Source organism: Perna viridis, chromosome 6 (genome assembly GCF_037379345.1).
Source record: "Perna viridis isolate PV_CMFRI_1.1 ecotype Kerala chromosome 6, ASM3737934v1, whole genome shotgun sequence".
NCBI lineage: Eukaryota > Metazoa > Mollusca > Bivalvia > Mytilida > Mytilidae > Perna > Perna viridis.
Genome location: NC_142450.1, coordinates 47,014,978 through 47,241,921, shown reverse-complemented (window position 1 = coordinate 47,241,921; position 226,944 = coordinate 47,014,978). Strand labels below are relative to the sequence as shown.

Genomic DNA, 226,944 nt, shown 5'->3' with positions numbered 1-226,944 from the left:
AAGTGCAGGTCAAGATATGAGGATGACTTCACATTGTATGTAGTATCCTTTATCTCAAGTTCTTTGGGAGGGGGGGGGTAGATGCGATGCATCAAATCCCAAAAATAAGGATTGTGTTAAGATAATTCGTCATCTATATAGCGGAAAATGAGATTAAAGTATCTAGCTTAACGATATTCTTTCTTTCGGATCAGATCAGCCATAAAGTCAGGCTAATAAGAGTGAAGGAATAGGTCAGCAAGTAGAGGAGCATGTTGTCGATTAAAAATTCCAGCATTTTGTAAACATCTTCTTCTGTATATTTGGAAGATGATTTGGAATTGTTTTTTCCAAAGTATGAGGAATCTTTACCAAGAACCATATATTTGTATCTAGGTGTACCATCTTTTTTGAAAACAAAACAACAATGTATAATGTTTTTAAGTCGGAATTTTAACTGAGTATGGGGAATAGAAGTATACAGTGTTGACAAATCATAAGTTTTAATGCTTTTATATTCTGATAATAATCTTGAACTGATTTTCTCCAAAAGATCTTTCCGAATTTTTCAGGATCCACATTGAATTAATTAACATGTGTTGTGGTAAGGCTGCAAACCCTCTTTGACAGCTGCGAGTATAGAAGTTAAAAGTTTTGAAAGAGGTTTGGTAGTACATTTTGCAGATCCAGCTATGTAACGTTGTTTGTATAGATTCTTGTGGAGTTTAGGAATTCAGTACATAGACGGTAAATCACAGTCAGCGTCCTTGGTAGAGAGACCAAAAGAGGATAGTACAGATTTATGGTTTTCCACAATTTCGTCTTTGGAGAGTGTGGTAGCAGTATAGGTCTTAGCAGTGCTATTATTTTCTACATCTACCTCTGATTATAAACGTTGGATGTAAAACGTTTTGCAGACAAAAACAGTGTTGTTTTGGGCTTTGTCTGCTGGTACGACAACATACTTGTCATGTTTGTCAATATGAATTTGAAGAAAAATACACGTATAAAATATACTTTTTTTAAACTTTATGCAGTACTACTAAAACAACCCCAATAAAAGGTTCAACAAAGAATGTGGTCACTTGTCTATACTACAAGCCTGTTATGTATTACACATGGTAATAAATTGTTTGAATAATAGTGGCGTGCTTGACCAGTAATTCACGAAGGGTTTGTCTCCCACACCAAAATAATCAACATATACACAACCAGTGTACTATGGAAGAATTGTTACATTGTTAGCTAGTTTTATAACTTCACTTAATATGAGCACTAGTTTTATCAATAATCATTGAGATTTACAGATATATAGTTGATAAAGTTGTTTATTTATTTGTAATCTTAATAGGAAAGGAGACATGGTTTACTACACACAACTTCAACTAGTAGTTATAAATACATTTTCAATTATTATTGTCAGGGTAAGTGTTTAATTGACATCAAATATTCATTCTTAAGAATTTGACTGATATTTCAGACACTTTCTTTCAAAAATGGTAAGTTTAAAAAGTTAATATAATATACACAAAAGTGATTTATGAAATTGATATAAACACGTGGATCATTGATCCTTTAAAACTGCTTTATGACTTTGGTATCATGCAGGAAGTTGATAGTAGTTTATATCTGTACATCTTATCTTAAATTTAATGAATACAAATTACACCATAGAACAGTTTAAGTAGTTTATCTGAGACAATAAGATTGTGTCTCATTTTTATTTTGACAAGTTTTTTTTTTACTGTGAACACTTGGACCAAAAAGGCATAATCGATTTCAGTTTTGTTTTTCAACATTTGCAGAGTTTTGCTACCCAAGGTAAACAAACAAATAGTTTACTTTCCTGTCACATATTTTGACCTTTCCTACCACTCACATTTTATTTAGTAATACTCTATTATTAATAAACTGTGGAAGTGAAAGGTTCAGCTATCGCAAAAATGATTTCTTTTTACATATAAACGTGTATTTCGAATTGCCCGTCTTTAACGAAGATTCCTTTTTATGCGGACTGTCATAAGTTTATACTCTCAACAACGCCGAACTATGTAACCACAGATGCAGAACTAATAAATTCAACTATTTATTATTCATCTGTCGAAGATTCCTTCAGTTTACTACATTCATTGACCGATCATTTTGGGTGGTTATGTCACTTTTTAAACAACCTTTTCTTATAATTTACGTATTTGTTGTGTGTACTGTTGCACCGCCCAATCTTCCCCTTAAGTCTCCACTTCTTCAACTACAGCACAATTTCTTTAACATGCAAATTGAATCAGTAGTTTTCCAAAACATGTTGAGTATAAATGGTTTATCTTTCAATGAACTGGAAATACAATTAAGATGCGTTATATTGACTGTTTTTAAAGGAATCAAATTTTAGCCGAATAACATAGTTGATGTAGGAAACGTCCACATGAAGCGAGACACGGACCCATATATAAATGTAAACGAGCAAGTTTGCAAAAATGATACTATCCACTTTGCAAGAACTAAAGCAAATGATATTTCAAGCTTGGATTGTTTCCCCTCGTAGCTATCCGAAAATAATTATCTTTCTCAATGCACCGTTTCATCAAATGCAAAACTTTCTCCTAAAATTTCTTAAAAATCCATCGACAAGAAATGAGACAGGTTACCATATGTACACTTATCTTACCCATGAATTTGATTATCATCAATATTCGTCAATAGTAATATTTTTTCATCAACATCAACGTATGAGGCATAACCTTCTTATAAGGCTTTATCATCTGAGACAGGGATCGAGGGGAAGTTGCGCAATATAGAAATATCAAATCATTGACAGGATTAATCCGCTCTGAGGTTGACGGACAAACGGGGAAAGAAACAGACAATCATGTTGACTTTTAAACATTCTACCACTTTTTAAGTGTATTATAATTGCTCTGATTGATCTTTGTTTTACTTAATGCCTAATGTATATGCTGGCAACCTATTTTTCTGATATACATAGTAGGCGCATTTGTCATTGAGATGTATTCCCATTTGTATTGTATTAAATTGATAGTAGGTAGGTTTGTTCATTTACTTCCATTACAAGAATGTAATACCACACACTCATCTATCTGATATATTGACAAACTCTTTTTGTTTTGCTGTTTTATTTCGGTGTTAATATATACTGTTAATATTGATGCAACCATGGCTGATCATGAGATTTGTTCTAATTTTTAAGTCATACCCGTTGGTGAGTTGTGCTTTGCTGATAATTCGACTGGTGTATGTGATATAAATGCTGTATGCTTAGACGATGGAGGTGGAATATATACCTGTGATTGTCAAAAAGGTTTTAAACAGAAAAATGGAACATGTTTACAGGGTAAAGACAAACTTACGATATCAGAAATATATGTACCATCGAAAAATCCGTGTTTTCGTTCTGTTGCAAGTATTTTGGTCACGTCGCATGGGATTTTGATAATTACGATACTGCCTGATAAGAAACAAATTGCCACAATCCGCTGAAACATTTCAAGAAATGAAACGAGTATGCAACGGACGCTTACCCTTCCTGGTCGATGCTCCCAGTTTTTAATGGAGTCCATTGCTCATTTACTTTCGTTACTTTGTATGTATTGTTTTGTTGTTTTATGTTCTTTGTTGTGTGTGTCTGTTTTTTTTCATGTTTGAGCTTTGTCCGTAGATTATGTTCTTTTGATGTCCGCTATAATCTTGGTTCTCTTGATTGATTACTCTTTTATACTGTCTCAAAAACTCGATTAAAAATAAAGAGAAACAACTTTTCATTATGCTCTACAATCCGTTAACAAACCACAAATCGATATGAAACAACTCAAAATCATAACCTACTTAGTGGTATGACCATATTACAATGGATATAACAAACCACATTCAAATAATAATAATAATAATAATAATAATAATAATAATAATAATAAAACAAGGTAACTTATATATATTCAATATACACAATGTAAGTATATATTTCTTGCAAAAACAAGTGGTTCCAGCATATGTATACATATTGCAGTGCACTTTCCTGGGGATCATTGTTCTGACGGAAAGGTTGATATTTGTATTGACTCATACTGTGACACATTCTTTCATAAATGTTTATGTAAAGGTGCCTTCCAAAATGTTAACAGAACCTGTATAAAGGGTAAGCATATCTAATTTTGAACGAATTTTTATTTCGTATATCTAAAATTGATAATTATCCTTTCAGCAGTATTTGTCTATTATATTGGATCATCATTGTCGAAATATAACGTTCATATTTATTCAATTATTCCAATTCGAAATAAAAACAAAAAGATAAAAATTAATTCAATTGTATTAGCTATTCTGTTGTTAATCATAACCAAATAACGCATATCATCTCCTTATCATACAACAAAAACTAATTTGTAACTAGTCTTTTGAAAGCAATAGGAATATAAAAACTTTGTAGAACAAGAATAAATAAAAAAAAAAACCCAACATTTTTATTTCAGAATTGTACTTACATGATAAATGTGACCCTAAGAATTTAACAATGGGTGTATGTTCAATGAACACTGTATGTAATGCCACCCAGGACTCTGGATATATCTGTTCCTGTCAAGAAGGGTTTATCATGAAATTTGACCAATGTCAAATGAGTAAGTATATATAATGAGTAAGTATATATAATTGTAAACCATATTAAACGTCAACATACACAACCAAAATTGTAACACGTGGTTATCATATATTGCTGGATTCATACGATAGTCATAGGAGTATAATTTAACAATAATATGGCAATTCACATATGATAGTCATATGATAATCAATTTTTTAATTAACATATAATAGTCATATGCTTTTAATATTTTTAGATTCGTATTGCACGTTTCGAAATCCAATTAATTAATCTCAGTTTAAAATTAAGTAACACAAGATAGAGCTCTATTTTTCTATTATGAACTATATAATAGGTATAAATGTAGCTACATAGACATAGTATATGGTATTCAATTAACTAACATATAGCATCGGTTCTGACATTATAAAAATTAACTACTAAATACATCTCTAAAATCCTTAAGATAATAAGGATTTTAGAAGAGTCCCCCTAAAATTGATATCAATTTTTTTTTTATATCTCCCAGACTGCACGTGCTTCTACAATTCAAATAATGAATATGCATGAGCAGTTGGGGTGTGGCAAAACTACCATTCTTATCATGAAATGATAGGCCACTCTGAACTGATTTGATTTCACTAACCAGTATCAATTACACAAATATAACAATATGTAGATTTTGGCTTGCAAAACTATGATTATCATGTGATACATATATGTAGACTGAAGTATATGGTTATCATTTCAAGCTTAAATCATATTATAGTCACATATTGCACTACAAGTTATTCTCATGATTGTGTATTTTGCAAAAGAAATGCCATTCTTTTTTTCATGTTAATATCTTTACCACTTCCGTAAATACAATTTTAATAGACATGTTGTAGTCAGTTTTTCATGACATTCTCAATAATCAAGTACACGTCGGCAATTTTATTTAAAGCAAAAACATAACATTATAAGTATGAGGAGTATGTACAAAATTTGGATCAAAGACTAAACGAAGTAACACAAAAAGACGACCTCCATTAATACAAACTATATAATAGAATACAGATAAAAACTTAAGAATAAAAAAGGAACCCGGACACCCAATAAACAGTGGGAATATGGACCAAAACACAAGCAGGGTAATCGTTTATAACATAAAAACTCATCAGTATAATTTAATAATTATATGGTAATTGACATATGATAGTCATATGATCATCATTGTACAATTAACATATGATAGTCATATGCTTTTAATATGTAGATTTTGACTTGCAAAACTATAATTATCATGTGATTCACATATGTAATCGTTTATCACATAAAAACTCATCTGAAAAGTTTTTTAAGAAATAAACAGACACTATACACATGGAGTGGAACTTGACTTCTGGTCGTAATCAAATTACAGTCAACAATTTTGTCTTGAAGTCAAACAATGATAAGCGATAGGCGATATTAGACTTCAATTCCAATATGCACCATTTAAGTTTATCTTAAACTTGAGGTGGGGCTGATCTTCCTAAGTTATTGACCCTCAATGACTACAAAGGGCTTTAGTTTAAAATATCAAACAGATTTTTTGTCCAGAAACAACAGAAACTAGTTAGGTTTTTTAACTGTAGAAGCAGGAGCAAGTGAGATCTGTGAAGAAACAATAGATTGTCAAACTGGACTGGAATGTGTCGACTTCAAATGTAACTTCGGTATGTTGACCATAATAATTTTATTCATTTGATGTAAAGTGTCTTCATTCCTGATTAGATTTGTATTTCCTAATTCTGTTGATTTTTCGTATGTAATCTTACTTTATAATCGACATGTTTAAACCTCTTTGCTTTTGAATTTGTCAAACAATGAGCTAGTTTCACCTGTTTGCTCTAGAAAAATACTGTCATATGTTTTTGTCAGTATTGAATGTAGGCGAATCCTGTGAGCTTGACCTAGCATCCGGAGCCTGTCCTGCAGGCTCAAGATGTACAATAGAAAAAGACGAGGAAACTGTCTGCGCTTGTGTGAAAGGATACTACGAGAAAAAAAGAAAATGTATCAAAAGCAAACGTGAGTAACTGACAATTATGATTACTGTTAACCTAATATAATTTCTCTGTAAGCAATTTCGTAACGCCTTTATTAAATAGTCAAAGCAGTCCGTACACCTGGTCCGTATGTCCAGTTCGTATGACAAACCAGTCAGTATAGATATCCATATTGGTCATTTGGAAAGCTGTATTACCCTGTGCATTTTTTGTATTGTTGGTTGCAATATAAAGGTACACTTCAAATTATTTTTGTGGTGCTGTCTCATTGGTATTTATCCTAAGCTTTCTACAACACAAACAAAGGGTGTCGAATAACACACAACTTTATTCCGCTATTGCATAATAACGTCTTCTTGTAAGCAAAAACAACCGTAAGCAGATAACAAGTAAATAGTGCTCTCGACGACCGCGGCGATTGCTAAAAACAAATCAACTTTTGGGGACAAAGTTCGCATATTTATTTAGCAGGATAAAAAACTTAACATGAACATTGCGGAAAATATCAATATATTTATTTTTATTCGCTCCGAAACAATCAGATTAGCTCGGGGAATCCTGGCGTTCTGACTGTTCGTTTAATTTCCCGGGAAAATACATGCATTGTATATTTATCTCAATATTGTTCGGGTCTACATGTCGTATGTCTGTGAAGAAATTGATGTGGAAATCATTTATTTATTTAACTTTAAAAGTGTTAACTTTGTTAATGAGAGAATTGTTTCAAATTAATATTGGTATTACGGTCCATTACAATTGTTTTGTTCCACGCTCACTTGATACATGTGCCTAAATAGGTTCAGTTGCTTCTATTGTCAATGCCAAAATACCGCCTGTCCCAACGGTAACATCCATGACCGACGAAGTCTTTCAGTTTTTGGTCTGTATAAAGTGATGAACCGAATACAGGAAGTGGATACTAAACGTGCCAATACGACTTTCCGTAACGGACCCTGCCGAAAATGGGATGTTATTAACCGGAAAATTGTTTATATTGATTCATATGTCAATACGGATCAGGGCAACGTGAAACATATTTGTCATACTGATTTCCGAGTCGTTTATTTATTGTTGTTGCATTGTACATATTATTTTAGTTATTGTATGTTCTTTGTTGTGTGTGCCTGTTTTACACTGTCAGGTCTTTGACCCTGCATTTCTTTATTTTGATTTCCGCTATTTTGGTTCCCTTGGTTACTCTTGAACATATTAGAGCCGATTTTTATATATTGAGGTCTGCTAATTTGAAACTATCTCCGTTGCTTTTAAAGTATCATTCGGATGCAAGTGTTTTGTAGTACTATACAAAATTTTGTAATTACTTTTCTTATATTCTATTTTGCAAGTACTGCCCATCGGTAGCTTGTGCACCACAAACAAATCAAATGGTATTTGTGACGACAGTGCTGCATGTGTCAACGTCGGAAACGGAACTCTAATATGTCAATGTAAAACGGGTTGGGAGCTAGAGAAGAACAGCTGTATAAAGTGTGAGTTATATATTCATTATTTGCATTCATAAAATCAATTGTTTTCTTATATACTAATCTATATTCTAGCACAATGCACTTATAATATGCAATAAGTCCTTGTTTTCGTCCGTACCCAATCCGCAACTCCACAGAAACCTCTAAACGGCATTAAACCTAAACTGTTATCACATTATACATTTGTAACCTCCTATTTTCCATATGATGGGGTTACACATATAGTTCCTATAGCAGAGAAGAAAAGGGAGGGGTATCAAATAATTTTGGATGCTCACATTTTTGCTATTGTTTCTAATGTGTGCACTATTTTAACGATAAATGAATAAATAGAGTACCGAATAAATTTAAGCCACGATGTGTGTACTTTTGCTTTTTCGCAAAGTATGCAATTGCCACTTTAAACATATACATGAAGCTGTTGACAAATGAATAATAGTATACCAAAAATAAATGTGTATCTATTCAGTGATTGGTATTGGCGACGCCTGTAAAGACGATGGTTCTACTGGTCGCTGTGGATATGGATCAGTTTGTGAAGACGATGGTAACGAACACTTAAAATGTCAGTGTGTTACTGGTTCTCATAATAAGAATGGAACATGTGCTGAAAGTAAGGAATTAATGTACTTTCTATAATATTATTGTATTTGTGTAACACTCACATAACGTCTAATTCATTTATATCTATACATATGTAAGAGTATGAGATTTGTTTTTTCTGAGGCATGAGTATTCTAAATCATCATTTATTAATCCTTTTTGTGGTCCTTTAAGTGAAAGAGTAATCAAGGGAACCAAGTGAGTTATTAATTGGAATATTTTCAAATTACTGGCAGTTTACATTTCAAGCACAATTGACTGTGATAAATCTAACATGATATAAATAACCAGATATAATCAGTCCAATTGTCGATATTTCACCCTCTATAAGACGAAACATTATATTAAGTTGTTCTCTACAGAAATTGGATTAGGAGAAGCATGTCAGCAGGACCAGTACACTGGACACTGTAATGATGACGCCTATTGTAAGCAGACAACACATGGTGTGTTTAGATGTATGTGTAAAACTGGATTAACACAACGTAACAGTAAATGTTTTAACAGTAGGTATACATTGTTCTGAGTATTTGTTTTTATCACATATGAATAATCTTGTAAGTGACGAAAACTAAGCATGGTAAGCCTTTTTTGAGCAATAACAGAAAACATCATACACTACTGTAGTATCAAAATCGGAGATATATTTCTTTTTACACTGAGCATTTCTATTACAAGGAGAAAGAAACACACGTACCTAGTTATTGACTTGTCTGAGGAAGGGGAAAATGATGATCGATTGATAATTGTTTAAACCGACAGAGAAGAATTTCAGGACGAGACTGATTTACCAATCATACAGACCCAGTCCAACCATTGTGCTAGCTCACAGCCGCAGTTAGGCATTCCAACCCACTCGGTCACATTATGCTGTTACAAAACAAACCAGTCGTCATTGCCTTTGGCGAAAACAGTGACTGCCAATTTTATAGTGTTTGGAGTCTTTGGTGGGATCAGATCTATGACCTCCCGCGCTCAATGCAGGGACATTACTCTAAGACAACAGACGCAAAAGACTAGTTTTTGATAAACGCCATTGTAAATGATAAATTAAAAATACTCTTTACATGCTTTATGAAATTATTCGTATTTTAGTTATACCGGCTGGTCATGGATGTTTTACCAACGATTCATCTGGAATATGTGATTCAAATACGAGTTGTGTAGACAGTGGTAATGGAACGTTTATGTGCTTGTGTCAGAATGGTTTACAACTAATTAACGGAACATGCGATATTGGTAACTTTTATCTATTGTAGCTTACACTCATTTTCTTATTTAAAAAGTAGCTTACATGTCGACAATTATTCTACATAACATCAAATATTCAAACATATTTCCAAGAACCATTACCGTTACTTTTCGTGTTTCAAACAAGACATAGTTAACTCAGAAGCAGCAGTATCACATAGGTAATAATACAAACGTTACTTGGAAGCAAAACTAGATTAACCAGTCTTTATGTATGCTATGTTCTTTAATAAAGTAATACCGGTTGGGCAGCTATGTTATTTAGATGGATCTACCGGTGTATGCAGCCCTAACTCAGTTTGCATAGATAGAGGTGATGGATTACAGCTGTGTACATGTGTAAATGGATTGGTCCAGCAAAATAATACATGTGTTAAAAGTAATTATAGATTTATGAACAATGCATACGTGAAAATAAGTTGTATTGAAAAGTAAAGCCGAACTAAAAATGCAAAAAATAGATGTTGGAGATTTGGAGATCCAGATATTTTGGCTCTTAAATCCGTCGAAGGATTCCTAAATCCCAACTGACTTAACTAGACAAGAAGAGTCAACTAACCTAGATAGCAAATCATTAATAATCTTGAAGTCTTACAAAATGTGTTAAGGTATAATGCTTGGTTTAGTTTCCAGTATAATATCATTGTTTCAATGGCATAAAATAGATGTTAAAGATACGAATTCATAATTCATTCATTTTGTCAATATAGCAGAAGTTTTACTGCGTGGCACTTTTATCTGTGACGAGTCTTGCAAGATTACTTAGTAGATCGAGTTTCAAAACGTCTGCTGTATATGTATTGAAAAAAAGATACATAACATTGGCACATCAGAAGACTATAAAAGTAAAAGATTCACCGCTTGAAAAAAACCCATAATGCTTACTATAAAACCATCTATCGTTAACCAAGGTCGTATTAAATTCTGTTTTGTAGGTTTTCTTATTACATTTTTCTAATATATACTAGATATCTTTTTTATCTTTCATTTTATAATGTGTTTCCAAATTGTTTTGTATTACCTACATACTCAACATCATTTGTACTTATGATAAATATGCTTATTGGTATTAATCACACAATTTTTAGGTACCCCTCCCACTACAAAGCACCAGACAACAATTACCACTACCAGTGCTGAACGTCATACAACAGGTAGGACCAAACTGATTTTTTAATTATTTTTCATTTTTTGACTGGGACAAAAATATAACCCCTTTATTGAAGCACTAAAATTCATTTCAGCGATCCATGATTTGCAATATGCGAGTTAAAAAGTGTGACACTATAGGGTCTGTTTATCTAAAGTCGTTCACTTTGAACTAATTTCATTTCCTATATTTTTGCTAAATAAATCCTTAACATTTTTTCTAGGTTCATTTCAATAAACGTCCACCGTTTTAGAATTTTGTATTAGCTAGCATTTTCTTTGCAAGTTTTTGGATAAATTACCTACGATTCATCAAATAAAGTCATTACTTTCTTTTCATCTTTTAGAATCCTTTGTGCTATTTACTTTTCTGTTTGTACATTCATTTATTTTGAGTTCTGGTGTGATGTCACCGTTTGTTGTTATTCCTGGGTTTATGGCTTTGTATTGCCCACTTACTTCTTCTTTTTGGACCTTTTTTTTTTTTTTAAATTTGATTTAATTTGTGCTTTCAGAACAACAACTAACAACACCAGCAACACCAGGTAGTTTTGACACTTTCATTACAGGGTACATGTGGGTAAATGTATGTTAACAATCTGTGACACTTATTCAAACATTTTATATAAGTTCATGCATCTTGCAAAATGAACAATGATGTAGCTTAAAAACCATCACAATTTTACGGAAAGTTATAGGTTTGTTATCGACAGAACGGTGCTATTTCTCATTATTTTAGGCTGGCATTTTGTGTACCGTACATCAGTAAATACATCCGCACAAATTATGCTGATATCCATTTTTTTATGTTCTAGACACAAGCATTATAACATTTCAAAAAAAAAAAAAAATGCATTATTATTTTGGAAACTATTTTATATAAGTAATATGATTTTTAAAAACAATTAAGTACCTTTAGCAGATAATGGGGGAACATTTACATCATCTGCTTAAAATAGAAAAAAAGTAAACGTTATGCTATGACTTTGCTTTCATTTTTGGTCAGGGAAATGAAGACGTCAGTTTATAGTTTTTAAGGGGTGAATGTTTCACTATTGACGCCTATGGGAAAAATAGTACTGTTCCATCTAAAAAAAACCATTTGTGAAAAAAACAACAGTTGAATAGAATGATTCATTGTTTCAGGTCAACAATTAGGGGAACCGTGTTATGTGCTCGATGCAAAAGAACCATGTGTTACCCCTGACAGCGAGTGTAATACATTCACACATGTGTGTGAATGTATTGGCGGGCTTTACCCTGAGAATGGGACTTGTACAGATAGTAAGTTACATTCAGGTTTGGTTAAGTCTCGATATTATGCACCAGTTTCTAATATAGATCAATGCATAACTTTATCATCATCATTCCTGAAAAAAAAAATCATTTCCATTACTAATTTCAATTCATATTTGTAGAAGTGCAACTCTCTCCTTTTGATCTTTTAACTTGCTGCTCTAAATAACTTTTGAAATTATGACTTAATTTTGTACCATCAATAGTACAACAAACAAAACCACAGAAAAAGTCAAGAAAGGTATAGTGGTTAATAAAAAAGAAAAAAATATAGCAAAGGCTGTTGCATTTCTAAAAATGTAAATTAAAAAGTTGATAATCGGAAAGTAATTTAGTGCAGCATTTGCAAGAGTGATGTGAAATAAGTATTTCTTTATTTTAATTTACAACTAAACATGACATTATTTTGTATTTGTTTGTAACGCGCATTACTTCAGTTGCCTTGTTGAGGAATTTGGCATTGATGGTAACATACCAGGTAACGCCACATACAAACTTACTACATTTGTTAAAGATGAAATCATAAACAACCAATATTCCTGCATGTCTCTTTCAAAATCGACTTACCTTACTTGTATTAGATTCACAAAGATCATAAGAATCTTTACACAGAAAGGCATATCGCAGATCTCTATCTTGCACCACGAAGGAGATGTCTATTAATCTAACAAAGATATTGTCCGCAGTGAAGGATGGACAGCAAGGTTGTTGCAATACTACCTGCTCTTGTGGTGGCATAAATCATATGTGGATACGGCATTCCAATGGGAACAAACTGAGCTCCTCTACTTGCTGACCTATTCCTTCACACTTATGAGGCTGACTTTATAGTTGATCTGATACGAAAGAAAGAATATCGTTTAGCTAGATCCTTTAATCTCAGTTTCCGCTATATGGATGACTTATTATCTTTAAACAATCCTAATTTCGGGGATTTGATACATTGCATCTACCCAAAAGAACTTGAGATAAAGGATACTACAGACACTGTAAGGTCAGCCTCATATCTTGACCTACACTTAGAAATCGATGGTAAAGGAAAACTATTGACCAAACTTTACGACAAACCTGATGACTTCATTCAAAATTGTCAACTTTCCTTTCATCTGTGGCAACATCCATTCAGCACCTGCATATGGAGTGTTCATATCACAACTCATACGTTCCTTGTTCTGTATGTCTGTTTTCCATGTCTGGTCTTTGTCCCTGGATTACATTCTTTTGATTACCGCTATAACCTTGGTTCCCTTGATTACTCTTTTAAATATTAGTCCTTGGTTGACAAATACTCAGCTTCTTCTAAATCAAGAAGTAGTGATTGTTTTTTTTTTTTTTTTTTTTTTTTGTAAATTCTTCTTTGTGCTTACGTGACCGCTGATTTACCGATTATGACAATAGCATGCACATGCTTTTTAATCAAATCTGGTATATTCACGGAATGGAAGAGGGAGGTTTAGCGCGCTGTAAAACATAGATTTAACCCACCATTTTGTTTGAAATGCCTGTAGTAAGTCAGGACCATTGCGGTACCAGCAGCTCCAGTTGTGTAATATCTATTTTGCCAGATTTATTTCGGACATGACTTGATTATAAATCGGATTAATGTAATTTTGTTGTTAACCTTATTGTATTGAAGAGATACCCCTCGGAGGGCAGTGTTTTAACGGTGCCTGTACGATAGACAAGTCCCACTGTGTAAACGTTTCTGGAAAAGGATATGTATGTATCTGTATGGATGGTTACCACCAGCAAAATGACACATGCTTAAAAGGTAATCGCTGTTAAGAAATCTATTGAGTCGGCTATGTTAGATATTTATAGTTTTTATTAACAAAGTTTTATGATATATTTTATGCGTTGAAGAAATGTTTTTGCATTAAACAATATATACTTGTTTTATATTTAATTGTGTACACATAAGTATTTTCTTTTACAGCTAGAATCAGATATGTATTATTTTTGCAAGACAAACAGTTGTAAAATGTTTAAACTTACAGGTAGTGGTATGGGAGGATACTGTACAGATTTAATAACATGTGTGACTGGACTAGTGTGTACCAATGCCAAGTGTAATAAAGGTAAGCCTTGTTAAATAATAAGTAGACACAATGTCTTCTTAAAAAGGGCGATTTCACGGACACACACTACATGAAAAATAAATACAACATACGAATAACAATACACAAAACTAAAATTTAATTAAACCTCGAGGAGCACAAACCCCTTGTAAACCGTTGACTGACTCAGATGAGCAGATACAGATACAGTTTTATCAATAGTGTATCGAAACTGAAATATGACTGATCATGCTGATTTAATCATGTGACTTACCCTCATTGTCGTGATCTTACTTTACGTCATGTTACCAGGAGAACATATGAATGGGCAGCACGATGTTGCATGCAAACTGTGCTTATAATATCTGTCAAGGTTTTTCACTTCAAATCTTGAACGAAACATTGCTAGCATATGGCATCTGTAAAGGATTTCACGTTAAAATTAAACATACATTTTGTTACATGTACCTTGAATAAATTTTTGTTCGGAGATTGAAAACCTGGACTGTGGAGTATTTTTTTTATTCCTTAGGTCTACACTATGGCGATTTTTGTTATCCTGATAATTCTACTGGGGTCTGTATCGACCTGCATACCAAGTGTGACGATGGCGGAGAGGAAATATTTATTTGTGATTGTACTAATGGATACACGGTTGATAATGGACACTGCAATGCTATAACTAGTATGTTGTAAAAATGAACTAATACCGATGTACAAGATATAATAACAACGGATGAATTGTTTTGATAACTTTTTTTCAAAATGTATAAATTTAAAGCTAAAAACAGTACTTTCAACTGAATTATAAATTTCAATGAATCAATGAATATTTCGAGATGTTTTGTTCTACAGATAATTACAAAATAAGCAGTTATCTTTTTTTTTTAACTTAATGTAATTCATATCATGATTTAAATGGTGTAATTTATTATTTTTAGCGTCTATACAAAATATCCCATCGACTAATACTGCCACAATCACAGCAGAGTCAACCGCTTCAACTACAACTGAGAAACAAACAACAATTATCAAACCATCAACAACATCACATGTCACATCTAAGAAGTCATACTTGACTACAGTAGGACCATCGTTACCACGACGTTAGTATTGGTGTATTAAAATGACAATGTAGATTTCTAGTTCACAAATATTAGGTGTTACTGATTGCAAATGATACATTTCCCGAGAAAGTACAATAAAGGGTCATATTTAAAATAAAAACGAGGGATGCTTGAATTAAGATTCCATGTATTTGATGCAGAATGTCAAGTGTTGTCATTTAATAGCACATAAAGGAAAAATGACATTTCATTGAGTCCCAGAAATACCTGACAGATATATTTGATTATTTGACCTAAAGTGACTTGTTCAGATGATCTTTTCATAATAATATCGACAGACTATAATGTACCCAAATCCGAACTCAATCGTTTAGTGCTAGTGCATTCTCACTACAATTGAGTTTGTTGTTGCAGTTCGATATATATACCTTTATATATTATAATTTATTGTAGGTACTACAGAATCAGTCAATAGCTACACAAGACCTAAAGTGACGATTTCACATAAAAGTAAAAAGCAATATAAGAATTACATTATTGAAAATGACACATGTTTGCAAATACATTTTTATTCCAATCCTCATTACATCGTAAGGAGTAAAACACTAGTATATGTATATTGCATACAAAGACAATATTGATCATACTTGTTTTATCTCATTAGGATCAAAAGTTAAATCAAATGACTATTTGTGAAAGCCTAAGGTGACTGGACCTGTTCAAAAATGGAACAAGTCACAAAATCATGGTAGAAAACAAACTGAAAAATGTCAATCAAAACATTGCCAAATAGAAATGTAAACAGCCTTACGCACATTATTTGGTTTAAATATCCATATTAATGACTTTTACATATATTCATACATAATATTGTGTCGTTTTAATTAGAATTCATTCCTTCAGTATTTTATTTTAAATCTTTTTCATACATATTGTACTAAAATACTTCAATCTTAAAAATCATTAATACTTTTATGGGTAGTTTCCAAATATTTTCAGAAAAACCTCCCCCAACGTCGTCTGAACTGTCGACCGGAGATATTGCTGGGATCAGTATCGGAGTTATTGCCACGATAATATTTCTATTGGTTTTAACATGGTTTGTCCTCCGCCCTCGGTTCCGTCACATCAATCAGGGTATGTAACATGGTTAAGCACGGTACATTATATATTTCAAAACTATGATGACTTGCTTCAGCCAATCAAATGTTGGTACAATATTCCTGTACGGTAACGGTTTCTTCTTCTTTACTATATGCACATCTTAGATATACAACCAATAACAACAACAGCGTATTCGTAACATAGCAGTTCTAAAATAATTTGAATGAAGTTGTGTAATATACTCAGAACAAAAATTTAAAATTGATAATGTGCAGATTTTTCTGTGAAATTTGTTCAATGACGTTATTTAATTAACTATTGTTATTTGTTTACAGACGAATCAAGATTAATTGTACGGTAAGTTAATAACTCAAAAGATAACTAAAGTAAATAACTTGATGACATACATGCCTTGGTTTCATTAACTGTTTTCCCCTGATAATCATGTTACCTGACAGTGAGGCTTATGAAATATATCTTTTTAAAAAAAAAAAAAAAATGTTTTCAATTGATAATTTTCATTTTAACACAAGACAATAAATAATTTAAAAATTGTTCAAAATGGTACATTAGCAATTTTTGTGTCGACAAGTTTCTTTTTTATTAAAAGTTTTGAGGATGAAAATTAAACTTATCAAACATTTTGTAAACTTTTCCTTTGCCCAGTTCTATTAGGAATAAGGAAAAATCTATCTGGTTTTGGTCCAGTAAAAAAATAAAACTATGCAGCGAATACCTCCTAGATTAACATTGTTTGCTTTTTTTCCATTTTTAAAACTGCATTTTAATTTTTTTTTCAGAGACACTGGGTATCCTATGACAGAAAATGTAGCACCATGATATTATTTTGTTGTACTTTGCTAAAGATCTGATTGTGCAATATCGTAATATATCATTTTATGTTGTTTGGTAATAAATTCACATAAGAACAAGTCATTGCTTATTTTCGCAAATTTTTCTCTGATAAAGCATTTTAATCACTGATAGGTTTGACTATATCGGGATATATACACTTTTTTATATTACATTTACCTTGTCAACTTTATACACTGACATTTATTTGAAAATGAGTCCTTTTTATCGATTCAATAAAATCTTAATAAAATCATCTAGGCATGGACGAAAGTTGTATTCCGCATAAATTCACGTACTAAATTTGATTTCGTATTGTGACAAATAAAAAAAACAATTATAAGAAATCTGTTTGTTTAACATTGTTAGTGTGCTTAACTTGTTTATGAGACATTTTTGTCTTCAATAGATACCTCTTAAGTTACATTACTCGTTGATTTAGTTCTGCTGTGTTTTGTTTTCTTGTCATTAAGGTCATCAAAACTAAAACATTACATATCACTTTAACAAATTATTGGATATCATAGTTTTATACAGCTAAATTAGATGCATTGAAAACAATTAGGCCATTTTTATTACCTTCATATCTTAAATAAGATACATTTATTAATAAGTCCTTTAGTTCTGAAATATCAATATGATTACTTTTTGTAAAGAATTCATATGCATTTATTAACTCCCAACTGGATTCGGATTATAGTTAATTAATAATGTCATGATACGCAAACTAATCGTTTTTGTATTTAACACTTATAATGTTATATTATGTATCGTCATTTTGTCGCATGTATCTTGCATTTAAGTTTTTTTGTCAGGTTACTTCAAACATATGAAACAGTGCCCCCCAAGCAATAAAAAAACAACGTTTTCATACCCATGTAACAAAGTTTGGGAGTTGGAATGTAGGAATAACCCTGTTTGGCTGTAGGTTTCTTCGAAAATCTTGTAAGTCTAACTCGTTTAAAACTTCCTTCACTATTACAATAAAATCATACAGGAAGGTTAGCCATTATTTGAAGGAATGCATCAAAGCATATTATAACCGTCCGAGGACTCTAAAATAACATAGTCAAATTGAAGTGTTTAACATTTTAAAATCTCGTAAGTGGAACTTCTTGACGGTACTAGAGCTTTTGATAAAGTGTTATGGTAATGGTGGTATTATATTCAAATATACGTGAAGGCATATTATAACTGTAAGAGGACTCTTACGGGAGACAATGTTACTTTAACATCTTAAAACTTCATAAAGTAACACGTCTAATTCTGCTTAAGATCTTATAGTAAAATGAGAAGAAGGCTATTATTGGCCTAATGTACAACTGAAAATTAATAAACAAGTGTTGACAGTCATAAATGTGAATTTGGGACTTGATTCCTTTAAAAGAAGCAAACATAAGGGCTTAAGAGGACTCTTGCATTAAGAAGACAGCATGACTGCTTGAAGTTTACCAAAATTCTAATATTCTGTTAATTTTGTACTTTTTTTTAGTATTTTCCGGTCATTTCTAGCTAAGAAAAGATGTCAACACATAAGAAACAACTCCATAAATATAGTCATTTCTAAAATATGCAAAAATAATTTTTTTCTTGGGTGTGGAGAAAAACAAAAACAAAAACAAAAAACAAATTGCAATCTCAGCAGTTCTTTTTTAATGAAGTAAAGCCGAGGCACCATTATGACGTCTTAAAGGTGACAAGAACTAGTGCCACAGAATATTTACTTTCCTTATTATTATACAATTTTTTTCTATTTTTTTTACAATGTTTATTTAGGAAACTTGGAGGGGGGGTCAGATATAATAAAATGTAGATGTGCATAGAAATATAAGTATTATCAGAGCACTTCAAAGGTAAAAATTTCAATTTAAAGTTTAAAGGGATTGCATAAGAGATTTAGATGAAATTTTTAAGGAAGTCTGGGAGTCATTTTTATAGTGAGGGTGTGTAATTATCATTACAGGGCTCTGCACGGATATAGTTTGACTGTTTTAACATTTGAAGCAAGGGGATTCACAGTTTGTCTGGTTTTAGATTTATGCAACCCGTAGTATTAAACTATTACAGAAGTTTCGTACTTCAGTTCGTGTAAAATTGATATTTGACGTATGGTTTCTTTTTCTATCATGCATGTTTAGTCACTTAACCATTTTACAACTGATTAAAACTAATTGTCGTGTGGTTGAAAATGATCGACTAACCAGTTATTCGATATTGTGTGCTTTTCATTTCTTTGTTATTACGTTAATAGTTCGGCCATATATAAATTTGTTTCCGGTTTACAGCCTTTTCTGTAGCAATTTTTGAATATTGCACTGCCATTAGTTTTGTTGTTAACAATCAAGATGTTCAAACATTGAAAGCGCATTTAAGCACTACTACAAAATGTCTTTAAACAATATACCGAAGATTAAATACAGAAGAGCAATTTAAAGACATCAGAATGCAAAAACATTGCCAACACGTGAATACTGAAAACATAAAATATCTACAAACACAGTGTAAGCAACAGATTTAAAGACAATTATATGCAATACCTCAAGATAAGAAATACAAAAAAAGTCTGAACTTCTTATATATGAATTCCCACAAAAAACTGTAATTGACATCAGATGCTTCGGAAGGATAAGCACGCTCTACACCGTCAGCAGCACCAATCATATCAAGGAAGTCAGTGTACAAATCACATACACGACAGTTACAGACAGTCTGTGAAATGTATACTACATAGGCTGAATATGTTGGAATATTGCCAGTAAGGAAGAGAAACTAAAATTAACATGACATTGAATATTGGCTATAACGTTTTAATCAATCAATTTTTACACATACAAAATAAACAATCAGTAAATACAAAACTGTAGAAGCTTGCAAAAATAAAGACTGTTTTGTTTGTCTAGTTGTCTAGGTAGATCATCACACAGACAATTCTTCATATGTATTGTCGTTCCGAATAGGACCCATGTTTTCGTATCTCTGAGTCCTAACAAAACAAATTAGATTGAACGTATTGATAGAAGTTGCAAAATTAATTCCAAATAGTTCTAACAATTCAGGTATTTGGTATAGAAAGTATGTATAAGGTATTGTCACAAACTTCGACAAAGAATGATAAGTGATAAGCTTTATCGGTATTATACAATTCCAGATGATGTCTTTTCCAAGAATTTCCCTTCGTTTACGACGTTGTATAACTACTTCTTCATTAAATTGATAGTTACATAAAAACAAATCTGTGCCTTTCGTGCAATAGATGTTTAATGGTTTAGGTGTTTCCTTTAATATGCTATTTGTCACCAACAAGGAGTCATTGATAAAAATAAGTTATGAAACTCAGAAATGTAATACTTACGCTTGATTTCTTTTTGCATCTACAACGAAATGGTAAATATTATTAAATATCCAACACTTCATTATTTTTAAAATTGCTCTTAAGTAAAAATTTAAGAATTTATTTTACTGACTACTACAACTTGTCGGGTAGTGTTTTACAGAAAAATACCAAACTCTGAAATCATTTTTTTTATTGTGCTGTACTAACAGATTACAACATAAACATCAAATGAAATTAATTTCTAGGTAAAAATACATAACACCATCTATCTGTAGCTAATTAAGAATGTAACGAGAGATTTAACGAAAAAAAACCGGCTCAAATGATCGCTACACATATTTCTTCTGCCCGGGTTGCTCTTCACGAAAAAGTTCTTTGTGTGTAAGCGTTCAGTTAATTGTTTTATTTTTGGTGTTTCATCTGTTTTATGGTTTAGCCTTTCACTCCAGATTTTAAATATCAAGTTCATCATTCGTATCATGTTCTCCTCCTTGGTTTGACAAACAAGTATCAAAAGTGTTTTTTTTAAAGATTGTGTAATTAAAATTTTATTGTTATCACACAGTAACCATTTTTTTTTCTTCGATATATTTCGCTTAAAAACTACTAAAATATTACTACAAACCGTTTGACGGTCGACCACGTTTTACGAAAACAGAACACCCAATACCAATGATGAGCAACAGAGATCCAACTAATGCTCCTATGATTCCAAGATATAGTGGTTCATGTGAATTTTTTGTTTGATCTAAAAAAAATCGTTTAAAAATGATTTTCGGTTTTTCTTTAAATAAATCAAAGGAGACATGAAGGTCTTACCATGAAGTGAAACTACATCAATATGCACTGCAAAGTAAATGTATTTGAAGACACTTAATTTTGATTAACTAATGAAAAATATCATTTCTCCAATTCCATTGTATTTGTTTTTTTTTTAAATACAAAAAGTTTGTTAAAGAAGAAAAAAACCCACCATTAACAGAAGGACAGTGTATAATCAAACTGTTGCATTAAATCGTCAGACGTAGATGATAAGAAACACTCAAGCATACACGCGATGTCCCCTCCCCCAATAAAAACAAATACAAGACAAACGAAACAAAGCATAACAAGCATACAAATACTTTGTATATGCGAAGTTTTATATTTGTTTTAACAGTATAATCACTCCAAAAATACGATCGTTGAAAATTTCATCAAACCTGTTTGAACAGCAAAAAAGGCATTGTATGTTTTTCCAAAGTCGTTCGCTGTAGAGGCGCGGATTGAGTACATATATTCAGTATCCCGTGTAAGATTCCCAATTGTGAAAACAAATTTTGTAAATTCCATTGATAGGTCAATTTATATTTAGTTTTACTATCATCAAATTTAATTTTTCCAATTGTTACAGACTCGTCAGATTTCTATAAATTAAAAAAAAACGAAAAAAAAAAGAAACAAACAAACATAACAAAACGAATGTAAAAAAAAAACGAAGACAAAACAAAAACGAAAACAAACAAATCAAAACAAAACATCCCCTCCCCCCCCAAAAAAAAACAAAAACAAAAAAACAAAAAAAAAAACAGTTTAGCACTTTTGGAGAAAAAAAAGGTTAAGTGTCATTGAAAGGTATTACAGCAAGGAAAATAATTTTTGATCATAAAAGTGAAGTAACTTTTCTCTAAGGACGCCTCAGGTTTTTTGCCGACATGATTCAATTCAAATTTATTACAACACTTTGAGTTGGAGAAGTGAACAGTTAAGTGAACAGTTAAGTAAAGTCTGACATTTTTCGCACATGAATATTATGTTCTTTTTCGTCTTCTTTGTTTCGATACTGAACATGTAATTTAGAATGACACCGTTCGGATCTCGAGGAACATTCCAATCTAACACAGCTCTCATTCCCGAAACGTGAGCTGACATAATATGGTCAGCACCAAAATAGACTTTCTACAATTCCCGAAACTGATTAAAATAAACAACATATCAGTGCCTTCCTTTGAGATATTTTGTAGGGAAAATCATTAATGCATTAAAAAATGAAGACCACCTTTGCATTAAGTTAGGCTCTTATGAACATCACTCGTGTAATCAAAAAATAAATAACCTTTAATCCTTTAATGCAAAATACGCTTTTGTGAAATGCACAAGGTTATGCAAAATTCGAAATCTTTGAAATATATGTGGATAGCAATCTTGCAGACCTCTTCTATCTTAAGGAAGATGATAGGCAGATTCTTACCGATAGCTTCCGATTAGTTTGTGACGTCACTAGGTAGGTTTGGTACTGATACAAATACTGCATATCAATATGTAAGCAAAGAATATTCCGTAAATATTTCTACGATCCTGTGTTTCTAATCATCAAAGACCCGTGCAGGTCCGGGTGTCAAAAGAATAGGCCTGCAGCAGCGCTAATCTTGTCTTAAAAGGTAACTAAATAGTGCTCAATACCTTAGCCGGGGGCTATGGCGCCCTTCCCACAGAACAACTGGGTTTCTGTACCCCAGATAGTGGAATGGAGTACCCCTGGTGTGTTACATACTGGGGTTGTCAGGCTATAATACGGAAAACCTGACTGCAAACCATAGTGGTGCACCGTGTTGGTAAAGATGCCACGTTCCTCGCACGTTACAAAAAATTCTACTGTGGTCTTCTCCCGGAGTAGGAACCATAGGGCTCCGCCACAGGAGGCTAAATTGCCCGACCCTACCCACCTGTCCCTTTTTCCAGTGGCAATCAAAATTTGTCGACCCCATTATCCTTGTGTCCCATCCCATTTTTCATTTCATCATCATTTCATGTTCATTTTATCATCCACTTCATGTTTATCACCTGAATACAGATGAAATATTGCTGCTATGGCGTTAAACGCCAACAATCAATCAATCAATCAATCAATCAATTAATCTAATCACCAAAACATGCTGTCTTGTCAAGCTTACGACTACACAGATGGTAGAAGAGAAATACAGGAACACTTTTCGGAAATATAAATTAAATTTTCCTCAGACATACAAATTTTCTAGCGGTAAATCTCGCTGTTTGTCAATGTTCGCTTACAGTTGCTTACACGTTGTGCCTCAATCTCTTCTTCTGCATATTTTCTGTTGAAGATATAGGGGAAAAGTCCCAAACTTTCTTCGGACATCGTAATGAATTACCTATTTCGAATTACAGATTAATTTCGATATTTATAAATTGCACAATAATGCACAATAACATAGTCTTCTCCTTTAATACAGGGTGAGAAACATTCAGAAAATTCCCAAGCGTCATGGTGATAGTGATGTGGTATATGTTACGCAATTTATTTTTAAAGGGAAAACATTTAGGGTGCAATAGTTTACTGTTTATACTGTTAAAATGATATGTACCATTTATATGATTTTGATAACATCATAGTTATAATACCTTGTTCTAATCGCACCACGATATACTGATGTACTAGTTATATTGTTAGCGATGGGACACTATTTAGACGATAACAAACACCTTGTATAGTTGACAGTATAAATTCATTACTTGTATGTCTTTCCTTTTCTACAGTGTAATTTACTCGTTACAATGTTGATGTTTCACGCGAGGAAGTTGGCATAATCTTATAATAATCAACAGTCATTGTTCAATATCAAAACTAATATAATACTGTTTCCCGCTTAAAGCTATATTTCCAGGTTCCTTGGTTTCTACAAATGTAAAAAAAAACATAAACCATAATTAAATTGTAATATAATAAACAAAGTGGTAATGACGCATGGGTTGTGACATGTAAACTCTTTATGCAGGTGCTGTTAAGTCATTTTGTTAAACAGAAATATGCGCATAAGGCTTTTTTATTGACAAGACAATATTTTAACAGGTCCAGAAACTGGTTTAAACGAACATTCCTATTTTCATTAAACCTATGTAATAAAGATGAAATAAATGATAAGATATGTGGGATATTCATATCTAAAATATTCCACAAGTATTTCGTAGTAATTATTTTTTAACAGTTTATGAAAATCACAAGTTAAACAAGAATACATTTTGACTTACACAATTATATACATGGTTGTTATACATACGTGTTGCCTTGGTAACATAAGATGATTTATCATTGGCAGGTTGTAAAACAAACCAACAACGTATATATATTGTGATACCAAGTTCCTGAATTAAGACCAGTCACTGTTACAGTTGTTATAGCAGTAAAATTATAGGACTTCTTGTTTATCCAAATGCTAAAGTAATCCACTAATCCTCTCCCCTTTCTTATTGCAAAGGCAATTGAATTTGTTGTCTGACAAATAGCAGACAATATAGGAACAGCTGGGTCTGAAATAGATTATTTCATTGTTACAATTCATTCAATAAAATGTATGTGCTCACAATAATTCTCAAAAAACGTATCAATTTTAATGTCAATTTCTTGTACATACTTGTAGCATGATTTATCTTTGCTGAATGCTTACTTCATTGACCATTAAAGTGTGCAACAGCGTATATGTTTGGATACAATGTACCAGGTTCTAAATTAAACTGTATAACAGTGTTTGTATTTGATTGGTTCGCTTCAATGAAATGAGGCTTGCCATTAATCCAAACTTCATAGAAATCCACGGATCCTACTCCACCGGTGATTGTTAGTATCATCGATTGTTGATAAAGATTTTTGGAATGTCTGGTTCTGAAACAGAGACGTTTTAAGAATATTTATAGTGACATTGTGTTTTTGTTACAATTGCGGAGTCAATGTAAATAAAAAACAAGGAGACCATTACAAGAATAATAACAAAAAAATCATAAACAGAGAAAGCACGCATATAACACAATTAAAAAAAATCGCACAGAAAAAATGAGCAACCAGGTCACCACTTAAACTCACGTAGGGATCACTTGCACCAGTAGGATTAGCGTCATTTGGTTTTCTTGAAGAGCCTTTCGAGTTGATGAAAAATCTGTATCGATTTGATAAAAGTAAAACGATATTGTTCATATATATATATTATAATAGTGGATATGGCCTTTTCACCAGACGGTCGGTATTCAAGTGGGAACAGACTGTATTTCGCTACTCGGTGATCCAGAACTATAAAATGTACTTATTTTTTTGACAATACTCCTTGGTGATATCTTGTTGTCATTCTACCAAAAAAAGCAGAATTTTTAAAACTTTTATATATTTACATTTTGATGGAGCGAAACTTGCTTCTGAGTCAAGTGTTAAATTGAAAGCGTGGGGTTTTAAAAATCGACAGTTTTACTGAAAAAAACACAGAAGTCTGCAAATTATCTTTAAATCGAAATTGTGAACTGAGGAATACTTTTATAATGAATTCAACAACTTACCTATAAATAAATACTATACTCATGTATAGTATTCTAGGTACCAAACGTATGGAAGTTTTGTTTCTTCATACAAAAATATCAATTCTATTAACATCGGAATGATGACGTATTGCTTAAAATTGTCATACCCGCTTAAACCCTTGATCTTTTATGGGGTTCATGTGCTTGTTTTTCTGTGTTTACTATGTTTGGTTGCAGTGTGTTATATTCCAGAATCTCTATGTCAGAGGTTGTCTTCTCCTATGTACATTTGCGTTTACTACTTCTTCCGAGCTTACTACTGACAAATCTTCTAACGACTAATGTCAAGGGCATTGTAAGTTGATATCAATTTGTTTGAAGCAAATCAAAGTGAACCTCTGATACATACTTGTAGAAACTTTAATGGCAGGCGAATTACCACTTTGTATTCCGTGAAACAATGCAACGGCGTAGATTTCCCGATATCATGTTCCAGCATTTAAATTCTTTACTTGTACAGTTGTTATATTTGTTGCAGTAGCATTAAAAGTATGTGACTTCTTGTTTATCCAAATATGATAAAAACCCTTTGTTTTCCTTTCCTCATTTGTCTACCCCGGACTTGACTTTTTATGAGCAACTCGACGGGTGTTTCTAGAAAAGCAGAGGACGCATACCCTACCGGTGCACCTGGTCCATGCTCCCAGTTTTTAGTGGAGTCCGAGTTGCTCATTTGCTTTTGTTACTTTGTATGTATGATTTTAGTTACTTTATGTTCTTTGCTGTGTATGTCTATTTTCCATGTCTGGTCGTTGTCCCTGGATTGCATTCTTTTGATTACCGTTATAACCTTGGTTCCCTTGATTACTCTTTGATAATGTAAATATTATGGAGTTTGTCAACGGATTATATCTGATTATCTTGGAATATCTGGACCTAAATTAGATAAAAAAAAATATCAGTTAGTGAGGCACTCTAATAGTATATGTTGAAGCTAAACACGGAGTACAAAATCTAAATCATAGTTATAGATCAACAAAATAAATAAAATGTATTTTTGAAATTGAACCTGATTATTACTACGATACCGGGGAGACCAGAAAGGTAGTTTAATAATGGTTTGATCCTTATATCTGTGCTATGAAAACTGATTTGTTCAGCGTATCATAGTTTTTCTTTCCTCATTCGACTATCCCGGACTTGACTTTTTATGAGCAATTCGGCGGGTGTTTCTAGAAAAGCAGAACGCTTACCCTACCAGTGCACCTGGTCCATGCTCCCAGTTTTTAGTGGAGTCCGAGTTGCTCATTTGCTTTTGTTACTTTGTATGTATGATTTTAGTTACTTTATGTTCTTTGTTGTGTATGTCTGTTTTCCATATATATATAGACTATATATATATAGACTATATATACAAAGTCTCAACACCGTCGGTGAAACGACCGGTCACAGTGTAAATCTTTAACTGAGAGATAATTTTTATTAATTATAACACCAATTTTGAATATAAATGGTTGATATTTTAAAACAAAAATAAGCCAGGCAACAAATTTAACACAGACATTGCAAATTTCATATATTTAAACAACTTTACATTCATTAAATCCTGGTATTATTGGGAGAGAGAGGGGACAATTCGATCTTTAGCTGAAGTCAGAAAACAATGAATAGGAAAACCGAGAACATTAACTTCAACTATAGAACTCTTATTCATAGTTGATTAAACACTGGGCGATATATAAAGGAATATAATACATGAATGATGTTAATGATGAGAACAGATTAAATATTATTTGGATAAAGTAATAGATTTAAGTAATTGGATAAAAGAAGTTGATGCTTTAAAAAGAAAAATACATAGTCATCGGTTAACAATGTTAACTGCTGAAAAAAAACATGCAGTTAATATAAGTAAATAGATATTACTAGTTGACGAAAGAGTAATCAAGGGGTAGACAAACGAGGAAAGGAAAACTTTCACCTGTTGAATAAATCAGTTTTCATGGTGCAGATGGATACACCATAACGATCCACGAGTTCATGATGACGACCATAAAACTTCTGTAGTGATGACTTCAATCTTGTAGCAACATTAGTGTCATATACGAGATGTAAACAATTTAACAAACAAACACTGCATATTTCCATTGTATTTAAGAAAAGAAATATATTGGGGTAAATTCCCTAAAGTTTTGAACGTAGACAAAAATAATTTAAAAAAATTATAAGAATTAATTTTCTTTTTTGTAAATGACAAAATAAAACCTGATAATTTTTAGATGGAAACTGCTGTAGCAAATTGTTCCAACAAAATATATTGTGTATATTGGGAAATTAACTACTAATCATTTATGTAAATATTGTAAATATTTGGAAGACTTTGAAATGAATATTACTTCATGTCATGTCCATTCTTTCTTTACATGGTTTTTAAAGTGAAACATGACATCATTTCAGAGAAGCATAAAATATAATAATTATACTCAAGTAGCAGTCTCTATAAAAATCCACCGAACTCACTTTTATTTCTTGTATATAAATTTATATAGATTGGACATGAAATTTGCCCTTTACAAGAGTTAGCGTTCTTGATTTGGTCTGACTTGGTTGATTTTAGTACAGATCTAAATACAGAAAATATAGCATATGTTGATAAAAAAAGCATCGTCTGATTCATGGGTTTTCCTACACTGTGAATCACTGTACCATTGGCAGTTTCTGAATTATATATAGACTGGTACTTAAGTATTGAGTATTTGAATACAGAATTATTGATATAGAGAGTTCTGGTTTAACTATTTTCTAACATTTTTAAGTAGATAAATCATTTTATGTGTCAGATAAAACAAACAAAAACAAAAACGAAACAAACAAAATCAAAATAAAAAACCAAAATCAAAACAAAAAAAAACCAAAATCAAAACAAAAAAACGAAACAAAACAAAACAAAACAAAACACGGACGGCACATAAAGAAATGTAAAAGGGTTTATCAAAGAATTAGAGTATTATTAGAAAATAAGAAGCTAAAAGCCAATAGACAACATTGGTCATGGGTTGTAATGTTTTAGATATCATATATTCTCTTTCTTAATTCTTATTTATATAAATTTAACACCTAAAGGTGGTTAGGATTTGTATATTTTCCAGACCATACAGGTATATGGGTGACGGGATTTGTTCTAGACCAATGGGTATACTCAGAACAAAAATGCAACATATTAGTTTCTGACCCATCAATTCATTAACAAGCAAGTAAATAAAAAAAAACAAACCATACGGTACTTATATGTTTTAATATAATTTCACATATAAAAAGAGAATGGTTTTCAAATTGTTATATTATTTCATGTATTGTTAAAAGTATAAAGAACATAGATTTACCATAATGGTCTCAACCACATGTTCGCATATGGTTTACAACATCTTGCAATTTTTCCTGTGAATATGGATACAGATGGAAGCAACGAGCATGACCATACGGGTTGCTAGATTACAACTGCCCGTAGAGTTTGAAAATAAATGTGTTAATAAAAAAAAATGGTGATTTCGAAATATCAGTGTAAGGCAATAAAAGCATTGAGAATGACGTGACAACAAATTAAGCCATACTCAAATGATAGTCAGGATACATACTTGTTGAGTGATTGAATAAAGTTGAATTGTCGCAACGAAGTCCATTAAAGACAGCGAAAACGTAAATGTTTTGATTAAAAGTGCCCGGTTGTAGATTAGCCACTACTGCAATCTGTCTAACCTAGTAATTTGTAGTGAAGTTATGGAAAGTATTGTTTATACCAATTGAGTAGTAATCAACCGATACTTCTTGCCGAACTGTCTAAAATGTCAAAGAACTTCTATCTTGATTGATAACAGACATATTCGGAGTAGCTGGATCAGTGAACATAGGTACTGATATTTCATATGACCACTGACTTCTTGCAATCTGTCTAACAATTTCTTGAATATACAATAGTACAAAATGACGTACTTATGTAAAACATAAAACATAAAAACTTTCATTTTGAACAATAATAGAAAGTTAACTATTACTTAGATAATGCACGTCAAAAACCAACAAAATTTACTTTTATTTCTTATTAAGAAAAAATTACAGCCCACATAATCAGTCTCAGGTTGCGCTCTGGAGTTAAAATTATATACAATGTGTATAAAATGGCACATTGCAAGAGTTATCGCTATCATTCTTGATTTGGCTTTACTAAAGAGATGAATATATGGTTTTCTCAAAAGTATAGATATAAATACAGAAAGGACTATTTTTAAGTAATAATATAGCATATGTAGACCAAAAGAGCATCATTTGTTTGGTGGGTTATACTATACCATAATTTACGTCTACTATAGGCTGTGTCTGAATTTGATATGGATTGGTACTTAATGCGTCTGATTCTCACTGTTAATTTGCATCGACTTATTGCTGCATAGACTCATAACTCTTGGTACCGAAATGTAGCATCTGTGACATTTTCTGTTCAAACATTGCCCATACAAGTCAGATGTAGAGGCTGAGAACTTTGAATTTACACCCCCACCCCACTCATCAACTTCATGGTAATTTTAGATACCTTTATACCTCCCATTACCGAATCAATTAGAAAGAGTTATCAACGAAACCGAGGTTATAGCGGTAATCAAAAGAATGAAATCTAGGGACAAAGACCAGACATGGAAAACAGACATACACAACAAAGGACATAAAGTAACTAAAATCATACATACAAAGTAACAATAGAAAATGAGCAACTCGGACTCCACTAAAAACTGGGAGCATGGACCAAGTGCACCGGTAGAGTAAGCGTCCTCTGCTTTTCTAGAAACACCCGCCGAGTTGCTCATAAAAAGTCAAGTCCGGGGTAGACAAACGAGGAAAGGAAAATTATGACACGTTGAATAAATCAGTTTTCATGGTGCTGATGGATACACCATAACGATCCACGAGTTCATAATGACGACCATAACACTTCTGTAGTGATGACTTCAATCTTGTAGCAACATAATCCTGTTCCAGAAGCCTATTTGTTAGAGTTCTAGCGCGATACAAAAAGTCTGCGTAGTTTCGGCAAGCTCTGGCATAACGTATCAGTTGTGATATGAACACTCCATATGCAGGTGCTGAAGGGATGTTGCCACAGATGAATGGAAAGTTGACAATTCTGAATGAAAAGTCATCACGTTTGTCGTAAAGTCTGGTCCATAGTTTTTCTTTACCATCGATTTCTAAGTGTAGGTCAAGATATGAGGCTGTAGTATCCTTTATCTCAAGTTCTCAAAGTTATAGCCATACCGATACTTATAATCCATAGTAACGTTGAATACCATATAATCAACTGTAATGATATAGTAATCCATTGATCCTTCTCCCTGAGATAGTGAAAGTGTCATAGAGCTTATCGTTTGGCTTACAAAATAAAACATTTGGAGCAACAGGATCTGAAATGGAGAAAATAGTGTCTATTGAATAAATAATTAGCGAATAGGTACTTTTGTGTTAAAACTATGTTTCTGGTATTCAGCTGAATCTATTATATAGAATGGAAAAATTATCCAAAAAGACACAAATAATGTTATTCTAAATGTAGTAAATTTAGATTACAGCCTTAGTGAAATGATTATAAACATATGACAAGTCATAAACGCATGACGGTCTTATTCCCATCTTATCCAATTTTACCGGCATACGAACAGAAAGTTGCTGTACAATACCAATACTATTTTTAAACCGAGAAAATGTTCATGCTCCCAGTTTTTAGTGCAGTAGGGTTGTTCATTTCCTCTAGTGTCTATGTTTGTATCATATATCGATGTTGAATGTGTTTGTTTTCCTTGTTTAGTTAAATCCTGGTTCTCTTGAACATTTTAAAAGTCCATAAGAAATGGGTACTAAGAAGGATATTCAGCAATGGGAATTAAGAATGTCCAAGAAACAGCATATCTTAATAAATAACAATAATATAACAAATTTCTTTCATCCATTTTCGGCAAAAAAAAATATATTTGTATCGAAATAAAAAAAAACATTTAATCGTCTGATCGCAAATGGGTAATTCTACAATAAATTTTAAACTTTTTGTTAATAGTAAGCTACTCCTTTTAATCAAACACTGAAATGCCATTCTTGTTGTACCAGAGATGCAAATTATATTTTCCTTTCCAAAGTTTCAATAACATGTCGAATTGTTGTAATATTAATTTTTATAAGTGAATATTATTCATTTATTACAAACAGTGTGGTCATGGCTTTACAAATGACCGACCAGTAATTTTATTGCATCCTAGAAAACTATGTTTGAATTGATAATTTGATTATTTCTGTCTTTTAAGAATTAACAGTTTTTCTTCCCAGCTTGCTTCATGAACTACCGGGTTTATTTATCCCTAACTAGCTTTTGATGGATGTAATTTCTATACACTTTGGCGACGACTGAAATTGAATATTGAAAGTACTTCGCCATATATCAACTGAAAATGGCAAGAAATTTGAAATTTATTTATGAATAAAGATTTGCTGAACCAGGATTCATCAAGTTTGTACTGCTTGCAAAGTAAACAAAGGGAAGCATTTACTCGTCATAAATTTTGTGCATATTTTAGATGCACTTTGAATTTAATTGGATTATATTAGTAAAATACAAGTACATGTATTCATGTGTTTAATTGAAAGTGTCTTTGAAAATATTTTTGCGCCAAATTGTACTTTATATAGACTACATTCAAATGACTGGGAAGAAGAACTCATGGTATTTTATCCAATAAGGTATGTAGAGTGATCAATATGATTAACATCATTTTCTAAAATGTAAAACATTTATCTTTTTGTGAAGATCTAAATAACTATTTGAAAATCAAAGTTTTGTTTAAAAAATACATATTGTGAAAGTATTATTGTTCGTGGGGTACCCATTTGTGTGGTTTTTGTGGGTAAGCCAAACCACAAAATTCGGTTACCAACGAAAAAGAGATTTCCATTGTGTGAATACTGAAAACCTCAAAACTACGAATTCAAGAATCCACTTGTGTTTCTTCCCTAATCCACGAAAATTGTTATCTTCGAATTAAAGTACTTTCACAATATTTTAAAGATAAAGGCATACATATTTTGCAGGAAATTTTGTTTACAAGGCATGTTCAAAATGTGTTGTACTTGCATTGATGCCATATTCATGAAAAACTATGCAGTTCGTCAGCCATAAGATCAGATCACGCCTGAGCTATATTGCAATCTAAATCTGAACAAAAGAAAATTTGATGATGCATGATTGTATTCCTCACTGTTTAGCATACATATTTGAACGAGGAACTATTAAACAAACGTTTATAGTCTTGAAAGTAAGCCACATAATCTTCATTCTATAACATGGATGAAGAAAGTAAGCCACATAATCACCATTTTTTAACATAGATGGAGAAAGTAAGCCACATGACCATCTTTTTTTTTTAACATGGATGAAGAAAGTAAGCCACACAATCGTCATTCTATAAGGCGATTTTCACTTATCATTTCACAGTTGTTAAATTGATAAAATTGACCATGAATTATGGGTTATAAGAAATAAATTATAAACTCATATTAAATTTTAGAAAGGAAACAAGATATCATCTGCAGCTAGGGTTTATAGTATCCATTTATGAATACTTTATGCGATAATGTTTCTTATTTACCATTTTATTTAATATCTTATTTTGATATACATGTATTTGTATTGTAATAATTGTACAATTTCCATTAAATTATTTAGTTTATGCAGTTTGTATTGTTAATGGCACATAGAAGTTAACCATAGACTTTTGGACAGGGGACATTATAGACGAATATGACGTCTGACGCCCATGAATGGCAATATATTTTATTTTGCGTACTTCGGGATACCCGTTTCATGCTTTAGTAGACCGCACTTTCTTGACTTTCTGATTGATTGCTGATTTTTGACGAGTTATTCTCCTCGTGCAATTTATTTCTGTTACTGGGTATATGTTTTCGAAGAAGCATCGAAACTGCAAGTTGACTTTCTTCTCTTTGATTTTTCTGAGTTCATTGGAATTTAGAGGTAGTTGCATTAATTCATTCCTTTTCTTGATTCGACTCAGATTCGTTGCTTACTTGCATCCACCTAGTTTTCAATTTTTTCGTTAATATTTGCCGCAAGTTAATATATAACCTGTTATGGAAGTTTGGTTTGAATACGTGTGTATATGATGAACTGGTTTGATATATTTATAATTTTTATTTCAAAGTGCTCTTTCATTCTTCTTTAAATTTCATTCATATAAACATTTCGTAAAACAATGTTATGTGAGATTAGCATACATGTAAGTATTTGGAGTGACGAGGGAAAGCAGCTCATTTTAGTATTTAATAATGATAAATGTAACATGAAAAATTGGTTTGTTTTGCACGGCCGTTTTAAGCAAGACATATTTTGTTCTCCTCATATATGTATACAATAACGGTAACACCAAAATTACTGAATACTAATTCGATCCATAATATATATGTAAAGAAATTACTATATCATTAGTCTACTATAACTGACAGGTATTTTATGATCAGGTGACCCCATAATTCGACAAGGTGTATGTGTACTTGCACGATTGTGTGAGGTAACCACTCTTTAATGCTACATGTATAGTTTTGAAATTTATTTTGACCCTGATGGAAGATAACAGGAAATATAGCTTTACGTATCTGCATATTTTGTCCCTACGTAGTTTGGGTAACTTTACTTTAGATATGTATGCGTTAGTTTTAGAATAGCTTCAATTGATGAGAAACCGGCAACGTATTAATTTAGTTAAGATAAACACATATATCGTATTTTTTGCAGTTGAGATAATTTGAATATTGCATTTATGTTAAGGAATGGACAATTCGATTTGTAGCTATATGTGTATATAAATATATATTGGATCCGATTGAAATTGACAACTTCCAGTTTGTTATTTAGGACGCCAAAACAGCTGTCTTCAATAATGGAAAAGGAAATGTGATTTTTAGGGCAGTCATTAAGTCTAATAACATTATTAACATATTTTATTTTAAAATTGTACGTGGTCGGCAGTAAATATTTTGTTCTTGTGTATTAATGAGCTCACCTTCAACATTAATAGTTGAAAAGTTTATCATCTGTTTTGTTATGCAGTACAATTTGGAGATATTTAAATTTTGTTTTCTGACTTCTGTTCAATTGCATTGATAGCTTGGTACACGTTTTTTAACGATTGCATACAACTAATATTATGTTTTTTTTCGTATTTATTTTGTTTATATAGAACTTTATAGATTTGATTTTTTTAGTCGAACCCCCTCCTCCCGAAAAAGGGGAAAGTCAAGGTCAAGTTTTACAGGAAACGGAAGTGTTTTTCCGGAATTCACTGTTTCCAGGTGCAATCATGTTTTTGTTTTGTTTTTGTTTTTGTCTTTGTTTTTTGTTTGTTTTTATTTTGATAAAGTAGTTAAGTTTTACTGATCAATCGATTTGATAATTTTCATACTTTGAATTGCTTTATATTTCCCCTTTTCGTTTCATTTAGTGATCAAATAGTATTCAAGGGAACCAAAGTTATAACGGTAAATAGCGGACATGGAAAACAGACATACACAACAAAGAACATAAAGTAGCTAAAATCATACATACAAAGTAAAAAATCAAATGAGCAACTCGGACTTCACTAAAATCTGGGAGCATGGACCAGGTGCACTGGTAAGGTAAGCGTCCTCTGGTTTTCTAGAAACACCCGCCGAGTTGCTCATAAAAAGTCAAGTCCGGGGTAGACAAACGAGGAAAGGAAAACTATGACCCGTTGAATAAATCAGTTTTCATGGTGCAGATGGGTAAACCATAACGATCCGCGAGTTCATGATGACGACAATAAATCTCCGAAAGATCTTCCCAATTTTTCAAGGTTCCACATTGAATTAATACCACTACGTGAGTAACAAGTGTTGTGGTAGGACTGAACATCTTCTTTGACATTTGTGAGTATAGAAGGTAAATGTTTGGAAAGAGGTTTGGTGGTACATTTTGCAGATCCTGCTATGCAACGTTATTTGTATGGATTCTTGTGGAGTTTAGGAATCCAGTACATAGACTGTAAATCTCAATCATTGTCCTTGTTAGAGAGACCAAAAGAGGATAGCACAGAATTATGGTTTTCCATAATCTCTTCTTTGGAGAGTGTTTTAGCAATATAGGTCTTATTACTGCTATTATTTTCTACGTCTACATCTGATAATAAACATTTGATGTAAAACGTTTTGCTGACAAAACAATGTTGCTTTGGGCTTTGTCTGCTGGTACGACAACACATTTGTCATGTATGGTAGATAACGTTTTTTCTACATCGGGGTCTTTGAATACTAGATGTAGCATTGACACTCATTGACCTACTTACATTCGTTTCAAAATAACAGACCGCGTTTACCATGACTTATATTTTGACAATATCATATCTAGTTTCGATAATGAAGAACTGCCTTATCACTTTTCCGAAACACGAAGTCTTTTTGGAAATGGTGGATTCAATTTACGACCATAGGGGTCAAACAATGAAGTTTTGACGAAATTACCCTGCGCATTAAAATACGAGTACAACGATTAAAAGGCAAGGATTATTGTGGGATAAAAAATGAAAAAATGACACAATTGGATTTCCGTTAAATCCGAAAATCTATGATCCACTTGGAATAATCAACCCAGTTACTGTGAGGAGCAAAATGTTTATTTAGACGCTATGATAAAAGCAAATGGCATGGGACGAGCCCCAACATGATGAATTAACCAACGAGGGGTTATTAATCAAACATGACATTCAAGAAGTTTCACAAGTTACGTTTCCACGTTACTTCTATTGTGAAAAATCTGAAAATGTCTCAACAAAGACTCAACAATGTATGTATTCGTTGACGCGAGCAAAAGGCGTATGGGGCCTGTGCGTACTTAATATCGAATGACCGAAGCTGTTTACTGATTGCCCGAAACAGAGTAGCACCGCTATGAGTTCAAACAATTCCAAGACTTTAACTGATGGCTGCCTTCTTTGGTAGCATACTCCAGGATAGTGTTATCAAAATTGCAGGTACAGCCGATTTGTTGACAAGAGGTTTGACCACAGACAAATTAGAAGACATCAAACTTGGAACAATGGACACGAACAGCTACCCTGTCGAATAGACTGGCCAACATGGAATGGAAATGAATCTATGATTCTAACAACCTTATCCGAGGAGGAAATAGGAGTGCACGATGTATTGATAAATGGGAACACCGATTTTTGAGTGTATAAGCTGAGAATATAGTACTCAAGATTTACACAAAATACACAGATAATGCAAATCAACACGAAAAAATATCCTATCATGATCAAAGATGGATATGCCGAAAATGACAACAATTACTCCTACCTCGGCACTTGTAATCAGCAAAGATGAAATATGCCTTTTACTTTTGGAAAAATATGGAATGCCAGAGATTCACCATACATACCAAAGAAAAGTTTTTTAACTCAAATGTAAGGACTGTCTTATAATACAGACCTAAAGCGAGAAAAAAAGCAGTAGCTTCCGACGAACCCATCTAAGCCCTCATTAATAAATACCTCCATAAAATACAGTTCATTAGCCAAAGTGCTTAGCAAGAACCTCTTGGAACTCAGACACTTTATACTTCCTGTGCATATAACAAAAAGCTAAGTGGACCTTGATCGAACGCCCACTTAAGAAGAGCCAAGCAAGGAAACAATGCTACACAGAAACACGTAGAGAAGATTAGTGGAGGACGAAATGTAAACAGACTAATACAACCGTCACATGGCTCATGATCAGTACGACCAAAACTAAGTGATATGAGATGAGGTGAGTGTAAGATTGTCAGTGGCCTATACTTTGTTGCAGACTAAACAAGGCATAAGTCAAGTTATTCAATGCTGTCAGGTATTTTGCTGTATTTCAATTTACCTTATTTGGTATGACTTCATGATTATATAATAAATGTTTACAGAACAGACTTTTTTTTATTAAAAGATTTGTTTGAATTACATAGAAAAACAGTAATTCAACACCTTGAAATAGTTCGTCCAAATATCTTGTTATTTGAAATATCTAGAACGTACAATAACATGATCAAATAAAGTTGAATTTCCTGTGAAATTTCCATCGACGTATGCAGTTGCAAAAATATTTCTATACAATGTCCCAGGACTTGAATCGACCACTGTTGCAGTTGTTATATTTTCAGAGAAATTATATGATTTGTCGTCAATTCAAATAACTCTGTATGGAACTATTTCCCCAAAATACAAAGAATGTCATGGTATATGGCGTCTGATTATCAACAGATACATATGGATCTGAAACATGAAGTTAAATGGTTTTCACCGATGTGCTGAGATACATGTCAGCACATAAATGACAGATTTTGGAAATGCATCACAAATAATTTGGCATTATATTATTTTAACTAAAAATCTCAAATATTGACACATTAAATTCTTAAATAATACCCCTCAAATTGACAAATTCTATCACTAAACTTATTTGAATGACGTTATTTGACGAAGATTCGATATTTGTATTTCATCATTTCTAAAATAATAATAGTTTAGACAATGTATCTTGGTTTGTAAATGTTCGTGTTTTCAAAAAAAAAACCAAAAAACATTTGGCTGAGAAATAATTTATAAAGGTACTTTTTTAAACCATGTGATTTATATTTTGATTTTTGATTTGGTAAAAATAAAATAGCACATTTCTGGCATGAGCGACACTTTTGATATTCACTATCATTAAAAATCTTCAAAGTCAAATGAGTTCAATTTAAAAATATGTACAAAATGATTATTTTCGATAACCCAAAGTTTTATTTGATGAAATTGAAAGTATACAGAGCTTCAATTGAAAAATAATTTTATGGTTAGATAATTGAAATATTGCATAATTTCCATAACTAATATTCACGTTGTTGGCCTATTTAACATAATTTGGGCCAATAAAAATAATAAAATAATTTTATTTATGAGGTGTATGTACATTCTTTATGTTGTACATTTGAATGATCGGTTTTATAACCAAATTACGTATTTGTTCTAAGCTAGAAATTTATATGTGATTATGTTTCAGCGTAAACAGAAACTTTATCTTTGATTTATATCAGTTCGAAGAGGTACTTGAATAATCCACTTGAGTGAAGTAGAACCAAACCTTCCAAAGGTATATCCGCTTGATTGTATCTTCTTGCTTGGACAGAAGAAATAGTATATACCGATGGACTATGCGAATCTGTTAATGTTTCCAATACCAGCACACCAGCTATCTAACAAAGGATATGAAAATAGAAATATACATTTGGTATCAAATAGTCATCACCTAATCATGTCATTACATTTTTACATTTTAAAGTTATTATAAAGGTTTGTTGGACCAACATGCTTAAGTTTGCTATACAGATGGTGAAGTAATAAAAGAGTAATAAAGGAAAGCAAGGTTATAGAGGAAATTTAAAAAATGTAATCCAGGGACAAAGACCAGACATGGAAAATAGACAAACACAGCATGGAAGATGAAATAACTAAAATAATACAAAGAAACAAAAGTAAATGAGCAACTTGGACTGCACTAAAAACTGAGACCATGACCAGGTGCACTGGTAGGGTATAAGCGTTCTCTACTTTTCTAGAACCACCCGCCGAGTTGCTTATAAAAAATCAAGACCAGGGTAGGCGAAAGAGGGACGGAAAACATGAGATGTTATGTTTTCGGATTGTTCCAGGTTAATACACCGTAACAATCAGCGAGTTCATAGTGACGACTATAAAATTTCTGTAGTGATGACTTCACTCATGTAGCAACATAACCCTGTTCCGAAAGCCTAATTGTAAGAAGTCAAGCGCGATACAAAAAGTCTGCGCAAGTACGGCAAGTTCTGGCATAACGTAGGAGTTGTGGTTTGAAAACTCCATACGCAGGTGCTGAAGGGACATTGCCAAATATAACAAGAAAATTGTAGTTCAGTAACTCCTATGTTGTTTTAATTGTTTTCATGTTTTTTACTTGGGTCCTACTAATGGAAGAAGAACGGATATAGTTTGATAATGATATAATCTGGAATATTATTTGAGATATTAAACTTTGCTAATTTAAATGTAGACGAATAAATGATTGAAATGATGACGAAAATTTGTACTTGACTTTTAGCAGAGTAGAGTGAACTAATATTTACACAACCCATTATAAAGAAAGTCGATTCACGCAGTATCCAGCTCGGTGCTGGCGAGTTATTGAATTCAATTTTAAATATCAATCATCTGGTCTTTCAAGACATAGCCTGATTATGGCAAGTTCAGCAATGCAATTCTTTCTTTTTACAAAAATATGAAGCTTAAACCTGTTATGCTTCCTCTTTTTTCTCTCTTTTTCATGATAGCTGTTTTGTCGAGTATTTTGCTAGATGATCACTTTTCAGTATTAACTTACCAAATGAACAACACAACAAAGGAGAAAAATAATCTTCCGTAACATCCTCAACGTAAATAATTATCACAATGAAGGGTATCCTTTTTTTATTTTACATAAAATAACAACACACAAACGAACTATGACAGTTGATTTTGAAGATACAGAACGTTGTCATAATACGTCGACAATTTTATCACCTTAGCGACCTGTATAAATATATTGATATTTTAGGCATTGTTCGTGTATTCTTTTTATCCTTCAACCACATTTTCTGAATGAAACATACAAAATTTGTCCAAAATAGATTATTGTAGAGCATGTCGGTAGGCGAGGACACCTTTAAATTTGTTACCTGTTTCTATTTTTATCGTATCTCCGTCTGTATATTTGTTTGTTTGTTGGGGTTTAACGTCCGAGCAGCAATATTTCAGCTATATTCAGACAATGAACATGAAATGGATGATAAAATGAACATGAAATGAAAAAAAAGGATGGGTCACAATGACAATAGGGTCGATAAATCTTGACTGCCACTGGAAAAAGGGAGTATGGGTAAGGTAGGGCAATTTAGCCTCCTGTGGCGGAGCGCAAAGGTTCCTACTCCTATCTAATACCACAGCAGGGTTCTTTAACGTGCGAGGGAAGTGACATCTTTCCCCACACGGTACATCACTATGGTTTGCGGTCAGGTTTTCCGTATTATAGCCTGACAACCCCAGCATGTAACACACCAGGGGTACCCCATTCCACCACCTGGGACACACATCCCAGTTGCTCTGTGGGCAGAGAGCCTAGCCCCCGGCTAGGTTTCTGAGCACTATTTAGTCGCCTTATACGACAAGCTTAGCGCTGCTGCAGGCCTATTCTTTTGACACCCAGACCTGCACGGGGCCCGTCTGTATAGTTGTCGATCTAAAAGTAATAAAAATGTATCACCATCGTTGATAAAATCTCTTATTTTGATTAAAAGACTCATATAATATCAATTCAATTACTTTTAATTAAGCGTGTGGAACTTTCAAAATACAGTTCATATTTCTAAAACTTCTGAATATATGACAAAACTCTCGACATAAAATTGTAAATAAGATAGAGATGCGATATCTATGAACTGCTGCATTGAAATAGTAGAACATTTCACATTTTAAAGCCTTATGTAATACATTCGTCAACGTCCATATTGCCTCTGATTTATATGTTATTTTGTTGACTGTCATATTAATTTCACTGCCACCATGTTATATATTCTTGCAAATGACTTACACTACTAATGCAAAGCCCAAAACTCATTCTTTATGGGACGTAAAATGCTCAGACCTCAAGTAGAATACATAATTAGTCTTGACTTGTTTCTGCTTTTACTGCATGTTTATGTTTTACTACTCTTATAAAGGAAAAAAAGCAAATGAAAGAAGATACTTTTGTACGTGTTGTGAATTTGAAAAAAAAAAAAAAAAAAAAACAAACATTTGACTGTCTCCATCTCAACAATGAGAACTAATTTGTTCAGCGTGTCATAATTTTCCTTTCCTGTTTCGTCTGCCACGGATTTGACTTTTTATGAGCAACTCTGCGGATGTTTCTAGGAAAGCAGTGGACGCTTACCCTACGGGTGCACCTGGTCCATGCTCCCAGTTTTTAGTGGAACCCTAGTTGCTCATTGGCTTTTGTTAATTTGTATGAATGATTTGAGTTAATTTATGTTCTTTGTTGTGTATGTCTATTTTCCTTCCAAGTCTGGTCTTTGTCCCTAGATTACATTCGTTTGAATACCGCTACATTCTTTGTTCCTTTGATTACTCTTTCATATAGTGATTTACTTTGGCATACACGGATGTGCATTTGAACTATAGAAACTTTTAGAAAGGAATTAAATTCCAATATTCACCCAAAAGTGTTGTAAAATTTGATAGATATCTGACTGACATTTTGCAGTTGGAATTAGGAGAAAACGCAAAGTTGTCTGGCATTAATTAAGTTATTTTTAAATTTATGCATGATCTTGTAAAATATACAGTTACCCTAATGTTTAAATTTCGTCAAAGAAATATCATAAATCCTATTACTTTTGACGATAAAGCATTGATTGCACCAGTCGAAAACATTAGCAGAAACTGATGTACATAAAAAAGACGTTCAATCACCCTTAGCACATGATTAATACTGTCAGTTTTTAGTGGATTCCAGCTTGCGCAAATTTGTTCCTTTTTATGTGTAATTTTGGTTTTGTGTGGTACCTCTTGTGTGCATCATTTCCTTGTTTATTTGTTATCCCTGGATTATGATTTTTTTTATTGTCAATCGAATCCTGATTCCCTTTTACATAACTACACATCCTAACATTTCCCATTTATTTTAGAGTAGAATTAAAATACTTCGCTAAGTAGAAAAAAAAGCTTTTATTTATTCGGAGGGCAATTAATAATTTTAATAATGATTTTCTCCAGATATGGTACATGTATTATTTTAGCATATACTCAAACAACATATAAAATTTAAAAGAATAAAATAACAGATTTTATTCCACTTCACTTCACCAAATGCATATAAACATATCTGTGTATAATACTAAAGGTATATAACCACATCAGAAAACATTTTTTCTTTAAGTACAATTACACGGCTAGATCGTCATAAGCATTTTCTTCTCTTACTGAGCTAATCGTTTCATAATGTGTAGGCCTGCTAAAAAAGAACAAGGCAGAAATAATTTAAAATGCGTTGGATTATTCTGAAAAGCTAATTTGTCCTAATTTGAAACTTCTAAATTTCAGCGACTATGATGTCTGTTTGTACAACAAATTGCTACTTTTTCATATTTTTATCATTTACGACAAGCCGACGATTTGGTAAAACAGTTATATAATAACATTTATTCAGTCATATGTTCTGCGTTACATTAGTAAAATGTAGCAGGGGAAACGAAGCGTCGTGAAGGCATTATAATTGTGTCCATCAGCTCAACCAATAACGCTATTTATGCAGTAAGTTAAATGATTAAAATGTCATCAATAAATGTAAATTCTTCTTCTTTAATCACCAAGATATTTTTGTCAATTCTTATTGGATCGAAACAAACAATTATGGAATTATTGTAATACGACAAATAACTCCATGAAATGATACACACTAAGTATTATTCCATTGTACATAACATGCATTGAGGTTATTTCAAATAGACGGAATTACCTATAATGTAACTTCTAAATCAGGAACTGTTAAATGAAATCTCAATAACATAGTAAAATAACATCAATGAGATAATAAACGAATACAAGTCAACTGATCAGAATTACGTTATATCCAACATCAAATTATCTGGTTATAATATCATAAATATGACACATGTTAAAAATACTTTTTTTAATCTCGAGGGTGCATTGTTTTTAATTTCTTGATTATCTCAATTATACTTTTAAAAATGGTTAAAACAATGCAAAATTTGACATTATCGCTACTCCATATAACCGTCGCTTTTATGAATTCTTAATAAAAGAATGCTTATGATTAAACCATAAAATGGTACTTACTTAGGACACGTCTGCTCCCCTGAAACGTAATTATTTTATTATTTTATCATTAAGTGTGAGTTAGGTGAGCTAGGAAAGTTTCACCTACTTCAGCATGATTGTTTTTCTTAAAGATACAGTTGTAGACGTTTGCAAAAGGGTCATTTCAACAGGTTACAGTCGTGGTTAAAGAAATTACATGGTCGCCACCATGATCCCAATTAATTGATAGGGTTTTCATATTGCCCAACAAAATTAAATTATAAATGACGTTCTTCTGTTTTCATTGAAAATAACCTCTATGTACGGGCCGCTGGAAGTGGATAGTTTTTCGAAACGCACACTTTGTTTCGCCTAAACTTTTTGTACAGTTACTCGGGTTTTCAAATTGGAAACCTAGTGTATGTTTCTGTGAGTATTGTTTTGTTGTATGCGATTTAAAATAGCAAAGTATCGAATGTTCTGTATGTCATCAATTTCTGCAAAAATACCGAAGCGTGAAGAATTGGACAATTGAAATACGCCAAAATCCAAATACATGACCAAACAAACTAAAGCATAAGCAATATGAACTCCTACAACTCCTGGGAACGATATCAGGTGCTTTGAAAGGGTAAGCATTTCCTGCTCCGCCAGTGTCATTCGTCTTATTGCAAGTGAATGTAATCCCGTATTAGTTTTAGCAACAAAAATACACTCACGAGCTCGAGCAAAAAAAAAAAAAAATGGTCACATCAAACAATTTACATTGGGCGATGTCCTTCAATTCAACAAAACTTCATTATGTAAATAAAGTAAATTTTGCCGAAATGGTGCAAATTATCCGATATAAGCAAATTAAAATAAAATAACAAAATATCAACATAAATCATATGATAATACCAACAATAATAGTAAAAACGGAACATTTGATCTTAAACTTGATATGATAAATCAATAAATTGTGCCAAAATAATTACATGGTGTTTATAATCTACTTCTCGATTTCAAAGGAAACGTGTAAATTTCGACATTTTACATGATAGCAGTGTGATCAATAGCTGCAATTGGCAAAAAATACTCTAGCGAATCAGTTGACCAAGATCTTTTGACTTGCTCTAATACACTTCTGTCAAAGGAGCTACACTACTGCATATTGTAAGTTTCAAGTTGTTCAGTAAATTTTAAATCCGATAAGACGTGGAATATAATTGAAGATATCTTGATTCATCTGTTCAATTGTGATGACGACCGAAAAACTCTGTAATGATGATAATATCGGCGATGAAAAATACCCACGATTAAAAAATAGTAATCAATGGAACCAAGGTTATAGCGGTAATCAAAAGAATGTAATCCAGTGACAAAGACCAGACATGCAAAACAGACACACACAACAAAGAACATGAAGTAACTAAAATCTTACATACAAAGTAAAAAAAGCAAATGAGCAACTCGCACTCCAATAAAAACTGGGAGCATGGACTTGTTGCAATGGTAGGGTAATCGTCCTCTGCTTTTCTAGAAACATCCGCCGAGTTGCTGATAAAAAGTCAAGTCCGGAGTAGACAGATGAGGAAAGGAAAACTATGACCGGAAAATTATTATACAATATTCGTGCTCTACAGAGAAAGTCCGTGTGAAGATCACAGGCTAGACAGTAATGAATCACGGGTGAGATGTATAATCCATAGGCTAGATATGTTGGTATATACTCACTAAGAAAGGGGAAGTTTCGATTAGAAAATCAAAATCATCACTTTTGTCATTAAGAAAGTGTTAATTTCAAATGTATGTAACTCTGTGTATTAGTAAAGATCTAGTTATGAAGCAGAAGGAGGTGCATCAGTTTTCTCATTCTCGTTTGTTAGATTTAAGTAATTAAATTAGCCACAAAAATTTTTTTTGTTTTGTTTAAACAATATTTCATTTGTAAAAGAAATATTTGAATGGAATGAGTAACAATTGATGTTTTTACTGACATCGGATAATTGAATAATTTAGATAAGGCACATTTTTTGTCATCTGTAGAGGCCAAACAGAACCAACTAAAATAGATTTATCCTTTACGTGTATAAAGCGTGGCAAACTCAATAGATCTATAACTAAATACTTTTTGTCAATTTCTACGAAAAGCTGAACTTGTCCTTGCGTTAATTCATTGCACACCAGGATCGCACGCTTGGTTTTAAGTTAACACCAGAGGGTTAAATGAACATGTATAAACTTGTATGAAGCCGTGTTAAAAGCTTCACATTAAAAATAAACTCAAACATAATTTTAATCAAATAACCCGGGCTGATTATACGATTAAGGATTTCATTAAGAAACGGTCATAGTGAAACAAACAGCTACAGCAGATTCGTTCTGAAATAATAGCTTTACAAAATATATCTTCATAAATAAGTTACTTTCGATAATATACATAGTATTCTGCTGTAGAAGTAATCCAGAAATTGGGCAGATTGTCCGAAAACAAAATATCCGTATGTTTAGTACAATAAGTGGTTTTAAGAATCTTGTAAAACAATGCAAATTCAAATTCATTTTGGAAAGGTATCGTTGCTGATCTAACCGAGAACTTTGTGTTTATTTTATTTCTTTATTCATTATAGAAGTATTCAGTATTTAGATATGCATTGTGGTATTCTGGGGAGTATTTTTATGTCAAAATTATTTAAAACGCACAAAAAAGCAACCAATTATGAGGTATTTGTTAAGTGACTAAAACCACATTTCGGAACATTTAAAAGTCATAAATAACATACGGATATATCATACATCTATCAACTCTAACTAAAACCTCTATTTTAATTTTAGATTAGTCGTCAAATTGAAATATGGTGTAATTTTTCATTATTTAAGTACAAATGTCACCTCCCCAAAATGCATTTTTGTTGTCGAAGATCATTTTGTCACATGAAATCAAATGATAGCATTTCTAAATCATTTTACATTATTTTCTCATTATTCTGTTTGTCTCATATATCTGCATTCTAATATTGAAATATTAGTGTCATAGCTAAAGTTTATTACATCATAAATAGAGGGATAATTTTATGAAGTTTTTCAACAAATCGTTTATGAAGTTTTTCAACAAATCGTTTATTCCTTTTGAACACAAATTTTGATGCACAATTAAATCATGTATCATAAGATGAGATATTATAATAAATGAAATATTTGAAACAAGTCAATGGGGTTAAGAAATATGCTCTGCATGTATGTACTCCATCTCTTGTAATTCCGTGGCAAAAAGGCTAAATATGCTACATATAAAAAATGAATAGATATTTGTATCCATAATAAGTTAAAAACCTGTCCGATTTCGACAAATCTGTCATTTAATTTGTGGTTAAAAAAGGGGAGAGCAATAAATTCGGTTTTGTATTGATGCTCTGTACTGTACAGTAGTATATAAAACTCAAAACTACTTTTTGTATTTTAAGCCAATTCTGAGGATCGGATTTGAATTTGAAGTATCAAGTTTATTTTAATACTGTACGTAGCAACTATGTGAAAAATGAAAATAAATAATAATAATAAAAAAACATTTCAATCACTGTGTATAACTAGAATATTTTGAATAAGAAGTTATTTTGATCACTCCAGATTCTTTCTTTCGTCAGACACCATAAACAAGAAAATATAACATGGAACCGTTACCACCAGTCCTGTCGTTTATTATACATTCCATACAATATGTATTAGAATGCAAAAACAAGAGAGTTCGAAAAATTTATTAAGCTGTGATTCAAGTAAAAGAGTAATCAAGGGAACCAAGATTATTGTGGTAATAAAAAAATGTAATCCAGTGACAAAGACCAGACATGGAAACAGACATACACAACAAAGAACACAAAGTAACTAAAGAGTAATCAAGGGAACCAAGGTTGTAGCGGTAATCAAAAGAATATAATCCAGGGACAAAGACCAGACATGGAAAACAGACATACACAACAAAGAACATAAAGTAACTAAAATCATACATACAAAGTAACAAAAGTAAATGAGCAACTCGGACTCCACTAAAAACTGGGAGCATGCACCAGGTGTAAGCGTCCTCTAAACTAAATCATACATACAAAGCAAATATTGAATTCTTTTTATCTTCAAAACGTAAACACTGTAGCCATGAATATGTATATTATACTGTGCACTTTAATTGGAAGTAAATTGCTAATAAGAATTGATGCAAAATAGACAAGTCAACTAAATGAACACTGTAATACATTAAGGAGGCAAATCCATTGAAGCTAAAAACATCTACTCGTAATTGTTTTTCAAAATTGAAAAAAAAATGATTCTATTACAATAACTATGGTAATATGACTGATAATATGACTATAGATCCATTGATCGCTGAATTGGCAGTTAACGTGTAGTTATGATCTTAAACCGCATGTAAACTATTTGTAACGCAAAACAAAGTTACTGTCCGCTTTTTTTTTGGACAAACCAGTTCATGGGCACAACAGTAAAGTAACAGAAAATACCGATACAAAAATTATTAAAAGTCAACGACAAGTTGTTATGTGTATTAGACCATACGACCTTTTGACGACCAAGCTTAATTAAAGTATGATCATTCTACAAACCGCATGCCAATTTTCAGCTGTATGTTGTGAAGTGAAATTAATCTCTGTTATTATGCGACTTTAAAGGTTGGTCACCGGACTAAGTCAACTTATGACGGACAAAGTTCTTTTTAAGTTTTTTTTAATATTCTATAGACGTGGTAACCTTAACATGTCTCATATTTACTTATTCCAACAATAAACATTTCACTTAAAATATCTATTAAACAGTAATTGCGTCGATTGATCTTTGACCCGCCCCCTATAGGTACTGTAAAAAACCGTTTATCACTTAACATGAGTATGAAAATCAATAACTACATAAATTCTAATTTCCAATGATATTTAGTATAGACGTATTACCTCTAGGCCCACGAAAACAAAATACTATTTAATATCTGTCCGCAGCACTATTAAGTGTTTGACAAAAATATCAAAGGCATTATTTGACTGACCAAGAATGTCATAACAACTATATAATTACCATCTGCCCGTTTTTGTCGATATCGTTTGTGTAGGAAAAATCCTACACTAGTTAAAAGCACAGATCCAATTATACTTCCAATTATTCCACCAACTAAAGGCCCAGCGTAAGCTGTTGATTTTTCTAAAATAAAAGCATATAATTGTTCAGTTTATGCATTAAACGGAAAGTAGCACATCTTTTCTCCGTTAAATCGTAACCCGGAATTGATGAGACTGTGTGTTTCCAACTAACTATTTTCATGATGTTGTCAGTAGTGCCATTGTTTTTACCTCATCTTATGTACGTTTAAAGGTACTCATAAAAAATTAATGTGTATGATTATCATTGTTCAGTAATATGAAGCAGGTACAAAATGTATAACATGCAACAGGACGACATTTTATATATTGATATTATTTTAAATATTTATGTCTTTCACTGTTTAACATCCACTAAGATTGTTTTTTTTCAAAATTTAAATTAACTATCAGATATGAGCCAAAAATAAAAAAAAACAAATTACATTTTGTTCCTGTTGGAAATACGAAACTAGTAAATATTTTACTCAGTATTACAGGTTAACTTTTTGTCAGGTGGAAATCGGGCTTTCAGTGCTTTTGAGCTCAAAGTTAAAATTGGTAACTGTTACGGGGGATTCGTCCTCAAATATCCATTCGTTTAAACAATATTTTGAGAAACAAATTTTTACATTTGAAATATTAGTTCAAAACTACCAACAAACACATTGTATGGTCCATTTCGTTTTGTTTGGGTTTCATTTATGTAATATTGTCTAAAACAAAAGAAATATACAAGTACATAACACCACGATTGAAAAATTGTTTCCTCGAAATTTAATCCAGATTAAAGCCTCTATTTTATATTACAAAACTGTGAGTGCAGAATTTCATTTTCATCTTGCCATTAAATGGTGAATATAATGTTTCAGTTGCTGCCAATTTCTTATCTATTAAAGGTAGTAAAAACCACTTCATATCGAAAAGTAAAGGGGTTGTCCAGAACGGAAATAATTAGCAAACAATGTTATTTTTAGCACGAAAGTATATTCTCATGACAGATATAAGAACACCATATCGATCGACAAGTTCATGATGTCGACTTTAAAACTTTTGAAAGTTTATTTTTGTCATATTTTTGATTCAATAGTTCATTCTATTGTTTTGCATGGAATGAACATTTCGTGCTATTTCGATAGACACTAGCATAGCGTATAAGATATACATAAACTTCATAGAGTTCATTAGAAGTTCATATTCTAATGAAACCAATCAAACCTGTTGATACTGTTAAAGATGCATTAAACATTTGTCCATTTCCTATTGATGTCGATGCATATATGGAGTACTGGTATTCGGTGTTCGGTGAAAGACCATCAATTTGGAAATTGAACTTTTTTATTTTCCATTTATAATGTAAAACATAGAAATTTCTGTTGTCATGAAATGCAATATGCCAACTAGTTGTGGAATTGTCGGTTTTCTAAATATTAAAATAAGATGATTATATCAATAAAGAAAATCGTACATTAATTAGTGTTTTACAGTTTTGTCGATTACAATTTTACAAGGCAAAAAGATTTGTTTTGACTAAAGTGTAATTTATGTTTTAAAAGACAAGAATGCATGCAACAAAGATGAATAAATACTTAGGCAATACTAAATGAAATAGTAACAAAAATTATGTGTAAATTTGATTGCATGCTTAGATTCTACCAGAACTTTCAAACATGTACTTGATTTCTTACTGAAACTTTATGTTATTTAGTTCTTCTAAAGGAGTTATATTATTTGTATATTGATTCTGGTAAGTAAATGCCATGACTCCTAAATTGAAATCAGCACTTATTCTAAATAAAAGTCTAAAAACTATATGCTGCTTACTAGCATTCTCGTTTTGATGAATGAACAATTCGTTACCGAGGGACAATCAATACAATTGAATTTAACATGCTTTTCTTTGTTTCTCGTCCCAAAAGTAAGTGTGTATTCATCAATAATGCCATTAGGATGACGAGGTGCAGCCCAATATAACTTGACCGCCATTCTTGATACTTTCGCAGTAAGTTTATCTACAGGTCCAGGGACTGGAAAAAACATAACAGTACCGTTGTATGAAAATATCATGAGTACGACAAGATTTTGTTCATGACATTTCTGGCACATAACCATTATTTTTAATTGAAAAATAGCTTGAATAAAGTTTGTTTGACGATTTGTTGTACGACTAACATGTAAGTATTGAAGTACATGTAGAATGAAGAAAATAGATAGGTGTTGGAAAAGATAATGTTTCAAACCTGCTTCAGATCGCTTTACAAAGTAATTGAGTGGACTGCTAGACAAATTGTTCGACACAGAAACAATGTCCAGACGACAGCAAACACCAGGCTCTGATTCCAAAAGAAATTCACTCCAATCATATCTTTCCTTCACTAATTTATAATTTACGGACAGAAATGTAGAAGTTTTACACAGCGATGTCTTCAAAACGTTGTAGTAATCCACGTGTCCTTTTGAATATTCAATATCAAACTTAGCGCTATATTTATTATCTGTTATTGTTATATTTCCAGGTCTCTCGGGATCTGCAGTTGTAATGTAATAGCAATAATCAAAGTATTACAAATGAAAATGTCATAAATGCATTATTTGACAAAAGCATTCAAAATAATGTTAACGGACATAGACGGATGATCTATCTTTAAAACGCATTTTTGAAAATTTGTCATATAAGTATTATAATTATCGCAACATAATATTTTATGTATGTGCCCATAAACAGGATTAGACATTCAGATTAATGAAGACAATATTAGAAATACAATTAGAATTAGAATAAAGTAATTAAATATACTTTGTCCCTGGATTGCATTCTTTTGATTACCGCTATAACCTTGGTTCCCTTGATTCCTCTCTCTACCACTTTTTAGTCTGTATTGAGTAAAATTATAGATTAACTCGGAAATAAACTACAATAATTTAAAGGATTTGTGTTACTTACATGTCAGTACTCTTACAGATCGCGCGTGTGTTATCATATCAGCAACCATTGCATGAACAGTTACATTATAAACTTTCCCTGGAATGCAGTTTCCTATATGTACAATACTTAAATTTGTGCCCTTTTCTCGATATGTTGTGCTGAATTGCTTGTTTTCGACATAAACAGAGTACGCTGTAGTTTTGACATCTGTATTGTTGATATATAGGGTTATTTCTGTAGTGCTACTTGTCACAAAGATGTTAAATTCCTCACCGGCTGGAAATAGAAGACATAAAGTGATATTTGTCTGATAACAAAGTTAAAGAAATTAATCGGTAAAATAAAACAAAACAAATTATAACAAGCAAAACGCAACAATACAACTAAACATAAACTAATACATTTCATATACTATTGTGAAAATGTGTTCATTCTTACCTGTAATTGCGCTTAAGTCAGCTGAAGGTGAACTTAACAATCCATGTGATACTGCAGTCAATGTGATGTTGTAATGAGTGTTTTCTATGAGATTTTCAATAATAACAACCTGAGGTGAACTTTCATATTGAATTCTATCATGTCTGCTTTTATTGATTATAAGTAAATTGTAATACTCAACTCCTCCAATTGTAGAAATTGATAAAGTCAATGAATGTGCTGTATGGTTAACAAATTCAACCAATGGCTGACTAGGATCTGCAATTTAAAATATTTATTACAACAAAAATTGTCTATGAATTTAATGCTGACTATTTAATTTAGACAAAGGAATAATAAAATATATGTTCATCAAAAAATTGGTTCATCTGTATAAGTGTTAATATTCAGTTGTATACATGTCAAACTCCTAGTTCAATTTATTTGTATGTTTATAATGACTTTTCAGCTTACTTCCGGAACATCTGAGTTGAGCACGTTTTAATGGGTGATTTTTTGAGTTTACTATTTGATTCTTTTGTTTTGGTCGAAATGATATTTGTTTTCCTTTGGGTCATTCTGGTGGGTTTTTTTCTTCAATTGGAATAATTATTTTTTTTCTTAGCTACAACAATGTATTTGCATCGTTTTTTTACAATGCGTTGTTTGGTTAAGTCTTGACATATTTGCAATATGTGTATGTAAACTGCATTTATTGTCTGTCTTATACATCTGCATATACAAGACAATTGTCAGTCAGGCTGAAAACGTTTTATTTAATTAGTGAAGTAATTGTTTCAAACTACAATAACTAAAAATAAAATTATCATATTTCGGTATATAATACAGTTAATGTGTGTTGCTTTGATTCCAAGATGAAGACTTTAGTTCAATATAGTCCTTTTTTTGAAGACTCTATATTTAATTAAACAAACAGGAACAAAATCGTAATCTTCTTTTCAATTTTATCAACAGTTTTTTTTAAAAGACAAACAAAATCATAACCATCAATGCCCTAAATAACCATCACTTTTTTTTTAAGAAGCATGTTATAGGATTAACCATTACATATCAACTAGGGTTCAAATTAAGAAAATGGCATCAGCAATAAGACGTTTGCTTTTTGTTATTTAGACACAAAATCAAATTACTCGAAACTTCTCATTATTTGTCTTCTTATTAAAGAAAAGAGAAGGCAACTTTGTAGTATATAAGACTGATTCATCAAATGTTTCAGAACAATTATTATTAACAGCTGTAAACTTGCATTAAGAGCATAAAGTGATAAAAAATCTTAGAACTATACAAGCACTCGTTTAGCTAATTGTGAACATCTTCATAATAGTTTTTAAACGAACAATCTTTTAATATATCGGTATTCATGAAACGGGTTTATCAAGACCGTACTGATTTATCTAACGATATAATCTCATTATTGTTAATTGGTATATTTTTCCTTCTATTTATTTGTCCGATTTGTTTCTACCTCTCGTGCACGACAAGATAATCAACAATTTCCACAAAAACATTATAAGTGGTTCTAACGTTACTCAGTTATTTTCCTTTTAGAATAAATATAGCGCCGCAATACCTTTTTTTTTGGCGCAACCTAGGTAGGTATCAAACCTGATAATTGTTTTCATGTAAAAAGTACATTCGAATAACAAGGCGAACCTTGCATGTTAGGAGTGCACTTTATTTTGTTTTAGTTTTTAATAATGAAAATAACACGTAATTTCAATAAAATATATTTGATTGTAGGACTATATGTAATTTATAAATATGATTATAATAAAACATAAATTACAATAAATCTACTATTGTTTTCTTTCAGAAAAGAAAATTGTTTGGTCATCGACATAAATAACAATTTGAAGTATGTATTAAGCAAATCTATAATCACTGTTTGAGAACAAGTTAGTTTAAAAAGTGAAGTAAACTGATTTCGTCACCGTCACTGCTGTTGCCAATTTTCATAAGGCGCTGAAAAAAAGACAAAAAAAAACAAAATGAACAAGCAAACTGAGAGCCATTACTGACTAAACATATCCCCACGCCCAAATACTATTACACTGTCACAATATATATAGAGATGTAAAACAGAAAGTCTCACGTTTATTAGCACAAGCTAAAATACAATACTACAGAATGGCTCGCCCGCCTATAAGATATGCGTGTGAAATATCAAGATATGGAAAGGAAATTATTGGGAATGAAATTCTGACGAATAGAACAGTATACCACTTTCTTCGAAGCGTGCTATTAACATAGTAGGAAGAGTGGTTTTTTTTTATATCAAAATATAAATCCAGGGTTTTTATAGTTTTAACTTCATATCTGCACTTAAACGTCAATAAAAATAAAAAAAAAATAACTCCTCTAAGAGTTTTTATAGTGAATTAAAAATGCATACCCACAACAATCTTATCAATTTCAGTATCTGTGATGTTGAATGTGACAGCATCTTTTGCTTTAAATGACATATCAAACATTATTCATTATTTTAAATTTACGCAAACTTTGAATAACAATACGCATAAGATTTAAGTGTTCGAAAACAAAAACGCATTAAATTTATTTTAGCAAAACAAAATATTTCTTACATTCCTCTTCGATAGCTCTGTCATCTTCTACTTTTGAAGTTACTAAATCCCTAATGCATTTATAGATGAAAACATACTGCTCCTAAAAGTTTGAAAATATAAACAAAAAAGGTGAAGATATAGTTTTTCAAAGTATTATCAGTGTGATGGAAGAAAATAAGGACACAAAATTGTGGAGACGATTAGAAATAATATACCTTGAATGCCGGTTTTAGTTTACGATAATTGATTGAAAAATATTGTTCATTTAAAGATTAACTAGGAAGTAGTCAAACGGAAGTATAACAAATGAAAATATCAAGGTTAAAAACCTGAAATCTGGAAACCACAGCTATGAAATGCAGAAAGAAAATATGACGTTTTATCATTATTCTTCTTTCTACGTTTGTATTTAAAGCTACTTTTAAAATATACTGTTAAACTTACCTCAGTCTGTACCATGTTACATCTGCTATTTCTCATTTTCAAGATTGATCCAAATATATCAACAGAAGTCTTTGACGGATTCTGTAGCTGCTGCATCAATGTATCCATGACTATAAATGTCCCAGTCCTACCCACACCAGCGCTGTAAAATTTATATCTATTATGATGAGTTTCGTGAAAAAAAAAACAAAACAGAACACAGCTATGTTATAAACATGATAATTATTTAATTGAAGAAATCATTTGTCTCAAATATATATTATATATAATACATTGTGTATAAAGACAAACAGGAAATGTTTAGATACATATATCGAAGAAATCAGTTTCTATTTCCTATGGTGCAAAAAATGTTATTTCTTTTTTTCTCTATTTTTCTTTATTTAACAATAATCTGCATAACACAGTTATCTTATACACTCTCTTGAATATCTGAAATCAAAAAGTGTATTCACATAAAATATCTGTATTTGCGTCAATGCATTATAATTTTGGGTTTTTTTTATCAATTTTATTTACTTTATATCAATGTTTAGATATTTTAGGACCTTCTTAGGTTTACCTGCAATGAACAACTATAGGCCCTCTCATATTAGGTCGGACTTCTTTCCTTACTGTAGTAACGAAGTCCATCATACCTTTCGTTGTTTTAGGGGTACCCATGTCTGGCCAGGCTAAGTAGTTGAAGTGACGAACTTTTTTACAGTTATCACCCTAAAAGTACACATTTATGTGTCTTTATTGATTGCAGTAACCGTCTTAATTTATAATTTATTTTTATAATTACTAATAAACAACTTTAAAACCATCTGTTGCCGTTGTTGAATACAATGGAAATCAGTTTCGCGACCTAGCTGACAAAATATTTTAACCAACTGTTTTGTTTCATATTTGAGGTATCTGTTGCACTGATACATGATTCACATAATACTTAATACTTGGAAAAAAAAACATCATTGAAATTGTTAAAGATAACATGATAGTACAGTTTTATTTCTATGTATTTCAGTTTGTTTGTTGCATAAATCTCTGTTATCAGTTCCAGACTTAATTTGATTTAGTACGTGGAATATGTTTATCTAAAACCAATCAACGCCAAGCAATAGTCATTAAGTTTACAAGTTATTTTTTGCGGCAATTAACTTAAGTAGCAGTATAAAATATAAAAGTATGAAATTCAGACAGGACTGTATAAGAACCTAGTTCTTGTCAGAGTTATCGTTCTTAATTTGGTTGTTGTATGTGGGAAATGTATGATTTTCTAATATACAGATCTACATAAAAGAGGATTATAGTAACGTTAAAATATGGTGCATGTAGTTTTTACCGGTTGTTGAATGGGATTATTATATTCAGCACAAATCACTTTACCGTTGTCAGTGTTTTATTATTTATTTTATTATTTATTTTAGATAGATTTCATACTATTGGCATCTCTTTATATCTCGTTGAGACAGAAAAAAAACTTTTTGAATGCTACAGTTTATAGTTTGGGGACAATATTAATTCGTAAATGGGAAATATACGAACAAAAACAAACCATATTAAAATTGATGAATGAAAGAATGAAAGGGATGCATGGGCATTATTAGCCCTAATTGAACTAACAAATGTCTTCAAGTTTTGTATCATTTGTTAGATAGTTGCAATCATCATGATACCATGAAAAGTAAAAAACTGTACACGAACGAACAAAGAAAAACTAAAAATATCATCATCACCAATAAAGAACAGGTCAAAGCATAAAACAGAAAAAAAACAGAAACACTGGAAAGCTGTCATTTTTGCTTAACGATACTTAAAACATATATATTCACCATTCTAGTGGCGCTATAATACCATAACAAAGGAAACGTCTGGTAATTGTAATATATAAAAGTCCAGCGCCCTAGACCACTCGGCCAGCTAGGATATATAAAAATATAACTTCGTGCAGGCGGTGTTGCCGTAGATGTCACAGCGGTACGAGTTCGAGTCCCGTGGAGGGAACGACCAAAAATTTGCATCGCAAATTTGAATGTTCTAACATCGTTGGGAATTTTTCAGACCTTTCTATACGTTTACATATCTTCCCTGTATCAATTTGTTCCGATGGAGCAGTGTAGCGAATAGAGTCGTCACATTCGGAGACGTTTGTATAATATTGATTTGTTGTGACATGCATCATTAATTTGATCCTCTATCCTACATAATAACATCTAAATGAACTGTCCTGTACTACCCCACATCGTGTACTAAGTTACAGCCCTAGATTAATCCTACGAGGAGGAATGACTCGGCCTAGCTGGCCGAGTGGTCTAGGGCGCTGGACTTTGTGCAGGCGGTGTTGCCATAGATGTCACAGCGGTACGAGTTCGAGTCCCGCGGAGGGATCGACCAAACATTTGCATTGCAAATTTGACAGTTCTAACATCGTTGGGAATTTTCTGCAGTCCTACCACAACACTTGTTACTCCCGTAGTGGTATTAATTCAATGTGGATCCTGAAAAATTCGAAGGATCTTTTGGAGACAATCAGTTCAAGACTATTATCTCAATATAATAGCATTAAAACCTATGATTTTTCAATACTGCATACTTCTATTCCCAATACTCAGTTAAAATCTCGACTTAAAAACATTAAACATCGTTGTTTTTCCAAAAAAGATGGTACACCTTGATACAAATATATAGTTCTTGGTAGAGATTCCTCATACTTTGTAAGAGATAATTCCAAATCATCTTCCAAATATACAGAGGAAGATGTTTACAAAATGCTGGAATTTTTAATCGACAACATATTTGTCCAGTATGGTGGACGTGTTTTTCAACAAACGGTCGGCATTCCAATGGGAACAAATTTTGCTCCTTTACTTGCTGACCTATTTCTTTACTCTTATGAGGCTGACTTTATAGCTGATTTGATCAGAAAAAAAGAATATCGTTTGGCTAGATCCTTCAATCTCAGTTTCCCTATATAGATGACGTATTATCTTTAAACAATCCTAATTTCGGGGATTTGATACATCGCATCTACCCAAAAGAACTTGAGATAAAGGATACTACAGACACTGTGAAGTCAGCCTCATATCTTGACCTACACATAGAAATCAATGGTAAAGGAAAACTATTGACCAAACTTTACGACAAACGTGATGACTTTTCATTCAAAATTGTCAACTTTCCTTTCATCTGTGGCAACATCCCTTCGGCTCTTGCGTATGGAGTGTTCATATCACAACTGATACGTTATGCCAGAGCTTGCCGAAACTACGCAGACTTTGTATATCGCGCTAGAACTCTAACAAATAAGCTTCTGGAACAGGGTTATGTTGCTACAAGATTGAAGTCATCACTACAGAAGTTTTATGGTCGTCATCATGAACTCGTGCATCGTTATGATGTATCCATCAGCACCATGAAAACTGATTTATTCAACGGGTCATAGTTTACTTTTCCTCGTTTGTCTACCCCGGACTTGACTTTTTATGAGCAACTCGGTGGGTGTTTCTAGAAAAGCAGAGGACGCTTACCCTACCGGTGCACCTGATCCATGCTCCCAGGTTTTAGTGGAGTCCGAGTTGCTCATTTACTTTTGTTACTTTGTATGTATGATTTTAGTTACTTTATGTTCTTTGATGTGTATTTCTGTTTTAACTATGTCTGGTCTTTGTCCCTAGAATACATTCTTTTGATTACCACTATAACCTTGATTCCATTGATTACTCTTTTAGACCTTTCAATACGTTTACATATTTTCCCTGTTTCAATTTGATCCGATTGGGCAGTGTAGCGAATAGAGTCGTGACATTCTGAGACGTTTACACACACACACACACACACACACACACACACACACACACACACACACATATATATATATATATATATATATATAGAAATACATATATATATATATATATATATATATATATATGGGTTCATTAGATCTTTCATAAACATAATGTCAATTCTACGACAATAAAATATAACCATAGAAAGGAAAATTGCATTTCTTCAATTTAAACATACATCTCAACGCAGACCAAATATCATATTGGTAAGATGATCACCCTTTTTCCCAGTAAATTGTAGTTATGTGTCAAATCGCAGAACGTGATTTTGTGAGCTATTATTCATAAAGATATAATGTACTTCTGAAGAAGCATTAAAGATTATCATTGTACATTTTCCTAATTCTATTTGAAACTATAACAAAAGCCTCAAAAATACAGATTTGAAATAGTTATTTGACTAAAAATTATAACATTCATTAAAATAAATAACAAAACTATAGTGGTTAACTATGCATACTTATTAGACAATATTCTTACATCACGTATTGTAATCGTGCGTAGTGCATAATCGTTCAGGAAAGACTCTGTATCTATTTTGACACCTATATCACCATGAAGGATTTCTTCGCCAACTTCTTCAGGCCAATACAGTTCACACTTTTTCTGTAATGACACCCGAAAAGGATTCAAACAGTTTGAATTAAATGTGCAAATGTGTTTGTAAATCACATAACAACAACAAAGAATAAACCAACTGGAACAACTGGAATAGCAATACAAAAGAAATCTAAACCTGCTTTCTACTCCATACTCTTTTAACCGCAGGTTCGTATATATATATATATATATATATATATATATATATATATATATATATATATATATATATATATATGGGTCATAGTATCAGTAAAGCAATCTAAACAGATGAAAAAAAATGTGATGGTCCGAACAGACTTACATAGTATCTCATTTCACAAAAGACGATGAGTTATGAGCGAGTGGACAGTGATGTTCACAATGACACTATATCAAATTGTCCTTATCATTCATTTCGAGGGATAGCACCTATCTTTGTTTAGTACACATAGTGTAAATCTGTATATTCAGTATTTTTCCATATCTGTTTCAATCTTCCTTAGGGACTCCGATGGATGTGTTTGGTAAACTAACAAACTAACGCTGCGTGTGAAAGCTGCACACTGAGTACTGAATGGTAACAACCAACGTGTGCAATTAGCTTTTAAGCGTTAAAAATATTCAAATCTTGCAAACTCATGAAAATGGAAACCTAACTCATACTTAGAAAAATGGGACGTGATTTTAATTAGAAGTACGGTTAAACTACCAAACAAAGGAAAAGTAAAAAAAGAAAAATCTCAGAACGTGCTTATTAAACGGCTGGAAAACTGTAAAGACTTTTCCCTCTCACTGTTAAACGTTAACATTCTTAATATGACACCCGTAAATTTTTTTAGATGATGACCTTAATTTCTATGAAACACAACCCTCCTCCACACGTTTATCGGGTAGACGATTTAGTCATTACAAAAGTTGGTCTAGCGAGCTCCTGAAAATTTACTTGAGATGAAAATTTCTCATTGTATTTTATATTTTAGGAGCGGATAAAATTTTGTTCTGTTTCTCTGATTAAAATAACTTGCGACGAGCACTTTAATTCACAAGACGATCTAATAGTTCCATCAGACTAGAAAAATGTTTTATTTCATATTTCAACATGAATTGAAGGATGCAAAGATAATTAGATTTGACATTTTTGACAACATTGATTAGAAGTTGAAATCTGCAGGTAAAAGTAATTGAACAGAGATTATTGTATAAACGTAGTAAATGTATTTCTTTATTCAAGGGACATAACTGAAATTGATAAATTCTGTTTTGAAGATGTTAATAAATTTACAAATCCTTTCCTTTTTTGTATGTTGTTTAAGAGGCGGTTTAAATGCAATTTAAATCTACAATATATATGTATATTTTTGTTTTTTGTTTATGTTTTTTGTTTGTTTTTGTTTGTTTTTTATTTTATTTTTTTATTTTGTAAGTTTCTTCTTCTTATTTTCGGAAATCTATTAATTTTTACACATCATTTTCAAATATTTACTTTTCCCCATATTTCCCACTTGCCAATAACTGAAATGGTTTATGAAATGTCATTTATTGACCACTGAACAAAGGAATTTAAGGTGTCATCTTTATTTAGAATGTGTGTGTGTGTGTGTTTTCTGTGATTATTATTCATTTTTATGCCTATTTTTTGTTATCTATCTATAGTTGTGTGTATACTTATAAATGGTAACTAATGTATGTGTACTTTCTGTGTAAGGGGGTTAAGTTCTTGTGTGAAAAGAGGACCGATGTTTTTGCTTGGTTAAAGGAGAAAAAGGCATCTATTATATGTCTCCAAGTCAATGAAATCTACAACTATTATCCCTTGATATAGGACAGATCACTCTGCTATTTTATCCACATTGCTAGTCTTGCAAAGCGAGGAAAAGGGTATTTGGAAGTTCAATTTCCAGTTACTTCAAGAGTTTGAGTATGTTAGTAAAGTTAAAAATGTATTAAAGACAGTGTTCATGAATAATATTTATCTGGAGATATTGAAAATTTACTCGATGTAAAACTAAAATGTGATGATCATTTTTTTTTCATTGAGATATTAAGATATTAAAAATGAAAATAAGAAGTCTTTCTATTGTTACTGTATTAAGAAATCAAGAAATATGAAAGACTCTCATAAGAAACATGATTCAGAGATTGAAGATTTAGAAACCAAATTTAGTGACAATCCAAATAATCAGTTGGTAGAAACATTTAAAAAAAAACGTGTATAGAGAAGAGATTATCTCTGGCCCTTACTGCGAGCTCGCTCGCTCCAACTGCCATGAAAATGGTGAAAGATGTTCAGAACATTTTCGCAAATTAGAACAAAAGTATTCAGGAAATAAAACGATTTACAGAATTAATTGATGAAAAGGGTGATCATAGATCAGACCAATCTCTTATTTTAAAGGAACGACAACATTTTTTTTCTCAAAACTCTACACCTTGCGAAATACATACAATGCGGATCAGTCCTTTTTTTATCACAGAGTAAAATTTACAGATGAACAAAAAGAAGTCTGTGAAGGTAATTTAACATTCAAAGAATGTCTAGATGCATTGAAAAATATGTCTAATGGGAAAAGTCCAGTTTCAGATGGGTACACTTTTGATTTTTTATAAATGTGTTTGGATCGATATAGGTCCCATTTTGTTTAGATCATTATATTGTAGTCATGAAGTAAAATATTTTTCGCCATTTCAATACCTAGATGTCATAACCGGTATACTAAAAGAGGATAATTGGAGATCAATAAGTCGTTTGAATACAGATCTTAAAATTAAACCAGTTGTATTGGCCAATAGAATTAAATCAGTATTCCCATATAGTATTAGTGATTCACAAAATGGTTCCATGAAATATTTATTGGTGAGAATACCAGATTATTATATGATCTCATGCACAATTAGAAGAAAACAATAAATCTGGTCTATTACTTCTAGTAGATTTTGAAAAAGCTTTTGACTGATAAAATGGGATTTTTAACCAAAGCGTCAATGAGTTAATTTTGGTACATCCTATTGTAAATGGTTTGAGATCCTGTACTCTAGAGCAAAAAGTTGTGTGATCAACAATGTTCCCATGTCATTTTTTGTCAATTTTAACAGAGGATGTAGACAAGGAGATCCATTATCGCCTTAGGTATTTATCATTGGAGTTGAGTTACAAGCAATTAAGTCATTAAGAGTAATAATAATATGCATGGAGTAATTATCAATGATACTGAACCTCTAATTAGTCAGTATGCTACGATACCTTTCTGATGTTAGATGGCTAAGAGTCCTCTTTAAATGGAAAATTGAATTGTTTTGACTTTTTCCGCTTAACTTCTGGTTTAAAAGTCAACAAATCGAAAACCAGAGCAGGTAAAAGATTAATATAGGCATAATATGGAACACTGTGTGCTCAATTTGTTTGTTCAAAATTTTACTACTCAGATTTTATTACAGTTATGCTTCTTTTATTAAGTATTGTTCTCTTAGTGTGTATACTTGCTAAATTGTAAAATAAATCATATATATGTTTTAATAAAGCAGAGGACGCTTACCCTATCGATGCACCTAATTCATGCTCCCAGTTTTTAGTGGCTTTGTACATATTTTTTTTAGTTACTTAATGTTCTTTGTTATGTTTGTCTGTTTTCCATGTCTGGTCTTTGTCCCTGGATTACATTCTTTTGATTTCCGCTGGAATCTTGGTCCCCTTGATTACTCTCCTGCAATTATGATAATGTCATTTTTATATTTAAGAACTTCCATACCCTTCCCCTCTCCATGATCTGTGTAACCATGACAATGAGACTGACATTGTGTTCCCAAATCATCCTCCAAAAGTCGTTCAGTGTCGCTGGCAGTGGTCCCTGAGTGGCAATAAATTCTTTTGGTGAATTGAATCCCTGCAAGAAATGGTATTAGATAATGATAAATCAAACACTCTCCTTTTAGGCTATACACACTACAATGCTGAAGGAGACGTGACACAAAAATACATGTGTAGCATTTTATAAACATTTATATCTATTTATATCTATACAAACTAAAGTATGTATAGAAACGAATGTAACAAATCTTTTCTCATCAGGTAAGAGCTAAATAATGTAAGAAGGATTTATTTGGGTTTTCACGATGACCTTATTAATATGCATAAATGCAATTCTGAAGTAACACTCAATTACCATATATGGAAGTGCTACGTCATTTGTTCTCAATCTCTATTTAGGTACATTGAAAATATATACAAGTGCCGACAAAAAATAATACATCGGAAATACCTTGTATATATGATGCGTAGCGGTCCACTGATCTGTGTATGGATGTAATAATCTTATTTAGAAAATAAGAAGACTAAAGTTCTTCTCGTTTTCTGTCACTTTTAATTTGCGTCAAGCATACATACCCGCGCGATGAATACACAACTAATTTGCACACTATTTTTAGGACTTAAACAGGAGAGTACAACTAAAACAGTGTATATCGTTCTTTTCTTGCCACTGGGTTATATTAATAAACAAGCCTGGTAGACTTAATTGTAACCAAGAGACAGCGTTGGCGGCTTCTTTTAACTTTACATGGTTCGGTAACCAGTGACACAGGTATCGACGCTGGTTTATGACCGATAATAATTGAAATATAATTAAATTTCGTTTGTCTTACTGATGTTGAAATAAAACAATTTACATAGAGAATTTGACACAAAACACAGTATATAACAGGTGACCCTAGTTGAGTTAAGGGAGCTTTTCTGGTACGGACAATATTTTTCATAGGTCAGTTAAAATATTTAATTTTAGCCAAAAAAGATTTAGAACACGAGGAAGCTTCAGCACGAAACCCTTACGGGTTATCAAAATAGAAATTTCAAAAACAAATAAAAAATAAACATGCTCGAAAATGAGCACTATCAGCGGCGTAACATATGTTATAAGGAATACCAACCACCTACAGGATAGCTATTGAAATGGTGTATTTCAAACTTATTCATGCATATAAAGAATACAGAATTACGCGGACGCTTTGCCCTTTCCAAGTGCTGTAAACGCGTCCTAGTAGGTACAAGAAAATAAAGACAAAATTGGATAATTCAAATATCCGAGATTGATGATTCTTATTGTATGAAGTCATTTTGTATTGATATGATATGACGTTATTTTCCTTCGCAAAATCAATAAAACTAAGCAATTTGTATTTTTTAAATAGTTGAACGTTTTCATGAGAACTTAGCTTTGCAAAATATATTGGACGTATGCATGTCCTTTTTCGCAGGTTATACCTCACTACTTCCTACATTGTACTCATATATCTTCATTGAAGTCCAATGAACATAAACGCAAACATAAATTTCAAAAGCATTTAGACAAATAGTAGTTATTATATGTGATGAAGGTAATTTGTTTCAGCTCTGATTTGATATATCATAATTATAACCTTCAAATAGGGGAAATTTTGTAATGATATATATCCTAAAGCATTATACTATTTGTCATGGTCTCATATGTCTATTGGCCGAAATGTCCGGCATTCATATGGAATTATTGGTTGGCATGGTCCCAAATGTCGTTGGGTCGAATTCTCCGGCAATGGTAAACATCATAGTTCTTATAATTTGCAAAACGTCTTAAAAGATTTCTTTTATGCAATTGAGTTTCGATTTGTATGTTTTTATTATGATTTAATTCATTTTATCGAAATGTTTCGTTTCGATTGGAGAAAAAGGTTCATGTGAAACATACATATTTCCACGTACTTATACATATAAGAACGACTTAAAGGTGGAGTTGGTACTAGCTATTTAAGAACATGCAATCATGTACCAACCAATTTAAAAGCTTCATAAAATTAAAGATACATACGGGAATAAAATTTGCATTTACAAAATCAGAATAAGGTTCATTTTCTATTGTCTTTAGTTTCACCAATGAATGGTCGACTGAAAAAGTACATAAAAAAAGAGTATGTTAATATGTGTACTACATGTATGTGTACCATAATCGAAATAGTCCCAGAGAGCAGTAATGTAACATTTATTAGCCTTGAAGCTTCATTGAACTATTGCAAAAGCGAAAATTATGATGATGGTTTCATAAAACATATTATACGATATCTTTCTTCGATTTGATTTACTTTCATGCATTTAGTAATATTATTAATCATATGTTTTCTTACAATCAAAATAGTCCCCTTAAATTCTATCGGAATCAACAGTTGCCAAATTTATGTTAAAATCACTTCATTTTAAACAATATAAAAATATATAAATATCCTATATTATGAATCAACATATTATTTCTAAGTGCTGAGCGATTTACCCTTAAACTTACATGGTAATATATTAGTATATCTATTCTTTGCTCTGTTTTCCTGCAGGTTACATATTTTAGTTGAATGCTTAGGGCTCAGCTTTGATAGATCCTGTGTTGAAAATGATCAGAAGAGTAGTCATACATTATAAATGCATGTTATATATTCTTCTCTGTCTTATGTAAAGCAATAATTCATAATCATATCGAGTGTCTGCTACTTTTTAGTAAATTATTGATATTAATTAAAGGATAATGATACCGTTCTAATAAACCCCATCTTGTAGGCACATTAAATATGTGATAAATATTTGATATACAACGATGAACGAACACCACCACTTAACCTCAACAATTCTATGACACATACTTCGTCGTAATTATACTCCAACAAAATCAAACGCAAGTTAGCACAGTTTTCGTTTCAATAGAATTTTAAGTGGAAAAAAGATAAACAATCAGCTTAAGATTTTAACAACAGCAAAGATTTCATCTTCCTTTTTTAAATGACTTTTCCATTGTAATAACATAGCAAGTGGTGTTTTATCTCAACTCATATGCTTGAAAATAAAATTAGGATATTTACATGGAATTGAAAGAATCGGCTCATTGACATGCAAGCGACTGCTAGAACACGCATTGATTGCATGAAAATTTAATTCATAATTTCAAAACAGCAACAGTTGTCGCCATGACCTCTTTCACCTCTTATCTTATATAACCAACGATCTTTTTCTGTAATTTTTTTTTTCAGTTTTGCATTTTGGTTTATCCAGTTTCCACTCTTTTCTTAATTCTTTTTTCAATAGCGTGTCTTGCTCTTTTGTTGCTACAAGATTGAAGTCATCACTACAGATGTTTTATGGTCGTCATTATAAACTCGTGGATCGTTATGGTGTATCCATCGCACCATGAAAACTGATGTATTCAACGGGTCATAGTTTTCCTTTCCTCGTTTGTCTACCCCGGACTTGACTTTTTATGAGCAACTCGGCGAGTGTTTCTGGAAAAAAAAACCAGAGGACGCTTACCCTACCGGTGCACCTGGTCCGTGCTCCCAGTTTTTAGTGGAGTCCGAGTTGCTCATTTACTTTTGTATGTATGATTTTAGTTACTTTATGTTCTTTGTTGTGAATGTCTGTTTTCCATGTCTTGTCTTTGTCCCTGGATTACATTCTTTTGATTACCTCTATAACCTTGGTTCCTTTGATTACTCTCTCTTAAACTCCCTGTGCTAAAAATTGCAAGCTGTCAATTTGATCACGAACTAACTCACGAACAGGAATCAGCTCATGTGTCAGTAAAAATATGGTTGTTATAACCTTGTAAATTTTGGGAAATTTATTGAATCTGACATGGCAATTAAAGTCGTAAAGAAAAGCAATTTCCTTATCCGGTAAACTATTTTCTTATTGGTCCATACCACCGTAAACCTAATTTAATCCATATAAAGAATGAGTACAGGCCAATGATGATCAACAAGTTACTTTTAATAGTTTTCTTTTGTTACCTCAAGTTCATTTTTTTACCTGAAAAATTTCCCGTAGATACATTTTTACCACTTTTATACCCACTAAATACTGTTTTGTAATTTAATAACTATTACAGAAGGCAACTGTATGTTGATAATGGCATATAAAATTACCTCAAATTCATTTGAAAATTGCAGCTTTGAATCTTGCATCATTCTCTCAAACACATCTTTAATTTGGGACAGCTGGACAGGTCTAAAAACAAATCCTCGAATAAATACTATGTCTATCTAATTGGTATCACCATGCTACGTGGTACCAAAATATGCGCCAATCTCGTTTACCTTTTATATCCAATATAAAAACTAGTAAATTTTTCAATTTTCTTTCCTCATTTGTTTAAGATTCTATTCAACTTTCCATGTAACATAAGTTCGACAATGAAATTAATGCTTGATGCCTAAATACATTTAACTGTGTTAATTAGCTATTTCTCTCTTAAGAGAAAATTGAAAAAACTTACGGAGTAATGCGCAATTTAAACAAAAGATACCAGACACCCGGAGCAACCTTCACACTTTTATTACAAAAAAAATTGAGCTTTTGTCAGGTAATTACAAAATTCAAATCCAAAAAGACAAACGAATTACAAAAAAAAATGTTAATTAAAATATCGGCCAAAATAAAAGTAAAATACCAAAGCATAAGCAGTGGGATAATTCAAATACGTCAAAATCCGAATTCTTGGACTAAACGTAAAAACATGACACAAAGATGATCTACAAACACAATGTAAAGAACCGATTTAAAAAGATTACACATGTAAAAAACAAACCAAACTAAAGCACAATTTATATGAACTCCAGCAAAAAGACTGGGAGTGAAATGGGGTACCGGGGAAGGGTAAGCACGTCCTGATTCACCAGTGGCAGCCATCATATTGCAAAAGATTATAATAAAGTAATTGTCTAGCAACAAAAATGCAGCTCACCAAAACATAGCATACCAGTAAATCATGCCACAAAACATTAACATTGTGTCAAATTTTACTTGAAGTTTCAAAGGAAAAGAAATTGATCTTTGTGTAGATTTCTCACCCTCACACGGTTGCAATGTGATTATAATTTTAGTTGAGAAATTACCGTAGTGAATCATATGCCCTAGTTCCATTGACTAACTTTTATACAGTCATGTAAAAAGACCCAGATCACTGCAGCCTAGAAGTGAAGGTAGTCAATCTGGTAAGACATGAAATCTTATTGGAAGAGTAATCAAGGGAACCAAGGTTATAGCGGTAATCAAAAGAATGCAATCCAGGGACAAAGACCAGACATGGAAAACAGACACACACAACAAAGAACATAAATTAACTAAAATCACACATACAAAGTAACAAAAGTAAATGAGCAACTCGGACTCCACTAAAAACTGGGAGCATGGATCAGGTGCACCGGTAGGGTAAGCGTCCTCTGCTTTTCTAGAAACACCCGCCGAGTTGCTCATAAAATGTCAAGTCCGGGGTAGACAAACGAGGGAAGGAAAACTATGACCCGTTGAATAAATCAGTTCTCATGGTGCTGATGAATACACCATAACGATCCACGAGTTCATGGTAACGACCATAAAACTTCTGTAGTGATGACTTCAATCTTGTAGCAACATAACCTTGTTCCAGAAGCCTATTTGTTAGAGTTCTAGCGCGATACAAAAAGTCTGCGTAGTTTCGGCAAGCTCTGGCATAACGTATGAGTTGTGATATGAATACTCCATACGCAGGAGCCGAAGGGATGTTGCCACAGATGAAAGGAAAGTTGACAATTCTGAATGAAAAGTCATCACGTTTGTCGTAAAGTTTGGTCAATAGTTTTCCTTTACCATCGATTTCTAAGTGTAGGTCAAGATATGAGGCTGACTTCACAGTGTCTGTAGTATCCTTTATCTCAAGTTCTTTTGGGTAAATGAGATGTATCAAATCCCCAAAATTAGAATTGTTTAAAGATAATACGTCATCTATATAGGGAAACTGAGATTGAAGGATCTAGCCAAACGATATTCTTTCTTTCTGATCAGATCAGCTATAAAGTCAGCCTCATAAGAATGAAGGAATAGGTCAGCAAGTAAAGGAGCACAATTTGTTCCCATTGGAATGCCGACCGTTTGTTGAAAAACACGTCCACCACACTGGACAAATATGTTGTCGATTAAAAATTCCAGCATTTTGTAAACATCTTCCTCTGTATATTTGGGAAGACGATTTGGAATTATTTCTTACAAAGTATGAGGAATCTCTACCAAGAGATATTGGAGATATTTTGTCTCATTTGTGATATAGAAACTTCATATCGGTCAATCAAATCGTGATTTCGACATTAAAATGTCTGAAGTGATGATATTAACAAATGCTAAACATTCCCCTGATTAAGTTTGTTTAACAATATCCACAAATAAAGTCGAAGTACAGATCTGAGACTCAACAGTAACGGATCAACTGTTCTAAACGCGTAATTACAAAAATAAATGAGTTGAAATTATATTAATTTTGTTTAATTTTCTTCTTTTTATTTCCCTTCGCGTATTCAATAAGTTTAACATAATCATCACATGCACGTTGTTTAGACATCGGAAAAGGGTATTTACTCGGAATTATGTTTTAAAAGGTATTGTGTCTCTTCTATTTGCTTCTCATTTATTTTACTAAAACACACTGTAAGTATTATTCTTCAGGATATAACGAAAACGTTGTAAATTTATGATGTCTTTCAGTTTTAAAAAGGAAAATTGTGTTACTATTTTTAAATGACAGATTTAAGCCCATCCAAAACTATAATTGCCTTAGACATTTTTATAGGTAAAAGCCAAGCCTCTATTGAACAGGAATTTTGGATCAAAACTGTGTAAGTGTATAGCTTTGATGTCTGACCTTTAGATGTCAGTTTTATTGTTAAATTTATAGATGTTATAACTTATGCAATAAATTGAAAAAGCACGTTTTCATTTTGGTCCTAAGAACAAAAAGATATGACATCAGTAGCCCTTATCGTTTTTTTAATAGGATTGGTGTTGCTCTTTATAATAGTAGGATATTGAATTATATCACTTTATTTTTTTCAAAAGGAATACATTCATGTTTTAAAATGATCGAACATATGAAGTTATTCTACGTGAACAATTATACAATTTACCAGGAAAAAGATTCTTCTCCTAGTATTAAAATTAAAATGCAAATCCAGAAATTGAAAATCAGCTACTTCAAGATTTTCTACGTTAGTTTAATTTTAATGTTGTGCAAATATAATAAATTAAACAATGTTAGAAAAAAGAAGGTAGTCACAAATGTTCTACCTTTGTCGGGGGTCCATATCACCGGACAAAGGAAAAGGAAAGTCAACCCAGACGAGGAAGGTCTATTAGCATGTACCATAGGGGTCTAAAACAGTTATGATTTTGAACTTTGTGGGAACATTTTTAAGTTCTGGAGAGTAAGAGAATGATTACAAAGTGATCTTAGTATGAATTTGTTAAAATAATTATATTTATTATATAGATTCCGTGATTAACCGAATATTCCCAGTATTGTATATTTCGAAAAATCAATCACAAAACTTAAAATTGATGTTGAACGTATCGATGAATTATGAAGACAATCTATATATTAAATTGGATAATCAATTTGGGTGAATAACGTTCGCGTACACTTGTCAAAAGAGATTGCACGCTTGACCCAAATTTACCTGAAAAATTGCTCTACGGTTGCGCACAGCCATTGTTCAGAAAATGTTCTACGGTTGCGCACACTGACACCAATTTTGCTTTCATAATACGTTTGTATGATACTGAATTTTATACATTGTATATTGAAAAATAAAAGTGTAAAATGTAAGTGGTGAGTTTTATTTAGTCTTATTAATAAAGTGAACACAAAACGTCAGTCTTGGTATATCTGTCGAATAGAGATAATGGAGAAGGTCGTTACCTATAAGGGAAATCCAAGAACCATCCAACAACGGGATATTAAAAAGAGGGGACTACCTTTGGAAGATGGCATAAAAAAAACTGCCAATCGCCAAATAATTAACTCATTTGCTGTTTTCAGTAGGACTGTTAGATATATCGTATAACATTATATCGGTTTTGATACATTTTATGTTTTAACAAGTTTGAAATGAATTATGAAATAAATGAACAAATTATGAAAATAATTTATATCATATAAATACATAGCTAGTCCTATATCAGAAAGTGATTTTCGATTGTGATTTATAATTTTGTCAATTTCAGTATGTGTTAGTACTTGATATAATTTCTTCATATCCTTTCCTTTCTGTTTATTTGAACATAATATTTTACACTGTCCGTAAACGTAGGATTTAATCCAAAATATGAGTTTTGCGCAAACGTATTTATTTTTTTACGCAAACATCATATGTGCGCAACCGTAAATCGTGAAATTGTACGCAAACGTGTTTCCCCATCAATTGGTTATCGTGAATAACCAAAATATAATCACTCGTGCGGAACAAGTTGTGCACACGAGTTAAATCTGGGCGTTCTTCGGCACTCGTGATAATATTTTGGTTATTCACTCTTTTCAATTAATTATCCTATTAGGGCTATGTTCATATTAAACAGGCGAAAAGTACAAAGAAAAGTTCAACAGAGTGTGGAAACTGGCAATATTCAGTATTAATATCCAAATTATGAAGAATGCCTTTCAGCATAATTGGTTGAGACTTTATTGTTTCAAAAATTTTAAAATACAAGTTGTTGCAACAATAATGGGTATGAAATGTATGCATTAATTATTTGATTACTTTTGCTCTCAGTAAGACTTGCAACTGCAAATTATGATTTTATTATTATAAAAGTTTTTATAATGTTTGTTTGCTTGCTTGATTTTTGTATTCTCTTTACCGCAGAAAATGTTATACATTGTAGTAATTTTAAATCTTACTTGATTTATAAAAATCGATATATTTAAGCTTATGAAATTCGTAGCCTCTAGTTTTTCTCTATAAAATTTAAAGAATTGCCATGAAGTTTTGAGGCAAACCTTTTCGACAAAGAATTATGTTTTCAAGAGTAAAAGCAGTGTACCGATGGCAAAGTGCACATGAGGTTTTATAATGTAAGCGAGACATATGCACGTATATTCTAATGAAGAATACAGAATTGAACGGCTAATTGATTAAAACCTAACAACTTAGTTTTTTTGACTTGATTCACTAACATTCAAACGCAACCTTATTTGTGTATATACCTTTCCCGTCTTGTATCGGACAATTCGACCTCATTGTCAATATAACCTGGATTATTCCGGCTGTTGTCAAATTTCGTTGATGGTATCTCACTTTTGAAGCATCTGTTAAACAAAAAAAAAAAAAAAAACCAAATTATTGTAAAAAGTGTCAGATTATTATCATACACATAATAACTGCAAAAGAATTTAATAAATGCTAATTTAACGACGGTTTTAGGATTTTGCTTTAAATACACAGCTAAACACTCTCCTACGCTTTCTAAAAAAGCCGACGAAGTGGTATCAATCAAGTGCGTACTCTCGCATATTGGTGCAAAATAAGTTATGATAATCATGAGATAATTATTTTAAAAGTAAAACAAATGAAAATCTAATTTCCAATTTCATTTCATATTCATATGAATCTTAATGACTTATTATTTTAAAGCCCTTAAGGATGTTATTTTAAAATTACTTGTTTGCAGCTAAGACAAAAAGTACAATAAATAACAAAGTCGTCAATAAATCATAATGATTATAATTATATTATAATAAACGTACAGTAATTGTTTTCTCCAAACTATGATAATGAATGCCAATACAGCTGCTACCAAAACCCCAACTACTGCTCCTGCTGCTAATGGTACAGGATCCGTTTCTGTGTGTAAGATAACGAATATTACGAATTTTTAGATAGCAGTTTTTTGTTATCGTTTGTTTATCTAAGTGAAAAGTAAGTGAAATTATTTTACTTGAACTGATTTTGCTGTTTTTGAATATTTGAAAACTAAAAAAAGTAATATTTAACCTATCCTCACTGAAGTAAATCGTGAATTCAATAACGTGAATAACACTACTTATGTGTATAAATAAATATGTAACTTTAAATTTTTACTTTTATTTTATTTTGTTTTTTGTTTGTTTTTGTGTAGCAAAATTGAAAAAAAAAGTTATAACTATTAGTTAAGATTTAATTTATACATGTACAAACATACTTGTTGATACTCTCTGGCTTAAAGTTTTAGTGTTGGTATAGTTATAGCTACTCGAAGTTACAATGACTGTGAAGTCACTTCCTGAATCAAGGCCTGATATTATACACAGTGTCTCAGTTGTATTTGATGCAGAACAATTCTTTTTTGTTCCCCCTAGTTGGATTCTAAATGTCGAGACACATTTTAAATCATGCGTGATCCTCAAAGTTATCGAATGTAAAACTCTTTTGGATATTTCTACCTTTGTTGGTGGACATGGAACTAAAACAAAGAGAACATAATAATTTGAATACTGATCTATATAATCTCTTTCCGGTATAATTGTTCTTAACCATACTTATAAACTTTTACTTGTTTTTGTCATGCAAATGCAATTTGTTTCGTTAGTCGAACTACATATAGTGCAATAAAAACTTGTGTGCTTGTGTACATGAGTACAATATTTATTTTATCTTAAGCTTATTAGTTATAGTTGTTTGAGCACTGATATTAATCAATACAAAATGCTTTGGACATGAGAAGATTAATTATGTAAAACACCTTCTTTGATACATGATATTATCAGTTTTTCATAAATATGGTAAAGACTAAAAAAGGAAACAAAGGTTATAGCGGTAACCAAAAGAATGTATCCAGGGACAAAGACCAGACACGGAAAACAGACTCACACAACAAAGAACATAGTATAACTAAAATCATATTTACAAAGTAACAAAAGCAAATGAGCAACTCGGACTCCACTAAAAACTGGGAGCATGGACCAGGTGCACCGGTAGGGTAAGCGTCCTCTGCTTTTCTAGAAACACCCGCCGAGTGCTCATAAAAAGTCAAGTCCAGGATAGACGAATGTTTAAAGGAAAACTACGACACGTTGAACGAAACAGTTTTCATGGCGCAGATGGATACACTGTAACGATCCATGAGTTCATGGTGACGGCCATAAAATTTTTGTAGTGATGACTTCAATCTTGTAGCAACATAACCCTACTGCAGAAGCCTATTTGTTAGAATTCTAGCGCGATACAAAAAGTCTGCGTAGTTTTGGCAAACTCTGTCATAACGTATGAGTTGTGATATGAACACGCCATATGCAGGTGCTGAAGGGATGTTGCCACAGATGAAAGGAAAGTTGACAATTTTGAATGAAAAGTCATCATGTTTGTCGTAAAATTAAAATTTTAAAAATTAGAATATTCTCCAATCATAACCTCCATCGGTTCTGTCAGGCCATTTTTAGTCATCTCAGTGTGAAATATGTGGACTATTGCGCTTACAAGTTAAACTTCGTTAACTTGAGGTATCCATGGATATATTCTAAAATTGAATTAAAAATTATATTCAGTTATTCTCTTATAACTTACTAGTTGTGTGGTTCAAAGAATCTGATCTTATTCTCTCCAAATGAGTTTTATAGTGCGCTTAACCTCCCTCTTCCATTGTGGCATGAGTATACCAGTGGTTATCAAACATTTGCTATAACCTTGGTTCCGTTGATTACTCTTGCATGCTATTGTCATAATCGGTAAATCAGCGGTCACTTCAGCACAAAGAACATTTTACAAAAAAAAAACAATCACTACTCATTGTTTTATAAGAAACTGAATATTTTCAATTAAGAACTGATATATAAAAAAAAACGTTTGTAAGAGACCTTCTAAGACGCATGTTTCCTTATACCGCTGATTCAAGAGTCTGTTACGCAGATATTAATGGCGTTCAAAGACAACAGATTAGTTAGTACTTGCTCTAGCGTAGCGAATCAATCGTGAATTACCATATGCATGAGATGAAGGATATTCCTGCACAAGTAAGGGCAAATTATGATATTAAAAACGAGACTTTTAACAATACATTATTTGCTTTTCTTAGAGAAGAATGTTGGTAGATTCCACCTGTTCGACATGAATTAAAGTATAAATTTTCTTAGATAATCAATACAATTTTACAAGCAGGTATACTAGGAAAAAAAGAAAGGGAATATAAAATCACTTACATTGTATTTAAACATTTTCAAGATTAAAACTGATATGTATGATTGATTCATCAAATTAACTCATTAGTGAAAATTTGGAAATAAAGTAACGTCATTTTTTAAATTTCAAACAAATAAGCCTTTTTGGTTTAAAAAAAAATTCCTGTACGGATTTTGGATTGAATGTTTGTTTTGATCATAAATTGTGTTGAACGCTATTGTCAACAAAATATTAAAATATATACATGTAAATCAATTCGCAATATGGTAGGCTACTTGAAACGACGTCGCATCAATACATGTTCATCCGATTTATTTATAAAAAATAACAACAGAATATTGTTACCAATTTCAAAAAGTTAACAGGACAACACCCGATGACACATGGCGGATACTTCAATTAACATCTTGGACAATAATTATATTCATGTGTTACCATGACCGGCAATGTCTGCAGATTTATCTCTGATCGAACAACTTTGGTAGGACCTATGACGACGTGAGAGAAATTGCTAGAATTCATTGGAAACGCTTGTAAAGCTCAAAATACACTTTTAGTAGAATAGAACAACATCCCTCAAGACTTTATATTGATTTAATATGACGTGTCAGGCAAGAGGCTGTCATACATAGTATTGAGTTGTGAGCTTGAATTTTGTTTTTATCTGTTCAAACTATCCAAAAAATGTGCAATATTGTTTCAAATAGAGAAAACGCAATCTTGGTCTCTTCAAACTAACCATGGCAGTAATATATTCTTATCAGATTTTGTCTAAGAAAATATAAATGACCTTACAACTATGCTACGTTTGTGCTTAGTATATGGAAAGAAAGTCGCTAACTCTAAGTCTCCGATTTCGATTTGAAGTTCAAATATTCTTCTTTAAATACTTTGTTAATCAGTTTCTCAAACATTTGGGTTTTATTCAAATAACAAATAAGAACATACATTCATTTGGTCGAATTGTTAAAGGAAAAAGGGGGTTAAAAATCAGGCGCTTTTGAAAAATATCTAGTTTTAAAAGTTCTGTAAATAGTGTCTGGTCCTTGTTTCCTGGAATAAATTTTTGATTTTCGCTACAATCTAGGTTCCCATGATTACTCTTACAACAGTGTATATTCAATCTACATAGTCGCTATCGCTTCGATAAATTAGAGTCGATTAGAGACGTCGTGGAATGGTAATTTATGCCATGTCGTATTGTCGGTTTGTTATGTCGGTTTTTGGTGTCATTTTTCACTGAAGAGAGTTTCGTCTCAAAGAAAACTAAAAAATAAAATAAAAAAAAACATTCAGACCGGAATTTCAAGGATTACTTACTATTTTAGCAGAAAATATTGGTGTGTAAAATCACAAACCCGACATGAAAGTCTTTATATATAAGGACATTTTCCAAAGACACTCTAAAAGAGATAACTGATACTCAATTATGACATATCTCGATATTCTTATTCATTAAAACTATTATGTTTTTCATTAAGACGACTTCCATTCAGGTTGGTAAATAACTAGTTTGTTTATGTGTGATAGAGTAATCAAGGTAACCAAGATTCTAGCGAAAATCAAAAGAATGTAATCCAGGCATAAAGACAAACAGATATACACAACAAAAAACATAAAATAACCAATAAAATACATACAAGGTAATAAATGTAAATGAGCAACTCGGACTCCACTAAAAACTAGGATCATGGAACAGGAGCCCCGGTAGGGTAAGCCACCTCTTCTTTTCCAGAAACACCACCAAGTTGCCAATAAAAAGTCAAGTCCAGGGTAGAAGAAAGAGGAAAGGAAAACTATGATACATCGAACAAATCAGTTTTCTTGGTGCATATGGATACAACGTATCAATCCACCAGTTCATGATAACGTCCATAACACATCTGTAGTGATGCATTTGATATTGAGTGAGTTGTGATATGAAACTCCATACACAGGTGCTGAAGGTATGTTGTGTGCCTAACATTTTCATATATACTCATTCATTACTATAAAAAAATTCTGTAAGTGCCAAGGACGTAAATAATCGCCCATGTCGAAAATTTTCAAAATACTTTTGGCATTAACAAATAGATTGTAACTTTAATTAATATTTAAAATGATGAAAATATCGTATGCCGACAAACCAATTAATTTGAGTTGAATTTCGATTGAAACAAACCTTAACCTACACGAGTCAACATGTTGAAAATAACTGACTTATCCATGCCAAAATAATCAAGAATGAACTTTTGGTGATTAACATATTTATCTTTAAGGTTTCTCAACTTAATTACTTTGTCATCTTATCAGCTACACCAATGTTATAGTATAACAAATATTAAAGTCAGACTCAAAAATTATAGTTTAGGTTAGTATAATTATAATTAATTAGTCAAGGTACAAAAAATACCGATGATGCTTTATAAATGCTAACCTTTCAAGTCAGCATTATAATTTACGTCGATAGCTCCCGTCTTAAAACTTTCAAAGACGCGAAATTTAAGAGATCTGATTATTATTGGAAGACTAAAATACAAAACCGTTACTCCATGGCCCTACATCAATATTCATTAAGCATGGTCTGATCGTAATACATAGAAACCAAAGTTGAAAAAAAAGGATTGTAATGAAGTATTGCAAACAAGACATACATTAAATACCAAAAGCGCTAGCATTATGAATTTTCACAAAAAAATATCAGAGGTGAATCGGGGTAAGCATGTCCTACAGCTCTAGAAGTAACTGCCACATTGAAAGTGATTATATCCCGGTAATTGGCTAACAAAATAACGCAGCTCTCCATCAATATACAAAGCGTATCAATTTAAAACAAGGAGGCGATTCAAACATTTCGATATCATTTCATTCAAAAAAGAATCATGATTAAAAATGAAATGATGGATGGATTTCTTTTTTTTTGCAAATGCACAAATTAAATTAAGATAATCCAAAATCAACATAAAAATTGGACAAACTGCATATGAATTAGCGCTAGAGAGCATTGATCTTTTACATGATATAAAATAAATAACGTAATTTTGAAAGTGATTTACAAATGTATATCATTAAAACGAAATGGGTTTCGGTTATATTTAAGGGATTTTAATTTATTCATAAACGCGTAGATGAGCTTAAAAAATGGATTTGAATCGAAACATTTATGAGTATCCCGTTAAATTTTTCAGGGACGCCCTGTGAAACCAATGTTGTGTAACCATTCGTGGCAATAATAAGAGGTTATCCAAATCTTTCGTTGAGAGCGGCGATCGCTTAGATCTCTTAACTAAAACTGTTTGCAGACGATCCGCAACTTACAAATATAACGGGAGACTTTTGAAGTTTTTTTAACTAATGAATTCGAATATAACCTTTATCCGATGCCGGAATAAATGACAAGGGGTGTTTACCTCGGCATTGTGTACAATTAGACAAGATTTGGTATGATAAAATGAAGAGCATTGGAAATGAAAAGATTGAACTTATTTGGGAGAAGTTATTATTAATTAATCTTTCTTATCATCTTGTATTTAATATAGGATTAAAATGAAAGGTATACTACCAACTATGAAAATAAATAAATGAAGTCATTTAATTGGTATGGGAAACCAAATAAGTCTGCAAAGACTATGTGTTGCCTTTGCTGAGAAAAGCTTGAAATTGATTTTGTCAACCTTGAGAATTTCATCAAGTTAAAGTGGGTAAAGCATAACATCACAAACTCGATAATTGAGGGTTCAAAGTCAAATTCAGGCTTACCTCTCGATTCAAAAAAAAATGATACCAGTCATTTCATTTCTCCTGTTCAGACATTGTTTGGAACAATTTCAGGATGTTCTAGGTAGATCACCAGAATTTAAAAACTTGTATTTAATCTTTTCTAACGGAGAATAATATGGGTTATTCAAAATTAAAATTCAGGTGTTCGGCTTTTCCTTTCGATTTTGTTTTTTTTTAAGCGGAATAAGAAGGGTCAATGATGAATGGAATACAGATAATTGTGAAGTGAGTGTCAATCGGAGTTTACGATAAAAGTAACGATACCAGGAATTGGATAGCCAAATGAAGGCATCTTTTATAGTCGATATTATAGATAATACCGAAGTCAGAAAAGAGGCTTCTGTTTAAGATATATGCATGTTAAAAGCAGTTTTCAAACAATTATTGAATGGGAAATATGAAAGAATTTTAAGTGATAAATTGGGCAACAGGAAGTGCCAGCAACAATAAAAAAAACCTATTTTAAAACTTTATATACACTGACAAAATGCTACAAAAAATAACAAGTCAAACGATGAAAACCAAAGCTGACTTTTTGTGAATTGTGAAATAACAAAAGAAAGTGGGGGTGATAAAAGGAAAAAAGGAAATAGTTTTCGGTACTCAAACCGTCGATATGAACATCTTGTATATTGTCACATTTCTACTAAATCATAAAATGATGAAAACATCAAAATGTTCCTTAAGTTCTGGGAATTAACTGGGCAATTACAAATCAAGAAATTAATTTTAGAAGAGATGAAATTTATGAAACCTATCAAAAGTGTCTTATTTTATTTATTCGTGAACTAGATTGAATTTCAGCAACATTAACGTATAAATCCTGAAATGAATAATCAATGTTTGAAAGAATATGTGAAACGTGTTTCTAACGTGTACATGTAGTCTACAAATAATTACTTTCCCTCTGTCAACGATGATCATGGGACGGTTGCCTATACACACTTTGTGAATATAGTTATCTTAATACTTTCTAATTGTCTGTGTTACCTTCAGCTTTAAACATATAAATATTGAGTATAAAGTAGTTGCAACAAAAACTTACTTGTGGCATGCTTCAATGGTAACGTAGGATGGCTTAGTAAATTATGGAAAACAGCAATAGCTCTGATGTTTGTATAAAAATGTCCTGGAGAGAGATCAGTTCCTACCACCAATAAAGTTGAATCTTTGTTATGTGTGGCGTTGTAAATGTAATTCTTTCCTCCAACTTCCACTTTGTACGAATCAACCGCACCAGTGCCTTTCGTGACGTTAAATGTTATACTTGTGGTATTTTGTGTAACAGGTTGGATTGAAGGCATTGAAGGATCTAAACAAACAGACTGACTTCAGTATGCAAAAGAAGAATGCACAGCATACAAAACTAGGATGTATGTTTCAACAATTCTCTTTTTACGACAGTAATCAACCTTTTCATTACTTTTGAATTTTCACATTTTAGCAATAAAATTCAACAAATTAATTTGTAACTCACTTTTATTAGCTTTGAGAATGTTATAATCGAAAAGGTTATCACTAAGTGTATCGTATTTAAGGATTCTACAAAACATCACAAATAAAGGAATAAACTACAGTAAAGTTTAATCACATTTTTCTTGATTTTAAAAATAAGGCGTTTTTCTAATTGTTATTTCATATACTATGACAGGATTTCACCATGAATTTTTAAATATATGCTAGGGAATCATCCTTTGCCGTTAAATGTTGAAATGAAAACTTAATTAAAAGACAGTTTATATTTTATAATTAAAACCTATGTTCAAGTATACGTTACACAAGACAAAATTCTGAAAGATTATTTGACAAAAGGAAACAATAACAAAATTAAAGTAACAAAAATATAGATTTTGTTTTAATAACAAAATCTATATTTTTGTTATTAAAAACCAGTGAAAATCAAACAATGTTCAGCCGCACCACCATCCATATCTCCAAGTTGTTTAACAATTTAATGATTCGTTTTCTTATTTCAACTCCTTGGCCTGCTTACTTACTAAAGTCGGTACTTTAGTGACTCAAAATGTAATATTTGATGAATCATGTTGGTAGGTTTTATTAAACGCCGAAATGTTATTTAAAATCTATTAAATTGTTCGTATACCTTTAATGTGGTAAGCGCTATTGTTTTTTTTATACAACTTGTGCAGCTTAACATATTAAAACACTCAATAAAGATGTCTAACCATAGGAACTTGTCTCAGCAAAATTTATCCCGTGTACCTTATGGTAAGGATCTTCTTCTGAATCAAGTGCCTCTGTGTTTATATAACGAAGAAAACGTCTATGTTATCGCACCCGAGACGACTGGATTGACCAATTAAGCTGTTTATACAGAAACACTAAAAAACATCCAAAAGTCAAACCCCCAAAAAATGAAAAAAAAAAACAACAAAAAAACAAAAAACATCAAGTTATGAATGCATGCATTTGACATTTTGTTTATGTTTTACTTATGACTTATATGCATACGTAAAACACATGGCTAAATATTCATGACTGTGTGTATAGTGTGTTCATATATATTATATACAAGACTTTTAAAGTGAACACTCATTTACGTTCGCCCGTAAAAATGCGCATATGATTGAAAAGAGTAGATGAATACTTAAAACCGCATTCTGTATAAGGTAAAACAAAACGCTCGGTTTTCTCGCTAAATTTAACACCGGAGAACAGGAAAAAAAGGAAGTTGCTATTTTCCTTAAGTATTTGACAGTAGCATTTTACAGACCCTTTTTTTGTTCATGAATAGTAGTCACATATTGGCAATGACATATAACAGGATGTGATGCGTAAAAATGTCAGAAAAAAATATGTTGCGTAATTATAGCCCACGTCGATTGCGTGACAAAATAGACTAAACCAATGCAAAAAACAGTAAAATGTCAAGTTTTCTGTGAATTGTCGTGACGTCACAACAAATGGGTTTTAAATACGAATTCCGAATGTTTGATCATGATAATTTAATTCATGCTATTGAATTATATGTAGCTAAAAACCTAAGTATTGTCACTTTTACAGTAGACAAATAACAGATATGGTTAAAAGCGCAACGAATGCACCAGCGTATAACCTAAACATTGTACTTTCAGAGACCAAAAAGTCTTCAACAAGTGTGAACACACCTTGAAGTAAGCTTTGAAAGCCCCCGAAAGCAAATGTAATTAAAACCACGGAAACAAATCTATTACAATTCTTCAAAATGAAATTAAATGTCGTTTAAGACATAAATGTACATTGATGATAAACATCTCCTGACTGTGGACAGGCACAACGAAATCTATGGTGAGGCTAACCATCTTGCTGCCAAATGCAAATGGACATATATGTCCATCATCAGCTGGCTACTTAACGGACAATTATGTCCTTTTATTGAAACGAAGAGTGTGTTTATCTTCATATACCTAATTTATTGATGCATTAAGGTTTGATACAATTCATATTTGAATATTCAAATATATACCGTACACAAACATGACGACGTCATAAACGCTGTTATCACAATGAAATAATGTGCTAAAATGTCAGAAAGAACTTTGCAATGTCCTAGCTGAAAACTATGATAAAGAAATAAACGGTTTTGACCTACAGTCAGTTTTGATCATTTGGGCAACGGGCACGGTCGTGAGGTTTAGGATGTTGATTAGCCAGAAAATAAGATACGAATCACTCGTTCTTGACTTAGCAGGTATGAAGCCCCTTTACCGGTCAGTTAGTTCCTTTCGAGGCGGTCAAAGTTAACCCGAAACAACAAGTCCATATCTGTCAATTAATCTAGACAACAAATAAAGTATCTGTGATATATTTGTGATTCTGAGAAACATATACGATGATCGATCATTTCAAAATGTAGAGGTATCATTATCCAGATGAAGCCAAGACGAAGTTTTTTGTTGGTTTTCTCCTATATATAGATTTTGCGAAAAAAAAAACAGACGTTGTATCAAATCATACTTGCAGGACGGTAATCAAGTTTAATTATCCAACACGCAAGCGCATGGCACGATAGAGAGGGGAAACCATTTTCAGAATATGTGTAATTTGAATTTAGAAACTGTTCCACCTAGTCAGGGAAACATTTTGTAAAGTTTTAAACTCATTTCATTTTAGGTTAATGGTATTCAGAGGGAATCCTCATTTAACAAAAATACGTATCGATAGACCTGAACCGCCTTTTTAACAAATTAAGATTTTTTTTCAAAATTTTAATTGATAAATCAATGAATATTTTTTTAATGAAGGGAAACTCTGTGTAATGCAGCATGGTCATACATAGCCATAGTTTAGCAATGAATAAAATAATTATATAAATTACTTTTTGCTTCAAAAGGGACCCATGCGACAATAACAACGCAGCTAAATCTGAATTAGGTGCCTTTGGATTCATTTATTGATAACCAAACTTTTTTTAGAATAAATCTCAAAACATAAATCCATTAAAAATTGTAAGATTCAAAAAAGGATTGTCAAAAAAGGGTCTATAGAAATTGACAATTCTTTTAGTGTAGGTAAATATTCCTGAAAGATTCAATCAAGAAATAATGAGAGATCAGTATGAAAGGAAATAATACTTGAAAAGTTAATAAATCTTGATGATAGTTAGAAATACCTTTAAAGAAAACTTCAATAAAATGTCCTGAATTTTATTCTGCTTGACTTTCCATATACTTTATTCATAATCAAGATGTTAAAGAAAGTATTTTGATTGTAAAAGTGCAAAAATGTGGTACACATTTACCACTATATCACTGTATATCTTAGTTGTATTTCGTGTACATATGCACATTTTGGCTTTATGTGCATTATGTTCTATTTTATATTGTTTACGTCTTCCAAACAAAAAAGTGAATACCAGTATAAAATGACTAGCTACTGCAATTCAGAACTTTTAAAGCAGAATGCGACACAGGGTGCATTCATCAGATGTACTTATATACAAACAATTTATTCAAGTCGTTATTCAAGACATCCGTCTGACGTTTCTTCAATGCCTTATAATCATTTTTGACTTGACAAAAGGAAAACAGTATTTAATAATATAGGAATTTCAGTTCACATCAGACGATTCAAGTTTGTTTACCAACTTTAAAAAATAAATGTGTCTTAAGTGTATACAGTAATATGACATATCAATGGAACGGAAAGTAAATGACTTCACCAAAAAAAATTGAAAGCGAACGGATGAATGAAAGCTCCAATAAGAAAAGCGAACGCCATTAAAATGTAAAGTTTATAAAAAAAAATAAAATCCAAAAATTAAAAGTACAGAAAACATACGAAACAATTAAAGCAAACAATTGAACAAAAACTAAATGGTAAGACGGAATGTTTAAAACATATTGAAATTTCTGTTCATTAATCAAAGAAAGCAGTGAAAAGCTTGGTTTTTGAGTTCTGTCAGGCTGGGGTAGGGACGTTTGAAAGTAATTAAGAATTCCACACAAGAAAACAATTTGCAAGGAATGAAGACATTTGATATTGTAAAATAAAATAAAACTTCAGTCCTCTTACTGTTTTTTCTTTAAATTTTGTCACTTTTTACTGCTACTTATATTTTCCAGTTTTTAATTTCGACAATAGAGGCGTTCTCAATAATTCAGCTATCCAAACCCGTTTAAAAACTTTTATATCGATATTTGTATCGAATATTGATATATTTTTTTGGCATTATATGTACAGTTTTCTGAAGAAAATTGAACAAGGTATAATATTCAAACCGACAGTTATTATAAAAATAGGGTAAATTTTACGTCGTGTGAATTATTTGGTATGAATCTGATAAACTATGAAGAAACACGGCGCATTTCAAATTTATCACACTAGCCCACGGTCAGAATAGAGCCTACTGTTTAAGATAAATGCATGATAGAAGCAGTTAGTGTGAGAGGGAAACCAAAAGCATTGAGCTAAAAATGACGCAATCATTTTTTAGCTACCTTCCATACATAATAGAGACCTACTTTTAAACAAATATTGAAAAGAAAAATATGGAAGACGTTACGTAATACCTTTGGCAGCAGAAAGTGCATGCAACTTCAGTAGAAACTATTGCAAAACTTTATATACACTGAAAAAAATGCTACAAAACGTAATAGGTAATAAAGTATCATAAGAGTGACAGAAAGGTGCCAATCTATTGTACATTGTAAAATGATAACTAAAATTGGTGATGGGGATGCATATGTGGCATGAAAAACCTATAAGGCGGAATGATCGGATTTGTCTAGATCCAACAATAAAGGTTTTAAGTACTTAAAGAGTAATCAAGGGAACCAAGGTTATATCGGTAATCAAAAGAATGTAACTAATCCAGGGACAAAGACCAGACATGGAAAACAGACATACACAACAAAGAACATAAAGTAACTAAAATCATACATACAAAGTAACAAAAGTAAATGAGCAACTCGGACTCCACTAAAACACTGGAAGCATGGACCAGGTGCACCAGTAGAGTAAGCGTCCTCTGCTTTTCTAGAAACACCCACCGAGTTGCTCATAAAAAGTCCAGTCCGGGGTAGACACACCGTCGATAAGATCATGTTATTGGTTGACACAATTCTACTAAATCACCACAAGATGCAAACAAGAAAAGTTTCTTTTTTAAAGGTAATTTAATGGGGAACTACAAATCAAGAATTTAATTTTAGAAAAGACAAAAACTCATAGAACCTATTTAAAAGTATTTCTTAAAGTTATTCTTTACCTATTATGGATTTCAGCAATATGATATTTTAGATCGTGGAATAGACGATATATGTACATGAATATAAGAGGACCACATAAAGGTAAAACATAAAAAAAACTCTTAAGATGTAATCGTAGAAGCAATAAGACACTGGTTTTAAGTTTTACCACATCCACTTTCATCAGCAATTTTGCCATGCATTTTCTGAAACATCACAGCTGTTCCTTAATTGTATCATACGGACATTTAACATAAGGAACAATATTGAAAATACAAGTCTTTCCAGCACTTAAGGGTACTAAGAAGTTCTCGAATAAGTTAGTATCTTCGTTATATATTAATTTAAAAAAATAGTTTAAAATATTTAACAAGAAAATTGACACGTTCCTGTTCAATAGGACAAATTCTTTCAACGAACATGTTTCATGTTCTTTTATTGTATATTTTTCGTATATATACATGTCGTTAATATTATTATCTTGATATGTTTTCTTTGTTTGAACAAACTTCAGCCTTAAATAGAATGAAACAAAGCATATAGTTATTGCAACAAAAACTTACTTGTGGCATGCTTTAGTGGCATCGTAGGATGGCTTAGTAAATTATGGTAAACAGAAATAGCTTTGATGTCAGTATAAAGATGTCCTGGATTGAGATCATTTCCGACCACCAATAAAGTTGAGTCGTTGTTCTGTGCATTGTAAGAGTAATTCTTTCCTCCTACTTCCACTTTGTACGAATCAACCGCACCAGTGCCTTTCGTGACGTTAAATGTTATACTTGTGGTGTTTTGTGTAACAGGTTGGATTGAAGGCATTGAGGGATCTACAAATACAGTATGACTTCATTATAGAGAATGCATATATGTAACACAATTTTCTACGGAAACAAATCAAATATTTCACGTAAAGGAATTTTCGGTAAAAACAAACTATATATTTTGTTGGTTTTTTTTACCTGAAATTTGAAGAATCATCTTGTTGTGATAATAATCATCATATTTTTTTCCAAACAATCAAGAATATTTACGAAAGAATAAATTTTTTAAAATACTTAATTCCCATTTAATATTATTTTAAAAGGAACAGGTATGGTGAAAACAAACAATTATAACTTCGAATATAATTACCAATTTCAAATTGAAATGTTTCTCTTGTTAGTTCCTGTATAAAAATTGTAATCCAACACAGTATTTCCACGGCCCGACATTAGAAAAGTACAAATATAAATATACAATACAAATATGTGGTTTAAACAGGAAAAACATTGTGTCACAGTTATCAATATAGAAAATGAAAATGTTTTGATTGTGAGAAACAAACCACAAAAGGGGAACTAGTATAGAACTTTGTACGATTATGTATTGTGCAGACCACTCAAGATTGGAAAAAAACTATTCGTACAAATAAAGTAAATGAACAATTTCGACTCCACTAAAAACTGGGAGCATGGACCAGGTCCACCGGTAGGGTAAGCGTCCTCTGCTTTTCTAGAAACACCCGCCCAGTTGCTCATAAAAAGTCAAGTCCGGGGTAGACAAACGAGGAAAGGAAAACTATCATCTGTTGAAGAAATCAGTTTTCATGGTGCAGATGGATACACCATAACGACCCACGAGTTCATGATAACGACCATAAAACATCTGTAATGATGACTTCAATCTTGTAGCAACATAACCCTGTTCAAGAAGCCTATTTGTTAGAGTTCTAGCACGATACAAAAAGTCTGCGTAGTTTCGGCAAGCTCTGGCATAACGTATGAGTTGTGATATGAATACTCCATACGCAGGAGCCGAAGGGATGTTGCCACAGATGAAAGGAAAGTTGACAATTCTGAATGAAAAGTCATCACGTTTGTCGTAAAGTTTGGTCAATAGTTTTCCTTTACCATCGATTTCTAAGTGTAGGTCAAGATATGAGGCTGACTTCACAGTGTCTGTAATATCCTTTATCTCAAGTTCTTTTGGGTAGATGCGATGTATCAAATCCAAGAAATTAGAATTGTTTAAAGATAATACGTCATCTATATAGCGGAAACTAAAATTGAAGGATCTAGCCAACCGATATTCTTTCTTCCTGATCAGATCAGCTATAAAGTCAGCCTCATAAGAGTGAAGGAATAGGTCAGCAAGTAAAGGAGCACAATTTGTTCCCATTGGAATGTCGACCGTTTGTTGAAAAACACGTCCACCACACTGGACAAATATGTTGTCAATTAAAAATTCCAGCATTTTGTAAACATCTTCCTCTGTATATTTGGAAGATGATTTGGAATTATTTCTTACAAAGTAGGAGGAATCTCTACCAAGAACTATATATTTGTATCTAGGTGTACCATCTTTTTAAAAAAAAACAACGATGTATAATGTTTTTATGTCGGGATTTTAACTGAGTATGGGGAATAGAAGTATACAGTGTTGAAAAATCATAGGTTTTAATGCTATTATATTCAGATAATAGTCTTGAACTGATTGTCTCCAAAAGATCTTTCGAATTTTTCAGGATCCACATTGAATTAATACTACTACGGGTGTAACAAGTATTGTGGTAGGACTGTAGACCCTCTTTGACAGTTGTGAGTATAGAAGTTAAAAGGTTTGAAAGAGGTTTGGTGGTACATTTTGCAGATCCAGCTATGAAACGTTGTTTGTATGGATTTTGTGAAGTTAAAGAATCCAGCACATAGATGGTAAATCACAATCATCGTCCTTGGTAGAGAGACCAAGAGAGGATAGCACAGATTTATGGTTTTCCACAATCTCTTCTTTGGAGAGAGTGGTAGCAGTGTAGGTCTTATCACTGCTATTACTTTCTACGTCTACCTCTGATAATAAACATTGGATATAAAACGTTTTACAGACAAAAACGATGTTATTTTGGGCTTTGTCTGCTGGTATGACAACATATTTGTCATGTATAGTAGACAATGTTTTTACTACATCGGGGTCTTTGAAAACTGATGTAGCCTTGGCACTCATTGACCTACTTAAAACTTTCATTCGTTTCAAAATTAAAGACCTCACGGCCTTTAATTACTCTGACAGAGAATCAATGTCTTCTTGTTCTCGTTTTATCCATTTTCTTGCATAGTCCTCGACGGCATCCATAAGAACTTTAAAGTTATAATTCCAATTTATGGAGCGTGGTTCACGGTACTTGGGTCCTTTAGAAAGGATATTACGCAGAAATTCGTTTTCGATAATGGTTAAATCTCCCGTAACGACGTGACCAGAAGGACCACATTTGAATGGAGAGGTTTTGCAAGAACAGTCAGGTGGTTTAGCCTTGAAGTCCTCAATCTCGAGGTTCTGCAATAGCCTTTTATAATTGAAAATTTTGGATACTATGGGTGAAGTATAGGAATATGAAATAATTGGTATCGTTTTGTCTTTGAAATATGGGGGAATTTTGTTGGTAACGTTTTTGTGATGGAGGATGTTAGCCAAATTAATTGCATCTATACCTTTGTTGACAAACGGTAGTGGAAGAAATGATCGTTTTTCTTCATCTTGACTTTTCACACAAACTGGTTTAAAGAGTCTGTGGAAACCAATATCCAAAATGATGGCAACAAGTCTGTATAATGATGAGGTGGGGTCAGAAACAGGAGTGTCAAGACTTGTTTTGTAAAGGGAGTGTAGTAGAGTGAGAGGTATAGAATAAAGTTTGTTTCTAATGTGATGAAGTCCAAGAGGTTTTTGTATGAAAGGAAGGAGACCATCTATGGAGACATCATGTAACTTAGGTGACGTATAGTGGCGATGGCCATGACTCCTTTCCCGTCTTGGATTTTTGTCAAATAAATTCATCACATTTATATTATTGTTATATTGGCTTGAAAGGTTTCCTATACTTTTGATGTTGTCATTGCATCCGTAAGGTATTGCAGTACCTAGTCTGCGTATCCAGTACTCCTCTCTTTCCCTACGATAGTTTTTACTTAGAACGGGACTATTCGTAGGATGGTAATTTTTTTCTAAAATACGAAATTTCATGGAGAGGATTGAATGATCTTGTTGATTAAAGTGTTGATAAATTGTCGGGAATTTGGTAGTGTTAATTCCCGAACGATGACCGCACATTCTTTTATTTAATCGTTCTTGCGTTTCTCCGACATATATTAAACCACGTAAGTTGCATTCTAATCCATATATTAAGTTTGTTGATTTGCAACTTAAGTCATCGTGACTTCTTGTGTGGAAGGTTTTGTTTGTAAGAGAACTGGAGAAGTAAGGATCGGTTATAAGAATGTTGCATGTTTTGCAATTTTTAATACCACATTTTGATATGGTACAATGTGTTTCGTCATCGTTGTAGTCAAATATATCATTTAAAGTGATGGAACATGGTTTGATTATTTTAAAATAGTCAGAAGTTTTGTACTGGAATAGATGGTCTGCAGACTGAACGTGTGATTGGGTACTTTTAGTTGAATTGGTCGGGGCACTTTCCATACCAGATGTGAGTGTGCTAAGATTCCCATCTGGGGACACCACATACTTACAAGACAACAGAGTGTCCGATCTGCTGTCAGGTTCGGACCTTTTTATACTGGCCGACGTCCGAGCCAGTATTTCTTCATTCCTGTTGTTAAAACCATTAATTTTAAAAATTGTATTACTGGGTTGATGATACCCTCGGGGACAAAATCCACCAGCAGAGGTATCGACCCAGTGGTGTGAAAGAGTAATCAAGGGAACCAAGGTTATAGCGGTAATCAAAAGAATGTAATCCAGGGACAAAGACCAGGCATGGAAAACAGACATACACAACAAAAAACATAAAGTAACTAAAAACATACATACAAAGTAACAAAAGTAAATGAGCAACTCGGACTCCACTAAAAAACTGGGAGCATGGACCAAGTGCACCGGTAGGGTAAGCGTCCTCTGCTTTTCTAGAAACACCCACCGAATTGCTCATAAAACGTCAAGTCCGGGGTAGACACACCGTCGATAAGATCATGTTATTGGTTGACACAATTCTACTAAATCACCACAAGATGCAAACAAGAAAAGTTTCTTTTTTAAAGGTAATTTAATGGGGAACTACAAATCAAGAATTTAATTTTAGAAAAGACAAAAACTCATAGAACCTATTTAAAAGTATTTCTTAAAGTTATTCTTTACCTATTATGGATTTCAGCAATATGATATTTTAGATCGTGGAATAGACAATATATGTACATGAATATAAGAGGACCACATAAAGGCAAAACATAAAAAAAAACTCTTAAGATGTAATCGTAGAAGCAATAAGGCACTGGTTTCAAGTTTTACCACATCCACTTTCATCAGCAATTTTGCCATGCATTTTATGAAACATCACAGCTGTTCCTTAATTGTATCATACGGACATTTAACATAAGGAACAAAGTGAAAATACAAGTCTTCCCAGCACTTAAGGGTACTAAGAAGTTCTCGAATAAGTTATTATCTAGATTATAACTTTTTTTTAAGGGAGTTAACCCTTTGTTATATATTAATTTAAAAAAATAGTTTAAAATATTTAACAAGAAAATTGACACGTTCCTGTTCAATAAGACAAATTCTTTCAACGAACATGTTTCATATTCTTTTATTGTATATTTTTCGTATATATACATGTCGTTAATATTATTATCTTGATATGTTTTCTCTGTTTGAACAAACTTCAGCCTTCAATAAAATGAAACAAAGCATATAGTTATTGCAACAAAAACTTACTTGTGGCATGCTTTAGTGGCATCGTAGGATGGCTTAGTAAATTATGGTAAACAGAAATAGCTTTGATATCAGTATAAAGATGTCCTGGATTGAGATCATTTCCGACCACCAATAAAGTTGAGTCGTTGTTCTGTGCATTGTAAGAGTAATTCTTTCCTCCTACTTCCACTATGTACGAATCAACCGCACCAGTGCCTTTCGTGACGTTAAATGTTATACTTGTGGTGTTTTGTGTAACAGGTTGGATTGAAGGCATTGAGGGATCTACAAATACAGTATGACTTCATTATAGAGAATGCATATATGTAACACAATTTTCTACGGAAACAAATCAAATATTTCACGTAAAGGAATTTTCGGTTAAAAAAAACTATATATTTTGTTGTTTTTTTTTACCTGAAATTTGAAGAATCATCTTGTTGTGATAATAATCATCATATTTTTTTTTCCAAACAGTCAAGAATATTTACGAAAGAATAAATCTTTTAAAATACTTAATTCCCATTTAATATTATTTTAAAAGGAACAGATATGGTGAAACCAAACAATTATAACTTCGACTGTAATTACCAATTTCAAATTGAAATGTTTCTATTGTTAGTTTCTGTATAAAAATTGTCATCCAACACAGTATTCCCACGGCCCGACATTAGAAAAGTACAAATATAAATATACAATAAAAATATGTGGTTTAAACAGGAAAAACATTGTGTCACAGTTATCAATATAGAAAATGAAAATGTTTTGATTGTGAGAAACAAACCACAAAAGGGGAACTACTATAGAACTTTGTACGATTATGTATTGTGCAGACCACTCAAGATTGGAAAAAAACTATTCGTACAAATAAAGTAAATGAACAATTTCGACTCCACTAAAAACTGGGAGCATGGACCAGGTCCACCGGTAGGGTAAGCGTCCTCTGCTTTTCTAGAAACACCCGCCCAGTTGCTCATAAAAAGTCAAGTCCGGGGTAGACAAACGAGGAAAGGAAAACTATCATCTGTTGAAGAAATCAGTTTTCATGGTGCAGATGGATACACCATAACGACCCACGAGTTCATGATAACGACCATAAAACTTCTGTAATGATGACTTCAATCTTGTAGCAACATAACCCTGTTCAAGAAGCCTATTTGTTAGAGTTCTAGCACGATACAAAAAGTCTGCGTAGTTTCGGCAAGCTCTGGCATAACGTATGAGTTGTGATATGAATACTCCATACGCAGGAGCCGAAGGGATGTTGCCACAGATGAAAGGAAAGTTGACAATTCTGAATGAAAAGTCATCACGTTTGTCGTAAAGTTTGGTCAATAGTTTTCCTTTACCATCGATTTCTAAGTGTAGGTCAAGATATGAGGCTGACTTCACAGTGTCTGTAATATCCTTTATCTCAAGTTCTTTTGGGTAGATGCGATGTATCAAATCCAAGAAATTAGAATTGTTTAAAGATAATACGTCATCTATATAGCGGAAACTGAAATTGAAGGATCTAGCCAACCGATATTCTTTCTTCCTGATCAGATCAGCTATAAAGTCAGCCTCATAAGAGTGAAGGAATAGGTCAGCAAGTAAAGGAGCACAATTTGTTCCCATTGGAATGTCGACCGTTTGTTGAAAAACACGTCCACCACACTGGACAAATATGTTGTCAATTAAAAATTCCAGCATTTTGTAAACATCTTCCTCTGTATATTTGGAAGATGATTTGGAATTATTTCTTACAAAGTAGGAGGAATCTCTACCAAGAACTATATATTTGTATCTAGATGTACCATCTTTTAAAAAAAAAACAACGATGTATAATGTTTTTATGTCGGGATTTTAACTGAGTATGGGGAATAGAAGTATACAGTGTTGAAAAATCATAGGTTTTAATGCTATTATATTCAGATAATAGTCTTGAACTGATTGTCTCCAAAAGATCTTTCGAATTTTTCAGGATCCACATTGAATTAATACTACTACGGGTGTAACAAGTATTGTGGTAGGACTGTAGACCCTCTTTGACAGTTGTGAGTATAGAAGTTAAAAGGTTTGAAAGAGGTTTGGTGGTACATTTTGCAGATCCAGCTATGAAACGTTGTTTGTATGGATTTTGTGAAGTTAAAGAATCCAGCACATAGATGGTAAATCACAATCATCGTCCTTGGTAGAGAGAGGATAGCACAGATTTATGGTTTTCCACAATCTCTTCTTTGGAGAGAGTGGTAGCAGTGTAGGTCTTATCACTGCTATTACTTTCTACGTCTACCTCTGATAATAAACATTGGATATAAAACGTTTTACAGACAAAAACGATGTTATTTTGGGCTTTGTCTGCTGGTATGACAACATATTTGTCATGTATAGTAGACAATGTTTTTACTACATCGGGGTCTTTGAAAACTGATGCAGCCTTGGCACTCATTGACCTACTTAAAACTTTCATTCGTTTCAAAATTAAAGACCTCACGGCCTTTAATTACTCTGACAGAGAATCAATGTCTTCTTGTTCTCGTTTTATCCATTTTCTTGCATAGTCCTCGACGGCATCCATAAGAACTTTAAAGTTATAATTCCAATTTATGGAGCGTGGTTCACGGTACTTGGGTCCTTTAGAAAGGATATTACGCAGAAATTCGTTTTCGATAATGGTTAAATCTCCCGTAACGACGTGACCAGAAGGACCACATTTGAATGGAGAGGTTTTGCAAGAACAGTCAGGTGGTTTAGCCTTGAAGTCCTCAATCTCGAGGTTCTGCAATAGCCTTTTATAATTGAAAATTTTGGATACTATGGGTGAAGTATAGGAATATGAAATAATTGGTATCGTTTTGTCTTTGAAATATGGGGGAATTTTGTTGGTAACGTTTTTGTGATGGAGGATGTTAGCCAAATTAATTGCATCTATACCTTTGTTGACAAACGGTAGTGGAAGAAATGATCGTTTTTCTTCATCTTGACTTTTCACACAAACTGGTTTAAAGAGTCTGTGGAAACCAATATCCAAAATGATGGCAACAAGTCTGTATAATGATGAGGTGGGGTCAGAAACAGGAGTGTCAAGACTTGTTTTGTAAAGGGAGTGTAGTAGAGTGAGAGGTATAGAATAAAGTTTGTTTCTAATGTGATGAAGTCCAAGAGGTTTTTGTATGAAAGGAAGGAGACCATCTATGGAGACATCATGTAACTTAGGTGACGTATAGTGGCGATGGCCATGACTCCTTTCCCGTCTTGGATTTTTGTCAAATAAATTCATCACATTTATATTATTGTTATATTGGCTTGAAAGGTTTCCTATACTTTTGATGTTGTCATTGCATCCGTAAGGTATTGCAGTACCTAGTCTGCGTATCCAGTACTCCTCTCTTTCCCTACGATAGTTTTTACTTAGAACGGGACTATTCGTAGGATGGTAATTTTTTTCTAAAATACGAAATTTCATGGAGAGGATTGAATGATCTTGTTGATTAAAGTGTTGATAAATTGTCGGGAATTTGGTAGTGTTAATTCCCGAACGATGACCGCACATTCTTTTATTTAATCGTTCTTGCGTTTCTCCGACATATATTAAACCACATAAGTTGCATTCTAATCCATATATTAAGTTTGTTGATTTGCAACTTAAGTCATCGTGACTTCTTGTGTGGAAGGTTTTGTTTGTAAGGGAACTGGAGAAGTAAGGATCGGTTATAAGAATGTTGCATGTTTTGCAATTTTTAATACCACATTTTGATATGGTACAATGTGTTTCGTCATCGTTGTAGTCAAATATATCATTTAAAGTGATGGAACATGGTTTGATTATTTTAAAATAGTCAGAAGTTTTGTACTGGAATAGATGGTCTGCAGACTGAACGTGTGATTGGGTACTTTTAGTTGAATTGGTCGGGGCACTTTCCATACCAGATGTGAGTGTGCTAAGATTCCCATCTGGGGACACCACATACTTACAAGACAACAGAGTGTCCGATCTGCTGTCAGGTTCGGACCTTTTTATACTGGCCGACGTCCGAGCCAGTATTTCTTCATTCCTGTTGTTAAAACCATTAATTTTAAAAATTGTATTACTGGGTTGATGATACCCTCGGGGACAAAATCCACCAGCAGAGGTATCGACCCAGTGGTGTGAAAGAGTAATCAAGGGAACCAAGGTTATAGCGGTAATCAAAAGAATGTAATCCAGGGACAAAGACCAGGCATGGAAAACAGACATACACAACAAAAAACATAAAGTAACTAAAAACATACATACAAAGTAACAAAAGTAAATGAGCAACTCGGACTCCACTAAAAAACTGGGAGCATGGACCAGGTGCACCGGTAGGGTAAGCGTCCTCTGCTTTTCTAGAAACACCCACCGAATTGCTCATAAAACGTCAAGTCCGGGGTAGACACACCGTCGATAAGATCATGTTATTGGTTGACACAATTCTACTAAATCACCACAAGATGCAAACAAGAAAAGTTTCTTTTTTAAAGGTAATTTAATGGGGAACTACAAATCAAGAATTTAATTTTAGAAAAGACAAAAACTCATAGAACCTATTTAAAAGTATTTCTTAAAGTTATTCTTTACCTATTATGGATTTCAGCAATATGATATTTTAGATCGTGGAATAGACAATATATGTACATGAATATAAGAGGACCACATAAAGGCAAAACATAAAAAAAAACTCTTCAGATGTAATCGTAGAAGCAATAAGGCACTGGTTTCAAGTTTTACCACATCCACTTTCATCAGCAATTTTGCCATGCATTTTATGAAACATCACAGCTGTTCCTTAATTGTATCATACGGACATTTAACATAAGGAACAAAGTGAAAATACAAGTCTTCCCAGCACTTAAGGGTACTAAGAAGTTCTCGAATAAGTTATTATCTAGATTATAACTTTTTTTTAAGGGAGTTAACCCTTTGTTATATATTAATTTAAAAAAATAGTTTAAAATATTTAACAAGAAAATTGACACGTTCCTGTTCAATAAGACAAATTCTTTCAACGAACATGTTTCATATTCTTTTATTGTATATTTTTCGTATATATACATGTCGTTAATATTATTATCTTGATATGTTTTCTCTGTTTGAACAAACTTCAGCCTTCAATAAAATGAAACAAAGCATATAGTTATTGCAACAAAAACTTACTTGTGGCATGCTTTAGTGGCATCGTAGGATGGCTTAGTAAATTATGGTAAACAGAAATAGCTTTGATATCAGTATAAAGATGTCCTGGATTGAGATCATTTCCGACCACCAATAAAGTTGAGTCGTTGTTCTGTGCATTGTAAGAGTAATTCTTTCCTCCTACTTCCACTATGTACGAATCAACCGCACCAGTGCCTTTCGTGACGTTAAATGTTATACTTGTGGTGTTTTGTGTAACAGGTTGGATTGAAGGCATTGAGGGATCTACAAATACAGTATGACTTCATTATAGAGAATGCATATATGTAACACAATTTTCTACGGAAACAAATCAAATATTTCACGTAAAGGAATTTTCGGTTAAAAAAAACTATATATTTTGTTGTTTTTTTTTACCTGAAATTTGAAGAATCATCTTGTTGTGATAATAATCATCATATTTTTTTTTCCAAACAGTCAAGAATATTTACGAAAGAATAAATCTTTTAAAATACTTAATTCCCATTTAATATTATTTTAAAAGGAACAGATATGGTGAAACCAAACAATTATAACTTCGACTGTAATTACCAATTTCAAATTGAAATGTTTCTATTGTTAGTTTCTGTATAAAAATTGTCATCCAACACAGTATTCCCACGGCCCGACATTAGAAAAGTACAAATATAAATATACAATAAAAATATGTGGTTTAAACAAGAAAAACATTGTGTCACAGTTATCAATATAGAAAATGAAAATGTTTTGATTGTGAGAAACAAACCACAAAAGGGGAACTACTATAGAACTTTGTACGATTATGTATTGTGCAGACCACTCAAGATTGGAAAAAAACTATTCGTACAAATAAAGTAAATGAACAATTTCGACTCCACTAAAAACTGGGAGCATGGACCAGGTCCACCGGTAGGGTAAGCGTCCTCTGCTTTTCTAGAAACACCCGCCGAGTTGCTCATAAAAAGTCAAGTCCGGGGTAGACAAACGAGGAAAGGAAAACTATCATCTGTTGAAGAAATCAGTTTTCATGGTGCAGATGGATACACCATAACGACCCACGAGTTCATGATAACGACCATAAAACTTCTGTAATGATGACTTCAATCTTGTAGCAACATAACCCTGTTCAAGAAGCCTATTTGTTAGAGTTCTAGCACGATACAAAAAGTCTGCGTAGTTTCGGCAAGCTCTGGCATAACGTATGAGTTGTGATATGAATACTCCATACGCAGGAGCCGAAGGGATGTTGCCACAGATGAAAGGAAAGTTGACAATTCTGAATGAAAAGTCATCACGTTTGTCGTAAAGTTTGGTCAATAGTTTTCCTTTACCATTGATTTCTAAGTGTAGGTCAAGATATGAGGCTGACTTCACAGTGTCTGTAATATCCTTTATCTCAAGTTCTTTTGGGTAGATGCGATGTATCAAATCCAAGAAATTAGAATTGTTTAAAGATAATACGTCATCTATATAGCGGAAACTGAAATTGAAGGATCTAGCCAACCGATATTCTTTCTTCCTGATCAGATCAGCTATAAAGTCAGCCTCATAAGAGTGAAGGAATAGGTCAGCAAGTAAAGGAGCACAATTTGTTCCCATTGGAATGTCGACCGTTTGTTGAAAAACACGTCCACCACACTGGACAAATATGTTGTCAATTAAAAATTCCAGCATTTTGTAAACATCTTCCTCTGTATATTTGGAAGATGATTTGGAATTATTTCTTACAAAGTAGGAGGAATCTCTACCAAGAACTATATATTTGTATCTAGGTGTACCATCTTTTAAAAAAAAAACAACGATGTATAATGTTTTTATGTCGGGATTTTAACTGAGTATGGGGAATAGAAGTATACAGTGTTGAAAAATCATAGGTTTTAATGCTATTATATTCAGATAATAGTCTTGAACTGATTGTCTCCAAAAGATCTTTCGAATTTTTCAGGATCCACATTGAATTAATACTACTACGGGTGTAACAAGTATTGTGGTAGGACTGTAGACCCTCTTTGACAGTTGTGAGTATAGAAGTTAAAAGGTTTGAAAGAGGTTTGGTGGTACATTTTGCAGATCCAGCTATGAAACGTTGTTTGTATGGATTTTGTGAAGTTAAAGAATCCAGCACATAGATGGTAAATCACAATCATCGTCCTTGGTAGAGAGACCAAGAGAGGATAGCACAGATTTATGGTTTTCCACAATCTCTTCTTTGGAGAGAGTGGTAGCAGTGTAGGTCTTATCACTGCTATTACTTTCTACGTCTACCTCTGATAATAAACATTGGATATAAAACGTTTTACAGACAAAAACGATGTTATTTTGGGCTTTGTCTGCTGGTATGACAACATATTTGTCATGTATAGTAGACAATGTTTTTACTACATCGGGGTCTTTGAAAACTGATGTAGCCTTGGCACTCATTGACCTACTTAAAACTTTCATTCGTTTCAAAATTAAAGACCTCACGGCCTTTAATTACTCTGACAGAGAATCAATGTCTTCTTGTTCTCGTTTTATCCATTTTCTTGCATAGTCCTCGACGGCATCCATAAGAACTTTAAAGTTATAATTCCAATTTATGGAGCGTGGTTCACGGTACTTGGGTCCTTTAGAAAGGATATTACGCAGAAATTCGTTTTCGATAATGGTTAAATCTCCCGTAACGACGTGACCAGAAGGACCACATTTGAATGGAGAGGTTTTGCAAGAACAGTCAGGTGGTTTAGCCTTGAAGTCCTCAATCTCGAGGTTCTGCAATAGCCTTTTATAATTGAAAATTTTGGATACTATGGGTGAAGTATAGGAATATGAAATAATTGGTATCGTTTTGTCTTTGAAATATGGGGGAATTTTGTTGGTAACGTTTTTGTGATGGAGGATGTTAGCCAAATTAATTGCATCTATACCTTTGTTGACAAACGGTAGTGGAAGAAATGATCGTTTTTCTTCATCTTGACTTTTCACACAAACTGGTTTAAAGAGTCTGTGGAAACCAATATCCAAAATGATGGCAACAAGTCTGTATAATGATGAGGTGGGGTCAGAAACAGGAGTGTCAAGACTTGTTTTGTAAAGGGAGTGTAGTAGAGTGAGAGGTATAGAATAAAGTTTGTTTCTAATGTGATGAAGTCCAAGAGGTTTTTGTATGAAAGGAAGGAGACCATCTATGGAGACATCATGTAACTTAGGTGACGTATAGTGGCGATGGCCATGACTCCTTTCCCGTCTTGGATTTTTGTCAAATAAATTCATCACATTTATATTATTGTTATATTGGCTTGAAAGGTTTCCTATACTTTTGATGTTGTCATTGCATCCGTAAGGTATTGCAGTACCTAGTCTGCGTATCCAGTACTCCTCTCTTTCCCTACGATAGTTTTTACTTAGAACGGGACTGTTCGTAGGATGGTAATTTTTTTCTAAAATACGAAATTTCATGGAGAGGATTGAATGATCTTGTTGATTAAAGTGTTGATAAATTGTCGGGAATTTGGTAGTGTTAATTCCCGAACGATGACCGCACATTCTTTTATTTAATCGTTCTTGCGTTTCTCCGACATATATTAAACCACATAAGTTGCATTCTAATCCATATATTAAGTTTGTTGATTTGCAACTTAAGTCATCGTGACTTCTTGTGTGGAAGGTTTTGTTTGTAAGGGAACTGGAGAAGTAAGGATCGGTTATAAGAATGTTGCATGTTTTGCAATTTTTAATACCACATTTTGATATGGTACAATGTGTTTCGTCATCGTTGTAGTCAAATATATCATTTAAAGTGATGGAACATGGTTTGATTATTTTAAAATAGTCAGAAGTTTTGTACTGGAATAGATGGTCTGCAGACTGAACGTGTGATTGGGTACTTTTAGTTGAATTGGTCGGGGCACTTTCCATACCAGATGTGAGTGTGCTAAGATTCCCATCTGGGGACACCACATACTTACAAGACAACAGAGTGTCCGATCTGCTGTCAGGTTCGGACCTTTTTATACTGGCCGACGTCCGAGCCAGTATTTCTTCATTCCTGTTGTTAAAACCATTAATTTTAAAAATTGTATTACTGGGTTGATGATACCCTCGGGGACAAAATCCACCAGCAGAGGTATCGACCCAGTGGTGTGAAAGAGTAATCAAGGGAACCAAGGTTATAGCGGTAATCAAAAGAATGTAATCCAGGGACAAAGACCAGGCATGGAAAACAGACATACACAACAAAGAACATAAAGTAACTAAAAACATACATACAAAGTAACAAAAGTAAATGAGCAACTCGGACTCCACTAAAACACTGGGAGCATGGACCAGGTGCACCGGTAGGGTAAGCGTCCTCTGCTTTTCTAGAAACACCCACCGAATTGCTCATAAAACGTCAAGTCCGGGGTAGACACACCGTCGATAAGATCATGTTATTGGTTGACACAATTCTACTAAATCACCACAAGATGCAAACAAGAAAAGTTTCTTTTTTAAAGGTAATTTAATGGGGAACTACAAATCAAGAATTTAATTTTAGAAAAGACAAAAACTCATAGAACCTATTTAAAAGTATTTCTTAAAGTTATTCTTTACCTATTATGGATTTCAGCAATATGATATTTTAGATCGTGGAATAGACAATATATGTACATGAATATAAGAGGACCACATAAAGGCAAAACATAAAAAAAACTCTTAAGATGTAATCGTAGAAGCAATAAGACACTGGTTTCAAGTTTTACCACATCCACTTTCATCAGCAATTTTGCCATGCATTTTATGAAACATCACAGCTGTTCCTTAATTGTATCATACGGACATTTAACATAAGGAACAAAGTGAAAATACAAGTCTTCCCAGCACTTAAGGGTACTAAGAAGTTCTCGAATAAGTTATTATCTAGATTATAACTTTTTTTTAAGGGAGTTAACCCTTTGTTATATATTAATTTAAAAAAATAGTTTAAAATATTTAACAAGAAAATTGACACGTTCCTGTTCAATAAGACAAATTCTTTCAACGAACATGTTTCATATTCTTTTATTGTATATTTTTCGTATATATACATGTCGTTAATATTATTATCTTGATATGTTTTCTCTGTTTGAACAAACTTCAGCCTTCAATAAAATGAAACAAAGCATATAGTTATTGCAACAAAAACTTACTTGTGGCATGCTTTAGTGGCATCGTAGGATGGCTTAGTAAATTATGGTAAACAGAAATAGCTTTGATATCAGTATAAAGATGTCCTGGATTGAGATCATTTCCGACCACCAATAAAGTTGAGTCGTTGTTCTGTGCATTGTAAGAGTAATTCTTTCCTCCTACTTCCACTATGTACGAATCAACCGCACCAGTGCCTTTCGTGACGTTAAATGTTATACTTGTGGTGTTTTGTGTAACAGGTTGGATTGAAGGCATTGAGGGATCTACAAATACAGTATGACTTCATTATAGAGAATGCATATATGTAACACAATTTTCTACGGAAACAAATCAAATATTTCACGTAAAGGAATTTTCGGTTAAAAAAAACTATATATTTTGTTGTTTTTTTTTACCTGAAATTTGAAGAATCATCTTGTTGTGATAATAATCATCATATTTTTTTTTCCAAACAGTCAAGAATATTTACGAAAGAATAAATCTTTTAAAATACTTAATTCCCATTTAATATTATTTTAAAAGGAACAGATATGGTGAAACCAAACAATTATAACTTCGACTGTAATTACCAATTTCAAATTGAAATGTTTCTATTGTTAGTTTCTGTATAAAAATTGTCATCCAACACAGTATTCCCACGGCCCGACATTAGAAAAGTACAAATATAAATATACAATAAAAATATGTGGTTTAAACAGGAAAAACATTGTGTCACAGTTATCAATATAGAAAATGAAAATGTTTTGATTGTGAGAAACAAACCACAAAAGGGGAACTACTATAGAACTTTGTACGATTATGTATTGTGCAGACCACTCAAGATTGGAAAAAAACTATTCGTACAAATAAAGTAAATGAACAATTTAGGGTAAGCGTCCTCTGCTTTTCTAGAAACACCCGCCGAGTTGCTCATAAAAAGTCAAGTCCGGGGTAGACAAACGAGGAAAGGAAAACTATCATCTGTTGAAGAAATCAGTTTTCATGGTGCAGATGGATACACCATAACGACCCACGAGTTCATGATAACGACCATAAAACTTCTGTAATGATGACTTCAATCTTGTAGCAACATAACCCTGTTCAAGAAGCCTATTTGTTAGAGTTCTAGCACGATACAAAAAGTCTGCGTAGTTTCGGCAAGCTCTGGCATAACGTATGAGTTGTGATATGAATACTCCATACGCAGGAGCCGAAGGGATGTTGCCACAGATGAAAGGAAAGTTGACAATTCTGAATGAAAAGTCATCACGTTTGTCGTAAAGTTTGGTCAATAGTTTTCCTTTACCATCGATTTCTAAGTGTAGGTCAAGATATGAGGCTGACTTCACAGTGTCTGTAATATCCTTTATCTCAAGTTCTTTTGGGTAGATGCGATGTATCAAATCCAAGAAATTAGAATTGTTTAAAGATAATACGTCATCTATATAGCGGAAACTGAAATTGAAGGATCTAGCCAACCGATATTCTTTCTTCCTGATCAGATCAGCTATAAAGTCAGCCTCATAAGAGTGAAGGAATAGGTCAGCAAGTAAAGGAGCACAATTTGTTCCCATTGGAATGTCGACCGTTTGTTGAAAAACACGTCCACCACACTGGACAAATATGTTGTCAATTAAAAATTCCAGCATTTTGTAAACATCTTCCTCTGTATATTTGGAAGATGATTTGGAATTATTTCTTACAAAGTAGGAGGAATCTCTACCAAGAACTATATATTTGTATCTAGGTGTACCATCTTTTAAAAAAAAAACAACGATGTATAATGTTTTTATGTCGGGATTTTAACTGAGTATGGGGAATAGAAGTATACAGTGTTGAAAAATCATAGGTTTTAATGCTATTATATTCAGATAATAGTCTTGAACTGATTGTCTCCAAAAGATCTTTCGAATTTTTCAGGATCCACATTGAATTAATACTACTACGGGTGTAACAAGTATTGTGGTAGGACTGTAGACCCTCTTTGACAGTTGTGAGTATAGAAGTTAAAAGGTTTGAAAGAGGTTTGGTGGTACATTTTGCAGATCCAGCTATGAAACGTTGTTTGTATGGATTTTGTGAAGTTAAAGAATCCAGCACATAGATGGTAAATCACAATCATCGTCCTTGGTAGAGAGAGGATAGCACAGATTTATGGTTTTCCACAATCTCTTCTTTGGAGAGAGTGGTAGCAGTGTAGGTCTTATCACTGCTATTACTTTCTACGTCTACCTCTGATAATAAACATTGGATATAAAACGTTTTACAGACAAAAACGATGTTATTTTGGGCTTTGTCTGCTGGTATGACAACATATTTGTCATGTATAGTAGACAATGTTTTTACTACATCGGGGTCTTTGAAAACTGATGTAGCCTTGGCACTCATTGACCTACTTAAAACTTTCATTCGTTTCAAAATTAAAGACCTCACGGCCTTTAATTACTCTGACAGAGAATCAATGTCTTCTTGTTCTCGTTTTATCCATTTTCTTGCATAGTCCTCGACGGCATCCATAAGAACTTTAAAGTTATAATTCCAATTTATGGAGCGTGGTTCACGGTACTTGGGTCCTTTAGAAAGGATATTACGCAGAAATTCGTTTTCGATAATGGTTAAATCTCCCGTAACGACGTGACCAGAAGGACCACATTTGAATGGAGAGGTTTTGCAAGAACAGTCAGGTGGTTTAGCCTTGAAGTCCTCAATCTCGAGGTTCTGCAATAGCCTTTTATAATTGAAAATTTTGGATACTATGGGTGAAGTATAGGAATATGAAATAATTGGTATCGTTTTGTCTTTGAAATATGGGGGAATTTTGTTGGTAACGTTTTTGTGATGGAGGATGTTAGCCAAATTAATTGCATCTATACCTTTGTTGACAAACGGTAGTGGAAGAAATGATCGTTTTTCTTCATCTTGACTTTTCACACAAACTGGTTTAAAGAGTCTGTGGAAACCAATATCCAAAATGATGGCAACAAGTCTGTATAATGATGAGGTGGGGTCAGAAACAGGAGTGTCAAGACTTGTTTTGTAAAGGGAGTGTAGTAGAGTGAGAGGTATAGAATAAAGTTTGTTTGTAATGTGATGAAGTCCAAGAGGTTTTTGTATGAAAGGAAGGAGACCATCTATGGAGACATCATGTAACTTAGGTGACGTATAGTGGCGATGGCCATGACTCCTTTCCCGTCTTGGATTTTTGTCAAATAAATTCATCACATTTATATTATTGTTATATTGGCTTGAAAGGTTTCCTATACTTTTGATGTTGTCATTGCATCCGTAAGGTATTGCAGTACCTAGTCTGCGTATCCAGTACTCCTCTCTTTCCCTACGATAGTTTTTACTTAGAACGGGACTGTTCGTAGGATGGTAATTTTTTTCTAAAATACGAAATTTCATGGAGAGGATTGAATGATCTTGTTGATTAAAGTGTTGATAAATTGTCGGGAATTTGGTAGTGTTAATTCCCGAACGATGACCGCACATTCTTTTATTTAATCGTTCTTGCGTTTCTCCGACATATATTAAACCACATAAGTTGCATTCTAATCCATATATTAAGTTTGTTGATTTGCAACTTAAGTCATCGTGACTTCTTGTGTGGAAGGTTTTGTTTGTAAGGGAACTGGAGAAGTAAGGATCGGTTATAAGAATGTTGCATGTTTTGCAATTTTTAATACCACATTTTGATATGGTACAATGTGTTTCGTCATCGTTGTAGTCAAATATATCATTTAAAGTGATGGAACATGGTTTGATTATTTTAAAATAGTCAGAAGTTTTGTACTGGAATAGATGGTCTGCAGACTGAACGTGTGATTGGGTACTTTTAGTTGAATTGGTCGGGGCACTTTCCATACCAGATGTGAGTGTGCTAAGATTCCCATCTGGGGACACCACATACTTACAAGACAACAGAGTGTCCGATCTGCTGTCAGGTTCGGACCTTTTTATACTGGCCGACGTCCGAGCCAGTATTTCTTCATTCCTGTTGTTAAAACCATTAATTTTAAAAATTGTATTACTGGGTTGATGATACCCTCGGGGACAAAATCCACCAGCAGAGGTATCGACCCAGTGGTGTGAAAGAGTAATCAAGGGAACCAAGGTTATAGCGGTAATCAAAAGAATGTAATCCAGGGACAAAGACCAGGCATGGAAAACAGACATACACAACAAAGAACATAAAGTAACTAAAAACATACATACAAAGTAACAAAAGTAAATGAGCAACTCGGACTCCACTAAAAAACTGGGAGCATGGACCAGGTGCACCGGTAGGGTAAGCGTCCTCTGCTTTTCTAGAAACACCCACCGAATTGCTCATAAAACGTCAAGTCCGGGGTAGACACACCGTCGATAAGATCATGTTATTGGTTGACACAATTCTACTAAATCACCACAAGATGCAAACAAGAAAAGTTTCTTTTTTAAAGGTAATTTAATGGGGAACTACAAATCAAGAATTTAATTTTAGAAAAGACAAAAACTCATAGAACCTATTTAAAAGTATTTCTTAAAGTTATTCTTTACCTATTATGGATTTCAGCAATATGATATTTTAGATCGTGGAATAGACAATATATGTACATGAATATAAGAGGACCACATAAAGGCAAAACATAAAAAAAAAACTCTTAAGATGTAATCGTAGAAGCAATAAGACACTGGTTTCAAGTTTTACCACATCCACTTTCATCAGCAATTTTGCCATGCATTTTATGAAACATCACAGCTGTTCCTTAATTGTATCATACGGACATTTAACATAAGGAACAAAGTGAAAATACAAGTCTTCCCAGCACTTAAGGGTACTAAGAAGTTCTCGAATAAGTTATTATCTAGATTATAACTTTTTTTTAAGGGAGTTAACCCTTTGTTATATATTAATTTAAAAAAATAGTTTAAAATATTTAACAAGAAAATTGACACGTTCCTGTTCAATAAGACAAATTCTTTCAACGAACATGTTTCATATTCTTTTATTGTATATTTTTCGTATATATACATGTCGTTAATATTATTATCTTGATATGTTTTCTCTGTTTGAACAAACTTCAGCCTTCAATAAAATGAAACAAAGCATATAGTTATTGCAACAAAAACTTACTTGTGGCATGCTTTAGTGGCATCGTAGGATGGCTTAGTAAATTATGGTAAACAGAAATAGCTTTGATGTCAGTATAAAGATGTCCTGGATTGAGATCATATCCGACCACCAATAAAGTTGAGTTGTTGTTCTGTGCATTGTAAGAGTAATTCTTTCCTCCTACTTCCACTATGTACAAATCAACCGCACCAGTGCCTTTCGTGACGTTAAATGTTATACTTGTGGTGTTTTGTGTAACAGGTTGGATTGAAGGCATTGAGGGATCTACAAATACAGTATGATTTAATTATAGAGAATGCATATATGTAACACAGTTTTCTACGGAAACAAATCAAATATTTCACGTAAAGGAATTTTCGGTAAAAAAAAACTATATATTTTGTTGTTTTTTTTTTACCTGAAATTTGAAGAATCATCTTGTTGTGATAATAATCATCATATTTTTTTCCAAACAATCAAGAATATTTACGAAAGAATAAATCTTTTAAAATACTTAATTCCCATTTAATATTATTTTAAAAGGAACAGATATGGTGAAACCAAACAATTATAACATCGAATATAATTACCAATTTCAAATTGAAATGTTTCTATTGTTAGTTTCTGTATAAAAATTGTCATCCAACACAGTATTCCCACGGCCCGACATTAGAAAAGTACAAATATAAATATACAATAAAAATATGTGGTTTAAACAAGAAAAACATTGTGTCACAGTTATCAATATAGAAAATGAAAATGTTTTGATTGTGAGAAACAAACCACAAAAGGGGAACTAGTATAGAACAGTGTACGATTATGTATTGTGCAGACCACTCAAGATTGAAAAAAAAACTATTCGTACAAATAAGCACAATATGCAAATGAAGAAAAATAGTTACAGAATGACGTTGAGCCTAATATAGCTCTATCAATGAAACGACACACACTAAGTGTGCACTTTTAAATGATTTGACCTGAAAGTCGTAATATATACAGTTTAATCACGCCACCGGCCAGGGTGCACATTTGACCCAGACGCTCCCGTAACCGTCTATAATTATTTAGACACTCAGTAGATCTGATGATGGAGGGGTTCGGCTAATGCCTAACGCTTGAACTGAATCTACCTACTGTTTAAATAATCATAGACGGTCACCTGGGAACTTATAACTTAAATTATGCGTTCTGTTGACCCCTCGCTATTGCATAAAGCCATTCGTTGTTCATTCAGAATAGCCAACTTTCCTTCCTTCTGTGGCAACATCCCTTCAGCACCTGCGTATGGAGTGTTCATATCACAACTCATACGTTATGCCAGAGCTTGCCGAAACTACGCAGACTTTTTGTATCGCGCTAGAACTCTAACAATTAGGCTTCTGTAACAGGGTTATGTTGCTACAAGATTGAAGTCATCACTACAGAATTTTTATGGTCGTCATCATGAACTCGTCGATCGTTATGGTGTATCCATCTGCACCATGAAAACTGATTTATTCAACGATTCATAGTTTTCCTTTCCTCGTTTTTCTACCCAGGACTTGCTTTTTTCTGAGCAACTCGGTGGGTGTTTCTAGAAAAAACAGAGGACGCTGACCCTACCGGTGCACCTGGTCCATGCTCCCAGTTTTTAGTGAAGTCAAAATTGTTCATTTACTTTTGTTACATTGTATGTATGATTTTAGTTACTTTATGTTCTTTGTTGTGTATGTCTGTTTTACATGTCTGTTCTTTGTCCTTGGATTGCATTCTTTCGATTTCCGCTATAACCTTGGTTCCGAATAACCGAAGCAGCAATGTGCAAATGAGAATGATAGATAGAAAATCTATCCGCCACTTTCAAACTGTCGTGACAAAGATAGTTCAATCACGTCACTGGCCAGAGTGTACATTTGTCCTGGACGCCAAGACAAAAATAGATTTACCGAATCATTTCAAAAAAACTTCGATGTAATATAGTCTGATACAGAGACTAATTAATATCTTCTTAATATAGATAAACAAAATCGTACAAAAATATAATAAGCTCCCATGAGGTCTATGTTTACTTAGACAGTCAGTAGATCTGTTGGAGATATTCAGCTAATGTAGTAACCCTCCAACATAATTTACTTGATGTCTAAATAACCATAGACTATCACCTGGGAGCTTATAATTTATAAAAAAATTTAAATAGTCTTTAAATTGTGGTGTACGTTAACGAATTCCTCGAAATGTATGTAGTGTCTTTCTACACATAAAAATATTTTTTGCGCACATGAACATGAAAATATAGGTCGTCATGTATCTCATTGATCTGATAAAAACTAAATGTACAATTTTAAGTTGTGTTTGACCACTTGTGACTGCATAAAACCATTCGTCCAAATAACCGAAGCTGCAATATGCAAATGAAGAAAACTCCATCCGCCATTGATGAAAATATTTGAAGGAACAATTTGCAAATAATAATAACAGAAAAATCCATCTACTAATGGTAACAAAAGTTGCAGAATGATAGCTCTATCAATGAAACGACGCACGCAAAGTCTGCACTTACAATTTGACCTAAATATCGTGACAAAGACAGTTCAATCACGCTACCAGTTAGTGTGTACTTTTGACCTGGACGCCAAGACAAAAATAGATTTTTCATAGTACCACTGAATGATTTCCAATAAAACTTCGAAGAAATATAGCTCGTTACAGCTATTAATATATATTTACAAAATAGAGATGAGTCGTACAAACATGTTATCAGGTCCCGTGGCCGTCTATGATCATTTAGAGATCATTTTCATCGTTTGAGATTGCAATAGCAGTTATCCTATTATACTGCCCTCCAGCTAGCAGTCCAGAAACAGTGGCATATGGTTCGTTGGTAAAATTAAATTCTTTGTCATCAATACTTATAGTGAAGTAGTCGTTTATTCCTTTTCCGGGGATGATTAAAAAGGTAATTGTTGACGTAGTTTGATTAATTGCTTTTAACGTTGGTTTTGATGGGTCAAAAATAAAAACAAATCGCATTTCAAACAATTAGGAATACCGAAAGAAAATTTTAAAATGAAAAATACCCTTTTTCTTCTTTTCTGAAAGTAATTCGGCAGCCTTTGGTTTTCACATCCATTACAATGGCCATACATTAGCAATATCTAAATTTATTTTATTAATACAAACAGTTTTGTAGCTCATATGTGTATTAATATCAAGTTAGTAAGATACGCTTTATTGTCTTCAGAATCTATTTTAGGTTACAGACCACCAATTCAACCAATGAGCATTTGGAACGTACGCAAAAATAGTCCTACGCAGAAATTACCCCTGTTCCTCATAGTGCTGTGAAAAAAGTTCTCATCTTATTTAAAAAATTTAAACAGTTTCTGAAAGGAAAAACATTTCTGTACATTTTATAGGTTCATTTTGCTTCTTGTGATGTGAAGCCTAATCTCCATAATGATTTTTAAATATACCCCTATCTTGTGAAAACACTGGGATTTCCCATGCTATTTATAGACCCTTCACTTCCGGTGACCAGTACTGCACTGCAAGTCTGCTAACCCCACATGCCATTCTGAGGATTGTGAGCTGACATATGTAGAATCATGCTGATATATAGTCCTCTGCAGGTTAAAGTTAAGGTAAAGTCCAGAGAAGCCATTGAATATTGTGAAATTAGCATAGAAGCCTATGGAAAGTGGAATTAGTGGTTTTTAGCCTTAAGGAGAAGCCATGGCAAAATGAAAAGTTTTTTGAAATAGCTTTAAACTACTTGAAGATCTTGTTAACTTTGCCATGAGAGGAATACACTACAAAAATCCTTCAAAATATGCATTTTTTTAAGTTATAGGTCCAAATTATTGAAAATTGGTCTTTTTGGCTGATTTTTATGTCCTATCTTGTAAAAAGTGTAGAAAATTTAGTAAAAATATCAAATATTAAACTTTGAGGGCTATATTTACCTAAATATGGTGGTAATAAGCACTTGAAATCAAGTTTTGTGTAGATTTGAGCAAAAATTAGGTTAGAAATGAGGAAAACCTCACTTTCATTACTGCGGTTAAGGCCATATCAGCATTCCCCTATGGCAACATGGAAAATCCATTATTGAGTACTTTTTTTGCTTTAGGTGCCCTTTACTGGTCATGTTTTAATGTGAAAACACTGTATTTACAAATTTAAAGCCAAATATATCACCTTTTGTGAAAATTTAAAGATTTAGGATTTTTGACATGTGATCAAGAAAAAGGGGGAGGCATGTCAGAAATATTTTTTTAAAAATAGACCAATTTCTCAGAAAATGATTACTTTTAAAACTATTTCTTCATTAATATTGTTAAAAAACAAGTTGTGATTGATATTTTTTATTTGAAAAGTCAGAAAAAGTTCTTTGCAAATATTTAATACATTTAAGTATGGTAGAATATTGTCACTTTTTTGCTCGCACAACTTGGTTACCCTATATTTAAAAATCAAATATTTAAAAAAGTGCTTGTCACATTTCACTGAAACTTTGCAAATGCATTCAGTATGTGTGTAGGAAGATACCTGTATAGTTATTTATTTTTTCTAAGACAAAAAGTGACCCTTTAGGTTACAGACCACCAATTCAACCAATGAGCATTTGGAACGTACGCAAAAATAGTCCTACGCAGAAATTACCCCTGTTCCTCATAGTGCTGTGAAAAAAGTTCTCATCTTATTTAAAAAATTTAAACAGTTTCTGAAAGGAAAAACATTTCTGTACATTTTATAGGTTCATTTTGCTTCTTGTGATGTGAAGCCTAATCTCCATAATGATTTTTAAATATACCCCTATCTTGTGAAAACACTGGGATTTCCCATGCTATTTATAGACCCTTCACTTCCGGTGACCAGTACTGCACTGCAAGTCTGCTAACCCCACATGCCATTCTGAGGATTGTGAGCTGACATATGTAGAATCATGCTGATATATAGTCCTCTGCAGGTTAAAGTTAAGGTAAAGTCCAGAGAAGCCATTGAATATTGTGAAATTAGCATAGAAGCCTATGGAAAGTGGAATTAGTGGTTTTTAGCCTTTAATAAGTTTATATTATAATTACAGAACAGAGAACCGGAGGCTCATTACAAATTTCCAAGTTCAAAAAATATTTCACTTTTTGTCAGCTTTCTATATACTTCACTCGTATCAGTATAAGTATTTTCTTTAAAACATTTGTTAATTATTTTTAGTAGCATTTTAGTCATTGGAAAATGTAGCCAAATAGTGTCAATTCTGAAACAAAACAAGTAAGTAGTAACCAATGCTTTATAGGAAACATGTTTAGATATAACGTATCGTACAAAACAGAATTACATACATATTCCTTTTCATATGTAATTTTAGTTGAAATACGGGCGCATATATTTTTTTGATATAACCCCAAAATTCAAAACACTACTATATAGTCTAAGATACAATTCTTATAGCGTGTGCATGTTGTTTCTAGTGGAGTCCGGTTTGGTTATTTACTTCTGTTTCTATGTACATGGTATTTAAGTTATTTCGTATTATCTGTTGTGTGTGTCGGTTTTCCCTGACCAGTCCTTATTCATAGAATATATTCTTTTGATATTCGTTCTAATCTTGGGTCCCTTGATTACACTTTACAATATTTTAATTGCGCATATTCACAACATAATACTTACTTAGTAAGTATTCTTAACAAACAGCTGGTATAATGTTATGAACCAATGCACAATGTTAGAGTATTCAAAAAAATAGAGTAAGCAAAAATTTACAAAATCGAAAATATACTTATACTTTTGAGCCTATGTATTGATGTCTTTGTGTGTTATTTGTGATTCAATGTGTTGATATTTGTGTGTACTGTGTGTATGTGTTAATGTGAATTACACTTTATATTTAATCTTATAGGATCCATTTTAAACATTTCTAAATAGAGTATATTTCATTTAACATATCACATATAAAATTGATAATACACTATAGTAGACTAATGAGATATTAATGTGATATTACTAAAAGTAAACAGTGTATATTCTAACGGGTTGTATTCCATGCATGTATTGACAACTACCTACCGTAACAACTTCCTGACTTGCCCATCAGGTGCCTATCACTAACACCTACACAATTTAGGTTCTATGATGCAGATTTGCTGGTGTATTGCTTACTTGAGTTATAAGATTTAGGTTGTGTAAACATGACAGGATTTAAGAAGATTTATTTTGTTGAACAGACGGTGTTGGAGGGTTGATTCTAGTTGTTATATAGCGCTTATCTAACACAATTAAATATTACACTAAGCGCTTTTCATTACACACTCACGCACACATGGACGCGTTTACCCACTAACTGCTATTACACATCATGCACGCGCGCACACACACACACACGCACAAAAAACACATTCACACTGTATATAATATTACCATAGGCTTTTGTATAAACAATAATAATAGTAAATTACAAGTACAAGATATATAAATACAAAATATGTAAATTAATATATAATTTTCATTAAATTGAATTGAGTAGAAAGCTAAATGTTTCAATTAATCAATTATATATAACAAAATTTATATTTTAGAAAATATACTATTTGTACTAAGATATTTCATATGGAATTAAAAAAACAAGGAAAACAAAATAATATTAAGCATTACATAAAATTGCTGTCTAAAAATGCATGGAATGTTTATTAAAAAATCAAGAAAATGTACGCAAAAAAGTATATCTATATGAAAGAATCAATACCATTTATTTAAAAAATATATAGAGACTTAAAAAATATAGAGTATCTATTGAATATCAGATTAAGACGTAAGAATCAAATAGTCAATAAATAGTCAATAAAACCTAAAACAGTTAACAGTCATATGCAAGTCTAAAAAGATGAGTTTTTACATTCCGCTTAAAACATAAAAGTGATGGCGCATTTCTCAGGTCGTTTGGTAAACTATTTCATGACGTTCATCTTAGCTGCCTAGATATATTTACTCAACTATAAAGTGATACTATTTAGTTGTATTGTTTGTGTATTACATGTTTTTCAACTTCTTTTGAATTGAGTGTATGAACGGAAACGCTTCATTTATACTTATATCCAAGGCGGCTTTTGGTATTCTGAAGGTAAGACATTGTGTACTTTTTGTTAAACTTTATATATATATTTGCATAATTATCTTTTTTTTCTTTTCATAGACCATGTAGGTATTTTGTGCTTCTATTGTGTTTGCCTTACTTTTTCATACATTGATTGAATTTTACAGTGTTCTGCTCCCAAAAAATCTGAGTTTATTTAAATAAGCATCTTCGATGTACCAAAAAAAGTATTATTACATCAACATGGCTAAAGATGGAGATTCTAGAGAAAACCATGAACTGTTGCAAATGCTTCCGGGTACATCACATGCAGTTCAGACTAGTTACAGAAAGTTCTAAAGAAACTTCTATAGGATAGTCACCGATGTTTGCCGGATTAGAAGTGATATAGCTCATGCGATATCACAACTTTTAACTTTTAAGCCACACTAGTAGACGACGGGGGAATGTGTGGTAGATTCAACATTTATGGTTTGTATATTTTAAGTAATAGATATTTCTGTAACATTGTAATTGTACTTGTATTGATATTATTTATTGTATTGTATATACTAGTATGATTAGTACACATTCATTATATACATTTTCTTCGCAGCTGTAGTCTGAGGATTCATTTTGGTAATGTTCATGGGTCAGAGTTCATGGTCATTTTGTTTTTATTTCGGCGGGTAGATCGAGTACATCAAAGTGCTAGACAAAACGATGTATATGAAAGTGTTAGACATTGGCCAAACACGCGATCAAGAAGGTATAAAATGATTGTACAAACAAACAGAAAGAAAGAAAATACAAACTGCGACTAACAGCACGATCTCTACCAAAAACCCGGGTGCGAAGCCAGGTGGTCCGGTAGGATGATCAGTTGTGGCTTCTTGTAAGACGCCTGCATGTGCTGTCCGGTAAATAGGAAGAAAATATTTCATAACAATATTTATAACAAAATGCACTTATAAAGCGTTTGGTCTAAAGATACTCTAAAGCCCTTTACACTAGGTGCCTATGCTTAAAATATCAAAAATATTAAAACTAATACATAGACAAAAAACACTACAAACTAGTGTCTAAATAAAAATCAAACCTAAAATGAATGAAAATAACATAAACTGTAAAAAAAGGACAAATGTGATTTATCAAACGCGGATTGTGCGTCGGCGTTAACACGTCATTTCGGCGGATCATTTTAGAGCAATTAACGTTTCAGCGGATTTTCATATACACAACGTTATATAGATAACGTATCTACTCCGAATAAACATAGTTTCAAGGATTGAATACAACTGATCTACTCAAAAATAAATTGAAATAAAGAGGCAACAAATGCGCCTTATGCTTCCTACCTAGACCGCCATTTATACAAAGATGGTAAAGGGTATTTGAAATCGCAACTTTACAACTCAAATATCTCAGGCCTATGGTAACTCAATTTTATGCAAACATTTGTATACGAAAATTTGCCAAAAAAGAACATATTTGATCCTCAATAAAAACTTGACTTAATGTATTTTTTTTAAAACGTAGACATGACATGGATCAATGACGGAGTTGAACTTGATATTTTTATTTTCAACAATTGCGAAAATTGAATTATCTTCAATCAAGGAAATCAAAGAACTGAAATTCAAAGGGAACGGTAATCAATACGCACATCGTCAAGGGTTGTTAATAAAATTTCACATCCGAGATAGCCAAAAAAAGAAAACTACGACACGGTGAAAATATGGGTTCTTATGGTAAAGATGGATACACAATAATGAACAACGAGTTTGAAGATAAGATAAGACTTTAATATTGTAGTAACATTACCAATTTGCAGAGGGTCTATTCTAGGCTCGGTACGGAAAGTGAAGTCAAGGATCTGACTAAACTTAATTCCTTCTTGGATGATGCAACTCCGTATTTTACATAAATGAATAAAAAACGATTTTTTTTTCATGCCTTGTAGAGTTTCCTTTCACCACAGCGTTTGTTTTATTGTTAGTTTTCTTTTACAGATATTGGGAAATCAGTTTAAAACTGGGTTCTCATTTTTCATTAATAAATTAAGTATAAGTGTTTGTTATAATCAGGCAAAATGGGAAAAAAGAAATATGCATGTCAAAACCTAACCGATCTGAAAGTCTCTGCATCACTGGCTTTGCTCAGAAATTTTTCAATAGAATGTTAGATAAATGAGGTATTTGACAGCGTTATCTGCCATTGAAATGTTCATTTTCATTGCATTTTAATGAAATTGTAACTCAATGCACCAACATGATATGGAAGATATTGTCTTTTTTCCTTGATTTTGTTGGTGCAGATAGTCAAATTACACTATCAAAATGGTGGGTTTTCTTCATACCATGTTTCACGCACTGCCTGATTCTTACAGAGACTTACACTTAATATATCAAAACATATACAAGCAATATATAAACATATAACTTACTTGTAGCATGCTGAATCGGTGAAGAATTACCACTTGTTTCGTTATCAAATATTCCTGTTACTGTGATATTTTTGTAAAGCTTCCCTGGGTTCAAGGCATCAACAATAACGTGTTCATATGACACACTCTCATTTGCTGGGACAATTATACTACGGTTATCAATGTATATCACAAAACTGTCGTATGATCCATTTCCAGGTATAATCTTAAATGTAATACTCGTTGTTGTTTGGGTAACAATAACCAAATTCGAATTTGATGGACCTATAATGAAATGAAAAATCCTCTCTATGTGTTATTCAATGGTAATAACCGACTTCAAAGTATACAAAAATTATATTTTTAGTACCAACACGATGTAGATGCAGTATAAATGCAATATATGCTTATCGAAATATCTGGGGATGTTTCACCTCTGTCTTAGAATTAAAATGTGTATAAGGGTGGCCCGTAGACATTTTTTTGTTTTAAGTCTGTCTACGGAAATCCTTTAAAGTAAAGATTAACGAGAATGGATATGTCAGAGACAAAACCCTATTGCTTGAAAATGATGTGCGCATGTGGAATACGAATGAATCTGCATACTTTATGCTTACAATTGGCTTCAAAATATTTTGACGCCTTAAAAAGTAAGGTAAATGTAAGACAACATATTTGTTAATTCATTGAAAGTCATGTTATAAAAAAAACAATATATCAAACATCTGTAAGTTTTTACTCAATAACAAACCCTCAAACTACCATTTTAATCGATCGGAAATGCCTGTACCAATTCAGATTCATTGCGATGGTTTCCAATTTTCCGTTTTCCTTTGGTATTGCGATTTGTTTTACGTCTCGTAACAGGTACTGATAAAATTTAAATGGCTAGGCAAATGCCTTTTAGTACAATGCAGAAGGTAATTTACATTTTTTTCAAAATAAAAAAATAGGAATATTTCATATGTTTTTGTATTCTGTTATCAATCAAAATGAACGAGAAATCTGCTTCCCCGCCTCCTACAAGGATTTACGATAAATAAATAAAAAAAAAAAAACAGAATGAAAAAGCGACGTTTCAACATAACAACATTTTATCACAAGTAGTTGAAATACGGGCCCATAATTTTGTTTGTTTTCATATTTGTCAGTGCACTATTGTACAATTCATTTTTTGATAATAAATAATTGCGTATACCAGGGTTTTAATAAGCATATTCAACAGTGTTTATTACATCATTTTTTTAAAGTATTCTCACCAAACAGGCTGGTATAATGTCATGTATCCATACACGATATTTTCATTATAAATATCATAAATGTACAAAATCGAACATTATCAAGCAAATGTTTCCAGTTTTTAAGGCAAACAGTTAAAAGTATGGGGAGTCAGCATTGTGATTTAGAAATGTTCTTGTTGGTCCAAGCTGTTTAGATAACAAGATAAGATAATAATTTTTTGCGTTAAGCTATTAAAACACATAAGTGTTTACAAAGTAACAACAATGACCCAAACTCACGAGGGAATAGATATAGCTCCTTTTTACTTCCATCTATTAAAAATCTATCTGAAATTATTGTTACACCAGACCTACATTTCATATTGCTACTTCTCCATAAGTGAAAATTTCTAATGCTCAATAATTGACAGTGTTCTCACACAGTATTTTAAGTGTTATAACAAAAATTGATATGGTGAATATGTAAAAAAAACTACAACCCCACCAGGATGAAAAAGTCCGAGGAGGAAACCCTCAAACCACAGGACAGGGGGGAGCTGGTCCATACATATGTACAAATTAATTGTTGCCCCTTTAAAATCCAGGTACATAAAAGTAAACTGAAAGTGAAAACGAAACAAAACACCAAGAGACCAGAAATTCGGTGGGGTTTAAAAAACATTAGCATCATTACCACCATCCCCCTGCTTAAATCTGACCATTGTGGAAAACATATCACACTATTATATACACCTAAAATCATAAAGGTCTGAGTTCATTGTTAAGACAAAAATAAAGAAACTGGTTATACGTTACACAAATGCACAATGGATTACTTGGAGTTAACTGACATGCCAACTCAAGACCAGCTTAAAACAAAAGTTTCGTTCTCGTCGTATTTAATATCAATCCTAAATCTTCCAATGCAGGATTGAGAACCACGGTATACCATAAGGCATCAATAAGGACACAATCCATGTCATTAAAAATACTGCTTTTAAATATAGTGTTTAAGTTTCTATGTAAAGACCCTTTGAGCAAATCAATCTTACATGTTTTACCAAAGAATGCTATTTTTTTTTACGATTTGACAACATTACCATAGCTATAATAGCCCTTCCAGATGAACCTATTCAATGGTTTCTGTGCTTTGTGAAGAAAATTGCCATAAAATTTTGGATGGGAGAACCCGTCGTCATTAATCGTTTACGACTACATCTGTATTTGAAAAAGAGTTTCTTGTATATATTTAAAAAATGTGCATGTTTTTTATTAGCTTGTGATATAGAAAACCTTGATGTGATGTGGTAATTTTCCGTCTATATGAAGATTTATTTCGTGAAATCCCGAAATATTATCAGAATACGATTAATTGGAATCAATTGTAATATGAGAGTGACAAGGGAATATCGCCATCTAGATATGGATAGTTAACAACATTGAATGAGAAATTTTCCCTTTTATCGTAAATTTTAGTGTTTAGATTAGCATTATTGATTTGAATTCTTAGATCAAGAAACAGACATTCTTGTTTTGACCAATATTTGCATTTTTCAAAGACCGTTCTGCAGGAAATATATTTTAAGTATAAATGTTGAAGTCGTTTGTTGTCGAGAGCCAAAATATCGTCCAAATATGCAAAAGTGATATTTTTTTTTTCTACCAATGTTGTTTGGAAGGAACTTTATATATTCTAGCCATAAATGTGATTCTTTGCAATACAGAAAGAGATCCGCAATAAAAGTTCACAATTGATCCCATTGGTAATTCCAATATTTTGACAATAAACGGTTTCCCCAAAGGAATCGAAAACGTTGTATAACACTAATTCGAGTACTGTAAGCATATCAACAGAAGTCCAATAAATGCATGTTTTGTGTTACTAATCAAAAAGAATTGGAACAAAATTTTTTACATTCTGATTAATCATAGGACCAAGATTTGCGATTTTTTTGTTTTAAGAGATAATGTGGAAGTGTAGTGCATAGGGTAAAATTGAGAAAAATGTAACAAAATTACTAGTCGATGGTAAAGGAAAACTATCGACCAAACTATACGACAAACGCAATGACATGTCTTTCCGTATTGTCAATTTACCTTCCATCTGTGGCAACATCCATTAAGCACCTACGTATATATGTTTCATATAAAAACTCATGTTGCCTAAACTATGCGGACAACCAAATCAAACAAAATCAAGTAACGTTATCGTATCTAATGATAATCTGCAAAGACGAAGGACAAATAAACGTGATATTCAATTTCAAAATGGTATTTTTCCATTCTACATCCTGAATACTTTAAAACTGTCCACCTGGGGGAGGCTGCTGTCCAAAGAGAATCAATCGTTTGAAACAACACTCTTAAAGGCAAAATCAATTTGTGTCCTGCAGATAAAAACAATAGTCAAGTGCTTCTTTTTTGGATAAAAAGCAGTTTAATATGCTTCCAATGTATTTTTACATTGCTTTTCCTAAAGTTAATTCACTACTAAGTATTAACATAGACAACTTACTCGTGGCGTGTTCTGGTACTGATTTTTTGTCACTTTTCAGTCCGTTTGATAGGGCAACAACAAAAAAATTATTGTACAGAGTACCAGGATCAAGACCTCCTAAAGTTATGGTTGTTTTGTTCACCCTCTCAATGACGGTTTGATTGTTCTTTAAAACGCTGTAAAAAACAGTAGTTTCGTCTCCTGGCTTAATCTGAATCGTTATACTGGAGGTCGTTTCTGAGATGACACTAACTGAAGACGGAGGATTCGGTTCTGAAATTTGCAATGAAGAAATTTTACAACAGTTTAACTATTGTGATTATATAAATATTGCTACAGCTACATGCAGGAGAGTATCACATCTAAATATCATAGATTGGACGCTTTTATGGCATGAGCAATCTTTACAATAGATCTCATAGCCTAACAGTTTAAGCATTTAAAATGGTTCAGGTTTAAAGCAGTGGAAATGAGAAAAAAAATAAAAATCTAGATGTGATAGTGTTACCTTGTTGCTGATACTCTATAGCGTAACCTTATGTTCGGTACTTTATCAACAGGGTTACGATTTCATTCCATTAAACTACAATGACTCCAGCCCAGGAGTGATTCACTACTGGCATGAAAACTCTATATTTTAACTGAAATTTTAATATTCAGACTGGACTCTACTATCATGTTATATCAAACACGAAGACTTCATAATATTTTTACCTTAAAATCAAAAGCATATCAAGTAAATGTCCGTTCTCAATTTTAAAATAAACTTATTGTCATGAAGTTCAAGATCAGAATTTGAACACAAAATGGTGAAAATGTAAGTATGAGTATGAAACGAAATGATTTCAACAGGAAAACGTATACTATTACTAAAAATGTATTTGTGTTCATATGACACTCATTTAATCGCTTTTATAAAACATAGTTCCGTCATTATAAGTAATGAGTTGGAATCATAACCCTGTTGGAAGAGTAATCAAGGGAATCAAGATTATAGCGGTAATCAAAAGAATGTAATCCAGGGACAAAGACTAGACATGGAAAACAGTCATACACAACAAAGAACATGAAGTAACTAAATCATACGTACAAAGTAACAAAAGCAAATGAGCACCTCGGATTCCACTAAAAACTGGGAGCATGGACCAGGTGCACCGGTAGGGTAAGCGTCCTCTGTTTTTCTAGAAACACCCGCCGAGTTACTCATTAAAAGTCAAGTCCGGGGTAGACAAACGGGGAAAGGAAAACTATGACCCGTTGAATATATCAATTTTCATGGTGCAAACGGATACACCATAACGATATACGAGTTCAAGATGACGACCATAAAACATCTGTAGTGATGAATTCAATCTTTGAGCAACATAACGCATGTGCCAAAAGCCTAATTGTTAGAGTTCTAGCGCGATAAAAAAGTCTGCGTAGTTTCGGCAAGCTCTGGCATAACGTATGAGTTGTGATATGAACACTCCATGCGCAGGTGCTGAAGGGATGTTGCCACATATGAAAGGAAAATTGACAATTTTGATTGAATGTCATCACGTTTGTCGTAAAGTTTTGGTTAATAGTTTTCCTTTATTATCGATTTCTACGTGTAGGTCAAGAAATGAGGCTGACTTCACAGTGTCTGTAGTACCCTTTATCTCAAGTTATTTGGGGTAGATGCGATGTATCCGATCCCCGATATTAGGATTGTTTAAAGATAATACGTCATCTATATAGTGGAAATTGAGATTAAAGGATCTAGCTCAACGATATTCTGTCTTTCGGATCAAATCAGCTATAAAGTAGCTTCGAAGAAGAGTTTAGGAAGAGTTTCGAACATCGGGTAACCTCATCGTATCAAATGGTAATCGCCAAAAATGGAAGAAGAAAAAACTGATATTCAATCTATCATCTGTTTGCAACAACATTCTGAAAAGACAAAAGTAGATTATGTCCTGCAGATGAAAACAATAGTCAAGTGTTTTTTTTTTTTTTTTGGATAAAAAGCAGTTTAATATGCTTGCAATGTATTTTTACATTGCTTTTCCTAAAGCTAATTCACTACTAAGTATTAACAAAGATAACTTACTCGTGGCGTGTTCTGGTACTAATTTTTGGTCACTTCTCAGTCCGTTTGATAGGGCAACAACAAAAAAGTTATTGTAGACAGTACCGGGATCGAGATCTTTTAAAGTTATGGTTGTATTGTTCACCCTCTCAATGACGGTTTGATTGTTCTTTAAAACGCTGTAAAAAACAGTAGTTTCGTCTCCTGGCTTAATCTGAATCGTTATACTGGAGTTCGTTTCTGAGATGACACTAACTGAAGACGGAGGATTCGGTTCTGAAATTTGCAATGAAGAAATTTTACAACAGTTTAACTTTTGTGATTATATAAATATTGCTACAGCTACATGCAGGAGAGTATCACATCTAAATATCATAGATTGGACGCTTTTATGGCATAGGCAATCTTTACAATAGTTCTCATAGCCTAACAGTTTAAGCATTTGAAATGGTTCAGGTTTAAAGCAGTGGAAATGACAAAAAAAACAAATGATAATCTAGATACGATAGCGTTACCTTGTTGCTGATACTCTATAGCGTAACCTTATGTTCGGTACTTTATCAACAGGGTTACGATTTCATTCCATTAAACTACAATGACTCCAGCCCAGGAGTGATTCACTACTGGCATGAAAACTCTATATTTTAACTGAAATTTTAATATTCAGACTGGACTCTACTATCATGTTATATCAAACAAGAAGACTTCATAATATTTTTACCTTAAAATCAAAAGAATATCAAGTAAATGTTCGTTCTCAATTTTAAAATAAACTTATTGTCATGAAGTTCAAGATCAGAATTTGAACACAAAATGGTGAAAATGTAGGTATGAGTATGAAAAGAAATGATTTCAACAGGAAAACGTATACTATTACTAAAAATGTATTTGTGTTCATATGACACTCATTTAATCGCTTTTTTTTAAAACAGAAGCTTATTTGTTAGAGTTCTAGCGCGATACAAAAAGTCTGCGTAGTTTCGGCAAGCTCTGGCATAACGTATGAGTTGTGATATGAACACTCCATACGCAGGGCTGACTTCACAGTGTCTGTAGTATCCTTTATCTCAAGTTCTTTTGGGTAGATGCGATGTATCAAATTCCCGAAATTAGGATTGTTTAAAGATAATACGTCATCTATATAGCGGAAACTGAGATTGAAGGATCTAGCCAAAGGATATTCTTTCTTTCTGATCAGATCAGCTATAAAGTCAGTCTCATAAGAGTGAAGGAATAGGTCAGCAAGTAAAGGAGCACAATTTCTTCCAATTGGAATGCCGACCGTTTGGTGAAAAATATGTCCACCACACTGGACAAATATGTTGTCGATTAAAAATTCAAGCATTTTGTAAACATCTTCCTCTGTATATTTGGACGATGATCTGGAATTATTTCTTACAAAGTATGAGAAATCTCTACCAAGAACTATATATTTGTATCTAGGTGAACCATCTTTTTTTTTTAGAAAAACAACGATTTATAATGTTTTTATGTCGCGATTTTAACTGAGTATGGGGAATAGAAGTATACAGTGTTGAAAAATCATAGGTTTTAATGCTATTATATTCAGATAATAGTCTTGAACTGATTGTCTCCAAAAGATCTTTCTGGATTCACATTGAATTAATACCACTACGGGAGTAACAAGTATTGTGGTAGGACTGCAGACCCTCTTTGACAGTTGTGAGTATAGAAGTTTAAAGTTTTGAAAGAGGTTTGGTGGTACATTTTGCAGATCCAGGTATGAAACGTTATTTGTATGGATTCTTGTGAAGTTTAGGAATCCAGTACATAGATGGTAAATTACAATCATCGTCCTTGGTAGAGAGACCAAAAGAGGATAGCACAGATTTATGGTTTTCCACAATCTCTTCTTTGGAGAGAGTGGTAGCAGTATAGGTCTTATCACTGTTATTATTTTCTACGTCTACCTCTGATAATAAACATTGGATATAAAACGTTTTGCAGACAAAAACAATGTTGTTTTGGGCTTTGTCTGCAGGTACGACAACATATTTGTCATGTATAGTAGACAATGTTTTTGCTACACGGGGGTCTTTGAAAACTGATGTAGCCTTGGCACTCATTGACCTACTTAAAACTTTCATTCGTTTCAAAATTAAAGACCTCACGGCCTTTAACTACTCTGACAGAGAATCGATGTCTTCTTGTTCTCGTTTTATCCATTTTCTTGCATAGTCCTCGACGGCATCCATAAGAACTTTAGTTATAATTCCAATTTATGGAGCGTGGTTCATGGTACTTGGGACCTTTAGAAAGGATATTACGTAGAGATTCGTTTTCGATAATGGTCAAATCTCCCGTAACGACGTGACCAGAAGGACCATATTTGAATGAAGAGCTTTTGCAAGAACAGTCAGGTGGTTTAGCCTTGAAGTCATCAATCTCGAGGATCTGCAATAGCCTTTTATAATTGAAAATTTTGGATGCAATGGGTGAAGTATAGGAATATGAAATAATTGGTATGGATTTGTCTTTGAAATATGGGGGAATTTTGTTGGTAACGTTTTTGTGATGGAGGATGTTAGCCAAATTAATTGCATCTATACCTTTGTTGACAAACGGTAGTGGAAGAAATTATCGTTTTTCTTCATCTTGACTTTTCACACAAACTGGTTTAAAGAGTCTGTGGAAACCAATATCCAAAATGATGGCAACAAATCTGTATAATGAAGTGGGGTCAGAAACAGGAGTGTCAAGACTTGTTTTTTAAAGGGAGTGTAGTAGAGTGAGAGATATAGATTAAAGTTTGGTTATAATATGATGAAGTCCAAGAGGTTTTTGTATGAAGGGAAGGAGACCATCTATGGGAACATCATGTAACTTAGGTGACGTATAGTGGCGATGGCCATGACTCCTTTCCCGTCTTGGATTTTTGTCAAATAAATTCATCACATTCATGCTATTGTTATATTGGCTTGAAAGGTTTCCTATACTTTTGATGTTGGCATTGCATCCGTAAGGTATTGCAGTACCTCCTAGTCTGCGTATCCAATACTCTTCTCTTTCCCAACGATAGTTTTAACTTAGAACGGGACTGTTCGTAGGATGGTAAGATGGTAAATTTTTTCTAAAATACGAAATTTCATAGAGAGGATTGAATGATCTTGTTGATTAAAGTGTTGATAAACTGTCGGGAATTTGGTGGTGTTAATTCCCGAACGATGACCGCACATTCTTTTCGTTCTTGCGTTTTTCCGACATATATTAAACCACATAAGTTGCATTCTAATCCATATATTAAGTTTGTTGATTTGCAACTTAAGTCATCGTGACTTCTTGTATGGAAGATTTTGTTTGTAAGGGAACTGGAGAAGTAAGGGTCGGTTACAAGAATGTTGCATGTTTTGCAATTTTTAATACCACATTTTGATATGGTACAATGTGGTTTGTCATCGTTGTAGTCAAATATATCGTTTAAAGTGATGGAACATGGTTTGATTATTTTAAAATAGTCAGAATGTTTGTACTGGAATAGATGGTCTGCAGACTGAACGTGCGATTGGGTACTTTTAGTTGAATTGGTCGGGGCACTTTCCATACCAGATGTGAGTGTGCAAAGAATCCCATCTGGGGACACCACATACTTACAAGACAACAGAGTGTCCGAACTGCGGTCAGGTTGGGACCTTTTTATACTGGGCGACGTCCGAGCCAGTTTTTCTTTCATTCCTCTTGTTAAAACCATTAATTCTAAAAAATTACTGGGTTGATGATACCCTCGGGGACAAAATCCACCAGCAGAGGTATCGACCCAGTGGTGTGAAAGAGTAATCAAGGCAACCAAGGCTATAGCGGTAATCAAAAGAACATAATCCAGGGACAAAGACCAGACATGGAAAACAGACACATACAACAAAGAACATAAAGTAACTAAAATCATACATACAAAGTAACAAAAGTAAATGAGCAACTCGGCACTCCACTAAAAACTGGGAGCATGGACCAGGTGTACCGGTAGGGTAAGCGTCCTCTGCTTTTCTAGAAACACCCGCCGAGTTGCTCATAAAAAGTCAAGTCCGTGGTAGACAAACGAGGAAAGGAAAACTATGACCCATTGAATACATAAGTTTTCATAGTGCTGATGGATAAATCATAACGATCCACGAGTTCATGATGACGACCATAAAACATCTGTAGTGATGACTTCAATCTTGTAGCAACATAACCCTGTTCCAAAAGCTTATTTGCTAGAGTACCATTCTGAAAAGACAAAATTAGTTTGTGTCCTGCAGATGAAAACAATAGTCAAGTACTTTTTTTTTTAGATAAAAAGCAGTTTGATATGCTTGCAATGCATTTTTACAATGCTTTTCCTGAAGCCAATTCACTTCTAAGTATTAACATAGATAACTTACTCGTGGCGTGTTCTGGTACTGATTTTTTGTCACTTCTCAGTCCGTTTGATAGAGCAACAACAAAAAAGTTATTGTAGACAGTACCGGGATCGAGATCTTTTAAAGTTATGGTTGTATTATTCACCCTCTCAATGACGGTTTGATTGTTCTTTAAAACGCTGTAAAAAACAGTAGTTTCGTCTCCTGGCTTAATCTGAATCGTTATACTGGAGTTCGTTTCTGAGATGACACTAACTGAAGACGGAGGATTCGGTTCTGAAATTTGCAATGAAGAAATTTTACAACAGTTTAACTTTTGTGATTATATAAATATTGCTACAGCTACATGCAGGAGAGTATCACATCTAAATATCATAGATTGGACGCTTTTATGGCATAGGCAATCTTTACAATAGTTCTCATAGCCTAACAGTTTAAGCATTTGAAATGGTTCAGGTTTAAAGCAGTGGAAATGACAAAAAAAACAAATGATAATCTAGATACGATAGCGTTACCTTGTTGCTGATACTCTATAGCGTAACCTTATGTTCGGTACTTTATCAACAGGGTTACGATTTCATTCCATTAAACTACAATGACTCCAGCCCAGGAGTGATTCACTACTGGCATGAAAACTCTATATTTTAACTGAAATTTTAATATTCAGACTGGACTCTACTATCATGTTATATCAAACAAGAAGACTTCATAATATTTTTACCTTAAAATCAAAAGAATATCAAGTAAATGTTCGTTCTCAATTTTAAAATAAACTTATTGTCATGAAGTTCAAGATCAGAATTTGAACACAAAATGGTGAAAATGTAGGTATGAGTATGAAAAGAAATGATTTCAACAGGAAAACGTTTTATCCATTTTCTTGCATAGTCCTCGACGGCATCCATAAGAACTTTAGTTATAATTCCAATTTATGGAGCGTGGTTCATGGTACTTGGGACCTTTAGAAAGGATATTACGTAGAGATTCGTTTTCGATAATGGTCAAATCTCCCGTAACGACGTGACCAGAAGGACCATATTTGAATGAAGAGCTTTTGCAAGAACAGTCAGGTGGTTTAGCCTTGAAGTCATCAATCTCGAGGATCTGCAATAGCCTTTTATAATTGAAAATTTTGGATGCAATGGGTGAAGTATAGGAATATGAAATAATTGGTATGGATTTGTCTTTGAAATATGGGGGAATTTTGTTGGTAACGTTTTTGTGATGGAGGATGTTAGCCAAATTAATTGCATCTATACCTTTGTTGACAAACGGTAGTGGAAGAAATTATCGTTTTTCTTCATCTTGACTTTTCACACAAACTGGTTTAAAGAGTCTGTGGAAACCAATATCCAAAATGATGGCAACAAATCTGTATAATGAAGTGGGGTCAGAAACAGGAGTGTCAAGACTTGTTTTTTAAAGGGAGTGTAGTAGAGTGAGAGATATAGATTAAAGTTTGGTTATAATATGATGAAGTCCAAGAGGTTTTTGTATGAAGGGAAGGAGACCATCTATGGGAACATCATGTAACTTAGGTGACGTATAGTGGCGATGGCCATGACTCCTTTCCCGTCTTGGATTTTTGTCAAATAAATTCATCACATTCATGCTATTGTTATATTGGCTTGAAAGGTTTCCTATACTTTTGATGTTGGCATTGCATCCGTAAGGTATTGCAGTACCTCCTAGTCTGCGTATCCAATACTCTTCTCTTTCCCAACGATAGTTTTAACTTAGAACGGGACTGTTCGTAGGATGGTAAGATGGTAATTTTTTTCTAAAATACGAAATTTCATAGAGAGGATTGAATGATCTTGTTGATTAAAGTGTTGATAAACTGTCGGGAATTTGGTGGTGTTAATTCCCGAACGATGACCGCACATTCTTTTCGTTCTTGCGTTTTTCCGACATATATTAAACCACATAAGTTGCATTCTAATCCATATATTAAGTTTGTTGATTTGCAACTTAAGTCATCGTGACTTCTTGTATGGAAGATTTTGTTTGTAAGGGAACTGGAGAAGTAAGGGTCGGTTACAAGAATGTTGCATGTTTTGCAATTTTTAATACCACATTTTGATATGGTACAATGTGGTTTGTCATCGTTGTAGTCAAATATATCGTTTAAAGTGATGGAACATGGTTTGATTATTTTAAAATAGTCAGAATGTTTGTACTGGAATAGATGGTCTGCAGACTGAACGTGCGATTGGGTACTTTTAGTTGAATTGGTCGGGGCACTTTCCATACCAGATGTGAGTGTGCAAAGAATCCCATCTGGGGACACCACATACTTACAAGACAACAGAGTGTCCGAACTGCGGTCAGGTTGGGACCTTTTTATACTGGGCGACGTCCGAGCCAGTTTTTCTTTCATTCCTCTTGTTAAAACCATTAATTCTAAAAAATTACTGGGTTGATGATACCCTCGGGGACAAAATCCACCAGCAGAGGTATCGACCCAGTGGTGTGAAAGAGTAATCAAGGCAACCAAGGCTATAGCGGTAATCAAAAGAACATAATCCAGGGACAAAGACCAGACATGGAAAACAGACACATACAACAAAGAACATAAAGTAACTAAAATCATACATACAAAGTAACAAAAGTAAATGAGCAACTCGGCACTCCACTAAAAACTGGGAGCATGGACCAGGTGTACCGGTAGGGTAAGCGTCCTCTGCTTTTCTAGAAACACCCGCCGAGTTGCTCATAAAAAGTCAAGTCCGTGGTAGACAAACGAGGAAAGGAAAACTATGACCCATTGAATACATAAGTTTTCATAGTGCTGATGGATAAATCATAACGATCCACGAGTTCATGATGACGACCATAAAACATCTGTAGTGATGACTTCAATCTTGTAGCAACATAACCCTGTTCCAAAAGCTTATTTGCTAGAGTACCATTCTGAAAAGACAAAATTAGTTTGTGTCCTGCAGATGAAAACAATAGTCAAGTACTTTTTTTTTTAGATAAAAAGCAGTTTGATATGCTTGCAATGCATTTTTACAATGCTTTTCCTGAAGCCAATTCACTTCTAAGTATTAACATAGATAACTTACTCGTGGCGTGTTCTGGTACTGATTTTTTGTCACTTCTCAGTCCGTTTGATAGAGCAACAACAAAAAAGTTATTGTAGACAGTACCGGGATCGAGATCTTTTAAAGTTATGGTTGTATTATTCACCCTCTCAATGACGGTTTGATTGTTCTTTAAAACGCTGTAAAAAACAGTAGTTTCGTCTCCTGGCTTAATCTGAATCGTTATACTGGAGTTCGTTTCTGAGATGACACTAACTGAAGACGGAGGATTCGGTTCTGAAATTTGCAATGAAGAAATTTTACAACAGTTTAACTTTTGTGATTATATAAATATTGCTACAGCTACATGCAGGAGAGTATCACATCTAAATATCATAGATTGGACGCTTTTATGGCATAGGCAATCTTTACAATAGTTCTCATAGCCTAACAGTTTAAGCATTTGAAATGGTTCAGGTTTAAAGCAGTGGAAATGACAAAAAAAACAAATGATAATCTAGATACGATAGCGTTACCTTGTTGCTGATACTCTATAGCGTAACCTTATGTTCGGTACTTTATCAACAGGGTTACGATTTCATTCCATTAAACTACAATGACTCCAGCCCAGGAGTGATTCACTACTGGCATGAAAACTCTATATTTTAACTGAAATTTTAATATTCAGACTGGACTCTACTATCATGTTATATCAAACAAGAAGACTTCATAATATTTTTACCTTAAAATCAAAAGAATATCAAGTAAATGTTCGTTCTCAATTTTAAAATAAACTTATTGTCATGAAGTTCAAGATCAGAATTTGAACACAAAATGGTGAAAATGTAGGTATGAGTATGAAAAGAAATGATTTCAACAGGAAAACGTATACTATTACTAAAAATGTATTTGTGTTCATATGACACTCATTTAATCGCTTTTTTTAAAACAGAAGCTTATTTGTTAGAGTTCTAGCGCGATACAAAAAGTCTGCGTAGTTTCGGCAAGCTCTGGCATAACGTATGAGTTGTGATATGAACACTCCATACGCAGGGCTGACTTCACAGTGTCTGTAGTATCCTTTATCTCAAGTTCTTTTGGGTAGATGCGATGTATCAAATTCCCGAAATTAGGATTGTTTAAAGATAATACGTCATCTATATAGCGGAAACTGAGATTGAAGGATCTAGCCAAAGGATATTCTTTCTTTCTGATCAGATCAGCTATAAAGTCAGTCTCATAAGAGTGAAGGAATAGGTCAGCAAGTAAAGGAGCACAATTTCTTCCAATTGGAATGCCGACCGTTTGGTGAAAAATATGTCCACCACACTGGACAAATATGTTGTCGATTAAAAATTCAAGCATTTTGTAAACATCTTCCTCTGTATATTTGGACGATGATCTGGAATTATTTCTTACAAAGTATGAGAAATCTCTACCAAGAACTATATATTTGTATCTAGGTGAACCATCTTTTTTTTTTAGAAAAACAACGATTTATAATGTTTTTATGTCGCGATTTTAACTGAGTATGGGGAATAGAAGTATACAGTGTTGAAAAATCATAGGTTTTAATGCTATTATATTCAGATAATAGTCTTGAACTGATTGTCTCCAAAAGATCTTTCTGGATTCACATTGAATTAATACCACTACGGGAGTAACAAGTATTGTGGTAGGACTGCAGACCCTCTTTGACAGTTGTGAGTATAGAAGTTTAAAGTTTTGAAAGAGGTTTGGTGGTACATTTTGCAGATCCAGGTATGAAACGTTATTTGTATGGATTCTTGTGAAGTTTAGGAATCCAGTACATAGATGGTAAATTACAATCATCGTCCTTGGTAGAGAGACCAAAAGAGGATAGCACAGATTTATGGTTTTCCACAATCTCTTCTTTGGAGAGAGTGGTAGCAGTATAGGTCTTATCACTGTTATTATTTTCTACGTCTACCTCTGATAATAAACATTGGATATAAAACGTTTTGCAGACAAAAACAATGTTGTTTTGGGCTTTGTCTGCAGGTACGACAACATATTTGTCATGTATAGTAGACAATGTTTTTGCTACACGGGGGTCTTTGAAAACTGATGTAGCCTTGGCACTCATTGACCTACTTAAAACTTTCATTCGTTTCAAAATTAAAGACCTCACGGCCTTTAACTACTCTGACAGAGAATCGATGTCTTCTTGTTCTCGTTTTATCCATTTTCTTGCATAGTCCTCGACGGCATCCATAAGAACTTTAGTTATAATTCCAATTTATGGAGCGTGGTTCATGGTACTTGGGACCTTTAGAAAGGATATTACGTAGAGATTCGTTTTCGATAATGGTCAAATCTCCCGTAACGACGTGACCAGAAGGACCATATTTGAATGAAGAGCTTTTGCAAGAACAGTCAGGTGGTTTAGCCTTGAAGTCATCAATCTCGAGGATCTGCAATAGCCTTTTATAATTGAAAATTTTGGATGCAATGGGTGAAGTATAGGAATATGAAATAATTGGTATGGATTTGTCTTTGAAATATGGGGGAATTTTGTTGGTAACGTTTTTGTGATGGAGGATGTTAGCCAAATTAATTGCATCTATACCTTTGTTGACAAACGGTAGTGGAAGAAATTATCGTTTTTCTTCATCTTGACTTTTCACACAAACTGGTTTAAAGAGTCTGTGGAAACCAATATCCAAAATGATGGCAACAAATCTGTATAATGAAGTGGGGTCAGAAACAGGAGTGTCAAGACTTGTTTTTTAAAGGGAGTGTAGTAGAGTGAGAGATATAGATTAAAGTTTGGTTATAATATGATGAAGTCCAAGAGGTTTTTGTATGAAGGGAAGGAGACCATCTATGGGAACATCATGTAACTTAGGTGACGTATAGTGGCGATGGCCATGACTCCTTTCCCGTCTTGGATTTTTGTCAAATAAATTCATCACATTCATGCTATTGTTATATTGGCTTGAAAGGTTTCCTATACTTTTGATGTTGGCATTGCATCCGTAAGGTATTGCAGTACCTCCTAGTCTGCGTATCCAATACTCTTCTCTTTCCCAACGATAGTTTTAACTTAGAACGGGACTGTTCGTAGGATGGTAAGATGGTAAATTTTTTCTAAAATACGAAATTTCATAGAGAGGATTGAATGATCTTGTTGATTAAAGTGTTGATAAACTGTCGGGAATTTGGTGGTGTTAATTCCCGAACGATGACCGCACATTCTTTTCGTTCTTGCGTTTTTCCGACATATATTAAACCACATAAGTTGCATTCTAATCCATATATTAAGTTTGTTGATTTGCAACTTAAGTCATCGTGACTTCTTGTATGGAAGATTTTGTTTGTAAGGGAACTGGAGAAGTAAGGGTCGGTTACAAGAATGTTGCATGTTTTGCAATTTTTAATACCACATTTTGATATGGTACAATGTGGTTTGTCATCGTTGTAGTCAAATATATCGTTTAAAGTGATGGAACATGGTTTGATTATTTTAAAATAGTCAGAATGTTTGTACTGGAATAGATGGTCTGCAGACTGAACGTGCGATTGGGTACTTTTAGTTGAATTGGTCGGGGCACTTTCCATACCAGATGTGAGTGTGCAAAGAATCCCATCTGGGGACACCACATACTTACAAGACAACAGAGTGTCCGAACTGCGGTCAGGTTGGGACCTTTTTATACTGGGCGACGTCCGAGCCAGTTTTTCTTTCATTCCTCTTGTTAAAACCATTAATTCTAAAAAATTACTGGGTTGATGATACCCTCGGGGACAAAATCCACCAGCAGAGGTATCGACCCAGTGGTGTGAAAGAGTAATCAAGGCAACCAAGGCTATAGCGGTAATCAAAAGAACATAATCCAGGGACAAAGACCAGACATGGAAAACAGACACATACAACAAAGAACATAAAGTAACTAAAATCATACATACAAAGTAACAAAAGTAAATGAGCAACTCGGCACTCCACTAAAAACTGGGAGCATGGACCAGGTGTACCGGTAGGGTAAGCGTCCTCTGCTTTTCTAGAAACACCCGCCGAGTTGCTCATAAAAAGTCAAGTCCGTGGTAGACAAACGAGGAAAGGAAAACTATGACCCATTGAATACATAAGTTTTCATAGTGCTGATGGATAAATCATAACGATCCACGAGTTCATGATGACGACCATAAAACATCTGTAGTGATGACTTCAATCTTGTAGCAACATAACCCTGTTCCAAAAGCTTATTTGCTAGAGTACCATTCTGAAAAGACAAAATTAGTTTGTGTCCTGCAGATGAAAACAATAGTCAAGTACTTTTTTTTTTAGATAAAAAGCAGTTTGATATGCTTGCAATGCATTTTTACAATGCTTTTCCTGAAGCCAATTCACTTCTAAGTATTAACATAGATAACTTACTCGTGGCGTGTTCTGGTACTGATTTTTTGTCACTTCTCAGTCCGTTTGATAGAGCAACAACAAAAAAGTTATTGTAGACAGTACCGGGATCGAGATCTTTTAAAGTTATGGTTGTATTATTCACCCTCTCAATGACGGTTTGATTGTTCTTTAAAACGCTGTAAAAAACAGTAGTTTCGTCTCCTGGCTTAATCTGAATCGTTATACTGGAGTTCGTTTCTGAGATGACACTAACTGAAGACGGAGGATTCGGTTCTGAAATTTGCAATGAAGAAATTTTACAACAGTTTAACTTTTGTGATTATATAAATATTGCTACAGCTACATGCAGGAGAGTATCACATCTAAATATCATAGATTGGACGCTTTTATGGCATAGGCAATCTTTACAATAGTTCTCATAGCCTAACAGTTTAAGCATTTGAAATGGTTCAGGTTTAAAGCAGTGGAAATGACAAAAAAAACAAATGATAATCTAGATACGATAGCGTTACCTTGTTGCTGATACTCTATAGCGTAACCTTATGTTCGGTACTTTATCAACAGGGTTACGATTTCATTCCATTAAACTACAATGACTCCAGCCCAGGAGTGATTCACTACTGGCATGAAAACTCTATATTTTAACTGAAATTTTAATATTCAGACTGGACTCTACTATCATGTTATATCAAACAAGAAGACTTCATAATATTTTTACCTTAAAATCAAAAGAATATCAAGTAAATGTTCGTTCTCAATTTTAAAATAAACTTATTGTCATGAAGTTCAAGATCAGAATTTGAACACAAAATGGTGAAAATGTAGGTATGAGTATGAAAAGAAATGATTTCAACAGGAAAACGTTTTATCCATTTTCTTGCATAGTCCTCGACGGCATCCATAAGAACTTTAGTTATAATTCCAATTTATGGAGCGTGGTTCATGGTACTTGGGACCTTTAGAAAGGATATTACGTAGAGATTCGTTTTCGATAATGGTCAAATCTCCCGTAACGACGTGACCAGAAGGACCATATTTGAATGAAGAGCTTTTGCAAGAACAGTCAGGTGGTTTAGCCTTGAAGTCATCAATCTCGAGGATCTGCAATAGCCTTTTATAATTGAAAATTTTGGATGCAATGGGTGAAGTATAGGAATATGAAATAATTGGTATGGATTTGTCTTTGAAATATGGGGGAATTTTGTTGGTAACGTTTTTGTGATGGAGGATGTTAGCCAAATTAATTGCATCTATACCTTTGTTGACAAACGGTAGTGGAAGAAATTATCGTTTTTCTTCATCTTGACTTTTCACACAAACTGGTTTAAAGAGTCTGTGGAAACCAATATCCAAAATGATGGCAACAAATCTGTATAATGAAGTGGGGTCAGAAACAGGAGTGTCAAGACTTGTTTTTTAAAGGGAGTGTAGTAGAGTGAGAGATATAGATTAAAGTTTGGTTATAATATGATGAAGTCCAAGAGGTTTTTGTATGAAGGGAAGGAGACCATCTATGGGAACATCATGTAACTTAGGTGACGTATAGTGGCGATGGCCATGACTCCTTTCCCGTCTTGGATTTTTGTCAAATAAATTCATCACATTCATGCTATTGTTATATTGGCTTGAAAGGTTTCCTATACTTTTGATGTTGGCATTGCATCCGTAAGGTATTGCAGTACCTCCTAGTCTGCGTATCCAATACTCTTCTCTTTCCCAACGATAGTTTTAACTTAGAACGGGACTGTTCGTAGGATGGTAAGATGGTAAATTTTTTCTAAAATACGAAATTTCATAGAGAGGATTGAATGATCTTGTTGATTAAAGTGTTGATAAACTGTCGGGAATTTGGTGGTGTTAATTCCCGAACGATGACCGCACATTCTTTTCGTTCTTGCGTTTTTCCGACATATATTAAACCACATAAGTTGCATTCTAATCCATATATTAAGTTTGTTGATTTGCAACTTAAGTCATCGTGACTTCTTGTATGGAAGATTTTGTTTGTAAGGGAACTGGAGAAGTAAGGGTCGGTTACAAGAATGTTGCATGTTTTGCAATTTTTAATACCACATTTTGATATGGTACAATGTGGTTTGTCATCGTTGTAGTCAAATATATCGTTTAAAGTGATGGAACATGGTTTGATTATTTTAAAATAGTCAGAATGTTTGTACTGGAATAGATGGTCTGCAGACTGAACGTGCGATTGGGTACTTTTAGTTGAATTGGTCGGGGCACTTTCCATACCAGATGTGAGTGTGCAAAGAATCCCATCTGGGGACACCACATACTTACAAGACAACAGAGTGTCCGAACTGCGGTCAGGTTGGGACCTTTTTATACTGGGCGACGTCCGAGCCAGTTTTTCTTTCATTCCTCTTGTTAAAACCATTAATTCTAAAAAATTACTGGGTTGATGATACCCTCGGGGACAAAATCCACCAGCAGAGGTATCGACCCAGTGGTGTGAAAGAGTAATCAAGGCAACCAAGGCTATAGCGGTAATCAAAAGAACATAATCCAGGGACAAAGACCAGACATGGAAAACAGACACATACAACAAAGAACATAAAGTAACTAAAATCATACATACAAAGTAACAAAAGTAAATGAGCAACTCGGCACTCCACTAAAAACTGGGAGCATGGACCAGGTGTACCGGTAGGGTAAGCGTCCTCTGCTTTTCTAGAAACACCCGCCGAGTTGCTCATAAAAAGTCAAGTCCGTGGTAGACAAACGAGGAAAGGAAAACTATGACCCATTGAATACATAAGTTTTCATAGTGCTGATGGATAAATCATAACGATCCACGAGTTCATGATGACGACCATAAAACATCTGTAGTGATGACTTCAATCTTGTAGCAACATAACCCTGTTCCAAAAGCTTATTTGCTAGAGTACCATTCTGAAAAGACAAAATTAGTTTGTGTCCTGCAGATGAAAACAATAGTCAAGTACTTTTTTTTTTAGATAAAAAGCAGTTTGATATGCTTGCAATGCATTTTTACAATGCTTTTCCTGAAGCCAATTCACTTCTAAGTATTAACATAGATAACTTACTCGTGGCGTGTTCTGGTACTGATTTTTTGTCACTTCTCAGTCCGTTTGATAGAGCAACAACAAAAAAGTTATTGTAGACAGTACCGGGATCGAGATCTTTTAAAGTTATGGTTGTATTATTCACCCTCTCAATGACGGTTTGATTGTTCTTTAAAACGCTGTAAAAAACAGTAGTTTCGTTTCCTGGCTCAATCTGAATCGTTATACTGGAGTTCGTTTCTGAGATGACACTAACTGAAGACGGAGGATTCGGTTCTGAAATTTGCAATGAAGAAATTTTACAACAGTTTAACTATTGTGATTATATAAATATTGCTACAGCTACATGCAGAAGAGTATCACATCTAAATATTATAGATTGGACGCTTTTATGGCATGAACCATCTTTACAATAGATCTCATAGCCTAACAGTTTAAGCATTTGAAATGATTTAGGTTTAAAGGAGTGGAAATGAGAAAAAAAATGATAATCTAGATACGATAGCGTTACCTTGTTGCTGATACTCTATAGCGTAACCTTATGTTCGGTACTCTCTCAACAGGGTTACGATTTCATTCCATTAAACTACAATCACTCCAGCCCAGGAGTGATTGATTACTGGCATGAAAACTATATTTTAACTGAAATTTTAAAATTCAGACTGGACTCTAATATCATGTTATATCAAACAAGAAGACTTCATAATATTTTTACCTTAACATAAAAAGCATATCAAGTAAATGTCCGTTCTCAATTTTAAAATAAACTTATTGTCATGAAGTTCAAGATCAGAATTTGAACACAAAATGGTGAAAATGTAAGTATGAGTATGAAAAGAAATGATTTCAACAGGAAAACGTATACTATTACTAAAAATGTATTTGTGTTCATCTCACTCTCATTTAATCGCTTTTATAAAACATAGTTGCGTCATTATAAGTAATGATTTGGAATCATAACCCTGTTGGAAGGGTAATCAAGAGAAGCAAGATTAAAACGGTAATCAAAAGAATATAATCCAGGGACAAAGACTAGACATGGAAAACAGTCATACACAACAAAGAACATGAAGTAACTAAAATCATACATACAAAGTAACAAAAGCAAATGAGCACCTCGGATTCCACTAAAAACTGGGAGCATGGACTAGGTGCACCGGTAGGGTAAGCGTCCTCTGTTTTTCTAGAAACACCCGCCGAGTTACTCATTAAAAGTCAAGTCCGGGGTAGACAAACGGGGAAAGGAAAACTATGACCCGTTGAATATATCAATTTTCATGGTGGAATCGGATACACCATAACGATCCATGAGTTCATGATGACGACTATAAAACAACTGGTGTGATGAATTCAATCTTTGAGCAACATAACGCTGTTCCAGAAGCCTAATTGTTAGAGTTCTAGCGCGATAAAAAAGTTTGCGTAGTTTCGGCAAGCTCTGACATAACGTATGAGTTATGACATGAACACTCCATGTGCAGGTGCTGAAGGGATGTTGCCACAGATGAAAGGAAAATTGACAATTTTGATTGAAAGTCATCACGTTTTTCGTAATGTTTTGGTTAATAGTTTTCCTGTATCATCGGTTTCTACGTGTAGGTCAAGAAATGAGGCTGATTTCACAGTATCTGTAGTACCCTTTATCTCAAGTTCTTTGGGGGTAGATGCGATGTATCCGATCCCCGATATTAGGATTGTTTAAAGATAATACGTCATCTATATAGTGGAAACTGAGATTAAAGGATCTAGCTCAACGATATTCTGTCTTTCGGATCAGACCAGCTATAAAGTAGCTTCGAAGAAGAGTTTAGGAAAAGTTTCCAACACAGTGTAACGTCATCGTATCAAATGGTAATCGCCAAAAATGGAAGAAGAAAAAATTGATATTCAATCTATCATCTGTTTGCAACAACATTCTGAAAAGACAAAATAGATTATGTCCTGTAGATAAAAACAATTGCCAAGTACTTATTTTAGATAAAAAGCAGTTTAATATGCTTACAATGTATTTTTACATTGTTTTTCCTAAAGTTAATTCACTACTAAGTATTAACATAGAAAACTTACTCGTGGCGTGTTCTGGTACTGATTTGTTGTCACTTTTCAGTCCGTTTGATAGGGCAACAACAACAAAATTATTGTACAGAGTACCAGGATTAAGACCTCCTAAAGTTATGGTTGTTTTGTTCACCCTCTCAATGACGGTTTGATCGTTCGTTAAAACGCTGTAAAAAACAGTAGTTTCGTCTCCTGGCTTAATCTGAATCGTTATACTGGAGTTCGTTTCTGAGATGACACTAACTGAAGACGGAGGATTCGGTTCTGAAATTTGCAATGAAGAAATTTTACAAAAGTTTAACTTTTGTGATTATATAAATATTGCTACAGATACATGCAGGAGAGTATCACATCTAAATATCATAGATTGGACGCTTTTATGGCATGAACCATCTTTACAATAGATCTCATAGCCTAACAGTTTAAGCATTTGAAATGATTTAGGTTTAAAGGAGTGGAGATGAGAAAAAAAAATGATAATCTAGATACGATAGCGTGACCTTGTTGCTGATACTCTATAGCGTAACCTTATGTTCGGTACTCTCTCAACAGGGTTACGATTTCATTCCATTAAACTACAATGACTCCAGCCCAGGAGTGATTGATTACTGGCATGAAAACTATATTTTAACTGAAATTTTAATATTCAGACTGGACTCTAATATCATGTTATATCAAACAAGAAGACTTCATAATATTTTTACCTTAACATCAAAAGCATATCAAGTAAATGTCCGTTCTCAATTTTAAAATAAACTTATTGTCATGAAGTTCAAGATCAGAATTTGAACACAAAATGGTGAAAATGTAAGTATGAGTATGAAAAGAAATGATTTCAACAGGAAAACATAAACTATCACTAAAAATGTATTTGTGTTCATCTCACTCTCATTTAATCGCTTTTATAAAACATAGTTGCGTCATTATAAGTAATGATTTGGAATCATAACCCTGTTGGAAGAGTAATCAAGAGAACCAAGATTATAGCGGTAATCAAAAGAATATAATCCAGGGACAAAGACTAGACATGGAAAACAGCCATACACAACAAAGAACATGAAGTAACTAAAATCATACATACAAAGGAACATAAGCAAATGAGCAACTTGGATTCCACTAAAAACTGGGAGCATGGACCAGGTGCACCGGTAGGGTAAGCGTCCTCTGTTTTTCTAGAAACACCCGCCGAATTACTCATTAAAAGTCAAGTCCGGGGTAGACAAACGGGGAAAGGAAAACTATGACCCGTTCAATATATCAATTTTCATGGTGCGAACGGATACACCATAACGATATACGAGTTCATGATGACGACCATAAAACATCTGTAGTGATGAATTCAATCTTTGAGCAACATAACGCTGTTCTAGAAGCCTAATTGTTAGAGTTCTAGCGCGATAAAAAAAGTTTGCGTAGTTTCGGCAAGCTCTGGCATAACGTATGAGTTGTGATATGAACACTCCATGTGCAGGTGCTGAAGGGATGTTGCCACAGATGAAAGGAAAATTGACAATTTTGATTGAAAGTCATCACGTTTTTCGTAATGTTTTGGTTAATAGTTTTCCTTTATCATCGATTTCTACGTGTAGGTCAAGAAATGAGGCTGACTTCACAGTGTCTGTAGTACCCTTTATCTCAAGTTCTTTGGGGGTAGATGCGATGTATCCGATCCCCGATATTAGGATTGTTTAAAGATAATACGTCATCTATATAGTGGAAACTGAGATTAAAAGGATCTAGCTCAACGATATTCTGTCTTTCGGATCAAATCAGCTATAAAGTAGCTTCGAAGAAGAGTTTAGGAAGAGTTTCGAACACAGGGTAACGTCATCGTATCAAATGGTAATCGCCAAAAATGGAAGTAGAAAAAACTGATATTCAATCTATCATCTGTTTGCAACAACATTCTGAAAAGACAAAATAGATTATGTCCTGCAGATAAAAACAATAGCCAAGCACAAAAAGCAGTTTAATATGCTTACAATGTATTTTTACATTGCTTTTCCTAAAGTTAATTCACTACTAAGTATTAACATAGATAACTTACTCGTGGCGTGTTCTGGTACTGATTTTTTGTCACTTTTCAGTCCGTTTGATAGGGCAACAACAACAAAATTATTGTACAGAGTACCAGGACTAAGACCTCCTAAAGTTATGGTTGTTTTGTTCACCCTCTCAATGACGGTTTGATCGTTCTTTAAAACGCTGTAAAAAACAGTAGTTTCGTCTCCTGGCTTAATCTGAATCGTTATACTGGAGTTCGTTTCTGAGATGACACTAACTGAAGACGGAGGATTCGGTTCTGAAATTTGCAATGAAGAAATTTTACAACAGTTTAACTTTTGTGATTATATAAATATTGCTAGTTACATGCAGGAGAGTATCACATCTAAATATCATAGATTGGACGCTTTTATGGCATGAACCATCTTTACAATAGATCACATAGCCTAACAGTTTAAGCATTTGAAATGATTTAGGTTTAAAGGAGTGGAGATGAGAAAAAAAAAACAAATGATAATATAGATACGATAGCGTGACCTTGTTGCTGATACTCTATAGCGTATCCTTATGTTCGGTACTCTCTCTACAGGGTTACGATTTCATTCCATTTAACTACAATGACTCCAGCCCAGGAGTGATTGATTACTGGCATGAAAACTATATTTTAACTGAAATTTTAATATTCAGACTGGACTCTTATATCATGTTATATCAAACAAGAAGACTTCATAATATTTTTACCTTAACATCAAAAGCATATCAAGTAAATGTCCGTTCTCAATTTTAAAATAAACTTATTGTCATGAAGTTCAAGATCAGAATTTGAACACAAAATGGTGAAAATGTAAGTATGAGTATGAAAAGAAATGATTTCAACAGGAAAACGTATACTATTACTAAAAATGTATTTGTGTTCATATGACACTCATTTAATCGCTTTTATAAAACATAGTTGCCTCATTATAAGTAATGAGTTGGAATCATAACCCTGTTGGAAGAGTAATCAAGGGAATCAAGATTATAGCGGTAATCCAGGGACAAAGACTAGACATGGAAAACAGTCATACACAACAAAGAACATGAAGTAACTAAATCGTACGTAGAAAGTAACAAAAGCAAATGAGCACCTCGGATTCCACTAAAAACTGGGAGCATGGACCAGGTGCACCGGTAGGGTAAGCGTCCTCTGTTTTTCTAGAAACACCCGCCGAGTTACTCATTAAAAGTCAAGTCCGGGGTAGACAAACGGGGTAAGGAAAACTATGACCCGTTGAATATATCAATTTTCATGGTGCAAACGGATACACCATAACGATATACGAGTTCATGATGACGACCATAAAACGTCTGTAGTGATGAATTCAATCTTTGAGCAACATAACGCTGTTCCAGAAGCCTAATTGTTAGAGTTCTAGCGCGATAAAAAAGTTTGCGTAATTTCGGCAAGCTCTGACATAACGTATGAGTTGTGATATAAACACTCCATGCGCAGGTGCTGAAGGGATGTTGCCACAGATGAAAGGAAAATTGACAATTTTGATTGAAAGTCATCACGTTTTTCGTAATGTTTTGGTTAATAGTTTTCCTGTATCATCGGTTTCTACGTGTAGGTCAAGAAATGAGGCTGATTTCACAGTGTCTGTAGTACCCTTTATCTCAAGTTCTTTGGGGGTAGATGCGATGTATCCGATCCCCGATATTAGGATTGTTTAAAGATAATACGTCATCTATATAGTGGAAACTGAGATTAAAGGATCTAGCTCAACGATATTCTGTCTTTCGGATCAGACCAGCTATAAAGTAGCTTCGAAGAAGAGTTTAGGAAGAGTTTCCAACACAGGGTAACGTCATCGTATCAAATGGTAATCGCCAAAAATGGAAGAAGAAAAAGGTCGTATTCAATCTATCATCTGTTTACAACAAAATTCTGAAAAGACAAAATTATATTATTTCCTGCAGATAAAAACAATAGTTTGGATAAAAAAAAGCAGTTTAATATGCTTACAATGTATTTTTACATTGTTTTTCCTAAAGTTAATTCACTACTAAGTATTAACATAGATAACTTACTCGTGGCGTGTTCTGGTACTGATTTTTTGTCACTTTTCAGTCCGTTTGATAGGGCAACAACAGAAAAATTATTGTACAGAGTGCCAGGATTAAGACCTCCTAAAGTTATGGTTGTTTTGTTCACCCTCTCGATGACGGTTTGATTGTTCGTTAAAACGCTGTAAAAAACAGTAGTTTCGTTTCCTGGCTCAATCTGAATCGTTATACTGGAATTCGTTTCTGAGATGACACTTACTGAAAACGGAGGATTCGGTTCTGAAATTTGCATTGAAGAAATTTTACAACAGTTTAACTGTGATTATATAAATATTGCTACAGCTACATGCAGTATCATATCTAAATATCATAGATTGGACGCTTTTATGAGCAATCTTTACAATAGATCTCATAGCCTAACAGTTTAAGAGTAGTAGGGATGATGGTTTCGGGTTGCATTTTTCAGGTGGTGGAAGGTGGTGCACCCCAATGCGCATGCACATGACGTCACACCCGGTAGAGGGCGGGGTCGGAAGTGGACCTTGGGTATGACCGGAAGTGGACCTTGGGTGTGACCGGAAGTGGACTTAGATGAAGGGACCAATAATGGGAACATGGGAACCTTTTGATGTAGGAAGGGTGGTCTTAAATGTTGGTAGGAGAAAACGACCTCCATAGGTATCCTCAATAAGTGTCCTAATTAGTGTCATTATATATTATACTGTAAACTGTTAAGTATACAAAAGAGGGGGTGTATTATGACGAGAGTTGTCTTTCTTTCTTTATATTGCCTTTTTAATTCTACATTTTTATTAAAGTTAATTGTCTTTTTTAATTATTTTTGCTAATTTCATTGTCATTTCTGTGTAATAATTGAATAGGCACTTTCAATAGATTTTAAATTTTGATTTGAATTTCTTTGTGTTCACTGGATTGTGTAATTTAAATAGATGTCTCACGGATTAGACAGATGTTTGAACCTTTCCATTTTACTGGTGATTTCAATAGCCCATATATTGATTTTAACTGCTTTTTATCGTGCTTTATGAATACATTACAGGTGTAAGGATGTATTTTGCAATGTTTGCCTCTCGGACATTAATTTTTATCATTGTTTTTGTTTCATTATGTTTAATATTTTTTTGTATTCAGTTTCAATAATTAATGTTTCTATTTTGACTAACCAGTGAAGATTATCCTGAATATCGTAAAGTTTACATTTGGAACGTTAATAGCTTTTGAATGGTGTATTGCCTTTCATTTCAGATTTTTATTGTCGACCATTGCATCACCTATTACAGACGCACTCAACCTTATCATCGATTTTATTCATAGTATATGGCTCTAGTGGGTAAATTCCTTTTTTTTCATATTTTCAATGTTTACATGTCGCATGTACTTGATTTGATCCGTTATGGGGTTGCATTTGGTAAACCATTGATTTGTTGATTTTTTTCTCTCCATTTTCTTCATGGTTATGTTTAAGGTTGAGGTCGGATGTTGCCGTTTGTCTAGGGTTATGTTTAAGGTTGAGGTCGGATGTTGCCGTTTGTCTAGGGTTATGTTTAAGGTTGGGGTCAGATGTTGCCCTTTGTCTAGGGTTATGTTTAAGGTTGGGGTCAGATGTTGCCCTTTGTCTAGGGTTATGGTTAAGGTTGGGGTCAGATGTTGCCCTTTGTCTAGGGTTATGGTTAAGTCTAGAGTTAGGTCTATGTCAGGTCTTAGACTTTATGAAAGTCACACATAGAGTTTGTTATGGGGATTGGGGTCAGGTCTCGATCGTTACTTGTTCGGGTTCGGGGTTATGACTTGGATCAGTGTTATATTTAGATAGTTAATGTGCGGGTCAAAGAACTAGGATTAGAGTTTCTGATAAGGTCCAGTGTCAAGAAATTTGTTAGAGTTAAACGTTAAATTTAGGTTCGGGTTAGGATCAGCTGTATGATTAAGTAATGGGTTAGGCTTAAGTTTATATTTAGGGTTGGTGTCAAGTCATGTTATTTATTTGTCTAGGGTTAGGTTTAGGGCTATGGCCAATAAATGTGAGAAATAGTTTATCGATTAAGTCACGGTTTGCGAAGGAGATACACTTTGAGGTCGAATAAAGTTAGTTGAAAAAAATGGTTAATCATAACGTTAGGGTTGAATCTTCAGAATTGCGGAAGGTTAATTGTGTCTATCGCAGGTTTTGTATTGGTTAAGGCTTGGTGTTAGACCTTTGTGTTATGAATGTTATTGTTAAAGAAATAACCATCTAGTTTAAACCTCATGTCAGGTTAAAAGTTTAGAGTTAAGGATAGAAATAGGAGGTTAGGACGAGTGAAGGGGAGATTGTAGATGATTAGCATCAGTAGAGTAGAGAAAAGAGTCGTTAAAGTAGGGGGTAAGAATCAAGAATCGTTAGAGTGGGGGGTACGAGTCAAAAGCCGCAGTAAAGAATCGTTAGAGTCGAAGAGTCGGAGTCATGTCGGAGTCAAGAGTCGTTAGAGTCGAGTAGGAGTCAAGAGTCGTTAGAGTTAAGAGTCCGAGTCGGGTAAGAGTCAAGGGTCTATATTAAGGGGTCAAAAGAAAGAAAGTAAAGAACAATACATAGCCTCAAAAGGTGGGGTTAGAGTAAGGAAGGAATATCAACGAGAAGACTTGCAAAAAATAGTCTTAAAAGTAAAAGTAAAAAAATTGTTATCATTTTGTTTTCGAAGAAGAAGGTCGTCGTTTACAAGATGTCCATGACCTGACCAGAATGCAAGATGATCTTTACAAGAAGGTATAATATGAAACGTCATTTTAGGAAAACTCGTGGATACCAAGCTCTAATTGATGTACCCCATCGGAGTGAAACCAGGTGTTCTCCTTATTCTAGACCATCGCAAGGATCATTGCTTCTATCACGCTACGTGAACCATGCAAACAGACCAATGCAGTTCACATACGCATCCTGTCCAGCAACAGACAACCTTAGAAAGACAGAATCGATACAATCTGGTTTATCGGACTACGATACTTTGATGACAGAATTACAACAGTATGCTTTGAGAAAAGAAAAAACCAAGATACTTTGTTGAATGGACTACGCCAAGACCCTTATACTTCGATGGAAGGGCTACGCCAATAGATCCAGGATGAAACTCAAGAAAGCTTGCCCAAGGACCCAACTGACGAAAACTTTTTCATACACCCAACAGACGATCACCTTGTTTTCGACGTACCCAAAGAATACTTGGACGACCATTTCATGCCGTGGGCCCATCCCTTTACCAGTGTTATAGCAGGACCCACCGAAAGTGGAAAAAACGATGTTTGTACGTCGATTCGTACAAAACGTGAAACACATGATGATGTATAGACCGCATCGAATAACGTGATACTACGACGTGTACCAGACATTTTATGGAACCATGGAGGATGTCGACTTTGTACAAGGACTCCCCGACCTTGACACCTTGGATCCCAGAGGGAGACACTTGCTTATTCTAGACGATATGATAAATTCGGTCACCGAATCTATCTCCCATCTCTTCACGAAATATTCTCACCATAAAAATATAAGGGTCATGTTGCTGGTTCAGAATCTGTTCAACAAAAACAAGAATCACAGAACCATCAGCCTGAATGCTCATTACTTGGTTCTTTTGAAAAAACCCAGAGACGTATCACAGGCCATGACCATGGCCCAACAAATGTTCCCCAAAATGACAAACTACTTTATGAAATTGTACGAGTATGTCACTGCCAAACCCCACGAATATTTATTGATCGACATGAAACAAGGCACTCCCGACAACTTGAGATTGAGAAGCAACGTTTTCCCATGGGAAATTCAGGATGTGTTCTTGGATGAAGAAATGTATAAATAGAGATGAAAAAGGATACGTGGTCACTACGTAAATGACCCGCGAAGGAGCAGTAAAGATTTTCAAGATAATTCCCTGTCGAGGGATTCATTTAGAAGAGATCACAAGTCGTGATGCCATTTACGTGCAATGGACGACCGGAAGGGCTCAATGAAAACCAAAGAATGAACTAACAAAAGAAAGTGGGGTCTCAAAACGACCTCGTGGTAGACCAGCTGGAGGAAAGAAAAAAGCCAATAAAACAGATGTGACATTTATAAATGGAACTGTATAGAGAGGAATTCGAAACCAAGATCGTGTAGTTGTATTAAGAACGTGAAACGTACAACGTCAGAATATCAAATACAAGTGGAAAGGAGAGCGGATTATCGTGCATCCTTGTATACGAAACAGCGACCTTAATAAATCAAGAATGTAACAAAAGTTCCACTAGAATTATATTGATCTACGATATCAGGACCTGAGAGGGTAGTTCATCAACAATATCAGGAGCTATATGAAATGCACAATGGTTCAAAGACCAGAAGTAATGTAAACAAAAGAAAGTGAAGATTAAATAGAGTGACAAAAAAAACGGCCTTGACGCCAATGATACTCTGACGGCAAGAAGCCTCATACTAAAGCGGAATCATGAGAAGATCGGGTCGTAAAGTGTTATTTAAAGGGGAATAATAATTCTTTATGGAACAGACCATTGAGCAGGACCCGGATTTGACGACACCCCGCGACGAGTATATGAATATAAATAATAAATAAATATAAAAGAAAAAAAATCGTGTTGTGTAATAATACTACACTAAAGAAAGACCTCCTTACAAAACAGGGTAGCTCAAAACCGATAACACCTACTAGCAACAGCATAACAAACATATTTACTATCAGAGCCTAAGAACACAGGTCAAAGTGTAAGTAACTTGAAAACATACTATAGCAGTAAACAGTTCCTTATAAAAAAAAAACCATCATACAATACTTAAACAAAAAAGGGCGGCGAATGTAACAAACCACGAATGAAATATAGGGAGAAAAATCTAGTACACGTGACATGTAAACATTGAAAGTATGAAAAAGGAATTTACCCACTAGAGCCTCATAACACGTTCAAAGGGTGTACGCGACATGCAAATATCGAAAATATTGTAGCAGTAAAAAGTTCAATCTCCTTATAATAACAAAAGAAAAGCATTAAACCAGCACACAAGTCTCAAACAAAAAAGGGCGTAAAAAACAAACTACGAATAAAAAAATGGAGAGAAAAAAATCAACAAATCAATGGTTTACCCAATGCAACACAATTACGGGTCAAATCAAGAACATTCGACATGTACACATTGAAAATGTGAAAAAAGGAATTTACCCACTAGAGCACTATACTACGGATAACATCGATGATAAGGTTGAGTGCGTCTGTAATAGGTGATGCAATGGTCGACAATAAAAATCTGACATGAAATGCAATACACCATTAAAAAAAATGTAGACCTTACGATAGTCAAAATAGAAACATTAATTATTGAAACTGAATACAAAAAAATTATTAAACATAATTAAACAAAAAACAAAGGTAAAAATTAATGTCCGAGGGGTAAACATTGCACAACACGTCCTTACACCTGTAATTTATTCATAAAGCACAATCAAAAGCGGTTAAAAATCAATACATGGGCTATTGAAATCACCAGTAAAATGGAAAGGTTCAAACATCTGTCTAATCCGTGAGACATCTATTCAAATTACACAATCCATTGAACACAAAGAAATTCAAATCAAAATTTAAAATCCATTCAAAGTGCTCATTCAAGACAATTAACGTTAATAAAAATGTAGAATTAAAAAGTTCATAATATCAGGTTTGAAAATATCAAATTTCCCGCAAAATATCTGAAATTTTTATTTCACTCCCTGGAACTGTTCAAACATTTTCCTTCGAAAACCTATTCCTCATATGAGCATCGCCTGTTAGATTTTGAGCTATTTCACTTTGTAATCCACTTATTAAATTTAGCATGGTAAAAAATTGACTTACTTTCACTTTCACAATGAAGTCAAATTGTCATTGAAAAAAAGCTTCTTCAACATTGAAAATATATAAAACATTGCAAAAAAAGTCACCTTTTTGCAGAAAATGTTTTATCAACAATAGATTCTTCATTTTAATCACTATAGCAACCACCGGTTTCCATTGATGTCATTTTTCTTCCCTAGCCAAAAGAGCGAAACTAAAGTAAACTGTGGAGTGCTGGCTTAAGCAGAATGCAATATTAAATATTGTAATTTTCTAGTTATTTCTTGAAAGATTACCTTCTTAGGAGTAAAATGATACCAAATGTATCATAATTGGACAATTGATAACATTTTAGAGGCATTCGCATACTAGGCTATCTCCTCATCATTATGGGAGAACTTTCCTTATACCTAAGTGCAGATATGCATTTCACTGTTTTGCTATAATCATCTTTTAAATGAAAATTTCCACTTAAAACATACAAAATTACAACCCATATGTACTTATAAACCTTAAAGTTGGGGTTTTGTAAGCTTTTAACACACATTTGAAGCTCATTGCATGAAAAATCACAGAAATCTGAATGAACTGAAAACCAAATACTAAAAAGCCCACTCCAGGTCTAAGGTTATTAAACCTTTGCTTATTGTGCACTTAAAAAGTTGCTCGGTTAACTACGTTACATGTAACCTGCGCAAATATTTAGCTTTTAAAAGAGTAATCAAGGGAACCAAGGTTATAGCGGTAATCAAAAGAATGTAATCCAGGGACAAAGACCAGACATGGAAAACAGACATACACAACAAAGAACATAAAGTAACTAAAATCATACATACAAAGTAACAAAAGTAAATGAGCAACTCGGACTCAACTAAAAACTGGGAGCATGGACCAGGTGCACCGGTAGGGTAAGCGTCCTCTGATTTTTTAGAAACACCCGCCGAGTTGCTCATAAAAAGTCAAAAGAGGAAAGAAAAACTATGACCCGTTGAATAAATCAGGTTTCATGGTGCTGATGGATACACCATAACGATCCACGAGTTCATGATGACGACCATAAAACTTCTGTAGTGATGACTTCAATCTTGTGGCAACATAACCCTGAAAATATATTTAATTCTTTGTGATGGCAAGAGCCATATTCACACATGAATCAGTTCAATGATTGTTCTGTTAACTTTGCAAAACATCTGCATAATTGGTTGCTAGGGAGATCTTAGCTAACAAAAACATAGGTCCATACCATAAGTTACATTTTTTAAACCTTGTATCAAAGCATAGCATAAAAACACTAGTTTCTAAGATGTAAAGCAATTTTTTTATATGTGTAGGGGTATTGGCATCTCTATTTAAGCCAGCACTCCACAGTATTGTAGAACTGCCTAATTTTGGTCTTGTAATCTGATGCTTTGTAACATTTATCACTTTAAAAAAATGTCAAGAATCTGTAAATCTATTTATCTAGAAATAGCTTAAGCCATGGCCTTCAGAATGCAGTAAAAAATTTCTGGAAAAAAATAACCCACAGCATATAGTGTTACCATAGAAACCATACAAAAATATGCGAAAATTTGCAAAAATGTTCACCAAATCAGGTTTGAAAATATCAAATTTCCCGCAATATATCTTAAATGTTTATTTCATCCCCTGAAACTGTTTAAACTTTTTCCTTCGAAAACCCATTCCTCATATGAGCATCGCCTGTTAGATTTTGAGCTATTTCACTTTGTAATCCACTTATTAAATTTAGATTGGTAAAAATTGTCATTGAAAACAGCCCGTTCAATATTGAAAATATATAAAACATTGCAAAATACTTTTAAAAGTCACCTTTTTTCAGAAAATGTTTTTATGAACAATAGATTCTTCATTTTTAATCACTATAGCAACCACCGGTTTCCATTTATGTCATTTTTCTTCCCTAGCCAAAAGTGCGAAACTAAACTAAATGTGGAGTGCTGGCTGAAACCATCATCCCTACTACTTTTAAGCATTTGAAACGGTTCAGGTTTAAAGGAGTTACCCCTGTGGAAATGAAAGAAAAACAAATGATAATCTAGCCCCGTGCAGGTCCGGGTGTTAAAAGAATAGGCCTGCAGCAGCGCTAAGCTTGTCGTATAAGGCGACTAAATAGTGCTCAGAAACCTACCCGGGGGCTAGGCGCTCTGCCCACAGAGCAACTGGGATGTGTGCCCCAGGTGGTGGAATGGGGTACCCCTGGCGTGTTACATGCTGGGGTTGTCAGGCTATAATACGGAAAACCTGACCGCAAACCATAGTGGTGCACCGTGTTGGGAAAGATGCCACGTTCCTCGCACGTTAAAGAACCCTGCTGTGGAATTCGATAGGAGTAGGAACCTTTGCGCTCCGCCACAGGAGGCTAAATTGCCCAACCTTACCCATCCCCCTTTTTCCAGTGGCAATCAAAATTTGTCGACCCTATTATCCTTGTGACCCATCCTTTTTTTTCATTTCATGTTCATTTTATCATCCATTTCATGTTCATTGTCTGAATATAGCTGAAATATTGCTGCTCGGACGTTAAACCCCAACAAACAAGATACGATAGCGTAACCTTGTGTCTGATACTCTTAAGCGTAACCTTATGTTCGATACACTCTCAACAAGGTTACAATTTCATTCCATTAAACTACAATGGCCCAAGCCCAGGAGTGATTCACTACTGGCATGAAAACTCTCGTTTATTTTAACTGAAATTTTAATATTCAGACTGGACTCTAATATCATGTTACATCAAACACGAATACTTCATAATATTTCACCTTAACATCAAAAGCATATCAAGCAAATGTCCGATCTCCATTTTAGAATAAACTCATTGTCATGAAGTTCCAGATCAGAATTTGAACACAAAATGGTGAAAATGTAAGTATGAGTATGAAAAGAAATGATTTCAACAGGAAAACGTTAACTATTACTAAAAATGTATTTGTGTTCATATGACACTTATTTAATTGCTTTTATAAAACATAGTTGCGTCATTGTAAGTAATGAGTTGGAATCATAACCCTGTTGAAAGAGTTTCTAGCACAGAGTAACGTCATCTTATCTAATGATAATCGCCAAAAATGGAGGTAAAAGAAAAAAGATATTCAATCTGTCAACCTGTTTGAAACAATGTTCTGAAAAGACAAAATTAGATTGTGTCCTGCAAAAAAATTAAAGTCAAGTACTTTTTTAGATAAAAAGCAGTTTTATATGCTTGCAATGTATTTTTACATTCCGTTTCCTAAAGTTAATTCACTACTAAGTATTAACATAGATAACTTAATCGTGGCGTGTTCTGGTACTGATTTTTTGTCATTTTTCAGTCCGTTTGATAGGGCAACAACAACAAAATTATTGTAGAGATTTATGATAGGACAGTACTTAAACATTATTGATTAAATTGTTATTGTTGAGAAAGGGAGGAATGCATAATGACTTAAGAATTAATATTGTCTATGTTAACTATAAATTGAATTATATACATGTACGGGTAAACATGTACGGGTAAACTGGACACATAGAATGTTTATGTCCAGATTCACATTGATTGATGGATGTGTCTTATATAATTGAATGGTATATATATATGATCATGTTGTATATTCGGGACCAAATGTATTGCGGATAGCAAAATAGTGATGTAGGGTTACATTACTTATGTTCCTGATAAGTTGTGAAGTTATGGAACTAGAGAACGTTTTTGCGAAAAATAATTTAGTTGCAGTAGTGCGTGTTCATAGGTTCATATATTTTGGTCGATGATTTTTCTTCTGTTGGTTTCTATAAAATCTTATTCTTTCTTTGATATTCCCTAGATGCAAATTACTATTCACAGAACTTCACTTTTATTTTAATTAGTGCATACGTGATTTTATCTTTTATTATTGTCAGCTCCATTTGTCGTTGTGTATATACGAGAAGTGGTCGGTTGTATTTAATTAGTTGAAGCTGTTAGAAATGTGGCTTTATGGCAGTTCGCCGTTATTATTTTAATTATAGTTGAAGCCGTTAGATATATGGCTCTATGGCAGTTTGCCGTTATTGTTTTATTTAGTTGGAGCCGTTAGATATATGGCTGTATGGCAGTTGGCCGTCATTTGAACGTAGATAACGTTGTTTTTATGTTACAAGAGGTAACATTGTTGACCGAGGCAATAAGAAAACACAGAAATGCGTATGTAGTAATGAGGTGCATCGTGAAGTTTTGTGGAAAGTTATTAAGTTGCTCTCAATTGGTTATCCAGATTTTGATTTTGTGTTAGAAAGAATATGTCAACGTGTATGGGTTGCTTAAGTCGGTTTCTTTCTTACCATTTAGTTATTTTAGGCATGTTTAGCATGCTTAAATTTTGCCGAGCATACTTTATTTAAAATGCATAGGAGTATTTTTGAAGTTGATTTTTTTACGTAAGTAATTTTTTTTTCGGGAATTGATTTTGTTTCATTATTAATTGTTAGGGATTATTTATTTATTGGCGGCCGTATTTTCGGATTATTGAAACGTGTCAAAATTAAGCAGGAATCTATTTCCGAGACTGATATAGATACTGATACGGAAGTAAGTACTACAACTTCCTCTGGTGAATATTCTTCTCCTTTTTTCTTCGTTTCACTCTGATAAGTACATTTGAGAATCCTTTTCGTCGAAGGTCGGTTCAACGGGATCAACCAGGCCTTCAAGCAGTGGAGAAGAGATGTCAGTGGATGCTGTTACTCCAAAACGTATATTTCAATCACGTACGAAACGTCGTCTTCATAAATCCTCAAAAGGAAATGAGACATTGAAATTGACTTTAGATGTCTTAAAAAAAGATTGCTTTGCAGTGCGTTTAATTCATTGTCATATTGATCTTGTGGTTCTGTTGTCAATTTCATTGTACACAGTTCAAGTTTTTATTTGTTGGTCTGTGAACAATTCAGATGTTCACAAAAGGTTTCATTGTAGTCATATCATTCATTTTCATTGTTTTATTTTTTATTCATTTTGAAATCTTAGTTATGGTTCTTTTAAACTTAACTGGAAAATGGTGGTTCAGATCGAAGTCAGTTGTTGAACTCGTTGGCATTTAGCCAAAATTTTAGAAGTTATCTGTTGTTATAACATTGGGTTCGTATCTCTTTTATGCAGATGGCACTTTACTATAGAGAACCTGAAAATGAACCAGCCATGTAAACATTTCTGGCAGTAATTCTGATTCGCTTACAGAAGAGCCGTTTTGCCAAAGCTGGCGCCTTGATTATCAGTTTCTGGAACCGCTATTCCAGACATTACTCTATCGGGACAATACAGCATGTACATAATAAATATGATTGTGTGTTTTTTTTTTTTTTTTGTTTTTTTTTTTGTATGTTTTGTATCTCATATGCATATTTCGTTGTTTCATTTTAGTTGTTTTGTTGTATAATTTGACTAGTTTTTGGTCTTATTTATTGTAGAGATGGTGATGTTCCATCTGGTTGTCTTCCTGCTCTTTGGTTCTTTGGTCGTAATCAGAAAACGATTACACATGTAGTGTCCAAAAGTATATCTATTTTAAATATGACGAGAAATAAGGTTTTCCAAAATAGGGAACTTTTGAATTAATTGGTCACTAAGTATAGGGGACTCGTAAGTCGTCTGCAATACAGAAATGTAAGAGAAACATATTGTAAGGGTAGAAAATTTCATGGTACTTAATTTTCATTTGCGGGGTTTAGTTACAGAAATTCATTTCATGATTGAAAAAGGTTTATATTATTTAGTTACTTTGAAACTTCAGTTATAAATTAGAAAGTAATGCACTGGCAGTTAATAAGGCTAGAACGCAATATGTGTTGTTAACTTCAGATGAATTAAAACAATGTTCCAATCCATTAGTCGGATTTTGCAACATTAAAAGTCCAGTCTACCCAGTAAACTTAAGTAAGACATGTATTATTACTCTATTCATGAAAAACAATAATATCTTAGACAAACGTTGTCAAACACTCATTTATTCTAATTCGATTCTATCTATAGCAGATCACATACGGGAAGGTCTTTGGGTAATAACCACACAAAAAAGACTAAATAAATAAAAAAATAAATCCACCTATTGGATTAGTAAAGTTACAAACTTCTTGTTCTGCTACTAGTGATTCTTTAACACTTTTACCATATTACAAGGGTGAAGACCGTTTTCAAAGTTCTCAATCATTAAAAAGATTAATTGAAATTTTACAATGTGTCTGAATTCACAATATGGCAACCTTTTCATTTAGCTTTGCCTAATTTTACTATTGATGCGCTTCCTAACACATTGCAACATATGGAAACCATACCAATGGCGAATTTAATCAATCAGTTAAAAGATTTACGAACAATTGATACTATTTTTCAAATTCCATATTGGGGGTATGCAGGTATCTCATTGTTAATTGCCATATTAATTGGGGTTGAGATATTTTGTTATTGTCGACAAGCTAGTTTTTGCAGACATTCATGGTTGGCCAGGAAAAACAGAGGCAGGTCTGACGAACATAAAGCAGCTGAAAATGGATATAAACTGGTCCCAACGGTGTCGACAGATGGTGACTCTGGGTTACGTAATAGACGATACTGCGACTTAGACGAAAACAAAGTTGAACAAGTGGTCATGAAAACAGTCTCCAAGATATATCCTTCGTTCGAGACACAACACAATGGATAACAATTTTGCGGTGCTGCCAATTACCTGGGAGACGACTATGGCAGCCTCACACAATGAACGATACTACATAATCATGGAGCGCAGTAGACGGTGTTAGTGAATTTGTAGCTGTATAACCCAACTTTTACAATTTGTAGCTGTATAACCGAACTTTTACAATTTATAGCTGCATAATCGAACTTTTACATTATATAATCATGGAGCAAAGGAGAGCTGGAGCGCAGTTGACGTGTTGGTGACTTTGTAACTGTATAAACAAACATTTACATTTGTAATCATGGAGCAGAGGAGAGCTGGAGCGCGGATGATTTGTAAATAAACTCATTGATCTGTTATTATATTATTGAACTTGATGTTCCAGTAACGATAGGATCGGAACTTCATTGACATTGACATTCATCTTTATATAACTTTTCTCATTTGATGTGTGCCTAGTTTCTGGTGACGGATTTTTCAAAATAAACTTGACTGTACACAATTAGCGAGTACTACCACAATGCAAGTACGGTTACCGGCTTGTTTGCTGAATTATCTACGATAATTCTTTGAGAAAGGGAGGAAATATGATAGGACAGTACTTAGACATTATTGATTAAATTGTTATTGTTGAGAAAGGGAGGAATGTATAATGACTTAAGAATTAATATTGTCTATGTTAACTATAAATTGAATTATATACATGTACGGGTAAACATGTACGGGTAAACTGGACACATAGAATGTTTATGTCTAGATTCACATTGATTGATGGATGTGTCTTATATAATTGAATGGTATATATATATTATCATGTTGTATATTCGGGAAGCGTGACAGGTAGTGGGCGAGTCAAAAGAAATGCAATTATACCTAGAGGTAAAAAAAATACTTGTACACAAATAATAATATTCCAGAGCGTAACAGGTGGTGAGCGAGTCAGGAGAAATGCAATTGTACCTAGAGGTCAAGAGAATGCTTGTACACAGGTGGTTGATGATGGATGTGTCTTATATAATTGAATAGTATATATATTTGAACATGTTGTATGTTCAGAGAGCTCGCTTTTACTCTTGTAATAAACGTTGCAGTCAGTTTTACTTGTCTTGGAACTATAGTCCGTACCAGGCTCTACCACAGAGTACCAGGATCAAGACCTCCTAAAGTTGCGGTTGTTTTGTTCACCCTCTCAATGACGGTTTGATTGTACGTTTGGCTAAATCCTTCAATCTCAGTTTTCGCTATATAGATGACGTATTATCTTTCAACAATCCTAATTTCGGGGATTTGATACATCGTATCTACCCAATAGAACGTGAGATAAAGGACACTACAGACACTGTGAAGTCAGCCTCATTTCTTGACCTACACTTAGAAATCGATGGTAGAGGAAAACTATTGACAAAACTTTACGACAAACGTGATGACTTTTCATTCAGAATTGTCAACTTTTCTTTCATCTGTGGCAACATCCCTTCGGTTCCTGCATATGGAGTGTTCATATCACAACTAATACGTTATGCCAGAGCTTGCCGAAACTACACAGACTTTTTTATCGCGCTAGAACTCTTACAAATAGGCTTCTGGAACTGGGTTATGTTGCTACAAGATTGAAGTCATCACTACAGATATTTTATGGTCGTCATCATGAACTCGTGGATCGTTATGGTGTATCCATCAGCACCATGAAAACTGATTCATTCAACGAGTCATAGTTTTCCTTTCCTCGTTTGTCTACCCCGGACTTGACTTTTTATGAGCAACTCGGCGGATGTTTCTAGAAAAGCAGAGGACGCTTACCCTACCGGTGCACCTTGTCCATTCTGGATTACATTCGTTTGATTACCGCTATAACTTTGGTTCCCTTGATTACTCTTTTAGGATCAGCCTCATAAGAGTGAAGGAATAAGTAGAGGAGCAAAATTTGTTCCCATTGGAATGCCGACCATTAGTTGAAAAACGCGTCCACCACACTGGACAAATATGTCGATTAAAAATTCCAGCATTTTGTTAACATCTTCTTCTGTATATTTGGAAGATGATTTGGATTTTTTTCTTACAAAGTATGAGGAATCTCTACCAAGAACCATCTTTTTGGGAAAAAAAACGATGTATAATGTTTTAACTGAGTATGGGAAATAGAAGTATACAGTGTTGAAAAATCATAGGTTTTAATGCCATTATATTCTGATAAAAGTCTTGAGCTGATTGTCTCCAAAAGATCTTTCGAATTTTTCAGAAACCACATTGAATTAATACCACTACGGGAGTAACAGTGTTGTGGTAGGACTGCAGACCCTCTTTGACAGTTGTGAGTATAGAGGTTCAAAATTTTGAAAGAAGTTTGGTGTTACATTTTGCAGATCCAGCAATGTAACGTTGTTTTTATGGATTCTGCTGGAGTTTAGGAATCCAGTAAATTGGAATATTGGAAACCCTGTGTATTTCATAAGAAAGTAAATGGACCAAGTAAAATGCGGACACAACACAGAAACAAGTTTTTGCCAATAAGAAGCATCAATGAGGAACTAATTTACTGCAGAATACACAACTCCTCAAGATCAGTTCTGAAACCAAAAATAAGAAAACCTGTAGCAAGACCAAGGACCCTCTAGAAAATACACAGCCTGACAACTTTCTTATATACATTGTTGTTGATTTGGTTGCTGAAGAGAGTCTTACTTCTCATGGTTACGCTGGTAACGATCAGGACCGCATCTTAGATCATGAGAATGAACCAGAGGACACTCTTTTGCCTGGGGATTTAGGGGGTTCAGAGTTCGAACAGACATAAGATGGAGTACAGAAATCAGATGCTTCGAGAATAGATGATGATGATCATTGCCATTTTGTGACGACAGCCATGTTAATATTTATCACCAAATCAGAGTAGTGAGTATAGATATAGGTATATTATATTTTCAGTGACAATTTAATGACAGACGAGGACGTCTTTCCGTACACCGGTAGAAGGAGATTGGTGTTCCTTGTGAGACATAAAATGTATTATTTCTTATTTCAGCTATGTCTGGGTGCACATTCTCTCGGTAGGGGGAGAACAAGACAGGGTATATTTTTGATGTGTTTTATGTTCAATTTTTTACTATTGTATTGTGTATTACCCGCCAAATATTACATATTCTTTATTGTATTATCATCTACTGTACTTCATTTGGTTTTGTTAGTCGTCTGGGTTCTAGTTTTTTTTCTACCTGTCCAGTTCAGCAATTAAAGGTAAATGGCAGACCTGGGTGAATTTTCTTTGTTTAGTTCTTATTAGTCTGTTGTCACGTTTTCAGCCTTATAACTTATTAGTAACTTAGCACTTAACACAGTGAAGTTTTTGAGCATAGTGCATATTTGGAACTGTTTCCATTTCTTTATCTGGTAGGTATTCTACTTTACTTGAGGTGTGTGAATGGCGTATGCAGTGCATGCTATTGTTTTCTTTCCTATATAAATGAGTATGACTTTCAACCTGTATGTTATGTAAGTAGAAAGATAGTTTCTGATTTCGTGGATAAATAGTGGTATAAATCTATAGTTTGTATGTAGTATGATAGACTTAAGAGTGATTTTGATTGTGACCTTAACCTTACAGTTATGTATTGGTCTATTTATACGTTAAAGTCATATAATCACATTCAATTGTACATTTTGTATTTAGATTCTAAGATGCATACTCGTTATGTAATTCTTATTGTTAAAATACATTTTATCTAATTATGATATTTACAAATTATAATTACGGGATCATATATATCCCTTTTATCATAATTGTTACATATTTTAGAGTACCGTCACACTAGTCTGGTCTGATGGAATGAGTGTATTTTTCTGTAAACCTGCTGCCATAAATGGGGAAGAATAGGATAGAATTCATACATATGTACATTGAATATACATTACTCATGATATTGTTTATTGCCTATGGAATTTGATTTATTCATGTTGAATATCGGATAAGCACAATAAAATGTTACATACTGCATTTTGTTTATTTGATTTCGTGCAATGTCTTCATTATAACTGTTATTTTTTCATTACTTGTATTCGAAGTATTTTAAATATGACTATGAGTTCTGTGATATTTATGATATGATTTTGTAGAGTTCATTTATATAGAACCTGAATAAATCGTATTACCGTTCATTGATAATCTACCATTGAGGTAGACGGTTTCACAGTAAGACGTATTACAAACTATTACAAATAAAAAATCCGTAACTTTTGCAAGTGATTTAAAACAAGTATTTAAGATGCATAATAATAAAATGAATTAAATAAAAAACAAGGAAATAAATAATCGCCACTGTCACCACACTGATAATGAAATATCGGATATTTTATCTTGTCTATAATGCATTGTTTTAATTTCAATCTATTCAAAATGGATAATTTAAGACAGAAGGTAAGGTAAGGGTAGTCATTTTAGCGCCTGACTGACAAACAAGTAAGTTTGTGTTCGGTTGTTTTCCATTTTGTTAAATTTTCATTTGGCAATGTGACTCAACAAATTCTTTAAGTCTACTTTGCGAATTAGGTATTTAACAAGAAAGAAGTAGAAAAAAACCGTCAAATAAAGTGAAGAGTTGTGATTGAAACCAAGGTTGAAAAGAAGGCCACAACTAAATTTCTAAGATTGCAGTTTTGAATCATTTTGCTTCAAATTGAGTTAAAAATAATATATAAAAGATGGTACTATTAGAAAACCTAGATACTCTCCTTTAATATGAAGAGAAAGAATAAAAGAAGGGGAAGGTTAAAATCCCTTCTAACTGCCTCGAATTTGATAACAGTCTTAAACTGATTGTCTCCAAAAGATCTTTCGAATTTTTCTACTATAGTAACAAGTGTGGTGGTAGGACTGCAGACCCTCTTTGACAGCGGTGAGTATAGAAGTTAAAAGTTTTGAAAGAGGATTGGTGGTACATTTTGCAGATCCAGCTATGAAACTTGTTTGTATGGATTCTTGTGGAGTTTAGGAATCTAGTACATAGACGGTAAATCATAATCATCGTCCTTGGCAGCAAGACCAAAATAGGATAGCACAGACTTTTGGTTTTCCACAATCTCTTCTTTGGAGAGTGTGGTAGCAGTATAGTTCTTTTCACTGATATTAATTTCTACGTCTACCTCTGATAATAAACATTGAATGTAATACTTTTTGCAGACAAAGCCAATGTTGTTTTGGGCTTTGTCTGCTGGTACCACAACATATTTGTCATGCATAATAGACAATTTGTTTCCTACATCGGGGTGTTTGAAAACTGATGTATGATTAGCACTCATTGACCGACTTTCATTCGTTTCAAAATTAAAGACCTCACAACCTTTAACCACTCTTACAGAGAATCAATGTCTTCTTGTTCTCGTTTTACCCATTTTTGCGTAGTCCTCCACGGCATCCATAAGAACTTTAAAGTTAAAATTTCAATTCATGGAACGTGGTTTACAATATCTGAATGGAGAGCTTTTGCAAGAACAGTCAGCTGGTTTAGCCTTGAAGTCCTCAGTCTCAAGGTTCTGCAATAGCCCTTTATTACAGGAGTGTCAACACTTGTTTTGTAAAGGCAATGTAGTAGAGTGAAAAGTATAGAAACGTTAATTTTGTTAAACTATTAAGGATGTTCGCTGCTCTCTTTAAGAATAAGGATTTCAAAGGGTTGTGACACCAGAGATGTCTAAAATCTGACAAAAACGGCTGAAAATATGCATCGAACATCCTTAAGGGCACCCAATACATGTTATTTGTCAATTATTTCTGATTGTTTCTTATTCAGTAGATGTGTTTGTTGATACTTCATGTGAGTGTGCTAAGATATTGTAAAAGTATAAATTTTTCACCTTTTCATTGTCTTCTTTTTATCCTTTTCATACTTTTAAATTAATTAAGTTTCTGCTGATTAAGTATATATACTAATCGTACCTGGATTAGTACTTGGTGATTGGGTCTGTGCTGCCTTATCCGTATTATGCAAAACGGCTGTTGTCTTTAGTGGAGTTTGTGACACATATTTAGATGTCAAATAATCAGTAGTAATAACTTCTTCGGCATCCACCTATAGACAAAAGAACACCCTTTATGCATATAAAAAGCGTTGTATTTATCTTTAATGATTGTTATCAAAGGCGACAGTACAAGTTTTTTCTTTCTTCGGAACCCAGCTTTACCGACCTGGTGTTACTGTATCGCGGATGGAAAACTACATTCAACGTAAAGATTGGATATATTGTAGAACTTGTAGGTCACTATGAAAATTAGAGTAAAAACTTGGAGGTCAATCCATTCAGAGTTTTTTAGTCATTTCTCTTTAACCATTCATAAGCACTAAAATACTGCAGAGTTTAAGAATAATTACATGTAAATTGACCTCTCTGGTTTCCAAAACACATAAGATCGAAAGAAAAAATGGATTGTTTTTTCGATGATGAAAGAGGGAACAATGGTTATAGCGGAAATCAAAAGAATTTAATGCAGGGACAAATACCAGACATGGAAAACAGACATACACAACAAAGAACATAAAGTAACAAAAATAATGCAGACAAAGTAACAAAAGCAAATGAGCAACTCGGACTCCATTAAAAACTGGGAGCATGGACCAGGTGCACCGGTAGGGTAAGCGTCCTCTGCTTTTCTAGAAACATCCGCCGAGTTGCTCATAAAAAGTTAAGTCCGGGGTAGACAAACGAGGAAAGGAAAACTATGACCCGTTGAATAAATCAGTTTTCATGGTGCTGATGGGTACACCATAACGATCCACGAGTTCATGATGACGACCATAAAACTTATGTAGTGATGAATTCAATCTTGTAGCAACATAACCCAGTTCCAGAAGCCTATTTGTTAGAGTTCTAGCGCGATACAAAAGGTAGGTCTGCGTAGTATCGGCAAGGTCTGGCATAACGTATGAGTTGTGTTATGAATACTCCATATTCATCATATCTTGGAAATATTGTTGCCAATTTTGATATTTTTTTAGGAATGTGGACCGTTGTCAAAGACGAAAGAGTAATCAAGGGAACCAAGGTTATAGCAGTAATTAAAAGAATGTAATCCAGGGACAAAGACCAGACATAAAAAACAGACATGCACAACAAAGATCATAGAGTAACTTAAAATCATACATACAAAGTAACAGAGCAGATGAGCAACTCGGACTCCACTAAAAACTGAGAGCATGTACCAGGTGCACCGGTAGGGTACGTGAAGACACGAAAGCCGAAATATGCAAAGCCTGTCAAGCTTTACGAATGCTTAAGCCAGTATGGAGCCGGTGACAGCAGAAATACAACAAAACATACAGGTATTACCTAACAAATGCCTGAGACACATTTATTATATTTTTTGGCAAACAGAAATAACAAACAAAGCATTTAATGGAGTGTACGAAACCGTACCCAAAAAGTAAAAATAAACTTCAGATAAAAGGAGATAAAAAGACCTAGGTGGCGTTGGATTGGAATCCAAAGGGGGAAAGAAAACTAGGGAGACCATTTCATCAGAAGAATAAGAATAGAAAAGCATGAAAATATTGGCAAGACCTGGAACGAGTCAAAAGGAACGGCCTAGAACAGAGTGAAATGGAGAATGACTTAGTTCAAATGAAGTGTCAGTAATGAATTTGTGCTTAAATGAACAAAAAACACAATAATATGATAATGGTGGAAGAATGCTAAAAAAATATGTATTTTACGAGATTAATGGGCTAAACACCCATACAGTTACTTCTTCAGTAATTCATTATATGGTACGGAGACAGTTTTATCATATTCCCTTCTGGAAACTTCCCAATTATTGAAGACGCGCATATGATGTTTTAATGTGACCTCGTCGTAATGTAATCGATTATTTGATCACAAATCCTACAATTCAAGACCACTCAGATGAATTATCTTGCAATACTTTACAGTGTGTACTATGTACTAGGTAGGAAATTTAGTACTGTAAACAAATTATTTTCGCAGTGAATAATTTTCCGTTATTTTTACGGTGAACTGAGGAGCGCGAAAAATAGTACCCGTGACATTAACTTTCAACACAATGAAACGCTAATAATTTTTAACGCGAATATTGATACCTGCAAATATGTTTACTTTTAACAGAGTCCACAAAAACTAGCAATCACGAAAATTAATCCGTTAATACTTTATCATAAATATAACATAATCATAAGGCATCCTAAATTTTGAAAAATCAGTACATATTCCTTTTTAAAATAACATTAACATTGAAAAGAAATATTATTCTTTTCGCTAAAGATGTTGTTGAAATAGATAACTAATGTGTATCATATTCAAACTTCTAGGCTACATTGATTCTTTTTAAAGAACGTTCGTTCTATGCTTGCAGTTATTTTTGCTGTGTATCAACTAAGTGTCAAAGGTTAAGCTTCATTGCGCAGTTCCAAACCCTAAATATAGGATATCGAATCGCTGTTATCATAAATATGATTATAGTGTTCTTCAACCAAATTATGTGGACCCTTAACACTCTTCCAGTTGGTCTTTAAGTTATCGAATGTCAAAAAATTTTTATTGTTATAATTTGAACCCTGATGAGTACTTCCAACCCATAGATAATTGCCAATTATTATTCTAACAACGTACTACAATCCCTATATGGACTTTTGATAGATATCGGCCTTTGAATATATGATTAATGTCAAGAAGCGTGTTCTTTGTGTTCTACTGCCATTGGGGCTACTATCATTTTATATTTTTATCACATCTAAATTATTTAGATATCACAACAATATGTAACACTTACTTGTAGTTACTCTGGAATGATTTGTTTTTTTTATACTGGAGCTTGTAAATGTCATCGCCCCTGCAAATGTCTTTTTTAGAAGACTGAGAACTAGTATCGGTATCATCTGTCTTTACATGTACTGCCGTCCATTAGGGTTAACTCAAACTATTGATCACTACCCTTTATTTTGTTTAAAGTCCCTCTTTAATGTTCATGGGGAAAGTTTCATGGAATAATACGATCTAACGGCAGATGGAAATAGTAAAAAAGAGAAAAGTACAGTAAATTATGATCCATTCCACACAACTAAGTATAGCCCCTAATATAGACTAGTCTATTCTGCATTTTTTTAAAATCCGACCCCACCCACATTCACTCAAATGTTTGATGTTTTGCTGCGGATGAGAGGTTTCTCCATGAAACACGTGTACAGCATATCAACATTTTCAATATTGTATGATTGGTATTTTTGTATTTATATTCATTAACGATATCCCATAATTTGATAAAACAGAAATTAAACACGCTCAGGACAAAACTTTCAACTTCTGGAGTTTTGTAATTGTCAGAAGAATGTGCTTAGAGAATTGTTCCTGTTCCCATATTGACACATTGGTAAAGATACAATGTATTCAAATTTATAAAGATGTTGATTGGTGTTGATGTAAATAGCTAATGGTAACTGTAATATGGTTGAGGTGTGTAAAGACTAGATTTTAATTGCCTTCATCTAATTTAAAAGTATATGGTACTCGCTAGTCTCCCCCTAGGACCCAGCACAGTTAATTCATGTACTTAATGGGAGTAGGGCATTTATTCACCTCTGTGTTTCTGACAAATTTGGTCTAAAGGCGTATCAGTTGTACTACCCTTTGTACTTCGTGGCTTTAGGAATTGTCACGCCCTTGTTGATTCCCCTTTTCACATATTGTGCTGAGTTGTTCTTATTTTTGCCCTTCAAGGCGGATAGATAGCCTGGTCAATATTCGTGTGAGTCTGTTCCCTGTACTACCATTGGTGGTGAGGCTTACCTATCTTCCATTCATCTACATATGGGTAATCGATGGATTTACATACTTTATTAAGACACAAGTTTCATAACTTAGTGGAGTCCTCTTCTTAAGACACATATATAATACACACATACATATAACCATATGAAAATAATCTTTTACTAAGTGTTACGTCATTTACACATAGCGTGAAGAAGTCAATAAAAAAAATTTAAAACAAACATATGGGTTCCAACTGGGATTCTGCTTTTCCCAGAAAGACCTTATGTGTTAAGTGTAGCTTTGGATTCCAGAGATCTTATCTCCCTCTCCTGTTGTAAGGTTTGTGATGTGTAAGGCGACGTTCTGCTAATTGAGGCCTACTGGCGTTTCATCATAATGTAACCTCTGTGGCATCTGTCAGGGTTCTGGTAGGAATGTTGTGGGCCTGGGGTGGCTTGTGACCATGGAGATGAATGAAACGCTGAATAATCTATAAGCAATTCGTTGTATTTGGGATGAGGGGCCCTACCATAAATATCTTGTCGATTTTGTTTTTGTCAATGCCTCCTATCCACGCTTTAGTCATCCTATTATACCGTCTAGCCTTGACCTTGCCTTGGTTAACTCATCCATCCTTCTTACTTGCATTAGCCCCTCTCTTGAATCGCTTCCTTATCAGGGGCAACGTTAAGTACGGTCACTAGATTAAGCGTGATGTGTATATATAGGATCTTATAGTGGAGTCTTGAGATGTTAGTGACAGCCTTTCTACCGAAAACCATAACTTTACTGGCTAGGGACTTTCAAATCCTGGAAGTCTTAGCAGTTCCTCAAAAGGCCAGTAATTTATCTTTACCGTCATACCTTATTTGTTGCAGGAATAATGTATGTCTAATGTATTGCATATAGCAGGTGCCGATGAATTTCTGTTTTTATTTTCTGGGACTGAGGTTTTTAGACTGGCTTTCAAATAGGTCACTTCTTGTAAGATGTTTCCTTTAGTAGTTCTGTGTTCGTTCTGTTATCTTTATGTACACTGAAGTTGAAAGAGTGATCGTGATGTAACGACTTTTAGTGTGTTAACATGTCTACAGTGTATGTTGGTAATGTTACCAGATTAACCAATTGTCTATGCCCGTCTCTCCCTCAACAGCCGGTCCCTTTCTAAAATTTCGCTGGTTAAAAAAAGAAAAAAAATACAACAACAAAAAAATAAAATACATCGTTCCATATCACAACTCATACGTTATGCCAGAGCTTGCCGAAACTACGCAGACTTTTTGTATCGCGCTAGAACTCTAACAAATGGGCTTCTGGAACAGGGTTATGTTGCTACAAGATTGAAGTCATCACTACAGAAGTTTTAAGGTCGTCATCATGAACTCGTATATCGTTATGGTGTATCCGTTTGCACCATGAAAATTGATATATTCAACGGGTCATAGTTTCCCTTTCCTCGTTTGTCTACCCCGGACTTGACTTTTTATGAGCAACTCGGTGGGTGTTTCTAGAAAAGCAGAGGACGCTTACCCTACCGGTCCATGCTCCCAGTTTTTAGTGGAGTCCGAGTTGCTCATTTACTTTTGTTACTTTGTATGTATGATTTTAGTTACTTTATGTTCTTTGATGTGTATGTCTGTTTTCCATGTCTGGTCTTTGTCCCTGGATTACCGCTATGACCTTGGTTCCCTTGATTACTCTTTCATCTGTATCTATATGTATTTACCAACAACGGCACAGGAAACAGAATATAAGACCCTATCCCACCAAAAACCTGAACAAGTGGCAAGAAGCTTGATATATATCCCGAGACCGTTTATATCTGGGGACTTTTTACAAATTGTAGTAAGTCGCAGCGTTAGTAAGGTGACTGGTACTATTTAATTGTAGTTACTTTGAGAAGCTTTAATGGGCATCGGGCTCTTGTTTTTTATATAGGAACTTGTAATTGTACACTTTCCAGGTCATTGTCAGGTTTTAACAGACTGTACCTAATTTGGTTAGGACTAGTGTCATCTCTTGTGGAAGTCTCCCCATTGTATTGGATTTGGATCAACCATAAAAATGATCACTACAAAATTTTCAATTGTTATTTGAATACGTTTAAATCTGCAAGCTTTACTATAAAACTGTATGTTTTACTTCTTTCTAAGACAAAGAAGTAGCAATATCGACGGGAAATATTTCCACAAGACATTACAAGGACCATCAAAATTAATCACAAGAAAAAGAAGCCTCCGACACTAAAGAACCAAAGGGTACAAAAAGAAAAACGAACAACACTAAATATTGCGGCTAAAAACCAATACTCGCTTTCAACATTGTTTGTTTAGTAAAGTCAATTGATCACATCATATCCGTTTTACAGTAATTAACTTTGACATACTTAATTTTCTGATTCAGTTGAGCAGTCTGTTTTCCATTTTAAAACAAACCACACTCTAAAATTAAAGTGTAGAAACTTTATTTCAAACGGTTAATATATGTGAGCCGAAATGATATCACATATGAATTGGCGACGGGAATGCAACTTAATCAAATTTCAATGAAGTAAATGTGGAACTTGACAATGTCGACTATCACAATTTAGAGTCGTGTGACGAATCCGAAGCTTCCACCCTGGATGTTTGGGACATTACTTCAGGACTAATAACATCGGCAATACAGAAAAAACACAGAAGCATTTTTCTAAGTGTATGTATACGAAGAATTAACAAAGCTTGTTTAAGAACATAAACAGCCTAAGTCATCTGAGATTATCCATAGATTTAAATTTAACAGTAGGAGTAGACCCTAATGAATCGGTAAGAATTTATGCGACATTGTTAAGAGATTGACCTAACATTGCAATTAAGGAGCTTCACTAAATACAAATACCAGAAACTATTTACGTATATGGAAATCATCAACAGTTTGGATGTGATTCTTGAATACATAATTTCACAATTGTGACAAAGGGACATTTTGCTAGGAATTGCCAAAGTAATGCAAATTGAGAAAGCTTAAACCCACGTCAACAGTGTTTAAATATATATGTTTATGAGAAAACATCAAGAATAAGACAGAAAGGGGTGAGGAAAATTCAATGTTATAATTCGGAATAAGTGCGAATCTTACACGGTTCAAGTCAATCATAAATATGAAAATTGACACAGATATTCCAGATTTTCATTAAAGTGGGAATATGTAGTTTGATTCTACGTATGAGAATTTGCGTACTTTCTTTTGGAATTGTATTCCTATGACATGGCGCGTGGAAAAGAAAGTAGTTTATGGTGATCAAAGCAATCATTTACTTGTCATAGTTAAAACAGAGGTCCGATTTTTGTTCGGTATTGATCAACTATGCAAAATGAAATTGAATTGGAATCTACCTCTAAGTATAGGAAAAGGAACAGATTTTGTGAAATGCACAAATGCATCTTCATAAAACCTTTATGAAAATATTAAATACTTAAAGAGATCACCTAAAGTTCTTCAACAAGTGTAAACACACTGTTAATGAACAAAATGCAAAATGCTTTGAGTCATATGAGGAATGAATTTGAAGAACTATTTCGTTGTGAGCTAGGAACTATAGCCGGAACAAAAGCAAGATATATCAGCAACTCCGATAATCTACAAAGATCGGCCTGTACCGTATGCATAATCGAAAAGTCGAACGAGTTATAATATTTAGAGAAACAAGACCAATTTCAGCCCGTTGAGTTCTCTCAGTGGGCAGCACCGATAGTGCCAGAAAGAAAATGAAACAATAAGAAACGGTAGTGATTACATGGTAACTGTTAACAAAGTTTCAAAGCTTGACAATAATATTTAATAACGATTTAAGATGAAGATTTGTATGCTACATCTAAGCTAATAAATACAGCGAAAAAGATAAAGCATTACCAATGCCATGAGCTATTGTATTGCAAAGGATCATTTAGATTTTTAAATGTTCAAAGGATTGAGAAATGGAACAGGGAAGACTCATTTTTTTTTGCAAATGTGAAGAGATATATGATAACCGATTGGCCATTGGAATGTCTAAGTGATGAAATATAACCGTATTTCAATCGTAGAGATGAGTCGAAAACAAATGTTTTGTTTGGGGCAGTAGAGTTATTAATCCATACCGAGGTCGTGAATGTATGCTAACTGAATTACTTGAAGGACATCCTTGAAAATAAGGATGTCCCCCGGAGCACGTTGACATTCAAGACGTCCATCGTCCAGATTACATTTGGATTTCGCGGGACCGCTCTTGAATAAGTTGGTTTTTGTGGTTGTTGATGCGTATTAAAATGGATAGAGTTTTGATGAAGAGAAAACTTAATTAAATTAATTCAAATCTTGATTTAGTTTTTCCAAACACTGACAATAATATTGAACATAGCAGATGAAACAGAAAAAAACATCATGATACAAATTCAAAACCAAGATTAACTAAGTTTCCACACTGTATTTGTAAAGAAAAAATAAAAGATTTTTTAAAAAATGTAGTTAATGAGAACAGTAAAAGAACAAACAGAACCTCTCTAATTCAAATTTGAATTGAGTGAAATCTTGATTATATCAAAAGAAGAAGTTCTCACTGTTATGAAGTTAAAAGGGTGACATATTAGAACCGAACGAGTATTATGAAACAGGCATTTTCATACAAGGCAAGAGTGAGATGTTGAATTCAAATAATGTTTCACGTTTTTTCGTCTGTTCCGATTACAACGGAGCTTAAGTTGTCTCCTTTTTCTTTTTTCCTTTTTAAACTTTCGAAAATAAATTTGAAAATGATCATAGGGAACATCTTTATGGTGTTTTTCACAAATAAAACATTTTTTTTTAAGTTCTAACAAATCAATAAACGTCTTAAAAGGAAGTATCGACTCGGGGGGGGGGGGGTCATAGATCTCATTTTCAATATTCATTTCTCTTTCAACATTAATTTCCTTATTCGCCATTTTAGGTCGAACAGAGTTGTGAATTGTCGAAATCGACTCGGGAGAGGTCCAAAATACCATTTTAGCATTTTTTTCCTTTTTAACAGTCATTTCCTTTTTAACATTCATTTCCTTTTTCAACATTCATTTCCTTATTTGCCATTTTAGGTCGAACAGAGTTGGGAATTTTCGCAATCGACTCGGGAGGGGTCCAAAATCCCATTTTAGCATTTTTTCTTTTTAACATTCATTTCCTTTTTCAACATTCATTTTCTTAATCGCCATTTTGGGTCAGTTCATTTTCGTTTATCGTTTATGTTGCCATCGGGATGGGTGAGTCAAACATATACAACCCGATGGTTTTCAAGTACATTTGTATGTCCCATTTACGAATCAATATGTCTCCAAATAATTCTGTTTCAGTTTAAGTCTGCATTACTGCACTATCTGGTACAGAAAACTGTTCGAACCTATTGGTCATAATTTGATATCACAAACGAAGTTATCCAAATAACATTTTTGACTATCATCAGATATCTCGATGTGTCATCTTTTAATTGTTATCAAGAAGTTGGGGTCACGCAGTTTATTTAGCTATATGCATAATTTATACCCCTACCCTAAGGAAAAACCGATTTAATTGACATATTTCTTCAATGCCAAAACCTATTGAAATATTTATGCTTCACCAGAAGTATGGCTTATTTGTATTTTTTTCTTTTTGCCAGGATCACATTTGATACATTTGGAGTCATTTCGATGATCCTCATGATTTATCAAAAATTGCTAGAAGTAGGATTTCAATACTCTACGACATGAAACCAAGGAAAACTAATTTTCAACTAAATATTTTCAACATAATTATCAATATTACCCAAAAACCCTTTAAAATAGATCTCAGTATGAAGCAAAATGCACATCTTGCATCATAACAACACTCACATTTAGGTCATTTAGAATTAAGATAACGAATGACCCAACATATGTAACACAACATAATGAAATACATAAGTTTTTTATTTACTGCATTTCATCTATGTTACTCCAAGTATCTGTTTATCCAGGTCATCTGGTCGTCTTCTTCGTGTTCGTCTTGGTCTTTCAGTTAACGAGTTCTTGCCATGATTTCTGTCTACATTTCTCAGCTATAAATCACAAGTCCAACATTGAGCTCTCCGTCTCTTCTTAGCTTTCGAAACTTATCTCTCTATACATTTATCCATGATCCATAGAATCGAGATGTTGCAAAATGAGTTAGGAAACATAAACGGGTATCATAATGTATGGGAAATCTGTGTGTTCAGCCCAATAGTCCAAACATATATCTAGAAAAGTTTTGTTAATGATCGTTTATAATATTATTTGAATATTGATTTATTTTAGTATGTGGGCTGAGATAACTTCCCGTACACCCTCCACCACTCATCAACCCAGAACTGATTTTCATTTACCGTTATACCTCCCATATCCCATATATATCGATCAGTTTGTCGCCAAAAAATAAACTGAAGCATTTTTGTGGTTTTTTTTTTTCCTTTTTCATACCTCGATGAGGCAAAAATATTTTTTTTTAATTCTTTTTATTTTTACTTTCTACAAAACGAAGTAAATTAACATATCTAGGTATCATCATGTAGACGAATATCTTAGCTTTCCAGTGGTACCAAAACCTTGTGGCAACAGTTAGGGGCTTGGAATTATATGAAATGAAAAAATACACCCCATCCCACTGAAAAAATACCGAAATTGACATATTTTTCAATGTCAAACTCCTAGAGTATTTATACGTTGAAACTGAATACAAATACAGTTGAAATAAGCACATTTGTTTGATACCACGAGAATTAAATCATAATTACCCAGCATGTCTATTGTTCACCGTTTATAAGTTTAAAATTAACATTTGAGTTCATGTTGAGGTATTTTGAATGGGAAGGGGGTAGGGTTTGCAATTGTACACCTGATTGTACTTTGAAAAGTTCAAATATTTATAAATTGGGCTCATTAGAAAGCTACTACTTTATATAGCAGTATTTGAATATAAAAACTCTTGTTTGAAGTGCGGTATTTGTAAAAATTGCCAATTACCGATTAAATGGAAGAAAATATGAAATTCCGAAAATTCCCCTTTTTATGAAGAACTCATTATTGTCACATAAATACGCGTCTAAAATAAGTATATATGTTTAGTACATCGAGAACTAAAGCAATAGTACCAAACATGTCTTTTGTACACCGTTTATAAGCTAAAAATTAACATTTCGGTTCATGTTGTGGTATATTTTTTTCATTGATCGGGGCGGCAATTCTTTCATCTAACAAAAGCATGTTCGTACTACGGTATTCCTCAGATGGTACGAGTTCGAGTCCGGCTTTTTGAGGCGGTAGCGATGGCAATTTTCATCTTGATCGACATAGAATGTTTATAATCTTAGGGCGTTTGATAGATACAATACTTAATAAATGAACTGCAAATGAAAATAGCAATCGAAACTCCACCACAAACAACTAAGTATCGGAAAAGATATGATAGAGGCATCGTTTTCTTTTCTAAATGACCTAAATTTAAGTTAAACAGTGTTAGTATGCCTTAAATGAGTAGTTTACTTTCATAATGAGACCTGTTTTATAGGGGTAAGGGAAACATTTCTGTGTTTTGTGCTTTTTAGATATTAAAAATTGTTTTTCTTGGTTTCATCATGTAACTAATTTAAATTATTTATCGAATGATTCCAAATTTGAGACGTTTTATCGTTGGATAAATTGTGGAAAAGAATGCATCCTACCATTATTGAAAATTAGAAAACTTTTCAAATCGCAACAAGTCTTCAAAATAACTTCAAAAAAATTAAAATTGTGATACTGAAACAAAAATACTCCAGAGTTTTAAAACGTGTCATTTTAAGCATTTTCGTGGCGTAGGGGCATGTATTTTGCATTTAACTCAAAAACCGTGAGTGTGACGGCAACTTCATACCATTGTGACAAATTGATTCGTAAATGGAGTATACATATGTACCTGAAAAGCAACGTGTGTTGATGAATGGGGTGGTGCATGGTTGACTCACTTAGCCCAATGACTACATAAACGAAAATGGAAATGATCTAAAATTGCAAATAAGTTAGTGAATGACGAGTCTTGAAATGGAACTCGATTGCAACCATTCTCAACTCTGTGCGGCCTAAAACGGTGAAAAAGGAAATGAATGTTGAAATAAGATCTCTGACGGCTCTCGAGTCGATAGCGACTATTCTCTACTATGTGCGACATATAATGGCGAAAATGAAATTTAATGTTGAAAAAGGAAATGAATCTTGAAATGAGAGAGAAATGTGATCCTCCCGAGTCGATTGTGACTATTCCCAATTCTATGCGACCTAAAATGACGAATATTGAAATGAATGTCTGAAAAGGAAATGAATGTTGAAATGAGATTGCTGACCCCTCCAGAGTCGATAGCGACCATTCCCAACTCTGTGCGACCTAAAATGGCGAATATGGAAATGAATGTTGAAATGAGATTCTCTATTGCCACCCGAGTCTATTGCAACCATTCCCAATTCTTTGCGACCTAAAATGGCGAATACGGAAATTGATGTTAAAATGAGATTTGATCTCTTCGAGTCGATTGCGACCGAAAATGGCAGATAAAGAAATGAATGTTGAAAAAGGAAATGAATGTTGAAATAAGATATCTGACCCCTCCCGAGTCGATTGCAACCATTCCCAACTCTATGCGACCTAAAATGGCGAGTATGGAAATGAATGTTGAAAAAGGAAGTGAATGTCGAAATAAGATCTCAGTTGAAGACTGGAATACTGTCGACCAAACAAACTGTGGTAACTTTGTTACTTTTTTTTTTTGTTTGTTTGTTTGTTTGTTTGTTTGTGGGCAAAAAGCGTGACATTTTCTGTGTCATGCGTGACATGAATATTGTACAATTAAGTGATCAGGATATTATATTAGATCGATATTTTGTTTCCAATTAAACCAGTTTTATCGCTATTTCTTTAACCATTTTCAGGAGAGAACTGTCCCAAAATGATGTAAAGTTTGTAACATGTTTTTGTCAAACAATGTTTTATACCCCAATATGCTTTGATTCAAATCAATCTTAGATCCTATAGTTCTCTTACCTATTAGATAAAAACATAACGGTTTCCTCTAATTCATGTTAATAAATTGGGAAATATTGGTCTTGTTTTTGTTTTGTTTTATTTTGTTTTTGTTTTGTTTTTGTTTTGTTTTCCAGACTCAGTAAGTGTGTTTTCAAACAATTTCGACATTAATGTGGTATATATTGCCAATTGAATGTCTAAAGACCATTAACAAAAATAAGTTAATGTTTATACTTTATTCTTTTATTTTGGTTACTGCAATATGTAATTGTATTTCAATCTAAGGATGGAGAAATGTAGTGAACCGAATTAATTATGTCATTTGAATTTCGTTATACAGTAATTAAACTTAATTGACAGATCACAGACACATTAATGTCGAGTCAGCTGAGCTAATGTACTTATCATACGATAAGCACCTGCTTCAATAAATACTTAATTTTCTTATTCTTTTCAGCAGTCTGTATTTTAGTTGTTAAACCAGCCACATATTAGAACTGAATAGTAGAAATTTTGATATATATGTGAGCCAAAGTTACCACGGTTTGTTTGGTCGACAGTATTCCAGTCTTCAACTGATCGTTTGTAGACCTTTTTGACTTAAAGAACAGGTAATTCTGACAAGTAGATAGAATTGCTGTGAATGTACTTACTAAAATTTACAATAGGCCCAAATTGTTTTTATATTATACCATAACGTATGTTTAATTTCCAAATAGACGATTAAATATAAGATGCACAACAAAAATTTTAAATCATTATTTTATATTAGAAATTTTCCCCAGACACCACAATTTTATCAATGGCAAAGTCCTATTGAAAACAGATTCGATAGAACTTCGCAGTGCCATTACCTAATACAAGTAATAATTTCTTTTAATTTTGATTAAAATGGGTCGGACAAACGGACAGACCTCATGGCCCTGAAAGACGGGAAAGTTTAATAATTTCAAAAGAATGTCTAATGTCTAATGAATAACGAATTAGTGAACAACTTCACGCGGCTTTTTCTGAATATCATCTAGATCTCCCGCCGGGTGATGCTGTTCTTTTGTATTTTTAATGTTTCTTTTGCTATTCGTCTGTTGTCTTTAATCCATAATCTTAAGGCTATGTACTTGTAATGCAATGTATAATGTTTCAAACGGTTCTAGTATTTCAAACCAAACTACAGATTTTAAATAATAAACAAACGATTTAATCAACTGCTACGAGTATAACAAAAAAACTGTCCGTGATCAAAAATAAATTCATTTCTTATTCGTAAGATAAAATTCTACGATTTCAGAAGCAAAGTATTTTTACAGATAAAAAAAAACTGAGTTTTTGTTAGATGTGCTTCACAAAAATCTTAAATACGCGGTGTTAAAGTCTAAATTTCAAATTGCACGATTTGGTTCATCAAAAAAAAGTGTAATCGGGGACTAATAGGTTGTTTGTTATAATCCCTGGTGCCTGTGGCTCAGTCTTACGCTCATTATATAGCATTGTAGAAGGTTTCACAAAAATGTTAAAACTCATGTATCACAATATATTGCAATTACATCAAAACAACGCAAGAACAATTATATATATAACCTAGATTATCGACGAAGGACTTTATTATTAAATGGGGGTATATATATATATATATAAAGGTCTGAAAAATTCCCAACGATGTTAGAACTGTCAACTTTGCGATGCAAATTTAATTTGGTCGTTCCCTCCGCGGGACTCGAACTCGTGCCGTTGTGACACCTATGGCAACACCGCCTGCACTAAGTCCAGCGCCCTAGACCACTCGGTCAGCTAGGCTATATAAAAATATAGCTTTCGCTGGCCGGGTCGTTCCTCCTCGTAGGATTAATCTAGGGCTGTAACTTAGTACACGGTGTATGGTAGTACGGGACAGTTCATTTAGATGTTATTATGTAGGATAGAGGATCAAATTAATGATGCATGGCACAACAAATCAATATTATACAAACGTCTCAGAATGTGACGACTCTATTCACTACACTGTTCCATCGGATCAAATTGATACAGGGAAGATACAGGCGGTGTTGCTATAGATGTCACAGCGGTACGAGTTCGAGTCCCGCGGAGGGAACGACCAAAAAAAATTTGCATCGCAAATTTGACAGTTCTAACATCGTTGGGAATTTTTCAGACCTTTCTATACGTTTACATATCTTCCCTGTATCAAGTTGATCCGATGGAGCAGTGTAGTGAATAGAGTCGTCACATTCTTTCTGAGACGTTTATATATATCGATAGAGGTGTCTGTACTTCCTTCCAGCCTTCAATTACGCAAAGGGGTGCATCTCTTCCAGTATTTAATGAAACTTTGTATAACGTGTTCCAATTGTGCTTCTCTTAGTTTAGATTACTTTAGATTTGGATTCAAATCAATTCGGGATTTCACATAGCAAATATTTATGAAAATGGGGACATGGAGGACCCATCTCTTACCCGTTATACCTCATATACCACTTAAAAGAATTAAATGAATCTTTGTTACATGTTTTCATTGTGCATCTTCTATTTTACATTTTGATCTGAATCAATATGGAGGGCAAAGGGTGCATGTTATCAAATGGGGGAATGTAGGATATCGTTAGTGTGCATTGCTCACAGTTTACTGATTTCTGTCGATGTCTTATAAACATTATACTTAAATAGATCTACATTTTTGTGTACAGTAACCCCGAATTTTTCCCCGCAGGATCAACTAGCTGTGTGAGGCAAGCCTGTTAAGTGTACTCTACAATTAGTCTATTTGCAGGTTGACTGATAATAAATAAATCTAAAGGCGATTGGTTATTTGTTATTCTTACCATACTTATGCCTATACACATAACTAAACAGCATGTGATCGTTGGTAATATCCTCATCTCAATAATATGTCAACATTAAAGTTTTAACATTAAGACTGCACACACTTGGTAAAAGTTCGATTTGTTTACGAATAAATTGAGCTTCTAAAGTTTTACCAGAATTCGTTATCCCTTTGTAATACGGAGAACACTAAATAAATGTAAACAAATATGGATCAATGTAAAAGTTGCCTCCATATCGCCTTTGTGTATATCTATTTTTCAAATGTTTAGTGATAAGATAAATATCATAAGCTCAATAAAATCGGTAATCGTCGAGTCGAATGAAAATGCATCCTAATAAAGAGTAAGGAACGAAAGTATTAGTCTACAACCAATGAATAGAAATTTAACATGAACATCAGAATGATCTATAGTAGGTTTCTTCTATTCTTGATTTCTTGTTAAATAGCTGGTCAAAACAAAACAAAAAGGAAAAAAAGAATCTGGTCTCACAACAAACACCCATATCGTATACATAACCATTCCATACACTTCTGAATTCTTTCTTTTTGGTTTTGTATTCTTCTTTTTTTTTAAGGATTATTATTTTTTTTTTTCAATTACTTGAACTATTCTGATAAAATACACAACGGACTAGTTGGCAATATCTTCATTTTATATCATGACCTACGATCTACACCTTAAAAACCATTTTGGGTTTTTCGGTCATTCGGTCAGATTTTCACACTGGAACAAATTGTGCTCCTCTATTTGCTGACCTATTCCTATTTTCCTATGAGGCTGACTTTATAGCTGATCTGATCCGAAAGGAAGAACATCGTTTGGCTATATCATTTATTATGGAACGCCTAAACTGTCTGATAAGATATACATTTGTTTACTTGTTGTCAATTTTATATTACCTGCTGTTTTTTAATAATTACATGTGGTCATTTAGTATTTACGTTATGTAGAAACATCTTTACATCATGTCGTTTTGTCTTTATGTTCTGCCAGTACGTCTTTACGTTCTGTCATTTTGTCTTTACGTTCTATAATTTTGTATTTATGTTCTGTCATTTTATGATTACATTATGTCAACATATATTTACATTATGTGGATTCATAATTACGTGCAGTGATTTTCTTATAAAGTGAGGTCGTTTCATCTTTACGTTAAGTTGATCTCTAGATACTTTATCTCCATTTTCTTTTCTTTACGTGCAGTGATTTCTTCTTTACGTGATGTGAACAAAAATTTCATGATGACGTGTGACCCCGAAACTTTTCGATCCGGTGTAACTTCAAATCAGTCCCTAAAAGGCAAAATAGACGTCACAACGCCGATTAGAAAAATGCTGAACGAAATATAGTTGGTTAGTCTATCCAGTCACCGTAGAGTGTTTATTCTATAATAAAAATAGCTTATTTGTTATTTACGTTCAATATTATCAAAATTGATACACCTGGAACTCTGTTGATGACTTGTGGCGAATTTCGTAGTCAGAATATATTTTTGGAATTCCAAAAACATGGGAATTTCGACTCCCGCGAAAATTTGCATAAATTCGAATCTACAAGTTATTGCGTGACTAAATTTATTTTCTACAATAATAAACCACCAAAACTAATTTTCAAGAAAGAATTTTCAAAAAAAATGTTAGAAATATTACCCCTACCCCTAGAAAACTGGCCTCAGTATCAAACATATTTTCATTCACAGCATACCGACACAGTGAAACTAATATTTTAGGCATCCATAATTAAGATAATGATTTACTCAACATATCTTATCAATTCAGGCGTTTGAATTTCTTTATGAATTTTCCCTTTTTATGAAAAAAAAACACATTATTGTCGCCTACGCTCTTGAAATTAGCAAATATGTTGGATGCATCGATAATAAAAGCAATCTCCCGCAACATGTCCAGTGTACGCCGTTTATATGTTAAAAATTAACATTTTGGTTCATGTTGAGGTTTTCTTTTCATGGGTAGGGGTGGTAATTTTTGCACCAACTTTACTTGGAAAAGTTTGAATATTAATTACCTGGCCGATTTGAAAGCGTAGACACTATACAAATCTACTGTATCACACAAAAGCTTGTTTAAACTACGATATTCTGAAAAAAAAATAATAACGGATGATATAGAAGAAATTCTGGAATTCTGTAAATTCTACTTTTTACGATTTTATAGTAATTGTAACCCTATATGCCTGAATTGTTCAGATATTTTGGGCAAATAATTATTTTTTAAATTATGAATGCCTGAAATATGAGTTTCACAGTGTCGGTATGCTGTGAATAAGAATTATGCTTGATACTGAGACCAGTTTTTTTCGGAGAAGGGGTTAAATTTTAAAACATTTAAGAAAAATCTTTCTTGAAAATCAGTTAATGGTGGTTTATTAATTCAGGAAATTTAATTTCTATCGAAATATTAAAAATTTGAGACGTTGTAGTCGAGTAATATCTTGCCGAGTCGAAGTTATGCGACTTTTTACGGGAATATTGAAATTCCCATTTTCGCATTTTTTATTATTATTATTATTATTTTGTTTTGGTTTTATAAATTCTGACTACGAAAATCGCCACAAGTCACCAACAGAATCCAAGAAGTATCAGTTGTGAATATCCAAAACATAAATAACAAATACTAGTAAGCCATTTTTTACTGAAGAATAAATACTCTAGGAGTTTTGACATTGAAAACTATGTCAATTTAAGCGATTTCTATGAGACAGAGTTCCATTGTATTCATTTTGATACAAAACCCAAGTGTTACCGCAACTTTCTTGGTATCACTGTAAAGCTGAGACATTACGCAACATATTGATACATACATATGTGAATTTACTTCGTTTTGCAGGAAAAAAAGGAAGTTAGAAGTATAAAAAACGTAAACAAGATGCTCCAAGGACCCTAAATAGCTCACCTAGTTATTATTTTTTTTTACAAGGACAACAACTCTAACTTTAAGGAGCTGTCCAACAATTTTGGCTCAATGAACACTTTGGTAGGACTTATCAGAAGGATCCTTTTATCAATTGAAAGTTTCATTCTATCTATTATAGTTTTCAAAATATTGGCTGAAAACTGCTAAACATATATTTTTTGTCTTTCAAGGGCAAAAAAATTAACAAGGAGTCGTCCAACAAGTTTGATCCCCATAAACATTGGTAGGTCGTGTTATAAAGATCATTTCAACAATTTAAAGTTTTATTCTATCTTTCATAGTTTTCAAGATATTGGCTAATCATTTTTCACCTTTCAAGTGCAATAACTCTAACAAGGAAACGTCTGACAACTTTTTCTCCCTGGAGACTTTAGTAAGCCTTATAATAAGGATCATTTCAGCAATAAAAAGAATTTGGCAAAACCTAATGGTTTTGGAGATATGTGCAAAAAACTATTGTCTGACCCCTATGTACTATTATTAGCTACGGCGGCCATGTTTTTCGACGAAACAAATATCCCCATTTCAGTTCTATAGAGGATACCACAAGAAACATTCATATCAAGTTTAGTTCTAATTGGTTAAGTAGTTTCAGAGGAGAAGAGTTTTGTATAATTGTTAACGACGACGGACGGCGACGGACGCCAAGTGATGGCAATAGTTCACATGGTCTTGGGACAGGTGAGCTAAAAATGATTTTTGCCTCAACGAGGTATAAAAAGTAGCCAAAAATACAAAAAAAGTATTGTTTTGAATTGATCAGATATGCGGGGTAAATCATTATCTTAATTATGAATGCCTAAAATATGAGTTTCACAGTGTCGATATGCTGTGAATGAAAATTATGTTTGATACTGGGACCAGTTTTCTAGGGGTAGGGGTAATATTTCTAACATTTTTTAAAAATTCTTTCTTGAAAATTAGTTTTGGTGGTTTATTAATGTAGAAAATTAAATTTAGTCACGCAATAACTTGTAAGAGTCGAATTTATGCAAATTTTCGCGGGAGTCGAAATTCCCATGTTTTTGGAATTAAAAAAAAAATATATTCTGACTACGAAAATCGCCACAAGTCATCAACAGAGTCCCAGGTGTATCAATTTTGATAATATTGAACGTAAATAACAAATAAGCTATTTTTTACTATAGAATAAACACTCTACGGTGACTGGATAGACTACCCAAGTGTATTTCGTTCAGCATTTTTCTAATCGGCATTGTGACGTCTATTTTGCCTTTTAGGGACTGATTTGAAGTTACACCGGATCGAAAAGTTCCGGAGTCACACGTCATCATGAAATTTTAGTCCACATCACGTAAAGAAGAAATCACTGCACGTAAAGAAAGGAAAACACACATGAAGTATTTAGAGATCGACATAACGTAAAGATGAAACGACCTCACGTTATAAGAAAACCACTGCACGTAAAGATAAATCCACATAACGTAAATATATATTGACATAATGTAATCATACAACGACAGAACTTAAAGACAAAACGACATAATGTAAAGATGTTCCTAATGATCTTCCAAATATACCGAGGAAGATGTTTACAAAATGCTGGAATTTTTAATTGACAACATATTTGTCCAGTGTGGTGGACGTGTTCCTCAACAAACCGTCGGCATTCCAATGGGAACAAATTGTGCTCCTTTACTTGCTGACCTATTCCTTCACTCTTATGAGGCTGACTTTATAGCTGATCTGATCAGAAAGAAGGAATATCGTTTGGCTAGATCCTTCAATCCCAGTTTCCGCTATATAGATGACGTATTATCCTTTAAACAAACCTAATTTCGGGGATTTGATACATCGCATCTACCCAAAAGAACTTGAGATAAAGGATACTACAGACACTGTGAAGTCAGCCTCATATCTTGACCTACACTTAGAAATCGATGGTAAAGGAAAACTATTGACCAAACTTTACGACAAACGTGATGACTTTCCTTTGATCTGTGGCAACATCCCTTCGGCTCCTGCGTATGGAGTATTCATATCACAACTCATACGTTATGCCAGAGCTTTCCGAAACTACGCAGACGTTTTGTATCGTGCTAGAACTCTAACAAATAGGCTTCTGGAACAGGGTTATGTTGCTACAAGATTGAAGTCATCATTACAGAAGTTTTATGGTCGTCGTCATGAACTATAGCTTTCATTTCCTCTTTCGTCTATCATGGACTTGACCATATATGAGCAACTCGGTGGGTGTTTCTAGAAAAGCAGAGGACGCTTACCAGATTTTTTTATTCTTTTTAACCGTTTGTGTGAGTCTTGTAAGAGTTGTCAAGGATCGCAATTAAAACCCGTCATATAGCATAGACCTGTAAATAAATTTAATCTATGTCTATACTTTTCTCACATGCTTTTAAATAGTTTTTTTTTCTTGTTTATATGAAATATCCGTCAAAACTTATAAAACAATTATCCTAACAAGATTGCCAATATTGATATGAAATGTATAACTAGTAGTAATGAAACCATTTGAGAATGAATCTGGGGCGGATCCAGAGGGGGTGCAGGGGGTTGGTACACCCCTTTTTTAATGGAAAAGTTGGAAATCAAATCCAGTTGCCCACGTCATTCTGAGTGGTGTACTACCAAAAAGTGGCTTCTGCTAAGGGTGCTTCTTCTAAGGTGACTTTTGCTAAGGTGGTGTCTTCTAAGGTGACTTCTGCTAAGGTGGTGTCTTCTAAGGTGACTTCTGCTGATGTGGTTTCTTCTAAGGTGGTTTCTGATAAAGTTGTTTCTGCTAAGATGGTTTCTGCTAAAGTGGTTTCTTCTAAGGTTGCTTCTGCTAAAGTAGTTTCTTCTAAGGTGACTTCTGCTAAGGTGGTTTCTTCTAAAGTGGCTAATAGACAACAACCTAATCACTCATGTACCCACTCAGGGTGCCTTTATTGTTCAAGATAGATAGAAGTGGTAAGTACTGTGTCACAATATTTCCCAAAGAATCATGTCAATGTCCATCTACAACAACATGCTTCCATATCCTAGCAGCATAAATCAACATAGGGCTTGGACCAGTTGAAAAAAGAACCATTGTCAATCTTAGACTACTAACAAAAAATAGTAGAAAGAGAACCGATAAAAAATCCGACAGAAAGCATCCGAGACCAATGGATAGTGAAGCTACAGTTGTTGAACCAGCTCCAGATTCTTATTCTGTTACTAACACTCCAAAAACATCACAAGCAACACACTCCAGTACATTAAAGAAAACTTCCTCGAAAACAAGCAAATCTACTCCAGTATCAAGAAAAAAAACTACAATTCAATTTAGAGACAATCGAGGAAGATGACACTGAATGAAACACGTACATGTGCAGATGTCAGTCCATAATTACCACCAGCTTTCCCAGAAAAAAACACACAAGCATTTCAGACAGTGAAATAACCTACCTATGAAAAAGAGGAAACTCGATTTCAATGCAAAACATCCAGGCAGACATTCTTACACAAAAAAAAAACATACCTTGGGTAGGGACTTTAAGACAGACAGACAAAAAATTCATAACCGATCAAAAGTGTCTTACGTCAGACATCATGAATGTGCATTCAATTTTAGCAAAACAGTTTCCACACATATCGGGTTTCCAAGACACTCTCCTGGCTCCTGTGTTTGACAATGAAAAACAAGTGGTCATCGCGCAGAAAATTGTCATGCAAATCAGCACAAATACACCATACAGGCAAGCACCATTGTTCAAACAGATAAAAACCAGGTTTATGTTTTAGATAGTTTATTTGATAACTTGACAGTTTCTCAGGAAATCCAGTCATTTTTCACTTCGCACTTCGCGCAATAAACAATATGTACATGGAAAATTTATGATATTTTTCAATAGATAAAATTTTTATCATAGCCAATTTTTAATCTCAAAATAAACGAACCAACTAACTTGATGAAAATGAACTAAATGAAAATAATAAAAAAATAAATAATTTATAAATAAATAAAAGTTCAAAGGAAAGTCAAAACTGATATAATTTATTTTTAGAAAGAAATACATAACACGTATATGGTTATATTATTAACTTGGTTCTGTATACTTGTGGCAAGAAAAAAGCATCAATATCCGGTTTGTACCTTCATTTTCAGGACATGAAAACCAGCATAATAGCAGCTTCATTTGCGTATACTTGTATATAAGCGATTGAAAGCCAACCCAGTCTCGGAAAGTATTCGCTAGTTTTGATAATTAACTACAAATCGAATCATAGCTTTTCCTAGATAGGGTTGGCCAAAATTGTCTGCAGTATGGCGCCCAGATGTTTACGAAAATTGCGTAATCAATGTTACCCTAAATTCTCGGGTCATGAAAACTGCGAAACGAAAACGAAACGAAAACAACCGATAAAAGAATTGAGATGAAACAGTTCAATCAAATGAATCAAATCGTAATAAAACATACTTAAACGATTCGAAACTGAATGAAGCAAAACCAAATCGAATAAAACAAATGTTTTAAGACGTTTCACAAATATAAGAAGTATAATGTTTACCAGTGCCGGATAATTCGACCCGAAGACATTTCGGACCATGACAACCAATTATTCCTTTTGAAGCCGGACATTTTGGCCAATAGACTTATCACACAATGCCGATTAGTATAATGCTTTAGGACATATATCATCACAAAATTTATCATATTTGAAGGTTATAAGTATAATATATCAAATCAGAGCTGACAAGAATTATCAAAGTTGTTTTTAATTAATGTTTCTTCGGGAGCGTTCAAAGGTTTCACTTTCATCATATTAGTTCTAATTCAGTTAATTAAAATGAGGATAAATGAAGATTTTTCTACCCGAGAAAAACTTTGTCCTGTCAAGATTTTGGATTTATCTCTGATTTAATTTCAAAAATCTATACATCAAAATGTAGCAAAAATATAAGCTTTAAGAATATGATAAATATTTTTGACAGACATTAAATCAAATTCAGATATTTTATGTTTTGTTACAGTACCCCCGTAAACAAACTGCACAAATCACGTAATACAAAGAGCCCGTCCTGTGAAGATTTTCCCCCTTAAACTAACTCATAAATAAATATTTTTTTATCAAATTATACCATTTATTATAGGCTTTAAGAGTCTGAAAATATTTTGTGACAGACATTTATAGTTTAGAAAAAATTATTTGTTCCACATCCAATAAGAAATTGAAAACTTCCGGTTGCAAAAAGTTCGTCCTGTCAAGATTTTGAATTTATTTTTAAAGATATTTCAACAAAATATACATATATCAAAATACAGCGCAAAGTTTAAGCTATCAGAATATGTTAAGTATTTTTGACAGACATGAAGTAATTTTCAAGTATTGTTTTGTTACCGTACCCTCGTAAGATTTTTCCACTTAAACTGACTCAAAATGAAATAATTTTTACATCAAAATGTGCCTATGACTGTAAACGTTGTTTAAGAATAAATAAACTTTATTTAACCAGGGGAGGTTATCATATTTTCGCGCCTATTCCCATTCGGAATTCCAAAATGTCTGCGCCCATGTAATGATGTTTTGTTGAGAAAAAAATATTTTGACGATGGCAGCCGCGGGCAGAGCTGAACAAACAGCCCCAATTAAAAGCGTCGAGGTAATCTTTTTAATGACAATACAGTTGTTTCTTTTGTATCTTGGAACTAATTTATGGTTATTAGCTAAGGCTAGTAGTACGAGTATATTTCCCATTTCATTAGTCAAACGACTGTGATAAGGCCAATATGTACATGGTTGTTGGCTATGGTCAGTACGAGTATGATAATATTTCCAATTTCTTAAGGCCACTATGATTCAAGAGTCTAAGGCCTATTCGAAAACTGACGAAATCTCTTGATACATGTACATGTTCTTGCATTGTGTACATTTACAGTATATTGCCTATTTGAGCTGCGTGATAATATGGACGGTGCTTTAGTGATCTTCCGTATATGTAGAATGTAAGACTAGAACTATGAATGGCTAAAAAATATTCTGACCGAAGTAATAAAATTTGTCTACACGGAAGTAGATGATTGCAGAGGTGCTGTAATGTCTTGTACATGAATAGGAGAGTTCTTCGTGATGTCATCATTGACCTGTGATTTGGGTTTGGTTTGCAAGAAATTCATTGAGTGGCATGGGACATCAACTTTAAAATCATCATTATCTTTTTCATTTTTTTAAGAAAATTAAAAAATCCTTTTGCTCCCTACACTGCCAATAAAATTCATTTTATTTATGGAATTTTTAAAGAAATATTCAGTAATGAGACTACATGTATATGAGCATAAAATTTTAAACAATTTTATATGAAAATAGAGCTTTACATGTAAATTATAAGGTAGGAAACTCACTCAAATTCTAGCCAGTACTGAATACAATGTTCAATGTATTTATTATATGGCTATATAGATTTTTGCTAAAATTAGCCGGCCCTGCCAAAAAAATAGCCAGTCTTGGGCTGGCTGGCAGGCTACTATTTCTAACTCTGAATGTAAATGTCATTTTAAATTTATTCTTCAAGTAGAAGAGTTAAAAATTCACCTACAAAATATGAATTCTTCTTTCTAAATGAAATATTTTACAGAACCAAAATTGGATATAAAATAACAAAGCTATAAAGTTTTGAAAGTTTGGATTCCAGTCATGAAATTGTTAATTATTTATTTAGTTGTTTATTTGCCAACCAATTTGACACTTAGTGATATGCAAATTAGTGAATGTGACATTACTAATGTCAGATATGATTTTATATTTATTTATGTATTCATTTAATAATTTGGAAATTATTGGTTATGAAGAAATGTTTTAAGCTTTCCCAAAAGAAAGTCTAATGCATTCTCCCTCACTAAATGAGACAGCCTAAAATCATGTTAAACAATTTACTTTGAAACTATTGATTTATGTTTGAAGTTTAGGAGAGAAAATAGGAAATGAGGCATTTTAGGCTAAAAACCACTAATTCCACTTCTCATAGGCTTCTTTTTTCACAATTTCACAATATTCAATGGCTTCTCTGGACTTTACCTTAACTTTAACCTGCAGAGGACTATATATCAGCATGATTCTACATATGTCAGCTCACAATCCTCAGAATGGCATGTGGGGTTAGCAGACTTGCAGTGCAGTACTGGTCACCAGAAGTGAAGGGTCTATAAATAGCATGGAAAATCCCAGTGTTTTCACAAGATAGGGGTATATTTAAAAATCATTATGGAGATTAGGCTTCACATCACAAGAAGCAAAATGCACCTATAAAATGTACAGAAATGTTTTTCCTTTCAGAAACTGTTTAAATTTTTTAAATAAGATGAGAACTTTTTTCACAGCACTATGAGGAACAGGGGTAATTTCTGCGTAGGACTATTTTTGCGTACGTTCCAAATGCTCATTGGTTGAATTGGTGGTCTGTAACCTAAAGGGTCACTTTTTGTCTTAGAAAAAATAAATAACTATACAGGTATCTTCCTACACACATACTGAATGCATTTGCAAAGTTTCAGTGAAATGTGACAAACACTTTTTTAAATATTTGATTTTTAAATATAGGGTAACCAAGTTGTGCAAGCAAAAAAGTGACAATATTCTACCATACTGAAATGCATTAAATATTTGCAAAGAACTTTTTCTGACTTTTCAAATAAAAAATATCAATCACAACTTGTTTTTTAACAATATTAATGAAGAAATAGTTTTAAAAGTAATCATTTTTTGAGAAATTGGTCTATTTTTAAAAATTTATTTCTGACATGCCTCCCCCTTTTTCTTGATCACATGTCAAAAATCCTAAATCTTTAAATTTTCACAAAAGGTGATATATTTGACTTTAAATTTGTAAATACAGTGTTTTCACATTAAAACATGACCAGTAAAGGGCACCTAAAGCAAAAAAAGTACTCAATAATGGATTTTCCATGTTGCCATAGGGGAATGCTTAAATGGCCTTAACCGCAGTAATGAAAGTGAGTTTTTCCTCATTTCTAACCTAATTTTTGCTCAAATCTACACAAAACTTGATGTCAAGTGCTTATTACCACCATATTTAGGTAAATATAGCCCTCAAAGTTTAATATTTGATATTTTTACTAAATTTTCTACACTTTTTACAAGATAGGACATAAAAATCAGCCAAAAAGACCAATTTTCCATAATTTGGACCTATAACTTAAAAAAATGCATATTTTGAAGGATTTTTGTAGTGTATTCCTCTCATGGCAAAGTTAACAAGATCTTCAAGTAGTTTAAAGCTATTTCAAGAAACTTTTCATTTTGCCATGGCTTCAGCTTAAGGCTAAAAACCACTAATTCCACTTCCCATAGGCTTCTATGCTAATTTCACAATATTCAATGGCTTCTCTGGACTTTACCTTAACTTTAACCTGCAGAGGACTATATATCAGCATGATTCTACATATGTCAGCTCACAATCCTCAGAATGGCATGTGGGGTTAGCAGACTTGCAGTGCAGTACTGGTCACCGGAAGTGAAGGGTCTATAAATAGCATGGAAAATCCCAGTGTTTTCACAAGATAGGGGTATATTTAAAAATCATTATGGAGATTAGGCTTCACATCACAAGAAGCAAAATGCACCTATAAAATGTACAGAAATGTTTTTCCTTTCAGAAACTGTTTAAATTTTTTAAATAAGATGAGAACTTTTTTCACAGCACTATGAGGAACAGGGGTAATTTCTGCGTAGGACTATTTTTGCGTACGTTCCAAATGCTCATTGGTTGAATTGGTGGTCTGTAACCTTTATATCAACAAGAAATGTTATTTTTATTCCCTGGTCTGTGATCCTTTGGATATTGGATATTATTCCAGTCTGTGCCAAATTTTCAGAGGATCTGTCTGTCATTCAGTCAGACAGGCTGATTGGTTTTGTCTGTCTGAAATATTTTTTGTCTGTCCGAAAATTTTTACTATAGTTGTAAAAGTGGGCGATAGAGTAATCAAGAGAACCAAGGTTATAGCGGTAATCAAAAGTATATAATCCAGGGACAAAGGCCAGACATGGAAAACAGATATACACAACAAAGAACATAGAGTAACTAAAATCATACATACAAAGTGACAAAAGCAAATGAGCAACTTCTACTCCACTAAAAACTGGGAGCATAGACCAAGTGCATTGGTAGGGTAAGCGTTCTCTGCTTTTCTAGAAACACCGCAGTGTATTACCATTTACATTTGTTGATGTATTTTGTAATAATGTATGGTGTACAACGTATTTGTTGTTTTAATTTTCATATTGTCTCTGCTTTTATCATGTTACTTTGTTAATTTGTTCATGTGAAATGTTGAGAAAGTTTGAATACTATAGCATTTTTTTTTATTAAACTTTTATTCCTGGGCTAAAGAAGACATTGCATCCCAATGTAAGAATAAATATGTCCGTATTCCTATCCCACCAAAACTTAATCCCAATGCTTTTTGAAATTAGTTGCATTTGTTTAATTTACTGTAAGAATGAATGTGTCCGTGTTCCTATCCCAGCTATTACTGAATATCTGATCAGGACGATTTTCCTCATATGTTTTCTTCCTTTGGCTGTGTTCAGCCTCTGTTATCGGATGTTTCAAAGACTTTCCATGGTTTGCCCCTTCCACAATTTTTAGTTAAACATTGGTCTCAAACCAGTAATAGAAACGGTATTAAATCGTGATCGGAACATGCCCACAAAATGATAAATCCTGGAACCGAGCACAGAACACGTTGGACATTTGGTCCAGGAAGATATCGTAGTTGATCGGTTCGGACCGACGACATTTGGGAAAGACTATTATTCTGCAGATTAGTAGATCATTTCGACCAGAATGAAAAATTTTCTACAGTTCCATTGTTGGAATAGAAAATCTACCACAATACTGTGACCATTGTCAAAAGTGTCTAGAAAACCCAGTTATTCAACCTCAAAATTTATGTTCCAGTCTTATTTCTTTGATTAGTAGAGCCACGAATTTGAAAAAAAAAAAAAGTGAATTGCTGTCTGAACAGGTGAAGGAATATTTTATGACAAGTAAATAATCACTGAGGAGCAATCAGATGATCAGGGTTATCATTGATGATTGACAAATGACTTGTCATTTGCTTGGGATGACCCCAGATTTGTCTCCAAGTAATCTTTTGATGTGAGAGAAACAAAGTAATTTTATATTGTGAAATCTAAGAAACAATGTAATTTTACTAAATGTGACATCATTTAACTTTAAGTTGAAGGAGAATTCAGTATAAAACATTGCGAAATACATTCATTTGAACAATGGTGTTCACATGTGTAAACACACCAATTAGAAAATGGATCCTGATAGTATATATCACCATTTTATGGAAAAACAATCATTTTCTAAAAATAAATTTCTACTGCACAATTAATTTGACAACTTATTATATCGGTATTGTTAACTTTACTGGTCTGAATGTTGTAGAACCATGAGCAAAAAATTTAAAAATAACCATTGTTGATGCAAAATGTCAATTACCTCCCTTATAATTTTCTATCTATTTCCTTTTTTACATTTTCTATAGTACATTTCCCTAGTTTTGATTGCAACAATATAGAGTAATCTAGTGAAACCAAGATTCTAACAGAGATCAAAAGAATGTAATCCAAGCACAAAGACCACACATACACAACAATGAACATGAAATATCCAAAATAATATGTACAAAGCAACAAAAGTAAACAAGCAACTCAGACTCCACTAAAAACTGGGAGCATGGACCGGGTGCACTGGTAGGGTAAGCTTCCTCTTCTTTTCTAGAAACACCTGCCCAAGTCATCATAAAAAGTCAAGTCCAAGGTAGACAAACTATAACCCGTTGAACAAATCGGTTCTTATAGTGTAGATGGATACACCATAACGATCCACGAGTTCATGTTGACGACCATAAAACTTCTGTAGTGATGACTTCAATCTTGTATCAACATAACCCAGTTCCAGAAGCCTCATTGTAAGAAATCTAATGTGGTACAAAAAATCTGCATAGTTACAGCAAGCTCTGGCTTAACATATGACTTGTGGTATGAAAACTCCATACACAGGTGCTGAAGGGATGTTGCCACAGTTGAATATAATCTAGATAAATTAATTATCAAAATTTAGGGATTTCAAGGCTGTATATTGTAAGAACTAAACATGCAAAAACTCACTTCTTGAATTATTGTATATAGGGGCATTCTAACATGAAATTGAGCTTTCACATCTTTGAATACCTAATTTTCCTAATGTTCTTTTTATTTTTTTTACATTCATGATGACTTGTTTCTATTGACCTTATCCAGGACTGTACATCACCAATAGAAATGAGCTATATCCTTTTAAGTTTTAGCCAGTCTGATTCATAGTACATGTGTGTACAAATTCCAGAAATATAACATGGATGATGGGAATAATTAACACATGCACATCAACTGATGTGAATTCCAAAAACAATTGCCCCTCCTATTACAGTTTGAATAATACGATTGGAGCTACATTTTTCCAAGGCTAGTTATAATTATGTTCTTGAATAGCATATCAGTGATTTTTCAACAAATCTGTATGCATGAATTAGAGCCAAAATAAGGCTGTGTCCTGTGCCAAAAGCATGACGATTTTCTCCTAAAATTCCCAAAAGTCTGCAATGATTCTTTTTTAATATAAAATCATCGAATAAGGTGGAAAGGTTTTAATTTCTACCTTTCAAAAAACTCAAAATTCACTTTTTCCTCACTTCTCATCTTTTGTTAAGGAAGATGTCAATTTAGGGACTCGGTGTAACCAGCTGTATGATGAAATATCATTTTCTGACATACAATGTATGTCCCAGTTTGTTATATATTTAGATATTTATTCCCAAATTGAAATGGAGGAAACCCTTTAAACAAAGCTGAAAAATAAAGTGGAACAGGGAAGACAGATGTGTAAGTACATGCAATTATTCCCCAACTTTTTCGTGAATATTGTATGAAGCAGGAAAAAAATTATAGGAATGCATCAAAGTTGAGTATATATTTTCAATGATAAAAATTAACACTTATCTTTATTCATTTATTGATCCTGATAAGTGTCAGTTTCTTATTATTTTGTCGTTGCGGAACATTCCTAGTAAGGCTGCTTCTGTTGACTACTGAACGGTAACTGGTTTGACTGATAACTTTCATCTCAAGAATGTTGTATTTACATACACACACTTTTTGCTGTTGAGTTCACTTTATGCACCCATTATTACACAATTTTTTTGTGATGATTTCTGTATTTACCAGGTTATTAGTCCGAACCTTGCTGTTTTGGCCTGATATGCAGCCAAAGGCCAATACTGTGAACTGGCTGAGGACCTGAATAACTTGGCCAGTACAGAAAATATCACTAATGATTTTGATACCTTAATTAGCTAAGCCAATACAGTGAAGAAATGGTTTGATCAAGAGTGTCTTCACATATAAAAAATTGAACACAGATTGGAGCAAAGACTATACACGACAATATTACAGGTGTTCAAAAGTGATTCTGGTGTTTACAAAGAAATGTGTGTATCTAATTCCTATTCACTGTAATCCTTCTTTCTAGTTCCTTAGGAAGAAATGGGAAAGAATGCTACCATGTCAGCATGACCTCTTCATTCCTTCACAAATTCAAAGTCTTGAAATAACAATTTTTACTGGATTATACTCACTTGCATTATGACAGTTGCCACTGACATATTTGAATTATACCACTGTTGACACTTGAGTATTTTTTTTTCCTGATATTTAGATTAATAAAAATCAAGGACAACAGAAATCTGAATAACAGGATGTGCAAGAAAATTTACATGGGAACATATTTTTAATAACGATGTGTTATGACCATAAAAAAAATTAAGACTTGACATGAATATTTGATGTTGACAAATTATGTTACTTTTATCTTACATATGTGTAACTGATTATTTCTATTTTTTTATCAACATCTTTTATATTTATTAATTAATTTATTTATTTGCATGAACACATTTATAATAATTGGTTAAAGTAATCAAAATAAAATATATATTAACACAGAGACAATATGCATGACCTTGGGTTTATTGTCAAGCATATATGCGAATAAATATATACATGTATATAGCTATGAATGCTAAATGGTATTTTCTCTAATTTTGAGACATTCTTCAGTATAGTTTGACAAAATGTTTGATATTACAATTGAATTGCTGTTAAGCATTGTTAGCATATTGTAGATGGATGACTGTGATATATTTTTATTTAAATGTTTGGTTAAATTAAATACTAGCTTTTCTCTTATATCTTTATAAGCATCACATTTGATCAGAAAATGAATTTCGTCTTCAGTTTCACTATTATTACAACAGAGATACGTTCTGCTCTGTTTATAACTGCAAACACCTGGTGGCTGTATAATGGTATGACAAGGTTCCATACCCCAGAAAAAAAGATTTGGAATTACTCGAGTTAAAGTACTACAAGGTTTCTTCCCCCAGGCAGATCCTTTGGCGAATATATAATTGCAATTCAGAGCTGTATCATTCTCTATAAATTTGTACTTACCCAGACCCTTGCTGTTATATCAAGCTGTTCCTTGCTAAAAATTCTATTACTGTTTTGACAAATGCTTAAGCCAAACTAAAAGACACCTTGCAACCCTTTATTTTTACAAATTGGGTTGATCCAACATTTGTATGTCTTCTTTTTAGATGAGACACAATATTGTTTTACTGGTATCTGTCCATCTTTGTCTTAAATATCAGTCAACCTTTTTTGTTCAATAAATTTCTATAGGTACATGTAATATAATAAATTTAGGGATATTATCTCAGGCCAAAATATTTTACTTACCCAGCCTATGAAGTCAGGCCCAAACCATGCTTAAAATTATGTAATAATTTCATTATCTGTATATTTTTTGTCCCCTGCCACTAAGTGGAAGGGGACATACAAATACATTAATTTACTGTCATCTTTACGTGTGTCAGTCTGCCATGTCACACTTGTGTGCAAGTAAATCCTAGGAAACTACTTGACAGATTTTGTTCAAATTTTGTAGGATTGTTAGTCACCATTTGTAATTGATTATATTGTGCCACCATTTTTGATTTGACAAATTTTACAGGAGCTATTTGACTTTTGTGCTTTGATTTTTTTTTTTGCAGCGGCAGATGATATATGGCTAAAAGTTGCTGGTTGATTTCAGTTTTCATTCTCACAATGTACAACTTCTCTAAGCATTTGATAAGGTGCAGTGTACATAGACCTGCATTTCTTGTCTGTTATAAAAAAAAACTGCTTTGAATTCAAATTTTCAGTCTTTTTTCCTGTGGATTTTGGAATGTACTATTTTACATGTAGAATGATAAAACAATTCTGAAGTTTTTATACTGATATTTAACAGGTAATTGACCAAAGAGAGGCTGAGTCAACTTTAGCTTATTTTTCTGTAAATCAAGTATGAATGCTGTAGAAGTCAAGTTTTAAAATACTGTAAATATTTTAATTTTGGTGGTGTACTAATTTACGCTATTTTTCTCCATTGACAGAAAAGCGCTAAAATAGTTTCTGCCGAATCGACAACAAATTTTAACACTATATAAAGTTAATCTTTTTTTTTTGGTACTTCAAAAACTGAAATTGGCAAATTTGTTCAGGTGACAGAATCTGAGAAAATTAGCAATCACATAAACTAATACATTTACTGAACATTTCATTATTTATTACAGGAGAAATGGAAGTTGTTACCAGCTTTTTTGAAAGTAAAGGGATTGGTTAAACAACACATTGATTCCTTTAATTTCTTCATCAATGTTGAGGTAAGTATTGGATTCACTACAGGTTCTATTTTATAGCATTTGATGAAATGTTTTAGTGAAAAATTACGCTATGAATTAATAAGTATCAAGAAGCAACTCATCATATGTATGTTGATATTTGTGCAAATTGGTTTAGGTCATTCATTTTGGCCACATGTCTAATTTTAATGAAGTCATTCTTAGTGAAAAAAATTTGAAAATCAAGGCACTAAAGTTCTGAGTCAAATAATATAGAGCGAAAAAATGATACAAAAACATAATGAAGAAACCCTGCTGCGTTAAGTAGTGAGCACATTAGCATACCACATATGCCATTAAATTGCACAAACTGTCCCAAAAAATGGCCCCTTCAAGAGATATGTGAAAATCAATCCCATGCTATCATTGCCATTAATGCTTCATTCTTGCTTGAAAGGAACAGGTAAATGCATTTATAACAGCCTTAGTTTACCGTAATTTTAGTTTATCCATTGGAAAGACTTTTTGGCATATTTTTTTTTATTAAAAAGAAGACAAAAGATTTAAAAGCTGTTACAACATTTACATGTCAAAATGACGTCACAAAGTTTAATCGATTCTATGCAATTTCATTTAATTTCTAATGAAATTGGGAAGTCGGCAGTGTTTTTTTTTTATCCAGCCATATGGACCACAGGCTTCAACAAAATAAATATTTTGTCAAAGATGTCTTGATACAATAGACTTATATGGTTGGAATGTTTGAGTTGTCAATGCTTGTGGCCAAAATTTTCTGCAAAGCTAAATTAATGAACTCAATTTGTTGTACTGACTGTACTAACAGATTTCACACATTTTTTGTAGAATGTCATGATAGCACTTACATGTAAATACCAGAATACTTTACTAATGTAATTTGTAAAGTACTCATCACACTACTTTGCGAACTACAAGTAAGCTGCACAATACATGTAAAAGAAAGAAGTTTAGTATAAAACTGAGTAATCCCAATAATGCACCTTACCATTCTCAGTAGAGGTATATATGTACTGGGTACTAACATTTTCATTTCACAAAATATAAATCAAATAAATTTATGTTTGGTGTGATTGCAATGCTTGTTGTCTTACCCATTTCATAGACAGAAATGATCAGATTTAAAATTATTATAGTTTTAATTAAAAGCACTTATTTTGTAGATAAAGAAAATTATGAAAGCCAATGATAAAATCACCAGTGATGCTGACCCAAACTTTTATATGAAGTAAGATGTCCTACTTTTTTTTGTGGATAAATCGTAATAAGGTGCCTGTTGTATACATGGATGTGACATTGAGAATTTAAGTCGGATGGTCAGGTTACATTGCCAAAATTACTTGTTGTACTTAATATTACAAAAATCCATCTTAACAAATTAAGTTACTTCAGAAAAATTGAAAATTTTTAAAAGATAATAACAAAATATTAGCTGAGAATTCTAAGATACTTTATACTTCCTGATCCAGTAGATTTATTGTCAGGAAATAAATTTGTCATTTAACGAAAATGTGGTCATAAAGTGGATCTATGAAACAGGACCCTGATTATCATTTATTACATGTTTTTTTTTTGCGTAATATCCTTTCTAAAGGTCCCAAGTACCGTGAACCACTCTCCATAAAATGCTACTTCAATTTTCAAAGACCCCGATGTAGCAATAACATTGTCTACTATACATGACAAATATGTTGTCGTACCAACAGACAAAGCCCAAAACAACATTGTTTTTGTCTGCAAAATGGTTTACTTCAAATGTTTATTATCAGAGGTAGACATAGAAAATAATAGCAGTGATAAGAGCTATACTGCTACCACACTGTCCAAAGAAGAGATTTTGGAAAACCATAAATCTGTGATATCATCTTTTGGTTTCTCTGCCAAGGACGATGATTGTGATTTACCATCAATGTACTGGATTCCTTAACTCCACAAGAATTCATACAAACAATGTTACATAGCTGGATCTGCAAAATGTACCACCAAACCTTTTTCAAAACTTTTAAATTCTATACTCACTGCTGTCAAAGGAGGTCTGCAGTCCTACCACAACACTTGTTACTCCCATAGTGGTATTAATTCAATATGGATCCTGAAAAATTCAAAAGATCTTTTGGAGACAATCAGTTCGACTACTAGCAGAATATAATAGCATTGAAACCTATGATTTTTCAACACTGTATACTTTTATTCCCCATACACAGTTAAAATCCCAACTTAAAAACATTATACATTGCTGTTTTTCCAAAAAAGATGGTACACCTAGATACAAATATATAGTTCTTCGTAGAGATTCCTCATACTTTGTAAGAAATAATTCCAAATCATCTTCCAAATATACAGAGGAAGATGTTTACAAAATGCTGGAATTTTTCATCAACAATGTATTTGTCCAGTGTGATGGACATGTTTTTCAACAAACGGTGGGCATTTCAATGGGAACAATTGTGCTCCTTTATTTGCTGACGTAATCCTTCACTCTTATGAGGCTGACTTTATAGCTGATCTGATCCAAAAGAAAGAATTTCGTTTAGATAGATCCTTTAATCTCAGTTTCCGCTATATAGATGACAATCCTAATTTTTTATACATCGCATCTACCCCAAAGAACGTGAGATAAAGTATATTACAGACATTATGAAGTCAGCCTCATATCTTGATCTACACTTGGAAATCGATGGTAAAGGAAAACTATTGACCAAACTTTACGACAAACATGATGACTTTTCATTCAGAATTGTCAACTTTCCTTTCATCTGTGGCAACAGCCCTTCAGCACCTGCGTATGGAGTGTTCATATCACAACTCATACCTTATGCCAGAGCTGTTGAAACTACGCAGACTTTTTGTATTGCACTAGAATTCTAACAAATAGGCTTCTGGAACAGGATTGTGTTGCTTCAAGATTGAAGTCATCACTACGGTGTATCCATCTGCACCATGAAAACTGAATTGTTCAATGTGTCATATTTTCTCTTTCCTCTTTCGTGTAACCAGGACTTGACTTTTTATGAGCAACTAGGCAGGTATTTCTAGAAAAGCAGATGACGCTTGCCCTACCAGTGCACCTGGTCCATGCTCCAAGTTTATAGTGGTGTCCGGGTTGCTCATTTGCTTTTGTTGCTTTGTATGTTTGATTTTAGTTACTTCGTGTTCTTTGTTGTGTATGTCTGTTTTCCGTGTCTGGTCTTTGTCCCTGGATTACATTCTTTTGATTACCGCTATAACCTTGGTTCCTTTGATTACTCGTTAACTGGCTTTGCATGCATATTTAAATTAGCAGTTTGGTTATTGATAATTTACTTAACAGCTGTTCCTGTTAAACACTAAAACTGTGATGCTTCCTAATTTTATTTTCATAACCATCTGCCTGTATATTTATCAGTTCATCAATCATACTGAAAAAAGTTCATGGACAAAGTATTTTCAACCGTGAACAAAATTGACTATGTTGGCTATGATATACCAGTATGCATCAAGTTAAAATAAGGTATTAATTGCAATCAACTACATGTATATGTATATATGAGCACCATACCAACTGCCTCTAGTGTGTATTTGTTGTTATGATGGTCTGTGATCTTATTAAATACTACAGTTTTTTAAGATTTCTGACTTTTTAAGCTTTGAAATTTTTAGCAACCAAAATGAGAATGAAATTTCGGAATTGGCATGATTATGATTACATGTAAATAATTAAAAGCTGATTTTTGGAGATTACCAGGTCAGACCGTAAAATTAGGGGTTGTTGGTTCTGTTGATGGGTATATTTTCATTATCTGATAATTTACACACTTTAAAACTCTACTGCATGCTATATAAATCTGTCAATATTGTTTCTCTTAATCTTTATTGACATTATAAGTCAATACTTCAATAAAAATGCAGTGTAATGTGATTTTCATGTATTTTTATTCATGGGCTACAGCTTTCAAAAAGTGCATTCCTATTCACTGAACTTAAATGTATCCATAGTGCATAGTTGTACATTATCAAATGTACTTTGTATTATTGAATTGGTATCCTGTAAATACTTTGATTGCATAACAATCTAGATAGGGAAGATAGATAACTTAAAAACAAAGTCCTTAAGTCCTCGGTAGAAGGAAGTTTTGACCAGGTATCTATAAGTTTATTATCAGAGAATATTTGTATATGACCTGGGTATCAGTCAATGATTTGTCAGATTTACTTAGTTGAGGTGGGACTTTATAGTGCATAAACTAAAAATATTTATAACAGGTAGATGTCAGTGTGGTCCTTCTACATGTAAACCAGTAATAAAAAATATTTACTGCCATACATTATGTAAATGATACATTGTCTAGAAATGAAGTGAATAGTTCACCTATGTTCTTTGGCATCACAATGTATTTTACCATGTCAATGAAATAATAATAGGATAATTAATTGGAAAGAGTAAATAACCAAATTATATTCACAGCTGAATCTTGATGCGTTCTTGGCACAAGTTATCATATTTTAGTTATTCATGATAACCAATTGATTATCTTATTTATTATATAGATTTTCTTCATAAGTCATTGCTTTTTTCAACATGAATTTAAAGTTACGTGAAAGGTGGATTGGTTTTCACATTGTGACATTTTGGCAGGAGAAAGTCTGAGAGAAAAATTGCAGAATTTATTTCACAGTGTGAATTATTGAAAAATTTGACACTGGGAACATCTGATAAACCACTGCTATCTATATAATAAAACAAAAAAGCACCCTCATTATTTTGTTTAATTTTTAACAAAATAAAAGATCTTAGAACCAAACATCAGACTGTTATTTCTGTACACTACAGTCTATAATTTCTCATGCCTATTTAAAAGTCTTCATTTTTGTTTTTGTCCCTATGACTTAATGTTAGGGGCATATTAATTTACCCCTGTTCCTTCATACACAGACAAACTCAAACCAATGTTTCTGAAGCAGTCTTACTACAAGTTGTTTGTGTAAATCACATACTTCAATGAGGAGTGGGGGACAGCTCCATTTCGGGTTTTATGGTTTCTTTTTATCTTTTTATGCGATTTATTCAAGTTTAAAGTCTAGTCAATATTTCAATAAAATGCTATATAATGATTCTTTTTTTTAACTTTTATCAGGTACCTTGTCACCTTTGCTGTATGATTTTCTAATATGTCAGGTTATTAAGTGATAAATCATAGCAGAACAGTAATGTGTGGTAGCTTCCTGGTTAATATCAGTCCTGGTTATTCAGTACATTATAAAATCATTTTTATCTTTTGTTTCAAAGTGCAAAAAACAATTTATTTTAACTCATATAGCAAATGAAATGTATGGTATGCAGTTATGATAAAGACTACTGAATTTTCTTGTCCATTCATTAATTCTTCCTTGTGTACACGTACTTGTACAATCATTTTGGTCCCTTTCCTCCTAGTAAAATGATTTAATTTATTGTACACAGCTTCACATCTGCTGGGCCATCAACTCCTGTTTAATGTAACATAACATCAGATAAAAAACTAGTTTTAATGCAAATTGTTGTGAAGAATTACAATGTTATTTTTAGCATTTAATATGAGTTTCAAGTATTATATATTCTGCATTTTTTACCTCTCAGTTTTGGCCCCCCTTAACTTGATTTGTCTCCCTTGTTTCAGGTATTTGAACATCTATGTTGGTATGCCTGATGTGGAGGAAGGATTCAATATCACCAAACCAATATCACCTCATGAGGTAATAACAACTGGTCAGGCCTTAATTAAAACTGATTAATCTGTGTGTAGACACAGTTTCCCTGAAAAAGTTTGTGTATTGACAGGATTACAAAAGAACATATGACCAATGATATTAAAATTTAGACATTATAGCATGTAAAAGTAGTTAATATTACCCTTACTTAACAACTGGTAGGTGGTATATTGGAATACCATGTCTGTCTGTCCATCCAAATTTCATTGCAATAATCTTTACTCCCTGCTGATAGATCTTTTTCAATTTTGATGTGTAGGGACTTGCCATTTTTCATTATGTGGTCAAATTTTGATGAAAATATATTGACCCATGTTGGAGTAATTGCCCTTTTCAGCTGTTTTTTTTTTTTTTTTTTTTTTGCTGTTTTTGATGTTATAACTTTAAAAAGTCTTCTCCCCAGAAACTATTATACAGAATTCAATGAAAGTTGGTATTCTTGTTTTTTAGGGTATCCTGACCCTGAACAAAATAACCGTTCTGATTTTAGGCAAAAAATCACATTTTTAGCAGTTTTCAGCCAATATCTTGAAAAACATCATAGATAGAATGAAACTTTCAATTGATGAGGATACGTCCTATTATAGACTTCTCGGAGTCAAAATTGTCAGACAACTCCTTGTTAGAGTTATTGTCTTGAAAGGCAAAAATTTAACCAGGTGAGCAATTCAGGCTGTTTGGAGCCTCTTGTTTTTTATATTTACCTTGGCTCCCCTTGATAAATATGGATTGAATAATCACTATATAACACAGGCTTCTGTGGTTTACCTAAAATTCTCAAAAGAACATTCATGAAAACTCCACAGAAAGTTCAAGTAAAGGCTCAGTTTTCATGAACTCCATGATGCGACTTATTTTCTTGGTATTGTAAAAATCATGTGAAACTCACATGAAAGAAATTTGAAAGTACAGTTTTTGGTATGTTTTGCAAATATTATCTTTAACATTTAGTATCAACCTGGAAGGTTTTTCAAAATTGTAGTAAAAATAATTCCTGTTAATACTCAATTTTTGTTTCAGTGTCGCCTTAGAGATATGACCTACTCTGCCCCTATTACAGTTGACATTGAATATACTCGTGGAAATCAGAGAATCGTCAGGAATAACATGCCTATTGGGAGGTATTCACTTTATTTTAAAGTTTACTTTGTTCCTGAAAAATCTTAAATCATAAACATGCAACAAGGAACCATTGAAAGAAGTCTTTTTTGGTTTCCAAAGACTTTCTTTAAGATAATGAAACATAGTAAGTTACAGTGTTTACTTTATATCCATCTCATCAGATCAGTATTCAGAAATGTTTTGATTACTTCCATTAGCTGCTTGAAATGCAACTCCTTGCAACAGAATAATGATGTGTAAAGGGAGGTTAACACTTATGGATAGTATGAATGCTTTAGTGGAATCTGTCCATTACAATTTTTCTTTTTATTTGATAACATATTTGTCTATTAATGCCAGTGGTTAAATCATGGAAGTTAAGAAATAGTGACTACAAGTACCAAAGGACCAGCAAGAATCTGGCATTACAAATATGAAGACATTAAATCAGGTGTCATATATGACAGATTCCACTGTAGTGTACCATAAAGGTTATGCTATTTATAAATTGCTTCCTTACTCCTAGAATGCCAATCATGTTGAAGAGTTCTAACTGTGTCCTAACTGGGAAGAGTCCAGCTGAGATGGCCAAGTTAAATGAATGTCCCATGGACCCTGGAGGTTACTTCATTGTACGTGGTGTAGAGAAAGTTATACTTATACAGGAACAACTGTCTAAAAATAGAATGATTGTAGACCTCAACAGTGGCAGGAAAGGAACCATTGAATGCTCAGTCACCAGGTAAGTTACTAGTTTGGTTTTTTTTTTCTATTTGATTGAAAAATTTGAAGAAAAAAAAACTTTTAAATTTGAATATTTTCAATTTAAATATAAATAGGAAACTCAGTAAAGCTTAATACTCACAGGCTTTTGAGACTGAAGATCTTTTTTCTGCTAAGAATGGTTTTAGGCTTACCTTGACGCAACATAGAAATATGATGTAATATTTCAGGCAGTTTTTTGGTTTAATCATGGTATGGTTTACATTTAGATTTAATTGTACCACTTTGTCTTTGCAATAAAAATGTACTACATGTAGTATATAAGACCAATGGCATGCTCTTACATGTGATAAATGTTGATTCTCTCTCAATTGGCTGTGTGATATATTTTCATGCAAAGTACAAGTACAAATTTGTTTCTTTTTTCTTTATAGTTCTACTCATGAGAGAAAGAGTAAAACCTATGTAACAACAAAGAATGATAAATACTACCTCCGTCACAATACCTTCTCTGAGGACATCCCCATTGCTGTAGCCTTTAAAGCCATGGGTATAGAGTGTGATCAGGAGATTGTACAGATGATAGGCAGTGAGGAGGAGGTGTTGGCTTCTATATCACCCTGTCTTGAGGAGTGTCATAGAGCACAGGTCTTCACACAGAATCAGGTATTTTTTTGTAAGAAGAGGAAGAGGTATTGGCTTCTATAGCACCCTGCCTATAGGAGTTTCATAGGGCTTAGGTGTTCACACAGAACAAGGGAAGTCAGCCATGAAGTGGAGGTATTGGCTTCTTCTGCACCTTGTCTGGAGGAGTGTTAAAAAGTTAAGGTCTTTACAAAGTAATGGGCAAGTCGGCTCTGTGGAGGTGCTGGTCTTTATAGCCTTCTGTCTGGAAAAGTGTAATAGGTCAGAATTGTTCACACTGGACCAGGAAGGTCAACTCTTAGGAGGTGCTGGCATCTATAGCTCCTTGTCTTTAGAAGTGTCATAGGGCACAGGTGTTCACACAGAATAAAGGGGTAATACAATTTTGTCATGCTCTCAGTTATTTATTTGATATTTGGTACATTGCTTTACCATGGCACATTACAGATCAAATTCGAATATTGTTCCAGTCTATTGATTTTTTTTATGAGTTATGGCCCTTGGAAATGGTAATTTATGCTGACTTGATGCTTTCCACGCTATTTTTGTTTAAAAAATGAGCAGTTTTCTCTCTTCAACAGAAATTTGTTTCAATAGGTAACTTTGTATTGCCATGCAATACTCTCAAAATGTCTGTTTCTATTTATTAGTCAATTATTAGCCTTAGGTTTTTGTTTCAGACTTTTTTGGGTAAATTATTATGAATCATTATCATAATGTAACTTGGATCAAATGTTTTATATAGTATATTGATGTTTTACCAGAACTTGTTTGAGGAGGACTGTATTGTTAGTTTATTTTGTATTTGCTTGTTTATTTGTTCATCATACGACTTCTGAGCCTTTTTTGGTTAGTATGTTTTCTTATATGGTATGTAGCATTCCTGTGATGAGTCGTAAGTTTTCTGGCAATTTCATTCCTTTCCTTCCTCAACTTTCTAAGGACTTGATAAGATTAGAAAAAGTAGGCTTTCTTAAAATATTTCTATTATAGATTTGCAATATATTCTTTACCTTTCATTTATTAGGCCTTAGCATACATAGGGAAGAGAGTTAGACAGAGGCATATGTGGGGAGTTGGTAAACGATCCAAAGCTGATGATGCCAGAGAAGTACTACACGATGTTGTCTTGGCTCATGTTCCTGTAAGTTATACTTGTACATAGAATCATAGGTTTAAAAGACATTAAAATTAAAAAAGAACCATAGTGTATTACTTGATAAATAATTTTTGCCAGATGATACATGATCAAAACAAATCTTTTATTGTGTTGTTATAGCTTATGTTTTGATAATATTCACAAATGTTATCCTTTATCATTGTTTGGTTATTCAAGCTTCACCATGATACCTGGAATATGTTCACTTGACAGAATCTGGGAAAATTAGCAACCATGAAATTCAGACTGATCTGCTGAAGTTGATGAAAGTCAGATTGTTTTATGTTGAACAAGTTCTGAAAACAGCCCATTGTACATGTATGTGTTGAGCAAGTCTTATTCTTGCTAATTATACCCCATGCCTTGATTTTCTCTTTATATCTATCAATATTATTAACCTTTGGAATTAGTTATGATATATTATTGTAGGTAGAGGAATGGAATTTTAAGGTAAAATCTGCCTACATGGCTTTGATGGTAAGGAGGGTCATTCTGGCTAAAGATGACAAGGTCAAGGCTGATGACAGAGATTACTATGGTAACAAGAGGTTAGAGTTAGCAGGTCAACTCTTGTCATTGCTGTTTGAGGATCTCTTCAAAAAGTTTAATTCTGAGGTAAATCACCATTTCCAAAAGAAGAGAACTTTTAAAATCAATATAGCAAGTATGTCATGTATGTTTGACTCAGTTATAGGTCAGAAATTCAGGTCCAGAAAAGGAGGGGTTCAGTTGGGGTTTTGGCAAATATTTCCAAATAATGCATGATATTCATATATTTCAGTAAAAGAGGGTCCCAAAATCTAGGAACAACACTATATTATTTTTTTTTACCTGTGATAAAATGACAATTTGAAAATGTCTTTTTTTTTTTACTACTGAATATATTTTTCATTACAGTTAAAGAGAATAGCTGATTTGACCATACCCAAGCCTAGAGCAGCACAGTTTGATATTGTAAGACATATCAGACAGGATCAGATCACTAATGGTTTAGTTAATGCTATCTCTACAGTAAGTTAATACATTGTTAAAGCAGTTCTATACTGTCTCTGTGCAGTTGTATTTTAAATGCATTTTATTTTAAATGTTTTCTATGAAAACTTGCCATATACCTAATTTAATTTAGAAATTTCATATTTTGAAAAAAAACTGTATTTTTTGTTCACTTTCGTGATTTTAAATTAACCATGTCTCACTTCCAGTTAATGTTACCTGCAGTTTTTCCTATAATTCTGTGAACATGTCTTGTATCTTTTATCCTTTATAGGGTAACTGGTCAATCAAAAGATTTAAGATGGACAGATCAGGTGTAACACAGGTGTTGTCTAGGCTGTCCTATATATCAGCCCTGGGTATGATGACTAGGATTTCCAGTCAGGTAACAAGCTGCTAATTGTCATATTGTAAATTATCTGTTTTTTTCCTATTTGAGAGATCATAAATTGCAATATGGACTGTCATCAAAACTAATATAAGAATTTATTGCAATATCTCTGAATCCAGTTTAGCCCTTTTAAAACTAGATGCATTATTTAGTCATAATAGCATTGTGATATAAAGTGTTGCACACACAATTCTTTATATATTTGTCTTTATCCATTGAATAGTTAAACCTTGAATTTCTGTGAAAAGTCTCTTAAAAAGGTGATATCCTTTTATGTTATTTGAATATTATTAAGAGAAATTGTTATTGTTATTAATATATAAATTGTAAAAAAATTATTTATAGTTTGAGAAAACCAGGAAAGTGAGTGGACCTAGATCTCTACAGCCATCACAGTGGGGAATGTTGTGCCCTAGTGATACACCCGAAGGGGAGGTAATTCTGCTTTATACATGCTTTTCTTTTCAAGCCAAAATTTTCTATTTCAGTGAGAGCATATGGCTTTAAACAACAGAAGATGAATTTGGTACTTGTTTATATGTTTTAAACATTAAGATTGTTCATGTTGGAAATTCTCCTACATCTCTTCGTATGAGAGATTTTTATGCAAAGGAAAATGTACTATGTAAAAATTGAATTATTTAGTATTTTTCACAGGAAAATAGTAATTTCAAACAAAATTTTCCCACAAATCTTATATTTTTTATTAGTGTTAAGTCTCCTGCTTTCAGTGGGAGCCTCCCAATATTTCATGAAAAATTCACCAATATCCTACTTGCTTGCCTGTGTCAAAGCAGGAGATTTAACTATATTCCGAAATAATCTCCCCCACTATGAGAAATTTTGAGAGGGTGATCTCCAGCTTTTGAATTTTCGAAGGTTAACACCAATGTTATTTTTGTATGGGAGGTTCTGATCTGTCATTGATTTTGTGGGAATCTCCACTCTAGTGTAAGAGGGTTAACAGGTACGACATGTTGACATTTTTCTTTACCTTATTCTCAGAGTATTTACAGTGTTATATTTTACCTCCATTACCAACAGTGACAGCATGTCTAGTAGCCACTCCATCTGTCTGTCGATGTATCTGTCACATTAATGTGTACTCACTTCGTGTAACCTGAAATTCAAAAAGTATTTAAGCAATATTATTCCAACTTTACACAGGGGTTATATACATGCTGAAGATATGCACCTCCTACTATGAAGAAAATAATTTTTTCATTCATTTTGAGCAAGATGGCCATCACTTGGCGTCCGCCATTGTCATGAACAATTATACAAACTCTTCTCCTCTGAAACTACTTGACTAATTACAACCAAACTTTGTTTGAATGTTCCTCGGGGTATCCTGCATAGAAATGATGTGGGGATTTTTGATTCGTCAAGAAACATGGCCGCCCTTACTAAAAATAGAACATAGGGGACAGATAGTAGTTTTTCGCATATATCTCCAAAACTGTTTAGCTAAATTCTGACATGGGTCAAAGTGTTCAGCATGATTAGATCCATCTGCAGTCAATTTTTATTTTAATCCATTAAGCCATGTTGGTGTTATTGCCTCTTTTCAATGGTTTTTGCTATTTATAATGTTATTTCTTGCAGAAATCTTCTCCTCTAACACTACTTTACCAATTGAAACCAAACTTGGTACGAATGTTCCTAGGTATCCTGCGTAGAAATGATGTGGGAAAATGACATTTTTTTTCTTTTTTTATAGTTTTCAGCCAATGTCTTGAAGACTGTGATAGATAGAAACTTTCATCAGCTGAAATGATCCAGCAGTATATGCTATCTTTAGGATATTACTCATAGAAATTTGTTACCAACAATGTAGCTTTTAACTTGATTAGTGTTTATAGACACTTATGTATTGACAAATATATGATGGTGATGCAGGTCCAGATGTGTAAAATTCAACCTTCTTCAACCTTTTTCTTTCAGGCATGCGGTTTAGTAAAAAACTTAGCTTTGATGACCCACATAACAACAGATTTAGAAGAAGCCCCTATAGTACGACTAGCTTTTAACCTAGGTGTAGAGGATATACAGTTACTGAGTGGTGAAGAAATGACCAGTCCAGATGTCTATATTGTATTCCTTAATGGTAATCGTCAGAACGATGTCTAGAACTTGGTTTGAAAATAAAGGATATGGCAAAAATGTTTTGGAAACAATCTTTTCTTGATTAATAACCATTGTCAGTACAAATGCTGTAGAAAACAATTAGTTAACTTTTTCATGGTGTTAGCAGATCCTTATTTTGTCATAAAATAATTGAATTTTATAAAAAAATAGTGATACATGTATCTGATTCAGGAGATGAATGTTAGATGACATTTTATATGTGATATGAGCAGTGCAAAGAAGAATTACTCAAACTCTCTTAATGTAGATTATTGAAGCTCCAAGCATTTACCATTTAATTAATTTAGAATGAACTTTAAAATTTAAATAAAAATATTGATACTTATGATTAAACATAAGTAACTTTGAAATTACACTATTACAGAACTTTTTTGGCTTGAAATTGATCCTTACATATATGTACTTTCTTTATAGGAAACATTCTTGGTGTAGTCAGAAACTACCACAAACTGGTTAAGACAATACGTCAGATGAGACGAGCTGGGTTTATCAATGAGTTTGTGTCTGTCTGCTGTAATCATAGTCACAAGTGTGTTTACATTTCTACTGATGGTGGTCGACTTTGTAGGTAAGTAAAAGCATTGAATAAATATGAAAAAAAAAGATAATTCTTCTATGTTACATTAGTCTTCATGGAAAACCATGCCTTTCTTCCAGTTTTCTTGATTTTTTCAGTGTTTTCTATGGTGGTGTTTTTGTGTGTTTGATAATGGTACTATACAATACAATAATGCTATATTAATTATACACTGATTTTTTCTTGTTTCTGTAAGTTTTGCCCTTACTAAAGTTTTTCATCATTATTTGAATACTTTTTAATGTAAATTTGTGAGACGTTATCATTTAACTTAAGTATCACTCATGTTTCAGACCATATATTATAGTGAAGAACAGACAACCATTAGTACATGGTAAACATATCCAGGAACTCAGTCAGGGTTTTAGGTAAATGGTACCAGATTATTATCTTTCATCACTGAAGTTGAAAAGGGTACAGAAGACTCAGGAGTCAACATCCTTAAATGAATTCAATAAATGTACCTGTCTAGCATTTGGGAAATCTAAAACCGTAGTGACCTTCAAGGTCAAAAGTCAAGATAAAACTTAATTAACAGTGAAACTACTTTAAACTTTGCATATCCCTTTGGTCTGTACTATATAAGATAAGTCTTAATTTTCTTTGTAGTTGTATACAAATTTGACATCTTTAGAATTACTTTTAAGGTTAGTGTTCATATGTTATGTTTTGGTAGAATTAAAACAAGTACTTTATTAGTATTGTTAAAATAAAGAGAAAAAGCTGCCTGAAAATTTAAATTCATATGGAATAAGATTTTAATGAAACTAATATTTTAACAAAAATAAACTCTACATCTTCTTGTATAGATCCAGTTTATTTATCGTATTTGATTGTAATCAGTACTGTTTGTAATTTCAGAAGTTTTGATGACTTTCTGAAGGAAGGTTTAGTAGAATATTTAGATGTGAATGAAGAAAATGACTGTATGATAGCATTGTATGAATCTCAGATCAACAGGTAGGTGTGATAGGGAATTCGTGAGGAGATGGTTCTCAGGTCAAGAGGTAGGTGTGATAGAGAATCTGTGAGGAGATGGTTCTCAAATCCACAGGTAGGTGTGATAGGGAATCTGTGAGGAGTGGTTCTCAGGTCAACAGGTAGGGGTGATATAGAATCCATGAGGAGATGGTTCTCAGATCAACAGGTAGGTGTGATTAGAGAATCCGTGAGGAGATGGCTCTCAGATCAACAGGTAGGTGTGATTAGAGAATCCGTGAGGAGATGGCTCTCAGATCAACAGGTAGGTGTGATTAGAGAATCCGTGAGGAGATGGCTCTCAGATCAACAGGTAGGTGTGGTAGAGAATCCATGAGGAGATGGTTCTCAGATCAACAGGTAGGTGTGATATAGAATCAGTGAGGAGATGGTTCTCAGATCAACAGGTAGGTGTGGTGGAGAATCCGTGAGGAGATGGTTCTCAGATCAACAGGTAGGTGTGATATAGAATCAGTGAGGAGATGGTTCTCAGATCAACAGGTAGGTGTGGTGGAGAATCCGTGAGGAGATGGTTCTCAGATCAACAGGTAGGTGTGGTAGAGAATCCGTGAGGAGATGGTTCTCAGATCAACAGGTAGGTGTGGTGGAGAATCCGTGAGGAGATGGTTCTCAGATCAACAGGTAGGTGTGGTAGAGAATCCATGAGGAGATGGTTTTCAGATCAACAGGTAGGTGTGATATAGATTCGTGAGGAGATGGTTTTCAGATCAACAGGTAGGTGTGATATAGATTCGTGAGGAGATGGCTCTCAGATCAACAGGTAGGTGTGATATAGAATCCGTGAGGAGATGGCTCTCAGATCAACAGGTAGGTGTGATATAGAATCAGTGAGGAGATGGTTCTCAGATCAACAGGTAGGTGTGGTGGAGAATCCGTGAGGAGATGGTTCTCAGATCAACAGGTAGGTGTGATTAGAGAATCAGTGAGGAGATGGTTCTCAGATCAACAGGTAGGTGTGGTAGAGAATCCGTGAGGAGATGGCTCTCAGATCAAAAGGTAGGTGTGATTAGAGAATCCACGAGGAGATGGTTTTCAGATCAACAGGTAGGTGTGATTAGAGATTTCACGATGAGATGGTTTTCAGATCAACAGGTAGGTGTGGTAGAGAATCCGTTAGGAGATGGTTTTCAGATCAACAGGTAGGTGTGATATAGAATCCGTGAGGAGATGGCTCTCAGATCAACAGGTAGGTGTGATATAGAATCAGTGAGGAGATGGTTCTCAGATCAACAGGTAGGTGTGGTGGAGAATCCGTGAGGAGATGGTTCTCAGATCAACAGGTAGGTGTGATTAGAGAATCCACGATGAGATGGTTTTCAGATCAACAGGTAGGTGTGGTAGAGAATCCGTGAGGAGATGGTTCTCAGATCAACAGGTAGGTGTGATTAGAGAATCCACGATGAGATGGTTTTCAGATCAACAGGTAGGTGTGGTAGAGAATCCGTGAGGAGATGGTTCTCAGATCAACAGGTAGGTGTGATTAGAGAATCCACGATGAGATGGTTTTCAGATCAACAGGTAGGTGTGATTAGAGATTCCACGATGAGATGGTTTTCAGATCAACAGGTAGGTGTGGTAGAGAATCCGTGAGGAGATGGTTCTCAAATCAACAGGTAGGTGTGGTAGAGAATCCGTGAGAAGATGGTTCTCAGATCAACAGGTAGGTGTGATATAGAATCAGTGAGGAGATGGCTCTCAGATCAACAGGTAGGTGTGATATAGAATCAGTGAGGAGATGGTTCTCAGATCAACAGGTAGGTGTGGTAGAGAATCCGTGAGGAGATGGTTCTCAGATCAACAGGTAGGTGTGATATAGAATCTGTGTTGAGATGGTTATATGTTAAAATGTGTATTGTATAAAAATCACTGCAACTTATTAACTAAACTTGTGTATTAGGTAAAATATCATTACAGCTACTAAACATTACTTGGAAAGACACACCTAAGCGTTTAATGAGGAATTATTTGTCTCCATGTGGATTTTTATTTTTTCATAGAGTGTTTTTTATTATTGCTAAAACTATGCCATACAAATTTGTAATGTTATTTTCTTATGAAATTGCATTGGATAAAGTCAACATATGTCTTCATGATAACTGTATTACAGGGAAACTACACATCTGGAAATTGAACCATTTACCATTCTCGGAGTATGTGCCGGTCTGATACCATACCCTCACCATAACCAGTCACCTAGAAATACTTACCAGTGTGCTATGGGCAAACAGGCAATGGGTAAGTGATAGCATACCATCACCATAACCAGTCACCTAGAAATACTTACCAGTGTGCTATGGGCAAACAGGCAATGGGTAAGTGATAGCATTTCCTCACCACAACCAGTCACCTTGAAATACAAATGTGCTGTGGGCAAATAGGCAGTGGGTAAGTGATGCCACACCCTCACCATAACCAGTCATCTAGAAATACAAGTTTGCTATGGACAAAAAAGCAATGGATAAGTGATACCATACTGTCACCATAACCCTTCATCTAAAAATACTTACCAGTGTGCTGTGGGCAAACAGGCAATGGGTAGGTGATACTATACCCTCACCATAACCAGTCACCTAGAAATACAAGTGTGCTATGGGCAAACAGGCAATGGGAAAGTGCCTTTTAAAATTTCTCTTTTCACCATCCTAAAAAGCTTTTAAGAAATCATTTTTATTCATTTTTTATTCTTCATCTCTTGCATTGTAGGTAAGTTCATTAATGTACTATAGAGTTTAACTTGTGAGTATTCCTTGTATCCATTATATTTGACCCCCTATTTTACAGGTACTATTGGCTATAATCAAAGAAACAGAATAGATACACTGATGTATTTACTGTGTTATCCACAGGCACCTCTTGTCAAATCAAAGGTAAAGTTTATTGTTATCACATTTTAATGGTTTGTTCTTTTTTATTTCAATTTACCCCTTGTTAAAATCTTTGTATTGGCAAATTTGTTTTACATTTTCATGAAAGGTCTACTGACTTTTCTTGTAACTAATACAGCTGCAAGTTTAACCTTTGTTATTCTCCTATGAAGTTAAAATAGTTTTCATAGTTTGATTAGTACAAAATATTATTTTTTTTCCTCAATTGATGAAAATGTTAGATCACTTTGAAAAATCATTAAGTACCATTCTTTGTAAGAATCAGGCAATAGGTGGCACATCATAATTCTTAATTTGGTCTTTTTTGCCTCTAATATACTCTATTCATCAAGTAAACAACTGAAAAGCAATTTAAATGTATCCTGTAGCATCTGTGACATAGATATTTTTTGACTGCTTATATAAGGAAAAGGTGCTGGAAACTTATTCCATATAAACTTTTTTCATAGTGCCTTTCAACTATAAATTTGACCTATCAATATCTTAAAAAGCAAATTTCCAAACACTTTTATGTTTATTTCTGGAGGTTATCAGATATAAATACTTGGTAAATGCAATAAAATATCTGCATTTTTTCAATTTATGTGCCACACCTTATACACATTTTGCCCGATTCTTAGACGAAGAAGCTTTGTTTAGAAGTTAGGTACGAATATCAGATGTGTTTGTTTCATTTAAATTATATCTATTCATAATTATTTTTTTCCTTTAGACAATAGAGATGATAAACTTTGACAAGCTGCCAGCAGGTATCAATGCCACTGTAGCCGTGATGAGTTATAGTGGGTATGATATAGAAGATGCTTTAATACTCAACAAAGCTTCTGTTGATAGAGGTAAACTCATCATGTGTTATTATCTTCAAACAAAAATGTCTAGAACAAAATATTAAGAAACAATTGCTAGTACATTGTACTGTGAAAAGTTTCATTTCAATATCCCACTTTCTAAGTCCATTAGATATTTGTGAACAAGTCTCATGATTTTAATATGGTAAACTTGTGAAGATTTCTACTTCGTTAGACAAAATCCTACAAAGCTGCTCCATTCATTTTGATGTATTGATTTGAAATCATATGTAGATGTGCATGGAACCAAGGGAGTTAATTCAATGTTTTTTTTTAACATTACAGACTTAAGGAGTATCAGTTAGTTAACTCACAGTTCTAGTTTAAAGTAAAAGTTATTAACAAATAAAAGTATGTAAAATGGTAAATCCTTTCCAAGTTGTTTGATGTCACAGCACATACCTATGTTGCTTGAGTATCATTGTTGTTTAAAACTTCCCATGCTAGTTTGGAATCGTATCCCTGACAATTCTAGGTTTTGGTAGGTATTTAGTGTACAGGAAACATTGTTGTATAAAACTTGCCATGTTTGTTTGGAATCTTATTCCTGACAATGCTAGGTTTTGGTAGGTATTTAGTGTACAGGAAACATTGTTTAGAGCTTCCCATGCTTGTTTAGAATCACAATGTATTCTTGACAATTCCAGGATTTGGTAGATGTTTAGTGTACAGGAAACAATCAGTAGTGCTAAAGAGATATGCTAATGATACCTATGACAAGGTGATGGGACCTATGGTGGATGCTACGTCACATAAACAGATCTGGAAACATGCCACATTAGACTCAGATGGAATAGGGGCTCCTGGTTTGTAGAAATAGGCTTTTGATTCTTTATCTGAGGTTCAAACTTTTTCTGTGTTTATTCTAAGTATTTTTTTTCATCTAGGACTTAAATTGACAAAAACTCTTTTCATCAATAGGATGGTGCTTCATTTTGCTTTTAGCCCAAACTTTTTAGTACTTGCACCAATTAAATTGATTCATTTGATAGTGTTATCAGTTCTGTAATGGAAAGAAAAGTAGTTACAATGAACAAGTACATGCATTAAAGTTTTATTTTTCATTCATAATTTATATGTCCTAAACAGCCATGTAGATACTAAGTTTAAGGGACTTTTTTAGATTATACTGATTTAAGTGAAGCTCATGTTTCCTTTTTAGGAGAGAGAATCGAGAACAGACAAGTTCTAGTGAACAAAGCTGTCCCTGCTGTAACTGTCAGTCCATTAACGCCCACTACAGGTCCACCTCAGCCTAGACAAGTAGACTACAGAGATGTTCCTATCATGTAAGAAGATATATTCACATATAACTAAGCTGTCCCTGCTGTAATTGTCAGTTGTTGTACACCTGTAGAAAGTTCCCCTCAGCCTTAGGAAAAATCTAGGATGCTTCAATTGTATAATCTTTATTTAATTCCTATCCCTATCTCCTGCATGAAACAAGTATATTGTATATTTTATAATGCAAATTGAACTGAAAATGTCCATAGTGTTAACTGGCTACTATTCTGGCCTGTTGTTGGTTTGTGTGACTTCTATTTTATGTTTTTGATATTTAGGTATAAAGGTATAGAACCATCCTACATTGAGAAAGTGATGATATCATCCAATCCTGAAGAGTCTTTCCTCATCAAGATGTTACTTCGACAGACAAGACGTCCTGAAATAGGAGACAAGTTTAGTAGTAGACATGGACAGAAAGGGTATGTCTTAATACTTAGCTAAGTCATTTAAACGTCTGTCTATAATGTGTTTATCTTATTAACTAGTCACTTGTACCTTTAACCAACAAAGAGGAGCAGGTTTCAATACCATATATACTCGCCTATAAGTTGGATTTTTTAGGCTAAATTTTGTACTGCTGGGAAGAGTTCTGACTTATAGTCAAGATTTAGCTTATGAACTAAAATTTTCAGCTTGAAAATGTCAAAAGCTTGATATTGACATGAGCATGACACCAAACATAATATATACCGCCAGACTGGTGCTGTTTACCCCAATGTATAAATTGTAAACATCAGTTTTAGGAAAACTGTCTTCATCTTCTACCTTTTACAGCTAAAATATGATGCAGTAAAAGAATATTTACTGTTTAGTCTTTATTTTGCCACAATACTGGCCTTTTATGATCTTATTTGTATTTCCCACTTATCCAGTTTGTGTACACTCATGACTCAATAGTGTACCATAATTTTGTAAAAAAAGTAATAAATATTTAAGTTGGTTGTAACAATTCTTTTTGTGTATTTCTTTTTTCTAAAGATAAAAGTTCTAAACTTAATGAAATATCTTCAAAAATGAGTTGTAAAAGTATTATTAATTTTCTGCTGTGTTCTTTGTTGTTCTCTATATTTATACGATTTTAATTTGGGTTATTGACAGGTTGTACCAAAATTAGATTGAATGAAAAAATGGCAGTATAAAAACAATTCACATGGCTTGTCATGATCAAGAGCATGTTAATTATTTACTACTGTAAAAACAAGCCTGGCTAGTAATTATTTATTTCAACATTTATTTATGTTATCAAAACAAGCAGGTATACTCATTGTCCGACTTGTAAGCAGGTCAAGGCTAGGTTCCAGAAATTTTGGACTGAAAATATGGGTCCAACTTACAGGTGGATCGACTTACACTAGAGTATATACGGTATGTGTTCATCCATACTATGATCAGTTTGAAAGAACAACAAGGGAAGAAGATAGCTATTAGTCTTGAAAATTAAATCACTAGTTGGGTTTACATGGTCTTGAAGAGGGCATCGTACATGATTTGCAAATCAATGTAATTCTGTATTTTCTCCTTGGGGCAAAATTTTGAATTTTGATGAATGATGTGTTGATGTAAATAAATTCAGGTAAAACCGAATTCTAGCCATGAAATTCTGCAGATAATACTGAATGCTAGCCACGACAATCTGCAGGTAATACTGAATGCTAGACACGACATTCTGCAGGTAAAACTGAATGCTAGCCACAACATTCTGCAGGTAAAACTGAATGCTAGCCATGACATTATGTTGTTTTATAACTTAGAACGGTCACATGGAGGAATAAGATTGATGTCCTCTTTTTACTTTTATATGATATCAACTTTTTACATGGTTATTCTATCTCTACAGTGTGTGTGGACTGATTGTACCCCAGGAAGATATGCCATTCACAGATCTGGTAGGTTTTATTTTCCTTTCTGATATTGAAATGTAATGAAACCTTTATTTTTTAGCTTAAAGCAATTCTAACCTAGAAGCCCATTGTAAGTTTATCCTTCCACAATTTTCTCTCAAATATAACCTCAGGTCACCAGTTACGTTTTCTGTCTTTTGATTGGCTGAGTGGATATGACATTATTTATTTTACATTTATATGTTGTATTCAAAGAAAATTTGTATATTTTCCAAATTATTTTTCCTATCTTTTGGTACAAATGTACAAGAATGAATTTAATTTAGATATTTTCAATTCTGTGTTTTTATTATATTTCATAAGTGGCAGTTTACCCATATATTTGGCATATCCACCGCTGGTGATCTGAATCAATATTCTCACAAATCCTCAGAAACCACTCAACAGATTTTGTTTAATTTTTTATAGTGTTATCATAAATACACCCCCATTTTGATTCAACAAACTTTACAGGAGTTATGGGACTTTTTTGAATATTTACATGCTACACTATGGGAACTATATGTAGATCTCCTTGGAAACCAGTCAGTGGATTTTGTTCTATTTTTTGGAAATATTCCAGATTGTCATTCTGTTTCATATCTGAACAGTTGAAAAAGAACTGTGTAATTGATATATGTTATTAATGAATACTTGGTAAACTTGAGAAAGTAAGATTATATTTAGACCATTGTAATGTTTCTGGTACTGTAATGTTATATTTAATTACATTCAATTTTTCATATTTTAGGGAATTTGTCCAGATGTTGTAAGTAGTCTTTTTCATATAGTTATAATCATTTTTCTTCCAAGTGAACAATCTACTGTAAACCAACTTGTTTGCACAAGCAATTTATTATCCCTAAATTCATGAGTAAACCTAGTTTCAAAAATATATCAGACTTAATATGTCCAATACTAAATAATACATGTTAAACAGTGGGTTAAATAGTAGTGAAACAGATATTCTGAAGTGAGAAAATTGGTTGGTTTACAACATTCCCCAATCAAATATAAAGCTCTATTCCATGATGAAGTAGTACTCCATATAAGAATCAAGCAAAATGTGATTCATGGTTCAAAAGCCTACAAATTTTTATTTTTGATAATTTGTTAAAAATGTTAGAGTAAACATATTAAAATGTGACTCTTCATATAACATTTGTTCCTAGATGATAAAGAATATATAGAATGTACAGTAAAATCCTCCAAATTAAAGGGAGATAACTCTGTAAATGACATTACATAAAATACATTAGAAACTTGGATTTTTAATGTGGATTATCTCCTAATAACAGAAAGATTAGAATGAATGATTATACATTACATCATATAGACCAATAAAACAACTTATAAACAAAAATAAGAATGTGTAGCCTTTTTTGGACCATTGGGGTGAATCACATATTTTAGAATTTGCATGATTCCTACAAATACTATTACTTAAATAGGTCCACAATGTTTGGCCTATAATTCAATGAGTTTTAAACATCTGTCTAAATCAAACAAAACATTTGGTCCAATATGAGTGACAGAGACAGTTTTCAATGTATCTAGGAAATAATTAAATCTAATTATATTTGAAACAAAATTGTTGGTGATTTTTTATACAATTTGAATTCCTCAAGTTCAATTTGATACAAAACAATATCAACTGTAAGGAGTGTACATTTGTAATAGGCTTCATTGTGTCAGATGTCATAGAGTTATAATGTACATCATTGAACATGTGTCAGGTATATTGAGTAATATTTTATTATTGTTATTTTTTAGACTTCAGGGTAGAAAAAAAGGATAATATAGTTGCAAAATTTTTTTAATAATTTTGGAAAGTTTCACAAAATTCTAATAAGTACTTGTAGTTGGTTTGATTTCTTTTTTAAAAAACTGACTTTATTTGAAAAAAAATATTTAATTTTTGTTGAATTTTTGTACATTAAAAATATTTCTAGATTGAGAATGTCATATGCTTTTGATCTCTCTTTTTTGCAAGAACATTATTTGTAAAACTCTCTTGTATTGAAGATAATGAACCCCCATGGGTACCCCTCTAGAATGACAGTTGGTAAATTAATGGAACTAATGGGTAGTAAAGCTGGTGTCCTGGATGGGAAATTCCATGATGGTACAGGTAGGCTTGAAATAAAATTCAGTTCAGATACTGGCATCCAAGTTAGTGTACAAGATGGTAGATTCAGTAAAGGAAAAAATATTAATAGACAGTGAAGCTAATTTACTACATGTATGTGAAATAGAAGGAGTATTGGTGCATCAGACAGATTATAGAAGGAGTATTGGTGGCATCAGACAGATTATAGAAGGAGTATTGGTGGCATCAAACAGATTATAGATGGAGTATTGGTGGCATCAGACATATTATAGAAGGAGTATTGGTGGCATCAGACATATAATAGAAGGAGTATTGGTGGCATCAAACATGAAGTAAGAGTATTGATGGCATCAAACATGAAATACAAGGAGTATTGGTGGCATCAGTCAGATTATAGAAGGAGTATTGGTGGCATCAAACATATTATAGGAGTATTGGTGGCATCAGACATATTATAGAAGGAGTATTGGTGGCATCAGACATATTATAGAAGGAGTATTGGTGGCATCAGACATATAATAGAAGGAGTATTGGTATCAGACATATAATAGAAGGAGTATTGGTGGCATCAGACATATAATAGAAGGAGTATTGGTGGCATCAAACATGAAATAGGAGTATTGGTGGCATCAAATATGAAATACAAGGAGTATTGGTTGCCTCAAACATGAAATACAAGGAGTATTGGTGGCATCAAACATTAAATAGGAGTATTAATGGCATCAAACAGATTATAGAAGGAGTATTGGTGGCATTAGACAGATTTTTTTCTTATTATATACAATATTCTATAATGACACAGATGACTTTCTTCACATAGATTATATATGATGATAAGATAGGTTTGATTTGGGCTACATATTCTGGAGAATCAAGTGTTTTATGCTTATTGAAAAAAGATGTATAGGTGTTTTTAATCATAGTAAAGTATTTGAACTCTTTTAAAAATAAAAAAAGTATAAATCTGCTCCGAGTTAAGATTTTGTTAAGATTACATGTAGGAGTGTTTTTTTAAGATTAAATAGAGATTTCAGTGTATGTGAAAATTGTATAACATCAGAGTAAGAATTTTTAGAAGTTATTGGTGTATGAAGCTGATATTTTGATACTAATAGTAGTTCTCTTGTTATGACTTTTACAGCTTTTGGTGGAGACAGGGTATCAGATTTATCTGAGGATCTGGTTAGGCATGGGTTTAACTACCTGGGCAAAGATTATGTGACTTCAGGAATTACAGGGTAGGTCAGGCATGGGTTTAACTACCTAGGCAAAGATTATGTGACTTCAGGAATTACAGGGTAGGTCAGGCATGGGTTTACTTACCTGGGTAAGGATTACATGACTTGAGGAATTACAAGTAGGTCAGGCATTGATTTAACTACCTGAGCGAGGATTACATGACTTCTGGAATTACAGGGTAGGTCCGACATGGGTTTAACTACCTGGGCAAGGATTATGTGACTTCATGAATTACAGGATAGGTCAGACATGGGTTTAACTACCTGAGCGAGGATTACATGACTTCTGGAATTACAGGGTAGGTCCGACATGGGTTTAACTACCTGGGCAAGGATTATGTGACTTCATGAATTACAGGATAGGTCAGACATGGGTTTAACTACCTGAGCGAGGATTACATGACTTCTGGAATTACAGGGTAGGTCCGACATGGGTTTAACTACCTGGGCAAGGATTATGTGACTTCAGGAATTACAGGATAGGTCAGACATGGGTTTAACTACTTGGGCAAGGATTACATGACTTCAGGAATTACAGGGTAGGTCGGGCATGTGTTTAACTACTTTGGTAACGATTACATGACTTCTGGAATTACAGGGTAGGTCAGGCATGGATTTAACTACCTGGGCAAGAATCATGTAACATCTTGAATTACAGCGTAGGATATCTTGATATGCTCCTAGAATTTTTTAAAAAAGCAATTAACTTTTCTCTATATACTTGATAAATGAATGTACTTTTCAGCATCATTGTCATATTATATTTAGATATTGGTTGCGTTTTATCAAATTCAGGTTGATTTAGTTAGAGTTATATAAATGATATTGACACGGTGGAGAATGTAAAACAAAGTGATGCTAAAACTTTAACTTAATGATAGTTTAACTTTTAACTATAGTTTTATCAACAAATGTTCCGTCAGCATTCTAACTGAAGCTGTATTATTTGGTATTTTCATTTTAAGTTCTGCACCTAAGACAGACAAAACTATACATATTATATCCTAATGAGCTTGTGGTATATTGAAATCTTTCTTGTCTTCATGTGGCTTTTTATTGTAATCTGTTTTTGTTACTGTACAATATCAACTTATTGTTAAGTGAAACTTCGTCATTTTTTCACTACATGGAATGTTAAAAAAAGTTTTTATCACAATAAATATTAGCTGCCACAGGACAGATCATTATCAAATGTATGTTTCAGCTTTACTTTGTAAGTAATTTTTGTTATTATGGTGTGAGAGGAGGGTACCAAGCATGATAATTTGTGCAGTTACATGTTTAAATTAAACATTGCGATTATTTCATTACAGAGAGCCATTATCAGCCTACATATTCTTTGGTCCTATTTACTACCAGAAGTTAAAGCACATGGTGATGGATAAGATGCATGCCCGATCCAAAGGACCCAGGGCCGTATTGACCCGCCAGCCAACAGAAGGGAGGGCAAGAGATGGAGGGTTACGTCTAGGGGAGATGGAGAGAGATTGTCTGATAGGATATGGAGCAAGGTAGGACAGGTTGTATTCCCCTATCAGCTCACTTTCATGGGTCTGACTGTGTTTAAAAAATGAGATCTGTTGTTTGAAAGGACTTAAACCATTTGATACTAATAAGCTGAACTTTGTTTTCATATGTTTTCATATGAGGTAATAATGAAAGAAAGTTAGCATATACCTTTCTTCTTCATACTGCATTACCTACTGTGAAAGTACTGTTCATGGGGTACCAATTTTCGTGGTTTTCATGGGTGGGCCAAACCATGAAACTTTGGTCCCATGGAATAGGAGATTCCCATTAATGTGTATAATGTAAGTTTCAAAACCATGAATTCAAAATACTCAAACATTTGTTTCTTCCCAGATCTATGAAAATTGTTATCAATGAATTAAAGTATTTTCACAGTATTAATTTTTAATTTTGACTTGATATCATTAAAACTACTGATGAATGGTTACAGAATTTTATCTGTGTTTATTGCTTTCTATTTTCAGTATGCTATTATTAGAAAGATTAATGATATCAAGTGATTCTTTCACCGTGGATGTGTGTGGACATTGTGGATTACTGTGTTATTCAGGCTGGTGTCAATATTGTAAATCATCGAGGAATGTCTCCACATTAAAGATGCCTTACGCATGTAAACTTCTGTTCCAGGAACTACAATCTATGAACATTGTACCAAGGTTATCATTGAAGAGATATAATGAAGTATAGCTGGAAAAAGGGGTGTGTGTATGAGAAAAATTATTCTTGCTACATTGCACAAGTAAATGTCGTGAGACACTAAGGGTGCTTCAGTAGCTCAAGTAAGAGAGATTTGCTTGAGAGGAAGTGGTTAAAAATTGTTAAGTGCTTAGTTTTAAAACTATGTGATGCTATGATTAAATGGAATGTAAATGTATAAAGAGAGATTTAATATCCTTTGAATAATTATGAAGTTGTTTTAATGTATTGTTGGTGTACCTCTGTTGCTAATCTAGCCAATGTGTAATGGTAAGGTCTTGTTATTAAAACAATGTCTTATACAAGTTTATAGTTGTTTAATAACTAAATATTTGATAGGAAAACTACCGTTAATGCTTATTTGTGTAATTAGATCCCACATCATGGATGCCGGTGCCCTATTGTTATCACATTGCATGCAAATACAAACCTGTTTATTACCTAATCAAAATATGTCTACCTGTTGGTCTGTCTGTCCTGTCTGTCAACAATTTTTGTGGTAGCAAAATCATAACAAAATCTATACACAGAAGTGCTGAACAGAAGTTTCTACATGTATTAATTACCATATGAGGATATGCATAGAACATTTTGGTAAAAATTAGATAAATGTTTTTGTAAAAATGCTATGAATAGTAGTCAAGTTTTTTATTAACTAACTGATGACTGTGATTTTGGTTTCATTATAACTAAATAGCTTTCTTAAAAACACTTCATTATTGGTATGCACCCTTTCTGTAAATATTTTAGTGACAATTTTCCTGTTTCTTTGTTTTTATTTTGTTTGATGGAATTTCTATGAATATGTTTTAGCTCTACTAATACATAATGTGAATAATCCAGGGAGTTGGCTGTGGCATTTCATATAGTCAATATACAAACATTTTTAAAAAAAAACCTCAACCCTTTTATACCATTGAAACACTTTATACATGTTCATGTAAGAAGCAGGCTGGTGTTGATACTCCTAGAACATGTTTGAATGTTTTTATTGCTGCAAATGTGTGAATATACAGGCATTTACAGCATTGAGATAGCATATTAACAAGAGACTGTTGACTGGTTTTATAGGGGGAAATTAATGCATTTCAACTAATTCTTAAATGATTAAATATTTCATCATCATCATTGAACTACTTTTTGAAGTGTATAAAGTTTTATGAGCAAGAAATTGGAATACAGAAAGTTGGAATACAGAAAACCTGAAAAGTATAATCAAATGATGAGGCATCATAGAATACACACGTTATCAGGTGTGATTTACTATCTATACTGTGGAAAGTAAAACTAACAACTATGGTGGAGCTGGAACTTTCATGGTTGCCTTACTGTAAACTACAAGTAAATTAGTTCTTAAGATAAAATGTGAATTTTAATCTTTCCTTTGTAATAACAAAACTGAACTAATGAGATGTGACTGTAATTATTTGAAGACCAAAAGTAAGATCCATTTATATTGGTAAAGATAACAAGTTAGTACTGTAAAAGCTTCATTCTTTTTAGGTACCAATTACTCCAGTGATGTAATATCTCTTTCGTCAGATTTCTTTTGGACACGACTTGATTATAGGTCAGATTAGTGTTCGGTAATTTTGTTGTTACCCTTATTAAATTGAATGAACATACACACATTGTGTTTAAAACAGGTTTATGGAACATATTCAATTCCTTTTCGTACCGTTTATTTACTGATTATTTGTTCCATTTTACTCCAATAAAAATCTAGAACTTCTGTAGGAGAATCAGCATTTGTTACTTTGATCTCCAAAAAACAATGATTGTATCAATGTTGACGTGCACCGAACGGTCACTGAATATTTTACTCAGTAATTGTTTTCCCAGATCATCTACAGTATTGCATAACACAGTGTCAGTACTTAGAAGGTGGTGTTACACTCACCGTTACAGATATAGACAGTTAACACAAATAGCTGAATAATGCTGCCTAGTAATAACATTTCCCATTAAGGTATCATTGCAAATAAATAATGTAAAAAAGGAACTCTGTGTCAAGTCCAGAATTCAACTATAACCTTTTCATTAACTACATTATATATTTTTGTGCAAGAAATGAAATTTTAATAAAACGTATTATAGTTCTATTAAAGACGACACAAACAATTTTTAACCTATTTGTAACTAGGAAGCATGAAGTGTATACTGAATTTAAATGCATTAAGGATGGTGTTTAAAGCATGTGATATTGATGATATCACTACGAGGTCATTTATTGATACGGTATCTGTCTCTTTTAAGTTCAACATGAAGTATTTTCTCTATTTCAATTTAAGGTGAACAATCAGACTGCTTCATTTCTGCCTGCATAGCATCACGTGCATTGCATAACTTGTACTATTGATTTTTTTTTTCATTTAATTTTGTCATGTTTCAAAATATCCATTTTTGAATATATTTTATGGAATTACTTTTTACCTTGATAACTTTCATTTAATTAATTAATGAAGAAAATTACTGTTTTATGCTATATCGTACCATGCCGGTTCCATGAAGTTTGTGTTTAAACGTTATTTAAAAGTGGATTCAGTTTCGTTTTTACATATTCTGCGTTAGGCATATTGTCCTTTCTATACCCCATCAATAAGTTGCTGCGGTATATAATTAGACCCGTGTATCTTTTCGTCTATCACTCAAGCATGTTTTCGGCTAGATAGCGCCTCCATTTTTGACAGCTTTGCTGGGATTGATTTTCACAGAAAGTCAAGGGTTCATTTTGCGGGGAGGAGGACTAATTTGACAGCACCTACGGCAGTGGTAGCTTCGTTTGATAATGCGCTGCATTCTGTCAAAATTTCTAGCAGCGTTTGAAACTAACATGAGGCAATAGTAAATGGTGATTCCAGAAACAACAACGTCTGCGAGGAATGGAACAACAGGTTCTTCACACTTGGTAGGTTTATTCATGTCCATTTATCTGGAGAGAAAGCGACAGTCCGCGCCTTAATTCAACACAGGTCCTGGTCTAACTTGTACGGAAAAAAGACAATTGCACAGTTCCCTCGTGGTGTTTGGTAGGAATATCTGACTGGGTCCAAAACAGGAATGATCTCCGGTGCTGTTGTTAAAAATAGAACTTTCTAAAGTAGCAAACATTTGGATTATATCTACATGTAAATGTAAATATTAAATGTACTTTTCCTTCTGATTTCATTTACCATTTTAATACAAAATGTTACATACTTCTAACCTTTGCAAGTTTCTAAAGAACCCATCTCAACAAACAACAGAACAAGAAAAATGGAACATATATGTTAGTCTGTTAAGAGGTGAAAATAAGTCATGTTTACAATCAGTAAAAGATGAAATCCTGAAAGTACAAAGTTGTATGCATACTGTGTTGATGGGACAAATATAAAAACTACGATCTTGTTCCTGAATTTCACTGTCATAACCAAATTAACATTGTGACTTTTTTCCGTTACTTTTTTTCTGTGACTTTAATATTCTTTCTTACATTCCTGTGATTGATATTCCGATTTAAATCTCTGGTTTTAATTTCGAATTCCCTTACAACAACGTATGTAATGAACATTTAATGTCGACGTTTCTAAATAAATAACAAGATTGTTTCCAGGTTTATTCTCATAAGATAAGCTCGAAATGACATTGTGGAAAGTCATATATATAACTTGTTTGCAGAGTGAGGTTTTCCGTATAAGAAAAATATATATTAAAACTTCCCGTGTAAAGTGTTTCATTCATTTTGTCGACATTTCGTAATTTTTTTTTAAGTCCTCTTCCTAACTGAACACTTCAGATAGTTACGCATTGCTTTATTTATAGTCAAGTTTATCATAGTTAGTTAAATTTGGAATGGAAATAACAATCTTTCGTATATTGTTAACCATGTCATAATTTAGAAGTTTTAAAAGTAGGTTTGGGTGTATTCTGACTCAAAGGTTTATCAAGTTTTACAACAGACATTGTCCGTATTAATGTTTTAATTAGCTAAATTTGAATAACTCAGTAACAACCCCTACCTAATTTATTGTTAAAATTAGTTTATGATTACTGCTACAAAAACTTATCTTTTGATTTATATCTGATCTTCTGTACTTTTTTTATTATGGCGTACAGTTCTACAATAGTATGGTAATTTATTTTTATCTGTTCTTTCTTATAATTCCCCAAAACTTCTTTGCTGTGTTTTATTTTTAACTTTACAAATTTTCTATGCTATTTTTACAAATACGATTTATTTTAACACAATCTTTAAATACTGCTTATTTAATTTGTATTTGTACTTCCTGAACGTCACACCACTTGTGTGTCATGTTTTCGGTGACGACATGTTAAGGATGATGTAAACTAGATTCTACGTATTTGTCGAGCTTTAGCAAAACAGAAATAAGTAAAACTGCATTTAGATAGAACATCACCAATCTCCATTAAAGGATCAAGAAGTAGTTTTTATAGTTTATTGACAGATGAAATGGATAATTCGAAAATATCCGTGAAAAGACGTTTGATTTTCACATTGAGCACTAGAACAGCATGCATGCAGAGTACAACACGTCGTCTTAATACCTACTATAAATGGAATGAAGTGTCCATGTTTTGGCCGAAATATTTCGCTGAAGCT

General features: G+C 33.3%; 3 protein-coding genes and 1 long non-coding RNA gene across 16 annotated transcripts; 2 read left to right on the top strand and 2 right to left on the bottom strand.

The window, feature by feature from the left end:
* Window positions 1-1,267: 1,267 nt before the first annotated feature.
* On the top strand, window positions 1,268-17,552 carry LOC148615304 (uncharacterized). 7 transcript variants are annotated; one of them, XM_088590154.1, is made up of 23 exons: window positions 1,313-1,403; window positions 1,785-1,800; window positions 3,185-3,328; window positions 4,001-4,129; window positions 4,464-4,610; window positions 6,193-6,273; window positions 6,479-6,628; window positions 7,953-8,096; window positions 8,563-8,706; window positions 9,059-9,202; window positions 9,792-9,935; window positions 10,213-10,326; window positions 11,036-11,101; window positions 11,612-11,641; window positions 12,243-12,380; window positions 14,029-14,163; window positions 14,390-14,470; window positions 14,982-15,134; window positions 15,391-15,555; window positions 15,970-16,026; window positions 16,516-16,653; window positions 16,956-16,977; window positions 17,421-17,552. In XM_088590154.1, the coding sequence occupies exons 1-23, from the start codon at window positions 1,341-1,343 to the stop codon at window positions 17,458-17,460; spliced, it is 2,445 nt and encodes an 814-aa protein (XP_088446280.1). In that variant the 5' UTR covers window positions 1,313-1,340; the 3' UTR covers window positions 17,461-17,552. The 7 variants fall into 7 exon arrangements, with proteins under 7 accessions (XP_088446284.1, XP_088446280.1, XP_088446283.1 ...); XM_088590153.1 differs by having other exon boundaries at window positions 1,314-1,403; window positions 10,183-10,326; XM_088590157.1 differs by lacking the exon at window positions 10,213-10,326.
* Window positions 17,553-38,098: 20,546 nt separating this feature from the next.
* LOC148615303 (uncharacterized) lies at window positions 38,099-42,947 on the bottom strand. Its single transcript, XR_015923866.1, has 3 exons — window positions 40,577-42,947; window positions 39,305-39,416; window positions 38,099-38,454 (listed from the first exon to the last, which is right to left on the bottom strand). It is a non-coding gene; the product is annotated as an uncharacterized LOC148615303 (long non-coding RNA).
* Window positions 42,948-43,062: 115 nt separating this feature from the next.
* On the bottom strand, window positions 43,063-177,964 carry LOC148615302 (receptor-type tyrosine-protein phosphatase H-like). Of its 7 annotated transcripts, XM_088590146.1 has the most exons (30): window positions 177,695-177,946; window positions 162,019-162,151; window positions 143,605-143,859; window positions 141,578-141,832; window positions 139,540-139,794; window positions 137,494-137,748; window positions 134,447-134,701; window positions 130,090-130,344; window positions 127,043-127,297; window positions 122,685-122,939; window positions 120,629-120,883; window positions 116,915-117,178; window positions 107,442-107,705; window positions 102,346-102,609; window positions 97,202-97,465; window positions 92,065-92,328; window positions 86,922-87,185; window positions 80,715-80,981; window positions 73,938-74,198; window positions 73,504-73,600; window positions 72,964-73,065; window positions 67,880-67,961; window positions 66,256-66,346; window positions 65,788-65,864; window positions 63,700-63,834; window positions 59,852-59,977; window positions 56,101-56,252; window positions 55,539-55,680; window positions 55,113-55,194; window positions 54,242-54,492 (listed from the first exon to the last, which is right to left on the bottom strand). In XM_088590146.1, exons 1-30 carry the CDS (start codon window positions 177,749-177,751, stop codon window positions 54,464-54,466), a joined length of 5,712 nt encoding a protein of 1,903 aa, XP_088446272.1. In that variant the 5' UTR covers window positions 177,752-177,946; the 3' UTR covers window positions 54,242-54,463. The 7 variants fall into 7 exon arrangements, with proteins under 7 accessions (XP_088446273.1, XP_088446276.1, XP_088446277.1 ...); XM_088590149.1 differs by lacking the exon at window positions 80,715-80,981; XM_088590148.1 differs by lacking the exon at window positions 162,019-162,151.
* An 8,148-nt stretch (window positions 177,965-186,112) lies between these two features.
* On the top strand, window positions 186,113-224,086 carry LOC148615301 (DNA-directed RNA polymerase III subunit RPC2-like). The gene is made up of 28 exons (XM_088590138.1): window positions 186,113-186,238; window positions 195,324-195,413; window positions 196,571-196,635; window positions 201,044-201,119; window positions 202,155-202,255; window positions 202,762-202,977; window positions 203,393-203,624; window positions 204,631-204,747; window positions 205,192-205,377; window positions 205,660-205,773; window positions 206,030-206,140; window positions 206,492-206,581; window positions 208,091-208,253; window positions 208,709-208,862; window positions 209,165-209,239; window positions 209,733-209,831; window positions 211,978-212,105; window positions 212,652-212,737; window positions 213,468-213,591; window positions 214,251-214,409; window positions 214,766-214,892; window positions 215,166-215,309; window positions 216,728-216,776; window positions 217,522-217,539; window positions 218,796-218,901; window positions 220,022-220,118; window positions 221,432-221,629; window positions 222,113-224,086. The coding sequence occupies exons 1-28, from the start codon at window positions 186,188-186,190 to the stop codon at window positions 222,333-222,335; spliced, it is 3,399 nt and encodes a 1,132-aa protein (XP_088446264.1). The 5' UTR covers window positions 186,113-186,187; the 3' UTR covers window positions 222,336-224,086.
* Window positions 224,087-226,944: the final 2,858 nt, after the last annotated feature.

Excerpts from the sequence above, each read along its gene's own strand:
- LOC148615304 (XM_088590153.1), top strand. The coding sequence starts at position 1,341 with ATGGTTTACTACACACAACTTCAACTAGTAGTTATAAATACATTTTCA. Across the intron at positions 3,329-4,000 it reads AAATGGAACATGTTTACAGG|TGCACTTTCCTGGGGATCAT; the intron begins GTAAAGACAAAC and ends TACATATTGCAG. Across the intron at positions 16,978-17,420 it reads GAATCAAGATTAATTGTACG|AGACACTGGGTATCCTATGA; the intron begins GTAAGTTAATAA and ends TTTTTTTTTCAG.
- LOC148615302 (XM_088590146.1), bottom strand. The coding sequence starts at position 177,751 with ATGAGGATATTACCAACGATCACATGCTGTTTAGTTATGTGTATAGGC. Across the intron at positions 80,982-86,921 it reads GCCACTAAAGCATGCCACAA|ATCCTTCAATGCCTTCAATC; the intron begins GTAAGTTTTTGT and ends CTGTTTGTTTAG. Across the intron at positions 59,978-63,699 it reads AGATCATGGAGAGGGGAAGG|AAAAAGTGTGAACTGTATTG; the intron begins GTATGGAAGTTC and ends GTGTCATTACAG.
- LOC148615301 (XM_088590138.1), top strand. The coding sequence starts at position 186,188 with ATGGCAGCCGCGGGCAGAGCTGAACAAACAGCCCCAATTAAAAGCGTC. Across the intron at positions 205,774-206,029 it reads TAGTTAATGCTATCTCTACA|GGTAACTGGTCAATCAAAAG; the intron begins GTAAGTTAATAC and ends TATCCTTTATAG. Across the intron at positions 214,893-215,165 it reads TACAGAGATGTTCCTATCAT|GTATAAAGGTATAGAACCAT; the intron begins GTAAGAAGATAT and ends TTTGATATTTAG.